General features: G+C 41.9%; 2 protein-coding genes across 4 annotated transcripts; both read right to left on the bottom strand.

Moving 5' to 3' along the window:
• Positions 1-69,700: 69,700 nt before the first annotated feature.
• On the bottom strand, positions 69,701-82,839 carry LOC127579879 (inward rectifier potassium channel 2). Its single transcript, XM_052032911.1, has 2 exons — positions 82,685-82,839; positions 69,701-74,465 (listed from the first exon to the last, which is right to left on the bottom strand). Exon 2 carries the CDS (start codon positions 74,249-74,251, stop codon positions 72,962-72,964), a length of 1,290 nt encoding a protein of 429 aa, XP_051888871.1. The 5' UTR covers positions 74,252-74,465; positions 82,685-82,839; the 3' UTR covers positions 69,701-72,961.
• Positions 82,840-108,671: 25,832 nt separating this feature from the next.
• Positions 108,672-223,239, bottom strand: LOC127579988 (inward rectifier potassium channel 16-like). 3 transcript variants are annotated; one of them, XR_007957758.1, is made up of 3 exons: positions 223,130-223,159; positions 210,236-210,311; positions 197,403-197,584 (listed from the first exon to the last, which is right to left on the bottom strand). XR_007957758.1 is itself a non-coding variant. In XM_052033108.1 (2 exons), exon 2 carries the CDS (start codon positions 110,003-110,005, stop codon positions 108,788-108,790), a length of 1,218 nt encoding a protein of 405 aa, XP_051889068.1. In that variant the 5' UTR covers positions 110,006-110,131; positions 223,130-223,202; the 3' UTR covers positions 108,672-108,787. The 3 variants fall into 3 exon arrangements, 1 of the variants encoding a protein (XP_051889068.1); XM_052033108.1 differs by lacking the exons at positions 197,403-197,584; positions 210,236-210,311 and adding an exon at positions 108,672-110,131 and having other exon boundaries at positions 223,130-223,202; XR_007957757.1 differs by lacking the exons at positions 197,403-197,584; positions 210,236-210,311 and adding an exon at positions 203,136-203,277 and having other exon boundaries at positions 223,130-223,239.
• Positions 223,240-288,358: the final 65,119 nt, after the last annotated feature.

Here is a 288,358-nt window from a genome sequence, read left to right as displayed (position 1 = left end):
CAAACATTTTCTTTGAATCCTAAGACCATCATTTTTTTTTTGCTCGTTCAACACATGCTTAGAAGACAAACAACAAATATTAAGATAGCATTGTTGCCATAGTGAAATATCCCAAGGCACTTCAAATTTTCAAACAAAATTCATCACCAAATCTCTTATGGGAATATAAGGACTGGTGACCAAAAGCCAGGTCAAAGAGGTAGGTTTTAAGTGTCTTAAAGGAGGAGGAGGAGATGCTCAAAGGTTTACAGAAGGAAGTCCAGACTTAAATCCTTGCCAGCAGAAGGAATGGAGAGAAAAAAAATTGGGATATGCAATGGGATAACAGTAAACATCCTGGCCTAGAAATGGCTAAGAATTTGGATAAAGCAATGCCTATTTTTTAGGTGTTACTCAGACCTCTGAGACCCCAGTTGCTTGCAAAACCCTCACAGAAAGAGAATGCTCTCTCCCACATTATCCTAATACAGGATAAGGGTAGAATGTGCTCCATATGCCGTTTTATGACCCCAATTCAGTAACACTGGTTCAATCCAGACTTCCAGAGCTATCTGTGTGAAGTTGCAAGTTCTCCCTGTGACCACATGTGTCTCCACCAGGTGATCTGGCTTCCTCCTGCACGTGAAATGTGTTGGCAGGTTAAGTGGCCACTGCAAAATATCCCTGGTGTTGGCAAATGCTACGTGCATCAAGTAATCTGGAAGACTAATCGAATGCTGGATTATCTCAAGGGTGTCGAAGTATAAAAATAAGGAAGTCACAATGTGCACATAACTTTTAGTACTCATATTTCAGGAAAGACATATTATCACTGGAGGCAATTCACCACAATGATCCAAGATATGGAGGGATTGTTTTATGAGGAAAAATTGAACAAGTTAGACTTATGCTCATTGGGGCTTAAAAAATAACAAGGAATCTTGTTGAAACATATAAGATTCTTAGGGGACTGAACAGGATAAATGCTGGGAGGTTTTTTTTCCCTCTCATGAGAGAATCTATGACCAGAGGCATAATCTCAGAATAAGAAGGTATCAATTTAAGACAGAGGTTTCTTCTCTCAGATGGTTGTTAGTCTTTGGAATTTCTTGTCCTAGAAAGCTTTGGAGACTGAATTCCTGAAAATACTCACATTTGAGAAAGATAATTTTTATTCATTAAGGGAATGAAAGGTTATGGGGATAAGATGGGAAAAGGGCATGGAGGAAAGTTTGATCAACCATGATCTTCAACTTTCTGGTGGAGGCAAATACGATAGAGGTATTCAAGAGGCTTTTAGATAGGCACATGAATGTGCAGGAAATGGAGGGATATGGACATTGTGCAGGCAGAAGGATAAGATAAGATAAGATAAGATATCTTTATTAGTCACATGTACATCGAAACACACAGTGAAATGCATCTTTTTGCATAGAGTGTTCTGGGGGCAGCGCGCAAGTGTTACCACGCTTCTGGCGCCAACATAGCATGCCCCCAGCTTCCTAACCCATATGTCTTTGCAATGTGGGAGGAAACTGGAGCACCCGGAGGAAACCCACGCAGACACGGGGAGAACATACAAATTAGTTACAGACAGTGGCCGGAATTGAACCCAGGTCGCTGGTGCTGTAATGGCGTTATGCCAGGGATTAGTTTAGTTGGACATTTGAATACTAATTTAATTAGTTCAGCAGAACATCGTGGACCAAAGGGCCTGTTCCTGTGCTGTACTGTTCTATGTTCAATGTTCTATGTTCTAACAGCAGGGCAGGCTCGCAGGCCCAAATTGCCTGCTTTTCTTTCTATTTCTTATGATCAAAATCCTAGGCATTTATATCTATCTCAATAGAGGTTACAATGTTTTACAATTCTGGATAGCAAGATTTGAATGCATAGGAACGTAAGAAACTGCAGAGGGTAGTAGACTGAGCCCAATACATCACAGGCATATCCCTCCACACCATCGTTGGTATCTACATGAGGTGCTGCTTCAAGAAGGCAACATCTATCATCAAAGATCTCCACCATCCAGGCCATGCCAACTTCTCGCAGCTACTGTAGGGCAGGAGGTCCTGAACCACCAGGTTCAAGAACAGTTACTTTCCTTCAACCATTTGCTTCTTGAACTAACCTGCACAACTCTAGAAAACCCTACCTCAGTATACACTACAATGGACTTTTTGACTAACTGTGTTCTTTCTTGTAAAAGTTGTGCATAATTTATGTTTAATTTATGTTTTTCTCTTGTGAATGCTGCTACTATGATGCTATGTGCCTGTGATGCTGCTGCAAGTAAGTTTTTTGTTTCATCTGTGCATACACGTACTTGTGCATATGACCAATAAACTCGACTTTAACTTTGACTTTGAAGTGGAGGTACTACAGGAAAGTGGCGTGGAGGTAGAAGATCAGTCATGATTTCGCTAAATGGTGCAGCAGGCAAAAGGGCCGAATGGCCCATTCGTTTTTTTCTGTTCATATAGTTAGAGTGGGCTGCATGTCTTTCTTCGTGTGTGTTCCAATGGTTCAGCCATCAGAATAGTCAAGTTTAATGATTACTATCCTCTTGGATGGGCAAGATGTAGATGTTTCATATCTGTTGTGTACTCAGTGGTGATCCCTGAGAGGAGGTGGTCACTGAAGAGAAACAAGATCGCTGCAAGAAAAGTGGAAAACAGGGTTGGTGCATCAACACAGCCTTGTTTAACCTTAATATAACAGGCAGGAACAGTGCACACCTCCATCTGGGCTCCCACAGATAAATATTAAAAGTATGCCCGGTAATGTAGGGGCAGGCCCAGTAGCATAGAGGTTAGCATAACACTATTACAGTGCCAGTGACCCAGGTTCAATTCCAGCCACTGTCTGTGAGGAGTTTGTATGTTCTCCCCATGTCTGCGTGGGTTTCCTCTGGGTGTTCTGGTTTCCTCCCACATTCCAAAGAGGTACTGGTTAGGAAGTTGTGTGCATGCTATGTTGGCACCGGAAGCGTGGTGACACTTGCAGGCTGCCCCCAGAATAATCTACCCAAAAGATGTGTTTCACTGTGTGTTTCGATGCACATGTGACTAATAAAGATACCTTCTCTTATTTTATCTTTACCACACCTGAAAGAGGAATTGGTGTCAATGTAAATAAGGAATCTGACATATCGTTGAAGCCCAGACTCCAAGGTTGTTTTTTCCTGAGTTAGCTGATGCAGCACGAGAGGAAATCAGACCACAACTGAACCGCATACAGAGCCTCTGAGCTCAGCTAAAGGAACCAATCAGGAGTAATGCCATTCCCCCCACCCACCTCATCTACATAGCCCAGCCTTTAGCTGCCAAGTCCATAATCCCAATTTCCCTCATTAAACATCTCCAGCTCTCCACCAATCTTTTGTCCTTTGAATTACTCCTAAAAACCTATGGCTTGACTAAAGCCTTTAGGTATCCATCATGGTTTCTTCTTTTGTGCCTTAAGTTACTTGTTTTGTTTGATAATGCTATGTGAAGTGCCTCAAAGCATGTTAGGTGTTAAAGGTACCACATAAAGGAACTAAAACAGTAAATGATAGAAATACTCAACAGGTCAGGCAGCATCTGTGGAGAAAAATACATAGTTAACGTTTCAGGTTGTGACCTTCAACCATATAAATCCGACGCATTGGTGCTACTGCTGTTGTTGCTCTTGTTACTCAGTCCAGCCACACCCCAGTTCCCAGACGCGATCCCTAGTTCCCAATTACCGCATCTCCCAGAACAGGTTCCACAGCGTTAACCATGTCTCCAACAGATCGGCAGTGGAAATCTAACACCGTGCTTACAATGTCGTTCGGACTTGGCAGGCAAATGTTCTATTTTCCATCCCTGTTACCTTCTATTTTATAAACATAGAGTGTCAACAGGGGTTCTGTCTGTGGTTCCGGAACAGCTATACACAGAATTTTATTGTTGCTCCTGTTATATAATTATAATTAGAAAAGCAACCATTGCTGGAGTGGGAAACTCTGCCAGATTTGAAAAGATAATAAAAATGACTTGTATCATGGACCTGCAAGATGTTCTAACCAGTCAATTATTGTTTCAGACTGGAGTTATGGATTATACTGCAGCATATTGAATAATTAATGAATGAGATTTAGCCCATCGCTAACATCCTGAATGAAGGCTACAATTCCATTAACTATTGGCAGGGTTTCACTGCCATGGGATTGTTGCCCACAGCTAACCCCAGTAATCGCTGAAATCCTGAAATTACCTGATCTACCTGTAGAGGGTATTCCTTCCTGACCCGGAATCCAGTAATGAGACAAGATCTTTAACACCAGAAATGGAAAAGCCCCCACCCCTGCAACTTCAAAGATAGCTTTGACAGCTGGCAAAGCCCCACCTCCAGTTTAGCCAGCTGTTAAGCTTGTAAAGGTTTGTGAAATGTTTGTGAATGTCTCTGAAAAAAGATTGAATGTGAAATATGGAACTGAAAAAATACTTTAAAACATGTTTCCAAAATTAAAAATATACAATAATAATTGAAAACACTATTAAATAATTTAAAATATGAAACAAAACCAATAATTTTCTAGTAAGGGGGAAGAAACAACGGAATTCTATGGGAAATGGCTGGCAGGACTGGCTCAGTAAGTTTGGGACCCACACATTTGCCCAGTTCTGTAAATGAAATTGAGAAATGCTGAAAATTTGATACAGAAGTGCCAACACGTCCCAGCAGAATCCAGGCCTAGTATTTTAACTTTGGTGAAAATATTAAACCACTTTGTTGGAATAGTCTCTGATGTCCTTGTACAAGAGTACAGTAAAACTTTGATTATCCCTTATCCTATTATTTGGAAATCCCAACATTTCAGCATCTAGAACATAGAACATAGAATACTACAACACAGTACAGGCCCTTCAGCCCACAATGTTGTGCCGACATTTTGTCTTGCTCTAAGATCTATCTGGCTCACCAGGTGCAGGTTTCCGCTCTCCCTTCTGCTCAGCGGGGCCCCTGTCCCCATGCTCCCTTCTGGTCTCCTACAGGTCAGGCAGCATCTGTGAAGAAAGAAACATTATTAGCATTTAAAACTATTTACTTCTGGAACAAATACTAATGAGTTTTTCATTATTTTTAGAGCTTTCTAAAACAACAATAGGTGGTTGCTAACACTATTATAAAGTGGAAAATGGTGCAGACAATTGTCCAGGCCTTACTGTCTGATGATCACACATTATCAATTTGTCCATTCTGCTAAATGACTGGTGTCACATTGCTTGAGGTTCTATCGGAGCAAGAGATGTGGGATAAACACGCGCACAGGCACAAATGTAAATACACACATACATACCAGACTCATACATGCATAAACACATAACACAACATTTACACTCACAAACACATACACACCATACTCAGACCTGCATGCATAGAAACACACATAAGCATGCGTGCACACACACACACACACACACACACACACACACACACACACGCACACACGCACGCACGCACGCACACACACACACACCCATACAGGATTGCTCCGTAGTGTCCAGTTAAACTTTGCAAGCTCCAGCTATAAAGTTCAGACTGAGTTGAGGAAACCTATGAGAAACAGACCTTGAAACATCGTCATTGAAGGCGATGGACACAGTTGTTTCAGGAAAGCTATTTGCAATGCCTGGATGGCCAGATACTCCATGAACACATACTAACATAAGGAATATCAAAAAAAGAAGGAAAATGAGCCAGACTTTTTTTTTAACAACGTTTAAACACTTCTGGATTACTTTACCAGGGAGAACCTTTGAAGTAAGCAGCTCTGGTAGACACAAGATAAAATTGTGTCACACAAGAGTGCCACTGTCACCAGTGCCAATATCTCGCAAATCCACCCCTGCTCCCCTCCCCTACCTGGCACCACCTGCCTGTCATCTTACACCCCTCCTCAGTCCACCAATCACCTCAGACTCCTGTCTCACCACTCCCTTTCCCCTCTTTATACTGGCCGTCTCCCCTCTCCACTCTAAGTCCTGATGAAGGGTTTTGACCCGAAACGTCAACAATTCCTTTCCTCCCACAGATGCTGCTCGACCTGCTGAGTTCTTCCAGCAGATTGTTTGTGGCAATAGAACTGTGTCATAGGGTCTCGGCCAGAAACATCAACTGTTTATTTACCTCCATGCTGCCTGACCTGCTGAGTTCCTCCAGCACTTTTTGTGTACTGCTCCAGATTCCAGCATCTGCAGAATTTCTTGTGTCAACTGTGTCACATATTGGGCCTCAACTCTCACTACCACGGGCCCAGTTTTTAGAAGGAGGCCTCCAATGAGTTTGACATAAAGAACTGTAGGAGCTGGCTGCCTCCAAATAATCAATGAATCAGCAATCTCTAGCAAGGATTTGCATATGAATAGGGTCCAGGGCCTGCTTTGGGTGTGGATAAATGACACACATTGACTGGCTTTACTCAGCAGTATGGCAGCTGATGAGCTTCTGGCTCGGGAGTGCTTACTCCCTGCTCACCTCTTTGGGCCCTGTGGGTGTCCACACAGTGCCTGGAAAATAAATGCAAGTGGCCCCCAAATTTGAACCCTTTGTATTCCCTCTTTAGGCAGAAATTTAATTTAGACAGAGACACAAGAGACTGCAGGTGCTGGAATCTGCAGCAATGCATAAAACACTGGAGGAACTCAGCAGGTCAGGCAGCGTCTATGGAGAGAAATGGACAGTCGACGTTTTGAATCAAGACTAAAAGATAGTGGGGAGGAAGCCTGTATAAAGGGGTGAGGGGAAGAGCTGGCAGGCAATAGGAGATAAATTTAATTTATTTTTGAGGGTTGGGGTCTTATTAGCAAGGCCAGTATTTATAACCAATCCTTAATTGCCTTTTGGAAGATATTCATGTGGCTGGTCCATTGATGTGCCAAAATCCTTGCATTCCATAACACTTCTATGATTCTAAATGCTCTTGGAAGAGGTTTTGACAAAGGTTTTTATATTATTACTGGAGGAGATGCAATCAGTATGATAATAAATACCTGTAAGTGAGTTTAAGGCAGTAATCCAGTTTTCAGTTCTGATGGATTGCTGCCCTGTTTAGACAAGTATTCATCATTTTAATAAATTAATAAAACAATCCTTTTAATGGACAAATCTTGGCCATTTCCAAATCTTAACTCAGAAGACTTTTAATCTCTGTGGAAACTTAAGAAACTAATGAGATTGAACCCTAGTGAAACTGTACTCAGCAGATCCAAGTTTGAGAAACCCCTGGGACTTGCTTTCTCTGTTCTCTCCACTGTGATGTAATATTTACTGGTACCCTGCTAGAACCTTGTAGATCATTTCCCATTAATAATAGGTTATAAATAACTGAACATGTTCTGAATCTGGCAAAGAACTTAACTTTAACAAATTTACTCTTTTAGTATGGATTGACTTGTAAACTCTCCTAGGAGAGACATTACAATTATAAAGGGATGTTATTGCTTTTATTGGGAATTACTGATAGTTCTATTTAACTTATTTATCTAGTCTTGCATATGCATGATCAGCTTAGTATTCTATATCCACATTCTTTCACATTGTACACATTATGGCTCAATTGGCTTTCATTATGTTTATAAATCTATTCTGTTAAACAATGCCCGCACTGCATTACCCAGATTATTCACTGTACATGTTAATGCCAACATAAATGGCAAGGTCAAAGGTCAACTCATTTTCAATGGTTCAGGACTTTTTCCCACCAAAACCAATGGGAAAAATGTGGAAGACACTATTGTGTCCAGCTGATGGAATCCTATCATGTTAATCTTTATGGCACCAATGGTTAATGCCAGCTAATTTCAACATTCTTCTGACTTCAGTCTGGAAACTCTTGCTTGGTATGATTCCACAGACACTGGCATATCTCCAATGGCCCAGCCAAGTAGGCAGAATCCTTGTGAGTTCAGCCACACATTAAGGGAATCATGACAGGACCCTATTCTAGTTTTATCTATTATTCACAAACGCATGTTCCAGTCAAGGACTGGATAGCCATCAGAAATACAGCTGGAGTTCTTTTTATACGTTGCCCTGGCACCATGAGGGTATTTTTGTATCTCTACTGCCCCAGTTTACATCAGCCAATGTCGATTGAACCTGGGATTTTCTTGGACTCAACTAGTCAGTACCACACCAAGCAATGCACCAGGCCACTGCTAAATCAATTGTGGCATTCTAACTGAAGCACATACTGCATGAATAATGTATTATGGATGGGATAAATTCTCTATCCTTACTCCATGTGAATACTCATGGAGAAACTGAAAGGAGACTGCAAGTTGCCTTGAATCTATCAGCAAAAGATATCCTTGCAGTGTGCATACATTAATAGGCAAATGTTGACAATGCAAATTCACCCTCATGTCAAAATAGCAATTTAATTTTGTTTTGCATAGTAGTACTGCAAAGCCCTTTCAATACTAAATTCCCCAAGTGAAACATTCACAAATTGTACAGCTATGAAGAGATGCTGTTTGTTCATTACTTGAAGGAGATTGTTACTGATGATAGGTGAAATATAAATTATTCTCACAAAGGTGTTGTTGATGGCTATTATGAACGAAAACTGCTGATTTCATCCTCCTTACTGCTCAACTGGAGTTTTGCTGACAGCAATGTTCTAAAATCTTTGAATTGTAAAATTCAGTTCCCATTGAGGAGACCCATGAAGATTCCAAATCAACTTCTGTAGTAAAGACAGAAAGTGCTGGAAACACTCAGCAGGTCAGGCAGCATTTGTAAAAAGAGAAACAGAGTTAATTTTTTTGGATGAAGACACTTTCTCAGAACTGTTTTTCACTCTTTCACAATTCTGATGAAGGCATCTTTGACTGCAAATATTAACTCTGTTTCCCCTTTTGAAGACGTTGTCTGACCTGCTGAATTTTGCCAGCATTTTCTGTTTCTATTTCACATTTTCTGCACCCGCAGTTTTTTTTGATTTACATTTACTACAGTTGATCTTGATTTGCATCGACCTCTATTGCTACAATGAGATTGCTCAATCTATGTCTGAAACGTATAAAGATTTTGAATGGAAATATGTAAAAGATTGTCTGAACTTGTTTTAGCTGCAGCACGGTGGCAGTGCAGGTTGTGCCGTTACCCCACAAGTCCAGCAATCTGGGTTCAATGACTTCCAGTGCTGCCTTTGTGGAGTTTGCACTTTCTCCCTGTAACCCGGTGGGTTACTCAGGTGCTCCAGTTTCCTGTCACAACCAAAAGACACACTGCTTAGTAGGTTAATTGGCCACTGTAAAGTATCCTGAGTGAAGGCAGGTAGCAGCAGACTTTGGAGTAGTTGACAAGCATGTAAAATAGAACAAGTTATGGGGAAATGAGTGGGGTAAGAGCTCTGATGCAATTTCTCTGAGAGATGGTATAAAATCAACGAGTCAAAAGGCCTCCTTCTGAGCTATGAGAAATACGAACCCTGTATATTGTATTTTTCTAAGTAGGTATTTTATAAATGACAACAGGACATTAATTCATAGCATTATTTTCTGCTATGGAAGCTCACCTTCACCAAATCGAATAAGGTACAATTAGTCTCATTTGCAAATCATTATACAATGCATAAATAATAACTCCGAAGACTAACTTCTATTCAGAGGCGAAAACAAAAGGTGCACAGTTTCAGCACAGTTTTGCAGGACGGTGATGAACTTCTCAGCCTAAAGAACATTGCATGAAGATTATGGTTACAGCTGACGTGTTTGTGTTGTATACCTGTTCTTTATAAAAGTTTCATAGCTTCGTTTCGTGCTGTGCATAAAGATGCTTCCCCCATGTGCAGAAATAGAATGTACCCAAGGAAATAAAGGACCTTTCTTAATTCGTAGAGGCGGGATTTGCATTCTTCCAATAAATATGCTGGGGAGCCTTTGCTCATTGAAACGACAAGCAAATTCACCTATGTAATACATCCGTAATATCAGATCAGTGGGTTGGTGTAAATGTTACATGAATTAGAGCACATCATGGTTAATGCAAGATTAATGGCAGGACTCTTAGCAGTGTGGAGGAACAGAGGGATCTTGGGGTCCACGTCCATAGATCCCTCAAGGTTGCCGCACAGGTCGCTAAGGGTTGTTAAAAAGGCATATGGAGTGTTGGCCTTCATTAGTCGGGGTATTGAGTTCCAAAGCCATGAAGTGATGTTGCAGCTCCATAGAACTCTCGTCAGGCCGCACTTGGAGTATTGTGTTCAGTTCTGGTCACCACATTATAAGAAGGATGTGGAAGCTTTAGAGAGGGTGCGGAGGAGAATTACCAGGATGTTGCCTGGATTGGAGAGTATGTTTTATGAGGATAGTTTGAGTGAGCTAGGGCTTTTCTCTTTGGAGAGAAGGAGGATGAGAGGTTACTTGATAGAGGTGTACAAGATGATAAGAGGCATAGATCGAGTGGACAATCAGAGATTTTTTCCCAGGGCGACAATGGCTAACGCGAGGAAACATAATTTTAAGGTGATTGGAGGAAGGTATAAGGGGGATGTCAGAAGTAAGTTTTTTACACAGAGAGTGGTGGGTGCATGGAACACACTGCCGGCAGAGGCAGATACATTAGGGACATTTAAGAGACTCTTAGATAGACATATGAATGATAGCGAATTGGGGGCCATGTGGGAGGGAAGGGTTAGATAGATCTTAGAGCAGGATAAAATGTCGGCACAACATTGTGGGCCAAAGGGCCTGTACTGTGCTGTAATGTTCTTTGTTCTATGTGTTAAAAGATTACACTGCTGGTCCCAGAATGCTGGTCCCAGAATGCTGGACCCAGAATGCACTCTAAGCATCCAGTAAAAGGGCACATGTAATTCCCTTGAAACTGACAACTCTTGTACTTTTCAGTTATCAGCAAAATCCCATCCTAATCAAGCAGCAAGGGTGTTTGAGGGGAGAGGTGCTGAGGGAAAGGGGCATAGAGCAAGTTAAGTTGTCCGCCTTTGCATTGCAGCCATGAGAAATGATGTAACTGTACTCTCCTAACAATGACTTGATAATGATACTCGATGAAAATGTAGATGGGTAGTTTAGTGAGTTCACAGATGATGCAGAGTGGTGGAGTTGTGGATAGCATAGAAGATTGCGAAAGGGTACATATCAGTTGTAGATAACGGGCAGATGGAGTTTAATCGGGCCAAATGAAAATGGCTGCACAGGCTAATAGGGTGGCAAAGAAGGCATAAGGCAGTAAGGCATGCTTGCCTTTATTAGTGGAGATATTGAGTTCAAGAGTCAGGACGTTATGCTGCAGCTTTATAAAACTCTGGTCAGGCTGCATCTGGAGCATTGCATTCAATTCTGGTCGCCCCATTATGGGAAGGAAGTGGAGGCTTTGCAGAGGGTACAAAATAGGTTTACCAGGATACTGCCGGGATGAGAGGGCATGTGCTATGAGGGGAGATTAGACAGACTTTGGTTGTTTTCTCTGGAGCGGCAGAAACTGAGGAGAGACCTGACAGAAGTTCATAAGATGATCAGAGGCATAGATAGACGGCCGGTATCTTTCTCCCAGGGTCGAAATGTCTAATGCTATAGGGCATGCATTGAAGGTGAGAGAGGGAAAGTTCAAAGGAAATGTGCAGAGCAAGTTTTTTGACACAGAAACTGGAGGGTGCCTGGAATGTGCTGCCAGGGATGGTTGTGGAGGCAAGTACAATAGAAGCGTTTAAGAAGCTCTTTGATAGGCACCTGAATGTGCCGAGAATGAACGGGTATGGACATTGTGTCGGCAGAAGGGATTAGTTTAGTTAGGCATTTAATTACTAGTTCAATTCCGGCTGCTGTCTGTAAGGAGTTTGTATGTTCTCCCCATGACTGTGTGGGTTTCCTCCGGGTGCTCCGGTTTCCTCCCACATTCCAAAGACATACGGGTTAGGAAGTTGTGGGCATGCTATGTTGGCACCGGAAGTGTGGCGACACTTGTGGGCTGCCCCCAGAACACTCTATGCATAAAGATGCATTTCACTGTGTGTTTCGATGCACATGTGACTAATAAAGAAATCTTATATCTTAAATTAGTTCAGCACAACATTGTGGGCCGAAGGGCCTGTTCCTTTGCTGTACTGTTCTATGTTCTATGTTCTCATTATTTTTTTTATTTACAGCGTGGTAACAGGCCCTTCCGGCCCAACGAGTCCACTCCGCCCATTTTAAACCCAAATTAACCTACCAGTACATCTTTGGAATGTGGGAGGAAACCAGAGCACCCGGAGGAAACCCACGCAGACACGGGAGAACGTACAAACTCCTTACAGACAGCGATGGGAATCGAACCCTGATCGCTGGCGCTGTAATAGCGTCGCACTAACCGCTATGCTACCATGCCGCCCGCATTAGTGGTGGTAGACATGGTTTTACTCAGTGTGAATTGGGCCGGGTCATCACACACAGATCGTGTACTTTTATTTAACAGCAACAAAAGAGTGGTTCCAACTATACTCTGATATGGTATTGGAGCATCAGCATCACACTGTGGCATCAGTACCATAATGTGATGCCAACACCACATTGGCATGACTACTACACTGAGACATCACTAAGGTGTTGCATCAACACTGAGTGATGGATTTAACACAGTGCATTGACATCAGTACCACCCTGTAGCAACAACACTGCACAGTGGTACTGGCACCACACTGTGCTATCACTAATCACCACTATCGTCAACACTATCTATGCTGTGAGGTGATAACAATAGTTCCCCATTGCCAGGTGGAGACATCGATGCCATGCTGTGGCATCAATTTATACATGGCATGATCTGCCTGGTTGGCACACAAACAAGGTTTTTCACTGTATCTCAGTACACGTGACAATAATAAACCAAAACTAATAATAAACCAATTCCAACACTATCCTGTGGCATTAGCACCACAATGAAGCATTAAAACCATGCAGAGACATCACCGCTATGTCAGGGCATCATTAATACACTGTGGCATCACCAACACCCTTTGGCCTCAACACTATATAGAAGTGTCAACAACACCCTGTGACATTAACATTGCACTGAGAAGTCACCACACATCAAAGCATCAAAACTAAGCTGTGACATTTACAACACACTGTGGCATCTAAACCAAGGTGTGGCATCTCCACCACACTCTGGTACCATGACATCAATGATATGTTGTAGCATCTCCAACATGCCTTGGCATTAAACACGTCAGCATCACTTCCTGAGGTCAAGGCTGAAGTGCAGTGGCAAGTTCCAAGTTCAGTTATCTTCTTGGATCCCATGCCGATCTGCCATGCAGAATCTCTCAGATGTTCGATGCATTAAGTTCACTATTGGGCCTGCGCACCACCATCCTATTTAGGAAATCATTCTGATTGGTGCAATAGGCATCAGTTAGTCAGCTGCATGTGCAAAACATCTTGAGTGGCTTTCAATCCGGCAGTTATCGGTTCAATCCTTTGGAATAGAGCTCCTCTGATTCTCCTGCAGACTGCCTATGGATAGGTCTCACGCTCCAAGTGCTCTCACTGAGCTGAAGTTCACCAGCTTCGTAGACTGTGAATCCTCATACAGACCTACAGGTGCAGTTATGAATCTATCCCATCTGTCAAATCCCACTTGGGGAATGAGGTCGAACAGCAGGTGGGTGGGAGTGTGCAACTGTGGTCAACTCAGGCCACCCAGATGTTGGCAAGGCAGTGAGAGGAGAGTTACACAGAGCATTTTACTCACCCAAGATAACTCCTGTCAGGATTGTGCTTCAAATGTTTTTTCCTAACTCCATTTGCAACTGTAGTACATGACAGTTTTGAGGTCTGTCCTCATGTTATTGGAAGCCGTCAAACACAGGTTATTTTCTTTAAATATGGTGCCAAATCATTAGATCATTTAGTGTGGTTGCTGATTCTGGGCTCTGAGAACTAACATTTCAATTATATAGAACCACAACACTTAAGAAGTCCTTTCATCCCAAGTTGTTGTTTATGCTCCACACATCTCCTTTGTAACTTCTTTATTCAACTCTACCTGCAGTCTCTTTCATTCCTTTCCCCCTTATATACCTGTCAACCTTCCCTTTAAACAGATAAAATCCATTTGCCTCAACTACTCGATGTGAGAGCAAGTTCCACATTCAAATCACTCTCTTCGTAAAGAATTTACACCTGAAATTTTCTACTGAATTTAGTAAATATGATTTATAGAATTTATTGATAGGTAGTCATAAATAAAGGGTGCAGGAATAACAATACTGATTTCTTTTCCGCAATTAGACTGGCTTAAGTAAAACAAATCAATGTTTTGGTCAGTTAATAAGCTTTTTTCTCACAATCCAGTTATATAAGTCCTCTCCATAAATGAAAGTAAAATTGGTAATGACACCTCATCAAGTGCTCTATTTGCACCATGTCATGTCTGAGTGTTTTCCTATGTAACAAATTTGTTAGTTTATAAAAAATGTTATTGGTTTAATTTTAATAGAGGCTGTTACGAGCCATGAGGAGACTGTAACACTCCCAATAAAATAATACAAAGCCGCCTTCAATTTTTCAAAGGAGTTTGGCTGCCATGCTGGAATTCTGCCAAGGAGGAATTTATGTTGCAGCAAAACTCTAGGGAACCAGTGAGAAATCTGAAAATCAGACCCCGGCAGTGATCCCTGATGAGTTTTATATTAAAATCCTCACTTGTTGACCTTTCTCTGATGTAAATGCCAAAAGTTGACTGCAACCTTCATATCCAGTTTGCCGGTAAAGTATTTTGGGTCTTCTTTATGATGCAGTTTAACATACCACAGCTGGGGCCTGATGCAGCGTTGCAGACTCCTCCTTTTGTTAGCTCATTCCAGTTGCCGATTTTCATTACCCTGCAACCGCGGGAGTCACGTAATTGATGGTCACTGCGTATTTCAGTGATTTCGGACATTTTCATCTATCTCCGGCAGCAACAAAGGTCTCAAAACCTTGGTAGGAAGCCAGAAATAATGGTCATGGTCAGCCAACTGTGCGCAGCAAGGAGTGTAATAAATGATCGGATTTACATCACAGGAAGATCACATTAAGATTGCCAGTGCCACTCCCATGGTTAGTTTTCAGACCATTAACCTGGCCCCTCTGTACCCCTTTAAGAGATAAGCTTATACTTCAATGTTCAGTCCACCATTGCAGAATATATTAAATAATCTGAACAGTAGCTCTCCGATTATAAAACTTTGGTTTCAAAATGAACCATGCAAAATCTTGGACATTGATTAAGTCCGGCTCAATTCCCTGGTAGTATTTGTGATAACTGCATTGTGATTAATGAGAGAAAATAATTGGATAAAAGTACATTGGGTATAATCAATGTCACATCATTAAATAACGTGCTTACTGAAATCTTAAGTGCTTAATTCAATGCCAGTATTTACAGCAATGCATTAACAAAAATATTAAACCACCTCACAGTGTCTAATTATCTCCTCACTTTATTTGGTAATGTCATGTAAATCTTGGCACCAGTTCTATAATGATACTAATGGTGTCCAAATTTTGCAACAAACTGCAGATCTTACTTTTAAAGCCAGAATTTGAAGAACTTTCAGGCCTCCCGGCCATTAAAACAGCCCCTTCCAGGGGAGGCTGGAATGACATGTTCTGTACTATTCAAAGTCCCCAGCATCTGGCCCTATTTCATTCGCATCAGGTGTTGAGTTCACTCTCTGCAAGTCTAGCTGGATCACTCTCACTCAAAGCACATTCCAAATTAAATCTAGTCAGAGTTAGGGCTGCAGCATGTTAACGTGGGGCTATGTTTTATGTGGCTTTATTTTGTGCAATTTATCTTCTAATGCCTTTCACTTTTCTTTGCAAAATATCTTTACTAATAGTGCTTCTTAACAGCCAACCAGATGTATATAAGCAGCTTAACCTGGGGAAAGGATTAAAGTGTGACCAGCCCTTTAAAGACAATATAAAGAAATGGAACACAACCTTTCTCTTCTGGAGACTAGCATATCAGTGTGATTCCATTGTATGAATAATAAATCCTATTACTCCATTATTAAAGAAATAGATATTGGATAAGTGTAACTTTATGTGCTGCCCTCACTCCAGTTGCAATTTCTGACCACTAAACTGTGTATCATTAGCAAAACATATTGCTTTCTCTCTCATCCATGGGCATTCTATAGCCTAATTTAATTTCCTTAACGTTCTGTCAAAAGGAGCATTCTTATGTACAACCAGAGCAATGTATCGTCTTGCTGTTTTAAGATGTTAGGTCAAGTGATTTAAGTAAACAGTTTCAAATGAAATTTAAAGTGTGACGTCTTTCAGAGTGCTATTGCCTTTTAAAGAACTGTAGCTGCTCTGTGAGTTGTTTATATTTTACATACAGAGTGGTTGCATACTGTACATGCAAAGCTGTTTAAAATCATAATTGCACTCTACCTCAAGTGTGCAGCAGGACATTTAAACTACGTTTACTTTTCCTCCTTTCTTCTCGGTTTGGTGTTTCATTTATTCGCTTTCATCATTGTTATCTCTGTTTTCTCATTTATTTATTGTCAATGAGGCTGAAATTTTACTGTGTAGTATTTTTAATTTACTGATTTGCATATAAAATCCATATCTGGGCTTTTTCTAATTAAGCCATTCACCATTTTATTCTTAAATAAATAGATTAATGATCCTGTTAAACCAGTACACAGGGAATTTCAGAGGTGTGCCTCAAACAGATTAGGAATGAATTGCAGCCAATTACTGGAAAATTCCATGCCACTACATGTCATGAGTCAACACCAAAGCATAGAGAATGTACAAAGGCAAGCTGAGACAGGACCCAAAGTGCCAGGAGCCAAAACACTGCTTCTCCACACCTCTGGAATACCGGAAACTCCAGGAAACTTGGAATAGGATAGCATCCAGTTGAAAGTAAAGAGATAAATTAGCCAGTCATGTGTCTGGGCTGAAGGTTGAGAGTGATAAGGAGGTACAGGCTGGCACTGCTAAGGAATGGAAAAGTACTGGGGTAAAAGTTATGTTAAGTTTTTGAGGGGTATGAAAAGGAGGCACCTTCTTTGTGTGAATTGGGACCTTCCCTTAGGCTGGGTCGCGATCGGTACTAAGACACAGAGAGAAGGCTGGGTGAAAGGTTGTCAGACACCTGAGATTCACTCCAGCATTATAAAGATCAGTTCATTGATTGATTGATAAGCGTTATTTTGCTTCCTTCTGTATTTTAAGTATTCTTCTTCCTTTCTGTATTTTATTCTTTATATAACTCTAATAAAGTAGTTTCTATAACCTTTAACATATGTAAAGTGCTTCCTTTGTTTGCGAATACCTCTTGTTGCTGAATCAGGAAAGAACAAGGAACAAATTTTAAAATATTTTCATTACACCAACACAACATGGTTCCAAGAATCTGAGAGCAAAAACCTCACCGACAGTTCTCTAAAGGAAGAGGCAACTTGGATCGAGAACCAAGCAGGTCTCCTTTCAATGCTCTCTGCTCAACAGCTGTGGAGGTCAGACTCAGTGAGACATCAGGACTTCAGCCTGGGATAAGGGAAGCAGGTTAAGCATGCTGTGGACATGCTGGGACAGAATAACTGACTTGTGATGTAACATTACTCTTTATATTTACAATTCAAAGGGTTTAAAGATTCCATCCATTAAAGTATGCATAGTTAAAAACATTATATGATGTGATGTCAAAGTGGGATACTTCACCAAGGTTTCTTCGGGAATATTGCTGACCCCATCTCAGCAACTGGTTCTGGTCATCATGGTGGTCCCATGGGTAATCAGTCTGGTCAGGAGGTAACTATGGTGATTCCTCTGGCTGAGGTATTCTGCTGCAGGAAGGTAACTGCAGTATCACTGAAGGTAGAGGTTAGCAGCAGTCTGCAGCTAATACAAAACCGCTCTACGCAAGTGTACGCCCGGCTCTGAAGAACGAGGGCTGGCCATTTCCAGAGTTCCCTCTGCTGCTGCCAAAGGCCTGGCCAGTTTACTTTGGGCAGTGACCTCAGGTGCATTGTCGCCATGGCTGCATGTCAACATACTCAGACTCCTGATTGAAACAATAAAAGGTACCAAGCTATAAATTGTCTTCAGCAAACCTTCCGATAGAGCACCGCAGCCATCCAGCTGGTCAAGTCTGGATGTCCCAGTCTGGTCCGGATGGACTTCCTGTTTGTGTGACAACCATTCACAATGAGACCCAGCAATGTCTTGCCAGTGTTCTTATCTGATCACTGGTTAGGGGGACATGGAAGTTGAACAGGAAACTGGTGACCGCAGAAAACACCGAGGCATTTAAAAGGGGTTATACAGGAAGTGCAGTGAAACCCTCCTTTGATCTCCTGATGCACCAGTGGGAAAGCAGTCAAAGTGAACATTAAGAGGTTCTTGCTCTTCAAAGGTGTTCAGAAATTGAGAGAGAAATGTGGCAGCTCCTGCAAAGAATGTAAAATCTGCTCCTACTACAGCTGATGCGGGTCATTGTTGAAGAATAACTGCAAGAGGTAAAGACCCAGCAAACCTTGCTCTTCGCCTTGGCATCCTCCAGGATCCAGAGTCCCCTCCGTGGAACAGGATGAAATGCAGTCACAGAGGGAGCTCTGTGAGCAGCAGCCTTAAGGAACAGGATGGCTCAAGAACTTTCTCATAACCAGACATATCCAAATCTGCAAAGCCTTCTTTGCTGGCCAATATAATTTGAAAGCTAAAAACGCACATCCTTCCAGAAGTGCTTGCCTTCTATCCTGACTGTTTTAGATCACAGCTTGCAGGATAGTCTGGATCATCCATTAAGTCTGAATGATCTGATAAGTTCCATCCATTCCTCTGAGACAAATAAAAGTGTCAAAAGCAGTGACTTGCTAGCTGAGCTTTATTTGGTTCTCTTGGATTGGAACAGTCAGTCAGTCAGATCTGGCTGCCAACCAGAATCCTTGAGGAATGCCATCATCACTCTCATTTAAAAGCTCACATCCAAGATTCTGTCCAAGATAGATAACTTTATACCTTGGAGATAACTCTCCCATGGAGCAGGTGATTTGCCAGGATTGGATTTGCACTTTACCTGGTAAAATGATCTCTGACAACCTTGCCCTACACAAAGATTCCATCACCTACATGTGGGACAGGTGGTAACACTTGTTCATGCTGTTTGGATCAAGAGGTAGCCTGTGACAGCATATCAGATACATCAGGTTTGGGGAGGGAAACTTCAAGTGAATATGACTGCTCTACATTGACATCCGTGGTTCATATTTAATAGGTGGTAAACAAAAATCTTCCCAATCAAGTCTGGGTTAAGATAATATTGTCCGTTCTTCCCGTGTCTTGTGTGTTGTTTGATGCTGAGACCATCAGGAAGATACATGGCTGAACTTATCATAAGAAGGGTGACCATCCCAGGCAGTGCAGATGTTCATGTCAAAGTCTCTCAGTACATGGACAGTGTTGCTGTCTTCTTTTTGGAGCCCAGACTGATGAGCCTGTGACCAGACAGTGAAAGATACCTCTGATCTGCCTGAAGCTTGCTGGTCTTCCAGTGCAGGTTCCCACTGAAGGCTGACACATTCCAAGGTCCAGATCCACATGCTGATGGATATCCAAAGCTTGGTGCAGCTGCAAGAAGTTCCTACGGCAGAAAACTAGGTTAAAAGCCAGCTGTCAATGCATAATGAAGGGCTGGAACCCATGGAAAGATCTCAACCACTTATCACTCAAAGAAGGTTCGTAAATACAAAACTGTACTCATGCTCATATAATGTTAATCTTATCAGTGAATGGAATGCTCTGCAAATGGTGATACATGAACATACTGTGTTATGCACTATTCATTTTACAAATAAAGGAAATATTGAAAGAAACAAAAATTATATATTAACAAACTCTGAAAATTCCTGTTGGTTTAGTTGCCCAAGGCACTGCCCCACTAAGTGTGCAAAACTGTATTTACATGTCTATGAACTTGCAGCATGACATTATTCACATCACACATAAACCCAGAAACTCATGACTGATGCTTCATCAATCCCCATGCCTGTCCTTGTGATTTCAATATCTTTTGGCACTTCATCACAAAACTCATTGAATGCACTGTTGACTTGTTTGATCAATTTTACAACTTTTTTTTCTAGGCTCAGAAATGGAATTGGTGTATCATAATCCCTGTTGTCACACATGCTCGCTTTTTGGGGAAAACACCTACTGTGGAGCCATTAAACTAAATGACACTGAACTTTGCTAGTTCTCCACTTTGAATCCCACATAACTGGGACCTGAGTACTGAAATCTCGTGTCAAAGTACCTTGAATCAAGCATTTGCTAATATTTGTCTCTTGGTACTTTCAGTCTCATTCATGGCATTGAACCATGCTAATTCCCTTTGATGCCATATTACCTTGTTTATGTTGCAGGTAATGTTTCAAATGGCACCTGCATGTAATTCATGTGCTTACTAATGTGCCAGATATATTATTATTACTGCTGTTCACATTAGCATTTCACAAATTTAGTGTCAAGCAAATGTGAATTCGTAAATCCATTTGAGAGAAGTAATAGATATGGAAAAACCTTCAAGGGTGTAAGAGGGGCTTGGAAGATTTGGTTGATCACATCCCATTTGAGAATGTAATGAGAGTGTGGACAGGAGCAGCACAATCTCATGATCTTTGAATGAGTTCAATCTTGTTGGACCAATGTTTGTAAGGTCCCAATGAGCAATTTTTGAAGTTGGTTTACAGGGTTGGCACGGTAGTGTAGCGGTTAGCTTAATGCTATTACAGTGCCAGCAACCCGTGTTCAATTCTGGCCACTGTCTGTAAGGAGTTTATACATTCTCCTCGTGTCTGCGTGGGTTTCCTCCGGGTGCTCTGGTTTCCTCCCACATTCCAAAGATGTACAGGTTAGGAAGTTGTGGGCATGCTATGCTGGCGCCGGAAGCGTGGCGACACTTGCGGGCTGCCCCCAGAACACTACGCAAAAAGATGTATTTCACGGTGTGTTTCTATGTACGTGTGATATATCTTTATCTAATAAAGTAAACTGACCCTAGTGCGTGTGGGTGGTAAAAGAATCAGGCAGATGTAAATAGTCATGTAAGAAAGAAATGGGATTGACGATGTTGTTCCGAGACCTGGCATAGATGCAGTGGGCTGAATGGCCTCCTTTTACATCATAAAAAAATATCAAGAAAAGAAACCCCGACAATCGTTATGATCTAATCAGTGTCCTGAACAATTAACGTGAACTTGCAGTCCATCTAACAAAAATTGCATGTTTAACACCATAAAACATCCCAAGGAGCTTCCTAGAAATATAACTTAACAATAATTGACACCAAGCGAGATAAGAAAACAGCTAAGAAAGAGTTTGGTCAAAAATTTAGCTTTTCAGGGGAATTTTAAAGGAAAAGACAGAGGTAAAGAGGTAGAGAAGTTCATGGAGGGAATTCCAGACCCTGGACCTTATTACTGAAGATATGGCCACCAAAAGTAAAGTGATTAAAAAAGATGGTATGTAAGAGTTCCGAATTAGTGAAGTACAGCAATCTCAGACGATTGTATGGTCGGAGGAGGTTAAAGAGATTGGGAGGGACAAGGTTATGGAGGAGGACTTTGAAAACAAGGGTCAGAATTTAAAATCAATACATTGCCGGTCCAGGAACCAATGTAGGTCAGTTAGCATGGCAAACAGCTCCCTTTCAAATCGGATCGCAACCTAGCTCCAGATTTATACAGCTCCACCTATATTATTCTGAAACTGTGCAATAAATTAACCATCTTGTTTTACTCCAGCAATAAAGTCCTGACTGAACAATCCTCTCTTTGGTGCTGAGGTCAAGAGGGTTGACAGCTTTAAGTTCCTGGGAGCGAACATCACCAACAGCCCGTCCTGGTCAAATCACGTAGGTGCCACGGCCAAGAAAGCTCACCAGCGCCTCTACTTCCTCAGGAGGCTAAAGAAATTTGGTTTGTCCCCTTTGACTCTCACCAACTTTTACCGATGCACCATAGAAAGCATCCTGTCTGGATGTATCATGGCTTGGTACGGCAACTGCTCTGCCCAAGACCGCAAGAAGCTGCAGAGAGTTGTGGACACAGCCCAGCACATCACGGACACCAGCCTCCCCTCCTTGGACTCTGTCTTTACCTCTCGTTGTCTTGGTGTAGCAGCCAGCATAATCAAAGACCCCACCCACCCAGGTCATTCTCTCTTCTCTCCTCTTCCATCGGGTAGAAGATACAGGAGCCTGAGGACACGTACCACCAGACTTAAGGACAGCTTCTATCCCACTGTGATAAGACAATTGAACGGTTGCCTTATATGATGAGATGGACTCTGACCTCACGATCTACCTTGTTTTGACCTTGCACGTTATTGCACTGCACTTTCTCTGTAGCTGTGACACTTTACTCTGTACTGTTATTGTTTTTACCTGTACTACATCAATGCACTCTGTACTAACTCAATGTAACTGCACTGTGTAATGAATTGACCTGTACGATCAGTATGCAAGACAAGTTTTTCACTGTACCTCGGTACAAGTGACAATAATAAACCAATACCAATACCAATGTAGGCTAATTCACAGAATTAGCTTTCCTGCTTCTTTTCTGGACCTTTACCAATAATTTTCTAAAAGGACATAAGAGAATTTGTGAAAAGTTTTAGAAAACGGGAAATGGCAAATGATAAGAGGTCATCTTGAAACATTTTGAAATTCTGCATAAAAGTAAATTGGGGTTGAAATTGATCTTTGACAAATGTGCAAAAAATATCTATCATAAGCACTGTAGATAGGCTGTTGTCTATCTTGTGATATTAAAATCAAATTCATGCCACTTGTGGTTTTAAGGTTAGGGCACACAGAATTGTGTTAACATGGACTGAGAGTTGGTCATCAGGTGGAAAGCAAAGAGTAGAAATAAACAGATCTTTCTCAGGCAGGTGGGTAAGGAGGTACTGTAGGGATCAGTGCTTAATCCCCAGATATTCACATTCTACATCAACAAGTCGGCTCAGGGGAACTAGTGTCTTGATACTACACTAGGTGAGTTTGTGAATAGAGAGGAGGATGTAAAGATGCTTCAAGGGGGATTGGACAAGCTGAGTGAAAGAACAAGAATGTGGCAGATGGAATATAATGTGGGAAAGTGTGACATTGTCTGTTTTGATTCACAAAACAGAAAAATTAAGTGTATTTTAAATGGGACGGATTGTGAAATGTTGATGTTTGAAGAGCTTTAGGTGCCCTTGTATACAAGGCACTGGCAGGCAGCATACAAGTGCAGCAAGTAGAAAATAGTATGTTGGTCTTTATCATGAGAAGATTTGAGCACAGGAGTGAAGATGTATTTCTCAAATCATATGGACTGTCTTGCAGACTCTTCAATCTGAAACATTCTGTTTTTACTTGCATTTATATTGGACCTGAGGTATCAAATACTATTTTAATCACCTTACCTAAAAGGATTCACATGTGACAAAGATTCACTACACAAGTTCCAGAATTGGTGGATTTACCACATGAGAAGGTTAGGTTTGAATTCTTCAAAGTTTCGAAGGATGAGAGGAAATCTTGTTGAAACTTACAAAACTCTTACTGGGCTCAACAAGTTGGATGCAGGGAAGATTCTTCCCCTGGTTGAATAGTGCAGAAACACAGGTCACAGAATAAGGAGAAGGCCATTCAGGACAGAGATAGGGAGTAATTTCTTCACATTGAGGGTGGTAAATCTTTGGAATGCTTTACTCTGGAGAGCTATAGCTGCTCAAGTCACTGAGATCATTCAAAACAGAGATGACTAATTTTCTAGATATTAAGGTGCTCAAGAGATATGGAGATAGTGCAGGAAAGTAGAGCTGAAGTAGAAAATCAGCCAGCATTTTGACAAATGACAGAGCATCCTCAAAGGGCCAAATGGCCCACTCTTACTCTTATTTCTTCTGTTTGTACGTCATGCTCTTAAATTTATCTCTTGCTTGCTGCTCTGTTTAAATGAGTATAATTCTATACTATAAATCTCTGGGGACAATTGCTCTGTTAAAGGTTTAGAAATAATTCAATGATGCAAACAAGCCATTTCCGGTCATGATACATTTTATAATTTTGTAAATGTTAATCTTTCCACCATTGGTATTGGTATCGGTATTGGTTTATTATTATTGTCACTTGTACCGAGATACAGTAAAAAGCTTATCTTACAAACTGATCAAACAGGTCAATTCATTACACAGTGCAGTTACATTGTGTCATCATCATCTAACTAAGTCAGCAAGATGCTTCAAAGGACAAGTTTACCTTATGTAAATAGGTTATACTTCACATGACTTCTTAATCTGCCCCTAACTCCCACACTCGTTGCTTTGTAAATTCTACTTTCAATTGCTAGTAGCCATTGAAATGGGAATGTTACAACAACTAATCTCTTACTGTATAGCAATGCACCAGAAAATCTTTAGATAGGTTAAGCTGAAGCCTCCGAACTTGACAAAAAGTAAAATAGTTACAGAGCAAAACATTAAAGCCAGCAATATTTTTTCATATAAACAGTGAAGAATTTGGCCTTTGTTGATCTTTTTTGCCAAAAATAATCAATTATTCAACCATATTTTACAATTATTTCTATTGGCATTTTGTAAGCAGAGGCTGGAAGAAATTTGGAACTCTCTGCCACAAATTGGTGCTAGTTTAGTTGTTACTATTAAAACTGTGATTGTTAGATTTTTGCTAAGCAGTGGGATGTGGGATAAAGGGTGGAAAAAGAGCTGGGCCGCTGAATCAGCCACAATAATATTGAATGCCAGTTGAAGATCAAGGAACAGAAGAGCTCCCTCCTCTACCCATGTTCCTATGAAATAATTTATATATATATACTACCGATATTTATATCAGTTGTATGATATGAATACGTTTTCTCCTTGGAGTGACGGAGGATGAGAGGGGACCTGATAGAGGTATATAAGATGATGAGAGGTATTGATCAGGTGGATAGTCAGAGGCTTTTCCCCAGGGCTGAAATGGTTGCCACAAGAGGACATAGGTTTAAGGTGCTGGGGAGTAGGTATAGAGGAGATGTCAGGGGTAAGTTTTTTACTCAGAGAGTGGTGAGTGCGTGGAATGGGCTACCGGCAACGGTGGTGGAGGCGGATATGATAAGGTCTTTTAAGGTCTGTTGGATAGGTACATAGAGCTGAGAAAAATAGAGGGCTTTGGGTAAGCCCAGTAATTTCTAATGTAAGGACATGTTCGGCACAGCTTTGTGGACCGAAGGGCCTGTATTGTGCTGTAAGTTTTCTATGTTTCTATGAATCCATATTTCATGAAGTTGTAATAAGGATAGGACATGCTTTGCTGTGAAAAGGCAAGTAATTCAATTGGCTGTAAAGTAATAACACAGCAGCAATGGAATCCAGGCACTTGGGGTTGGAGTGAGCCAGCAATAAGCCGCATACTTCTTTAACCAATCAGATTGAAAGATTGTGAAATTAGTGGTTCAAGAACTGAAGTGAAAGTGTAAATTAGAGTGGGTGAATTCTATGAAAATCCAGCCATGCACAGAAAAATAAATGAATGTCCAATTTAAGGGAGAAAGAATAAAGAGAGAAAATGGGAAAATTTAAAAAAATAGATTTTATATTTTATGAAATCTCTGATGACAGTTAAAAATCTGAAAGAATCAAACTCTGTAACTGAAATAATTAATTTTAGAAAGTCATAGAGCATGGAAGCAGGCCCTTTGGCCCAGCTGGTCCTTGCTGACCAAGATTCCCATCTAAGCTAGAGGTAGAGGTACAAATAACTAAAAAGGTACTTGGGACAAAACCTTCCTCAGTAAGTTTAATTCATATTAACAGTGCAAGGATGGGAACTTCACAGGAGAGGGTTCTGATGACAGCTCATTGATCCAAGACATTAACTCTGTTTCCAGCCCTGCAGACACTGCCTGACCTATTGAGTGTTTCCAAAATTATCCAGTTTTACTTCAGGAACTTCACACTGCTGAAAGCATTACGATGGTGAGTTGGTGCTGGCCACATACAGAGAATATGCTACCACAAAGCCAATGGCAAGTTCTGGATTTTTGCATACAATAGGCTACTTTACCTGAAGTTGTGCATTGATAACAGATTCCGACATGGTTCCGGAGGACTGGAGGGTCGCAAATGTAGTTCCGCTGTATAAGGAGAGAGGCAGCATAAAGGAAATTACAGACCTATTAGTCTGACGTCAGTGGTGGGAAAGTTATTGGAATCTATCCTCAAGGATGGGGTTACGGAATACCTAGAGGCGCAAGGCAAGATAAGTCCTAGCCAACATGGTTTTGTGAAGGGAAGATCCTGCCTGACCAACCTATTGGAGTTTTTTTGAAGAAATCACAGGTAAGGTGGATAAGGGAGAGGCGGTAGATGTTGTGTATTTAGACTTTCAAAAGGCCTTCGTTAAGGTGCCTCACAAGAGACTGATTAGTAAGATGAGAGGTCATGGAATTATGGGTAGGATAACAGAATGGGTGGAGCATTGGCTGGTTGGCAGGAAGCAAAGAGTGGAAATAAAAGGATCTCATTCTGGTTGGCTACCGGTTACTAGTGGTGTGCCTCAGGGGTCGGTGTTGGGGCCGCTTCTTTTTACCTTGTACATTAACGATTTGGATGATGGAATAAATGGTTTCGTGGCTAAGTTTGCGGATGACACCAAGATAGGTGGAGGAGTAGGGAGTATTGAGGAGATAGGAAGGTTGCAGAGAGACCTAGACAGTTTAGGAGAATGGGCAAGGAAATGGCAGATGAGATTCAATGTTGAGAAATGTGCAGTTGTACACTTTGGAAGCAGAAGTAAGCGGGCAGATTATTATCTAGAAGGAGAGAAAATTCTTTCTTTTTCAATCTTTTTATTAGTTTTCAAATTAATACAGATTGATATATAGCATCAATATTTATACATGTAATACAAAGAGATCAGGATAACAATCATAGTATATATAATCATAAAGAAGAATAAAATATAAAAAAAATCTGTAGATCCAACGATCTCTTAGTAAATGAATATAATATAAAAGAAAGGAAAGAGAAAGACTTACTATATAAATTTTAAAAAAACCTAAATCAATAAAAAAATTATAAACAATATAAACTAAACAAAAAAAACTTTTCAAAAGAAAAGCAAACAGCAAAACAAAAGGGAAAAAAAAAACTGGGCTAAACTTTCTCAGTACAAACAAAACAATATTATGTCGTCAAGTCCGTTCCTCTAAGTTGGAAAGTTATTGAAAGGGAATCTACATCATGTGAAAATATTGAATAAATGGACTCCAAATATCTTCAAATTTAAGCGAAGGATCAACAGTACCACTCTTATTTTTTCCAAGTTTAAACATGATATAGTTTGAGAGAACCATTGAAAAGTAGTAGGGGGTATTGGATCCTTCCATTTAAGCAAATTGGATCGTTTGGCGATTAATGTAACAAAAGCAATCATACGGTTAGCAGAAGGAGATAAATGGCCAAACTCTATCCTCGGTAGTCCAAAAATTGCAGTGATAGGGTGATGTTGTAAAGCAATCTTCAATGCGTTTGAAATAATGTTAAAAGTGTCTTTCCAATATTTTTCCAGAAGAGGACAGGACCAAAACATATGTGTCAAAGAAGCCACATTCGATTTACATCTATCACATATAGGATTTATATGGTTATAGAAACGAGCTAACTTATCTTTGGACATATGGGCCCTGTGGACTACCTTAAACTGTATCAACGAGTGTCTGGCACACATTGAAGATGTATTGACTAAATGAAGAATTTTCTTCCAAGTCTCTATAGGTATAAATGTCTGGAGTTCACTTTCCCATTCATTCTTAATTTTGTCTAATGATTCTAGACATATTTTCATAATTAAATCATAAATTATCACTATCAAGCCCTTCTGATAAGGATTAAGACCTAAAATATTTTCCGTAGTTTCAATTTTGTAAGGTGTCGGAAAAGAGGGTATAGTAGTTTTTAAAAAAATTCTAATCTGCAAATATCGAAAAAAGTGTGATCTAGGCAAATTATATTTATTAGACAATTGTTCAAAAGATGAAAAACAGTTATCACTAAATAGATCCCGAAAACATACCATTCCCTTCCTTTTCCATATGGAAAAAGCTGAGTCAACTCTAGATGGATGGAAGAAAAAATTAGATTGAATGGGACTTGACAAATTAAATTTATTCCATCCAAAAAATTTACGAAATTGAAACCATATTCATATTGTATGTTTAACAATTGGATTAGTCGTATGTTTACTTAACTTGGTAAGTGCAAAAGGGAGAGAAGCACCTAAAATAGAAACTAATGAAAAGTCAGGAACTGATTGGTGCTCAAGAAATACCCATTTGGGGCATTGAATTACATCAGAATCTTGTATCCAAAAAATTAAATATCTAATATTAATTGCCCAATAGTATAATCTAAAGTTAGGCAAGGCCAAACCAGAAGGAGAGAAAATTCAAAGCACGGAAGTACAAAGGGACTTGGGGGTACTCGTGCAGGATACCTTAAAGATCGGTGGTAAAGAAAGCAAATGCTATGTTGGCATTCATTTCGAGAGGTACAGTGTATAAAAGCAAAGAAGTGTTGGTGAGGCTCTACGGGGCACTAGTGAGGCCTCATTTGGAATATTGTGCGCAGTTTTGCGTCCCACATCTTAGGAAAGATGTGCTGACGTTGGAGAGGGTTCAGAGGAGATTTACGAGGATGATTCCAGGAATGAAAGGGCTTACGTATGATGAGCGTTTGTTGGCTCTTGGACTGTACTCACTGGAGTACAGAAGAATGAGGGGGGACCTCATAGCGACATTTAAAATGTTGATAGGAAAGGACAGAGTAGATGTGGCTAGGCTGTTTCCCTTGGTGGGTGAGTCCAGGACCAGAGGGCACAATCTCAGAATTAGAGGGTACAGTTTCAAAACAGAGATGAGGAGAAATTTCTTTAGCCAGAGGGTGGTGAATTTGTGGAACTCCTTGCCACGTACAGCAGTGGAGGCTAGATCAGTGGGGGTGTTCAAGGAGGAGATCGATAGATATATAAATAGTCAGGGTATCAAGGGTTATGGGGATAAGGCTGGAAATTGGGATGAGAATAAGTTTTTTTTTGTCCTCCCCCCCCCCCCCATTCCCCATTTCTCATTTCTTTTTTATCCCTATCCCTTGGAGCAGATTTGATGGGCCGAATGACCTGCTTCTGCTCCCTTGTCTTGTGATCTTGTGATCTTGTGATCATACAAACCATAACTGCTCTTAATGTGGAGAAACATGCCAAGAATTGTCATAAAAACTCAGATATATAATTCTTTCAAATTCAGTTAGATTTCAGAAGATTTCAATTCTACATTAAACAACAATAAATGTGAATTCCATGCCCAGCATCTTTTGTCTTAAGAGGATTGGTTAAAAACTAAATGTACCACTCTGCAGTAATAATGAAGTCAATTTATTCCTTTAGTCATGAAACATTTAAAAGTTTTATTTTGCTGAAACAATTGAATCTGGTTACATTACATGCTGATTCATGCTGATGTCTGTCCAACAATTTCATGGAGTCACCAGTGAGCAGTATTGCAAGTGCTATATAAGGCTGTACAGACCACATACGTGTGCATCTGAACTTTTACTCCATTCCTGTGCTCATTATATAAGGTGAAGATCTGATACGCTTTGGACCTGGGCCTTCAGCTCTATATCAACTGTAAATGGTGCATCTAGTCCAGCCCTATCTATTTGAGTGAGGCTACTGACTTACCTTAAGAAGGTACATTTAGCTATTGTTTTAGTCACTGTATATTTATATTTGTTGCATCTTCAAATAAATATATATTCTTTTTAATTTTTTACTTATTTAGATCAATTTAATCTGAAATCCTGATAGATTTTGACAGGGTGGATGTTGATCAGATGTTTCCTCTTTTGGGTTATTCTAGAACCAGGGGTCACTGTTTAAAAAATAATGGCTCTTCCATTTTAGACAGAGATGAGGCAATTATTTGTCTCAGAGTTTCGTGAGTCTTTGGAAAGCTTCCCCTCAAGGGGTGGTGGAAGCATCGCCTTTGAACATTTTTAAGGCAGAAGTAGATCCTTGATAAGCAAAGGGTTGGAAAGGATACCAGGGATGGGTGAGAATGGGTTACAGTCTGATCATCTTATTGAATGGCAGAGCAGGTTCCAGAGACAAGTCACCCAAGTTATGTTCCTAATTCCTACATTCATCTGTTTGTCTATTCATGCACAGTCCTCAACCTCTAGCCTAACTAGTTTGTGCACAGTGCTAGCAGCACCTTCTTACTCTTACATTCTATGTCTCAGCTGATAAAGGAAAGCATCCATATGTCAGTTTTTAATCATCTTATTGACTTGTCCTACCAACGTTAAGGATCTATGAAAATACACTCCAAGGTCCTTCCATTCCTCCTAACCACTCAATATCCTGCCATTTATTGTGCATTCCCTTTCTTTCTTGGTCTTCTCTAAATATTAAGTTTTATTTCTCTGGCTTAAAATTTCTTTGCCACTTTTCTGTTCAGTTCAACTCAACAAACAACTGACATTTTCTCGCAAGCAACAAACAATCTGCTGGAGGAACTTAGTGGGTCGAGCAGCATCTGTGGGAGGAGAGGAATTGTCGATGTTTCGGGTCAAAACCCTGCATCGGGACATATCTTTTTGCAGTCAAAAGCCTTCTTCCTCACTGTAAACCACACAGCCATTGTTGGTGTCATCTCCAAACTTCCTTATTGTACCATCTGCACTTTGGTCTAAATCATTAAATACTTTACAAAAAATAAGGAACCAAGTACTGAGTGCTGTGGAACCCCACTGATAAAAGCCTCCTGCCACAAAAACACCAGTCAACTGCTTCCTTTTGCTTCACGTCGCTGAACCAGTTTTGGATCCAATTTGACAAATATGTTTACTGTGAATACTTTCCTCCATTATGGTGAACTGATACACCCTGTTTTATAGTAATGCAATCCAATGCATCCCACATCTTCTGATAAATTGTTATGTTTTATATTTTATCTCACTCTCATCACTAGTCATACATTTACCGGAAAGTTTGTTACACAATCCAAGTCATGTTATGAGATTTTGCTTTGTGTTTTGAGAATTCATTATGCTTTCGTGATAGACATCAATCTGTGAATATGGGGGAGGGGATTCCAAAGGTGATCATATTACTTCCTGTTGGTGCAGTTGGAACGTTACAGATCTTAACTAAGTTGAGATCTATTCACTTCTTGTGACACTCAAAATGGGTAGTTTTTCTTTCAGTGTATAGTTCCAGAGTTACAGTTATACAGCATGGAACAGGGCCTTCAGCCCAACTCGTCCAGGTCAACCAAGGTGCCTTCCTGAGCTAGTCCCATTTGCCTGCATTTGGCCCATATCCCTCGAAACCTTTCCTATCCATGAACTTGTCCAAATGTCTTTTAAACATTGTAATTTTACCCAGCTCTACCACTTCCTGTGGCAGCTCATTCCATATACCCACCACCCTTTAAATCTCTCCCCTCTCACCTTAAACCTTCTAGTTTTAGGCTCCCTTGCCCTGGGAAAAAAGACTGTGACCATCCAACTTATCTATGTCCCTCATGATTTACAGGTTACCTCCCAATCTCCTTCTCTGCAGGGAAAACAGTGCCAGCCTATCTAGTCTCTCCCCATAACTCAAGCCCTCCGGTCCCAGCAACATCCTTGTGAATCTTTCCTACGCTCTATCAGATCAATGCCTCTTCTGCTCCAATTTTCATTCCCTCATCTTTAAGGCTGTTTTTTTAATTATTTCCAAAAAATTATTAATAACACAATTTCCTGCCGCCGTCTGTAAGGAGTTTGTACGTTCTCCCCGTGTCTGCGTGGGTTTCCTCTGGGTGCTCCGGTTTCCTCCCACATTCCAAAGACCTATGGGTTAGGAAGTTGTGGGAATGCTATGTTGGTGCTGGAAGTGTGGCGACACTTGCAGGCTGCCCCCAGAACAATCTACACAAAAGATGCATTTCACTGTGCATTCCGATGTACATGTGACTAATAAAGATATCTCATCTTATCTTATGTATATGTGCGCACTATATATGAGTGTATATCTGAAGGCAATGTCTAAGTCATTTCCCTTTTTCATTTAGGAGGAGCATATCAATTACAAAACAACTCTTTCTTATATACTTATCTTCATCCCTCTACATATATCCCCTCCTCACAGTTAATAAGGTGTATCTTGAATAGAGACACAGAAATAGTGAGTCATAATCTGCTTGACTCCCTGTTAAAAGAGTATGGGTTCATGACAAATATAGGTACCATGTATAGAAAAAGCTACTTCATTAAGTATAGTGTATCATATATCAGGTAAATGTTTATGCACAGATTGAGCATCAATCCACTGCCTTTCATGTATCCTCCCATTCTCATAAAACATAGACCATATAAGTACAGGATGTGCAACCGATAGGCCTCTCCCTGTTTATAAGGAATACATTAGTTATACTCGTTTAGTTATAGATAAGACAGAGGCAGGAAGGTTGTTTCCACTGGCAGGTGAGACTAGAACTAGGGGACATAGCCTCAAGATTCGGGGGAGTAGGTTTAGGACAGAGATGAGGACAAACTGCTTTTCCCAGAGAGTAGTGAATCTGTGGGAAATCAGTAGAGGCTACCTCATTAAATATACTTAAGAGACATTTAGATAGATTTTTGCATAGTAGAGGAATTAAGGGTTATGGGGAAAAGGCAGGTAGGTGGATCTGAGTCCACGGCCAGATCAGCCATGATCGTACTGAATGGCAGAGCAGGCACAACGGGCCAGATGGCCGACCCCTGGTCCTATTCCTTATGTTCTTATGTACTGTATGACTATCAAACAGCCACTTGATCAAGGTTTGTCCTAAACTATTCCATTTGCATCAGATCAAAAGAAAATCTTGTGGCAAATTATAAGGTAGGTGCCAGATCCTGGTGTGGTTGCTTTATGCACAAAGTAGAAGACCAAGGATAGCCTTTTAACTGCATGATCACCGAGAATATTGAAATCACATTAATACCCTATAGTTTCTTCAACATAGGCAACTACCATACATGTTTATGAAGAGCCTGGAGCAAAGTTAAGATGTTCTAAGGTGCCTCAGAGAAGCACTCATTGTTCATGATTGACACCAAACCGCTTCGGACAGGTAACAGAAATCTTGATAAAAGAGACAGGTTTTAAGGAGCATGTTAAAAACAGAGGAAGGAGTGGAAAGATTTGGTGGGGAATTTCAGAGTTCATGTATGAGGCAGCTGAAGGTATGGTCGTCAGTGGCAGAGTCATTAGATTCATAAGACAAGATTGGGGAAGCACAGAGATCTTGGAGGGAGGGAGGAGCAGGGCCCTGGAGCAATTTGAATTCAGAGATGAGAAATTTAAAACTAAGGTACTGCTTGAGTGGGAGAAAGTGTAGGTCAGTAGGTGACAGTTGCACAGGACTTGAGAAGAAAGCCTGAGCACCAAGAATTACAGATGAGATGAGGGGCAGCGCAGTGGCACAGCAGTGAGTGCTACTGCCTCACAACCCCACTGACCCGGGTTTGATCCTGCCCTCTGATGCTGTTTGTGTGGAGTTTGCACTTTCTCCTGAGTACTCTGGTTTCCTCCCACATCCCCCCCGAAGACATGTTGGTAGGTAAATTGGGTGCTACAAATTACCCCCAGCACAGAGAATAAAATAACAGGGAAATAGTAAGGGAATGGGATTGAGAGCCAACATGGATTCGATGGGCCAAATGGCTCCCTGCTATATCATGAGGAATATGATAGGACATAAGAAGTTTATGGAGAGGTGGGAAGGAGGCCACAAGATCAGCATCTCTGACATCTAAATCACTGTACTCTGAGTTCCATCGTGGCAAGAAGTCTTTGGGAGTGGGTGAAAATACTTCAAGGATTTTCTCAAGACGCCCTCAAAGAAATGCGGCTTAGACATTAACTCCTGGGAATCCCTGGCAAGATGGGGAAGAGGATCTGGAAAGACACAACCCTCTATAATGAGGAGTCCAAGTGAAAGTGGCAAAAACAGCACAGAACCCCCTAAACAACCCACACACACACCCACCCCCGCCAAGCACCTCCTGTCCCACCTGTGGCAGAGTCTATGGGTCCCATGTTAACCCCATCAGCTGCCTCAGAACTGAAAGAAACAAGCCATCCGCCTCCCTGAGGATCTGTCTACGAAGTCTAGTGGGAAGAAACTAAACTGAGCTTCTGACTAATAGATATAAACCATTGTTTTGGAATTTTAAAATCCTTTAATACAGCCTCCTTTGACCTGGCCGATTTTGGATATAGAGGTGTGGCAAGTTTATGCAGGCTGCAGTGACAATGCAGAGCTCACAGCTACCACAAGTCTCCAGTTGTTCTGTAAAACTTAAGCTGGCTGCAATAGTTTGTCATACTTAACTATCATCGATAAAGGCTCAGTTAATGCCTCAGCTAAAGTAGCAAAGGAATACTTTACTCAGTTTGCTGAGTAAAGTATTCATTTGCCAGCTAAAATCTAGAATTTCTAGGCTTTTGTGTCAAACAGAGAAAACCATGAAAAATTATAAACACTGATTAGCCATGAGCTTGAGGGTTTCTGAGTCTACATCTGCCTTCACTCCTGGGATAATGCTCAAATTTTCTAGGAATCTCCTAAGGAGCCAAGAGTCAGAGCCCAGGTGAATCACGTCTTGTCTACATTTTCTGATGTGGGCTGCAAGTAGTCTTTCCATAAAAATAAGAGCAGGCACAAATGTGAGAGATGATGAGTGTCTGTGGTCTGCATCCAGATCAGTCCTCACCTTATTCCAGGGTGAGTTTCTGAATTTCGGGCAGCAGGCCAGCAGAACACATCAACAGGAAATGTTTTCCACATTAGATGCCAGAACTCGTAACAATGTCACCACCAAGCTTTAGGTGCCTGCTGGATCTAGATTGGCAAAATATTAGGTGCTGGAGGCCAAGCTAATCAGCAGGGCTGCAGGAAGGTGCAATTGGAATTGGTTTATTATTGTCACTTTACTGAGGTGCAGTGAAAAACTTGTCTTGCATTCCATTCATGCAGATCAATTCATTACACAGTGCATTGAAGTAGTGCAAGGCAAAACAATAACAGAATGCAGAATAAAGTGTAACAGCTATAGAGAAAGTACAGTGCAGGTAGATAATACGGTGCAAGGTCATAACTAAGTAGATTGTGAGGTCAAGAGTCCATCTTGTCATACTAGGGAATCGTTCAATAATCTTATAATAGGGCGATTGAAGCTGTCCTTGAGCCTGGTGGTCTGTGCTTTCAGGCTTTTGTATCTTCTGCCTGATGGGAGGGGGAAGAAGAGAGAATGTCTGGGGTGAATGGTGTCTTTAATTATGCTGGCTGCTTTACCGAGGTAGCGAGAAGTGTAGACAGAGTGCACAGAGGGGAGGTTGGTTTCTGTGATGTGCTGAGCTATGTCCACAACTCTCTGCAGTTTCTTGTGGTCCTAGGCAGAGCAGTTGTCATACCAAGCTGTGATGCATCTAGATAGGATGTTTTCTATGGTGCATCAATAAAATATGGTAAGGGGACATGCCAAATTTCTTTACCCTCCTGAGGAAGTAGAGGCACTGGTGAGCTTTCTTGGTCATGGTGTCTAGCACTAATGTAGACAGGTGTATGTGCACCGCCCCCCTTCCTGAAGTCAATGACCAGCTCTTTTGTTTTGCTGACATTGAGGAAAAGGTTGTTGTCATGACACCACGTCACTAAGCTTTCTATCTCCTTCTTGTACTCCGACTCATTGTTAATTGAGGTATGGCCCACTACGGTGATGTCATCTGCAAACTTATAGATAGAGTTAGAGCAGAATCTGGCCATGTAGTCATGAGTGTATAGGGAGTAGAGTAGAGGGCTGAGGATGCAGCCTTGTGGGGCACCAGTGTTGGGAATAATTGTGACAGAGGTGTTGCTGCTTATCCTTACTGATTGTGGTCTGTTGGTCAGGAAGTCAAGGATCCAGTTGCAAAGGGAGGTATTGAGTTCCAGGTCTCGGAGTTTGGTGATGAGTTTGCTTGGGATTATAATATTGAAGGCAGAGCTGCAGTCAATAAACAATTGTCTAATGTAGGTGTCTTTACGGAAATTCATTCAAATATACCACTGCCTCAAGAAGCCGGCTTCCATCACTAAGGACCCTCACCACCCAGGACATGCCCTCTTCTCATTACTACCATTGAGGAGGAGGTACAGAAACCCGGAGACAATTCAGAAATTCGATTCCAACTGGATCCAGTATCAAACACCAGCAGTATGACAGGTCTCAACCTGAACCGTCAGCAGTCCATTTCCCTCCACAGATGCTGACTGACCTGCTGAGTTCCTCCAGCAGCTCATTTTTTTGCTCCAGATTCCAGCATCTGCAGTCTCTTGTATCTCCAGCAGTACAAGGTTGCTTTCCCTGGGGAGTCTCACCCTGTATTTCTCAGTAAACAAGTCTAAAACAGAGCACTAACATATTTTAATGCTTTGTACACCCATACAGCAATGATGCAAATAATCTGAGTAATCCTTTAATTAACCTGAGTACGGAGATTCTCACAATGCTTAGTAACTATGCCCTTCCTTAATGATAAGCTAATTACCTGTGCACATTCAAGTGCCGAACACTTGTAATTTTCCACACATATCTATGCAAATTACATACGGTTTTTGACTTTTATCTCAAAACAACAATGTACGTGACATGTAGTGACATTTGTGTACATCACTTATAAAATTATTTGGCTAGTTAGCCATGATTAGTTAAGTTTTCAAAATCTTGGTGAAAGTTGAAATTGTTTTAATATTCTTTCTCAGTGAGTGAGAAAAGCAGAGAATGAAAGAGAGAGAGAGAGAGAACAAAGATCAGCCAGTTCCATTTGACTTCTGGCAGCACATGTTTTAATGTTGCATCAACTTATTTTTAAAGTAAAATTGAAACAAGGAAGGCTGTCTGAGTCTGCGAATAATGGGATGAGCTGAGAGCAAAAGTGCAAACACTCAGAAGACTATAATACTGCCACACTGTCTTGGCAGGAAATGAAAGAAAATGGCAGCTCAAGCACAGGCAGGTTTCATAGATAACCTGGGGGCATATAATAAGGCATGTGAATTGTTCACATCCTACATGGAGAAGGTGGAGGTTGCTCAAAGTCCATAGTATTTTTAAGCAGTAACTCGACGCTGAAAATGAGTAGGTGTTGAGGCCTGGACTGAGGGAACATAAGAGAACAGTGGCAAAAAAGAAAGAAGATGCTTGAATCTAAAGCCAAAAAACATTCTGCTGGAGGAACTCAGCAGGTCAGGCAGAGGGATAGTCGATGCTTCGTGTTGAGACCCTGCATTAGGACTCCTGAGAATAATATTGCCTGTGGAAATCGCCTCTGACATGTATTGCACACTCCCAAACTTGGTAGTTCCTGAGATATCTCATTTGCAAGAGTGCAGGTTGGAAGGACAACTCAGCCCACAGCTGCTGGAGAAAACAGAGTGCTGTAAATTCAACACATGCTGGGAGAATGAGTGACCACACTGTCATATTCACCGACCCATTTGTAACTTTGCAGAGTTCCTGGATCATGCACAGCAGTGTGTGGTCAAAGAGGTGAAAGGCTCCAATCAATGCTGTTCAACACAATGAGTCTCATCTGATTTGGCATGTAGGATTGCAACCTTTAGAGAGATGGCAGGCATGGTTGCCAGGAAATTCTGTCCTGGGCCAGTCACAGGTATAACAACAGGCTGCAGTCAGAGGACAACTCTCAAAGCTTAGATCCAGCAAACAGGACAGTAATGTGTGACAGCAAGAGAAGGGAGTCACTGTTATAGAAGTATCATTCCCCCCACAACTGTTATTTCAACACAACTCCTGTCAGGACAGAAAGTTTATAACATGATTCACAGGACAACAGACTTGAACATAGTCTTGAACACAGCATTGACCTGCACAACCCTAACCCTGCCTCAGCCACAGAACATGACAGACCACCCCTTGCACTACTATGGACTTGTCTCTGACTGTGTCTCTTTTTTGCACTGATGTCTTGTTTTGCAGTCTTTTTTACTTTACTGTCTGGTATAATTTGTGTTCTGTGTGTTGTCTGTACCTACACGCCTGTGATGCTGCTGCAAGCAAGTTTTTCATTGTACCTGTACCTCACTGACAATAAACTCGGCTTAACTCAATAAATGGAGAATTAATTTCTGTAATTCATAACAAGGGAATCTCCACAATATTATAACCACTGCAGATGACACCAAATTTCCTTTGTACGGCAGCCACACTACATGCAACAGTAGTGTGAGACAACATGATTTCATTGTCATAATCCTAACTGATGGAAAGTTATTGAATGGACCCAACTGCAAACTATTCCATAATCGGGAAGGACACATAATGGAAGCATTTAGTCATATATACTTAGTAAGATTAAGTTCAATCTTAAAAGTTATTTCGGATGAGTTTTGTAAGTCTTGGGACAGATAAAATGCATGAAATATGACCATAAGACCATCAAACATAGGAGCAGCATTTGGCCCTTCAGCCCATCGAGTCTGCTCCACCATTTGATCATGGCTGATTTATTTTTCCCTCTCAACCCCATTCTTTTGCCTTCTCCCCGTAACCTTTGACATCCTTATTGTTCAAGAACCTATCAACCTCTGCTTTAAATATACCCAATGACTTGGCCTCTACAGCTGTCTGTAGCAATGAATTCCACAGATTCACCTCCCTCTGGCTAAAGAAATTCCTCCTCATCTCTGTTCTAAAGGGATATCCTTCTATTCCGAGGCTGTGCCCTCTGGTCCTAGACTCTCCCACGACTGGAAACATCCTCTCCACATCATGCTGCCCATTGTTGTCCATAATTACTCACATTTGTAGTGGACTGCATCGCCAAACAGGAGTAATAGGTCAAGATTGGCTAACAAGACCTGAGATGGATTGGGCAGAAGTGTTTATGGATCATGCCAATGCTCTGTCAGATCACAGCATGAATCATCTGATGTTGGTAGAGAATGGTCAGTTTATACCTAGCAACCTGTGGACAAGGATTTCCCAGCAACAATCATTTGATTTACTTAGCTAACTTAATCAACTCAATAAGAAGGAAACAAAACGTAAGAAAGGGAAGCAGGAGTAGGTCATTCACCCCTGACACCTGCTCTGCAATTCCATGAGAAAATGGAAAATCTTTCACCAAAGTGCCACTTTCCTACACAATTGGAATTGGAATTGGTTTATTATTGTCACTTGGTACAATGAAAAACTTGTCTTGCATACCGTTCATACAGATCAATTCATTAAACAGTGCATTGAGGTAGTACAGGGTAAAACAATACAGAATGCAGAGTAAAGTGTCACAGCTACAGAGGAAGTGCAGTGCAGGTAGACAATAAGGTGCAAGGTCATAACGAGGTAGATTGTGAGGTCAAGGGTCCATCTTAATGTACTAGGGAGCCATTCAATAGTTTTATAACAGCGGGATAGACACTGTCCTTGAGCCTGGTGGGACGTGCTTTCAGATTTTTGGATCTTCTCCCTCACGGGAGAGGCAAGAAGAGAGAATCTCCTGGGTGCACAAGCCCAGATCCCTTGATTTTTTTAATATCCATAAATTTATTGATCTCTGTATTGAATGTAATCAGTATCTGAGCTTCCACGGCCCTCTTGGATAGAGAATTCCAAAGACTCTCTACCTTATGGGTGAAGAAATTTCTTCTCAGCTCATTCCTAAATGGCTGACCCATTCATTTGAGACTGTGACCCGAGGTTCTAGACAACCTAGCCAGAGCAAAAAAAAATCATCCCTTCATCTACCCTGTCAACTCCAGTAAGAATTTTGTCTGTATTAAGGAGATTACCTGTCAATCTTTGAAAATCTATAGGCCCCAGTCTGCTTAATCTCTCCTCATAGGACAATAGTCCCATCCCAGGTATCAACCTGTTGAATCTTTGCTACCACCCCTCAATCAATATACCTTTCCTTAGGTAGGAGGACCAAATCTGTCCAAAATATTCCAGGTATGATCTCACAATAATTGCAGTCAGGCATCTTTGCTCTTGTACTCAAATTAGCCTGCAATAAAGATCAAAATACAACTTGCCTTTCTAATTGCTTTATTTACTTACATGTTAACCCATGTTACCCATGTACACAACGACATCCAGAATTCCATGAACACTGACACCTTTCAAGCTCTCACTATTTAAAAAACTGCATTTCTATTGTGGTGGATAATCTCACATTCTTCTACATTAGGTTGCAGGACCTGGCCCATTCACTTAGCCAATTTATAATCCCTTGAATCTCCACCATAACCTCCTCAGAGTCCACCTAATTTTGTATTAGCAGCAAATTTAGTGCTCTCAAACACATCGGTGTGAACAGCTGGGCCCCCAACACAGATCCCTGTGGCATCCCATTGGTGCCAGCCTTCCAACTCTGAAATAATCCCGTTATTCCTACTCTTTGTTTTCTGCCCATTAACCAGTCCTCAATCCATGTCATTATATTAGCCCCAATACCACGTGTTCTAATTTTACTTCATAATCTCTGGTGTGACCACTAATGAAAGTCCTTCTGAAAATCTCAGTGTGGTACATCAGTTCCTGACCATATAACTTATTTGCATACCTATGTGCAAATACAGCAGTGTCTCCTGGTATATGCAAAAAGCTGGAGTCAAAGGAAACAGATAACCTCCAAACAATGCCGCAGGTCGAAAACTTAGGCAAAATAGAGAAGTTACTTACAGGTCGATCTACATGAGACACGTGGGGATCATTTAAACCTGAAACAGTGAGAGTTCAAGACCAACGTGCACCCATCAGGGTGAAAGGAAATGACGGCAACTGCAGAGGACCTTGCATTCCAAGGGATATTGAGGAGTGGATAAAGAAACACAAAATGAAGCACATTACAGGTAGAGAGAACTGAAAACAGGGCAGGCCCTTCTGGAGTAGGGAAAGTGTAAGGGGAGGGCCTTACAGAAGAAAGTTGGAAGGCAAAGAGGGGATATGAAATGTCACCGGCAGGGAAGATTGAGGAAAATCCCCAAGGCTCATTAGGGACGAAAATTGTGTGGAGCCAGAGGACACTGCTGGAAGGTCATCAACTCGGTGAAAGGCGCCCTTTGGTCTGCCCGAAACTTGTTGGGTCTTCCAGCACAGTGAGATGTCCGTAAGGGAATGGGCCAACTGGTACAGTCCAGGCTGCAGGAGTAGGTGCTGAGGGAGGCACTGAAGTTCGATGCAGCCAATGCTAATCCTCTGTGGGGAAGGACCACAGTCTGGGCTCCTTCCGCTACTGCACATGGAGGAGCTGAGTCGGGTGGGGAAGCCCCATGAACAATGAAAGGGGTATCACCTCAGGGATACACATTAATGGCAATGGTACTATATCTGCGTTTTTTTTCTCTTTAAGTTTTACACGACTGAATGTAACAGCGATGAACGTTAAGCTTTTGTATTTTGCACTTTCTTCCTTTACATACATTTTTTAATTATGAATAAAGTTTATTTTGGAAATAAAACTAAATGCTGTTCCTCAAGCATGTGTTGGACATTGTTTGAGCAATGTAAAAGATCAAAGACAGAGAGCTTAGACTGGGAGTGCAGAATTAAAGTGAAAGGCAATTGGAAGTTCAGGATCACACTTGTGAGCTCAACAGTGATGTCCTGCAAATCAATTCTTCACTCTGTGTTTGTTTCCTCCACTGCAGGGGAGGGGAAGTGAGAGTCAGATATGGACCATTGAAAGTAAGAGAAGGGTGAAAGTAGGGAGCAAAGGTGATGACATTTTTGAGTTCTACACAAGTGCAGATAGTGGCACCAACACAGTACTGGGAAAAGAGTTGAGGGAGGGAACCTGAATAGGACTGAAACAAGGACCTGTGGAGAGACTGATTGGCTTGGCCCCATGCAAGTTTACTTTGAGAGAATTTGTAAACAGAAGTTTTTTTTTAAAAGGTATTGAGGAATGTTTTCCAAATTCCCTTGAAAAGTCATCACATACAATGACAGAAATAGACCAGCTCCACAGATTATCTTTTTGTGATGCATTTTAACACCCATACTTCATTATCCTATAATTACAAGAACACGAAGTCTTGTTCAACTGCCTTGCTTTAAGTTGAGGTACTGTTGCAATTAATACCTCCTCAGTATTAATTTCCACCTTCTCAGTGATCTTCATTCGAAGTTGAACAGGCCAAGTTTATCTGAATTCCCTAAAGATTCAGTCATAGAATCGTCGAACTTTATGATACAGAAAGAGTCCATTCATCACATGATGTCCCCGCCTATCAAAAATAGGCGTTCAGGTTAATCCCATTTCTTTGCTCTTGGTTCATGGTCATTTGGAGAAACCTTGAACCATCAGGCAACATCCATAGAAAGAGAGAAAAGTAGAATTAACATTTCTGATCCATGATCTGAAATAAGTTAGAAGTCCATATGCTAAAATTTGCAGAGAAGCGGGACATCAGAGTGAACAAAGGGAATGCCTGTGTTAGAACAAGAGAGGTGTTTATGCTGGCTGAGAGACACTGATGAAGGAGGAGATGAATGGAAATCAGGATTACGGAGAAATAAAATAAAAAAAATGTGCTGGAAATCCGAGATTCAAACCAGGGTATCAAAGTACTGCAGATGCTGAAGATATGAAATAAAAACAACGTAAAAGCATAAATGCAAGAAATAAAAACAGGAATAGGTTATTTGGCCTCTTATGTACACTCCACTATTCAATAAGATCATGGCTGATCTCTTAACAGCACCACTTCACTGCCTTAACCCCATATTCTTTATTTAATAATATCTGAAAATGTATTGTTCTCTGTGTATCAGGCAGCATCTGTAGAAAGAGAAAAACAAATTTAACATTTGATGACTTTTTATCAAAACTGGCCTGTTCTGATACAACTTGGAAAGCCTAGTTATCAGAAATTGTTGAATTCAGTGTTAAAGCCTTGAAGATTAAAAGTCACCAAGTTGGAACTTGAGAGGCCATTCCTCAACTTTACGCTGGGCTTCATTGGAACAGTGTAAGAAGCCAAAGAAGGAGAAGTCATACTGGGAGTGGGATGGGGAAATAAGGTGATGGACAACCTGAAGCTCAGGGTTATCCCTGTGGACTGAATAAGGTGTTCTGTACACCAGTCACCCATCAGCATTTGGTTCCTTCAGTGTACAGGACAGAACAATCTGAGTGTCAAATGCAACACATTAAATTGGAAGAAGTACATGTGAATCATTACATCATCTGCAAGGACTGTTTGGCTCCATGAATGGTGGGAAAGGAAGAGGTGAAAGGACTGGTGTTGCATCTACTGCGGTTGCATGGGAAGGTGCTCCGAGACCGGCAGCAGACGTTAGCGAGGGTGGAAGAGCAAATCTCCGAGCGAATGCTGACCGACCTGCTGAACATTTCTAGCATTCTCTGTTTATGTTTCAGATCCCCTGCATTTGTTTTTCACCTGGCTCTTCAAATACTCATCCAAGGAATTTTTTTTAATACGGTGAGAGTTTCTGTCTCCACTGCCTGTTCAGAACCCACAAAAGTTGAACAATATCAGTTTTCCCAACCCCCTTCCATTCGTTCCACCACCTTAAATCTAATTACTGACTTATACTGACTTATCACACCAAGTACAGAGTGTTGTGGACACATCCCAGTGTGTCACGGAAACCAGCCTCCCCTCTGTGGACTCTGTCTTTACCTCTCGCTGCCTTGGTGGTGCAGCCAGCATAATCAAAGACCTCACCCACCCAGGTCATTCTCTCTTCTCTCTTCTCCCATCAGGCAGCAGATACAGGAGCCTGAGGACACGTACCACCAGGCTCAAGGACAGCTTCTATCCCACTGTGATAAGACTATTGAATGGTTCCCTTATACGATGAGATGGACTCTTGACCTCACAATCTACCTTGTTGTGACCTTGCACCTTATTGTCTACCTGCACTGCACTTCCTCTGTAGCTGTGACACTTTACTCTTTTTACTGTTATTGTTCTTTACCTGTACTACCTCAATGCACTCTGTACTAACTCAGTGTAACTGCACTGTGTAATGAATTGACCTGTATGATCGGTATGCAAGACAAGTTTTTCACTGTACCTCTGTACAAGTGACAATATGAACCAATATCAATACCAAGTGCTTGAACCATAGGAACATTGAATGACAAAACCTAGAAGGAATACATCTGAATTTCAATGGCAAAAGTGTTGAGAACCAAAAATAACAGTGACTGGCAGAGGTAATACAAGAGAACATCTTTTTCTACTCTATCAGAATCATTCAGGATTGCGAACACCTCTGTCAAACCTCTTCTGAAAACTTCTCTGCTGATGGTTATCTTTTCTTTGTCTAAAACACAATGGAAACAGCAATGTGCACTTGGGCACGTGGCTCCACTTTCAACCAGTACCATTTATGATGACATCATCCAACTGGAGATGAATTTGGTTAAAAAAAACCTAAAACTGCAAAAGCCGAGCCTTCAAAAGCAGCACATTAATGCTAAGGTCAAAATAGTTCAGAATGAAATGCTAGCGAGGTTGTTTCGAGCAGAAGTCTAGTTTTAAAAATTCAACTTCAGCAAGCCAAGTCCCAGGATTAGTTTATGGGGCCAGTTGGAAATCTCAAGCTTGCCAGAAGAAACTACGGGAGCTATTAGCGTAATATTTGAAGCAGTAGTGATGTTGACGGTGGCCAGCAACACAGCTGGTTGAGAGATGGCTAATCCTTTGCCACAAAGCACATCAGACAATCTATCTATTGCATAGGGCTGCAATCCTGGCTCCATGCATACCCACAACTGGTGAAGCCTTACAACTTGAGAACTATACAGATAGACCTGAACTGAGTTCAGTTTGGCTACAGAACCATTTAGGAACCTACCTATAACAGCCCACTCTGCTTTCAGTTCTGTGCATAAAGTTCCATGTACACTGTCACTCAAACAGTAACAGTGAAAGCAAGGGGAAGATCTGTGCAATTATTGTACCATCACCGACAAATCAATTCAAGATTTCCTCAGCTTTTTCTGCCAATTTATTAAATCTTTATGGGATGACGTTCAGTTATTCAGTAGAGCTAACACGCAAGCCAAGCATGCGTTAAAATGAGCTACTGTGGTTACCTTTAATTGAGAATTAGCACATTGTGCACATATTTCCTCCCACGACTTAGTTAACTTAATGCACGCGTGTTTCATTTGTTTCGCTTTTTTGGACATCTTAAGCAGCAATTAAAGACTAAATTCAAATTTAGCATCTGCTTTCCTTTCAGCTCAGATCTGCTTTTAATGCTGTCTGTGATAACAGAGCAGATTTACTATGTCACTGCTGGACATGATTCTTTACAGGTAGTTGTGAGTCACGTCTGGTGCACACAAATGACCTGCCAGGTAGAGTGCACAAAGTTTTTGCTCCCATGAACATATGTGGGAACAGCAGAGTGTATTTATTTCCTTTTATAAAACAGACTGTATCATTTTAGTTCAAGTTCAAGTTCAAATTGATTGTCATTGGCATATGTATCCAGGGTATAAATGCCATGAAAATTAGCTTTGTGCAGCAGCACAGTATGTTACTTGGATGTGGGCATTGATGGCAAGGCCATCATTCATTCCCCATTCCTAACTACCTTTGAGAAGATGGGAAGTCGTTAACTGGAGTAAGATGAAATTGCTCCCATTGTGCCATTAGGAAGGGTGTCATGATTTTTACCCAGTGACAATGAAGAATCAGCAATATATCACATTGAGATGAAAATTCTGAGAAACATTCACAGGATGGATGCTGTTTCCTCTGGAGGATATCAAACAAGCAGCAAAGACTCAGGATAAGAGGTTGGCCATTTAGCGCTGAGCTGAGGAGAGATCCCTTCAAACAGGAGTTATACATTTTTGGAATTTACCCCAGAGAGCAATGGATGCTGAGTGGGTAAATGTGGTTCAAAAACTAAGGCAATGCAAGACATGGGGATCAATGGTAATTGGACCAGATGCAGAATCAGCCACGATCTTATTGAATGACAGAACGGGATGAGGCTCTCTCTAATTCTCTCTCTAATTCTCTCCCTAATTCTCTTTCTCTCTCTCTCTCTCTCTTTCCCCCTCTCCCTCTCTCTCTCCCCCTCTCTCTCTCTCTCTCTCTCTCTCTCTCTCCCTCTCTCTCTCTCTCCCCTCTCTCTCTCTCTCTCTCTCTCTCTCTCTCTCTCTCTCTCTCTCTCTCTCATTCAATTCTGCTTTACTCCATATGCTCTTATATTTCCAAGTCAGGTTGGTGTATGACCTGGAGGGAACTTACAGGTGGTGGTGTTGCCATGCGTGCTAAGATTAATTTCACCCCATGGAAAGTAAGTGTGCAGCTGGGGATTAACTCAGACTGTACCACTGGAAATATACTTAAAACCACATGGCGATTTCATTCTTTAACCTGCCTATGTTGGACAGTTATATTACAGATAGTTTATAGCATAATATTCCACTGATAATATAAAGCAAGTCAACTGTCTCTTGTAAAATCTCATTCCTGTAGATAATGTGAAGAAAATTTGTTTCCAGTCTTGGCCCCATTGCCAGGAACATTCAGAACTTTGAGGGTTCATTCTGTCTAAATCTTGTGTCCTGTAGCGTTCCAAAGACTTTGGCAGCATGAAATATTTTTTAGCAAAGTGTGCACAGCAGGTGGTATGATTGACCAAGCTAACCTTGGCTAAAACCTCTAAAATTAATAACACATCACTGCATGCACAGAAAGCCTGCTCCTCAGGATCTCATTTCACAAATGCCTCTGTAATGGCAAAATACTTATTTTCCCTTCTGTTACCTCATGTGGACCAGTTTTATTTGAAAATTACAGCTAAGTCTTGGATTGAGATTCATTACTGAATATAAACAGGGTGTTTCGGGTCATGACCCTCCACATTATTAACAACCGAGTATTGCGACTTCGCCAGAGGAGTTGATCCTGAGACTCAGATTTTTCCTTTCCCTCAGTCAAATGCTGCGTTGTATTGAAGTTCAGTTCTAAATGAAGAAGACTCCTTGCATTGCAAAGACATTGCGCACATCCCAAAATTTGAAACCATCTACATGAATTGTAAAAAAAATGTCTCTGTAATCATCCAGTAGAAGCTGACAGGAAACAAGCAATCTCCCACTGTTGGTTAATGTTCGATGATGCGATATAAGATATAATCCTAATTTAAGTGATGCTCTGCTGATGTAAACTACACATCCCCCCCACCCCCTGCACTCACCCAACCCCACCACCAAACCGTTTTGAGGCAAAAAAGTTCCCAATCATTGCAAACATTTTGAAACAGCGTTGAACTATCAATTGTCCCCTTGCAGAGAAAGGCAGTACTGAACCCTTGAGAATTGAAAGACCCTTTCAGTTTCCACACGTGCAGTTAGATGATTTTGTAACGTTTCTCCTGGATGCTTCCAACGTCTGTGTAATCTGAACGGGTGAAGGAAGTTTTGCCGTTAGTGCAAAACGTTTATCCTAAACTTTGAACAAAAGTGAGACTAAAATGCACATAGCTGCCAAGTAGATTACATCAGCAATTGTACTTCTATTTTATTTTAATGCAATTAATGTGGCTATCCATCCACCTTTCACCCCTACAAATATCAACAAGGTCGGGGGGGCTGGGGGAGGGGAGGTTATTGAATCACTGAAGACAGATGTTTCCCTGGCGTATCTCAACAATTAGCCATTGCAATGGTTATCGTACTCTGCTCCAACTCTTAAATATGGTAGCCTCCATTGATTTTGGCTTGTTTTGCTTTGAATTAGCTGTACTCTTGAAAATTAAAATTACTGCGTGCTGTACAGTGAGGTGAGTCAATGGATAATGGATTAGTGTAGTACTTCCTGTAACTATTCCTGTCTAAAGCAGTGATATGATTCTATATTCCTTATCAGTCACCTCAGGGCAGAACCTATGTTGCAGTTTTACATATTCAATTATGTTGTTTACATATTCAAAGGTTAAAAAGTCCAAGTTTCTGTTCAACATGTGAGTTCTCAGAACTGTCTGTAGAATGTATGCATCTCATTCATCATAGACTTAGGAAACTGGGTACATATTTACCACAGCACATCTTATCACAACCAGCCAGATTCCTAACACTATCCAAGATTCCCACCCAAACTCCCAGAGAGCACTTAACTGTGAGTCTTCAAGGAAATGCAGGCACCCACTTATCATGTTGCCACTTTGCAAAACAAGTAGGAGCTGTTTAGTGGATTATCAAAGGGCTAATTATTGGATTCCTACCAGAAACCCAGGAATCACAGCCACTTACCTGCCTCTTGTCTAGGAATCAAAAGGTTATTGAATCAAGTTATGCTGCAGAGACTTCCACACGATACTAAGTGAACGTCAGGACGGAAGTTCTTAACTGATGCTTTAAAAGCGCTGGTTCAACCAGAGATGGAACCTTAGCAAATCTGGGCAACATATTTTAGCCAGGATACATTGGCCTTTGAAGGAGTGGTGATAATCAAATTGATATCTGGACTCCAAGGATTACATTCAGAATCAGAATCAGGTTTATTATCATTGTCTTATATGATGTGAAATTTATTGTTTTGCAGCAGCAGTACAGTGCAAAGACATATAAAACTATAAATTAGAAAATAAATAAATAGTACAAAAAAAGGAACAATGAGGTAATGTTCATGGGTTCATGGACCGTTCAGAAAACTGGTGGCAGAGAGGAAGAAGCTGTTTCTGAATTGTTGAGTGTGGATCTTCAGGCTGCTGACCTCCTCCCCGATGGTAGTAATGAGAAGAGGGCATGTCCCGGATGGTGAGGGTCCTTATTAATGGATGTCGCCTTCTTGAGGCACCACCTCTTGAAGATGTCCTCGATGGTGGGGAGGGTTGTGCCCCTGATGGAGCTGGCTGAGTCTACAACCGTCTGCAGCCTCCCGTGATCCTGCACATTTGAGCCTCCATACCAGGCTGTGATGCAACCAGTCAGAATGCTCTCCACCGTACATCTATACAAGGAATGCATACAGAAACAAAGGTTTGATTGTCCCTGGAACTTAAAATGCTGGAAGATGATCTGATCAAAGTTTTCAATATACAAAGAGGAGTCAAAGAGTAGAGAAAAACTGTTAGTATTGGTTGGGGAATCTCGAACTGGTCTAAAAATTACATTCAGGCCTTTCACAAAGAAGTTCTTCAGAAAGGGTGATAGAAATGTGCTACTCTTTCTGCAAGGCCAACTCTTAAATTTGAATCTAAGATTGATAGATTTGTTTTGTTAATCAAAAATATTGAGGAAAATGAGGCAAAGATATATGGAGTTAGATCATGATTTCATTGAACGGTTCAAGGGCTGAACGGCCACATGTTCCTTTCCTCCTGTGTCAGTTTACCTGATAAGCTTTCATTCAGATGAAAGGGTAATTGATGTATTTTCAGATGGATTTGAATGATTCTATGGCACTATTCAAAGAAAGCCACGAATAGTGCCATAGGACTTGTCATGATCTTCAAAAATCATTATAATATATTACTTTGTCTTTTATCTCTATGTGCAAATTAATTGTGGTGTTCATCGACAACAGTGACTTTAGAGCAAAATTACCTCATTGGCTGTAAAGAATTTTGGGGTCCCTTGAGGTCAGAGAAAGACATTTTACTGAAGGGAGTTCTGGAACAAACCAAACCATTAAGATTCTACTCTTAGACTGAAAGAAAGTGACTGCCTCCACGAAGCTGCAAGAAACTGTATTGCACAAGAAAATGCTGTTATCACACTGAACTAATAGGAATTAGATGTTGCAAGTAGGCTGAGGAAAATCAAAGGGAGTGAGTAATTCACTTGATCATTGGGAATTGGATGCCAGGAAGACAATTAGGAATTGGATTCAGATTTTGGCTATTCCATTAATAGGAATGGGATGCACAAGCACACCAATAGATATTTACCTCAAGAGCTGGGACCTGCAGGGCCATGGAAATATTGCTGGAAGTTGAGGTTAGATTGTGAGGGGGTTTGTTGACAGGGACAGACATAATGGGCTGGAAGACCTCCTTCAGTGTTGTGAATTATTTTATGATCAGAAATCGGATATTTCCTCTGGACTCCTCAAACTGTCTTTAGCAGGGGTCTTGGGATATGTGATTCATTGTGAAGGAGGAATTATTATCATTGACGAAAACACAGAGGGTATCATTGTGAGACCCTGAAATTGCTGCTTATTTTAGACTGCTCACCAGAACAAGGTGAGAGTGAGCAGCAATTATTAGAGGAGCATTTCTTTGCTTACTTAAAACCTGCACCAAAATAATTCTTCAGATATTTAAAAGTTAGAGACCCTGAAGACTTTTTGACCCCAAAAACAGAGCTGATGGAGTTTACTATCTTGCTTTGGAGTTAGCACTGTTGATGTCATAAAGTCAATGTGATAGATTGCTGTCAAAAATATGTCAAAGTGACTTTTTACACTAAAAATAGATATAATTGTCCCTAGCTTTTGATCTGTAATAACTGCAGAGATCCAGATGAAGGCACGAGGTTGCTGTATTTCCTCCCATGTGCATTAGTTTGCTCTAAAGCACTCTCACAAAGGACAGCCAAACAGACTGTGGCAGCAATCTAGCTCTATGCAGCATTTTATGGGCCTTAATAAGTAATTAAGCTGGTTAGGAGAGCAGGCAATAGCATCATTTGCTTTTGCACAAAATCTGGTAACTCAAATGGAGCACAGGGGAAAGGAAATAAATAGATTCGATAATCAAGCTCAAGAGGCAATGGTCTGCAGAGTGTGTGGATTGAGGGAATTATGTAAGGAAAATAAGGGACATCAACAGATCTGCACGACAAGAAATAGATGTATTGATAGATGTGGAGATAACTCTTCAATTTATCTCCCATGTACAAACACGGTGTTGCAATTTTGTTTCTGATCATAGAAACTAAGTAAGGCTTGACTAAAGCACAACACTGAAATATTCTTCCTTCAGAAAGTTGTTGAGACTAGTTCAATGGGTGGATGGGCTGTTGGTAGTCAAGGCTGTTAAGGCTACGGAACCAAAGGTAAGCAGAATGAAGATGCATATCAACCATGATCTAATTGAAAACCTGAAGGACTTACTCCTGTTCCAGTGTTTCTATGACACTGGACAGGAACACAAATGGCTCTGAGAAAATAGATGTACCTGTGGGAGAGTGCTGCCGAGATGGTTGACTCTGTGAATCAGTATCAAAGTTAATGATACTGTGAGCCATGCAGAATAGATCGCCCTTCATGTTCTTAATTGTTCATTGCAATGGGTACCCCCTGTACACAAAGCACAGGAGCCACTCAGTCTCATCAACAGAGAATGACTGTCCACTTGCACTGGAACAGCACATGTCTTCCCACAGGTATTTCCACTTATGCTCAACATAATCCATATACTCTGTGAATGGTGATAACAATAAGAGAGACTCCCAGGGTCATGGATGTGTCTACTATGGATCTCTGGTTGTCTTAAGGCAACTAATGATCATGTCACTAAGCTGGAAAGAGTGCAAAGAAGATTTATGAGGATGTTGCCAGGACTTGAGTACCTGAGTTCTAGGCAGAGGTTGGGCAGGCTAGGACTTTATTGTTTGGACTGTAGGAGACTGAGGGGCGACCTTATAGAGGTATATAAAATCATGAGGGGCATAGATAGGGTGAATGCACACAGGGAAAGGGAATCAAAAGCTAGAAGGCATAGGTTTAAGGTGAGGGGGAAAGATTTAAAAGGGACCTGAAGGGCAAATGATTCATGCAAAGGGTGGTGCGTATATGGAAGGAGCTGCCAGAGGAAGTGGTTGAGGCAGGTACAGTAACAACACTTAAAAGGCAATTGGACAGGTACATGGATAGGAAAGGTGTTGGGGGGATATGGGCTAAATACGGGCAATTGGGACTGGCTTAGATGGGCATCTTGGTCAGCATGGACGAGTTGGGATGAAGGGCCTGTTTCCGTGCTGTATTACTCTATGACTCTAAGGTTACTCTATGACTCTATGTGCAGAGTGTCTTGGTCCTCAGACCACAGTTGCCCAGACTTCTGATGGCACTAATCCACCTTCATAGGAGTAGCACCATCAGACATCCAGACAGCTTTGGTCTGAAGACACGGACACTTTGTACATGGTCACACCACTGCAGCTAATCAAATCTATTTATTTCCCTTCCCCTGTGCTCCATTTGAGTTACCGGATTTCTGTGCATAAACAAATGATGCCGCTGCCTGCCTAACACCTGATGTCTCGGAGGAGCTTCCTCCCAGACACACAGATAATGGCGAGGAGCAGTGTCAGGTCTCACTGTCGGACCTTGAGAATGGGCCCAGTATGGAAATTAGAGCAACTGAGGCTGAGGAGAAAGGGACCATCTGGAAGTAACTAATTCACCCCCATACACAAGGAGGTTGGTCAGAAGCTAACGCGGTCAACGTGGTTGTTCTGCAATACTCGAGACATGAAATTGCAGCAAGAGTCAGACTGTGCTTCACCATCCTCCCACCAGTCAAGGACAATCCCTGCATGGTTTGGGATTTTGCCAAAACCAATCCATGAGGTTTGCATTGTTCCCTTCAGTGGAAAGATGGATGGACACGGAAAGAAAAACACAATTCACTTGTGGTATTGATAATCCCTCGAACCACATGATATGTTTCTGCCATCAAACTAATGATGGATTAATACTGCTTACTGTTCTTCAGCTTATTAAACAACGCCATACAGAAAACAGTGATGCTACTGCAGAAATCCCAGAGGAATAAAGTGTGCCAATGTCCTTTCAGCCTTGTGACAAGAGTTCCACAACTGCACTACCCAATTGCTTCCAGAGATGGGGCTTTTAATGATCTATGAATGTCACTAACTTGGAATAGGACTTAAAGCATAGCTGTGTCTTATGTGCAATTATGTACTCTGCAAAGCGGAACTGAGCAAAAATACTTCTGAGTCTCTTAGTGCGGAAAAAGCTTGAGGCACTGGATTGGCCGAATGTGAATTGTGATTGATAAACATGTCAGTGTTGTCACTCTGATCTCTTTAAACGTGGGAATATATTTAGAGCAAGTGAATTCTTTGATGACAGTGGCTGCAATTTTGTATTTTGTTAGTACTTTAGGCAAAGTCACTATTCATAAGTCATATCAGTTTATGCCAACCCAAGAGGCTCATTTTAAAACAGACATATAGTTGCTGCAAGTTTGGAATCTTTTACTGGAATCTGCAGACTTTTAGTAGTTTCTTTCCAGCTTTTGTTTGAAATAGCATTTTTTTAAAATTAGGAGCCACTGAATTTTGTGACACTGCATTTCCTTCTCTGTTTATGTTACATGGAATATCATGTGAGTTCATGTTTGCTTGTAAGTGCAGTGTTTCACTGCAAATGTTTCGTGAAGTTAGTTATTCAAGTGTGTCACTCGTATATGGCGAATAATGTTAGCTGACTTCTCTGAGATCATCGTTCTGATTCAAAACCCCATCTGGTGCAAAAAGTTCCAGATTCTTCTCTTTTTGGGCAATTCCTCTGGATTGAGAATGAATTACTTCCACTCCAGAACATGTGGCCCTTGAGGTGGCTGATGGGTTCGATGTAGGGTCTGCAGATGATACAACATATGGTGCTTGACAGGGCAATTGATAGCCTTTTTGAGATGTTGTGCTTGTCTTCTGCTGTGTTAAATCCATAAGATATAGGAGTAGAATTAGGCCATTGGGCCTATCGAGTATGTTCCGCCATTCAATCATGGCTAATTTTTTTTTATTTCAACACCATTCTCCCGATCTCTTCCCGTAACCCTTAACCCTCTTACCATTCAAGAACCTTTCAATCTCTGAGTTAAATACACCCAATGACTTGGCCTCCACAGCCCTCTGGGGAAACAAATTCCACAGATTCATCACCCTCTAGCTGAAGAAATTCTTCCTGATAACCCAGGTCCTGGGTTAAGATGGTAGGGAGCTAAAGAGCGGGGAAGGTTCCCACTGAGTTCCAGTAGCCCAAAATTTCTATCTGCCTGAGTTTAGCACAGGAAGGCTACTTTTCACTAGGGAGCCTTGGTCTACTTTAAAAGACAGTGTGGATGTCATTGGAAAGCATTTGTCAGTTTAACTGCAGTTCCAGCTAAGGGTGGCACAGTTTCCAACTAGGCGACGACAGCCAATAGCTGCAGAAATCCTGATTACAGGAGGCCCAGGAAGCTGAGGACTTCATAGTGGACCAGAAAATTCAAGGTGAATCGGAGATTCAATGGGAGTAATAGTCACCCAGGTAGGGATTCAGTGGGAGGTAGGGAACAATACCATTTTATAGATCTGCCCTATATTGATACAGTTAAATCAAGAGAGGTACTTGTTTCTAACACATCAAGGAAACCAATGAAGTCAATGATGATTCTGTTGTGGAGTCATTCAGCACAGAAGGAGGTCCTTCAGCCCACCATGTACATGCTGACCATCAACTACCTATCCATACTAATCTCATTAGCCAGCACTTTGTCTGTAGTCTTCTATGCCTTGACGATTCAAGAGCATGTGAGCTTACCTGTCTTCACCACCCATTCAGGCAGCATATTTCAGATCCCACCACTTTCTAAGTGTAAATGCTCTTCCTTTAACCCTCTAACCCCTTAACCTAAGCCTGTGCCCTTTAGTTTTAGAAACCTCTACCCTAACCCTAGAAACTACCTACCCTATCTAAGACCTTCATAATGTTGTATACCTACCAGGTCACTCCTCAGCCTCCTCCAAGAGAAAAAAAACCCAGTCGATCCAACCTCACCAATTAGTACAATTGCTGTTTGTACTAAATACTGTTTTTTCACCTACTTACTGCCCAATAAAGTTGTCTGGTGCTTCGCAGCCTCAGGCACGGGATGATGGAGTACTTCATTTCTTCCTTTCTAAAGTTGGGATATCTTGTGACAGCATGTGATCATGTGATGTATTCTAGTAACCCAGAGGAGAGTGGCAATGGTTTTCCAACTGATACTGGGGTCTGAGAATCATAGAGTTAGTGGAGTACAGAAGGGGACAATCTGGTTCATTGGCCCAGGGACTACTTTTTCTAAGAACAAACTGATTAATGGCTCTCCCCCTGAAGTCCTAATTTTTTTTTCCCTTGCTCTATTTACTTAAACGCTGGAAAAATTATAACACCCTCTGACTGTTAGATCTGATTGTACATGTCTTCGAAGACAGCCCCTTGGGATTGTGGGTGGCTGCTTCCACTGCAGTTCTCTAGGTTCTGACATGATATTGTAATCTGTTTCGGGGGCAGGAGGTACCTGATGTGAGGGGTGGGTGGGTGGGTAATCTTTGGGGGTCTTAGATTACATTGGCTGCTTTACCAAGGCAGCAAGAAGTGTAGACAGAGTCTGGCTTGTTGTTTGTCTTCATTGAGAGGTGGCTCCCAAGATCTGGGAAATGGTCCTTGCTTTCCAACATCTCATTGTGGACGTTTATTGTTGAAGGGCTGTGTTGTAGATTTGGAGGCTGGTGAGTGGAGAACTTTTGTCTTGTGCTTGTTAAGTGTAAGGCCTAATCACAAGTATGAACAAATGGATGATTTAATGAGGATTGTCTCCAAATGTCTGCATGGACAAGCATTGCCTGCCTACTGCAGCTTCCATAATGCTTATGGAGTGGAGGTGACAAAGACTGAACAGTTTCCTATTAAGTCCTGTAGACTAATTCCACTCCAGCAGGAAGAGTGTTGGAAGTAAGGTGCAATCATGAAGAAGACACGTAAGCGGCCCTACTTCATTAGGAGTTTGAGAACAATTGCTATGTATGGTATAACAACCGCCTGGTATGGAGGCTCCAACGCACAGGATTGCAAGAGGCTGCAGAGGGTTGTAGACTCAGCCAGCTCCATCACGGGCACAACCCTCCCCGCCATCGAGGACGTCTTCAAGGGGCAGCGCCTCAAGAAGGCGGCAAACATCATAAAGGACCCTCACCATCAGGGACATGCCCTCTTCTTGTTACTACCATCAGAGAGGAGGTACAGGAGCCTAATGACCCACACTCAATGATTAAGGAACAGCTTCTTCCCCTCCACCATCATATTTCTGAACGGTCCATGAACCCATGAATACTACCTCATTATTCCTTTTTTTTTTGCACTATTTATTTATTTATTTTGTAATTTATCGTAATTTCATGTCTTTGCACTGTACTGCTGCTGAAAAACAACAAATTTCATGTCATATATGTCAGTGATAATAAACCTGATTCCGATTCTGATTTTGCTTTGTAGCGAGAGGTGTTGGGGCAATGACACCTGTTTGCACTGATAATGACTATGTTGTGGATCTTTTCTAAGGATCACAGCCCATATTCCATCAGGAAGCAAATGTAAGTTGGGAAGGAAATTCCATGGGTACAAAAGTTGAGCGGGAAATCCATAACCCCTCCCAAATGTCTCGAGTCAGTGTTGGTTGATGCGGCTCCTTCCATTTCTCTCGAAGTTGCCGCACAATGAAGGTCATTCCTTGGAACGTAGGAGAACGAGGGGTGACCTTACAGAGGTGGACGGTAACAGACTTTTCCCCAGGGCAGGGGAGACCAAAACTAGGAGGCATAGGTTTAGGGTGTGAGGGGAAAGATTTAAAAGGGACCTGAGGGGCAACTTTTTCACACAGAGGGTGGTGAGTATATGGAATGAACTGCCAGAGGAAGTAGTTGAAGCAGGTACAATAGTACCATTTAAGAAGCATTTGGATAGGTACATGGAGGGGCAGGGCTTGGACGGATATTGGAATTGGAATTGGTTTATTATTGTCATATGTACCGGGGTACAGTGAAAAACTAGTCTTACAAACCCTTCATACAGGTCAATTCATTACACAGTGCATTGAGGTAGTGCAAGGTAAGACAATACAGAATGCAGAATAAAGTGTCACAGCTACAGAGAAAGTGCAGTGCAGGTAAACAATAAAGTGCAAGGTCATAGTGAGGTATATTGTGAGGTCAATAGTCCATCTTATAGTACTAGGGAACCATTTAATAGTCCTATAACAGCGAGATAGAAACAGTCCTTGACACTGGTGGTACATGCTTTCAGGCTTTTGTATCTTCTAACCGATGGGAGAGTGGAGAAGAGAGGAAGTCATGGGTGGGTAGCATTTTTGATTATGCTGGCTGCTTTACCGAGGCAGTGAGAGGTATAGACAGAGTCCATAGAAGGGAGACTGGTTTCCATGATTCTCTGTCCACACATCTCCGCAGTTTGTGTCCACAACTCTCTGCAGTTTCTTGTGATCCCAGGCAGAGCAGTTGCCATACCAAGCTGTGATATATCTAGATAGGTACATCAATAAAACTTAGTGAGTGTCAAAGGGGATATGAACCGAACACAGGAAATTGGGACTAGCAGGGTGGGCACTGTGGTTGGCATGGACTGGTTGGGCCAAAGTGCCTGTGTGTTGCTCTATGACTCTATGTCCATTGTGCTTCTAGATAAATAGAATCCACACTGTTTGACCACTGGCAGGAAGAAGTTGAGGTGGACTCTCATGATGACCTGCTCTGTGGCAGACAACAGAAAAGCCCTTTGAGTCATAGAGCAATACAGCACGGATCCAGGCCCTTTGGCCCAACCAGTCCATGCGGTAATGTAATAACTTCTGTAATAATGCAGTCAGGTTTGACCCATTTCCAGAAGGTGGTCCTGATTATGATGTCTTTGAGGTCTCCTGGTGTATCCGCTTCTTCCCATATATGGATGATGAAGTTGTGAAATTGTGACTGAACTTCCTCACTATCCTGAGGCCCTGTTGTTTCTGAAAGCATTATCAACTTCTTATCGATCAGGAGGCCAGTGAATGTGGACCCGATAGATTGCTGTGGGATGAAGTCAAGGACGCTCCCGTCAAAGGCAGAGTTGCAACTGAGGAGATATTTGATGTATTTCTTCCAGCAGGTACTAACTGCCTCTTTGTTCTTGATAGTTTGCCTGCATTTTTGAACTTCGTTGAGGTGTGGCCTTGAGTGTATGGGACACTGATACCCTTGATTGAAGAATCTGCACATGTGTTGGTTCTCAACAAGCTGCTGGATCCCCTGCTCTCTTTCCAACCACCATCTGACTTTAAGTCATGGGTTTTCAGTTAGCCTTTGGGTACCTATGGTACTGTTTCATTCCCTGGAGAGACAGTGAATATTCCAGTCTAAGGACATCTCGTACTTGCAGTTAATTAGCTTTTGGATCTCCTGGCCATTCTTATCAAACCAGTCCTGGCATTTTCTTGTGGAGAAGTCAGGAGTTTCTTATCAACTGCTAATTATGGTAAACCTCAGGGCAGATCTGACACTGTAGATGTTCTGTAGCTCCTCTTGGCTGGAAGACATCTGGTTGTTTGTGAGCCGCTGCTGAAGAACTATCCTTGTGGGAGCTATCTTGAGAACCTCAACACTGTTTTTTTTAAGGCAACCTTTCATTTGTAGCTATTGTTCTGAGCCCAGGTTGATGAAGATAAACGAGTGCATGAGGTGGTGATCCAGTCCAGCTGTCACCAGTAGCTGTCATGGCGTGAGTGATGTGGACAACTTCTCGTTCGGACAATGATGTAATCTAGCAGATGCCAGTGCCTGGACTGATTAAATTGCAGTGACATTTTATGCTTGTCTCTCTGAAGAAACACAATATTGGGTATGACAGGACACTGCTCCGAGCACGTCGTTAGAAGGAAGAGCCTAATAGAGTTAGCTTTCCCTTCTTGTCAATCACACCTTCCCACAGAGTTTCCCACCCTGCCTATAAAAATCAACCACAAAATCAGTTTGTTTTTCAAGACAGTGGGAGGAGTGAATGACAGTGAACTCAAGGAACATATCCAACATAAACCAGAAACTGAACAGCCTCCGTAAATCATTGCTTCGCTAAGAGGAGCTTGTATTGTGAAATCTCAAGCAAAGCAGCAGAGGTTACTCAATTCTTGGAGTAACGATGCATTTGTTTTTCTCTTTTCTTTGCAGACTCATAAGATGATGTGTGTCGTTCTCTGAAATCCAAGCGCACTGCTTATCCTTGGGTAGGGGCCAAACTCAAATGTCACAAAGATATGCAAGGTTAAACCTACAGCCAGGCCACAACAGTGAGTACTTGGATTTCATGTTTGGCCCACTTCATTTCATTCAACAGTGTCACGGTATTCAACACTAGAAGCTCTTTGAGTTATAAAGAGAGGCTGGACATACTTGAGTTGTTTCTTCCCCCTCCCCCCACCTTCTTATTCTAGCTTCTGCCCTCTTCCTTTCTAGTCCTGATGAAGGGTCTTGGCCCGAAGCGTCGACTGTTTATTTCCCTCCATGGATGCTGCCTGACCTGCTGAGTTCCTCCAGCACTTTGTGTGTGTGTTGCTCCAGATTCCAGTATCTGCAGAATTTCTTGTGTCTCTGTCTTTGTTTTCTCTGGAGCATTGGAGGCTGAAGGGAGACTTGATAGAAGTTTATATGAGAGACACAGATAGGAGATACAGTCAGAATCTTTTTCCCAGGGTAGAAATGTCAAGTACTAGAGGAAGAAGATACAGGCAGAATATACAGGAGCCTGAGGGCACATACCACCAGGCTTAAGGACATCATCTATCCTATGGTGATAAGACTATCGAACGGTTCCCTTATACGATGAGAAGGACTCTTGATCTCATAATCTACCTTGTTTAACCTTGCACCTTATTGTCTACCTGCTTTGCACTTCCCTGTAGCTGTGACACTTCATTCTGTATTCTATTATTGCTTTTACCCTGTACTACCTCAATGCACTCTGTCCTAGCTCAATGCACTGTGTAATGAATTGATCTGTATGATCAGTATGCAAGACAAGTTTTTCCCTGTACCTCAGTACAAGTGACAATAATAAACCAATACCAATACATGCATTTAAAGTGAGAGGGGGAAAGTTTAAAGGAGATGTGTGGGGCAAGTTTTTTTTGACACTGTGAGCGGTAGGCGCTTGGAACGTGCTGCCAGGGGTAGTGCTAAAAGCAGATACAACAGTGGCGTTTAAGAGGCTGTTAGACAGACACATGAATATTCAGGAAATGGAGGGATATGGTTCATGTACAGGCAGAAGAGATTTCATTTAATTCTGCATTATGTTCAGTGCAGACATTGTGGGCTGAAGGGCCTGTTCCTGTTCCTGTTCTATGTTCTATGTTAAGACCATCTTCAGTGTGTGTTAAGTCCTGGATAAGTAGCATGATTTAATCTTACCATTTCCATGCCAACAGTTGTGCTGTATGATGAGCAGCAAGTCTAGGGTTGCATGAAACTACAGAAATCAGAATTTAGTGTGTCTGAATAACCGTTTACAACAGGGGAAATGTGTGGGATAAACTGAGGACACTATTGGTGATAACAAATAAATGGGCTGCTGTTGGTAAAAACCAGGATCTTGGAATTATTAATAAAATGAGAGAAACAAAGGACTGCAGGTACTGGAATCTAGATGAATAGAATTATTAATAAAATGGTTGATGTGATTAGTGTAGATCGAAGGAATCTCCTCCCCTCTCAGAAAGGCAAGTTAATGTGAGCACTAAAGCCTCAGGTAGAGGAATGAAGACCAATGAATTACAAACAGCTTTCTGAGGTTCTGATTCATTTCCATCACACAGTAGAAAACTGATGATTCAGTGATGGGCTTCGCAAACCTTTGACACAAGAAATTCCAGTGGATAATCAGGACAGCAAATAATTGGGATGTGGATAATGGAGTTTCTATCATGTAAAGTAGATGGCAAAATGTTGAATACTAGATACTGAAAAGCACTGGTGCACTTGGAAGTGGTGATTCTCTGCACAAGTCTGCCGGTGGATTAGTCATGCCATAAATCTTTTAATGCCACTCACATTTCATACTGTCAGATCAGATTTGCTAGTTAGCATAATATCTGTGACACCATTGCTTTTTTTAAATTTCTAATACCAAGACCTTGGAGAGAAGTTCTTATTTGCAGTGGGTTAATGCCTTCATTCTGTTAATGATACTCTGAAAATCTTAACATCAGCCTGTAGTCTACTTCCACGGTAGATCTAAAAAAAATTCTCTCTGGTTTTCTGGTTGACAGTGAAAGGATAGTCATTATCCATGACCTGGGATAAAAGCTACCCGCAAAGATCAGTGGGCTCCAGAGCATGATTTCATTGTGGCTTTGAACTTGACACAATCTGTGAAATCAAGCAGGCTGATGATCCAGTCAGATTGAAGAATTCTCACAGCCAGCAAAGCAGGAAGAGGGTGAATTTTAATCCACATTTCAATTCTTGCACAGGAAGTGGAGACTGGGATTAAACAGAGAAAACAGAATATTATAAACAAAAGATTCCAAATTAAAATAAATACTTTGTTAAAAAAAACACAGAGCAATATTTAAACATTATCAGGAGGCAATGAGGCTTTGCATTTCAGACCAGATTAGTTTATTGTCGTATACACAAGGGTGCAATGAAATTCCTTGCTCATGTGAAGCTCACAGAGTTATCAGTGTACACGGTAATAATAAATACAACAATAAATACAGTGACAAGCACAAAGCAGAATGTTGCCAGGACTGTAGAGCAATGAAGTAGTGCAACAAGAAATGGGAAAACTGAGAGAGGTAGAATTAAGAGTCCAAGAACATGGCAGCACCACCAGGAAGGGGTGGTTGGATCAGTCTGATGCAGTGGGGAAGAAGCTATCCTTAAATCTGGACACCCAGGCTTTCAAGCTCCTGTATGTTGCAGAATTATTTTCAGTGTCAAAGAGCATCCATAAGCTGTAAAAATGAGTTACTTACTGAGTTATTCCTGGTTGAACGATACTAGCTCTTATGGAAAGATTTGTGCATTTAAGACTTTGAGGTTGATGTCAAACTTCTGATTCAGTGCTGATTGCATCTGCGAAGACTGAAACAGTCACACAGAAGTGGAACAGGGAATCACAGGCTGCAGCTTCTAGACTTTGATGTTTTCACTGCAGGTGTGCAAATACTGAAAGATTCTATCAGTTTTACCATGTAAGTGTGATGAATGCTGACAGTTTTGCTTTCATTACATATTACAGTCTAGTCAGTGAAATGAATTTCAGAAGTGACATACTGTCCGCAGATAGCACTTACTGGCACAATTAATTCAAGTAAGTGATTGACTCTCTGTACTCATTAATATGTTTAGTGAAAATACAAGAAAATGAGAATCAATTACTTGGTCCAAATTATCAGTCTCATTTTCATTGTAGTCCACAATAGACCAGAAACCTTCACACACAACTGTACAAAATTGATGGGCTTGTCAATCAAATCTCCCCCACATCCTGAGCAACACACATGATGCCGGAGGAACTCAGCAGGTCAGGCAACATCTACGGAGGGAAATGGACAGATGACATTTCCAGTCAAGATCCTTCACCTGGATTGGTGTTCCTCCAGCATCTTGAGTGTTGCTCCAGATTCCAGCATCTACAGTCTCTTGTGTCTCCCCCACATCTTGATGGTTATTAGATTTTAACTACCCTCCCCACAATCTACCCTGAGCATCACCCACCCAGCAATCTACCCTCTCTTCCCTCTCAACCACATGACATTTTGAATCTTTATCCTTGTGTTCTTGTGTGCTGCTTTTAACATAATTCCCATTTTAATCTCACTCACAACATCTATGGTGTTTATCAGCATAAAGAAGTTTAAGATGGAACCTCTGTGGTAAATACATGATCCCCTCTTAGGCTGTCCCAGGCGATCAAGGATGACTTGCTCCCATTCCATTCCTCTGGGTTCTGAGGTGAGTCATGAGGCCAAAGTGAGACTGACGGATTTTGTCACTGGTGAGTCAGGACGTGTTTGGTAGGATGGAGAGGTTGGAGGGTTTGGAAGGTGTTGTTCTCCTCCTACGGCTCATGCTGGGCTTTGAAGTGCACCCAGTGCTTGGACTCCAGATGGCCCATGTCTCCTCCTCCACTTTGAGCCATCGTGAAGCAGGAATTCCCAGAAGTAATTGGGAATGTTGCATTTCTTCAACAAGGTTTCAAAAACATCACTGAAGATTTTCTGAGACACAAGAGATTCTGCAGATCCTGGAATCTGGAGCAACACACACAAGATGCTGGAGGAACTCAGCAGGCCAGGCAGCATCTATGGAAGGAAATAAACTGTCAATGTTTTAGAAACATAGAAAACCTACAGCACAATCTAGGCCCTTCGGCCCACAAAGCTGTGCTGAACATGTCCCTACCTTAGAGTGTGGATCTTCAGGCTCACTTTGACTTTGGTGTGTGTGTCCAAACATTAACTGCCAAGGGGACAATGAAGCTTCATGCGGCATCCTTAGAGGCTTATCCCAGAGTGTGTCAGCAGCAGGAACTTGGGAGATGTTGTCTCCACTGGAAAGGCCCAGCAATTGTTGCCTCATGAGAAGGTGGGGGTGAGCCACCCCCTTGAACCACTGCAGTCCGTGTGGGGATGGTGCTCCCATGGTGCTGCTGGGGAGGGAGCTCCAGGGTTTAGACCCAGTGAAGGAACGGTGGTATATTTCCCAGTCAGGGTGGGGTGTGACTAGGAGGGGAACCTGCAGGTGGTGGTGTTCCCCTACACCTACTGTCCTTGGTGGGAGAGGTGGTAGGTTTGGGAGGTGCTGTCGGAGTAGCCTGGGTGAGTGTTTTGGGTTGAGACTCTTCATCAGGACTAGATGAAGGGTCTCAACCAAAAACGTTGACTGTTTATTTCCCTCCATAGATGCTGCCTGATCTGCCAAGTTCCTCCAGCATCCTGTGTGTGTCACTGAATATCTTCTTCCATCCACCTGTCAATCTCTTCCCCCAACAGAGCTAAAAATAGATTGTCTGTTTCTGGAGTCTGCTGTTGAGCATATAAGTAATGTAGCCTGCCTAAAGGAATCAACTGAGTAACTAGGAGGTATTAGCCTGAGAGAGGACATTAACATTGGTTCATAGATTATCCTCGTGAACTTGGAGGATCTTGAAGAGCAGCACTGGTTGTATTTCTCCAGTGCTTGTTGTGGGTGGTCCATGACTCAGAAGAATATAGGAAGTAGATCACAAGATGTTGGGCCTGAGGTCTTGATCTTTAGAGCCCTTTCCATAGAACAGTCCTGTATCATCAATATTTGTCATCGCAACACAAACTAATAACTCCCCACTGGAAATCCTGCCTCCAGCCTATTGATGAGGATGTCCCATCCTCCGTTCAGTCATGATGGACTTCAAAGGTCTCTTTCCGGGGTCATCAGTCTGGGATCTCCTGATCAGTGGACGGATCCAGAGACTCACTAACAATGTTGAGATAAAAGTCTGATTGCGTACCTTAGAATCTCAGGTTCAATGAAGACAATTCATTTGGATGTTTCTGAAGATCATTAAATAAATCTCTCCTCAATAGTCCAATAACCAAGTTGGGCAAGTTGTATCCTTTTCATATTAAGGGTTTGAAGAACTTTAACTTAAAGCTGCCTGGAGCCAGAATATATTCAGTTATATGGGGTAAAAGAAACTCTGACATTAATTTAACCTCAGATGCAGGACCAAGTCAGTGTATCTCTGCTCCCTGTAGAATGGTGTTCCAGTTTTCATTCATCCTTAAACAATTCAGTTTCACCTTCCTTACATTCAATTAATGGCTGAGCATTAATTGAATTTAGCCCAAATCTTTAAATGATACTCAATAGAATGCATGTTCAGATTTATAATATTTATTAACATTTATTTCCATTGTTTCAAAATGTTTTCAGAAATTTGATTGTTTTAGTTTCACTTGGCAGAAATACAAGCGATCTGCTGTGTACTTTAAGTTGTTGTGATTGGACAGCACAATCACAAGATATTCAATCAGGTGACAGTGCCCTTTAACAGAGAATGACTGACATCTGAAACTAATCTGAGATAACATTATATGCCCTATTTTTGGACCATTGGGTGCTGTGCTAGCTCTATATGTTTACCACCAACCCAGTTGTATCCATTTTGAGCTCCAATTAAGGCAACCAGTCAATCCTGATTAACAAACACCAACAACATCCATTTACAAAGTCACTTTAACATAGAAATGTGTCCCAAAGTACTTAACAGGAGCATTATCAAACAAAACTTCAGAGCAAACTACATAAGGAAGTATTGGGGTAGATGGCAAAAAGCTTTCGCGAAGATGAAGGATTTAACTCAAAGAGGGAAAGAGTGGATGAAAGATTGAGGGAGGAAATTCCAGAGTTTAAGGGCTTAGCACAATCAGTGGTGAAACAATTAAATTCTGAGATGATTACAGAAAAATAGGGAGACTTGACCTTATGAATTCAAGAATTTGATTCTTGTTATCTCGTCATTACCTATTCAAGAACTAATAAAAGTCAGCAAGCACTTGGGTGTTGAGTGAATGATACGTGGTGCTTGTTAAGTTTACGGAGAGTTGAAGAAAGGAGGCAGGCGAAGAGTAGGCTGGAGTAGTCAGGGCTATGGATAACAAAAGCACGGATAACGGTTTCAGCAGCAATTGGTTTGAAAAGAAGGCAGCGTTGGGTGATGATATGGATGAATTAAAAGGTAGTCCAACTGATGGCATTAAAATGAATCAAAAAATCATCTCAGTTTTGATTAGGACATGGGGGTCCCAAACATTCTGGACCTGTTTCAAACAGTTTCCAGAGAGATGGTATCGAGGGAAGTCCCTCGAATGGACTTCCTGAGTCTTGTGCCAGTAAAATACCAGAGGTTCCGATTGGAAATTGTAAATAACATGTAAAAGATATAAAATTCTGGAAGTATGACTTTCCCAAACAGAAGGTCAAGACATTCATGGGAAAGGCAGTGTGTGAATTGATTGAGACTCAGAATCAGGAAAAGGTCTAACAGGAGGTTATTTGATGGCTGAATGCCGCATCCAAAAATTAACCTAACAAGGTGGTCAGATAACAATTAGTGTTGTGAAAAATAAGCTGCTATGGAAACCAGTCAAGCACCACATAAGGGATAGTGTGAATCGCTGAGCCTGGGGCCACAGCAGGAATATCAACATGCAACCTCAGGAGTTTCTCCAACTTCCAGTCCTGCTGTCACCATTTACTGAGTGAACCAGTATCATGGCTGCTGTCAGTGGAAGGATCTATGAGCTTGGTGGATAGACAGGGAGACAGGGAAACAGACAACCTGATAGTTTACTGCATCTTGTGCAGACAGTGGCTGCTTGAATTGTAATGTGGAGGTGATTTATGTAGGATTACAATTGATTATGATAATTTAAAGCTTAATTAATGTGAGAAGATCCAACAAACACTGCAGGCATAAAATCTTCCCTTATTCCACTCCCTCACCTAATGTATTATAGTATGTCCTTTCACAGAAAGCTGAGCATCTTTGCTAATGTATCAAGTGTATCTTGGCTTCTCCATCTAAATCTGAATTGAAAGCAAGCTTCATACAGCAAAAACACAGATCAGCAAATAGCAGTAGAGAGACTCCATCACTTGCAAAACATTAACCAGACACTGAGAGAGGTATCAAAGTAGATTAAGAAGAATCAGCATAATACAAATGTTAAAGAAATCAGGAAAGCAGTGAAGAGGTCGATCAAAGTGTGTGTGTGCGTGAGTGTGTGTGTTGGACGCTGGAATATCCCACTTCTACTCACCATGCGTTCCAGTCCACTGGAGTGAATGGAACCAGATGTGCAGAAGTGAGCACTGGTGCCATGCATCCATTTCTCACTCAGAACCAAACATGAAAACATGACATCCACTCCACCACCTCTCCCCCACCGATTAAGAGCAGAATGAGAACTCTGGCAAATACTAGTCATAGCATGTCTTCCAAAATGATAGCTTCAGTGAGATCTTAAATAAATTATAAATGGATCGTCAGTGAACTCAGCTCTGACTGAGATCTCAGATTTGCAGCTTTTTGCTTCTCAAGGGAATTAAGAAATAAAATGCTGGAAACACTTAGCAAGTCAGGCAGCATCTGTGGAAAGAGAAGACTCTTCAACCTGAAATGTTAACTCTGTTTCTCTTTCCATTGATGCTTCCTGACCTTTGGAGTGTTCCCAACATTTTCTGTTTTTATTTCAGAGTTCCAGCATCAGAAATATTCTGATTTTCAAAGGAATGAAGAATATGGCACCAATTTAGGTGGTAGACTTGAGATACAGATCAGAAGTCTTCTATCTGAAAAGACCAAACAAGGTCAACGGACAGAATAGCTACTCCCATTCCAATGAGTCCTGCATTAGAGATGGAATGAGTTCAGGCTACGAGTGAAGAGGAATTGCGATCATGACAAAGGGAAAGGTTGGCAGAGGTGAGGGATATCACTCAGTCAGGTCTCAGCCAGAACTCTGAGCATCTGCTGAATAAAATCACACAAAGGCTGCAAACTGACAGACAACCCTTATGTCTGTTGCTTACATTGACACCATTGGCAATGAATTCCTCCTTTCCTAGAAAGTTATTACTAATTACTCCCAGTGACTTTTGATGCCTCAGGCTCTGCAGCTCAGAAGTTGAATTTATTGACTTGACTGTCAGAAACCAGCCAATCACTTTGCTCCTTCAGCAATGCTCAGCTTTACACCTGTTGAGTAGCTGATGACTTCCTTGTAACAAGGGAAAATGGAGAATGTGCTTTTGATCAGGTGACAGACACTAAGTGTTCTCAGCGAGGGGCTGACACCTTCATTTCTGCCCGCTTAGAAAAATGGCAACTTGTAGGTTTTAAGATTGTAAAGAAACCTCAAGGCATTTCATGGATGTGTTATCAGGCACCGATGGACATCAGACAGAAACTGAAGAGGAATCCTCGAGCCTGCTCACTTTACATAGGGAGGCTGTTTCCATCCTTCAGAAATCAGTCTATTATCAGTGAGGCATCCCCATGTGAAAATGAATGAACATAGTGCATGACGCAAGTTCAATTAGGTTGCAATTTGCTCATCTGTGAGGGTTTTACCAATCCTGAAATTTAGGGTGGTGGGGGAGGTTGGAGTCAAGCCTGAAGTTCAATATGTAACCATGGTTCCCCGAAAGTTAACCAAGGGATTATTTGTCCTGTTCAGTTAATTGAATCAATGAGTCATATATTAAGCAAATGCACTGGCTTTTTTCAGTGACGCATCATCTAATTACTTCTCTACAGAACTTTGGATAAATGCAATTTATTATTGGAAGAAGAACCAGCGTTAATGTTTCAAGAAGATCAACAGTTAAATTTGAAGGTAACACAAAAATGAACGAGGGGTGTCAATCTGAAACATTAACTCTGTTTCACTTTCCACGGATTCTGCCAGATCTGCTGAGTGTTTCCTGCACTTTCTGTTTCTGTTTCAGATTTCCAACATCTGCAATTTTATTTTCCATTTGCAATTTATTGTTGCCATATTGTCAGTGTGATATATCCCTGAGTAATTTTTGTTTTATTCATTCTCAGGGAAAATCTAAAGGATAAATGGACAGTTTGTATTGATATAGCTTCTTTATTGTAGCAAATAACTCCCAAAGCACTTCACGAGTGCAATACCAAATAAAATTTGATACTGGGCCTTATTGTCTACATGCAATGCACTTCTCTGTAGCTTTGACACTTTACTCTGTATTCTGTTATTGTTTTTAACCTGTACTACCTCAATGCACTATGTAATGAATTGATCCGTACGAATGGTATGCAAGAAAAGTTTTTCACTGTACCTCGGTACAAGTGACAATAATAAGCCAATACCAATAAGAGCTATTGGGAGAAGTAACTAAACCATTGGACAAAGTGGAAGATTTTAAGAAAGGCACAACTGAGGGTGGGGTAGTGACGCATTGTGGTGAGAATAATCAGGGCTATTAAATGGAGGAATAAAGATATCTTGGAGAATTGTAGACCTGGAGGTAACTACAGAGATGGGGAGGGGAATGGTCACGGACTGTTTTAAACACAAGAATGAGAATTTCAATGCCAAAGCTTTGCCTAATCAGAAATCAATATGGCTTAGCAATCATAAAGCAATATGTGAACATGACATGGTGCAAGTTAGTTCATTTGGTTGACCTCAGGATTATGGAAGATAAAATGAGGTATCGAAAATCAGAAATCTGCAGATGCTGGAAATCTAAAATAAAAAGAGAAAATGTTGGAAGTGCTCAGCAAGGTCAGGCGACATCTGTGGAAAGAGAAACAGAGTTAACATTTCAGATTGAAGACCCTTCATCAGACCTGGGAAAGTGAGGAAACAGGTTTGTTTTAAGTAAACTTAAAGTTATAAGTTAACTTGTTTCTACACTTTCCTGCTTCTGAAACATAAACTCTGTTTCTCTTCCATAGAATAAAGGATGGCAGCCAGGAGCACAGTTAACTGGTGAGGTCTGGAGGTAATAGAGGTATGAATGCATCAGCAGCTGAACTGAGGGACTGGCAGAGTTAGGCTGCGTTACTGAAATTACTGGCCTTGGTCCCAATGAGGTTCTATGGTCCAAATCTTATCTCAGCTCAAGTAAATCTCCAAGGTAACAAACAGTCTGGTTCAGTTTCAGATACTTGCCAAGGAGAAAAAGATAGAGATGTGTGGTCTACAGGAAATGTCTGGGAATTTGTGAATGACCAAGGACATAGTTTAACCTTATGCTGAAACAATCACGGCATATTCAGAAGGTCAGTCATGTTTAGTATTTCACAAAAAATTTATTTCAACCATAAAATAAGACATACATTTTTTTTAAAAATCTGTACAAATGGTGGATCTGTGCAGTACAGTAGGAAGACATCAATAAAAAAAGGTTGCAAAATTGGGACAAGTACAATAAAATCAAGAACATCATCCAAAACCTAGCTTGTTCAAGCTGCAAGTAATTTGAGGGAAAGCTATGGAGTTCATAAGACAACAAATCTTACTGGCTGAGAGGTGACCACCATGCAGCACTAAATAATTTAAATGGTCGAGAGCAGCTATACATTATAAACGTTACAGTACTTCACAATTTTGTTATCCCAACACGCCTTGTAGGAAGGCCAAAAGAAATATCTTTAGTAGAAATATCTCGTACAAAGAGTGCATGAGAGTTAAACTAGCTTGTCTTCTTCTGACAAGATTGCAGCTTTCCAAATTCTAACCAGTTATTTTATTTTAAATGCCTTTAAGATATTCTATGAGTTTTAATTTCATGTCATGCTTAAATAATAAATAATGAAAGTTCATAGTTGTTACAAACCCTACTAAGCTTGAACAATGTTAAAATCAAGTAACCTGCGCTAACCTGCAGCAACTAGGTTCTACCGGTTGATACAAGTACTGAACTGCCAGTTTTAATCCTCTTGTGGCATCTTACTTTGAATCTATTTACATTTGGCTTTAAATATGAAAATATTTGTTAAACTTTTATAAACTGTACATTTTTTTTTAAAAACTATATATATTGCAAGAGGTTTTTTGTACAAATGCTGTTTCTTTTTTTCCTGATAAATATATGAATCAGGTGATGAGACCTGAAGTGTTCAAGAAAGTTTTTTTAATATATTTTTAAATGTGCTAAATTCTTTTCAGTGAAATGGCAGCATTTAGCAGGGCGAATCCAAAGTGATGTAAGCCAGCTCCTTGGTGTCCTGCTCTTCTCCCATTGCTTTATTTGTTGGTTTAAATACTCTTTGGTTGAAATTCCATTCTGAGGAACCAGTTTTAGCAGCATGTGCAGTATTTTTGCATTTTTATTTGATATACTGACTGGCATCCACCTTCGAGTTGCCTTGTGCGTATTTTCTCTCTGTACGTAACTAATCAGTCACTTGTGTGTATTGCTTTCTTCACCCAGACCCTGCCTGCTTCCCACCTCCCACACCCATCCCCACCCCAACTCCCATCCCACCCCAAATTGGCTCCAAGCCATGGTGAAGTTATTCACTGTTCTTTACTTCCATAGGACCATTAAACACTTGTAGTACAGTGAAGCTTGCCACTTTCCTAAGCAAGTGATTTCAAGTCCTCCAAGAGCCTTTTCCTCAACAAAGCTGTACTTAGACAAGAAGACAACTTGTAGTTGGGAAAAGAGCTGACCCCACTTTAATCTCTGCTCTCAGTATGTCAATAACCCTTCATCACAAACTCAGAATGAGTCTGACTTTTATCTAACTTGCTTCTTTCCAAAGAATACTGGTAACTTAAAAAGAGAAATGTTCTCTTACTTCCAATGCCCTCAATGTTCAGCTTAAAAATGAACAATCTTAAAAGCTTACTTTTAAAACTGTGCATGTTTCAAAGCAAATGATAGTCAAAGAGTTAATACCAGAAAGTTCAGTGAGCCTTATCACTACTACAAGCTGGCCTGAAGTGTTAATTTAGTAAATCCTGCTGACGTCTTTGTTGGAGATGTGGAGCTGATCTGATGGATTTATTTCATGGACTACCCTATAGAGAATAGGTAACTGGTCTGTGAAGACTTGGGAGGTTGGTCCAGGTGTGTTGATATAGCAGTAGAAATCCTTTCTCTGATGAACCAGTCTTGGAATGTAGGGAGACTGACTTGAGCTACTGCTGTGGAATCAGTGGCGATCAATTCAGGTGAAAAAAAGAAATATCAAGAAGTAGGAAGATGGAAAAAAAATTAAAATCCTTTGGATCCTTCCATTAACAACATGATGTTAAGAATCTAAATATGACCTCACCTTCCATTCAGCCTCTTTCAAAGCTGGGAAGATCAGACAAGCTATAGAGCCTCCAAGAGTGCAAGTACCATAAGAGCTTGCTCATTGGGAGACTTACTTCTATTTCGGGCTGAGCAAGTTTGCTGCAGCAAAATCATTCCAGAAAGCCAGGCATGTGGCTCAGGTGTGTTTCTAGTACAAGTGGCCATGGCATTCAAGATGGTCGGCTAGTTGATTGCATTAAGGTGGCTCATGATCTGATTTTCAGAGAAGTGTACCCTATTACCGCTGCCAACCAGATCTCATCTGCTCTCCAGCAAAGTGTCTCAAGAGAGCATCTCCCTTCTGATTGGGGTGGTGGGTGAGGGCAGTTAAGGTAGAGGACTGTAATTGGTGAAAGGTGAAAGAATGTGTTTGACCAACAAAGTATCAGTTTTGGGAGCTGAACCTTCCTGCATTTGGTTTGCATTAGGGTACATGGCATCTCAGCATCCGAAGTACTGGGATGGCTCTGCATGCCTTTTGTAGTTTGAACATAACGTTCAAGATTTATATCCTTCTGGGCTTTTGGAAAATGGCAACTATTTTGTGTGTGAACAATGCCCAAAGATATGCTGAAGATCCTTTTGATTCATCATGGAACCCTGTCCTTTGGAACAAGTGGGTCACTAATATTGAGAACCAAGTTACCCATTCTCTGGAAACTAAAATAGATTAATTTCAAGGAACTAGTGGAAAAAAAATCAAACCACATTCTAATGGATGATACTCAAAAAAAAAACACAGGAATCATAAATACTGATTTTTTTTTGTTCACAATAAATCAATAAAAGAAATCCTATGAAATAAATATTATTTAAGCTGCAGATTCACTTATTAACAGAAAGACCTTTGTCTTTGAAATCATTGTACAGTGGTCACTGTTCTTTCAGGTATTTAGTTAAACCATTCAGAGCAGATGGAAATCTCTTAGGTTTACAAGTTTCCATTGAAAGCCATCTTTAGATAATGCTATCCACCTAGTCTTTCCTGCAAGTTCAAGTTTTGCTATACGGTTTGTGTATGCTACAGCATACAGTATTATGTGCCTTCACGTTGCGTCAGAAAGTATTGTTAGTGCTTTGTATGAAAGAACTGATTTTCTGCTGAAGGACGAACCCACCTGTGCAGCAGCTTATTTGAGCAAAGCCTAACTTCAACAGTACCCTTCCTGGCTGGCTATTCCGGCCACAGTAAGCACAATATGCTTTGACAGATACTCTCTTTAAAAAATAAAAGATACTTTAGGTATTAGATTTCAGATTCCCGCCTCAGTGGGCGAGGTTCTAATGGAACGGTGGCCTGATTATGGTCCGTGTTAGTTTGAGTCTCTGTGCTCGGGCTCTCAGGGACCCCGCTCTCACTCCCCTCATCGTCTTTGTTCATGAGGGCCACCTCGTTTTCATAGCAAAAAGTATTGGGTGTGGAGAGTATGTATTTCTTTTCAGCCAGGTCCCTGGCACTACAGAGAGGTGTGTTGGGCACCTCATAGGTTTTGTGAAAGCGAGAATAGTCAACTTTGTAGTAGTTTTTCTCCTCGAAGAGCACTGGCTCAAATCGATGACCCCAGATAATCTCACTGGCGAGATACGAGCTGCGACACTGGGTGGTCATCGCAGTAGCCTCCACCATTCCTTCCAGAATCACTACAATCTCAAAGTCTGCATTGTCCAGATCCTGCTTACTCAAGTCATAAAAAGGACTGTCTTCATCAATTTCATGTACTATTGTAATAGGGGACACCAGAAATATTCTATCTATTCCACTGTCAAAGCCTACATTGACATCTACTTGATCCAAAGGGATGTATTCACCCTCTGGGGTTATTCTTGATTTCAGCAGCTGGGCTCGAACATGAGCCTCCACCAAGTGGCTTTTGCGTAAGTTTCCAACTCGCCACATTAAACAGAGCTTTCCATCTCTCATTGCAATCACCGCGTTGTCACTGAAGATTAATGTTTCATTCCTCTTTTTTGGTTTGGCCATCTTTGCCATGACAGCGCCAATGATGAAAGCATCTATGATGCAGCCCACGATGGACTGAAAGACCACAATGAACACAGCTATCGGGCACTCTTCTGTCACACAGCGAAAGCCATACCCAATCGTTGTCTGTGTCTCAATGGAGAATAGAAATGCAGCTGTGAAGCTTTTGACCTCAGAAACGCATGGCTTATGCTCTTCTTTGTAATTATTCTTGTCCAAGTCACCATGCATCAGTGCAATAAGCCAAAACATGCAACCAAACAACAGCCAGGACAAGATGAAGGACAAGCAAAAGATGACCAGCATCCACCTCCAGCGGATGTCCACACATGTTGTGAAGATGTCCGACAAGTAGCGCTGCCCCTTCTCACTCATGTTTACAAACTGGACATTGCAATGGCCGTCTTTCTTCACAAACCTGCTCCGGCATTGCTGCCTGGTGTGCACTTTGCTTTTGCCATTTCCGTAACCGTTGGCAATGGCCATTGTGGCCAGTTTCATCCCATCTTCCTCTGACGACACAATGCTGTAGCGGTTGGCACGCACGCTGCCCATTGCCAACGCCTGGGACTGCTGCGTTTCTACTTTGGGATACAGTCTTGAAATTTTTTGGAGCAACCTTTGAAGAAACAGTTTTGAACGTCCGAGTGGAACACCACCACGCCTGGGAACGTAGACCCCCGCTGGTAACCTTCGTTCCACCAAGCAGTCTTGAATGAAGATGGCTATCCAAGAATCTATACTTAGTTAGAACTCATTAGAGTGTGATCTGTTAAAGAAGCAAAATCAAATTTATTGTCAAATAAAAACCTTAATGCTACCAACATTTTAACCAACCATAGGAAACGCAATGAATGTTAACAGCAGAAACCACCCCCACCAACACCAATAAGCATTCCAAATTAATCTCCAGCTCAAAAGAGAACACGTCCAATTCTTGATAGTCAAAACACCCAAATTTCTCAAATTCTTACACAGACTAAAATTCTTGTCCTAGTCTGTTTTATTCGTGATTAAAAATGAAATTAATGTTATGTTCTCTTCCTGCATGCAAGGGCAAGCAAAACATTTGCAGTGCATTTTAAATTAGGACATCAGTTGTATTGGATCAATGTGATCCAATTAACTGAAGCACAATCCAACAACTGGGTAGCAATGGATGCACACAGCATTCTAAAAATTGGGGCATAAAACCAATTCAACAATCCCAGATCAGATTTACCATCAAAATTTGTGAGAAGTATTATCAGACAAGCTGTAGCACACTTGCTGAAATGGCAATGGTATAGTTTCTCAAAGTGCTTGGACCTGACAGTTCTGCTTTATCTTGGATGAGATTAAAGTAAGTTTAAGCACAGATAATCATCTCAGAGTAAATATATGTGGCTAGCATACAAGTGATGCTGTCCTGTGCCTTCTCATTTCTTTCCTTTTTTAAAAGACATACGTGATACCAATGTAAAAATAGTTCTGTTTGTTTTGCACACAAATATTCAACGTGTTCAGTAGCTCCTCATAGATTCTACAACATGTATTTTCTGTATAAAGCACCATTCATGACTAGATAGAGTACTTTGGGATAGGAAATGTTGTTTGACACAGCAGATTGTTAAAAAAGTCATTCAGTTTATATGAACATATGAACATACTGTGCAATTGCCAAACAACTCCTAACCACAATGAAAGAATACCAATGAAACACCGTAATGCGACTAAATTTAGATTTCTGAACACCAAGCCAGCAGTGTTTTAAAATGTCGTGCCTGGAACTGATAATCATTTTGAAGTTTTGACTCAGATCTTCTTGTTGCTTTCATTGACCTTCTTCCCCAACCTTCTCTGCCCCCGGTTCATTACTGAGGAAGCGGTGGCTGTACGTTTTACAGTTAAATACTGAAGTAACCTGCAAACCTATTCATACTGAGGTGTAAGTCTTGCACAAGAAGATAATTTATATTTAAATGAAAGTATGTCAGCAAAAATGCCAGGATGGATAAACAGGTATGTATCGGAGGGATTGACATAGATTAGGAACATTCTATAAGGAAATCACATTAATTGGTTCAAATTATATAAACTATCAGAGTGAAAATTTGTTGATGCAGTCTGATGATATCTGCCATTCATATTGCCAGCTCTGACCCATTCATCTCTGAGTCAGAAGGTTGTACGTTTAAACTTCACTCTAGCAACTCATAATACCCAATACAGACTAATAATTCAGTGCACCAGTAGTGAGGGACTGCTCAGTGTTAGAGATGCCTTCTCTCAGATGAGATGGGAAGAATGTCATTGCACAAGAGAAGGTTCAGTGGAGATTTACGAGGGTGTTGACATGACTGAAGGGTTTAGTTATGAGGAAAAATGTGATATGTTGGAGTTGTTTTCCTTGGCTAAGGCAAGATTTAATTGAGGTACATAAAATATTAAGAGGGCTAGATAGAGAGATTAAGAAAGAGCCATTTTCCCTAGCAGAGGGATCAATAATTAGGAGCTACACATTTCAGGTAAAACTTAGAAGGGTGAGAAGGGAAGTTGAAGAAATTGTTTTTCACCCAAGAGTTTTGAGAGCCTGGAGAGTGATCCAGGCAGGAACACTCATAAAGTTTATGAAGTACTTGGATGAGTACTGGTTGAGCTGCAACCTACATTTCTGCTAAGTGGAATTAATCACAATAGTTATTTTTTTGTCTGGCAGAGGCTCCATAAGCCTCTTGCTATGGTGAAAATTTCTATAATTCTTCGAGCTGTTAAGTCAAGTTCTTATTGCCTTCTCACTGCCTTCTCAGGTGAGTAAAGAGGATACCTTGGCATCGAGGAAAGATGGAGTTACCCAGTGTCAACACCAAAAACTAAACCTCACAGAACATTAAAATGAATTACCCGTTTTATTTTAATCAGTCAATGCAAATAAAAATAAACTACAGATGCTGGAGATCTGCAACAGAAACAGAAAGGGTTAGAAACACGTAGCAGGTCAGACAGCATGAGCGAAAAGAGAAACATGTTAATGTCTTGGGTCGAAGAACCCTCTTCAGATGGAGGTTCTTCAACCTGAAATGTTAACCCTGTTTCTCTTTCCATCATTGCTGTCAGACCTGCTGAGTGTTTCCGTCCTTTTCTGTTTTTAAATCTATTTTTTATATTGTTTGTGGGACATTGATAGATGCAAATTGGCTTTTACATTTCATATATTAAAAGAGGAATTATGTTTCAAAATACTTAATTGTCTATAAAATCCATTGGGACATCAAAACCTCAGGAAAACTGCTATATAAATACAATCCAGTTTTTCTGTCTCTGTTACCTTATGGGGCTCTTAATTTATCTCTGCTTCCTGACATTGGTCCTGAACTTTCCTTAAATGTTCTTACATCATGTTGCCTCCTATAGTCGCATTGTTTAGCTTGGAAAAAGTCCACCTGAAACCCTTTCCCATTCAGGATCTTATAAACTTCTTTAACTTCTTTCAAAGCTGAAAACTTGGATTTCTTTTATCATTATTTTTGTCTATAATTTAGTTCTGACACCAGGGTCAGCCACCTGTGCTTCTTTGCACTTCATCCAAAACACTGATATTTCCCTAGTGCATGGAATGAATTCGGAACTCACAGTGAGCTCTGATCAGTCTATTCTGCATCTTCTCCAGAATAGCTCTGATAACAAGGTTCTGATTTTCTTTTCTTTCACAATGACTGAAGCACTATCAGTCTCACCTCTCTGTCATCTTCTTCCTAATATGTCCCTTATTTTCTTTCCAATCCATGAAACAGTGCACATGTATCTGTTATTTTTGTATTTACTATTACCATGTATACTGTTTACTCTGTGAGCTTCACGCCAGCGAGAAATTTCATTGCACCCTGGTGTATATGACAATAAACTAATCTGATCTGATTTGCCAATTTGCCTTGAAAGCTTCTTTTCCTGCCCCTTCTACATGTCGTTATTTGTTTTGTCAGCTCTTACAGCCACTTAGTCCCCTTCGTTCCCCTCTCACCACCATCCCATGCTAGTTGAGGTCACTCTTATGTACAGAATAATATTGCACATAATAGCTCTTTGAAGGACTGTCCAAATAGCCATTCTTTCTCTATACTCAACAAATCCTTCATAAGAATGTGTTTTTAAGCTTCTTTTCAAAGTTATCATTGCATTCTCTTCCATCACTCTCCCGAGGTGAGCAATGGATCTGATGCATTCCCTGTGGGTGCCCAGCTAAGTCTGCTCAGACATGGATGAGAGATGATCTGGGAATTCTAGATGCCCAGGGAAACAATTGATCCAACCAGCAGAATGAATTCAATGAAGAACTCAGTCACATTCCATTGCAGCTGCTAAATTTTCAGGAACAACTGCCTGTGTTATAAAACAACCTGCTGAAGGAACTCAGCTGGTCCAGATGGAGGGGCTCGACCCGAAACATCGACTGCCCATTTCCCTCCACAGATGCTGCCTGACCCGCTGAGTTTCCCCAGCCGTTTGTTTATGCTCTGGATCCCAGCACATGCAGTCTCTTGTGTCTCTAACTGCCTGTGTATGTTCCTCATAACCTCTCTGGATTTCCCCACTGAGTTATTTTAAATCTGTGTCATTTCATTACCTGTCCTTGCGTCAGTGAGAAGTATGTGTGCTAGAACCAAAGAGAGAGTCCCGTTTTTTGGATTAAACTCAGATTATTTGCCAACCTCAATATCACTTATTCCTTCCTTACAGCCAATTCCTTATCCACTTTTCTGTTTTACTTATGATATGCACTTTCTTGTACAGCATTATAAAGAAACACTTGAAGTAAAGTGTTTGGGAGAATAAGACCAGAAGAAGAAGCAAGGACAGGGAATCAGGTAAAGAGAAGAGGTTGAGAGTGGCTCTAATTTATAGAGCAAACTCCTTTCCATCAATTTCATACTTATTAAAGTCTGTACCCTTCCAATCCTAATGCTCCATACATTGCAATCAGTTCTGGTCACCCCATTGTAGGAAGGATGTCGAGGCTTTGGAGAGGGTGCAGAAGAGGTTTAACAGGATGCTGCCTGGATTAGAGGGCAGGTGCTATAAGGAGAGGTTGGACAAACTTGGGTTATTTTCTCTGAAGCAGTGGAGGCTGAGGGGAGACCTGATAGAGGTTTATAAGATTATGAGAGGCATGGATAGACAGCTGGTATCTTTTTCCCTAAGGTTGAAATGTCTAATACCAGAGGGCATGCATTTAAAAGTTAGAGGGGGTAAGTCCAAAGGAGATGTGCAGGGCAAGTATTTCTTTTTTATTACACAGTGTGGAATATGCTGCCGGGGCAGTGGTGGAGGCAGATACGATAGAGGCGTTCAAGAAGATCTTAGATGGGTGCATGAATGTGTGGGAAATGGAAGGTTATGGACAGTGTGTAGGCAGAAGGGATTAGTTTAGTTGGGCATTTGATTACCAATGTAATGAGTTCGGCACAACACTGTGCACTAAACGGCCTGCTCCTGTTCTGTACCGTTCTACGTTCGATGGCTGATTCTACTGCCAATATACCCTATTCGGCCTGCTGCAGAAACTTACATAATTCACAGATAAGCACACGCACAAAACGATCCTGATTTCACTTGACTACCTTAGCAACAAGCCTTCCGGCTGAATTTGCATTGCAAAGCAACCCGCCTAGGTTGGCAGGTCACGGCCCTTTGGAACTCCTCACAACCCTGAACATTTGAAGACATGTGCACTTAAGACGAGCCCTAACATGCGCGAAAAAAAGGCATCTGACTCATAATAGCGTTGACGATATTGCAGACGGGACATGTCCTGTATTGCCGGAGTCTGCATTGGCACCTGATCACAGGTAGACTGAGGAGCCAATCCGCGTGTGAAGCCATCCAGTTCTTCTCTCGTCACCTGCTCCCTGATTGGGCATTGGACTTCAAATGATCCACACTCATTACAACGGCTTCCGTGATCCCGGCAAAGTATGGGACTGTAGGCATTAATTCGGTTTCCTAATTCTGTGCAAATTAGGGGTGGGTTTATGCCGTGGGGCTGGGCCGTGCACCTGCCTGACACGGTATGAATACTGGCAAGGAATGAGCAAGGATGTGGCTGGTTTGGAGCCTGTTGGTGAAATGCTACAGTGGAGTCCGCTCTGCCTTCTCGTTGTAGATCCCGCTCTGTGCAATCCCACTTCCCAGTGTCTCTCCAGGGCCCGCCTCCTGGTTTCTGTTCCTGAACCCTCGTCTGCCCGCCCCCTTCGCGCTCACTCCCTCCAAAGCATATTCGTCTGCAGACCGGCTTTCGGCCCGTCCCTTCCCTTCTAGCCCAGATGAAAGAACTCTAAAGTAGTAAATACCCGGCGGGTCGGGCAGCATCGGTGGAGAAGCCCATGAGTCCTCGCCAGAGCTGCTTTCTTTCCCAGCGCTGTAGCACAGCCAGGAGATCCTCGGCGCCACCACAATGGCACGACAATTGCCAGAACCGACCTCGGCCGCCTGCCTTCCCCTTTCTCCCTCCAGCCCCGGGGGATGCCTGTTATTATTTCCCATCGGCGTTTTCACGGTCTCATCGCACTTATCGCGCAGTAAAACTTGGAGGAAGTGGGCTCGAGGAAAGCAGCTGAAAGGCGATTCCTCCTGAACTGGAACGACACAGCCGCTGCCTTGTCCCAGTTCAGGAGGTGAATGCACCCCGTGCCTTCGGAGGCCGGTTTCCCAGCCCTTTCCATTCACTGCCTTTTTCTTTCAGTTAGGTTTCTTTCGGCCCGTTAACCTCTGTCCCCTACAACCTCAGACGGGTTCCCATTCCCCCAGCCTAAGCAGAGCAGCGAGATTGGAGAGTGTGCCTCTTATCGCTTTTGGAAGAACTAAACGTGTCCCAGCGCCCTGATGCCCGACACAACAACCCCCTCCCCATCCTCTACCCCATTCCCCCCCCGGGCCGTCTGTTCCCGAGGCCAGACAGTGACAGGATGCCGCCAGCCCTGGGACTGACTCAGTGCGCTGGTGCTGCGACCCCAACTCCCGGCGGGTGCCCATGCACTTGTTGTTCGACAAGTAACTCCAGCCTTCGGGCTTCGGCGCGGCGCCACTGAGAGACGGCGAGGGCGAGACAGTGGGGTCCTGGGTGCCCGATGGCTGGGGAACGGGGGGGTTTGGATTGGTGGGGGCTGGGTGGATGGTTGGGGAGAAGAATCACTAAGATTCTTAGAGAGCAAGAGGGTAAAACGAGATGGTAGAGAGCGTGGGTCGGGCAAGCAGAGGGTCGTGAGAGAGAGGGAGGGCATTTGGCATAGGTTGGAGTACAGAGCCAGGGCAATTCAAGGTGGAGTGAGCAGAGAGCGTGATATAGATAGGGAACCGGGGGTATTTAGGGAGAGGGCAGAGAGTATGGGTGGGAGTCAAGGGGTATTCAGGAGAAAGTGAGAGAGCAGAGGGAGTGGGGTGGAGATTGGAACTAGAGGGTGTTAAGAGAAAGGGCAGAGGTTGTAGGCGGGGGTTAAAGGCTGGAGAGTATCCGGGGGGAGGGAGGAGTGAGAGGGCAGAGGTTGAGGGTATGGGACAGGAGGGTAAGTGGGGAGGGCAGAGGGTGTGGGATGAGGAGATGGGACAGTGTGGTGTGGGAGGGAAGACAGGGGGGGGGGGTGAGTTGGGGTGGTAAAGGGCTGAATCCCGGCAGGTATGCGGCTCAGCCTGCAGTGGTGGCGTTCGCCGAACGAGTTTTTTTTGTTGTAAACGCATTGTGACTCATCTCCAACCGCCCATAATCGACTTCTGGTCCAGATTCGGTCGGTACCTTGCTGCAGTTTGAGCTCCAAGCCTCTCTCACGCACACGTGTTATCTGGCAGACACGCTCAGCTGTCTGGACTGGACTTGGAATTGCGACCGCTGATTGCAGCATTTAAAACAAACAATGCTGAAACCATCGGCCTGAGCAGAGAACCACAGCAACACACACACCAAAAAATTGTAACCAAGGGCTTGGGGTTGGATTGACAGCTCCGATTTGTCCCCAACTCCCGGATATTTTAATAACTTGCGTATGAACTTAATTACTGCACCCCTCTTCACCCCCTCCCCTCCACCCCTGTGTCTACAACCTCTACCCCAGCTTGGCACAAGCTGTCTGAAATACTCTCTGCACATGTGAGAACAGATAATAAAATGAAACCTCCTTTACGGAGGACTGGGCCCAACCGGTTGTACGAAAATATTTCAGCCGCGGGACAGATTTCCACTCCCACTCTGATGCCACTTCCAAAATATTATTTTGCTATTAACGCCCTTGAATATTCCGAACTTCCTATTTCGGCTGCCGATTATTGTGTGTGTGTGTGTGTGTGCGCGCGTCTGCAAACAGGGCAGAGGCCACAGATGGTCCAAGCCCCCAGCTCCCGACCCTTTCAGCGTGCCCTGGGCTGACCGTTGAGGCAGCGAGAGGAGCGAAGCGGCGCAAGGGTCCTTAAAAAGACAACCTTCTAAACAACTGGACGTGTGGAGCAAGGAATGAAATGGAGCTCCCATGAAAGGCACGAAATCCTCACAAGAAGTAACAAAATATGAACCGTGCGGCATCTTTGAATTCAATCCAGCAAAGCCCCGGGCTATTTAGTAATCACATTCCGGCCACGCTCAAGTGCTGACATTAACGCACACCATAACGAAACCGGTAGTCGAAGAGTTTCAAACTGATGCAACAACGCAGTAGCTCGTCGCCCGCCCGCCCCCCTCCCAAAACACACACCAAATAAGGGTCCTTTTGGCATTTTACGCCTCTCCCCCCCCCTCCCCCTCCCCAGCAGAAAGGCCAAATTCTTAAAGCTTCGTAACATCTACCGCACCATCCACTCATTTCGCACGCTCGTTGCACGGATCCAAAATCTGCTTCATTTGCGTTGCTCGGGTGGGTGGCAAAGGACTGAGGTATTTTTTTTTGTCACGCATCTTGGAGGCACCCGCACATTAAATCTCGTTATCAGTGACTGATAGAAGTAAAGACTGATCTTAATCCTGGTTACCTGTTCAATGTCTGCAGCGAGTGTTTAGTTTGAGATCCACTTGTGCTAGTTCGGAGTTAGCGGCAACTTTTTTTGAGGAACGCGCACACACACACATTCATTGATACATGTAAAAATCCTGCTCTGTTGCTGTCTCTGTCTCATCGGATTCTGACACCACTCAGTTCTCCCACAAAGATATAAAGCGCGCCGGCTGGGTCGAAAACTCCGCCCTTAACACACCTTCCTACCAATCGACCGACGGCCAAGTTGACTGACGGTTTCATGCACCAGTCCCTGGCGAACCTCTGTTAGTTCCCCTCCTCGCTGTTCCACTCGCGTCCATTTCAACTGTTCGAAATTGACAATTGCACTTGCCAGCAGAACTAGTTATGAGAGTCTGGGTGATAATGTGTATCTAAAATATAACAGACTTCCATGCCGAGAAGTAACAATAAAAAACATGAAATCATTCTGCTTTAGCTAATTGGGTATTCGCTAGGCTGCACCAAAAAAAAGGACTTTAAAAAAATATTTAATTGGAAAACTCAAACTTTCCTGTGGAAAAAAATAACGTGACAATGTTCCTGCTGAGGACTCGATGCATTGACCAACACCAATCCTCTCCGGATCAGAAGTAAAAAAAAATGCTGGAGGAAATCAGCGAGTCAAACGGGAGGCAGTGTCGATGTTTCGGGTCGAGACACCGCATCAGGACTGACCCAAACCGTCGACCATCCCTTTGCCTCCACAGACGCCGCCTGACCTGCTGAGTTCCTCCAGTAGTTTGTATTTTTTTGCCCCAGATTCCAACATCTGCAGTCTCCCGTGTCTCTCTGGATCAGGTCTGATTGCACCTTTCCCCCGCTATCCTTCAACAAGAATTTTCTGTGTTTATCATCAAGACTATACTTTGCCTTCTAAGTGAATCAGTGCCTTGTCCACACTGTCACTTATAATGAACAATGACCTATTGCATATTAGGCACAAGTGTTCAAGTTTGGAAGTGGAAATTTATATAAAAATATGGATAAAGGGCACCGGCGACTGTATCTTGAATATAAAGGAAAATCTAATATTTGGGAGCTGTGACAGCAGACTATAATATGCTCGCTGGCAAGAACCCTCTTTCACTGTTCTTTCAATCTCCCATATTTGTATTTAAAGATATTCCCAAGGTGACTTTGCCGTAAGTTGAATGTTCTGCTTAGTTGAACATAGTTCAAGCTGTCACATTTTAAAAGTATGTTTAAGCAAGACATGACAGGACTGTCATTCACAATGTTATTGTACAATAAATGAGAACTCGCGAAGTAAAAAGCCACGGGAAAAAACGTTATGTACTTTCTTTAGAGTCTTTACTTAGTCTTAGCACAAGGAGCTTGCCGGTTGTTTCTTATGTTAAGGAGATTCAAACCAGAAGATAAATTAACAATCAGATATCTTCGGTACTTATACCTGTTGGAACAACATGAAATTCTCGCTGAAACCGATAGTGAAGTGAGGGCAGGTTTTTTTCTGTGTGGACGCATTGGTGAAACGTGAGTGAAACTCCCATACAAACGTTCATAATTCTATTTGAAAGTCGCATTACAATTCTACCCCGATCGCTCTGGAATGTAACTGGTATCTGAATCGATCCACAGAGGAGACTTAATGATTTCAAGTTGTCGCCACGTTCAGAGAGATAGATTCCAATCCTGTGATCAGGAGTATGTTAATTGATATCTAATTCCTATCTGCTTAGATCTCGTTCTTTATGGAGGTTTTTGATGGAATGAATGAGGGGGAACTCTTCCATCTGACAGAAAGATCGGTCACTAACTTAAAACAGTTTCCAGACGAGAGCAGGTGAAAAGGAAAAAATGTACCCAGGAAGTTATGATCTGGATTGTAACGTCTAAATAGGTGGGGGGGGGAAGCAGAATCAAATATTAACTTTTAAAAGGAATTTGGTAATGGCTTGAAAATGAATAAAAATGGTAGGGTTGGTTAGGACAGAGCCCAAGGCTGAGTCTAACTGGAAAGTTCTAGCCAAGAGCTAGCAGAAAGGGATAGGTCGAATGGCCTCTATCTGCGCTGCTCGTGTGCATGGTTCTGTAACCGGTTTGATAACGAATGGGAAAACCAAATCACCCACAGTGTTGCCAGGGAGCTGTGCTTAGTCATTGCACTGCGTTAAATGCTGGGTGAAAATGTTCGTGGTTCAGCTTAACTACAGAGTCCCCACGTTACTGAGCTAGCAGGCAGCGCTATGAATAAAGATACAAAACGGTTGACCGAATGACTGCACCTCAGTCTGCGCTGGTGTTTCAGAAGGTGAAGTAAACGCAACACCCCATTGCCATATCGGGAAACCTTAACCCTGAAATCTATTCTGCTTTAAAAGTAATATATTTAATGCATTTACATTAATAAGCAACAGGTGATTATTTTCTTTCGTGAACATCATTAAGATGTCCTGAAAAGTGGTTTGCTCTGAAAATATACAGAACAATCGCGCAGAACTGCAAACAGCGCAGCGTTAATAGTTATGTCATATTGGATAGGATGCCCGACAGGACTGACTTATAGAAGCCTTAAATGCTAAACCCTGTAATTTTGAACATGTCTATCACACTTAATGCTAAGAAATGAACAAAGCATTGCATCGACCTACATTCATGCAGACATTTCTCAAATATGTTTACAGGAGGAATTGACTCTGCATTAATTAATCTTAATACTCATCCCAGTTTTTCACGTCATTACTGTCTTTATTTCTGCACGGGTTTACTTTCCTGATGATTCACGGCTCTTGAAGTCTGACTTGCTTTTTTGTACGACGAAAATGTTCCCTGTAATCCTAATGTTATCCCACAAGGTGGAGCAAGTGGGGAATTAGAACTCTGTTTGTGGAGTCTGGCAGTTTGATGATGGTCTTCCGCCTTTGCTGACCTCAGCACTACGTCAAAACTTTATTTTAGGGATTTCTGAGTTTCCGAGGCATTAACTTTGTTTAAAATCTGCATATTTCTGGGGGATTTTATTCACAAATAAATAAAGAATTCAAGAGATGCATGTGCCTGTTTAACACCTCTGATTAAGAAGGCTCCAACACGGGCGTGAGCACCAAAATCTAGGCTGACATGGTTGAGGGAATACTGCAGAATCTGAAATGCTGTGGTTTGGAAGTTATACGGAGGATTGCTTGCTCTCTGGGGCAGACACGGGCGAGCCCACAGCACCATATGGAAGCGAAGCAAGGCAGTTCTTCCCAGTAATAATCAAAATGCTAGAGGAACTCAGGGGGTCAGGCAGCATCTGCGGAGACGGATGGATAGTCGACGTTTTGGGTCGAGAGCCTTAAATTGGACTGAGGTTATTCCCAATGTTGTGGGCAATACTTAACCTCGCAAACCAACATCACATAAACAGATTGTTGTACAGTATGGTATTGCTGCCTGCGTAATAAAAGTTGGCTTTTTTTTATTTCCTACATGGCAACAGAAACAGTACTTCAAAAGCACTTCAGTGCTGTGCTGAAGGGTGCAGAAATGTCACACCTTCGGTAAGATTTTGATAATACTGCTTTTAAAGTGGGGTCATATTCAAAAGGGATTTCCCTCAAAGCAGTGTCGAGCCTAACATGATAACTTACTAATTGTTGGATTTTGTCTCCTCATTTAAACTTCCTGAAGTCCAAAGACTAAATTTTCACCCACTCACCCAGCCCTACGCTCCCCTCACCCTCCCGCCACACCCCACCCAATGCTCTTGTCATATCTCGAGACCTCATCCCAGCCCCTTGCCCAGGCCCTTCCCAACCCACTCCTCTCTCAAATTCCACAGACCCCATCAAACATATCCCACCTCCCAAAGGAGACACTTCTGGTCCCTCCCACCACCTGCACAACACTATTAAGCCGGAAAGAGGGCAAAGAAGATTTGCAAGAATTTTGTCAGGACTCAAGGGCCTGAGTTATCGGGAGAGGTTGGGCAGGCTATATATTTTATCCACCCGATAGAGGTGCATAAAATCTTGAGGGGCATAGACCGGGTGAATACACACAGTCTTTTTCCCAGGGAAAGGGAATCAACAACCAAACGGCACAAGGTGAGAGGGGAAAGATTTACCTGAAGGGCAACTTATTCATGCAGAGCGTGGTGCATATATGGAACGAGCTGCCAGAGGAAATGTTTGAGGCAGGTACAATAACATTTTTTAAATGGACAGGTACACGGATATGGGCCAAACGTGGGACCGGCTTAACGAGTTGGGCCAAAGGGCCTTGTTTCTATGCTACTCGATGACTCTATGAAACAGCAGCAATACCTTTGACGTCATGTGTCCGAGGCAAACAGGTGAGCTAGGAGGAGCAGAATGTATCACTCTGATGTTTGGTTAAGGTGGAGCTGTTGTACCCTTTTCTGCGGTTTGGGGGCAACTTCACCTCTCATCACCTCGTCCGCCGCAAAAGCTGGGATCTCCTGCTTCAATTCCACATCCCACTCCCATACTGACATGTCTATCCATGGCCTGCTTTACTGCCACATTGAGCCCAGGCGCAGGTTGGAGGAACAGCACCTCAGATTCTGCCTTGGGAGGCTCCAACCTGGTGACCTCAACATCGATTTCTCTGACCTTCTGTAACCCCCCCTTCCCCCCTTTACCCTCATTCCTGTGGCCCCCTCTCCCCTTCTCTTGCCCCCCTGCCCTCATGAACTGCCCATCTATTCCCCACCTCCTTCCCTTTATTCCATGGTCCACTGCCCTCTCCTACCAGATTCCTTCTTCTTCAGCCCTTTGCTTCTTCTACCTATCACCTGTCAGCTTCTTACATCTCCCCCCTCCCCCACCCACCTACCTTCCCCCCTGACCTGGACTCACCTATCACCTGCCAGCCTGTGGTCCTCCCCCTCCCCCAACCTTCTTGTTCTGGCTTCTGCCCTCTTCCTTTCCAGTCCGAATGAAGGGTCTCGGCCTGAAACATCAACTGTCTATTTCCCTCCATAGATGCTGCCTGACCTGCTGAGTTCCTCCAGCATTTTGTGTGTATTGCCCATATACCTATTATGACCTTGTTCTGAGATCCTGGGCAATTCCCTCCACCCCACCGAAGTACTCCATGTCCCTGCATTATAGATCTTGCTCTGGTCAAGAGTTTGATGCCAGCAGTGTTCTGCTGAGTAGATCCTGAAATCCTAATCAACAAGGCTGGAGAAAACTGAGAGAACTGGGGACAAAACTATCTCCCTCCAGTCAACCAAAGAGTAAGGCACTGTGCTTCCCAGCATGTTGGCTTTCATGTTCTGGTGGGGGTTCTCACAAAGGCAGTCCACTGTCTGTCACATACAACAAGTGGAGTGCGCACAGTATAATACAGGCCTACCTACCAACTAGAACTCTCCAGTTACAGCTCACTGATCTTCACTCCAGTTCCATCTTTCCTTACTCTTTAGAAGGAGGCCATTTTGGCAAACTGAGTCTGTGCTAGCTCACAGAGCAACCCAATCCCCCATTAATTTTTTCCCTGTAACCAATTCCCTCTACCTTCGTATCAGTTCTCCCTGGATTTTACCACTCTCCTGCACACTAGGGGCAATTTACAGTGGCCCCTTTAATCAATCTGCATATCTCTTCGACGTGGATGGAAATTGGAGCACCCAGGGGAAACCCATACGGTCGCAGAGAAAACATGCAAACTGCAGGTGAGAAGCAGCAGAGATCAGAAATGAACCCGGTTCGCTGGAACTGTGAGCTCCACTAGTTGCGCCACTGATCACTCCACACCCCAGTTCCTCTCCCACTCTGCACTGCAATCATTCTCTGTCACTGCTTGCAAATGATGAACTCAAAGCCAGAGCCTTCTCTGGACTTTGTCTTGTTCACCTTTTAGGGACCTGTTGTGGATTTTTGTGATCAGAGTTATGAATAGGCGTCGATGGTAAAAATTGCTACCTATCGCTTGTCCCTGCTTGGTTTGGGACATTGGTGGTGAGCTCTTGAGTTACTGCTGCCTGCGCGGTGATAGTGCCCCATTGTATCATTGGGCAGGCAGTTCCTGGAATTTGGTGCATTCAGGTAATCTCCTCATTTACCTGCAGCTCTGTCCTCAGGCACTGGGAGACATGGGAAGTGCTGCCAAAAGAGCCGAGATAAATGGAAGTGGAGCGATCAGCACTGCACAGGAAGCGATCAGCACTGCACAGTAGCACCATGTCACCTGGTAATTGTATCAGGAAGGAGAAAGGATAAGAGGATTAGGCAGATATTATGTCTGAAGGCTGTGGCTTTAAGGCCCCATTCCTGAGGCTCAAACTGAAAAATGTAAACATTGTAGCACCAAGAGGGTGCTGCATTGTCACATGTTTTTGGATGTGCTTTTAAACTGACGTCCAACCCACTGCTCAAGTGGATGTAAGTGATTTCATGACACTATTTTGAAGAAGAGAGGGGAAGTTGTCCCTGATATCTTGTTTGATATTTACCCATCAATGTCTACAAATAGATGTAATGGTCACTATAATGTTGCTGTTTGAGGGAGTTTGCTGTGTAATAATTGGTTGCTGCTTTTTCTATAGATAAGATCAGATCAGATATCTTTATTAGTCACATGTACATCGAAACACACAGTGAAATGCATCCTTTGCGTAGAGTGTTCTGGGGGCAGCCCGCAAGTGTCGTCATGCTTCCGGCGCCAACATAGCATGCCCACAACTTCCTAACCTGTTCGTCTTTGGAATGTGGGAGGAAACCAGAGCACCCAGAGGAAACCCACTCAATCATGGGGAGAACATACAAACTCCTTACAGACAGCGGCCAAAATTGAACCCGGGTTGCTGGCGCTGTAAAGCGTTACGCTAACCGATACACTATGTCAAAAATGTTTGATTAGCTACAAACTGCCTTGGGATATCTGGAGTCCTGAAAGGTACTAAATAAATGCAATGATTATTTTAGACACAGCCTCTGCCCTCTGTTCTCTGCAGAGCTGCTCATACTGGCTGTACAAAGGATCCGAAGAGTTATACCTTCCACCAGGCTGACCTCCACACCCAGGGAGAAGCAGCACATTGTGAGCATATGAAAAAGAGTGACTTCAGCACGAATGCAAACCAGTCACCAAATGTTGCTCATCACCATGCAATTGGGAATAGACAGTAAAGGAATACTACTGGCCTTAACAGTGATGCCAAATCCCAAAAATGAATGTTAAAAAAATGTCCAACATTGGAGGAGATGCCTACTTCTTTGTTTCAGTGAATGTCACATTTGGTGCATGCCCCAATAAAAAATACATGTTCAAAGCTGCCTGGATCATTACAAAAGTGCCTTTCGAGATGTTCCATTAAAATCATTGTACAATTTTTCCACTTTATCACAACAATGATTGCACTTCAAATAAATACTTTTATCTTCCTTGGGATGGATTGAGGTGTGATGAAAAATTTATAAATGCAGAATTTGCATTCCTACTATTCTTAGTGTTTTCCCACTGTATCTGATAAGTATATTCCCAAGGAAAGTTATACCTACCCTAGAGTTGTTGCAATGTAAATTCATTAGGTTGGTTCCTGGGAAATGTCGATAGGGGATAAATGCTGTCCAGAAATGTCCCAACTCTTCTTTGGAATAGCCCTATGGGATTGTTCTTGTCCATCAGAGAGAATAGATATAGCCTCAGTTTAACCTATCTGAAATAGAGCACATCTCTCTTTCAGAGCTGCATTGAATTAACTAGGTAGGTGGACAGTGATAGATTGTTAACAACCAGTGTTACGAGGAGTGAAGGCTCCCAATTATGTGCACTTGTTACAGCTTGTAAAGATACAATGGAAACCTTACCAGTTCAACACAGCCTATACGAGAAGGGAATTGAATTTTCCTGTGTGATGAATAACAGGAGCAAAGTATCAATTTTGGACGTCAGAGAAAGATAAAAGAGCACAAACTATTTTTTCAAATAAACTGATAATCTGAATGTTCTTACCTTGACATTTACAGAGTTGTCTAGAGATGTCCTCCCACTGTGAAGAGCTTTGAGATGTTAGTCAAGAAGTTCCATTGTGCAAGAAGAAAGTCAAGGCAGCTCTGCTGTAAATATGGAGGTAAACATTTCTTGAGGTACCAAGAAATATTTTCCTTACTTTGTAAATAATATGACCATGAATTTGTCCCATGTTACATTGGTTTTGGATCCCAGAAAAGTGAAGCTAGGCCCTATTCTGAGCTCCCAGCAACATCCAGGACTTGAAAGCCTTCAAGGGTAGTATTTTACCTGGTGCTTCAGGGAAGGGTTGGATGTGGTTTTTTTTCTGTAGCATTTGGAACTGGCAGATTTTTGCCTATGTGGAGAGTGGTGCAATATATCTGCTATTCTCACCAACAGTCAGAATATCCCAATTGCAATAGGGCAGTTGAACACTCTGCCACTGCCACCACTATCAATTCATGTATTCGAGGGAATTAAAGGAGGAAATGAATGACGACTTAATGGGAAAGAGCAAGGGAATAAGATTCCAGCATATGCAGTCTCTTGTGTCTCCAATGGAATGAGACCAATTGGATCATTCGTTCAAAGGACCATTTGACTGACCTCTTGTTATATTGACTCTGTAATGAAAAGCAGAGTACAACATAAGTCCTTGATCTGAACTCTGGTAATTCTCATACGGTAATTTATCTATTATGCCTATTGTAGTTATTAGTATTGATCAAAGTGATACAGTATATATCCTGGGCCCAACACATAGGTGCAATCATGTAGAAGGCACGCCAGTGCTTCTACTTTCTTAGAGGTTTAAGGACATTCAGCATATTACTCTAACAAACTTCTCTGCACTGTTGAAAGTATCCTGACTGGTTGCATCATGACCTAGTATGGTAATTCCAATGTACAGGAATGCAAGAGGCTGCAGAGTAAAGCAAACACAGTTGGGTCCATCACGGGCACAGCCCTCCCCACCATTGACAGCACTTACAGGAGGTGCTGCCTCAAGAAGGTGGCATCTATCCTCAAGGTTCCCTACCATTGGGGTCATGTCCTCTTTTCACTGCTACCGTCGGGCAGGAGGTACAGGAGCCGGAAGTGCCACATTACCAGGTACAGGAACAGCTTCTTTCCTACAACCATCGGGTTCTTGAACCAACCTGCACAACCCTAACCCTACCTCAGCAACGGAACTCTACAGACCACCTTTTGCACTGCCATGGACTTGTCTCCGATTATGTTTTCCGCACTAATGCCTCGTTCTGCACAGTATTTCTCTTCAGTCTTGTATAATTTATGTATAATTTATATTCTGTGTGTTATCTGAATCTTTGTGCCTTTGATGCTGCTGCAAGCAAGTTTTTCATTGTACCTGTACCTCACCGTACTTGTGCATATGACAATAAACTCAACTTGACTTGAATTGTTGAATGTATGCTTAACACTAAACAAATGTGCACCACCTTAAGGCAGATGCTTAATGAATGGTGTGGTCTATTTTTGTCATCAATTGAAAGTCACTGCTGGAAGTGGGATTCTTTTTATATATAGAAGAAAGTTTGCTTCAGATAATGATATAGTCTTTGGGAATTTTATGGGAACTGACAGAATAAACAGATGACTCACCTCCTTTGACAATACAGGACACCTGGACAGGGGCTGTCTGTGTAGATTGCTTACAGTAGAGCCTGTTGTAATCTTTTAACTCAGTTCAACAATGCAACCAGATTCTTGCACACAATTGCCATTCCAATATTGTCAAGAATTAAATAAATGTAGAGTGGTTTATATTATGGGCTATTATTCAACTATTATTTCACCATAATTGGACAATGACAAAATTTCAACAAGTAATAAATAAAATAAACAAAGACCTTTTGATCCAATTGGATTGTGCGGGTATACATTCTCCAAACTGCCCTCTTGATCGAGCTTTTGCAGCATATCCTATCACTTCCCCTAATATGTTTATTGAACTTATGCCAATCAGCTCAATCATTAGTGAGTACCCCATTTTAACTGCTCGCTGGGTAATCCATCTTGTCTTTATAATCATCGGGTAGGCTACCAACTGCCATAATATTTCCCATCCCTGCATGAAAAATGCAGCAAAGTGGAATCAAATTTTTCTCAGAGTTTATGTTAATAGGAAGGACTGAAGTCTTGCCATGATCTTGCTTCAGATATTGTTCAGAGGCTGTCCATGGATCTCCAAGGTTTGCGATTTATGTGGTACAGAAAGTGCAAACAACAGCATTGTATTCCCTTCCACATATTCTTTATTTTCAGGAGGTTTTTCATTACAGTGGTGGCTTTGCTGTAAAGTATCATGTGCATGAGTACAAATTCAGAGAAGTGTTACTCAGTGAAGCAGATGTCATTGTGAGACAAGGTTTCAACTTATCATTTAATGTCACTAAAACCATGAGCCCAGCAAAGATTTCCTCCAATCATAACAATAAGTGTTATAATTTGCCTCACAACTTTATAGTAATACTTCTCAAAGTATATCACAGTCAGGCAGAAAAAGATGTCAAAATAAAGGAGGAAATAATTGGGAAATGAGTTTTAAGAAGGAGAGGGAGGTGAAGGGATCAAGGGAATGAAGTTTTAGAGATTTCTTGAGCTCAGACCACATTGCTGACACAACATGAGGAAGGAGATATTAGGAGCGGCAGAAATTATGGTCCAGAATGGTGATCTGTATTTAAATTGGACTGGGAAACAGTTAGTATAAAAAGGGCAAGATGGCTAAATAGAATTTGATGCAGGATAAGAAAGGGGAAGCAAGCTTGGAAGAGGAGTTGAGGTTTATAGACTGTGATATTTGGGCAACAGAGAAATCAACAGAAATGATTGTGAGGCTGAGCTGGATATCATCAGAGTATTTATGTAACGTAATGCCATGTTTTTGCTGGTTAGAGTAGGGACAACATTTGACGAAGGCAAGGAGGAAGCCAAGGATAGATTCTGGGAGGAGGATGGAATAACGACTGGAAACATTCCAAGTACAATTCAGCAGCGGACCCAAAGGAGGGCAGTCCTCTGGATTGGACAGGGCGGCCAAGGCATCAAAGGAAGATGATGTGGCAGCAGAGGGGTGCAGCTACCTTGCAGCTCCCATGACTCGGGTTCAATCCTAACTTCTGGTGCTGTCTGCTTAGAGTTTACACCTTCCCCCCGTGACTACTTGGGTTTCCTCCAGGTGCACGAAGGCATGGGTGCTGGTGGGTGAATTGGCCGCTGTAAATTGCCCGGAGTGTATAGGTGAGTGGTAAAACCTCAGGGGAGTTGATGGGAATGTGGGGAGAATAAAATGGAGTTAATGTGGGATTATTGTAAATGGGTGCTCGGCAACCAGCGCAAATTTGGTTGGCTGAAGGGCCAGTTCACGTGCTGTATGATTCCATGACTCTGTAACTCAATATCATAGGCTACAGAGGGACTAAAGAAGGGAAATTCTATCACAGTTAGACACCTTGAATTTTGCCTGTTTAGAGATCTGGCTGTGGGAGCGATATGACTGGAGAAATTCAAGCAAGTTTTAGAGAACTGTGACAGTAAAGGTTCAATAAAGAGGCAATAAAGGTTGTGGGCTAACCATCAGCTTACAAAGGCAAAGGCAATGATGGTGGTGGTTTGATGTAGAAGGTCATGAAACCACCTTTATGAGGCAGGGCATTCTGCCTGAGAAAAAGACCATTTATAGCGTCAGCTAGAACAGGAAGCCCTTACAGAAGTTGGCATTTTAGTGGGACTGAAGCCAAGAAGGTCTGAGGGAATAAAAGGGAAAAAAAACATGGGAAATACATTTTTAACAAGACCTGTTTTATGTGACTGACACCATAAATACTTACCGCGAGGGGAGTTTCTCTGACACGTGTTAGTGACACCATACATACAGTGCAGAGAATACCACTGTGATAGATATCTGTGACGCCATAAATGTAGTGCATAGGACTCTCCTAATTGTCACCTGTCAATGACATCATAAATCCAGACAGAGAATTAATTTTGATCACTGACTGAAAGTGACGCCATAAAAATAGTGCAGAGAAACACCTCTGATTGATGTTAGTCAGGGACTCAATAAGCACAGTGCAGTGAATTCCTTCAATTGTTGCATGTCAGTGACACTGTAGATATATCACGGATAATTCCTCAGGAATCATCATCAGTGACACTATAAAGACACTGCTGAATTTCTGTAACCCCTGCATCTGCAATAGTGTAAAAACAATTGGGAAATCTCCTCTGAACACTGTGTGAGCCTATTGCAGTTGATATATGTTACAGACCTTCACTCAGCGCAAAGGAGAGGCCTACTGTAATGCCAATAACCTTTCAATAGAGAATGAATTTTCATGTTATCCTGCATTATGAACTGATGCCAGACCAGCTTGATTCCCAATCAGAGTTTTAATAGTACTTCATTGACAGCTGATCAAATGCCGGATATAGGGATACAGCAACAGTTCTGGAATACCAAAGTTTCAAATGAAATCACTCAGATTTTATTCTTTTAGGGATTTTTTCCATTTCAAGAAATATGCTACCACCATTCTTTGCATTCATAAAGTAAAGGACAGACATGAATCCCCTGCAGGCTCAGGTGTTAGAAACCTCAGCCTTTTATTTAAGATGTCTTTATTAGTCACATGTACATTGAAACACATAGTGAAATGCATCTTTTTGTGTATAGTGTTCTGGGGGCAGCCCGCAAGTGTCGCCATGCGTCCGGTGCCAATGTAGCGTGCCCACAACTTCTTAACTTGTACATCTTTGGAATGTGGGAGGAAACTGGAGCATCCGGAGGAAACCCATGCAGACACAGGGAGAATGTACCTAAGACCACAAGAAATGGCAGAGAGTTGTGGACACAGCTCAGTCCATCATAAAAGCCAGCCTCCCCTCTATTGACTCTGTCTACATTTCCCGCCGTCTCGGGAAAGCAGCCAATGTAATCAAAGACCCCCACACACCCTGATCATTCTCTCTTCTTCCACACTTCCATCAGGCAGAAGATACAAAAGCTTGAAAACACACAGCACCAGGCTCAAGGGCAGCTTCTATCCTGCTGTTAGAAGACTCTTGAAGAGACCTCTTGTATGATAAAGGTGAGCTCTTGATCTCTCAATCTACCTTGTCATGGCTCTTGCATCTTATTTGTTTACCTGCACTGCACTTCCTCTGTAACAGTAACTGTTACACTATATTCTGCATTCTGTTATTGCTTTTCCCTTTGTATTACCTTGATGTACTTATGTTTTGGAATGATCTGTATGGATTGCATGCAAAGCAATGTTTTTCACTCTATCTTAGTACATGTGACAATAATAAACCAATTACCAATAATCAAAATTGTAGGTTCAAAGTCCCAATGCAGGACTTGCAAACTCCCTATTCTGACCTTCATAATCAGGTGTTGTGGAAATGCATTGACAGCTTTGCGAGGATTCAGGGGATATGTGATACTATTGGCAGGTTACCCACAAGCTAGTCTTTCTGTCAGTCCTGTTACCTCATTTTAAAATCCCCTGGCATTATCTGAAGAAGAGCAGTGAGCCTTCCAGCTTTGCTGGCTAACATTCCAACACTACCAGCAAAAGCATTAAGGAGAAATGGCCATTCATCTTTCTGATGCCCAAATGGCAGCAATATTTGCTCAAGTTACTCCTCTTCTCCTTCTTAGACAGTATCTTGGAGTCAAGACTGTTTTGCTTCCACTGTAGTGTTGTGGGTTCTGAGGTGACCAGTGAGGGTCCATGCACTCTGGCGCTGAGTGACTGATGGTCAGGTACATGAGTAATCGGTGGGGGGGGGGGGGGGGCAGTACGCTCCTTCCACCTTTTACGCAGGGCTTCTGTGTGCTCTTGACAAAAGGTCTTCAAAGCCATCCTGAATTCTTTTTCAAAAAGCAAACTGCTGGAGGAACTCATTGACTCAGGCGACATCTGTGGAGAGAAATGGACAGTCGACAGTTTGAGTCCAGACCCTTCATCTGGACTGACAGGGTCAAGACCCTTCACTGAGCAGTCCAGGTGAAAGGTCACGTAACTTAGATGATGCCTAACTATGTAAAGACACTATATAAATGCATATTGTTCTTGTTGAAACATCATCAGGCCTGTTCTTTCCACAGATGTTGTCCCTTTGATTTTATTTCCCATCTTTTGCTTTTACTGTAAAATGTTATAGCGTCAACCTGAACTGCAATTAGTAATTAATTTTATAATTTCACCATCCTGGTGGGAGTGCCTTTGTGGAATTCATGACAATGTGTCTGTCTGGAACATCCTCAATTTCCCAGCAGGCTCCACTAACAACAAAGACAGCTGCATTTTTGATAAGAGTTTTTGTGTGATGGGGTGGAGTGTCTTTCCTTAAAATGCATCATTGAGATGATTGTATCTACTGATAACAGCTCTCAGGTAGGCAACAATGTTGTGTCTTTAGTAGCATTTCCTATCCCATGTCTGCTGAAGGAATTTGAATGTTGCCAAACTGGCCCTAGTAAAGATAAGGAATATTTCAAGGGGTCAGTCAAAAAAGCGGCAAATCACTAATCGTGCTGGAATTCTGTCAGAGTAAATTCCAACCTTTTTTTTTCATGTTGTGTCTGACCTCATCACCTGAATCAAAAATCTCTGCATAACATCTTAGGCAAGCAATTTGAACGTGATATTTTTTTCCTAATTTTCTTATTATACATACAGCAGATTGATATCGGCCATGGGAAACAACATGTTGGTTAAGATTTATGTACTTTCATGTTTCATGAACAAAAAAACTAAATAAAAACAATCGTCTTGTTTTTCTATTTAATGTTTATGAAGAGTGGCATTTAAATTGGAATTCAGCCCCACTTCCTCTTGAAGTCAGATACTTTCCTACCGAACCAGAAAAACATATTTTTATAACCCTTGTTAAAGGTTAAAGAAAGACTTGCATTTCTGTAGCTCTTTTCACCATCTCAAGTCATCTTTATGTACTTTTTTAAGTGTAGTCACCATTGTAAAGTAGGAATCATAGAAGCAAATTTGCACATGATAAGCTCCTGCAATTGGGAAAGTGACAATCATTTTGAGTATCATTGTGGCTCAAATGGTAGGTAGCATTCCTGACTCTGAGATTGAAGGTGAATGGTTTGAATCCTGTGCCAGAAAGTTGATCTCAGACTCTAGATTGACACATATAAAGTAGTGCACTTTCAAAGGTATTGACTTTTGGATAAGATGTTAACCTAAGAGCCCCTGTTACTGAGTCAGAGGGTCAGAGAGGCATACAACACAGAAACAGCCCCTTCAGCCCATTCTGTCCATGCTGACCCTCAAATAACCATCTACACTCATCCCATTTAATAGCACTTGGACCACAGCCTAGTGTTTTGCCAAATGGATGTAAAACATCCATAGGCACAATTTCAGAGAGCAAAGGTGCTATTCATGGTATCCTGACCAATATTTATCCTTCAACATTATTAAAACAAAACTCTTGTTTCTCTGGTATTTTTGCATCCAGAATTTTCACACGACCTGCAAAATTTTCTAAGAATATTAAGTAATTTCATAATGTTTTTTAAAAACTAAATTTGAATTTGGTGCGCTGGCAACATCATCTTTGAAGATTTGGCACTTCATGTGAGGGTGAATGCAGACATTTGTTTGATTTAGTTTTGCTGCATTTTATGTTAATACTGTTTAGGCTTAGAATATGAAATTGCAGTATAAAAGAGTGTTATTTAAAAGGGTAAGGAGAAGACATAATTCGACAATTTATTTAAAAGTTTATGCATAGAATATTTATGTGTGATGTACAGTACTGTTTGTTTTAAGCAGTTCTCAAGCAACTGGTACATTCATGCAACCAGCACACATATTCCCATGGATGTTGAATGGCTGAGGGTATACCGTGTATTATCGCTATCTTATCACTGCTCATGGGAGTTTGCTGTGCATAAAATGATGATCATGTTTCCTATTTTACAACAGTGCCTGATTCCAAAGTACTGTTTGACTGTAAAGTGCCAGAAAGGGTCATGAAAATGAGCGATGGAGGTGGTAAGTGTTGGGGGTGGGAATGAGAGTAATCCATAGAGAGTTTGGTAATGTGGGCAGGAACCTTGAAGGTCACCATTGTTACTGCCTCAATATAGTAAAGTATACTGGTATGTTTTACTAAGTTAAAGTCTCCACATAAAAGCAAGTCGTTGTTTAACCACTAACCTTATAGTGAATTCCACAGCCTCACCACCCCCTTTGTAATTAACTTTCTCCTGCTCTTTGTAATATATCCCTTGCATTTAATCAAGTGTCAATAGACTCCTGTTATTGGAAACAGTCTGCTTCTATCTATCCTGACCCATCCTTTCATTATTCAATCATCATCCAGCAATCTGCATTGTTCTTAAAGAGAAAGACCCAGTTTTTCAAGTCTTTCTTCATATCTGTATTTCCTCATTCCCAACATCATCTCTCATCTCAGTGAGTCTGTGTTCTTTCCCCACTGTAGCATTAAAATGCTTCCAATAGTGTTAACCCAATATGGCACATATTGCTCCAACTAAAGGCATGTTGTTATTTCTTGGCTTCCAACTGTAAGAATTCATCTGCTAGGCTCAGTATATATGCATGTGCCTACCATACGCCACTGACTTCAATGGAAGTGAATTTCAGAAGTGCTTATAAACAGTGTATGCTCCTATATTGCACGTTCAATATATGTAAACAACAGCAAATTACTATTACATTTGAGATTAAACTCAGAATATTTACTAACTTTTCACAAGGTCTTGTTAACTGGCCTTAATAATCTATGAACCCGCAGCCCCAAATTCACTGGTCTTCTCTGAGCCAATGTCTCTTGAGAATATTCTTCCTGTTATTGGTATTTGATGTTACAAAATGCTTAGATTTACACCTACAGACAACAGAATTACCAGCATTATTTGGCCCTTTTTAAAATGTGTGTTCTTTATGTACACTGAATAGGAGAACTTTAAACTCTTGTGTTGGGCACAGGGCTCTCGGCTCTATCAATAAGTTTCCAGCTGTTGGTACTGTCATCAAATGCAAGCTCTGGATTTCTACCACACTCTTCGAGTCCTGAAGAAGGGTCCTGACCCAAAATGTTGACCGCCTGCTTTTCTCCACAGATGCTGCCTGGCCTGCTGAGTTTCTCCAGCATCATCGTGTCTTTCACGCTCTTCGATTTGTGCCTTTCTGGTGATAGGGGACACCTTTGTGATCCAGCACCATTACAACGTTGTCATCTATTTCACACATCTGTTTGACTGCTTCCTGACAGAGAAAGCATTGCAAGGTTATCTTAGTCACAGCAAAATCACAATGGGTATTGCAGTAACACAAGGTACAACCTTAGCAAGATCAGCAGCCACTAAAGATAAGGACTGACCATCATAGGGAGTTATGTCATTTCCCCATTTTGATCTTGATGAATAAGCACCTGAGTTTACTTAATAAGTATTTCATCATTAAAGAAACCATCACCGAAAAATCGCCTTAGATTTTTCCCCAGTCTCCCCATCCCCAGCAGAGCTCGGCATTATTTCTGCTGATCTCATATATTTTGTTTGCTCTAATTTCTGCAAATGGTGACACAGAGACAGCAGCCCTCTTTATGAAAGTAACAGGGCAGCTGACCTTAAACATGACCTTGAACCGTGTGACACTGCTGATGCAAACACTCTGGGATATTCAACTGCAGTTTGCCTGAGTTGCAAAATCTCTTCTTACCTTGAACGTGGTGGATTTTCGCAGCAACCATACCAAGTTACAAATGTGGTGACATGAATCTGTATTGTTCAAAGCAAACTGAATAAGTAATAATTCATAATTTGGTAGAGGGGTGGGAGAAACAATGACTAACATTTGTGGAATTTGTTAGCAACATTCTTATTTCCAAGATCAAAAAAATCTACACTTTAATATTAGTTGCATAGCAAGTTCACAGAAAATGTTGAACAGATGTTTTAAACATAGTTTTGGCATTGTGTCGTAGAGAGATATATATTACATTCCTCTGCTTTGTAATAGGTCAGGATGATTTCATCTTCAAAAGGTCAGCTCTAACCTGAATTTGCTTATAGTAGGAATTAATCTACTGGTTAACCAGACCTCCTAATCTGGTCTTCCAACTTTTTTTTGAAACAATCACTCATGCATTTCTTTGTGGGAAACTCCAGAACTCAGCATTTTAACATATTTGCACAGCCCAAAAGGCTTGTGAATTGGGAGTAATATTTGCTACAAAAATTATAGGTCCACTAAAGACTGAGTTGTATCATAAACAATCAATTGATGTTGCTAAGTAGTTTAGATATAACACATAGAAAACTGAAGACTTTAATCAACACTTTACTCTTTGCCAGAGTTCCTTACTCTTTATTTTGGGTAATTATAAGAACAATATTCAATTTAATTCATCATTGAAAAACACATATTCATCAGTGGTTTGTCATTCATTCTTCACCAAAGGAAAACAGGACACAATGCATTCCATTCTCAATGTATGTTGTACATTCTACAAGCAGCAAATCATCAGGTCAGTTTATTAAATTTAAAATGGGTACTTCAAAATCCTTTTTCACTGATAGTACTGGGAAAATTAGGAGTTACCCAACTGGCAAGTTCCACAATGTAGGTATTAAAAGCTATCAAGGTAGATCATAAATGGATAGAAATAAAAAAAAGAAAATTCTGGTGAAGGGTCTTCGACTGGCAATGTTCACTCTGTTTCTCTTTGCACCAATGCTGTCTGACCTGCTGAGTGTTTCCAGCAGTTTTTTTGTTTTTATTTCAGAATTTCATTACCTGCAGTTTTTTTTTGATTTTTTTAAATAAATAGATAGAGCTTTTGCTATGCTGTGGCAGTTTTGACTCTGAGATGAGGAAAGCATTGTCAAGGGCAGGATTGTAAGATTTCTCATCCCCACACATTGCCAAGCCTGATTGTTTAGTGAAATGATTGCCAAATTAGTCGCAGTTTTTTGCTATGACTCCATGCCCACAGGACTGAGGCAATCTAAATACCTTTCATGTAAGATCTTTATAACCACCAGATGTGACTTTTATCCCATTAGTCTGAGACATGTTGAACCCAGAGGTAAAAGCACATTGTCTAGACTATCACTTTCTCACCTCCAGTAAGGTTCCTTGTAAGTGGTAAGAGTATTTGAATAGGCTTTATCGCTCCTTCTTAGCTGTTTTAGATCTCTCCTGGGAGACTGGCACCCAGCTAGAAAACACCAGCAAGGGGAACGAATTAAAGAATTAACGGCACAGTCATGGGCTTCAAATTCTGGTGACGCCATCATCAAGCCATGAAGTTCGCACAGGGATCTGGTTGTGGACTTCACTACAAACCTGGTGCTGGGAATGCTCGTGGTACAGAAAAGTTCACACACTGCTTCAATTGCACATGGCACATTGAGGAGTTAGAGAGTCATAGAGAGATATAGCATGGAAAGGAGAATTTGGCCTATCGAGTCTGCTCTGCCCATCGCTACCCATTTGTACTAATTCTACATTAACCCTTTTATTTTATTCTCCACACATTCTCATCAACTCCACCCTAGATTCTACCCTCTTTATACACTTGGGGCAATTTACTATGACCGGTTAACCTATAAGAGGAAACTGGAGCACCCAGAGGAAACACAGGGAGAACATGCAAAGTCCACGTTGTCAGCACTCAATGTCACAGTTGAACCCCTGCCTGTGGCGCGGTGATGCACCATCTCTACTAGTCTTGTGTTCCACTCTGCTGTCTCATTTTATGTGTGAAATCTCCACATAAAATGGAGCCTTCCTTAGCATTAACTGATTAACTTCAGTTGTTACGGGTGTGTCAGTGTGCAAAAAGCCTGCTCATGAATTTGAATACATGAATTTGAATACATGAATTTGAATACATGAATTTGAATGCATGAATTTGAATGCATGAGACATCCAGACATGTTGCATTAAAAAACAAATGAGGCAGATGGATGGTGCTTGCTGAATGTCAGATCTCGTAACCTCATTCAAACCTTCTTCTCCACTGGCATTCACTCGGGTTCAAGAATGACTTCATTCCACTCCAGTTTTGCAGGTTCTGAGGTAGCTAATGAGACTAATGTGGGAACTGCAGACTCTTAACCAGAGGGGCGAGTGGTGGGTGATGGAGTGGGAGGTGGGTGAATTGTGAGATGGTACGCCACTTCCATCACTTAGGCAGGGCCTCTTTGCACTCTCAATGCATGGCCTTGAGGTTCTCAATACCATCCTGAATGCCGCTTCCTTACTTTGAGGTTCAGGGGTTCCCAGGAATTAGTGAGGATGTTGCATTTCTTCAAGGAGGCTTCGAACACATCCATCCTCCATTCACCTGGTGGTCTCTTCCCATGACAGCTCAGAAAAGGGTGTCAGTTTCTGGAGACTGGTGTTCAGCATGAGAATAACATGGACTGCTCATTGTCGCTGACTGAGTAGAGACCATCAACAATGGTGATGTCAACCTCGGAGAGGACACTAGGATCACTTATCCTGCGAGCAAATTTGGTGATTTTGCAGAGACATCATAGATGGTATTTTACCAGTGCCTTGAGATGCCTGTTGTAGGACTCAGAACCATATAGGAGGATAGGGATCTCTGCTGCCGTAGGATATATCTATGCTTGATCTCTGAATAGTCTTTTCCTCATTGACCAAAGGCTGTGTTGGCACATCAAAGGCTGTGACTACCTTTGCTGAGTGCTGGCTCCTGACACAAACATTTAGTGTTGGAGGGCAGTGTGATGCAGCAAGGTCAGGTCAGTACCTTTGGCTTGACGGTGTTGAGTGTAAGACTCTTCTTGTTGTACACTTCATTGAAAGTGTCAGCGACAGATTGCTGCTTGATCTCTGAGCCAACGAGCTACTATCATGATATAAAACAAAAATATGTGAAACACTCAGTAGTCAGGTAGATTGGGGAAATTAAGCAATAATCCAGAAGCAAAATATTATGACTGTTACATATCCTGGTTCCTCCAGCAGATTGTTTGTTGCTCCAGATTCCAGGATCTGCAGTATCTGTGTCTCCAGGTAACTTTGCGTGTTCAGATTTCCACCAGCTACAGCTTTTTGCATTTGGCTGCTACAATCATAACTTGGCATTGGCTGTGTTTTGCCATTGGTTGAGGATGATCAGGCAATAATTCAATATCAAGCAGCAAAGTACTACAGATTCTGGAAATATGGAATAAAAGCAGAAAGTTCCGGACCTGCTCCACAGATGCTCCACAGTTGTCCTGCTGAGCACTTCCAGCATTGACTGTTTTTATTGAACGTTTCAACGTGGCTTCAATGTGTGTTGCTGTGCAGTCTTCTATCTCTCCATGTCTGTTGTGATATCTGGACTGCAGATCACTCTAGAAGAACAATTTGGAAATATTATGTTCTGCCAAATGAGTGACATGTTCAGTCCACCTTGACCTTTTTGACTGTGGCATCTGCTCAAGCCACTTTGCAGTACCCTAGTACATCTGTACTCAGACCTCTTGATCTGTCTTTTAACACCAGCCATAGAGAGGACATGTTGGAGTAGTTAAAACACTCGATATTCTGGAGCCAAGAACTTGGTGTATAGTGGACTTAGTTGGTAGACTATCACCTCACCCTCCCAGAAACACTGCTCATATTGGAAAAGGAAGAGCTGCTTCTGCCAATAAAGTGAGTGATGTTATTGTCATTTGCTCCATTTGGGAAGAGGATTCTCCTCGCTTAAAACAATCTGTCCCTCAGCTGAAGTGCTGATGTTATTTTTCAGAACTAAGGTAAAAGAAGCATAGAACAAACTATAGGCTGGACCTTGGACATTGAACCAAATAAGGTAACCCCCCCCACCCCCCCCACCCCCCCCACCGCCCAACCCAAGCAGGCAGATGGCCAGTGATTATCACAGAGTGTGTGAGTGGAGTCATGCATGATGTTAGAAAAACAGCAAATCGATAACAGGCTCTGTGTTGCTGACTGAATTGTTTGCAATGCGGTAACAACAGACAGTGCTGCAGCCTGTGCCAAATAGAAAGTAGATTCCTCCATCAGGGTTCCTAAGTGCCACAAGCAAAATCACAGCAATCAATACACTGAAAGTACATGGGGGAAAACTGTAATATAACGAATATTGTCACAGGGACAAAAATAATTCTGACCTTCAGATTGTTTCAGATGTTGTCACAGAGGAGAAATGCATCTTTGGTTAGAAGAGCTGGGATCAGATGGGCAAAAGAATGCCAGCATGGACATGATGGGCTGAAGGGCCCGTTTCTGTGCTGTACAACTCTCTGACTCCATATGTGAGAATATTGATCTCCCCTGTACTAATCGCTGCACATTTAACAATTGCTGGCTTCAATGAAGCAAATGTCCTGGAGCTGAGTATAACTGGTGGCGCACATCCTTTCTGGCAATGAGGTTCCCTGCCCCAATGTATCACACACATGGTAATCTATCAATACATTCTTGCTGTTAATATATCCAATTGCAAGTAAATCAGAATTTACAAGGTGATGTTGCACTAACAAATCTGCCCCTGCAGTCCATTAAAATTAGCATTTATTCCATTCTGATAAACCCCAGCTTTCAGTTGTAAGGCTACCTGCCACTTATAACTAGTTTGAGATGTTTTAGTTTTGAGCTCAAGGTATAATGCCTTGTAAGGATGCAGAGATTCACTTTCACAAAGCAGTGAGTATAGAAAGAGGGACATGAGCAGGAATTTACATCTGATATGTTTTTGAAAGATCATGTTAAATACACATATTTTCCTCTTCTTCAGCTGTTCCTTGGCATTGACTTATATCCACTTCTGTGGGATCTGGGGTTGACTAATGTGGACCTTACGGCTCCACAGATTCTGCCACTAGTGGGGCAATGGAAAGATGGAACAGCTGGGTGTGTTGTTCCATGGTTCTTCTGCTTTTTACACTTGGCCTCTATGTGACCGTGCACCCCCCCCCCGCCAAAGAGAGGTCAAAGTCCTCAAGTACCTTTCAGGATTCTGCTCAGCCAGTTTGAGTTAGCAAAGAGGTTACAAGTTTTTGCTTCGAGACTCTGTGAGTGCTCACTGGAGGTGGTTGAGCACAGTCGTGGTACCGGGGATGATGTTGTTGGTCGTCCCAGTGGATTTGAAGGGTTTTGCAGAGATAGTGCTGATGGTATTTCTCCAGCACTCTGAGGCCTGTCGTGTTCTCAGGAGGATGGGAATGATTGCTACTGTAGACGAAGAGCTCGGTGCCGGGTTTGAGGAATTGGTCATAGAACTCTGTGTTCAACAAAGGACTGAAACCCATGCTGGTACTTTGGAGACAATGGTGGGTTGCATTATCCATGTCCACCCTCACTGCTTGATAGCTTCCAAAATATGGGAAGTGATCCACCTTGTCCAGGATCTCATTGAGAAGCTTCACTGTCAGAAGGTGGTGTTCAGCCAGTGAAGGACCTTTGTCTTCCAGATGTTTGGTGTGAGCCTCCATCTACTCATAAGCTTCAGTGAAGGAATCAACAATGGTTTGAAGCTCAGCCTTTGGATGTGCACACGCACATAAGCATCACCTGCACACTGTATCTTGTGTGACTAAAACTGGAGTAATTTAGTTCTGGAGTGGAGGAATGAAGATGAAACAGTCTCCCACTCGTCCAATAGATTAAGTCCACTCCAACAGGGAGCTTTTTGGCTGTGAGGTGCATTATTGCAATGACAAAGATTCAGAAGAGGGTTGGTGCAATGACGTAGCCTTGACTGACCCTACTGGTGTGGATTTGTGGTGGATTAACTGGTGAGGATTACTGTTTGTGTGACACCTTGAGGAAGATGGAGGGTGGTAAGGAATGTCTTGAGACATCCAAATTTGAGAAGGTTCTGCCATAATCTCTCTTGGTTGTCTTTTGTGGAGGTCAGAGCAGGAGACATATAGTGGTTCATGCTGGTCCTTATAATTTTAATTTGACGTGTAGTGAAGATCACATCCATTTTGCCCCTTAACATTGCAACTCTGAGAGGAGATCTTCAGGCACTGAGAGTACCTGGTAAAAGGATTTTTACAATGACTTTCCCTGCGCCAGACAAACAAAGATTGTAATTATCCCAATCAGATTTGTCTCCTTTCTTGTGGACAGCCATGATTACGGCACCTCTGAAGTCTTTGCCATGGTCTCCCCTTCCCAGATGAAAGAAGATGTTGCCATGAATTCACACTGGAAACGTTTTGCTGCCATGTATTGGTCCAGCAAGAATTTCGTCTATTCTCGAGGTCTTGTTGTTTTTCAGTTGATGGTTGGCCTTCACAACTTCTTGGCGTGCTGAGCCAGCAGCAAGCTAGGGGAAAACTCATGTCAAGAACAGGGTCTAGTCTGAGATCTTCCTCCTGGTGGAACTGGTTGCCTCAGTGTTCTTGATGAGCTTTCCTTTGTTCTTGGCTCTTAGCAGGAATGTATCCCTAGATGTTTGGGTCATTGGTGGCCATGATTGTGCTGAGGAATCCATCTCTCCTGTGGTTATCATGCAGCTGCTGGGTCCCCTATGCTTTTTCTGATCACTCTGTTTTAGGTTACACTTCTGTTGGACCTTGACCTCCAGATGCTTGTAGACCTATATTTGTGTGATAATGGTGTTTCTTGTTCTAGAACACTTTATCTTCATTGTTTCTTAGCTCCTAGATCTCCTGGTCATCTTCATCAAACCAATCCTGATGTTGTCTGCTGAAGAAGTCTTAAGTATGTTCACAGGTACCAATTAGAGTGGACTTCAGGACAGAGACCAGGTGCTGTGGACACTCTGCAGGTCAGGTTGGTTGGGACATGTCAAGTGTGGCTGTTAGTTGTTAACTGAATATAGCTTTCCAGGTGGGGTCTTTGTCTCCCTTATAGTGATCCTCATGGGATAGTGTTTCTGGTGCTGCTTCCACTTTGGATTCACACATTTTATGTATGAATACACACAATGTAAACATATGTATTTACAGAGGAACTATTAACATGCTTTAAGGTGATTGGAGGAGTGAGGGATAGAGCAGGGTGTGGAAAGCATTGAGTAGTTTGCAGCACAGAGTGTCTCCTTCCAGACTGGAGAAAGATGTAGACACAAGAGACTGAAGATGCTGGAACCTGGAGCAAGAAGCAATCTGCTAGAGGAACTCAGCAGGTCGAGCAGCATCTGTGGGGGGAAATAAATTGTCAAAATTTTTGGTCTAAACCCTGCATCAAGACAGGAACCCTGTAGCACTGTAAGAGGCCTCGTGTTGATGAAGTTATTAGGAGGTGGTGCGTTTGCCATCTTTTCGCAGCGACCATTGGGCAGAAGCCTGAAGTCCCACACCACCAGGTTCAAGAACAGCTACCTCCCTTCAGCCATCCAGTTCTTGAATCAACGAGCAAAACCCTAATCACCACTACAGTTTAGTAACATAATGACCACTCTGATCACTTTGTACTAAAATTGACTTCTTTTTTGTTCTAATCGTGTTTTTTCTTGTAAAAATTGTGCATAATTTATAGTTATTTTGTATTTTTCTTGTGAATGTTGCTTATTTAATGCTATGTGCCTGTGAATCTGCTGTAAGTAAGTTTTTCTTTGCACATGTGCATACATGTATTTGTGCATATGACAATAAACTCAGCTTTGACTTTGGCAAACCTAAACGATCTAGGATGTACACAATTTGAAGGGTCTCTATTTTAAAAGTTTGATTGTTGCTTATAACTAAGCTCCGTGTAGGTACACAACCTGTGTAATCATGCTTTAACTAAACTTATTTAGTATTTTGTGCAATGAATAAATGTTCCTTATCTCAGTAGTAAATATATTTTGCTTGATGGATTATCATGCTGTTATTCTACAAAAGAGGGTAAGATATTGGAAATGACAGAGTACTTAGGACCACTTTGCAAGGGTTCCCTATTTTGGTCAATATCTATGATATAGAGCAAAGAAGCTGTTCCAACAATGGCCTCCTGCCTTTCACAATGTTTCCTGTGTTAATTATCAATCAGTTACAAAAGTGTAAGGGGCCTAAACTGTTTGCATTGAGTGTATTTCCTAAATAAACAAAGATCTCATTGTTGCATTAGTCCTCTTGCATGTTCAAGAGCGTCCAACATTAGGACAGGTGTTAAATTTCCGACTCCATGGAGAGGGTCCTGAATCCAAACTCAGGCCTTTGGTACACATACAGTTCAGCTTCATGCTCCCCATCGTCACTGGGAATGATTGCACTCTCGTACTTTGAATCTTCGCTGTCTAATCCAGCCACAGTGAGCACATTGACGGCGTGTTCTGGTGCAGAACAGAGTGCTTTGGCGCTGCAGTCAGGTGTGGCCACCTCGTGGGTTTTGTGAAACTGGGAGTAGTTAACTTTATAATGGCTTGCCTTGTCTTTCAGAATGTCATTGAAGCGGTGACCCCATAGGATCTCCAAAGGTGTGTAGGAACTCCGAGACTGGTGGGTATTTCCAGTTGAGTCCTCAGAGTAGACGAAGGTAACTATGACTTCAAAGTCATCTTCAGCCAAGTCTTTCTGACTAAGGTTGTAGAGTGGGCTGTCTTCATTTATTTCATGTACTATGGTAACAGGACTAATAAGGATGACATTGCCTGTGCCTATGTTCAAGTCCTGGTGTTCCATGGACAACTTGTGGTCATCATACTCCTTAAATCGGAGGAGTTGAGCTCGGACTGTGCCTTCAATGATGTGGCTTTCTCGGAAGTCTCCAATGCGCCACATCATGCAGAGCTTCCCGTTCCTCAGGGTTATCACTGCGTTGTTGCTGAACCCAATGGTCTGCGCTCTCTTCCTAGCCTTAGACATTTTGGCCACCACCGTGCCAATGATAAAGGTGTTAATCAAACAGCTCATCACTGATTGGAAAGTGACCATAGAGACAGCGAAGGGGCACTCCTCGGTCACGCAGCGGGATCCATAACCGATGGTGGTCTGCGTTTCAATGGAAAAGAGGAAGGCAGTGGTGAAGCTGTGAACTTGGTCCACACAGGGCGTGTGGTCTTCCTCTTCCATCTGAATGTCTCCGTGGACAACAGCCGTGATCCAGAAAACAAAACCAAAGAACAGCCACGACAGGATGTAGGACAGGGAAAAGATCAGAAACATTTGCCTCCACTTGAGATCTATCAGTGTGGTGAAGATATCAGAAAAGTAACTCTCCCATTCACCAAATGCGCGCTTGAAATGGATGTTGCAGTTGCCATCCTTGCGAAGGAACCGTTTTCTGTACCTCCTCTTGTTCACCTGCGTGTAACAACCATTTTTAAAAAACTTTTTGCGGTCTTCCTCAGAGCACACGGTTTGGTAGTTCAGATTGATAAAATTCATCTTAAATCCTGCAGTTAAGAACGTCTGCTGACTTGCTTCCAGCTGATTGCAGGGTTAATTTCTGGGATTTTAAGTCTTTTAAATCCACTTGTTGTAAACGTTAAATGTCTTCCGGAAATGAGTGACCTGGAGGAACAAGAGAATAAATGTCAATTTTACCAGTAACCCATGGATATATATTCCAATTGGACTGCTGACCTTTACCATTACATTCTTTTGTTTTTACCCTTAAGAAAGTAGTATAATCAGCAAAATGTTTATAACAGAGAAACAGAGCCTACTTACAAATAGGTTTCTTAAGTTTGATATACATTAGTGGCAACAGTTGCTATCCATCTGTTACCCAGTTGTTCTTCGGTATTATGGAATCCACCCCATAAAGTTCTAAGAAGATGGTCTCAAAGAATGATCAGTCAAAGTGAAGAAGGACCGTACAGCCTGGTACTGAGAACCTCAAGTCTATGGGTTGGAAGCAAACAGAGGCCCTGCATAAGAGGCTAAAGGAGTGGATCACACCACAAATTGGCCTCCCGTCAAACCAGTCATCCGCCCCTACCCCAACTGTGGAAGTCTACTGTTCCCTCACTGGCCACCTCAGAACCCACAAAACCAGAGTGGAAACACGTCATCCTCGATCCTGTGAATCTGCTGAAGACAATCAGCCACGCAAACAGACCAAGGTTGAGAACAAATTACTGTACAACAGAAGGATGATGACTAATGTTCATTGGTCTCCGTTCTTGCAGTATAATGCACAGATGGACAGGTGCCATTTTGCACTTTCTGGGAGCAGAAGACAACGAAAAGAAAATGAAACCCACCAACCAGGAAATATTTGTTATATTTAGTTGGTATTGGTATTGGAATTTGTTTATTATTGTCACTTGTACTGGGGTACAGTGAAAAACTTGCATACCATTCATACAGATCAATTCATTACACAGTGCATTGAGGAAGGACAGAGTGCATTGAGGTAGTACAGGGTGAAAACAATAACAGAATACAGAGTAAAGTGTCACAGCTACAGGGAAGTGCATTGAAGGTAGACAATGAAGTGCAAGGTCAAACAAGGTAGATTGTGAGGTCAAAAAACCATCCCATCATATAAGGGAACCATCCAATACTCTTATCACCGTGGGATAGAAGGCTGGTGGTATGTGCCCTCAGGCTCCTATATCTTCTGTCTGATGGGAGAGGAGGGAAGAGAGAATGACCCGGGTGGGGTCTTTGCCGATTGGCAGGCAAGAAAAAATATGCCCCTGCAGCTTATCTTCCCCAATTGCACCAGTGGTGCTTTAGCTCAGATCAGTTGTAACAATCTCATGCTAAGTTTGAGCGTTAAAGTACCACTTTATCTCTTAAGTAAGACCATCCATGACTTCAATGCTGTTCTGAACAGCAAGGCTCTGTCAGCACTACTGCACTGTGGTGGGACTGTTAACTGAGCTCTGAGCCCTGGCTTGTACAAATGGATGTGACAACTCCCATTCTACTGTGTAAATAGGAGAATGGAGTTCTCCTGGTTAACGTCTCTCCAACGTTAGTTTTATCTAAATAAATTATTTTGTCACAATTTTGTGCATGGGATCTTGTGGAGTTAGGTGGCTGCATTTTAAAGCTTATTTCCTGTGAAACATTTTGGGACATTACAAGCTTCTGATTGGCACACTTAAGAGCAATTTCTTTCAAAGAAAAAGCCTTTCTAATGGAACAAACATCAGAATGACTCAGTTCCATGCAGCCTCATTTCATAATTTGTGAGTCTATGGATAAAAGTACTTGCAACATTCCTACAGTTGAAATCTATTTTTCATTTAAACATTTTCAACAAAATTTGTGACATAACCATGTTGAAAGTTTTGCAGCTCTTCAGCAAGTGAATTGTTTCACAAACAAATCTCTCGTGTATGATGGATGTTTCTGCTAGTGGGACAAATGAATTTCAGCCTGGAGAAAGTGGACCATCTTAGTCCTTGAATGGGCCTCCTTCTCCCTTTCATTATTAAAACAAGTTGCAGAGAAGTAACTTTAACCCAATATTGATAGCCACCTGATCAACTTTTGTGGCAACCTACTTCAGCAATACAACATTGTTGAGCCATAGACATGTTGCTCAAACGTATGAGAACATCGATAATCCAAACAGAGAATGTTTAAAATACTCAGCAGGTTAGGCAGCATCTGTGCAGAGAAATAGAGTTAATTTTCAGGTTGATGTCTTTTCATCAGAACTTCAGTTTATGGACTTCATCATTAATCTTTGCTTTGGCTCGGTGGAATCTTAAAATGGTGCTATCAATAATCCTAAAATGAGGTATAATCTTACAGGAAAACATATTCCTTTGAGCAGCTGGGAACAAACAGTATGTTATGAGACCTGGAAGAGGCATTGGGCATGGTATCTCTGTTGTAAATCTCTGTGATTTCCTAACATTTTATTCAGGGAAGAAATGTTGGTCTGAGTGTTATCATCTCTTTTTGGTGGGATAAGCCAAATGCATTCTGAACTAGGGCCAGTTTTGTCTTTTTTTTGTAGGTTGAGCCCAATTTAGCTTCATTTCAGAGAGAAAATGAATCCCTTTTGAACCTTCTGATAGATAGACTGAGCAGTCTCTGCTACTGTGCAAATGATGGCGTGCTCTGTTGCTGTTGCAAGTTGAAATCCATCTACATGCAGGAATGTTGGTTCCTTCTAAAAACACTCCGTAATGCACCTCGACTGGAATGTTTTGCAGAATTAATGCACATTCTAATTGCCCCCAGGCAGATTCTTTCCGATGCAACATCATTTATCTCAATGAGAAGTTCTATGCAGAGCCAATTTAAGGCTCCATCTGATCCCACTGTGACTCCACAATGCCTCCATTTAAATGAGGATCATGCCTTCTGTTGCACACAATAAATAAAGTCTCGAAACAGAAACTCGGCAAGCTCCCAATTAGAACCGTGGTAATGGGCTGGAACAAATTATTTCCAAGAAAATACAATGAGAAAGTAAAGTTAAATCGAGGAGGGAAAGCCTGTGGTCCAATGGCAAGGGACTCAAAACCTCGACTACATTAATCTGGTAAAATAAACCAAAATTGTTAGAACGTTCTGAAGCAGAGGAGAAAGGTTCATTGATGTTAAATACACATACATTAAAATTTTGCTTAGATTGTGTCTCATCAATTGTATGTAGCTGTCTGCAGGTTTGGGACAAGGGATAGCATCATTGATAACGATCTTTATCAGCAGAGATGTCTGCTTCTGAATACATTTAAGCTTTACAAATCCGTCAGCACTCAATCATTAGCCGTCTGCAGATGACAGATGCACACATGTTCTAAGGGCAGGTTTCACAGCATTCTTTAGTATGAGTGGCACGTTCAAAAATGTTTTGTTTTAGTCATAAAACTGGCTTTTGAGCACCATTTTTCCATAAAGAGACCTTCCACTGAACCCCTTTGATTGTTGCATTATCCTTTTATGTATTTGCCTGAAATAATAGACAAAATGGCATGGTTCCAGTGCCTCTAGAATCAGTGGAGCTGAGGACATTAAGGCAGACCCACACATTTCAATAACTCCGTAATACTAAGTTCTGCTTCAAAAGTGCACAATTTATATTTGTGGTGTATACATTGGCACTGGGTCTTACTCTCTCTCTTCCTTAGCATTTCCTTAGGATTGAGGTACAAGAGACTGCAGATGCTGGAATCTGGAGCAACAAACAGTCTGCTGGAGGAACTCAGTGGGTCAAGCAACATCTGTTGGGGGAAAGGAATTGTAGACATTTCGGGTTGAAATCCTGCATCAGATTAAGGGATTTAAGTTCAATGATTGAGGTTACAGTGACCTTGGCTCTGGAGTGGAACGTAAGAAGATAAGAAATAGGAGCAGGAGGAGGCCATCTGGCCAGTTGACCCTGCTGTACCATTCAATAAGATCATAGCTGATCTGGCTGTGGACTCAGATCCTCCCACCTGCCTTTTCCCCATAACCCTTAATTCCCCTACTATGCAAAAATCTATCTAAGAGTCTTAAATATATTTATTGAGGTAGCCTCTACTGTTTTCCTGGGCAGGGAATTCCATAGATTCACTATTTTTTGGGAAAATAAGTTTTCTTTAATATAATATATCTTTATTAGTCACATGTATATCGAAACATGTTTTGCTTAGAATGTTCTGGGGGCAGTCTGCAAGTGTCGCCACGCTTCCGGTGCCAACATAGAATGCCCACAACTTCCTGACCTGTACATCTTTGGAATGTGGGAGGAAACCGGAGCACCCGGAGGAAACCCACGCAGACACAGAGAGAACGTACAAACTCCTTACAGACAGCAGCTGGAATTGAACCCGGGTCACTGGCGCTGTAAAGCATTATGCTAACCACTACACTACTGTATCTTCATCTCTGTCCTAAATCTACTCCCCTGAACCTTGAGGCTATGTCCCTTAGTTCTACTCTCACCTACAGTACCGGTGGAAACAACTTTCTTGCCTCTATCTTATCTATCCCTTTCATAAGTTTCTGTAAGATCCCCTCTTGTTCTTCTGAATTCCAGCGAGTATAGTCCCAGGCAACACAGTATCTCCTAATAGGCTAACCCCCTCATCTCTGGAATCAACCTGGTGAACCTCCTCTGCACCACCTCCAAACTAGTATATTCTTCCTCTAAGGAGACCAGAACTGCACCCAGTACTCCAAGTGCGGCCTCACCAGTACCCTGTACAGTTGCAGCATAACCTCCCTGCTCTTAAATTCGGTCCCTCTAGCAATGAAGGCCAACATTCCATTTGCCTTCTTGATAACCTGTTGCACCTGCAAACCAACCTTTTGCAATTCATGCACAAACACTCCCAAGTCCCTCTACACAGCAGCATGCTGAAATCCTTCACTATTTAAATAATAATCTGATCTTCTATTTTTCCTTCCAAAGTGGATGACCTCGCATTTAGCAACATTGTACTCCATCTGCCAGACCCTTTCCCACTCACTTAACCTATCTATATCTCTCTGCAGACTCTCCGCATCCTCTGCACAATTTGCTTTTCCACTCAATTTAGTGTCATCAGCAAACTTAGATACGCTGCACTACGTCCCCTCTTCCAAATCATTAATGTATATCATGAACGGTTGTGGGCTTAACACTGACCCCTGCAGCAGCCTGCTCACCACTGATTGCCAACCAGAGAAACACCTATTTATCCCAACTCTCTGCCTTCTATTGGTTAACCAATCCTCTATCCATGCTAATACATTACTCCCAACTCCATGCATCCTTACCTTATGGATAAGTCTTTTATGCAGCACCTTATCAAATGTCTTCTGTAAGTCAAAGTATATAATGTCCACCTGTTCCCCTCTATCCACTGCACTCATTATATCCTCAAAGAACTTCGATAAGTTTGTCAAACGGAATCTGCCCTTCCTGAATCCATGCTGTATCTGCCTGATGGAACCACTTCCATCCAGGTGTCTTGCTATTTCTTCCTTAATGATAGCTTCAAGCTTTTTTCTAACTACGGACATTATGCTAAATGGCTTATAGTTCCTTGCCTTTTGCCTACATCTATTTTTAAACAGTGGCATGACATTCGCTGTCTTCCAATCTGACGGGACCTGCACAGAGTTCTGAGAATTTTGGTAAATTATCACATGTGTCTCCACTATAACTTCTGCCATTTCTTTCAGTACCCTGGGATGCATCCCATCAGGACCAGGGGACTTGTCTACCTTTAGGCCCACTAGCTTGCTTATCACTACCTCTTTAGCGACAGCAATTGTATCAAGGTCCTCACTTCCCATCACATCCATAACATCTCTCTTTGGCATACTAGACATGTCCTCCACTATGAAGACTGACACAAGGTAATCATTGAAGGCCTTAGCTATTTCCACATTACCCAATATTAATTCCCCCTTCTCATCTTCCAAGGGACCTACGTTCATTTTAGCCACCCTTTTCCGCTTCATATAATTATAAAAACTTTTACTATTTGTTTTTATATTTTGTGCTAGTTTACTTTCATAATCTATCTTCCCTTTCCTTATTGCTTGTTTAGCGGTTCTTTGTTGCTTTTTAAAGTTTTCCCAATCTTCCATTTTCCCACTTCTCTTGGCAACTTCGTATGCATGAACTTTTAGCTTGACACTTTCGTATTAAATAAATTTCCATAGTTATCCAAGGCTGGCTCGTCCCACCCTTACTCTCCTTGCTTTTAACTGGAATATACTTTTGTGGAGCACTGTGAAAAATCTCTTTGAAAGTCTTCCACTGTTCCTCAACTGTCCCACCACATAGCCTGCGTTCCCAGTCTACGCTAGCCAACTCCTCCCTCATCCCGTTGTAGTCTCCCTTGTTTAGGCATAATACACTGGTTTTAGATTGAACTATTACACCCTCTATTTGTATGAGAAATTCAATCATACTACGATCACTCTTTCCAAGAGGATCCCTAGCTACAAGATTGTTCATTTTACCTGTCTTATTACACAGGACTAGATCTAAGATAAAATTTTCCCTTGTAGATTCACTAACATGCTGTTCAAGAAAGCTATCACGGATGCATTCTATGAAATCGTCCTCAAGACTGCCTCGACTAACTTGATTCGCCCAATCTATGTAGAAGTTAAAGTCCCCCATGACAACTGCCGTTCCATTCTTACATGCAAAGCAGGTTGAATTGTTTCCATCCATCCTTCAGATTAGCTCCACTCCCTCCACTCCGGCAGGAAGCTCATTGAAGAGGAGGAGAAAAATACTGTGGTGAATAAGACTGAGGAAAAGGTTGGAGCGATGAGACAACATTGCTTAACACCACTCCGCACTGGGGTTCAGTTTCCGATGGACCCATTAGTTTGAATCAGACCTTTCATCACACATTGGCATTGAGTTTCGTCCAGCCCAGCACTCACTGGACTATACTGACTCCAGTTCCAGCAGTGCCCTCATTTTAAAATTCCAATACTTCTTCCCCTGTCCCTATATCTGTCTGACCTCCATGGTCTCTACTTTCCTCCAGTGTTGGCGTTTTGCCCATTTCCATCTGTAATTGTTCCATCATATACCTCTGCCCCTTGCTTGCTCTACCCCTTTAAGAAGGTTGTCATCTCTCAGCACTTTGGCTAAGCATTACACCACCTGTCCGAATTCCAATTAAATTATGTTAATTTAATATCTAATGTCTATGTCAGCTTAGTTTGGTAATGTTACGTTGCAATTGTTTGTCATGTTCAAGATTCTACATAAATGAAAATTATTATGGCTCTATTGTGATTGAACATTTGCATATAATAAAAGTGGCAAATGATTTTCTATTTCAAGCTCTGTTGTCTTCAACTCTACAAACAGTTCATCAAAGCTGTAGAAGGAACAGGGCATTATACAGTAATTTAATCCTCTCTCTATTTCTTTTATTACCTGATAAGTGTTATAAATTACTTCTGGTAAATGAAAGAGCAAAGTAGAGGCCTGCGGAAAAAATATTTTCTGAATATTTCTTTCTTCCCCAACTTTGAGCTTGATTTATAGAAATGCTATGCCATTATTTGACTGCAAATGTTCTTGATTCATCATTGGTGATACCCCACAATTTCATCCATCACTAATAAGGTGCTTGGGAACCTGAGTACAAAACTATAGTTAATTTTAGACACTTGAATAAGAAGCAAGATTTCAGATGGGAACAACTTGAACCACTTGTATCCTGATGATAGACTTCTGAATAATCTGATTTTCAATGAAGCCTTGTAAGGCATTTAGAAAAGATGAATCACACAGTCAATGGGTGCGTCATTTCTCAAATGAAGGTAAGAGTTCATCAGAGTTTTAACAGGCTGTCATAGAATCTATCTTCTCAACACTCTATAAAAGATCTTAATTCTTTTCTCCCTTTAATATTTAGAAGTAAGATTATGAATAAAATCAAAAAATGGAGCTATGTTGAAGATTAGTATACTGCTAGCTAATACATGTACATCCTCCCGCACTGTATTTCAGCCAAGCACTTAAGACTTATTATTATTGTACAATACATCAAAATTCTCCTGTCTGCACACATTTCCAGTCTGCAAAGTTTCATTGTTTCTCAATACTAAGTATTCATCTTTTCTCAATGAGAAGCATTTTGACCACATAGCAGATATACTATACATTTGTCACACCTCCTTGACATTGGGACTTCTAATTTGCATCCTCCAATTCAGAACCCATGGAGAGATAGTGAATGCTCCAACCAATTATGCTTCTCAAACGTCGTAGAATTTATATTACGTATAAAATCGTTTGACCTAGCTGGCCCATGCTCCACACAAACTGCCTTCCAGCCCACCATGTCTAATCTGCAAAACTTCAGGTACGTATTTAGCTTCCCTTTAAACACATCAGTGCCATATGCTTCAACAACACTGCATGGTAGCAGGTTTAACATTGTAATCATTCTTAACAAGGAAGCTTCTCTAGAACTTACTAACTTAATAGTTTTTACTATGAATAATATTACAAAATCCAAGTTCATCTAAGCATATGATACATTAAAAGTACAGATGAAGACGGAGGTCTATGCAGAAGCTCCAAGCAGATTAGCCCCGATTGCACCTGATGAAGGGTTTACAACCTCAAACATTAACTTGTTTCTCTTTCCATACATACTGCCTGACCTGCTGAATGTTTCCATCATTTCCTGTTTTTATTTCAGACTTCCAGCACAGAACATAGAACACAGAACAGTACAGCACAGGAACAGGCCCTTCGGCCCACAATGTTGTGCTGAACTAATTACGCTAATGATGCCTAATTAAAATGATCCCTTCTGTTTGCATAAGGTCCATATCTTTCCATGGCCTGCATATTCATTGCCTACCTAAGAGCCTCTTAAATGCCTCTATAGCATCTGCCTCCACCACCACCCCTGGCAGCATATTCTAGGCACCCACCACTCTCTGTGTAAAAAAAACTTGCCCTGCACATCGCCTTTGAACTTTCCCCCTTTCACCTTAAATGCATCTGCAATTTTTTCACCCATTATACCCCTTAATCTGTCTTGTTTTGCAGTGAAATAAAGGGTGTATAGAAAGAACCCATTCCATTACCACTTGTTTGCATTTCCTGTTAGAGTCAAATTATACTGCTCCTATGTTCAAATGGACTGACAATCAATTTCTTCACTATTGGTTCCTCTGCTCATAGCTGCAATGGATATTGTCTACAATACACTGTTGTCAATTTTTCAGTGGACACCACACCCTCATTTGCCATCTTTGGTACTGCTTTAGATTGTTACATGAACAACTTAAGCAACACTTGTTTTCATGTGTAAGTGTAGTGGTACAAGTGGAGAGGTCTTTTGCATTGTGGCCTTTATGCAAGGTGTTACAAAGGCACCAGGCTTCAGGGAAATGGAGTTGGCTAATCTGGTTCAAAATTGCATCAAATAAAATGATGACAGTTCTCTTTTCCTAAAGATATGCTGACATCATCTTCATAATATTTAATGCTTGTACTGAAGTGAATGTGCCACAGGATGCCAAGGAATGCAGAGAGAAGCTTTATTGATCTGAAAAGAGCTTCATGATTTATGTGGTCCATACCAACTGTTCAAAATTTAAGGGCAGCAATGGAATGCAAACACTGGCATAAACAGATTCATCATGGCCCAAAGGTAGGGGCCCTCACCTTAAACATTCCTGGAAGAAACAACCTTGCCTGACTCCTGAGATGCTGACATATTTATTTCAAGTACACACAACTTGTTATTACAGTAATTTGCTACGCCGGTGGAAATAATGCAGCAACATGATTGTAGTGGGACCACATGCAGCACCATTTTGATCTCAGAAATGAGCCATGAATGTAGATAAGGTACAGTTCAAGACAAAGTGCTCTGCCAGTTATCAGATTTAGACACTTTTCATTGCTTGGACTTCATGACATTGCCTTCACTGAATCAATTCAGAATCCAGTCGTCATCTGGGAGAGAAAGGGAGAACTAAGTGTGCCTTGGCAATCAAGTGGAGGCATCATGAAAAGGCCACACTGTCTCTGTTTTAGGTTGGATGCTTGACTTGCTTCTTGGTGCAGAGTGGAGCCAAATGAAACATGTTTCAAGTGGGCATTCCATTTCAGACTGACCTTGTTCCCTACATACAGGGATGCCAACCCATTAGTTTCTACTAGGCTATCTAGACTTTTGAGTTACAATCAAATGCATACGGTTGAACCTCGTGTTACCAGAAAGTGGTCCATATCACAATTTTCCGTCACGCGAAGCTGCGTCATCTGCATACGCATCAAGAAGCGTGCGTTGAAAAAAAATTGTGCGTTTACATGAGAGTGAAGTCTATTCTGTATCTCAAAATTTTGGGTAGTGATTTGTGAATTCTGTAAGAATGAAATTCCATTACCCGAATGGTCGTAACGCAGGGGTTGCCTGTACAATGTGCAGCGTAACTGGTACACGCTGCTGTTTATACTCCTGGGCACTCTCCTCTTGACCTCCATGTCTGACCAGCAGCACCTGATTCTTCTTTCTCCTTTCAGTTTCCTGTCCAGTGCATCAGTTCCATTAGTATTAACAACCCTTTCACACTCTAACCTCTCTTAAAGAACGAAACATTGGAAAATTCTAAACTTTAAAAGAAAAGGCAATTCCTTTTTTTTAACATTCCATTAGGTGTCAAATGGCTTGGAAGCATGTAATATTACTAAAACTTTCATTGATTTCTCACCATCTGGACTTGTAAGTTTGCAACATTTTGCTTTAAATCCTGTCAGCACTGCACCTCTATTCAGACAGCTGCTCTACCATCAATATTACAAGTGGTCCTTGAGATGCATTTATTGGTTAAGTTCTTTTAACATTGTAGAGGGAGGCTATTCAGCCACCTGGCTCCCAGTAGATCAATCCCATCGGTCCCATTCACCCTTGTTCTCTTCTCCTGTCGCCCTGCAATTTATTCTCTCCCACATTCCCAACAACTTTTTTTAAAAATTCTTTTGCCACCTGACCACATTAAGGGGCAATTTACAGGAGACAGTTAACCTCATCTCTGGCTTGTGGGAGGAAAACCAGAGCAGCCAGTGCGCAGACAACACTCGAGGCCAGGATTGAACCCATGCCACTGGAGCTGTGAAGCAGCAGTGTTTACTGTGGTTCACTATGCTGCCATAAGGTATGAGGGACAAATGTTTAACGCAGAGGGGAGGAGGAGGTTTATATTGAGTATAAAAATTGCCCTGAACCAGTTGGGTTGACAGGCCATTTTCTGCACTGTAATTTCTCCCACCTTAAAATGCCTGGTGTAGGGCCAAGCTAGCCATCCAAGCCTGATGGGATATGACTGTGTGTGTTGGGTCCAAGTTGGGGTTTGCCTCAGGTTCTGGTCAGCTTGCGCTTAAGGACTGGGGACTAAGTCATAGAAGTTGGAGATAAAGACAGGCTGGGCTGGGATTCTTGGCAAGGATTGAGTCGAGGGGAGAAACAAGAAAAGAAATCTGGGCTTTGGTTACCCTCAGCACATCAGCCACTCTGGGCTGCATTTGGGTGGGGCTTTCATTTTGCTGTCAAGCAAACCTCTAATGAGGAGGCCTTCTGTGAAGCCAAGAGAGTCTAATGACCCATTGAATGAATGTCAGTAATAATTTTGATACATCAAGTAAAAGTCTATCATTTGCAGTCATGTTACAAAAATGGAATATTGATAATGCCTTTCACGTAGTCAAATCAAATTATTCGACTTAAGACAATTGGATGTTCTGAAAAACGACAGATCTGTTCCATCTGTCATGCTCTACAAGATGTTTCCTAATTATGAATCAATTTCTAATTCTTGACGTCAGTTATAATATCCTAATAATGCAGCACTGAAAGCTAAAAAAAAGTATGTGAAGAAGTAATTCTTCCATATAATTCCCTAGAAATCCCCTGAATATGAGTAAGGTAGAAAAGGCATAGTAATTTGAATATAATTGTGTGCATTAAAAAAAAATGATGTGACATGGTACTTTGTTTTGCTTGTACTCTGTTCTCAGACTGATCTGGTAAATAGTTGTGATGACTATTTCACACTGATCATAATTAAGTATGGCTAAGATTTGAATATAATTCAAAGCAACAGCTGTTCATGACATGCGCCAATATTTTTCTATTTAATTAGCCTGCTTACTTTTTAAATTTAGCTTTCTTTTCCTATTTTGCTTCCTTTTCAGTTCCGTCTGCTGTATTGGCCAGGCTGACCTCTGACCTTCTTCATACGCAGCAGTTAAAGGCATTCCATGAGGTGAACTAACTGTGGAGCATGAAACTACCAACTTTAACTCCATCCCTAGAGATGCTGGACTCCACTGCTATGGAGCCTCAAAGTAATTGATCCAGGCCAGTGAATCTATTATGAGTTATTAAAAGTTATCATGTGCAGGCAGGAGAACCACAATTGAATCTCATGTACCATGAGTTACAGTATTAAACTATCAGCTGACAATACAAGAAGTTTCAACTATACTGCAGTTGGAGCAAAGCCAGATGTCCCAAGGAACAACACACACAAAGTGCTGGAGGAACTCAGCAGGTCAGGCAGCATCTATGGAGGGAAACGAACAGTCGATGTTTCGAGCAGAGACCCTCATCCGAACCTTACAGGAGCGGTAACAGGCAAACGTTAATTGCAAGGCACATGGGAGATAGGGAGAGAGCAGATAACTAAAGGTAAGTTTTGAAGTAGGAGAGGTAGAACATGGAGCATAGAACAGTACAGCACAGGAACAGGCCCTTCGGCTCACGATGTTGTGCCAAACATGACGCCAAATGAAACTAAATCTCTTCTGCCTGTACATGATCCATATCCCTCCATTCCCTGCATATTCACGTGTCTATCTAAAAGCCTTTTAAACACCACTGTCAGCTACCACCACTACCCCCGGCAGCCCATTCCAGGCAACCACTATTCTCTGCGTAATAAAACCTGCCCTGTACATCTCCTTTAAATTGCCCCCCTCTCACCTTAAATGCATATCCTCTGGTATTTGACATCTCTACCCTGGGAGAAAGATTCTGACTATCTACCCTATCAATGCCTCTCATAATTTAATAAACCTGTCAGGTAAAAAAGTTGGGAGGGGGTGCTGTGTGAGGGTGTGGGGTGGGGGGTGGGGGGCACATTCCTCTACTCAATAAAATCATGGCTGATCTGACCTTTGGCATAGTTCTGATTTCCTGCTTGATCCCTGCAGGACTTGCATCTCCTGTAGTCCATAAATTCTGTCTCAGGCTTGGAAATACTGAATAACTCAGCATCTACAACTACCTTGGGTAGGTACCACAGGCAAGACAAGAATTTGGTGTCCATCCTTTACTGCCCTTAAGCACAATGACCACTTCAGAGGGATTTAAAAGTCTACCTCATTGTTTTATGAATCTATGTGCACAAATAGGCTGAATTGTGTTGGCTTTTTACAACACTCTTATGATTTCGTCACCAGCATTATGACTAACTATTTAATGCCAGATAATTTATTTCATTAACAGAGATTAGGTTTCTCACCTACTCTGGAGAGATTTCAGCACCCCAGCCCAAGCTACTTGATTAACAGCCCAGCATCCCATCCTATCTCTACTTGGAACCTGCCCAAAATCTTAGTCAAAGCAATCGTTTTCAAGGAGTTCATTAAACAGAAACAGCAAAGTGGACAAATGTGGAAAGTTGTTGAGTAGGCTTGGTAAAAGCATACCTGGAGGCTTCTAATGCAGTGGAAGCAGAGTAGATTCCTTTGCTACCAAGGTCAGTGAAAAAGCCTGTTATAAACTTTGATCACATGAATCCAATGGGCTTAATTACTTCTAAATTTGCACCAAACCTATTTTCTCTATTCGCGTTACAGCAAGGAATCCAAATGCCTAAGACTAGAGGGCATGCATTTAAGGTTTGAGAGATCCTGTACAGATCAGTTGGCGGGGGTATTTGCAGACGTTTAACCTCTCCCTGCTTCAATCTGAAGTCCCCACCTGCTTTAAGAAGACCATTATCATCTCAGTACCTAAAAAAGGCAAGGTAACATGCCTTAATGACTCCTGCCCAGTAGCTCTGACATCCACCATCATGAAGTGCTTTGAGAGGCTGGTCATGGCACACATTAACTCCAGCCTCCCAGACAATCTCGACCCACTGCAATTTGCCTACCGCCTGTAATGTGAAAGGTCATGGCTGTCATGTGACACCACTGAGTACTGGTCGAAAGTGACACCACTGTCAATCAGGGTCTAGCTCCATCCAGCCATTAGCAGCACACTCCTGACCATTGGTCCCTGTGCCCACCTCTCATACCTGGCCATGACTCATTGGACTGGTTGAATTACCTGAGCTAGCTCCACCCAGCTCTCCAGCACTATAAAGGATGCCACATGTGCGTGGCTCTTCCTCTTTTGATTGCTGCCGGGGTTGAAACCACGTCGAGGGACCACTGGTAAGAGTGTGCTCACCCACTGGGGTTTAGGGGTGTTTTTAAGTCGATTCCCAGTAGCGTAGAGCCATTGCTTGTCCAGAGGCAGGGGGTTCAGGCACTGTATTGCATTTTTCCCTGACCATTTGTAACTAGTTTACTCTGTGTGTGTGTGTGTGTGTGTGTGTGTGTGTGTGTGTGTGTGTGTGTGTGTGTGTGTGTGTGTGTGTGTGTTTGTGCACTTCACCCCCGTTGCAACTCCCCTCACGTTCCGCAATTACCCGAGTGCGTGTGTGTGAGTGTGCATCCGTTCCCGTTCATTCTGTTCCCGCGTTTGTCCTTGTCAATAAATTCTTTTTAAAATCTAAAGACTGTGTCTGGATTCCTCTGCCTTTGAGACTCGAAAGAACCTTTTCCCACAACACCGCTGAAACAGGTCTACAGCGGACGCCACCTCCCTGGCCCTACACTCATCTCTGGAGCATCTGGACAGTAAAGGCACCTACGTTAGACCTACATTGACTACAGCTCTGCCTTCAATACTATAATTCCAAGCAAACTCATGACCAAACTCCAGGACCTGGGACTCAACACCTCCCTCTGCAACTGGATCCTTGACTTCCTGACCAACAGACCACAATCAATGAGGTTGGGCAGCAACACCTCCACCACAATTATTCTCAGCACTGGTGCCCCACAAGGCTGCGTCCTCAGCCCTCTACTCTACTCCCTATACATTCATGACTGCGTGGCCAGATAATGCTCTAACTCCATCTACAAGCTTGCAGATGATACCACTGTAGTGGGCCTTATCCCAAATAACGATGAGTTGGAGTACAGGAAGGAGAAAGAGACCTCAGTGACATGGTATCATGACAACAATCTTTCCCTCAATGTCAGCAAAACAAAAGAGCTGGTCATTGACTTCAGGAAGGGGGGTCGTGCACATACTCCTGTCTACATCAACAGTGCCGAGGTCAAGAGGGTTGAGAGCTTCAAGTTCCTTAGGAGTGAACATCACCAATAGCCTGCCCTGGTCCAACCACATAGATGCCAGGGCCAAGAAAGCTCACCAGCACTTCTACTTCGTCAGGATGCTAAAGAAATTTGGCACATCCCTGTCAACCCTCACCAATTTTTATCGATGCACCATTGAAAGCATCCTACCTGGATCCATCACGGCTTGGTATGGCAACTGCTCTACCCGTGACCGCAAGAAACTGCAGAGAGTTGTGGACACAGCTCAGCACATCACGGAAACCAGCCTCCCCTCCATGGACTCTGTCTGCACTTCTCGCTGCCTCGGTAAAGCAGCCAGCGTTACAGAAACCCCATCCACCCCAGACAACCTCTCTTCTCCCCTCTCCCACTGGACAGGAGATACAAAAGCCTGAAAGCACGTACCACCAGGCTCAAGGACAGCTTCTATCCTGCTGTTATAAGACTATTGAATGGTTCCCTAGTAAGATAAGATGGACTCTTGTCCTTACAATCTACCTTGTTATGACCTCGCACCTTAATGTCTACCCGCACTGCGCTTTCTCTTAGCTGTTAAACTTCATTCTGCATTCTGTTATTGTTTTACCTTGTACTACCTCAATGCACTGTGTAATGAATTGATCTGTATGAACGGTATGCAAAACAAGTTTTTCTCTGTACCTTGGTACATGTGACCAATTCCAAAATCCAATTCCAAAGCTCAAAGGAGATTTGTGAGGCAAGTTTTTTTAACAGGGAGTTGGGTGCCTGGAATATGCTGCCAGGGGTGGTGATGGTGGCAGATATGATGGAGGTGTTTAAGAGGATCTTAAAAAGGCACATGAGTATGCAGAGAATGGAGGGAGATGGACCATGTGCAGGTGGAAGGGATTACTTAAATTGACCATCATTAGCTTAATTAGTTCGGCACAACATCGTGGGCCAGAGAGCCTGTTCTGGTGTTGTACTGTTCCATGTTCTGTGTTCAAATTTTCCTCTTTTCACCAATTACCTTCTGCTTGGTTTGATTTCTTAGAAATGATTGGTTCCCTTCCCACAAAGGCTGAGTGTAACTAAGTATCAGAGAGGTTGGAATCATTCATCAATAACATCTTGCTTGACTTGCCATGTTTGACTTTCCACAGATTGGAATTAATTACTGTTTATCCCTATCTCTGTTGAATCTGAGTCACTCAGAAGCAGTCACGTTGCCAGATAACATTAGAAGTTTCACTAAAGCTACTGCTCCTGGACCCTGGTTCATCCTGCTGTACGATAATTGGAACTAGGACCCCATTTCCATAGAACCATACAGCACAAAACAGGCTGACAATGCGCTGTCATTCAGGATCATGGCTGATCCCATCTGCTCAGTCTCCTTATCCCCTAACTCCTTCAGCATCCAAATATTTATCAGTTTCAACTCTAAGAATACTCAATGATTAAGGATCCACAGCCTTCTGGGGTAAAGAGTTTAAAATATTTATGGAGTAAAGAAATTCTTCCTCACCTCAGTCCGAAATGTTCAACCCCACATCCTGACACTATTCTCCCAAATAACGGTCCCTTGCCTCAAAGGCATGTAAATTTAATGATGTATGGTGGGCTTGTTTGGCAGAGCAGGTGGACAGACTTGGGTGGCTCATGGATCAGGCGTTGCAAAAAAGAGAGGTGATGCTCCACTTAAAAATGGCCCACAGTGGAGGCAAAGGGAGGACCAAAGGATCCTCCTGCCCAACTCAGTCATGTCGGGAAGGAGGATCAGGACTGGAGCATCATGAGCAACCACTGGGAGATGGGCAAGCCAAAGTAGAATTGGAGCAAAGGGGTGCAAGGATAACTATATACCAGACTCCATGACAATGGAGCATGTGAGAGTAATTCCCTTGAAGTCGTTCCAAAGCTGCCTTCTGCATGACTAGCATGTGCAAATGGATGGTGCAGAAGCGACATTAAAACATGTGTTGAACACCATCTGACATATCGCACTGCATGACTGCATGCACATGGAGGCCACAGAACCCAAGGACATATCCGTGCAGAAACTAACACAATCGGGTTCCATTTAACTTTGTGCTGTGCAAAAGAATTTCTAGTTCCTGGACTTGAGATTGGTGAGGTTCCATTCAGCCACTCTCTGGACTTCCCCATGAGCAAAAGTCTGTGACTGATACTACGGTGTCACTTGACTGCCTGTGTTTTAGCTCCAAGTCATTGTACAACTGATGTCAGTGGTTCTCAGAAAAAGCAGCTGGCTTGGGCTAACCCAAGAGAACATGAGTAAGGAGCAGGTTTTCTTCAGGACTACAACTGCACAAAAAGAGGACGTACCTGTGCAAGACCAAGTTGCACAGGTTGCTCAGAGAGGTCGGACAAGGGTTTCATAAAACCCTGTTGCCTGTTTCTTGAACAATAACCAACCGTATCATTTTAGATACTTGAGGCTGGTGACAGTTCCACCAAAGTATCCGTTTGTGTCTGCAAGATTAGTTTAGTTTTCGATGATGCTTATGTTGATTTAATTCCTGTAATAGGCGCCAACGTGCTTATGCCACTCATGTTTCTATTGGCTTAGGTAAGTCACCGTGCACTGACAAAATAATGAAGAAGACGTTATACAAGTAAAGATACCCAGTGACCCAAGTTCAATTCTCACCATTGTCTGTAAGGAGTTTGTACGTTCTCCCTGTGTCTGTGTGGGTTTCCTCCGGGTGCGCTGGTTTCCTCCCACATTCCAAAGACGTATGGGTTAGGAAGTTGTGGGCATGCTATGTTGGCGCGGGAAGTGTGGCAACACTTACGGGCTGCCCCCAGAACACTCTACGCAAAAGGTGTGTTTCGATGTGCGTATGACTAATAAAGAAATCTTACTTCCTTTTCCATGGTTTATTCTGTAAAATGAGCTTCGTTGACAAAAGGGGGTCTGTGTGCCAAGCCCAACTTTTGGGATGTGGTGGGATTGGGACAGAGAGCCTGGAGGGAGTATGGCAGTGCCACAAGACTGCTGTGGAGACTGTGTTGCTGAAGTCCAGGCTCTTCTCATTTATTCCCTCCCAGACAACAAGTTCTTCTCAAATCTGGGAAGGTGTCTTTGGACATCACAGATGGTTTGGGCCCATATTGAAAGTACCAGAACAACATATGAAGAATCCAATGTCAAATCGATGCTTGTTCATTTCACCCAATGTTTCACCACAAAATTTGAGGGACACATAAAGAATGGCTCGTCCTGCTGTCGTTAGGAGAATATTGGTAAATAGGACTCAATATAAAACCAACAAACAGGAGAAAGACTAATACTGAGGGACAAGTCAAACAGTTGAGTAAAAAAAAATGAAAAGGAATTAAAAGTCTATTTACTATTGCTTTTGACTTTTTTTTGCTATACCAGAACAAGTTTCAGTCCTTAAACCACAGCATTAAACAAACGCTATATAGATCCTCCCAGCTTACGAAGGCCTGACTTATGTGCAGCCCATACATATAATAAATGTTTAGTAGACCGGGTGTATGGATTTGCCAGCTGCAGTGGGGCTGCAGGCATTTTCTGCTGCGTGGGAACGAGGTTCATGGGTGCATTTCTGACTTGCAAAATGTCCAGATTATGAATAGTTCATAGGAACAGAACCCTGTTGTAACCTGTGGAGGACCTATAGAAAACCGTATCTGAACCTGCACAGGCCTTTATACCAGAGCATGAATGGGGTCCGACAATATAGCACAGTACAGAGCCAAGTACCCGAGCGAGATATCAGCTCTTAAACAATAAACACCCTTAACCAAAGCATGATACAGACGTCCACGTCAGAGCACAATACAGATCCTTAAACCAGCAGGAGCTGGGAAATGTTTGAGCAAAATGGTTTAGTGTTGTCTTGGATAAAACTTCAGGTAATTTCCACAATTTGGAAAATGAGGCAGAGAAAAATGTTTAACTTCTGGAACAAAATATTGATGGGAGATTTTGCTCTTCTTGCACTTAGGTGAAAGTAATCAGTTTGGCAAAATGTTTAGGAGATGATTGATGGCCAGGCTCCATTACTGGCATCCAATCTTCCTCAACTTACTTTCCACTGCCCTAAGTTATCATTTCTGCCCAACCCGAAAGATATAAATCAGCCCTTACTGTGCGATTGAGAATTCTTTGAGATGTCCAATATATTGGAGGCTGCATCTGATGATTCTGCAAATTATAAATTGCACCTTGTGTTAAGCAAAGGACTAAGTGTTTGCCTTCAATTAAAGGAGATAATAATATAAATACCATAAGTAATTGGGGATTAAAATGTGATCAGATTTCCACTGGGCTAATGAAATGATCACATCTCTGCTGTAAATCTACCAGCTTTCAGATTCATCCTTTGAGAGCAATGCTCTCAGATTTACTGCAACACAGTTCAAGTGCAGTCAATATTTATATAACAACATATTTATGAATAAAGGACAATGGGCCAGGATTCTATCACATGGTGCAGTGTTTTTTAAATGCTAAGTGGTAGCTTTAGAACAGAAAACAATTGCTAGATAATATTGACACCAATATGCAGATGCAGCATTGCACAGTAAATTAAATCTTGATCCTCCAAGTATATGATGCTTTTATGAAGGTAGGGTGTTAGGCTATGACATCAATCAATAAGTAACACACAATTTGTGTTCTACTGTCCCATCATGGTGTGAATACATTCTGCAGAAATGACACGGGTCACAAATCCAGGAATAGACCTGCATCAGAGGGTGAAGGCTGATTCCAGAATTAATTAAAGGCCTTGTCCCTCTCTTGGCCATTGTCAGTCAGGATGTCTGCCAGTGTTGTAATCCCTGGAACCCACTGACGGTCCCAGTGTCTCAGTCTCACAGGTAAGGTTCTTGTTCCTGAGAGGCATGGAAGTCACCCCTGGCATCTTTGTCCTGGGTGTGGACCTTCCAGTAGCCACATGTGCTGTCCACTCCTAAGATCCACCCGTTGAACAAAGGCAAAACTGCTCAAATCTGTTCCAGTGTTTGACGTAGCAGTTCCCATTGAGCTTAGCTGTGCTAAGAGCTCCCGCCGTGTCTGAGGATTGGACTTTATTGTCTATGCCTCCTATGGGACTCTGCAGCTAAGATGCAGTTGTGGCCAAAGCCCTGTGATCTGTGCTGCTTCCATGCACAACACATTTTACCTCATGCAAGAAAGAGGTAAAAGATCAGCCATGATCTTACTGAGTGATAGAATAGCATGAGGGGGGTGAATGGCCTCCTCTTGCATCAGTTTCTTAGCCTATTTAAAATGTCTCACCATGCCACCACATGGAACTGGCACATATGCCCCTCACTGTGCCATTTTTCTAGCAGAGAAAATTTCCAGGCATACACCTTTCCTAAAACATATTTTACCAAATACCAAGGTTTAACTCTCTTCCCACCGTGAGAAATCGGTGACGGTGGAGTTGGAGCGAAAGGTGGACTTTCATTTACACAGCACCATCCATGAACTCAGAACATCCCTTTGCAGGCAATGTGGTGTGGTTGCTGTTGTTGTGCAGGGAATGCAGCAGCCAAATTGAGCACAGTGAGATCCAACAAACAGCAACATGATAATGACTGGCTTAATAGCTTGAGCCATGTTGACTGATAGATATGCGTTGGCCAGGGCACTGGGGATAACTCCCTTGACTTCTTAAGAGGTCAGGAAGAACAGAGTTTGTTTATGTGCATGGTTTGGCTTGCTTATGAACAAAGTATTTTTGGGTGTTAAGGACATTTAGACAGGCACCACTTACGTCAGATTCTCGGATTGTAAAATACTGCTGCAGAACTGAAAGCAGCTTTGCCAAGTGGTTAAGGTCGTTGAATATGTGTGTGTATGTTTGTGTGTGTGTGTGTTTGTTTGTGTGTGTGTTTGCTGTGCATTTTTGTGTGTGTTTATCTACATGTGTGCACGTGTGTATGAATGTGTGTATATTTTTGTGTTTCTCTACATGCATGCATGCGTTTGTACATGTGTTTGTGTATGTGTGTGCTTTGTACTGTATGTGCATCAGTGTGTGAGTTTTTGTGTGTGTATTTTTGTCTGTGTGTGCATGTGTGCATGTGTGTGTGTCTGTGTGTGTGTGCGTGTGTGTCTGTGTGTGTGTGCATGTGTGTGTGTGTGCGTGTGTGTGTGCATGCATGTGTGTGCGCATGTCTGTGTATGTGTGTGTACATTTGTGTGTGTGAGTGCGTGCGTGTGTGTGTGTGTGTGTGTGTGTATGTGTGTGTGTGTGTGCACGTGTGCTCACTCCATTTCTCCAGCTAGAGGACCGTACTTTGCTTGTAGGGAGTGCATTGATTTTCCGATGCCTGTGGCAATGTTTTAAGTAGCAGCAGCAGCCACGGGAGAAGGGAGTGTCAGGTCCAATCAACGGGTCGGCTGCTATTGTTTCAGCAAGTCGGGACCAATTAATGTGAGTGTTGCTAAGGTGAACGAGTACAAAAGGTAGAAGACTAAGATAGGTTAGGAGGGAGAATAATATTCAAAGTTTGGAGCAGCCATCAACAATGTTGTTTTGTGACTCTTGACCTTCATCCAATTTCTCTTTTGTGAAGCAAGTTATAAACAGTTTTCCTGTATCCCACGATCAAAAGGAATGGTTTCGTTGGTAAGCATCTGTTCCTAAGTGTTCTGTTTTGCACCATTGGTGCTGTGTTGGCAGGCATTCTAAATTAAACCACAATGCTGAATGTCAAAGGCTCTCAAAACAGTTCATGACTCAACATTGGGCCTTCCCAGAATACTGAGCTGAATCATCCCGTGAAGATGATGCTTCCTATCGGAACATTTTACATGTTGTCCGGTGGAGCTGTCTTTACCAGGTGGCTGAACCAGGTGGGAAAATGAGGCATTACTTTGAAAGCTGCGATGCAAATCGGTACCTAACAGTGAAGCCAAATGCAAGTAAGTGGCTGAACTACTGCACAAACTGAAGGAGTTTGGTGTGTTCATTCGTCAGTGCCACCTGTTTCCTAGTCTTCCAGTCATTATGATATTGTACGTGTTTTTTTTCCATCCTCTGTGTCCTCTGGGAATCTTCGCATCTGTTTGTAGTTCCTGTGCCTCCTCGATCTCTGTCAACATTGCTGCATCATTGAGCAGGAAGGTGTGTGCAATGTGGCAGGCAACTTCTCTTCCACCCCCCACCCTCCGTGGATTTCAGTTTTGTTCTTACCTTAGCCAACTCCACTCACGTGATCTAAGTTTAAGCTGTCTCCATTTTGAGACCCCAACAATGTTTATTCGCACAGCCATTTCTGATGTTACAAACAGATTCAGAATCAGGTTTATTATCACTGTCTTGTATGATGCGAAATGTATTGTTTTGCGGCAGCAGTAGAGTGCAAAGACAAAAAATGACTATAAATTACAAAAATAAATAAATAGTGCAAATAAAAGGAATAACGAGGTAGTCAGTTCATGGACCGTTCAGAATCAGAATCACTGACATATGTTGTGAAATTTGTTGTTTTGTGGCACCAGTACAGTGCAAGACATAAAGACAAAAAGATTACTATAAATTACAAAAATAGATAAACAATGCAAAAGAGGAATAACAAAGAGGGGTTCATGGGTTCATGAAATCTGATGGCAGAGGGGAAGAAGCTGTTCCTGAAACGTTGAGTGTGGGTCTTCAGGCTCCTGTACCTCCTCCCCAATGGGAGTAACGTGAAGAGGGAATGTCCTGGATGGTGAGGGTCCTTAATGATGGATGCCGCCTTCTTGAGACTCTGCCATTTGAAGATGTCCTCAATGTTGGGGAGAACATACCAAGGCAATTCAGAGGAAAATAAAACTTATCAAATAAAACCTCACATGAACTCTCCGTCCCATCCTTACTCTGACTCCTGTGCCCTCAGCATCCCATACTATCCTGACAAAGCTCACTACAAGCTGAAGGAAGAGCAGCTCATCTTCCAGTGAGGTGCACACTCAGCTAAGTTCAAAATTTAAGACTGTCAGAATTCCCACCATTTTCTTTTCAGATTTACACTATTTAGTTTTTTACTTCTAGTAACTTCAGACTACAATGCAGTTTCAGAAATCAAAAAGTTAAGCTGCATATGTTAGTATAAAAGCCAGAAAATGTTGGAAACACTCAGGCAGCTCTGTGGGAAGAGAAACAGAGATAACACTTCAGGTCAAAGACCCTTCTTCAGAACTGAGTAGAGAAAACATTAGTTTTAAGTTGCAGAGAAGGTGAGGGGAGGGAAAGATAAGGATAGGCAAGAGGCGAGGGAGGAGATTGTTGAACCGCTGGTAAGGATCTTTGAGTCCTCGTTGTCCACGGGGATGGTGCCGGAGGATTGGAGGGTGGCGAATGTTGTCCCCTTGTTCAAAAAAGGTAGTAGGGATAGTCCAGGGAATTACAGACCAGTGAGCCTTACGTCTGTGGTGGGCAAGCTGTTAGAAAGGATTCTAAGGGATAGGATCTATGAACACCTAGAGAATCATGGACTGATTAGGAACAGCCAGCATGGATTTGTGAAGGGAAGATCTTGCCTCACAAGCCTGATAGAGTTCTTTGAGGAGGTGACGAGGAAGATTGATGAGGGTAGTGCGGTGGATGTGGTCTATATGGATTTTAGTAAGGCGTTTGATAAGGTACCTCATGGTAGGCTTCTTCAGAAGGTCAGAGGACAAGGGATCCAGGGAAGCTTGGCTGTGTGGATTAGGAATTGGCGTGCCTGTAGAAAGCAGAGGGTTGTGGTGGAAGGAGTGCCCTCGGATTGGAGGGCAGTGACTAGTAGTGTCCCGCAGGGATTGGTTCTGGGACCTCTACTTTTTGTGATATTTATAGATGACTTAGATGAGGGGGTGGAAGGTTGGGTTAGTAAGTTTGCGGACGACACTAAGATCGGCGGTGTTGTGGATAGTGTGGAGGGTTGTCGGAGCTTACAGAGGGATATTGATAGGATGCAGAGATGGGATGGAGTGGCAGATGGAGTTCAATCCTGAGAAGTGTGAGGTGGTACACTTCGGAAGGACAAACTCCAGGGAGCAGAGTACAAGGTAAATGGCAAGGTACTTGGCAGTGTGGAGGAGCAGAGGGATCTGGGGGTTCATATTCAGATTTCACTGAAAGTTGCCTCACAGGTGGAAAGAGCAGTTAAGAAGGCCTATGGGATGTTGGCTTTCATAAGTCGTGGGATTGAGTTTAAGAGCCGCGAAGTGATGATGCAGCTTTACAAAACTCTAGTTAGACCACACTTAGAGTACTGTGTTCAGTTTTGGTCACCGCATTATAGGAAGGATGTGGAGGCGTTGGAGAGAGTGCAGAGGAGATTTACCAGGGTACTGCCTGGATTAGAGCGTATGGAATATGAGGAGAGGCTTAAGGTGCTAAGGCTTTATTCACTGGAAAGGAGGAGGATGAGAGGAGACATGATAGAGGTATATAAAATACTGAGAGGAATAGATAGAGTAGACAGCCAGCGCCTCCTTCTCAGGGCATCAATGCTCAAGACGAGAGGGCATGGCTTTAAGGTTATGGGTGGGAGGTTCAGGGGAGATGTCAGGGGGAGGTTTTTTCACCCAGAGAGTGGTTGGTGCATGGAATGCACTGCCTGGGGTGGTGGTGGAGGCAGATACATTGGACAGGTTCAAGAGTTTGTTGGATAGGCACATGGAGGAATGTGAGATAGAGGGATATGCAGGAGGAAAGGGTTAGGTAGTGTGAGGGTGGTTTGATGGACGGCACAACATGGTGGGCCGAAGGGCCTGTTTTGTGCTGTATGGTTCTATGGTTCTATGGTAATAGTAGAATATTGGATAAAGACCCCTCATCAGAATAATGCACTTACACATCCAATATATTCGTCTTTTCTTCCCTCACTTGTTCTACATCTGTCCCTATGTCATCTTGCACCATCTTCTGAGGGGAGCACTTACCAAAATTCATAGAATCAGTCTGCCATGGAGTTAGATGATGCAAGACCATGCCTGCGAACTTCCATACAGTAAGTTGTTGGTGTCAATCGTGCCAACGGTGGCAGCTGCCAACTGGTACATTCTCCCACAAGAGGAGAACCAGAGCCAGAACAGGATAATGGTTTGATTGGATAGTTGTTCTTAAATGTGGCCCCTATATTTATTGCTTTTGGAATGGCAATAATCCAAACTTCTTCATAACATTTCCTTAATTTCTTCTGATGTGAAGCCAGAGAAAAATTCCAGCTTGAGTGGAATATTCAGGCTGGCCGTGAGTGAGACACAGAGCTACATGGAGCAGGAATCCAGCCTAGAACCTCAGACCGATGGGCCGGAAATCACCTTAGGTTATCAGAGTTCTGAGGGTATCAAGATCTCTGGTCCTTCCTGCATTACTGAGCTTGCTCCCAGCTAATTCGATCACATATTATACCAGTGCACAATTACACTCATTAATAGTTCAAACAAGACCACCGTAAAAGGTTTGCTGATTAAAATTTTAGGACTTAAAACTGGTGCTTGGCTGGAAGACCTCAGAATGGATTAAGTTCTATATTAGCAGTGCTGTGATGTGACTGTTGTCTTCATACATCCGCCAGTATTAGGGAGCTTCAGGTGGCAGTCCATAATCTTTTAAATAAAGTCCATTTTCAGATACATTTTACTAATGTGTGTGCCCAGTGCTAAGAGATATGGGTCAATATGCCTCTTGTCCATTTTACCATTGACCCGTGAGCCCAATGTCCCACGATGATGCCAAAATCTGTCCTCAACATCTGACATCAAATATTCCAAACATTGGGAGAACAAACAAAATTAGTTTTCCTCTCCTTTCACTTTAAAGAAACTGTACTGAGCTTCTAGGAATTGGACCATTTAAGAGGTAAAGGGAATTTCTCATCAATTCTGTTGCACAGTTGAATAAATCATTTCCAGATTTATGGCAAAGTTTAATTATTCTTTAGAAATATTGGATCTATAATTTAAACTTACATTGCTGACCTCTGTGATAAGTATATTACCACAAGAACCATGGGGACATTGTGGTTAGTCAGCTTTGGGGAACAGGACAAAGTGGTGGGTTGTCAGCCAACAGTCCATGTTTTCCAAAATGGTGCTAATCTAACAGAGATGCTGGAATGCTGCAACTTCTATTTCCGCCCAGGAAAAGTACTGTTGAAATTTGTTCTGTTTTTAATCGATGTATCTTTTTTTTTAAATACCGTCAAGGCTATAATGTACTTTCCAGTCACCACACCCCAGTCAAGTTAGAACGTTCCAATGGTGCAGTTCCAGTTTAAGTGGGTCAACAAGCGGAGCAGGTCACACTGCTGCAACTTTTAACTTGCCTCACACAATATACCAATAGATTCACTCATTCTTTTCAGCATCTCCATAATGCAGCAAAAACAGCCACAGTGTGTTTTAACATCTGTTGGGGTCCGTCTCTCTCAGCTATTCATGTTAATAATAGGCTAACAGTTCCAGAAGCTTCTTTCTCATGCACTCGGCAAGTGCATGGAAGCTTATATTTTATTTTGCATCACACTGTAGCTGGATATTTCCTGCCTGCCTTGACTTCCTCCTCTTGAAAAAAAATCTTCCTCTTAATGAAGTCCTTCCTCTGAGATCTCTCTCTCTCTCTCTCTCTCGCTCGCTCTCTCTCTCTCTCTGCCTTTCTCTCTAATTAAGACAATTAATGTAGGAAGTATTTGCACAACAGAATGTGATTGTATCAGGTCTTTGCACATGTCACATTGCACAGCTACAATAATACTGATAGTTACTGAAAAATAGAAACATTTACTTCAAAGAGCGCTTTGTGGATAAGAAAGGTCAGTTGTCAGGGACAGATAACATTCCTCAAGGATCTAGAAATTGATTATAGTGTATTATTCAAATCTTGCATGATCAGTGACTTAATCTTGCTAAAGTGTCCTATTATTGCAGCAAATCTTTTCAGCTTCTGTTAATATGCCAGCCTCACCACCACCTTAAACCCTGCAAATATTATCATAAACATACAATTTCTATTAGCATTGAAGCATTTGCACTGCAGTCTTACATTGCAAACATTTTTGCTCACAAAATATGCAGCTATATTTTAAGATCATATTTTAAAGAGACATTCCTTCCTGATACATCTGGTTAATGCATACGCCCTTTGCAAAGGAATACTTCCAAGCACACTGTGTTGAATTGCACATAAGAGAAAGGAAATCTTCAATAACTTTTTCTGGTGCCAATTAATGTAGTAGGAGCTGGCAAAGTCTCATTGGGTCAAATGACCTCCTGTGCTGTAACAATCTGATAATTCTATGATTCAGCGCCTGAGGAATCACGAAGGAGTTTCTGCTTTTAGCATTTCAGCGCAGAACTCCATAATGAACATTTTCTCCATCTCCATGAAACGATGAACAACAATCCCCTTACCCTCCAATAAACAGACTGCATCAGTGACGGCTCCCATCAGTCCTCAGTGTAGCTCGCCCAGGAATATACTCAACAACTGAACATCTACAGCTCTTTAGGGAATACGGACAGTGTGTGGATGGAGCATGTCATAGAGGCATAGAATAATACAGCATAGAAACAGGCCTTTCGGCCCAACTTATCCATGCCGTCCATGGTGCCCACCAAGCTAGTCCCACTTGCCCACATTTGACCCATATCCTTCTAAAACCCTCCCATCCACGTACTTTTCCAAATGTCTTTTAGATGTTGTTATTGTACCTGCCTCAACCACTTCCTCTGGCAGCTCATTCCATATACACACCACCCTCTGCGTGAAGAAGTTGCCCCTCTTAAATCTTTCACCCCTCACCTTAAACCTATGCCCTCTAAGTTCTTAGTTCCCTCGGAATAAGATTATGTGCATTCACCCTATCTATGCCCCTGATGATTTTATACACCTCCATAGGATCACCCCTTAATCTCCTATGTGCACAAGGTGCAACCAAGATTCAATAGACCAATTCCTAGGGTGGTGGGTTTACCACATGAGGAGAGAGTGCATGAATTAGTATTGTATTCTTTAAAGTTCAGAAAAATGACCAGAGATCTCAATGAAACTAATAAATTTTGTTGGAGTGGATGCAGAGAGGATGTTTCGTGTACTTGAGGAGTTCAGAACCAGGGTCACAGTCTCAGAATAAGGAGTAGGTCATTTAGGACGGAGACGAGGAGAAATTTCTTCATGAGCAAGTGACGACTGTTTGGAATTCTCCACCCCCTTGAACTGTGGGAACGAGTACATCCAAAACGAGATTGGTGGATATCTGGATATTAAGAGAAATAAGGATATTGGGATAGTGCAGTAAAATGACATTGAGGAAGATCAGCCATGATCTAGATGAAAATAGTGGAGCAGGCTCAAAGGGCCAAATGGCCTAATTCTTAGGTCATTATATCCTAAGTATGAGAGTGGAGCATCATGGGGAATAGGGCCCCATAGGGAAACCAAGGGCTGGAACATGGGTGGGGTCAAAAGCTGGAGGGCAGAATGTGGATGGGAACGTGACTATTGCACACAGAGAGAGTGAGGGTGTAAGGGGTGTTGGCAGGGGTGCTGAAGAAATCTGGGTGAAGCTCAGAGAGCTGGGGGGCGGAGTGGGGTAAACTCTAAGTAAAGGGGTTCAGGGATAAGAAGGACTGTGAATGTGAGGGGTGAAGAGGAAGATTGGTGAAGGGGAGTGGGAAGAGAGATGGGAGGCAATGGGTAAGAGCTTGTGTGTGCGTGTTTGTGTGTTTATGTGTGTGTGCGTGTGTGTGCGTGTGTGTGTGTGTGTCTGTGTGTGTGTGTGTGTCTGTGTGTGTGTGTGTGTGTGTGTGTCTGAGAGGGAGAGAGGCAAAGAGAGAATGCAAGTGCGTCCACGAATATAACACAATGTGTGCCAATGCCAAGGACTAGTGACACACAATGTGTGCCAATGCCAAGGAATAGTGACACACAATGTGTGCCAATGCCAAGGAATAGTGACAATGTGTTAATTTAGTAGTTAACATGGCTCTCACATTGAAAGTCTTTGGCAAAAGTGGCCCCAGTTTGAAAAATAGTGAAGATGTCTATACTAGATTTCTACATGGTAGGAAGTAATAGTAAACTTCGCAAGACTTTGCCAAAGATAATCAGTAGAACCCTCCTCTTATGTAATACTATAACTGTTGTACCACTAATATGACAGTATCAGATCCAAAGTTATCCTTCCTTGTACGAGCATCTACAAATGGTACATATTGGCCTAAATGAATACAGCAGAAGAACTAAAGAGTTGGGAGCAGGAACAGCTGCACAGTCCCTCAAGTCTATTCCACTCTTTCATAAAATTATGGCCAATCTTGACCGTTGTCCACTTTACCCAAGTTTCTTAAGATCCAACAATTCCGCATCAGGGTAAAGAATTCCAAAGATTTACAGTTCTCTTGTCTAAAGAAGTAGCTAAAGAAATATTTGTTATCAGTGATGGCCACTGAAAAAGACCAAGGGTAGAAAATAGCGTAAGGAACATTATTAAGACAAAGCCATGATACTCATGCTCTACCAGATACAGAAAGCAAGTTTGAAATTGTGTCTTGGCAGATGAGGCTAAAAGTGCAATTTAGTAAAGTGTGCACAGTGAACTCTCTTCTGAACTTTGCTGTTCTCTTTCTCTGTGGAAACAAGTTTCAGAAGCAAAGGTCACCCAGAAAACATTGCGACTATATCAGCAGTTAATGCACAAAACTTCTTCCCAACATTTACTCTTCAGAGACAGGGAGTGGCAGTTTCAGCCACAGATGTTGCAAGCTAAGCCAAGCCCCTGATCCAGAAGAGAGGGGTTCTCACTGAACAGATATTTTGGGTGCTACCCATTGGGTTATGAAGTTGAACTGCTCTGTGTGTTTGCTGCTTCAGTGGACCAGGAGCAAGCTACCCACACACGCCATTGACAAATTACCAACCAACATCCATCATGTCGACTTACTGGTAAGCATTGCTTGGACCCTCATTTGTGAGGCCTTGTACAGAAGCAGGCCTTGCCCAATACAATGCTGGCTTGTGAGTGGGCCAGAGCAAGTCCCACCCATTTTAGGGCACAGCCAGTAAATCCATGCCCCTGAGCTTTGCCAACAGTCAAAGCTGTCGAAGGACATTCAGAAACTCTCAAAATTCTTAAAGATTAATTAAGCAATAAAATAATTTTAAAACTTTTCTTAAGTTTGAAAAGATAGATCACTTAAAACATCTTAAAACAATTGAAGAGATCAAGGTGATGAACTTCTTAATGCAGTCGGCTTGGCGTGGAATTTGCTGACATTTCCCAACAAGTTCTGATGGATTATGTTCCAGAGAAAGTCTGCAGAGTGACTGCAGTGTGCTGACTAATTCTGTATTGGCCAAAAATCTCAGCAGAAACTTGGATGAAGAGCATCTCCAAGTAATAGAGAGCAGATAGAAGTTACACAGCAGAAGGCTAGTCACCGTGAGTGCTTGTAGAACTCACTATTTGCTTTTTACAGGTAATTAGCTATTGGTAATACTAAGGTAATGTTCCATAGGCTTACTTAGTAAATTGGTAAATTGGTTTATTATTGTCACATGTACCGAAGTACAGTGAAAAACATTGTTTTGCATGCCATCCATACAGATCATTTCATTACATCAGTACCTCAAGGTAGCACAAGGGAAAAACAATAACAGAATGCAGAATATAGTGTTACAGTTACAGAGAAAGTGCAGTGCAGGCAGACAATAAGATGCAAGGCCATGACAAGGTAAATTGTGGGGTCAAGAGTCCACCTTAATGTACAAGACGTCTATTCAATAGTCTTATAACAGGGGGGTAGAAGCTGTCCATGAGCCTGGTGGTATGTGTTTTCAGGTTTTTGTATCTTCTGCCTGATGGGAGAGGGAAGAAGAGAGAATTTCCAGGTTGGCAGGGGTCTTTGATTATGTTAGCTGCTTTACTAAGGCAGCAAGAGTTGTAGACAGAGTCCATGGAGAGAAAGCTGGTTTTCATGTTATTTCATATCACTTTAGCTTATTTCTGTCAAATTGATCCTTTATTATCTGCACAGTGGAAGAATGACAGACTGCAAAGTATATTTTGTAAATTATATATAATCTGGCTTTGTTATGTGCTTAACCTATTTTTAGGTGTTTTTGCCCCTCAGGTGCTATGAAATTCTGGCAAGTACGTTGCCTGCCTAGAAATCCTCTGGTGGCTATGCTCTCGTTGATTGAAATATGAATGACCAACTGTTCAGAATGCAGGAATACTTGCTTCCAGTATCTGTGACAATCACCGACCTGAATCATTGCCACAGCTCTCCTCACCCTTGGGGTCATTGTTTTCAGAAGCTCAGTCTGCAGTATGGTATGGGTCTGTCCAGCAAACATAAACATTGACTGGTTGGTTCTTCTTCATACTGCCCCCAGATCTATGTGAGCTCACACCAACAGAAGCTAATGGAATTACCATCATATTCCACCAGTGAATTGAAGTTGGCTACATATGCTTCTTGGAGATGAGGCCACCATGAGAGCAATAGCTATGTTTGTAAGTTACACTGCTATGAATTACACAGCCAAAGTAATTTAAGTCACTTTAGCAGACATCACAGAGATTGGCAGATTTACAAGTGTACCCTGGCAATCATTGCTTCAGTATGTTCATATCATTATTGAACCAAAGAGGTCACTAGCTTCTTAACATGGATGATCTGTTCTGGCATTCTATTTTAGATAGTACTAGAGGAATATTCCCATGCAACCCAGAAGGAGAAGCAGCCTACATGAGTTACTCCCATGTATATCATCAACCTCATCACTTGCGTTATCTGACCAGCAGTCATAGAGTCCACAGAAACAGGCCCTTCAGCCCACCATTTCCATGCTACCTGTTGGAAAGAATCATAGAGTCATAGAGCTGTACATCACAGAAGCGGAGCCTTCAGCTCACCCCATCCATGCCGATTCTTTTTTGACAAGCCACATGAATCGCATTTGTCTGCTTCAGGTTATAACCAGTCCCTGTCTAGCCTATTCAAGTGCCTATTCTAAATGCCCCTTAAGCATAGTGATGGTATCTGATTCCCCCACTTCCTCTGGCAGTGATACCAACCACACTCTGGATAAAAAACTCTCCCCTCAGATCCCCTTTATAATTTCTTTCTCCCACCTTAAACCTATGCCCACTTCTTTTTGACACCCCTACCACAGAACAAAAAGAATCTATCTACCCTATCTGTGTCTCTCATAGTTTTATAGACCTTTATCAGATCACCCCTCAGCCTCCTTCGCTCCAGGGAAAAGCAAGCTTAGCCTTTCCAAACTCCCCTTATAATCCTCCAATCCAGGCAGCATTCTGGTGAATCTCCTCTGCACCCTCTCCAGCACAGTCACATCCTTATCTACTTACTGTATATACCTACACTGATCACACTTACCTGCATTAAGTGTGTAGCTTTCTATGCCTTGGCAGTTCAAGTATTTGTCTACATGCTTCTTAAATGACATGAGAGTAACTGTAGTGACCATGTTCTGTGTTTTATCTCATTATTCCTGAGTCAAGCCATTCCTGATCATAAATAATGACATCTACACAAAGCACAGCCATTCTAGTTTTTACAGTGCCTGCACAGACATAAGTCCCTTATATTTGTCATCAGAGTCTTTCAAAGGCATTGACTGGTGCCCAGATGGGCCTCAGTGAGGTTAGACAATCAGCTGTGATCTCACTGAATGGGAGACAAGACTTTGTAACTTCTTCACTGTGTAAAGTACCTTGAAAGGTCCTGAGCATGCAAAGAATTCCAAAAGAATGTTGGTTTTCTCTTTCATAACATTTTCCATATGATGGAAAGAAAGTGAATGAATGCTGCGGTAAACCTTGGGCCCAGTACTGCCACTGGGTTACATAAATTTGTGTCTGTGTGATGCAAATCATGGAAAACATGATATATACAGTCAGTCTGCCCACACCTTCTTCAGTGTTTTCTCCTCAGCTGATCAATAGTTTTCTTCTCACTATTACCAAGGATATCCTCTCTCCCACCCAGAAATCTGAACCTATGAAAATGTTGTCTTGCAAAGCAAGAGCGTTATTGATGAGATTATAACACCTATGGATGTTGCTACATTCAAGTGAACTATTCATTTTTTAACATGATTTATATCTTGGGCTAAGTGGGATCAATATGCCATGCATTTTGCTGGTATGACCCCATCAACTGTCATTTCTCCATTATTTTGTCACAGACTTCTGGGAGGATTGGCGTTCTCCAGACAAACGTTTCTAAATTAAGATAAAAATAAAACTACAGATGCTGGAAATCTGAAATAAATCAGAAAATGCTGGAAACACTCAGCAGATCAGCCAGCATCGAGGGTTGAGAGCTTCAAGTTCCTAGGAGTGAACATCGCCATTAGCCTGTCCTGATCTAACCATGTAGATGCCACCACCAAAAAACCTCACCAGCACCTCTACTTCCTCAGGAGGCTAAAGAAATTTGGCATGTTCCCTTCGACACTCACCAATGCACCATAGAAAGCATCCTATCTGGATGCATCATGGCTTGGTATGGCAAGTGCTCTGCCCGGGACCACAAGAAACTGCAGAGAGTTGTGGACACAGCCCAGCACATCACAGAAACCAGCCTCCCCTCCATGGACTCTGTCAATACCTCTCGCTGCCTTGGTGAAGCAACCAGCATAATAAAAGACCCTACCCACCCAAGTCATTCTCTTTCCTCTCCCATCAGGCAGAAGATACAGGAGCCTGAGGGCACATACCACCAGGCTCAAGGACAGCTTCTACCTCACTGTGATAAGACCATTGAACAGTTCCCTTATATGATGAGATGGACTCTTGACCTCACAATCTACGGTGTTATAACCTTGCACCTTATTATCTACCTGCAATGCACTTCCCTGCAGCTGTGACACTTTACTCCGTATTCTGCTATCGTTTTTACCTTTACTCTGTACTGTTACTGTTTTTACCTGTACTACATCAATGCACTTTGTACTAACTCAATGTAACTGCACTGTGTAATGAATTGACCTGCACGATCGGTTTGTAAGACAAGCTTTTCACTGTACCTCGGTACATGTGACAATAATAAACCAATACCAATACCAATACCCTGTACCAGCTCAATGCACTGTGTACTGAATTGACCTGTATGAACAGTGTGCAAGACAAGTTTTTCACTGTACCTCGGTATTAGTGACAATAATAAACCAATACCAATAACAATCTGTGGAAAGAGAAGCAGAGTTAACATTTCGGGTTGAAGAGCCTTCATCAGAACTGGGGAAGAGAGAAAAATGGGTTAGTTTTAAATTGCAGGGAAGATCTGGATGGAGGATGGTGGGGCGGGGGTGTCAAGGATGGATAGGATAAAGGGACTATCTGTGATAGGGTGAGGCCAAGGTTGCCATGTGGATAGGTTATGATCTACAGATTAATGGTAACACAAACAAAGGAATTTAAAATATTGCAAAATGCAATCCTATTGGACCTGTCCAGCAAGCCAGTCTGTGCTAATGGAGAGAGAAAACCCATGCCAGTGTCACAAATGGATGACTTACAGCAGACATGGCTAGTTCTGACACAAAGTAGGAAAGTGAGTTCTCTCCCAGAAGTTGTAGAATTCAATGTTGAGTCCAGAAATGTTTTTTGTTTTAATAGCATTTCTAAATTATTCTGCATGCTCCATGGTTGCATTGTCAGTTGAAATAATCTAATAGTTGCTGGGGAAGTGTTGAAGAGACTTGTTACAGGTTAATTGAGATTACTTATTAAAATTGCTCATCAAAACAACATCATTCCATTCACTATGAAAACAGACAAGGTTTATATTGAGGAAAGAAAATAATCAGGAACTTACTTTCATTTCATATGACAACAATCTGCCAAACAGCTTTACAGTCAATGAAGTGCTTTTTTGAAATGTAGTCATCGTTTTCAGGTAGGAAATGCAAAACTTAATTTGATCATTGCAACTATATAGGTCCCTGGTCAGACCCCACTTGGAGTATTGTGCTCAGTTCTGGTCGCCTCACTACAGGAAAGATGTGGAAGCCATAGAGAGGGTGCAGAGGAGATTTACAAGGATGCTGCCTGGAATGTGGAGCATGCCTTATGAAAGCAGATTGAGGGAACTCAGCCTTTTCTCCTTGGAGAGATGGAGGATGAGGGGGGACCTGATTGAGGTGTATAAGATGATGAGAGCTATTGATAGGGTAGATAGTCAGAGGCTTTTCCCCAGGGCTGAATTCGTGGCCACAAGAGGACATAGGTATAAGGTGCTGGGGAGTAGATATAGAGGAGATGTCAGGGGTAAGTTTTTTACTCAGAGAGTGGTGAGTGTGTGGAATGGGCTGCCGGAAACGATGGTGGAGGCGGATACGATAGGGTCTTTCAAGAGACTGTTAGATAGGTACATGGAGCTGAGTAAAATAGAGGGCTATGGGTAAGCCTAGTAACTTCTAGGGTAGGAACATGTTCAGCACAGCTTTGTGGGCCGAAGGGCCTGAATTGTGCTGTAATTGTTCTATGATGGTGCCAAATAATCAACAGTTCCTCCTAGAAATTGATGGAGCCATATACGTATCAGAAGCAGAGTACAACACACAGCTAGTCATATATTCCTCATACAAACAAGGCATCCAGGGATGAGTTCCTTGTTATTTTGGTCGCCAGAAAGAATCCCAATTCTTTTGAAGAAGTATCATGGGATATGAACCTAGAACAGTATAGCACAAGAACAGGCCCTTTGGCCCACGATGTCTGTGCCGAACATGATGCCGCATTAAACTAAATCTCTTCTGCTTACACATGATCCAAATCCCTCCATTCCCTGCATATTCGTGATTCTAACAGCCTCTTAAATGCCACTGTCGTATCTGCTTCCACCACTATCCCTGGCAGCCCATTCCAGGCACCTGTCATTCTCTGTGTGAAAAACATAGCCTGCACATCTCCATTAAACATCCCCCTCTCACCTCAAATGCATGTCCTCTAGTACTTGACATTTCTACTGTGGGGAGAAGATTCTGGCTGCGCTATCTATGCCTCTCATCATTTTATAAACACTATTTTACTTGAACATGGGAGAACAGACAAGGCCTCCATTTTATACTACACCCAAACAATTGCTCAAGCTTGTGTTGTCAACCTTTGATGTTTATGCTCAGATTTCTGGAGTGGGATTTGAGCCCGCAAATTTTTGGCTCAGAAGTGAGAACGAGAAGGTGAAAGAGCTTTGCCATCTGAGTCAACTGCATTCTGGCTATTTAGGCTGAACCATTCGAATTCTTGATACGTGGTAGACACAACCAAGGACCATCCCCTCCAGCAGTGGAGCCTTATCTAAGCATCGGTTATTGCCTTCAAGGGATATTGGAGAAAGCTGAGAATTTAACTAAATGCACTGATGTTTGATGATGCTGATGATGATGATGATGATGATGATGTGTGTGTGTGTGTGTGTGTGTGTGCGTGTGTGTGTGTGTGTGTGTGCGCGCGCACCATTTGTATGCATGCATCTTTATCTGTGGGTCTGCCTGGGTCATGCACATGGCTGTTTGTGAGCATCTGTGCATATATGCATGTATGTGTGTCACTGTGAGAAGATTCACTGGTATACTTGACGTTAATGCAAATATAAACAAAGGGTTGTGTAGTAATAGCGTAAGTTGGAATAGAGTTGCATAACGCTGAGCCATGGATGTTTATAGTGTGGGAACGTAATCTCATCTCCAGATCACAGACCTTGTATTCTAGCCGTAACACACTGGTCCTGCCTAATGTTAAACAAGGTTTCAGGATAGATCTTTTGGAAATTGGCTGACATTATCTGGGCCTGGTCGGAGTTCATCAAAGTTTCCCTTGAGGCACGTGTCCTCTTTCTGGTGAGTCCCAATGAATTGCTACAATCTGTCGCTGGTAAACAAGAACTAAAGTTCCACTTTTGCACTCCTAGACCAGACATGTACATGTTCTTAACCCCTTAGCATCAAATTTGCCATCCTTGGCATTGTGTTCAAACACTGGGTGCCACTTTACAACTCAAAGACAGAAGTACTAAGATAAAAAAACCCATAAAAATCCTTTTAAAACTTATGCCTTACTGTAAAATGAAATTATGTTGCTGTTAGATGCCAGCAAAGTGTTGTCTCTCTCCAGTGCCATCTTGCCCAAGGTGAAATTTGTTTTTCTTTTGTTCTAATTGTGTTCCTTCCTGTAAAAATTGTGAATAATTTATGTTTAATTTATGTTTTTCTTGTGAATGCTGCTTATATGATGCTATGTGCCTGTGATGCTGCTGCAAGTAAGATTATCATTGCACCTGTGTGTACATGTGCTTGTGCATATGACAATAAACTCGACTTTGACTTTGAAGGAGTTCAATCCAGATAAGTGTGAAGTGATACACTTTGGAAGAACAAACGTGAAGGCGGAGTACAAAGTTAATGGCAGAATTCTGAGCAGTGTGTAGAAACAGAGGGATCTTGGGGTCCATGTCCATCGATCCCTCAAAGTTGCCACACAAATTGATAGGGTGGTTAAGAAGGCATACGGAGTGCTGGCCTTCATTAGTCGGGGGATTGAATTCAAGAGCCACGAGGTAATGTTGCAGCTCTATAAAACTCTGGTTAGACCACACTTAGAGTATAGTGTTCAGTTCTGGTCACCTCATTATAGGAAGGATGTGGAAGCTTTAGAGAGGGTTCAGAGGAGATTTGACAAGATGCTGCCTGGATTACAGAACATGTCTTATGAGGAAAGGTTGAGCGAGCTAGGGCTTTTCTCTTTGGAGCAATGCAGGATCAGAGGTGACTTGATAGAGGTGGTATGAGATTATAAGGGGCATAGATAGAATGGACAGCCAGCATCTTTTCCCCAGGGCGGCAAAGACCAATACCAGAGGACATCCACTTAAAGTCAGAGGAGGAATGTTCAAGGGAGGTGTTAGAGGTAGGTTCTTTACACAGAGAGTGGTGGGTGCCTGGAACGCACTGCCGGGGGTGGTTGTAGAGGCTGATACAACAGGGACATTTAAAAGGCTCTTAGGTAGGCACATGGAAGTAAGAAAAATGGAGGGTTATGGGCTGCACAGGAGGGAAGGGTTAGATTGATCATGGAGGAGATGTACATATAGTTCGGCACAACATCATGGGCCAAAGGGCCTGTACTGTACGAAATTGTTCTATGCTCTATGTTATTCTAACCAGTTTACATCATTGTTACCTCATTTAAATTATTTCAACTAAAATGAACCTGAACTTCTCCAGTGATTGTAAAGGAAACTTCAAGGTCAACAAGAAGGCAACCTAAGGTAATCGCCTCTGTAAAATGCGATAAAGGACAAATTATTTTAGCAGGTCATCTATTGGTTCCATGGAAAGTTGTTCATTATCTTTCCACATTGTTCCCATGCCCCAAGCTTATTTGCCAACACTTCAGTATTCATTACTAGATAGGACCAGTATGATAGATTGAATTATAAACATACTCAATAAAGTTTGAAGTCAAGTTTATTGTCATATGCACAAGTACATCTCTGCACAGTTGCAATGAAAAACTTACTTGCAGCAACATCACAGGCACAAAGCATAAAATAAGCAGCATTCACAAGAAAAACATAAATTAAACATAAATTACACACAATTTTTACAAGAAAGAAACACAATTAGAACAAAGACAAAGTGTATTTTAGTGCAAAGAAATCAGGGTAGTCATAGAGCTGCAAAACTGTAGTTGTGATTAGGGTTTTGCCAGTTAGTTCAAGAACAAAATGGTTGAAGGGAAGTAGCTGTTCTTGAACCTGGTGATGTGGGCCTGAAGTCTTCTGTACCTCCTGCCCGATAGTAGCTGCAAGAAGATGGCATGGCCCAGAAGGAGGGGATCTTTGATGATGGAGGTCTGGCATCCATCGTGGTGTCTGACAACTGGTGGAGGGTTTGTGGCACTTATGCCTGTAAATCAGTAGATATTTGGTGCAAATCACAATCCAGTGATGTGAATACAAAAATTCAAGCTGATACTTTAATAAATCATTGAGAAGTGCAAAATTAAACTGTGATTTTGGTGGACAGGTGGATGGAATAGATCCCATTCAAAGGAAGTTACCTCTAATGTCTTCACCAACACTGTCATTTATGAGAGCTTGCTCTGAGCAAATTAGCTGCTTTATTTCTCATGTCACGTCAGTGCCTACACCATAAATGTCCGTCATTGGCTGTAAAGTAGTTTACGATGTCCTGATGCTGTGAATGGTGCTATAGAAATATAAGTCCTTGATTTGCACATCACCAGATCACATGAGATAATTATTAAAGTGGTAACCCTCATTATTCTTTTCCAATGGCACATGATGAAAAGTGAAAAATCATAGCTGTCACCATGGCCAATAACAATCTTTCTAACTTCACAGGGTTCCAAATTGGATTTGGGACATTTCGAATCTGAAGCCAAAGCCACAGCTCCCAGGTGGGGAAGAGTGTCTGAAGCATACCTTTCCCTTGGAAATTGCCAACAATTTGGATGCACAGCATCAATCTGGGCTTTTCCAATCCAGTCAAAATACCAGCCTTGGAGACTGGCATTGAGTCAATGCTTCATACATCAGCTTCAAAATCAGACACCTCCTTATTAACTCACTGCCTTCCAGAAACAGGCATATCTGTTTATCACTCTGTGGTTTTGCAAAATTCCCAGTGGAGTCAGACATAAGTGTCACCTACTGCGGGCTATGGATGCATGTTACAATCTTTGGATGTCAGAATGAGACTAGGAGTGAAGCTATAGCAAACCTCAACAGGTCATTCGCTCCTGTGTGGTCAGCTGGATAAGACATTAAGCTACTTGTATGAGACAATGAAGGGTTGTAGCGCTACATTAGGACCTCTCCCAAACTGGTTTCCCCCGAGATATCAGTCCTGTTCTGCTCATAGGTGCAGCCAGGTTCGTGGCTGCCAGCAAAATAGTATGTCTTCAACTGGCAGGGATCTGAACTCTGGAATTATCTCCCTCATGTCCTTCCTTTAGAGTCATTGAGTCATAGAATAATACAGCATGGAAACAGGCCCTTCGGCAAAACTCATCCGTGCTGCCCACCAAGCCAGTCCGATTTGCCCATGTCTGGCCCATATCCCTCTAAACCCTTCCTACCCATGTACTTATCCAAATGTCTTTTAAGACTCTTCTTAAGAAAAAACCCTCTTTCACCAAGGTTTGATCATCTGCCTGAGAATCTCCTGTGATTCATCAAATTTTGTTGGCAGAGGGTTTACAGAGGGCATTGTATAAATATAACTTATTGGTACTTTTGGGTTGCAGCCTAAAGTCTGAGCTCTTCGGTTGCCTGCAAAAGGTGCAACAGAAAGCTAGTAGGTTGACAACATTAGGTAACTAAGGCTTAAGAACCAATTTGATGCAATCCTGAGAATTAATCTTCATGCACTGGAGTTATTCCCTGGAAGTTGAACATTATGCAGTACATAGTGTCCAACTTCCAGGCAGTGCTAGTGGATTCAACTTTCCCAAGCAGTTTAATTAACCAATCCAGACCATGCAGTAGGAATTAAGTTGACCCAGTTCTATAAAACATGGCTAATTGATTCTTTGTTATTTATTGTCCATTTCTAATTGTCTTTGAGAAAGTGGTGGTGATTGGAATGACTGCAGTTCTTCTAGTAAAGATACTGCCATAGTGTTGTTGAGAAGGGAGTTCCAGGATTTAGACCAAAAGATTTAGGGAGAACAGAAATGTATTTCCAAGAAGTTGAGTGTGTGATTTGTTGATTTGCTCAGCAACAGTTTTCTATATTAGTTCCAAAATAAGCAAAACAACTATTGAAAAAATGCAATTAAAAATTGGATATATTTAAAAGTAAGGCATCATTAAAATAAGAACATAAAAGAACGCAAACAGGAGCTGAAGATGTTGGAAGTCCATTGAGCTATGATCCTTTCAATTGTGATAAAACACAAATGTGAGATTGACATCAATTTGGAGGGGATTTCAAACAAAAGAATGTGTTTTTCAGAAAGCAAAATGCTAATTAGAGAATTTTATATTACTGGTGGCAAACAAGTTATAAAAGCAGGAACATGTTAACACTAAATTCAGATGTTGAGAGATCAGTGGCTGGCTGTCACTCTATGGTATGCATTTGCAGATAATCTCATTTAGTTTTGGAAAATACTTGAAGGAAATGCCCTTGAAAAAGCATGAATCCATGCTTTGATGTGTTTACAAATTCATTGTGTGCATGCTTGATAAGAGCTAAATTAATTAGAGCTTATAAGGGACAAATAAAGCCATTTCCTGTCTAGGCCACTATATTTACTCTTATCTTTGACGTTAAATTCCTATTCTTTTCATTGTGTCAACTTTCAATATAATTACAGTTCTTTTTTAATTAAAACAACAGTTAAACTCCATTCCTAACTGACATTTGACCAATCAAGAAAAATTGACTGAGGCTGTATTGCAGCTTTACTGCTGCCATGGAAAAGGGTTTAAATTTCATGGTATTAACCAATAATAGCTTGTCTGAGAAAGTGTATATTTTTTTCACAGATCAAACTCCACACTGGCAATAAGTGTCAATTTTAAATGCAGTATTTACAACTCCACCCTTTAAGAATGCCACATATGGATGCTAACCAATTCCATTTCAGTGAGGGGTGTGACCTGAAAGTTTTGAGAAAGGCTGGAAATATTAAACTGTCGGTGGAGATTGGATGAGAAAGAAAAGGTGTGAAAGAAAATGAAGATTTTGTAGCAGAAATAACTAAGGTAAAGTTTGAATGGTCTGCAGTCATTAGTTTTGCTGATATTGATTTTCTTGTGTGTTACGAAAGCATCTCCATGTGTTTTTTTAAGGAAAGGAACAACCCAATTGAGCCAAACTCTCATAAAAGCTGGAAAACAAAACAGTCAGAACCAAAAATAAAATATGAAAAATTCAAGTCCTGTTGATGAGTTCTGTTGCCAATTTTTCAGCAATACCAGTTCTCTGTTAACTGTAGGTTCAAGTGCTGGCCTTCCCCATTGGGATGGAGTTACACATCAGGTTCATTCGACGGTTTTCTGACCAGCCTTCTGCTTTGCACACTTTGTAAATTTTGCCTCAACTAAAGCCTGCTGTTTGTGTCTGAACCTGCATCAGGTCTTGTTCACTCATTCCTATGCTTGCTGGCATTTTCTCTGTTTGCTGGCAGTATCTCAGTTTCAAAATTCTCATCAGTGTTTTCGTACCCTTCCATCCTTTCATCCCTTCTTATGTCCGTAACGTCTTCCGACTACGTCACTCTTTGAAATCTCCATGTTTGTTCAATTCTGGCCCCTTGCAATTTCCCATTTACACCCACAGGCTATTGGTTGCCTTAACCCTAAACACTGGAATTCCCTCCCTCAATCTCTCCATCCCCTTCTCTTCTTTAAGGCACTCTGCTTTTTTATTCAAACATTTGGGTAGCTGCCTAATATCTTCGACTTTAAAGGCCGTATATAAATAGAAACTGTAATTGACACAGTAAGATGCTAAAACAAGTTTTGGAAAGTACTGTCATAGCCATTCAAGTTTTTTTTAAGTGTCTGAATCTTAGTTAACTATTTGAGGGAGCATAGTTACTCTGCCCACATTCTCAAAGCATTTAGATTTGAGACGTCAGGAACAAGAGCTTCCTTCGAATTCTAATTGGAGTCAGGAAGTGCAAAGAAATGCTGCCTGGCTGGAGCCGACACTGGCGGCTCCTGCTATCAGAGAACAACACACACGGACTTAGAAATTTATCCCCAATCTGTAACTCCAAACATGATCTATGGTACTGACAGCATGTTGTGCTTTGTCTCTAAAATTTGTTCCATTGAAGTCCATTTTCAGAGACTGAGTACAAGGTGCTGATGTTATTGCAGAGCGTGAACTTCTGGGCAAATGTCACCTTCTGAAGGTTTCCAGGTTATCTGTGGGTTTTATACTGGTGATTTACATAATGCACAATCAGGCTGGTTTGTCACAGGTTAAAAAGTACTTAAAGAGTTAACACAAAACTAGGAAAGTAATCAGAGGCAATATTGTATGTCATTCCATGATCACTTGCAACATTTAGGCTCCAGGGAAGTTGCCCTTGTATAAACGTAAACAGCTTCACATAATATCCAAATAAACAACACTCTCCTTTGTCAGCTGATACCAGCCAGGGACTGATATAATGTTAAGGCTGGATGAAGTAGGGTGGGAGGAAAACCTAGTGACGCAAAAATTAGTTGAGCTGGATGGTCTGACTCTGTAATTATTTGTAACCATTGATTTTTAATACACAGCCACAGATTACACTAAAGTAAATGAGGAAGTGGTGCAAGAAAATTGTACGTATGTCCCCATCCTGCACCAAATCCCACTTTCAGAAGAAATTAAAACTCCCACAAAAATGACAAGGTTCTCAGTTTAATTGGTATCTGGTTCATTTTGTGTATTTTTATAGCAAAGAAGTTAAATATGCATTGCACTGATATTGTATTCAAATTGCTTTATCCTTCAAGGTCACTGTGTCTACATTTTATTAAACACAGTTTCTTTATAACTTACCTTAAATCATTTGTTTTTCAAGATGAATTGCCTGCTATGATCCTGTCTCTCATAGATTTAGATGGGTGAGAACTTTAGAACATAGAACATAGAACATTACAGCACAGTACAGACCATTCAGCCTATGATGTTGTGCCAACATTTTATCCTGCTGTAAGATCTATCTAATCCTTCCCTCCCACATAGCCCTCCATTTATCTATCATTTGTGTGGCTATCTAAGAGTCTCTTAAATGTCCCTAATGTGTCTGCCCCCACCACCTCTGCTGGCAGTGCGTTCCACGCACCCACCACTCTCTGTGTAAAAAACTTACCTCTGACATCCCCCTTATACTTTCCTCCAATCACCTTAAGATTATGCCCCCTCATGTTAGCCACTTTCGCCCTGGGAAAATGTCTCTGACTGTCCACTCAATCTATGCCTCTTATCATCTTGTACACCTCTATCAAGTCACCTCTTATCCTCCTTCTCTCCAAAGAGAAAAGCTCTAGCTCATTCAGCCTATCCTCATATGACATGCTCTCCAATCCAGGCAGCATCCTGGTACATCTCCTCTGCACCCTCTCCAAAGCTTCTGCATCCTTCCTATAATGAGGCGACCAGAACTGAACACAATATTCTATGGTCTAACCAGAGTTCTATAGAGCTGCAACATCACCTCACGGCTCTTGAACTCAATACTCCGACTAATGAAGGCCAACACACCATACTCCTTCTTAACAACTCTATCGACCTGTGTGGCAACCTTGATAGATCTATGGACATGGACCCCAAGATCCCTCTGTTCCTCCACACTGCTAAGGGTCCTGTAATTAACTTGTATTCTGCCTTCAAATTCAATCTTCCAAAGTATATCACTTCACATTTTTCTGGGTTGAACTCCATCTGCCACTTCTCAGCCTAGGTCTGCATTCGATCAATGTCCTGTTGTAACCTACAGCAACCTTCTACACTATGCACAGCACCACCAACCTTTGTATCATCATCAGACTTACTAACCCACCCTTCCACATCCTCATCCAAGTTATTTATAAAAATTACAAAGAGCAGGGGTCCCAGAACAGATCCCTGCGAAAAACATCACTCATCACCGACCTCCAGGTAGAATACACTCCATCTACCACCAGCCTCTGTCTTCTAATAAACTAATAAACTAATCTGGCACTGAGCCAGAGAAATGGAACCTTGATGATCAGTTGTATAAATTGGGTTGGGAACCCATTAAAACTGGCTACAGAATTCTATTTCATTCTTTGTACATGTGGTAGGAGCAGGTACAGTGTCTTTTCAGTTCATCTCATGTGCTCTTAGTGTGAAAAATGCCCTTGCTTTAACAGTGTCATGTGATGACAATAAATGGCTATCAAAGAATCAACCTTTGATAAATTATTTTTGCTCGGCAGTTTATCTTCACATCAGTTGGATTTTTTTGTTTGTTTGAGAGCTCTTGCCTTGGCCTCTGGTTCACTTAATGATAAATATCACAAGAGACCAATAAATCTCTCACCTAACCACAACAGTAAAAGCGAAATCATGGTTTATCTCTGAACATTGCAGTCTCCATGCTGAACCTGGAGTGAGAAGAGGGACACGGGGACACAGGATGCTTTGGAAATGACATGTAGAAGACAAGGCACTCCCACTTGCATTCAACGTCCTCCATGTAAAAACACCTAATCCTGCCTGTGGTGGATTTTGGAACTCTGTACTTATAGGCCAAGCTTCAACAATATGTGTGGTGTCATCTCCTTTAATCTGACCACTCAAACCCCCGAACATTCAGATTATTCTGCCAGTGTCCACAAAAGGAAACCAAAACAAACCCGGGACTGCAAGAAACTGCAGAGAGTTGTGGACACAGCTCAGCACCTCTTGGAAACCAGCCTCCCCTCCTTGGACTCTGTCTACACTTCTCGCTGCCTCGGTAAAGCAGCCAGCATAATCATAGACCCCACCCATGCTGGACATTCTTCTTCCCCCTTCCATTGGGCAAAAAATACAAAATCCTGAAAGCATGTCCCATCAGGCTCAAGGATAGCTTCTATCCCGCTGTTAGAAGATTATTGAACGGTTCCCCAGTACAATAAAATGGACTCTTGACTTCACAATCTACCTCGTTATGGCCTTGCAGTTTATTGTCTGCCGCATTGCACTTTCTCTGTAACTGTGACACTTTATTCTGCATACTGTTATTGTTTTCCCTTGTACTACCTCAATGCACTGTTATAATGAAATGATCTGTATGGATGGCATGCAAAACAAAGTTTTTCACTGTGCCTCAGTACATGTGACAATAATAAACCAATTGCCAATTACAAATGAACAAAAGATTTGACTATAGAAATTCCCAAAGAGCTTCAAACTTATTTGCAAGACTTGTAAAATATATTTCAGCAACCTATCCCACACAACGACATATGAAATGTATTGAAAATACTGAGTTCAAGTAGGTATTTGCTTAAGCACTTTTAATTTTCTATCTGCTTACTTCACAGAGCAAGGGAAGTATAATTAAAGGAAACATTGCAATCTCAGCATGCCCCAAAGTGTTTACAGCCACAGACATATATCAGAAATGGAGGAAGCTATTCATGCACCTGATGTTCCCGAAAACAACCATGTAACTTGGCACATTGTTTGATGAAGCTGGTTGAACATTGATCTACTGAGCACTTCCTGCCCCATCTGTGGCAAAATCTATAGGTTCCACATTGGCCTCAGCAGTCACTTCAGAACCCACGGAACTGGAATGGAACAGTTGACACTGAAGGACTTTGTAAGAGGGAAGAAATATTGACCAGACCTCATTTTTAGCTGCCCTTTCTTAAAATAGTGCCATGTGATCTTTCACATCCACCTGAGAGGACTTAGCTTAATGCCTCACCAAAAACAAGCATCTGACCATGTTGCATTCCTTTAGCGTCGCACTGGAGCTTAGGCTGACATTTTTGGCTGAAAGCTTTGGGGGTGACTTGAACCCATAATCACTTGATTCAGCATTGCCATTGAGCCCAGACCCATATCTGGCATGCATCCAATGCACAATTGATGCTTCTGTGTATTCCAAACCTTCCATATGTGTGTTGATGTTTATCGTGGTCCCAGCTACCACAATATTTATGTTTGCAGTTCACACTGGGCACCTTGATGTTCATTGTCCACCGATTCCTAACCTCTCAGCCACAGCCTATAACCGATACAAAAAGAATCCACGAACGTGACACCCAGTCTTAAAAAAGCACACACCTACATTCAGCTTAACGTAGTGTGGTCTGCAACTGGCAGCCTACAACCATTTCCATTTCACTGTAATTCAACTGAGGCAGCTTTGAATCACTGGCTGTCAGTTTAGCATCTCTGCACTGATAGAATGGCATATCCCCTCGTTTACTGGCGCCAGAAGCAGGGCAGCTTCACCACAAATATTAATGTACATCTAGCACACTATAGCTGTCTATCACACAAGTGTACACATCAATTTCTCCATTGCAGTGCAAATCAACAAGGAATCTCTGCACAAACGTGAGGTATCAGAGACAGTGGGCTACAATAAAAACAGAAAACGCTGCAAGTACTCAACAACACTTGTGGAAAGAAAAGCAGAGTTCACATTTCAGATCAATGACTTTCATCAAAAGCAGTGGAATATAAATTGTTTAGACCCACCTTTGGGTTAAATTAGCCCATGTACTACCATTCCAAAGCCAAGTGGTCAAGGCTCATCCAAAGCTCGGCTTCTGGTCACATTTCACTGTTAATGGCGGGGTGTGGGCCATAGGTTTGACCTTGTTGCTGGAGGATAGTCTTCAGTATCAGTCTGCTGCCCACGTTCATGTAAGACCTGAGAAGGTTGAGGAGAGGTGGCCGGGGTGTGTGGTTAGCATGGCCAACGTTGCCTCAGTATATGGAGGTAAGTATTGGGGCTAAAAATGGAATGTTCTTGTTCACCTCATCCATCAGTCATTGAGGACTGGTCCTCAGACCACCCCTACAATCGGTAATTTTAAGCACTGCATTCCTCGCTCTGCTAGAGCAGATGGATTTCTGCCAGAGTTCTCAACTAGCTTCTAGGTCCCAGCGCTGGGCCTGGTGACTGTTTCAGATGGCTGAGGAAGTTCAGCAAGGAATATTTGCCAGTGTGACAGTACAGGCATCGATCAGTGTGCCTAGTTGAAGCACCCTGAAATTGATTCCATTTTAATATTATCCACAGCCTGGAACTGGGTTGTAGCTCAGTTCAATTTCTAATCCCTCAAGCTTATAGTTTCTTGAATCCAAAGCAGGGAGATCACTGCAGAGAAGAGGTTGCAGTTTTATTTCTTTGCGAGAGGTGTACAACAGATGGCTGATCCAATATCACTCATTTCACCCAATTGTTGATAGTCAAAATAAAACGCTCGGCTTTTACTCAGCAGTAGCAGCCTGATATATGTATATCCTCAGTGCTCATTTAAAAGCAATTAAACTTTATAGACTTAAAAAGCCACACACTTACATTTTATGAACTACAATGTTCTTGACCTTATAAAATGTTGTACGGTCTGACTTACTGGGAGCAGCATTGTTAGTGATTTACTAGAGCATTGAAGGGGTCACCAAGTCTCTTGCTGAAATTTAGGAAATGCATCTTTTTTACTTACTTGTATAACTAAGATGAAAAATCCATTGAAGTTCTGTGTTACTTCATGCATTTACTTCTGGTAATGAATATAATACTTTGTCTTAACATTAATTTCTGCAAAAAGTATATCTGTTGAACAGGCATCAAAGAATTACACAATGACTGCTGAATGAAAGGAGGCCACTCTGTCCAAAGAGTTGGTACCACCTCTCCCATCCATTTTTCCAGTACTTTGATGACTGTCTTGGTGCTGTTTCCTATCCTCTTACAAAACTCAAAAGTTTCATCACTTTTGCACCTTAGTCCCATTCACACAGTTCAGCTCTGAGATCTTTATGTTCTGAGCAAAGGTCATTGACTCTAATTAACTTTAATTCTTTCTCCACAATAGCTGTTTGACCTGCTGAGTATTTCCAGCATTTCCCATTACCCAATAGCCCAGTTAGTCCCAATTTCCTATCCTCTTCCTATATCCGTGCAATTTTTTCCCTTCAAATATTTATCCAGCTCCCCTTTGAATGCTACAATTGAATCCTCCTCCATTACTACCCCTGGAATTGTCTGCGAGACTTCAACCAATCACGGCATAAAAGAATTTTTCCTCATGCCGCATTTGGCCCTTCTACAAGGCATCTTCATTCTATATTCCCACTTCTTGATGACTCCACCAATGAGGACTGTTTGTCACTGTCCATTGTTCATGATTTTCAAAACCCAGGATGTCTTCAGGACCTTTGGTGTTGCAATTTTGCTAAAGTGTACACAATATTCCAGTTATGTAGGAACTTGCGTTAGATAAAAGTTCATTGTGACTTCCTCATTCCTGTGACTATTTATAGTCCTGTATGCTGAATTGATCACTTCCTCAACTTGCCCGGTCCACAGATGCTGTCTGACCTACTGCGTACTTCCAGCATTATCTGCTTTTATTTCAGCTTTCCGGCATCTGCAGTCTTTTGATTTTCAGTTACAGTTATATAGCATGTTGTGCTTAAAATTAATCTAAAATATAAACTCTGGTAATTGAGATAAATCTAAATACTTGCCAACTGGATTGGAATCAAAGAATTCTGTGTCTGAAAATTGCTAAATTTATGCATGTGAATTGCAAGATAACCATTACGATTAGTTAATCCCGATCAAGGAACAGTGGTCAAATTGGCGATATGAACCCATTCTTTCATCATGGTGGGTCTGAAACTCAGTTACCAACAGAACTGTCAGAGCACCTTCACTGGTCAAAGAAGATGACTTACCACTACCTTCTCAAGGACAACTAAGAATGGGCAATGTGTGCTTGCCATGCCAGTAACAGCCCTCCCCCCAAAAAAAAAGTTAATTTTAAAAGTTCTGTAAAACAGGGATTATTATACTCAGGTGATGCATTTATATAATTAGTCTTTAATCTGGTTCAATACTAACCCAGTTGACACATACTATCTTTCTTTAGGATGATCTAACTCTAACCTAATTCCATTGGAGAACTTGAGTGGTAGTCCAATTTGATGCCTCTTCAGGGTAACTCTGCCTCATGTCCTGGTAGCACAAGCAGTGAATGTCTCCCTGCTGAACTACAGCAGTTTCACTTCAGGAAAACTCTTCAGCCCTTGAACTCACCTGGAATTGCTCTGGGACAGGCTCTGACTGCTTTCGGCTGAGTCACAAGATGGTGCTGTACTGGGGTGTGATCACTGAGAAAAGTAAAGAATTGCATTTATGTAGTGCCTAGCATATCCCCTTTAATGGCAGCCTTAGCTGCTCTACAGCCAGTGAAGTTGAAACATAGGACACAAGGCAGCTGATTTGTGAACAGTGAGCTTCAACCAATAGCAATGTGATAATGGCCAGATAATCTGCTTTAGTATTGTTTAATGAGGGGCAAATATTGGCCAGGACACTTGATAGAACTCCCCAACTCTTCTTCGAAATAATATTTGGTATCTTTTATGTTCACATGAGACTAGGATTTGTTTAACATATAATTTTAAAGACAGCTCCTCCAATAGTGCAGTACTCTACCTCCTCGGCACTTCTCTCTGACATCATCCTGGGTCTTTTGTGATCGTGTGATCAGATGATTGGAATGCTCAGGCGATTGAAAATTTTTGCTTTATGCACCAGTTCACAGAGAAATGGGAAGCATAGAATGTATTAGAACGACCCCAGTAGGTGGATGGATGGATATCAGGGGGTGGGGAGGCAGGGTGGGGAGGGAATGTTTATTGCCTGTCTGTACACACCAGTGAAGCACCTTGGATTATCTTAATACATGAAAGTAATGATATAACTGCTGCTTGTTGATGCTTGTTGTTATCTCCCCAATCTAGGCAGCCACAGCCCTATAAATCCCGGGAAATATTAGGCTTTCAGGACTCATGGCCACATGGTCATTGAGAAGGAACATTGAGGCTGCTCCGGTCCTGCATGTCAGCCTCCATTCTTGTGTGGGTTGGAGGATGATAATTTGTGACCTAATCCCATGTTGTGAAATAGGTGACTCCGGCTAATTGTGAAAGGAGGTGATGATGCCATCGACACATGTCCTTCGGGGAAGTAAATCAGATATCTTTACCCAATCTGGCCTTTATGTGACTCCAGACCCACCACTGCAGTTGGCTCTCATCAGTTCAAAGGTAATTAGGAAGGGACAATAATCAATGGCATTTCCAGTGACAAATGCTTAAAAAATCTGGAAGAAGGAGTGATGTAAAGCATTGATTACTCACGGGATCTATTGAAGCCAAGGTAACATTGGAATGGAACCTGTATTCTGCTTTGCTGTATTCCTAAAGCAAACTCTTCATCACAGTCAGGAAGAAATGAAAGGCCACACATCCAGTGACCTCAGGAAGAACATAGCGCTAGATCTGCACTTGGTGTGACGTGGATGATTAACCTTCTCTTATTTCTTGCTTATTTCTTGCAGTTCTAATGTTTGCCTAAAGACTTTGCCCTTTTCTTATGTGAAATCCAGCACTCAGCACCTGTTAACCTCCCCCAATGATCTGAAAGGTGCCGAATTCTGCATTCATTTTCCAGAATTAGGAATCCATGTTATGAAGAAGCACCTCAATATTTTATGGGAAAAGCAGAGATTTTGAAACAATTTAAGTGAACAATTTAGAGCAACTAAAATGATCCACTGTGATGAGTGGAGTTCATAGAGCCATGCAGCATGGAAACAGGCCATTCGGCCTATCTAGACAGTGCAGACCATCATGCACCCATTTAGACTAATCCCCCACTAATCCTATCATATTCTTCCCACAGTCCCATCAGCTCCCCCTAGATTCTACCACTCATCTCCACACTAGTGCAAACTGACAGTGGGTAATTAACCAGGCAGTCCGAACACCTTCGGAAGATCAAAACTGGAGCACCCAGAGGAAACCCGCACAGTCACAGAAAGAACGTGCAAACTCCACGCAGACAGCACCCAAGGTCAGGATCGAACCCAGGTCACTGGGGTTGCGAGGTATTGGCTCTACTAGCTGTTCCACTGCTCCAGCCCCCGTTCAACAAACAAGGGGATGAAGCAGGAATACGGGAATTAGGAAGGATGTCAGGTGGAATTTCACAGACAATAATCCTTATGAAATACCCTGCCAAGAAGCGCCACCGAAATGTGTGAATTTTGTAACTACTTCTGAAGAGAGGATGGATTAAGGAACATGGTACAAAGGCAGTGCCACTAATAACAACCACCACTCAATTTCTTTCATGCTTCTAAAGTAGCAAAACAACAAGGGGCATCATTTGGCAAAAAGCAGTGGTGAACTACATAAGGAAATTTTGAAACAAAGAACTGGAAGTTTAGTCAAAGAAGACATAAGACACTATAGATGCTGGAATCTGGAACGAAGAACAGAACACTAGAAGCACTCAACGGGTCAAGCACCACTTTTACCTTCAAAGATGCAGCTTGACCTGCTGAGTTTTTCCAGCGTTCTGTTTTTTGTTTCGTCAAAGATGTAGGTTTGAGGAGCCGCTTAAAAGGGGAAAGAGAGGTGACGAGTTTTAGAGAGGGACTACCATGGTTTAGACCTTGGCAATTGAAGGTACATTCATCAATTAAATAAGTAAAGAAAGTAAAGTGAAAAAAAAGCATTTAAAAAAAATTTAAAATGTTACTTAAGTTGGGGATGGTCAACAGAACTGAACCAAAGAAGCAAAGGGATCAGGAAAAGTTGCAGTCCAATGGAGATTACAGAGATAGGGAAGAGTGGGCTTGAATCCATAGAAAAGGGTCTAAATTGCTTGGGGGGGGTCAAGAAAACTAATTTTATTAAAAAAAAATTCTCGATCTTAATTCCATTATTTCAGACATTTGCTCAATACATTACCAGCTGAGGAAACATTACATCAGATTGCCGCTCGCTGAAGTCCATGGAGTGATGTAGTTCCAACTGTTCTTTAACTCTCTGGTATCATACTGGATTGAAAAATATCACCAACATTGTGTGAAAGCAGAACTGGGTGTTGTGTGTGGGAAACCAGGTTTGAGGGGAACCAAAATTATGGATCAACATCCTGTGCCTGAAAAATGCCCAAGCAAAATTAGTTTGTTCCATTTCCCAGGCATTCTAGGCAACTGACAGAACAGGACTTTGCCTGTTGAATATTGCCTCTAGGAGGGATCTGAAACATTAATCCTGTTTTTTTTCTTTGTAGAACCATGGTGAGTATTTAGAGCATTTTTTAGTCTTATTTCACAAAAAGGAACACTACTTGACTGTTACTACATTGTTGTTTCTGCAAGCTTCCTGTGTGGAGATTGGCTGCTGTGCTTGTGAAATCACTGCAATGATTGCACTTTGCTGTTGATTGGCTACAAAGTTCCCCAGAATGCAGTGAAAGCTTTGTGAGCCAGGGTATATAAATCAAAGGCTCTCTTTGCAATGCAACCACAGTCCATTCAAGTCTTTGATCATTTGTTCCTGTCCATTTCCATGTGTTTCTGTACCCTGTCCCTGTGTCACGGTCCAATGTCTCTCTGCTACTATACTGTATATGTTTCTATAAAATGTCCATGTCATTTTTGGCCTCGCCTGGTGTTTCTGTGCCAAGTCTATATGTTTGTGTCTGTGCATTTCTGAGCCCTATCCCTGTATATCTGTGCCCTCTTTCCGGTATATTTCCATGCCCTTTCCCTCTGCTTCTGTCCAGCATCATTTGCTACTCTGCCCTCTCCCTGTGCACCCTACCCCTTACATCTGTGCTCCGTCTCTGTCTTTCTGTATGCTGTCTGTGTGTTTCTGCACCCTGCCATGTGTTTCCATGGTCTAATTCATCCATTTTGGTGTGGTATTCATGTGCCTTTGCTGTCCATGTGGTTCTATACTCTGTTCGTGTTCTTTCCGTTCTCTCTCCCAGTGTTTCTGATCTCTGTGTTTCTCTGTGGACTCTCTCAGCATTTTGTTGTAATCTCTCCATTTCTGAACTCCATCCATACATTTCTGTGCCCTTTCCTGGTGTCTCAGAAAGTTGTCTCTGTGTTTCTCTCCCCTGTCTCTCTGCTTCTCTCCTATGTCCTTGTATTTCTCTGCTCAACCTTTGGTATTCTATCCCCGTCTATGTGTATCTGTGCACCTTACCTTCTGTGCTGTGTCTCTGTTTCTCTGCCCTCTACCTGCTCTCTCCTGTTTTACCTCCCCTGTGCTTTGCCCTCTCCTTGAGTTTTTGCACTCAGTTCATGAGTTTCTCCCCTGCTCCCATGTGTTTCTGTGCCCTCTCCCTGTGTTCCTGAGTCCTCTCCCTTTGTCCCTGTGCCCTGCCTCTGTGCTTCTGTGGTCACTACCCTATCCTTGTTTTCCTGTCCCGTATACATCTGTTTCTGCCCTCGTCTTTGTTCCTAGACTCTGGTTGTGTTCTTCCACCTGCTGTCTGTGTGTCTGTAGCCTGCCCATGTGATTCTGTGCATGCCCATGTGCTCCTCTGCTGATCATACTCTCTGTCTTGTGTCTATGTATATCTGTTCTCTTTCACTGTGTTTCTGTGCTGTGTCACTGTTTGGATATGCCCTGTCAGCGTGCTGCTCTCTATCCATGTACTTCTGGCCCTGTTGAGTAGATCTGTAGTCTATTACTATGTTTCTGTTCCATGTCCTTGTATTTCTGTGCCCAGTCTGTGTGTTTGTATCCATCCCTTTATTTGACTCTTGTGCTCCTCTGCTTCTGGACTCTGTGTGATTCTGTACACCGACCATATGTTTCCATGCAGAGTTTCTATACTTTTCTGTGCTGTCTGTGTATACCGTGTCTTATCCAAGTGGTTCTGAATCCTGTCCCTATGCATCTCTCCACCTTTCTGTGTCTCCCTGATCTGCCATTGTGTTGCAGTGCACTGTTTCTTTCCCTAAGTCTGTGTGTATCTGTCCCCTGCCTGTCTCATTCCCTCCAGTCCCCTTTTTGGTATTGGTATTGGTTTATTATTGTCACTTGTACCGAGGTACAGTGAAAAACTTGTCTTGCATACTGATCGTACAGGTCAATTCATTGCACAGTGCAGTTACATTGAGTTAGTACAGAGTGCATTGTAGTTATAGGCTCTGTCTGTGTAATTCTGTTTCCCAATCCAGTGTTTCTGTGCATTGCTCTGCATTTCTGTGGTGTTTCCTTCTGCGTTTGTGCCATGTCATTGCACTTCTTTTGTGTTTCAGTGGCCATTCTATGCCTCTGCGTTATGTCTCCACTTTTCTGTATTCTTCCCAGTGTTCCTGCACACTGTCAGTGTGTTTCTAATCCATGTGTCTCTGTGCATTCTCCCAGCATTATTGTGTCCTTACCCTGTGTTTCTCTACACTTTCTCAATATCTCTATACCCTTTCCTGGTGTTTCTGTGAGCTCTGTGTGTGTGTTTTCCCTCCTTGCCTATGTGCTTCTGCCTCTCTTCATGTACTTCTTTTGTTCTTTTGTCATGTCTTTGTGTTTCTGTGCCCTGTTTGTGTGTTTCTGTTTGCTGTTCACAAGCTTCTGTGCTCTCTCCCTGTGTACTTCTGCCCTGCCTATTTGTTTCTGCATCTTCCTGTGGTCCGTCTGTGCGTTACGGTGCTGTGGACCTCTGCTCTTGCCCCCTGTGCACATGCACCAGTGTCCTGTCCAGCTTTTTACCTGCTCATTCCACGTGTTTCCTGCCACGGCTGTGTGATTTTGTTCCCTGGGACCAGTTTTGTTTTGCCCTGCCCATGTTCTTTAATGCCCTTTCTGCTTGTTTCTGTGCTTCCTACCTCTAATTCTGGGCCCTATCCCTGTGTTGCTGTTCTCCGTCCATGTGTCTCTGTGTGTCTCTCGGCTCTCTCCCAGTGTTTCTGAGCCCTTCTCCTATGTTTTGGTCCCTATATTTCTGTACTCTTTCCTGATGTTTCTGAGCATTGTCCATGTGTATCTCTCCACTGCCTTTAAGTTTCTATTCACTCTCCCTGATTCAGTTTCATATCCCTCTGTTCCTGTGCCCTGCCCTGTTTTAGCTCCCTCTCCATTTCTTTCTATGCTCAGCCCCTGTGTCCCTGTGCCCCCTCTGTGCCCCAGCTCTGTGCCCCGTCCCCCTGTCTCTGTGTCCCGTCCCCCTGTCTCTGTGCCCCGTCCCCCTGTCTCTGTGTCCCGTCCCCCTGTCTCTGTGTCCCGTCCTCCTGTCCCTGTGTCCCGTCCACCTGTCTCTGTGCCCTATCTCCATTCTCCATCCCTGTGTTTCTCTCCCCTTTCCCTGTGTTCTATTCCCTCTGTGTGCTGTGCTCACATCCATTGTTTTTTCTTAACACTCCTTTGATTTTTACTTTCCTCACTAAATAGAAGCAGTTAATTTTTGAACATAGAACTGATTATTAATAGAAACAAGAAAGGTCTTCCAATCCCATCGCTAGGAAACTAGACACAAACACTGGTCAGAGTAAATTCTGGGGAAGGTGGTTTAAATGGAGCAAGGAGTAACACCCAGTGCCTGCTTTTAAATGGTAAGTGACTGAAAATTCTGTGTCTTTTGCAAGGTAATCAGGGTCTTGGCAAGTGCCCTCTCCTTGCAATCGAAGCACAGGATAAAAAGTGCAAATGACAGTTTTGTTGGAAGGAGTTGCCAGAGATGTGCAGAAAGGGAAAAGTCTGCAATGAAGCAAGTTGATGACTTTGCAAACTGGAAGGGAGGAATGAACACAGATTTTTCACAGAGTGTGCAGCAATACTTGAAAATTGAGAGGCTTTCTGCTTTTTAATTCCAGTTTTAAGGAAAATAAAATGAAACCTTAGATTCCTCAGGAAGTAGACTTTAGTTAAATTGTTTTACCATCCAAGGATAGAATACAGCAGTGTTTATCTAACTAGTACCATGTACTCTCACTTAGATAAGACACAGCATTAAAAACTGGGGCTTGAGAGACTGTGGGAAACTTTGGCATGACGGGAACTATGGAAGTGAGAAAGAATGAGAGAGATCAAAGGGTTAGAGTAGATTCAGCATTCAACTGGTTAGATCACTGCTTAGTAGCAAATGCATATTCACGTGGAGAATTGGTTAAGAGTATCTGACATAACGTTATTCAGGCTGGACCTTGGGAAATTCTTTCATTTGTTCTTATCAGGAGGCAGGGGAAACATTCAAACCATGGCAGAGGTGAAAAGAAGGAACATGGGCTGATGCTCAGAGTACAAGGATTAATTTACAAAGAAACTGTGGCTTTTGAAAGGAAGGATTGAGAAGGAGCTTTAGGTGATGAATACATTGGAGGAAAGAAGCACAGCACTTTTCACAACTCCAGAATATCCCAAATGGTCACCCTGATAATCAATGAAAGACTACAACCAACCAAGAGCAAATTGGGCCTCAGTTTAATGATGCATCCAAAAGATAGCAGCCTGGAAATTCATCAGTACCCACAGAGACACATTATTCATTATTGTGTGGTATACTGTGTTGTTTTGGTCATGGGCTCACCCGAGCGACAGTGCCCAAGAACATCAGGGATCAGGTTTTGCAGAGCGGCCTTCTCTCCTGCTTCCCTCAGAGCCTAGGGTTCAGTCAGTCAGGTGACTCGTGATTGTGGATGATCAGGCAAAGATCATGAGCTGAGGACTGAGGATCAGCATACTGGGCAGGGGAAGAGGGGAGAGAGCAGAAGAGGACTGGTTAAATAAGCAATTTAATGGAGACCTGCCCAAATGAGGACAGTTACCTGCTCAGGGAGGCCTTCTTCAAATTACGTGACTACAGAGCAAGCAACATAATTAAATCAGGTTAGACTGAGAGTACCCAATGGCAGGCACACTTTGCCATCATGTGCAAATTTCTCCTAGCAACGCTCCAGATAATGTGTCATGCAGGACCAGTAACTCAACAACAAGCATGTGGGAGGAAGCAAGGGTACCTGGATGAAACCCACAGGGTCACCGGGAGAACATGCAAACTCCACACAGACAACAGCCAAGGTCAACGCTGAATGCTCTGCACTACTGTGCCACCGGTCTGAGCTGGTGTATCAGCCTAGAATGTTGCGTTCAGTTCTTGGAGGGGGAACTGAACCCGTAACTGTCTGCCTCAGAAGCAAGACCAGTTGAACCTCAGGTAACAGTTAAACATCATCAGGAAGGAGAAACCAGAGCACTGGGTTAAAGTGTGGGTCTCATTGTGTTGTGATTATGTTATGGGACAGGCAGTTTGAGGCCTGCCCCATTCATCAAGAGTATCAACTCCACCACATCAGCTACAGAAACTAAATAAATACATCTCAGAAATAGTGACTATGATACAACTGGATTGTTTTAAAAGTCTATCTAATTCCCTAATGCACTTAAGGAAAGGAAATCTAATATAGGCTGGCTTGTATATGACTCCAGACTCACCAATGTGGTGGACTCTTAACTGCTTCAATTTAGGGGCAATTGGGGGTGAACACTAAATGCTGGCAATGTCAGAAATGTCCACATACTGTGAATTTAAAAAAATAAGAAGCTATGTTCGGATACTAGAACTAAGGGGCTTAAAAGTGATGAAGGGATAGATTAGGATGCATGGCAAGAACGACCTCTTCATGCAAAAATATGGTGGATGTTCATGTAGGGACAGGTACAGTTTTTTTCTGTCCTTACATGAACTGACCCTGCACTTGCCCCGAGGAGAAACAGTGAGTTGTTAGACTCTGGAACGCACAGTCAGGGGTAGTAGTGGATGGAGCCCGATTCCATTGTAGTATTCAACAGGGAGCTGGGTAAATATGTATAAGAAAAGAGTTTGCAGGGCTATGTGGAGAGGACAGAAGAACAACACTAACTGACTGCAGGCTGGATGGAATCCATCCTATCGTTCTGCATAGTTTGCCTTTCTGCTTTTCCCTGAATCACTCAGATAGATAAAACTGGTCTTCACTGCACAGGAAATAAAGCTGCAGAACTCAGCTTGTACGTCCTCCTCCTACAAAGTTATTATGGAGCATTTTGTCACAACTTCACAAATTTATGACTAACAAATTACACACGCCCCCACCTGAACCTGCCACTACCCCATTTCTGAGCGCCCACCTTGACTGACAGGCACCATGGAGATATAAGTCCTTGTTTACCAGGAAGCTTAGCATCTGTGGTCCCGTCTGACATTTTGCTGAGCAACTCAATCTTTCTGCAACAAAATATAAAACAACCATTTCCCATTTGATTGCTCTCTCACAGTGACTTCTCCCAATGGAATCCACCTACACGTGACGCAAATTATAAAGTGGAATGTTTAATAAGCTACTGCTGGATCTGACCACACTTCATGAAATGGAAATTCCGTGCTTAGCTGTGGTTTTATGTTAAATTTTATCACAGAGCTGGAACATCCCACATTTCTGCTTCTTGGTTTCAGTTAAATGTATTTCACCTTTTGGAGGTGGTTCTCTTGTTGCCAGGGTTTCTTTGATATATTGACACCAAGGCTGCACTGTCATCTGCCTCACCTTGTGCCAGCCTGGTAGTATTACCATCTTCCTCACACTGGAAGCTGAGGCTAAGTTTGAGGGAACAGGTTCAAGTAGAACTAATCACAGGAAATCATTATGTTCTGCATGCTAATCCTAAAACTGTAGCATAAGCCCGGACAAATTACTGTGTTCCATAAATATTTTTTTCCTGGTATCAGACTGATGTTCAAGGCAAAGTATAAGTCAGTACATGGATGAGTAATATTTTTAATTTTGTTTTTGTGGACTGAAATAAGTTAAGGAAAAATGAGCTCTCTTGTTCTACTACGAGACACAAATATTAGGAGATACTGATCAACACGATTGCCAACATAAGCAAGACCTTCGTACTCTGGTAAATCATCAGATGCAAAATAGCGGATTGCTCAGAGGGTATGTCACTAAACCTTTTCTTTTAACTTAAACATTTATACTTAGGACACAACAAACTAGTTGATCTGATTTGACGTCCTCGTTTTCATTTGTAGGCTTACTTCTGACTCACATATTTTTATTTGAGTTCAAAGTCCTCAAGTAAAAACAGAAAACACTGGAACTGCTCAGCCGGTCAGGCAGCATCCGTACGAGGAGAAACAGAGTCAATGTTTTAGGTTGAAGTCAGAGCTGGGAAGGAGACAAAGTTGCTGGGAGGGTGTTGGAGAGGGGATGTCACTGATAGGGTAGATCAGGGTGACTATAGGGATAATTTTATTTCAGATTTCCAGCATCTGCAGGTTTTTTTAAATTTTCAAAGTCCTCAAGGTCAGGATGGACCTGCTGGTTAACATACTGGCTGAACCCCAACCCTGCATATAATCCCTGGACAAAGTTATGAACCTCTACATTCTGGTAGGCCGATGAGTTAGATAAAACAGCATAGGAATTTTACCCAGGCGTTAATACACTAATGAAAGGCATGTTTAGCAGAAAAATAAACTCTGAGGTACATGATTTTCTAAAAAAATCTCCCATCCAAATACAAATCTCCAATTCTGAATGTTTTTTGTTAGTTTTCTCAGTTAGGAAGAGTATATCTGAGTATGGCTTGTGCGTGTGAGAAAATCCATGCCTTGGTGCTGCTCTGTGCATGTGTCCAGGTGGTCTGGTGGAAGGGCCTTCTCCTGTTAGATGTTACAAATACTTAGCTAATAATATGAAGAGGAGGTTTTTCTAAGCTCTTTCATGTTGGTGTCGATATCTAACCCTCCTGACCACAAATCTAAATGATCTGAATTCCTATCTGCTGTAAAGATCACTGCATAAATTGTTCACCACCACCCCCCCACCCCCAAACAAGTTCCCCCAACTTTGTCCCCACAGGGTTGGTATTGCAGGGCAGAAGCCATCGGTGACATTATTGACAAGTTCCCATCAATGGCCTTTTGAGTCTTCCTGACAGCAACTACTGAAGTTCAACTCCACGAGATCTATTGTCTTTGTGACTCAGAAGGAAGTGGAGAATGCAGTTGCAGGAAATCTGAAATTAAAGCAGAATTGGTGAGAATTCGGGAAGCAAATGCATTGGGAAGAATGGGGTCAACGTTTCAGGTGGGTGACCTTTCCCCGGAACAGATGAAATGTTAATTCTGTTCTCCTCCACTACTGTGGCCTGACCTGCTGAGTAAAACAGTTTATGGACAGCTATATGTGCTCAAGAGTGTATCATGTGACACAGGACAGAGTCCCCAGAGTTCTGACTGAAACAGGCTGACTACTGATGACCAGAAATGATGCAGATACCAAGGAAGAAAACATTCGTGCAGAAGGACATCCACTCACAATCAAAGGTCACATGTTTATGTTATTTGTATCCAGACCCTGAAAACTCTGAAAAAGCAGAGCATTAGAGAGCAGCAAGTCACTTTATTATTTTGTACTGTTTGACCATAATGCAAGCTGTGTGCTCAAAGGCCTAACCTGTTGGTCTACACCATAGAACTCATGCAGCCAGGTAATCCAGCCTAATGCTGGAAGAGCAATCAGCATACCGCTTCAGATCGACTGTCTTAAGAACTTTCTTCCTCTCCCTAATGCGTCATGTAAGCAGAGATGTGTTGTCTGCACAGTTAAGGGAGGATATGTGGTCTCCAAAATAGCTGGGCTGGCAGCCTATCAATTCCATATGGGACTGTGTAGTTAATACCTTTATAAAACACTCAACATTCCCTACCCCACCCCCACCCCACCCCACCTTCCCATTATTACAATAGAGCTTTAACCTCTACAGTTATTAATTCACTTAGTATTCTCACCTCTTCAATATTTTTCAGGACCCAGTTTTACTTTGCTGGATCCAATATAAACAAATGCCACATTTAGCTGCAATATTAATCTCCTGTTCAGCTGTGCTCCTGATTGAACACAGCTAAGTACCAACCATTGATCTGCACAGGAATGGAGCAGGTTTGTCCACAAGCAGCAAGGCAACGGCCTCACAGAGAAAGAGAAGCAGACTGAAGCTACTAAAGCTGCAGCCTTCTCCACCAGCCCCATGACAAAGTGAGTTTGTGGCTCAGTGCCAAGTTTCCATTTCACTGCTGGGAGAGAGAAATTAAAAAAAAAACGAGAACTGAGCTCGGGCCAAACCTTGCAAATCTTTTGGCTCACTGCTTCTGAACTTGCCCAAGTTTTGGGGAATGCTGGGTTTCAGGCTCCCTGATATTTGTCCTTGTGCCCTTTATAGGCCCCAGCTGACCCATTGGTCTTGGTGATGGAAATTAGAAGTTCACGTCAGTGAAGTTAACCAATGAAAAGGTGGTGGGGTGGGGGGGTTGCTGTTGATGGGGGAGAATTTGGGAGGTGTTGTGGCTGCTGCTGGAGAAGGGACAAGGGAAGGAAATGCTTCGAGCCAGAATGTAAACAGAAAGTGCTGACAATACACAGGAGATCCATGGCATGTGATCTAACAACACAATCTGGAGAGGGGAAATCCTTTCTGGGAGAGACCTCCAGTGACAGCAAAACAAAAGGAGGAGAGAGAAACAGAAAAGATGGCGGAATTCTCCACCTTTAGGTGACTTACTTTCTCTGTCCACTTCAGAAGTGTCCATTTCTGCAGTAACTCATCCATTTGCAATATTGGCTGAGTTTTTCTCTTTTCATTAGTATAGTCTGACCTGCTGAGCATTTCTGACAGCCCTACTATTAGCAATATATTATGCTTCTTTGTCTAAGTTATTACACTCTAACTGCATCCATTAAACCATTTGACCAGATGACCCCTACAACTCATCCGTAAGACAACACTGGCCGCACTGTATCACAGATCCCTTTGTCCTGTTCATTCTTCCCGCCATCTTCTCCGCAACTTAAAATCACATTTTTTTTATCCTCTTTCCCAGCTCTGAGGAAGAGTCTACAAAGTTAACTCTGTTTCTGTTTTCACTGTTGCTGCCAGAGCTGCTGAGGTTTTTTAATGAAGATGATGGAAAGGTTAGCTTCTGAAGTAGTGAAATGCCTCGATCCGAAATGTCGACTGTCCATTTCTTTCCACAGATGCTGCCAGACCTGCTGAGTTCCTCCAGCATCTTGTGTGTTGCTCCAGATTCCAGCATCTGCAGTCTCTTGTGTCTCCAGTTTGCAGCTCCACTGCAAACTCTCTTCAAGGTATGCCCATTTTGAAGAAGTTTTCCTCCTCTCTTCAACAGGATTTCCGTAAGACCCTCTCTCACTGCTCCCTCTCTGTGATCTCTGCTGCTGTCCTGCTCTTTGTTCACACTGTCATCCACATTGTCCAGATTGGTGTGGTATTGGTTTATTATTGTCACTTGTACCGACGTACAGTGAAAAACTTGTTTTCCATACCGATCGTACAGATCAATTCATTACACAGTGCAGTTATATTGAGATAGTACAGAGTGCATTGATGTAGTACAGGTAAAAACAATAATAGTACAAGAGTAAAGTGTCACAGCTACAGAGAAAGTGCAGTGCAATAAGGTGCAAGGTCACAACAAGGTAAATCGTGAGTCTTGATGAAGGGTCTTGACCTAAAATGTCAACTGTCTATTTCCCTCCTTATATGTTGCCTGACCCACTGAGTTCCTCCAGTATCTTGTGTATTGCCCCTGAAAAGTTGAAACCAGTCTGTGTTTCTGTTGTCTCCCACACGGAGGAAGCAGATGTTTTTTTTTCAAGTAGTTTAATTCCTACATTAAAACTAGTAGAGGAAATTCTGGTAAATGTAATGATTGTTATTGCTCAATCCCAGAGAGTAAACTGTTGGTCAACTTAATACAAAATGAAAATTGGGAGAGGCAGCTAGGAATCAATATTTTCTAACTTATGCTGTTGAGTACAGTAGCTCAGTAGTTAAGTTAATAAACTAGTATCCAGAGACTAGAACCATCGATCTGGAGATGTGATTGAATCTCACCATGGCAGCTGTGGAATTTAGATTCAAGCAATTAGATTAAATTTTTTAAAAGCTAATGATCATAACACTATCAGGCTGTTGTTAAACATCCCTTCTGGATCATTAATATCCTTCAGGGAAGCAGATCGGCCATCCTTATCTGGTTTGGTCCACACAGACACCCCCTATTCCTGATCCACAGTAGTAGTTGCTGCTTAATGACCTCTCCAAAATGGTCTCTCAAGCCACTTAGTTCAGGGTCTATTGGATATGGACAATAAATGCTGGCCCAATCAGCAGTTCCCACATCTTGCACATGAATGAATTAATAAGAACATAAGAAATAGGAGCAGCAGTTGGCTGTCTGGCCTGTCGAGCCTGTTTCTCCATTACCCTAAGTCCCCAAGAACATGAACATCCAAGAACTGTGTAACTGGCCACAGAGTACAACAAGCACAAGGGAGATCAGAACTGTATTATTTTGGTCTGAGTAAAAGTACTGTGTACACTTCTGGCCACCACACTCTAGGATGGATAGCATTAGAGATGGCACAGAGGAGATTCACAAGGATGTTGCCAAGACTACAGAATTGTAGTCATGAGGAGAGATCAGATGGTTGGGATCGTTTTCCTGGAAAAGTGGAAATTAATGGAAAGGGATAAAATTATGAGAGTCCTAGGCAGGGTAAACAGAAAGATTAATTTCCCTTAGCAAAGAGGTCAGTCACTGGGGGCACTGGGGTCATTCATTGCTAAATGGATTAGATCAGATTAGATTAGTTTATTGTCAACCGCGCCAGGGTGCAATGAAACTCCTTGTTCGCATGAAGCTCACAGAGTATACATGGTAATAATAAATACAACAATGAGTACAAAACAGCAGAATGGTGCAAATAATGAAGTTAGAAGGGAGTCTGCAATTGGCTGCCCGAATGGTGGTGGAGACAGAAACTCTGACCACATGGAAAATATACCTGGATGAACATTTAAAGCCATAACATGCAGTGTCAGGGACCAAGAGATGGGAGAGACCAAAGTCCATATTTGACCAGGATGGACACAATGGGCATTTGATTCTATGATTGTCCTCTGCAGCCGTAAATCTCACCTGCTGGCCTTGCGCTACTGTTGCTGTGGTCCGTTATTCAAAGAGAAACCCTCCCACTTGTTTTGTTCACATTAGTAGTTTCCCCACGGAACTGCCTTCATCAGCATTGACGTTGTTAAGATTTAAGATGGTAATAGGTGGGTTGATTCCCTTTTCCACATCTGATAAGCCGGTATGGTTGGATGAAAGTCATCAATATATTTTTCTTTTCCCAGCTTAGACAATCATTCAACAAGTAGGGTGTGAACCAACGGATGTTTTCAGTGTGAAACACAGAACCCTCTCCATGGTTTGCAACGTCAAGGCACTCTCTGGACGTTGAGATAATCTGTTCTGGACTCCTTGCTGCACACTGGCCTTATCTCGACTGTCGCCTTAATGGAACGGCCCTGTGTTTAATCCCTGCCATTATTCTCACTGGGTAACTACCAACTAGACATAGCAACAGGAAGCTGCCATCTTTACAGTAAACACTTTCCAACCCAGCTAGTTTTCATTGTAAAAGTAAAAGGGATATTGAGTGGGACCAGCAGCCTCTGGTTAAAAGATCAGTATATGTTGACAAAGCAATTATCATGATTCCACTCCACAATCTTATCTCTTGTTGTGTAGGGAGCTGAAATATGTAACGCACAGGCACTTCAAATAGTGGATAGAAAGGGATACGTCTGCACTGCCCTTCACTCAGTAATCAATCACTGTCACTGCTGGTTTCACCACTGGGCCCCCTCTGGCTGTTTGGAAAGTAGTTTTCTCTCTGAGGAGACCATTTCACTTTAAAGCCAGCAGTGCAAAATGAGCTGACTGTGAAGTGTCAGTCCGCCTTACACTGCCTGAAACAGGAAACTGGCTGCCTAGTGAGTGCAACTCACTTCACTCCCTTCTGCTGCAAACCTGCTTCCCCCACCTTCTGTCATCTCATGGTTGTTTAGCACAATCACAGTCTACCTCAGCCCCAGTTGTCTCCAGGTCATTCTGCTCCAGAATTGATGTTTAATGCCTCTCCTGGATCCCGTTCCCATTCTCATTCCAGAAGCTTTCCCTCATGATGTGCCCCTGGATCTCTCTTTTGTTCCAGCTCTGGATTTCTGTCCTGGTTGCACCTGGGCCTCTTTCCCAATCTGCCTCTGGACCTTTGTTTTTTGCTCCCAGTCTCTTTCTGAGACCCCCTCCTCTGAATCAACTCAAAATTGTTCCTCCTCTTAGTCTTTCTAATATTAACACACATTCTCTGCTTTACAGATGCTGAACGCTGAGTGCCCTCCGCATTCCCTCCTTGCCTTTTGTCTCTTTTAAACACTTTTTAAAATATGTTCATTTTTCAGTTTCTAGGGCTCTCCAGCAGGGCATTTATTGCCCATCCCTGATTGTACGTTCTCCCCGTGTCTGCGTGGGTTTCCTCCGGGTGCTCTGGTTTCCTCCCACATTCCAAAGATGTACAGGTTAGGAAGTTGTGGGTATGCTATGTTGGCGCCAGAAATTGCGGGCTGCCCCCAGAACACTCTGTGCAAAAAAGATGCATTTCACTGTGTTTTTCAATGTACATGTGACTAATAAAGATATCTTATCTCTTGACCTCTACCTTCTTGAACAGCTGTAGTCCTTCTGATGAAGTTTCTCCCTCAGTGCTGCTGACTATTCTTTATAGAACATAGAACAGTACAGCACAGAACAGGCCCTTCAGCCCACAATGTTGTGCCGACATAGCTAATGCCTCCTACCTACAGAATGCCCATATCTCTTTCATTCATGTGCCCATCCAAGCCCCTCTTAAAAGCCCCCAATGAATTTGCCTCCACCACCCTATCAGGCAACGCATTCCAGGCATCCACCACTCTGAGTAAAAAAACATACCCCTCACATCTGTTCTGAACCTACGCCCTCTAACCTTAACTGCATGCCCTCTGGCATTGGATCGCTCAATAATGGGAAAAAGATATTGCTTGTCCACCCTATCAATGCCCCTCATAATTTTAAACAATTCCATATATGAATGCTTTATCTGTTTGAACATGGAGAAATGGTACAACCAAGAGGCTAGTTAGTTCCTTTCAGAGGGCATGTGAAGTCAAACATGGGCCAGATCAGATAAGGACTGTAGATTCTTCCCATGAAGGACATTACTGAGGTGAACCAGGTGGTTTTTAACAGAAATCCAGTAGCTTTTGTAACCAGCATTATAAATAGCTAGCTGCTGTTGTTTATTTTTTCCAAATTTCAGATCATTAACTGAATTTAAATTCCAAAGTTACTGTAGCAGGATTTGAACTTGGGTCTCTGGATTGATAGTCCAGGCCTCTGGACTACTTGTTGGGCAATTTAACTACTGTGTCAGCACCATACCCTTGTCCCAGTGCTTTGCTCTCTGCTCTCCAATTTCCCTCTCTCAATCCTGCCTCTCCATATGGAAAAAAAGAGTTTACTCTCAATGGTTTTTATTTCCCTTCTTGCCCTTGACAAGGTATTGACCAAAATTCATTTCCGCAGATCTTTCCTCAACAAAAAAATCCAAGTAACCACCCTTCTTCTCTGTCCACAGACAGTGTTGTTCTTTTTTCAGTTTCAGGTTTGTTTTCCCTCTCTCCTATCTCCAACTGGCATTTTTTAGAGTAATTATTACCCCGACCACTTTCGTCTGCACCTATTCACAGTCCTTTTCTCTGCTCTCTCTGCAATTTGTTTTCTCACTTTTCTAGCTGTGATGGGGTCTTTGACCTGAAATGTTGACTGTTTGTCATTTTCAGATTTTCTTTCTGCTGAGGTGTAGTATGAGAAGACAAGGGTCAGATGACAGTGACAACACTACTGGCCCCCATGGTCGGATGATAGCATTGCCTATCGGGTCGGAAGCTACACCACTGTCAATCTAGGGTCCGGCTCCGCCCCACTTATTGAGAGCACACCTAAGGATTGGCTTGTAACCCACCTTTGTTCTCGACCCTGAATCATTGGCTTGTTTGAATTACCTGAGCGGGCTCCACCCAGCTACAGCTCTGTAAAAGATGGTACGCATGGGAAGCTCTCCCTCTTTTCTGATTGCTGCCGGGGTCGAGACCACAGGTGAGAGGGTGCACTTCCACAGGGGTCTAGGAGCATCCTAAGTAGATTCCCAGTAACGTAGAGCTGTTGTTTGTCCAGATTCAGGGGGTTGAGACAACGTATTTGTTCGTTTCCTGATCATTCGTACTAGTTCGTTGCATGTGTGTGTGCGTGCGTGTATGCACCTTACCCCTATTGTGACTCCCCCCACGTTTCGCGATCACCAGTGTGCGAGTGTGCATTTGTTCCTTCACATTCTGTTCCCGCATCTGTCTTTGTAAATAAAATTCTCCTTTTTAAAGTACAAAGACTGTGTGTCCAGATACCTCTACCTTTAAGATCCAAAAGAACCTTTCTCATAACACAAGGTGAGATAACAGATTATGCCTGCTGTCAAAGTGAGAGTCAGGGTTTGTGAGGGAACAACTTCCGTGCTTGGAAGCAGTGCTTTTACAGGGAAGTGTGCCATGAACTCCCACATGAATAGTCAAAATTCCCAAAAGCAGATCACACTGAATCTTACTTTCCAATCCTTAAGTTACTTTCCCAGTTCTCAGATTGGAAACAGCTTATTTTGTCCATGTTATTTCCCTGTCTCTCCTTTCCCTTCTGAGGCAGTACCTTGAATCAAGGATGTCTTGCTGCCACCAAAGTTCTGTGGGTTCTGAAGCAACTGATCGCCAGTGGGATCCACAAGTGGGGCAGGAGTTTCCTCATGGGACGGGAACAGATGGGTAGTTTGTGAGGTGGTGCGCTCCTTCCACCATTTACAATGGGCTGTGGTGCACTCTGGTTGCCTGATCCTGAGGTTCTCAGGTGTCGTACAGAAGTTCCTTCTCTACTGTGAGTGGTCAGAGGTCAGGAATTCCCAGAAGTCATTCTGAAAGGGATTCATATTAATTGTTCCTCATCCCAGACATCAATGGGAGTGATGCATATTTTCCAGGTGGCTATGAAACAGCCTTGATCGTCCTTCCGGTAATCTTTTCCTATAGGAATGCTCTTACTATCTCTTTGGGCAGCTTGTTGTAAGGAACATCATTTTCCTGTGATCTTTGAATCCCCAACGTGCATGCACTTAAAAGGAGCCAGGAAGCAGTAAAATCTCCAGGAGATAAAACTAAATAAAAATGGAACGATTCTATCAGTGCTAGAAAACACCTTGTTGACCTGCTGTACTGTGACGTCAGCAAATGCTGTAACACTTTGAGAGTGAAACGGCACACAAAGCTTCATATTAAAATGGTAAAAATTGTAGGCTCTGTTAAATGCACCCACAACAAAGACAAAAGGCTTCAGTTTGGTCAAAGACCATTTACTGCAGCTAAGGAGAACCAAAGGAATAAATTTATGCTGAAGGTATTACACCTGATGATCCGCAGTCAAACAGAATTTGGAAATGCTACATTATGTGGGTAGGAATCAGTTCTGAACTCTTTAACCCACGTCACCAATTGGAACATACATGTCTAATCTACTCCCACTGTATATGCAAAGAACCCTTGCTTTCCTGAATGTTTTGCATTAATGACCATTTCCAATTAACCTAAAACATTAATTTTATTTCTCCCTCCCTACTGCCTGGTCCGATGAGTACTTCCAGCATTTTCTGTTTCAATTTCAGATTTTAAACATCTGTACTATTTTGCATTTGTAGCATGGTTAAAAATGCCTCTCATGTGTGCCTACAATAATAGAGTAGTATTCAGAGGAGAATGCCTTTAGTTCATCCACACCTGCCCACGTTCGTAGATCTGACATCTTCTATCTTTTCCAATCAACACAAACACTCAGACCAACTCAATGCACACCCTTGGCCATTATTTCACTAGTAAAGTTTCCAGTGGATTGAAATTGAACAGTAATTGGCATGGAAATTGGCAATCTCACTTAGAGAGGCCACAGTGTAGGTGTTGTGGAAAATACATTCAATTCACTGTAGGGGGTGCTTGTTGGAAATTGTAGCTGGGACACATTGTCCGGACAGAACTGAGAGAGCTTATCTTGGCAGCTGACCATGACTTGAAGGCACTTGTTACTGAAATTGGGAGTGTATGAAGTGGAAAGCATTTTAATTTCCCCAGCATTCAGCACTGAATCTATGGAAGCAATGGTTATGGAATTTGCAGATTACTCCTAATTGCCAGACTCCCTGGTTTTGGAGAAGTGTCACTGAAGACAAGTGCTTGGTACCTTAAGTCAACCATCTCCACATCATGGTTCAACATGACGCCTACACATTTTTAGGTCATTTATTTGAACTCTGCTCTTTCTTGAATGAGGAAGAGTTTAGACACAAAGTGAAAGGAATTAAAGTGGAATCAATGCAGCAATTTGATATAGACAAAACCCATCCAATAGACATGTAATTTAAGTATAGAACATCACAAAGAGCTCTACAGGCACCTGAAGGCTGAGGTCTCCAGTCTAACAGAAAACCTGTGACCTCTTTTCTACACTTCATTATTCCCCTCTGTGTTGTCCCTTGCCCCAAGGAGCCCCGTTCTGGTCCGCACTTCTTCAAGATGTCACTTCCACACTTTCTGTCATGCTAAGTACCAATTTAAGAGAGGGGACACACCTTGAAGATTTCTGCTCTTCCTGCTCTTACTTGCTATCCTGAATTCTCTCTAGCTCTGGGGTAGTCACCTCCAAGAACCTATGATTTGGCAAGTTCTCAGCCTTCCTCATGCTTCTTTACTGACACCAACCTCCCTTCAAGCTTGGAAGTTTGAGCTTGCACAGTTGGATGCATTTTCTGTACACAGGTCCACCAAGGATGTGTGAAGCATCTGAAACAGTTTTTCTTCTCTACTCTCTTTTTAGAAACACTTATAAATTGTTACACTGACTGAACTACCCCCATCGTATTTTTTTTTTAATTTCCCCTCACTGTTAAAGTTTAAATTAATGATTAAATAATTGTTATTTTCTTATCAAATTAAGCATGTGTTGTTTTAAGCGCCAAGCGTCATCTCTTCTGCTGCTTCACTGAATTCCTTTGCTCAAAATTCCTGAACTTTAAGCCTGCTAGAAACTGCATTCTGTGTGTCAGGAGAACCCATGTTAATTTAAATTACATGTTCTGAATCAAAAATCACAGTGCATGGTTTAGACTAACTTGGATTTATTACACTTGATTCTCTTATCCAAATAGACTGATGTGGATTGAAGATAGGACAAGAATGAAGATTATTGGATAGAAAACAAAGACGAGGAAGAAGAGGCCATTCAGATTGGGGGACTGTGAACAGTGTGGTGCCACACAGATCAGTGGTGGGACACCAGGCATTCATAATCTATGTCAATGATTTGGAAGGGAGCATCAAATGTAATAAATCCAAGTCTGCTGATGATACTATGCTAGTTGACAGTGTGGGCTGTGGGGAGGCCTTAAGGAAATATAGACAGGTTAACTCTATGGACAAGGACATGACAGATGGAATATAATGTGGAAAGATGTATGGTCATCTCCTTCGGTAAAAAAAATCAAAAGGCAGAGATTTTTTAATAAACTGCAAGTTGTTTAGAGGAACCTGTGTTTAGAGAAACCTGTCCTTGTCCATGAATCACTGAGAGTTAGTTAGAATTCAGGTTCAATAAGCAATTAGAAAGGCGTCCAATATAATGGTCTTTATTGCAAGAGGATTTGAATACAAGAGTGACGTCTTGCTCCAATTATGTAGAGCACTGGTGAAACTGCATCTGGAATATTATGTACTAGTCTGGAGTCCAACCTGAGAAAGAATATTCATAGAAGGGAGAAAGTAGATACACCATTGATGCACTATAAAAAGCATGGCAACTGCTCTGCCCGAGACCACAGGAAACTGCAGCGAGCTGAGAACACAGCACATCACAGAAACCAGCCTCCCCTCCAGAATCAGAATTAGAATCAGATTTATTATCACTGACTTAAATTATGTGAAATTTGTTTTGTGGCAGCAGTACAGAGGAAAGACATAAAATCCCTGTAAATTACAAAACTAAATATAGTAGATAGCGCAGGAAGAAGGAATAATGAGGTAGTGTTCATGGGTTCATGGACTGTTCAAAAACGTGATGGCATTCAGAAACCTGATGGTGGAGGGGAAGAAGCTGTTCCTGAGTCATTGAGTTTGCGTCTTCAGGCTCCTGTACCTCCTCCCTGATAGTAGTAATGAGAAGACATGTCCCAGATGGTGAGGATCCTTAATCATAGATGCCGCCTTCTTGAGGCACTGTCCTCGATGGTGGGGAAGGTTGTGCCCTTAATGGAGCTTCTTATGTACTTATGTTTATACCACCAACACTACAGAGTTAAGAAGTTATTACAGCAAAACCTATACTGAATCTTAGAATGAAATAACACTTTTACTAATTCCTTTGATCACCAAACACCAATACATTACATTCAGTAATTCTGTGTTGGAAACCTACCATATTTAATAAGATGGAGCTCATTTCTATCACAATAAGGTGTAGTGTATTGATACTTAACCAAAAAAGGGGATATGAATCACAGATCATAGAGAATTTAATGTCTAGATTCAATTCAGGTCAGAATGTGGAATATTTATTAAATTTCCTTAAATAGGTAAAATAACTACAGTACCCAGGCTTAAGGCCATGTAGCAGAGTGGGAGGAGATCCTGTCATCTGAGAGCTCAACAGCTTTGTTTTTAGCAGCAAACTGTCAGGATTTTAGTTCTCGTTATTGAACACAAGTGATATAAGTGCATTTGATTGTCAGGATGACTGCTCAAGTGGGGAAAATGGCCTTAGATTTTAATGAATGCAGATAAGTGCAGTTGTTTTAAACCTGACGAGGGAATCGTGAGGCTTTCTCTGCTGTATTTCATTACTAATATTGCTTAAATGCTCAAAGACTTTGTTGTACAAAGTCAGATTGTTGAAATACCCATGTTCAGAACTGAAGACTGGTTCACACTGAAGCAATCTTATCTACTTATGAGTTGGTGATAGGATCTAACTGTGGAAAGAATAAAAACATGACTGAAATTTCTGAGGTACCATGATCATGGCAGTCTAAAATCTTTGTCACTTGTCTCTTTTGACGATCAGCTCATTCACTTCACTAATAATGATTTGGAGGTGCCTTGCATCACCATTTTAAATAAGGCCTTTGGTAGATCTTCAGGTGTCCAATTACATAAACACTAATAGGTAACATCTTCTGGTTTTATTTCCTATTTCTAGCATCTGCAGTGTTTTAAGATGATAAGTTAATATTCTAAATAATTCCAGAAATAGTTTCCACACCGAATCACACTGTTATTTGTTTTATATTCATTCAAGGGACGTGGGTTTCACAGGCTGAGCCAGCATTTAAATGGCCAGCCCTAGTTGCCCTTGAGAAGGTGGTGGTGAGCTGCCCTCTTGAACTGCTGCAGCCTTTGCGACGTGGCTATCCCCACAATGCTGTTAGTGATAGGGTTCCAGGATCTTGACCCAGTGACGGTAAAGGAACGACGATATATTTCCAAGGCAGGACGGTGTGTGGCTTGGAGGGCAACTTCAGGGTAGTGGTGTTCCCATGCTTTTGCTACCCTTGTCCTTCCAGCTGGTAGGGGTCATGGGTTTGAGATGTGTTGTCTAAGGAATCTTCTTGAGCTCATGCAGTGTATCATTATATCACAACATTAATGATATTGCATCATTAAGAGAGAATAAGGTTGCCATATCAGCTTCAGTACCTAATTTGTTTTGCTAATTAGCCCAGCAGGTGTTTCAGACAGGTAGATTTTTAAACTAATGAGAAGGGGAATATTACTGCAACAGACAAGCAAGATGGAATTTTGTTTTCTTTGATTTAAGGATGTGAATGATGACTAGGCTGGAACTTATTGTCCATTCCTAACTCTCCTCTTAACCTATTGCTTTATCAGATCATTTCAGAAGCAAGTTAAGGATCAACTACATTGACGGGTCTGGAGTCACATTTCAGCAAGATCTCCTTCCATGAAAGACAATGAAACTACTGGGTTTTTTTACGACAAAACTTGGTCAACATTGTTGCTATTTGTCTCTGAATTCCAGATGTTTTGCTTGAATTACTTGCATTTAAATTCTCCAGCTGCTGTGGCAGGGTTTGAATCCTAAATCCCCTTCAATAGTTCAGGCTACTGGTCAAGAAATTAAAAACTATGCTGCAGTAACCTCCTCAGTAAATCTCAGCGACCATACATCGGCCCAAATTTGTATAATGCAGTTTTGAATTTTGGCCAAAACGCCCATTATTTTATTGCTATTCCATTACAGAAGTTGGCTTTTCAGTTGGAAAACTATATTTGCAATTCCTGACTCAACTATATTCAAAACTGCATAATTGCATCACCAATATGTACCAAGATGATTTTGTAAAATAGAAATCCTATTAACATGATTACCATAAGGTTACACCACAGCAAAGTTAGCACATGTTGAGTGATTACAAAACACCACTAGATGATTACAATGTACTCTTGAAATAATAAAGAAATATTCTGAAATTATGAACTTGAAATTATGCCACTGGACATGAAGGGCTAAAACTCTGATCTGAAACTTCTGTCTCTGCTATTTTAACTTTAAATATAAAAGCATCAACAACTTAATAAGGTAACAGAGAGAAGAATTTCAGACAAATCCTCACATTAATTTCCACCTCAAGATCCATTAGACTGTTCTTGGTGTTATAAGTTTTCAGGAAGTTTAACATCATAATTCCAAAGATTCATCAATTACAATTGGAACTCATTAAAGAAATAGCCTCTTTGAATCTTTATTCTCATCGATATATCTTACCTTTTTTTTTCTAATTTTAAATTCAAACAAAGACTTAATTCCAATGATGGAGAGGAGGTTAATGGAGACAACGGAAGTAAAATGTTTTATATGATGAAATAACTTGAAAATGTTGCAAACGTTCAGCAAGAAGGGCAGCAAAAGAGTTTTGTAATGTATTGGACTGTTTGTATATTTTGACCAGGTATGTAGAGTTCAGAGCTGTTGAGGAGTGTGGGGTATTGGGAAAGATGTGGGTGAAGGGGGAGATGAGTGTTTGCTTTCTATCTTTTAGTCAGTGGAGAAGAATATTCAGGAGAACATCAGTCAGGCAATTTATCATCCATTTTCTGTCAGGGACCTCCATTAAAAATCATACCTGGAAAGAACCAGGTTTTGGGGATACACTGGAATTCCATGACATATGAATCAATGATGTTACAGGATGGAAAGTTTCTCATTACATGGAACTTATATCGATGCTAGTTCCTCAAGTAGTATTGTCTACCTTAACGCTTTTCCTGAGTCCTTGTGACCTCTTTTATATTTCCCTTTTTAAATACTCTTCTACTTCCTTTTTATATAGTATCATGTTGTTCACCTCAATACCCACCCACGGGATCAAATTTCAGTGTTGAAAATTTCCTCCCTGTGTTAACCTGATGGGGAGATCCATCACCCATCTCCCCTGCTGTATTAGAGATTGGGGCACATGCAACATGTGATTTTCCATTTCAATTAATAATGGAAGAAGCACCAAGAGACCAAGATTGAGATAGAACCCTTTATATGTGTATTCTGCTCGGTAGCCACAATACAATTCCAAACTTCCAAAAAAATATTAATGCTGCAATGTCCCAACATTTGCATAATGTTTGGCACCCAATCCCAATCTGAATGATGAAGCTTTCAAAGAGGAATAGCTTAGATTTTATTCAAGTTTTTGATTCTGTAATTATGATTAAGAAACTTTTTATGTTTTGTATTTTTTATTCAAAGTTTGAATTCAAGATATAATTGCTTAGAAGGCACCTTTAATTATAATCAGAGGTTTTTATTTGCTTAAATACAATTCCACCCACCCCCACACATGGATTCCATCATTTCACATCATAATCAGCTGGAGATCAGCTTTTTAAATGAAACATTCACAATCCAAACAGATGGATTTAAAGGGAGTAGATGTAAATCAGCTCTTTGAATAGCAACGTATGTGGAGAACAAGGAGCTTGGGGTAATTGTGTACAAGCTACAGATTCATGCCTGCGAACTAGTGAAGTTTATAACGACTGGTGACCTGGGTGCATTCCAAATATAACATTGAAGGAAAGAAGTGGTTCCAGATGGAGGGGATAAACCAAGGAGAATAGCAGCCTCCTGGGCTACAATGATGGCACTCACTGTTATGTCATCAAGGATAGCTGCTGCTGGTGCACCAGTGGTCTATACATACAGCATTGTGGCTAACACCACAAAAGCCTTCAGCTAGTATGTTAGCCATGTATATGTAAGATGTGATGAATACATCGCTCAACATGCCAATGCTTACATCTCCTTACCCACTGGTATGGTTTGGCATAGGTTCTCTGCGCCATCACTGCAGTATTTCACCTGGTACGAGCTCATTGATAACGATCATGACAGATGTCGCTCACCACAAAACTATTGGATGGGTCTCTTGTACAATAAAAATGAACTCTTGATCATGAGTCTACCTCATCATGGCCCTTGCACCTTATTGTCTACTTGCGCTGTACTTTCTCTGTAACTGTGACACTATATTATACATTCTGTTTTTGCTTTTCCTTTTGTACTATTACTTTTGTTTGGAATGATCTGTCTGGATGCCATGTAAACCAAAGCTTTTCGCTGTATCTCGGTACATGTAACAATAATAAAACCAATAACCAATTACAAAACTCTTTCATTGTCTGCATGATCAACTCCTCCTAACTGCCTCCCACTTCTCATCTTTATTACATTCTCTCACTAATAATCTTCAAACAAATTTTGAGAAAAGATGTTATTTGATGCATATGTGATCTTTCCCTGAGGGTTCCTTGCAAAAGTGTCTGGTAGATTTTGTTTTTCATTTCTGGAGACTCCAGGACAATCCAGGAAAGGATGGGAATGTCAAAACCAGGGGAATCTTCAAAAATGCGCCTCTCTTGAATTTTCTGCTCTATGGATCAAGAACATCAATCAGGAATTTGGGTGTAGAACCATCAGGCCTAGCAAGGGTTATTGAAATTGGGTGTTCCAAATAGCTGAACCAGATCTCAAAGCCTTCTGTTTGGGAATACCACTGTGTAAAACCTACTCCATTGTGATTACTGCTGCTTCTCTGTGTCTGAAACTTTGGCTCCTTTCCATACATCTTCATTACAGACTGACTTCCTTTCCTGAGCTCATTGCTCTGTGGCCGAGAGTTATCTTGCTGCCTCCCTCTCTGTTTTGAGATTGAGAGGGTTGAAGCTCACCTTTCATCATTCACATTCAATGTGTGTTCAGGCATCGCCAGCCACACTCTGCACATTTAGTTCTGTTGAGGTCAATCAAAGTGGCTCACTTCCTTATTTTTGTAATTTCAGGAGATGTTTTTCAACATCAACTAACTCAGGGAGAGTTGAATTTCCTCTTTCTTATCAATAAGAAGTTTCTGCCTATGGGAAATACATTTCTGGAGGATAACATTACTGCAGACTAACACAGAATCATTGTCGATAGAGATGTCCCCCACCTTAGCTCATGAGCACAGAGAAAGAGAGTGAGAGATGGTGTGAGAGAGAATGAAAGAGAGAGAGAGAGGGAGAGACAAAGTCTATGCCGACAATCAGGTAACTATCGATACAAATCTCATTTACCGCACTTGGTCGATAGCCTTCAATGCTTTGACAATATAAGTGCTTGTCTTGATATTCTTAAATGTGGGAAAAGCACTTGCCTTCATTACACCTCAGTCAGGGCATTCCAGATTCCAACTTGTTCTTCCTCTGATTCCCTCTAAACCATTTATTCCTTACCCTAGACCTGTACCCTGTAGTTTTAAATACTTCTACTATAGGGAAAATTTTCCTACTATCTATGCTATCTCCGTGAACGTGCAGGAACGTAAGAAGTTGCAGAGAGTAGTGGACTCTGCCCAGTACATCACAGGCACGTCCCTCCCCATCATCCGTTGTATCTACATAAGGTGCAGCCTCAAGAAGGCAACATCCATCATCAAAGATCTCCACCACCCGGTCCATGCCATCTTCCTGCTGCTACCATTGGGCAGGAGGTACAGAAGCCTAAAGTCCCACACCACCAGGTTCAAGAACAACTACTTCAACCATTCAGTTCTTGAACCAACCTCCTGCACAACCCTAATTACTGCCTCAGTACAGAACAATATGAACACTTTGATCACTTTGCACTAAAATAGACTTTTTTTTGTTCTAATTGTGTTCTCTCTTGCAAAAATAGTGTATAATTCAGTTTTAATTTATGTTTCTCTTGTGAATGCTGCTTATATAGTGCTATGTGCCTATGATGCTGCTGCAATAAGTTTCTCTTTGCACCTGTGCATATGACGATAAACTCGACTTTGACACATAATTTTGTAGTAATTTTGTAGACGAAGACATAATTTCAGGTCTCCCCTCAGTTTCTTCTGCTACAAGGAAAATAACCCTAGCCTATCCAGTCTCTCCTCATAATTGAAATACCCCATCTCAGGCAGTATCCTACTGTATCTGCTCTGTCTGTTGATATTGTAGTGGATGTTTGGGTATATGCCTATTTTACAAATATTGTACAACAAATGCTTATAAACTGTCTTAGATATATTGTGGCCGAACATTATTCTGCACTAAGTCACAACAAAAGCAACTATTTGCATTCATACAGTGCCTTTAATATAAAATGTTACAAGAGTATTATTAAGCAGAAGGTTAGATAGAGAGTTGGAGTGCGGGAGAGGTAGATATCCAGTGCTCACTGTCTATGCAGCTGAATGCCTGCTTAGAAACAATGGAGTGAGGTAAACCAAGCTGCTTGAAAGACCACAACTGTGAAGGTGCAAAGGTCTTAGAGGGCCACAGAGCTGAATGAAGTTACAGAAAAAGAGTACAAGGAGATTTATGAATAAGCAGTTTTAAAATGTTGGGATTGATGTACTGGGAACCAAAGCATAGCAGAGAGCATCGAGGAGGTGAGAGAACAGGACATGGTGTAAATTAAATTTGGGCTAGTGGAGTTCTGAGTGAGTTGAAGAATCCAGGTGTAGATATTGTTAAACTATCAGAGAGCAGGAATCCAAGTCAATCTTCTCCTCCCTAGCCCTGGGCACAATGACCATTTACAACCCCTCCACCTTCACCACGGGTAAAGTCAGCGAGTCAGCTCAGACTGGTCAGATCTGCTTCTTCAATGAATTATGCAATTATCCGGAGGCACCTAAACCTGTTGATTATGCAATGAGAGAAACTGGACAGCATTTGAAAGTAAGAAAAATCACTGTATATGTCAAGTCCGCTTGTTTTAAAAGTCTTCATGCAGAGCTTTAATTACGGGTGGTCAGAGTTTGCCCGAGGCCTGTTGGAGATCAGCACAGGTCAGAGCAGCTCCCTTGTCATGCTGAGAAACTCAGAATTGACAGAGGGTTTATATTACAGATTTCACCTTCTGCGGTTCCTTTCACGATCACATATGTTGCTTTGCAATGGACTTGCATGCATTGGGAGCGATGTTGCTGCAAACTAACTGAACATCAGAAAGACCAATGGTCTAATCCCCATTATAAAGCAATTGCATTTGAAAATTATCATCCTTTTTTCTCTCTTAAATGAGAGGAAGATGCTTCAGTGCTGATTAAAATTTGCACAGAAGCAATTAGGCTTCTGTTAGCATATGCAAATGCTAATTTAATTCACTCAGGCAATCTTGCAACTGTGTGCAAATCTCTCATCAAGACTGGAACATATCTGTCTCCCCTTTGAAGGTGAATCTGCGAGATAACACCTTTCTTTATTCTTCAAATTGACTTCATAAATTCATCTTGGTGTGCTTTCAGTTTTGCTTGCATGGATCCTGGATTCCCCCTGCTCATTCCACTGTAACTAACTTCACGATAACAGTGGTGACACTTCTGCTCTCAATCTGCCCCACTGAAGCAATAATTGTGCTTTCCTGCAGTAATGTTAATTCATGGAGAACATGGTGAATAGTGACAAGGATAACAATTATAAACAGTCAATATCTGAAAGGCTTGAAATGCTACCATTGAGGTATTGAGATGTTATTAAATATGAATAACACCTGGGATTAGGAATTTTATGGGGTTAAGAATGACATCTTAGTGCCATATTATTAACATATTCTTACAGTACATTACACAAAACTGGCAAAAACCTACCAGTAGGTGAATAATCTGCTCCTTCACTTGACATACAGTATGGAACATCCCTGCAGTCTCCAAGGTGCATCATAAAATAACACAACATTTTGCATGTAACTTCGTACTAAGCTGCTAGTGTATCTAAGCAGGGTTTATATTACAGATTCCACCTTTTGTGGTTCCTTTCAAGATCACATATGTTGTTTTGCAATGGACTTGCGTGCATTGGCCACCTCGCCTGGCAGAGCAATGCAAGCACCTACCACTTACCTTGTAAAAGCAAAGTCACTTCTCAAATCACCTTTAAACCTTCCCCCCTCAACGTAAACCTATGCCCTCTAATCCTACCTACAGTATCAGTACCTACTTACGGTATCAGTAGTCATGCCTACCTATAGGATCAGTAATAGTTGCTCAGGAATGGTTTCATTAACTCATCAATTTCGAGTTGAGAACAACTCTGTACAGTCTGAATGTAGTGGATGGTAACTGCTGTACAACTATGGGAACTGGGAATGCCAAAGGAGGGCGAGGACTGGAAAGCTTTACTCAGCCCGCTTACGCTGAAGTAGAAATGGCACTCAACACTGAACAGCTCCTCTTTTAGTGTGAACTACAGGCAGAAAATGAATCAAGAGAAAGTCTGGCAAACAAAAGTGGCACCATCTGTCACCCAGAGCCAACAGATAACAACAGGCAGAAATCAGCTTTATTTGGGTTATTAACTAAAACCTTTGCTAGACTTTCTGGGCTTCTAAATGTGTTATCTGCAGCAGATTCACTTAAACATCACTGGCAGAGACTCATAACCGAGGAGGATTTGATGTCACTAGCTCTGTACTCGATGGAGTTCAGAAGGATGAGAGGGGATCTAATTGAAACCTATGGGATACTGAAAGGCCTGGATAGAGTGGACGTGGAGCATCTAGGATCAAGGGCACAGCAGAATAAAGGGACATCCCTTTAGAACTGAGATGAGGAAGAATTTCTTCAGCCAGAGGGTAGTGAATCTGTGGAATTTGTTGCTACAGAGGGTTGTGGAGACTAAGTCATTGGGTGTATTCATGGTAGAGATTGATAGGTTCTTGAGAAGGAAGGAGAATGTGTTGAGAAAAGAAGCAGCCATGATTGAATGGCAGAACAGTTCAATGGGCTGAATAGCTTAATTCTGTTCCTATACCTTATGGTCAGATGGACATGTGGAAGAAGCCTGTCATTAGTTGTTTTCTCAAATTTTCAAATTTTTAGGATTTTCTGTACTGATTTCAAAATGCTGTTCGGTATGACATGCTAACCCAAACCTTGAGAATCTACACATTCTTCACTCTGCTTTCTGGTGGGGATAACTGGGCACTCTGTAAGGGTAAGATGTGCCCACGTGGTAGCATTCTGAGTCAGACTGCAGCAGGTTTAAGCTCATCTTCTGAGCACAAAAATTCAGGTTGATGTTGTAGTACAGTACCAAGGGAGTGCCACAGCATCAGAGGTGCCATTTTTGGATGTTGAACAAAGCCCTTATCTGCTTTCTTTGGTGGATGCAGAAGACCCAGGGAACTATTTTGAAGAGCAGAATAGTTATCCCCAGTGACCTGCTGATACTTAAACCTTGAGCAGCTTCAGGGAAATAGGTTGTCTGGTGATTAATACATTTATATTTGTGAGAATTTGCATTAACTGAACACTTATTGACAGACGTGCCTCTTACATTACAACAGTATATACATTTCAAAAATACTTCATCGACTGCAAAGTGCTTTGGGTCAATCTGCGATCATGAAGGTTGCTTATACAAATGCTGGTCTTGTTTTCCCTTTTGAAAGGACTGTTTGGTATGAATGTAGCAGGTGCACTCGGCAATGGTATCCTTTAACCTTCCGGATACACTAATTCTTGTGACTTTATACAAAGGAGTCCATACTTGATGGGATTAAGCCTTATAACTCAGCCCACAACATACCGGTCCTGCGTCATTCCAAAGTATTTATAAATAATTTAATCCCATAAACAAGAAGTATTTTGTTGATGGCGTTTGAGTAGGTTTAACGGCACTCCCTTCAATAATTGGGGGAACTACAGAGAGAAGATTTACTTTGGAAATATTCTTTTACCTCAAGTTGATTAAATTTTCAATGTATTATTAGGCAGATACTGAAGTGCTAATTTACAGTTTGTTTGAAGTTAATTTGTTCTTATAATTCACTATCTACATGAATTTACTGGTTTAAATCTTCATCCAATCTATTCGCCATCTGAAATCTCATTAACACAAATCAAAAATGTGTGGCATGTCCTAAAGTATATGTTTTATGTGAATATAAAACCAAGGGCATTGAGGCCAGACATGAGTATCACACATTATCTAACTCTCATTGGTCCATTGAACTGTATCAACAGGTACATTCTGTTAGAGTTGAACATACATTAAAAAATGGAGTGTCAAGGTAGATATGTACTGTGCATTGTGACATATCTTTGATAGGGGAACTCAAAGTCTAGGAGGGAAATAGAAGGCAAATTATTAGCAGCAAGTTTCAGACAATTTTACATTCTTCAGAACTAGTTAGAGGTGCCCAGAATGAAAGAAGTCAATGCTCACATCATACCTTTCATGACATCAAGATTTCTCAATGCAGTTTACAGCTAATTAAGAATTTATAGGGTGTAGTCACTGTTGTTTTGGAATAGACGGGCTAAAATTTCAACATACAGGTTATTGTCTTTAAGGCATGATAGTGTTATTCCAAAACAAAGTGCATCCCATTGGTGGAGAGGTGAATTGTCGCAATTTAGCATCAAAAAGAGTTTGATTTCAATCAGATAATCTTAACCTAAAATGGACAAACCACAGAAATTGTTGTAGTTTACCCTGCGCATTCCAGGACTAATTTTGCAAAGAAGTACACGAGAGACGTAAACAGCACTTTTCAATCTTCTAAGTAGTGCAGTGCTGTCACCTTAACTGTAATCGGCCACAAGAGCAGCATTGTGAAAGTTTTCTTGCCAAGGCAGCTCTGGGAAACCTGCTCCGAAACTTCTACTATAAGTCCCCAAGATGCCTGCCAGGATAGAAATGTGCAACACCAGGAAATTTACCTTCCAGGATTGAATTTGTTTTATTTTACCAGTCCCTTCCCACCTCTTAATCACTGTGGGACTGTAATCTGTCCTGTCAGGGGGAGCAAATATAAGGGAATTCAGCTAAGCTGAAAATGTGTTAAATGGAAGTACAAGTGGATTGTGGAATATTACATGATATTTAGCACAAACACATTCTGTTTATGCACTTATACAGCTTCTCATACCACCTTAGGGTGTACTAAAGTATTTTACATCCGCTATAGAAAGGAATTTGACGGGTTGCATCTCAACCTGCTGTGGTAACTGCTCTGCTCTTGATCGACTGAACCTGCAGCGAGTGGCAAACACAGCTCAGTCCATCACCGGCTTGTCACTTCCTTCTTCAGTCCATCTTCATGGTGCGTTGCTTCAGGAAGGTTAGTAGTATTGTCAGTGACGCCTGCCCCCCTGGCCATTCCCTTTTCTCCCTTCTACCTTCTGGGAGAAGATGCAGGAACTTGAAAGCCTGGATGACCAGACACAAGAACAGCTTCTTCCCCACTGTCAGATTTCTGAACCAATCACCTCTTTCACATCCCCTTCCCAGTGGTGCTGCCACGTTCTTGGACTCTTAACTCCACTTCTCTCCATTATTCTGTGTCACAAACCAGCAACAAAAGAAACACACTGAGCATGATTCAGTGTTAAAAACTATTTTATTAATCACTACTTATGATAATACGTAAAATAAAAGTAAAAAAAAAATGTTAGTATGTTAGAATTCAAAAATGTTAAACCTCGAACGTTATCCCCAAAACTAAACTCTTCGTGTGTGTGTGTGACAAAGTCCAAAACTCCCAGTTCCTGAATGGTTCTTAAAGTTCAGTTCCGCAAGCCATAAGGTGAAACATGAGCAAGGGCTTCTTCAACAACCACCGTTGTCTGAAGATAAGATGTAGATCTTCTCTCCATTATTCTGTTATTGTCACTTCAGCATTTCTTTTGCACTACTTCAGATTGCACTACAATCTTTGCACTGTTCTGCTGTTTTGTGCTCATCATTGCATTTATTGTTGCATTTATTATTATCATGTATACTGTTTACTCCATGAGCTTCATCTGAACAAGGAATTTCATTGCACCCTGCTGTATCTGACAATAAACCAATCTAATCTAATACCTTTACAGTGTAGCTGTACAGGAAGTGGAGCAGTTACTTTTTGCACTGCAGGCTCACATAAGGAAGAATCAATGGTGACCATTGAGTTCCTGTTTATTGTTGACTGAAGGATAAATATTAGACAGGAAAGTGATGCAACATTCCTTGTACTTCAAACTGGTGCTGAAAAATTCCTTGCATTTACATGAGAAATTGGCAGAATCTCAATATAGTATCCCATCTAAAAGACAACATCTCCAACAGAATAGCATCTCCTCTGTACCACAATGGAGTGCCTGTCCAGGTTTTTTATCTATGCCCCTGGTGGATCTTGATCCCACAACTTTGTGCATCAAGAGAGAGGGGGCGACCTACTAAGCCATAGGTAACATCATATTATGTTTAGTTACTTAAGCCAAGTCATGTTGGGTTTAGTTTAGGTTGGATATCAAAAGCATTAATCCTTGGGTTCAGATGGGTTTGGGGTTTGGTTTGGCTGGGTTTTAATTCTATACCCAGGCAGTCACAATGTCTACTGAGCAAGGTAAATTCATCAGTGTGGTTAGAGGTGAAATAACGTGTAAAGTCAGCAATGTTTAACATGTAGGATTTCTGTTGGAGTTATCTATTGATCATATCACATCAAAAGAGTGATCAATGCCATTTATGTGGTTTTATGTTCTAATCTCACACAATGGTTATCACTCAAAATTACATTTCATATGTATTTTATTCAGTTCTGTTTTGAACTCTTACCTTACTCCTGCTTAACTGTGGCTCTGCTGTATAATAATGACCGGGCTCAACTGGTCAGTTCCAGGTGGATTCCAGCATTTATCAGTTGATGAGTACCTTGTCAACTGCAGCTGGGAATTTACAATTTGAAATATTTCCGTGCAGGCTGAAATTCAGTTCTAAGGTTACAGCCCTTCAAAAACATCATGTTCTTGTCAAAACCGGTTAACGTTATACTGTTTTAAAGAATGTGTTCACAAAAAAATTATGACAGGAGTCACATCAGAAAATTCGTTAGGACTAAGTACAGGACAATAACATTTTTGCAAACAGTTTTGTCTCAGTCTGTTGAAATTTTGACTTAATGTCAGGCACGGTAGTGTAGCGATTAGCATAACGCTATTACAGCGCTAGCGACCCGGGATCAATTCCGGCCACTGGCAACATGTATGTGCTGTTAAACATGAAAGGTGGGATGTTGCTGTCTGAGTTATTCTCCGTCTCTAAAAGCTTTGCCACATCTACCCCCCCACTGGTGGACTCAGCATTCAAAGCAATGTAGTGGCATGAAGTTGCTATATCTACTTTCAAGTTACCCAATACATATGCCAAATTAAATTAGAGCTGGTGCATTTATATTTTAATAGTGTCACAAATCTTAATTCCTGCCAAAATGATTGTGCTGACTTTGAAAATTTAAGTATAAACTCTAGTTCCTTCAGAATGTTGAGAGAAAACAAAATGCTAAGGATACACAACAAGTCAGACAGCATCTGTGGAGAGGGAAACAACATTAATTGTTAACTGTTCGTAGAGGCTATTGATCTGAAAGGTCAACTGTTTCTTTCTCCACAGATGCCGACTGACCCGCTGATTATCTCTGAAGGTTTCTGTTTTTATTTAAGCTTTCCATCATCTGTAATTTTTTGTTTTGTACTTGCTGAATATATTGTTGGACATTAAAAAAGACATTTACCCATGCCCTTTGCTTCTTTAAATCCCTCTTAATCACACTTGATTTCCCTCACTTTATGTTACTTACTGTAAATAATTTAACAATGAATGTTTTGATGGATATCTCTTCATCTAGACTCAGTATGGCATTTATAGAGAGACAGAGAGATACAGCATGGAAACAGGCTCCTCAGCTCACCATCTGTGCCAAACATCAACCACCCATTTACACTAATCCTACATTAATCCCATTTTCTTATTTTCCCCACATTCTCATCAGCTCCCCCCAGATTCTACCACCAACCCACATAATCCTGGGCTTCAAATTCTGGTTATGTCATCATCAAGCCATGAAGCTCACCTGAAAATCTGACTGTGGATTTCTCTAAAAACCTGATGCTGAGAATACTGTTGGTACAGAAAAGTTAATATACTACTTACATTCCACTTGTGTACAGCACATTAGGGAGTTACATAGTGAGGCACAGCATGGAAACAGGACATTCAGCCTACTAACTTCACTGATCATCACCACCCCTTTACATTAATCCTACATTTCTTTTTATTCTCACCACACCCTCATCAACTCTCATCAGATTCTACCATTCACTTACATACTAGGAGCAATTTCCAATGGCCTGTTAACCTACCAACCTACATGTCTTTGGGATCCAGGAGGAAACTGGAGCCCCAGAAGAAAATCCACAAGGAGAATGTGCAATCTCCACAAAGTCAGGATTGAATCCAGGTCTCTGGTTTTGCGAGGCAGCAGCTCGACTAGCTGTGCCACTGTGCTGTCTCTGAGTGAAGACTTAGGCTGATTGATTGAACTGCCATGTTGTTGCTTGGCTCCTTCCCAGATACCCTTTACTCACTGGATATCTCAGTGGAACACAACCTAACAACAACGTTTCTGCTCAATGACCCATGAAAATTCTGAGCATAGCTGTAAGTAGAAAGAAGATCAAGCACTACCAACCACAAAATCCATGCTATTAGTATAATATCCTGTGGCTAGCATGGTGGGCTATTACAGCAATATTGAAATCAATGGGAATTATAGAGCAGAGACCCAAGTTAGCAGCGCCTGATTCACCTCAATAATTTTCTTATTCAAGTTGTCTTAATTTATTCTTTAAAACGAATATAAAATCAAAATAGTAGAGATTGGAGTTAACTCTTGCAATTGCCAGAAAATTAAATCCTTCTGTGCTATTTGAAAGGCCTTGCTGCGGTAATTCTTCAGCTGCATCACTTGCCACATCAGTCAAATGATCAAAATCTACGTTGCCCACTTAAGGGAATTAATGCCATTCCTGATTTTTGTGGTGCTTGCAGATTGCCACGTAGCAATGCAGGGAACTGAGAACTTTGCTGTTCAAGATTTCAATCAAAGCAAAGGAGTGGATCCGAAGGGTGATTTTGCACAGAGGGACGACATTGTGTGGCAGTAAACACAGATGTTTTCATCCCTGTTCTTCTGCTTCAGTTTCTACCATTGCTGCCTCACAATGTCCTATAAACCTCTCTCCATGGATCACAAATAGCTCCTGAAAACTGGAATCAGAGATAAGATAATAAGATAAGATATCTTTATTAGTCTCATGTACATCGAAACACACAGTCAAATGCACCTTTTGTGTAGGGTGTTCCGGGGGCAGCCCGCAAGTATCGCCACGCTTCCAGTGCCAACATAGCATGCCCACAACTTCCTAACTCGTGCGCCTTTGGAATGTGGGGGGAAACTAGAGCACCCGGAGAAAACCCACGCAGGCACGGGGAGAACGTACAAACTCCTTACAGACAGTGGCCGGAATTGAACCTGCGTCGCTGGTGCTGTAATAGCGTTATGCTAACCGCTACACTACCGTCACATTGCCCGTTCATTGTAACACATCATGCTGATTGCTCTTAAGAAAGACACCTGTGTACAGCAAGCAGTGTCTGGACTGGATGTAGGCTGGGAAGTAGGAATGGAGACAATATTTTGTATGCCCAGCATTTCTAAGGCTAGCCTCCAGCTCTTAAAGGAAGGGTGCAGATGTCTGAAGCGAGCTCTAGAAATTGCCCTGCAGCTGAAACTGGTACAGGAAAGAGCAAAGAATGCCTGACCAAGGGCAGGAGCAGGCACTCTGTTACTTAGATCCTACCCCGGTGGAGATGGAGAACAGGAGCAATTAGCTGTATCGTTCAAGTGCCTGTAAGACCTCAAGACTTATGATTAGCAGAATTTCGAAGCAGGTGGCTGTGGAGGTCAATGCCAGGAGACTACCCCCAAGGGCTGGATGTAGATATGGAAAATGTTAAATGACCTAGCATGAGCAGGAAAGGTCAGTGAATGTATTTTCAAATGTCATGCCATATCAACTGTATCATAATCCACAGGCACTATTCAATTAACACCCCTATCAGTTGTCTACTAACAATCTCTATAAACAAGCCATATACCTAATATTCATAAGATGACCTCAGCCTTACACAGAGAGCACAGTTTCAAGCCTTACTATTCCATCCTACAGCCTGCGCACTCCTACAGCTATTCAACAGTGACAGCCACAGACTATATGACACTCACTGACACATTTCCCTCCCTGTGTGAGTGGCTGCAAATGAAATCAGCAGCTTGAAAAGCAGGGGTATAGAAATTTGAAGGTACAACTGCACAGGAAGGTAGGAACGTTGCGGCTGGTGTGAATGTTTTCTCACTATCCTGAAGGGGTTCAAGCTTAAGGATAATCCAGGGCAAAAAGTTGATACCTTAAAAACTAGATTATTAACCTGACTAAATTAGAATTAAAAATTATAATTTAGTCTAGGTAAATTACTAAAAAGCCAGTTGAAAAAATTAATTACTAATTAAGTAACTTAAATTATGACAGACATGGAAATGCGGCTATAGCAGATGGGGAATGGTGGAGTAAGTGTCTGCAGCTTGTGAAACTTTGGCCTAGACCTGATGAGCTAGAGTCTGAGCTTTGGATAATGCAATATATCAGAGATGGAGGAAGTTACCTGGATGCCTTGTTTCAGGAGGCAGTCACAATCCTTAGATTAGGACAGTGGACAGGGGCAGGAGAATGTGACTATTAATAGGACAGTTATGGGGAGCCAGAAGGGAACACTGAAGGAGCATCAGGCCTTGCACTTGTTAAACAGATATGGAGTTCTTACAGCCTTGATGAGAGCAGGTATAACATGAGCAATTCTCTGGTACAGAGGTCCATTCGAGTTGGATAAATGAAAAGGTATGTGGTGGTGACAGGGGATAGTAGAGGCAAGTGAAAGATACTGTCCTCTGTAGCTGTGAGCATGTGTTCCAAAGTCTGTGTTGTCTGCCTGGTACCTAGGTTAAAGACATGTTCCAAAGGGCTGGAGAGGAACCTCGAGTGGGAGAGGAAAGATCCAGTTGTTGTACACAGCATAGACAATAACAATGTAGGTAAGATTAACAAGGAGGATTTGCTGAAGGCATATGAATAGTTGGAGGCTAAATTGAAAGACAGAGCCTCAAAGGCGGTAACCTCTGGATTACTACCTTAACCACGTACAAATTATTTTAGGATCAAATATGAGAGCTGAATTTGCAGCTGAAATATTGGTCTTCATTACATGGACAATGGGTAGCAGTACTGGGGAAAGAGGGAGCTGTTCTGTCGGGATGGAGATTTACACTAAGTAACAGGGAGGAGGGTTCAGGTGAGGGGAAATTTAGAAAGGTAAAGAAAAAAACAAGGCAATAATGCAGGATAACAACATACAGTAAGTCATGATGACCAGAGGATAACAGGAAGAGACAAAGCTTGCAAACAAAAGGGTGTGCCTGCAAATAGAGCAGGCAAAAATGTTAAAAAGGCAAAACTAAAGATTCCTTATCTGAGTGCATGCAGCATTCATGATAACATGGGTGAATTGATACACAAATAGAAATAGAGGTATGATTTTAAAACCATTAAGGAGATGTTGTGCAAGGTGACCAAGGGCTGGGAACTAAATATTCCAAAGTCCTGGGCATTTCAGAAGGATAGACGGAGAGGAAAAAAAAGGAGGGGTGGTTCTGTTGATAAAGAATGAGATTGGTATCACAGTGAGTTTGGGAAGGCCAAGACATAAACTCAAGGTGAAGATAAGAAACAGCAAAAAAAAAATCCATGGGCAGGAGCATCTATAGCTCCTCTAACTGCAGCCATGTTAATAAGACACAGTACTAATCAAGAAATAATGGGAGTTTGTAAGATAGGTACTACAGTAGTCACACAGATTTAATCTTTATATTATTTGGACAAATCAAAATGGTAAAGGTTGCCTTAAAGATAAGTTCATGGAATGCATTCTGGACAATTTTTTTTAAACAATACATTGCAGAACCAAACAGAGAAAGCTTATTTTAGATCTGGGCATGTCTGGTGAGACAGGATGAATTAATGGTCTCATAATAAAGGATTAACTGGGAAGAGTAATTATAAAGTCAAAAAATTTCACTGTCAGCTTGAAAGTGAGAAACCAAATTCTGAAATTAGTATTGTAAACTTAAATAAAAATGATTACAAAGGTATAAAGGCAGTGTTGACTAATATAGATAGAGGAAGTGTCTGCCACAATAGATAAGCAGTGGCTGACACTTTAAGACATATTTCATAACATTTTATAAGTTCTGATGGGAAGTAGAGACTCCATGAGAAAGATGGCCCATCTGTGGCTCAGGAGGGCAAGGATGGCATCAAATGGAGGGAAAAAAATAAAGAATGTTGGAAAAATAAATTTACGGCCAGAAGGTTGGGAGGTTTCAGGACCCAGTAGTGGATGTCTGGAATAATAATAAAGAGGGAAAAATTAAACTAGTGATATGTCACATGATGCTCCATTGACTTCTGCAACTTGAAACAGCTGCCAACAGCATAAATCATTTGCAGAATCCCAGTAACAGATAGAAGAGGTCATGAAGCAAGCAACGTGTGAGTGATGATCCTTTTATATAGAGGTGGAAGGGAGAGGGAAGGAGTGTGTTTGTTAGTTGATGGAGGGGGGCAGCGTTTCATCCTAATTAACATATGTTCAGCAGCATGAAATGGAGGGAGGACGATGGCTAAACAGTGCACCACCAGCAAATCGGAATTGCACCTGAAGTGACATTGTAATCTGTCTGGTCTGCATCCTTCAAACATGTGTCAAGTGCAGGCATGCAAATGACTTTAGCAATATAATGATTGTCACGGGCTAACTCTGAGGCATGTACACATGGTGGAGCCCTTAAGGAGCCAAAAGAAACAGGAATACTGAAGCCATTTCCACCCTTAGAATCAAAACAAACAAACTTTGGATTCAGTGTACATACACAGACAATTTTAGGGAACCTTTTTCCTTCTAGTTTTTGCTTTCTATATTTTCAGGACATAAAGGAATTGCTCCCTGATCTCTCCCTTCATGCATCAGAGTCCTTTTAGATTTTTGTTTCAATAATCCCATTATTTAGTATGCCATTTGTACAAGCTTCAAATCACTGTAATCTGATATTTCAAATTTACATGAAGAAAGCGCACTTTCTCTTCTTCCACTTACTCCTAACTAGCACCTAGACCAGAGTAGGAATCGTTGATTGCCATTTGGGACCATTTTTCACCATAACACAATGTACAGAGATTACATTTGTCTGCGGGAGAATGAATTGTATTTTACAAAATAGAATAAGAGGTAGTTAGAATTTGATACCAACATATATTAGAAAACTTCAACTTCCATAACTGCTTATTTGCTGAGGTTGATACTTGACTTGGTGCATTAGTAGCTAGGCTACTGAAAAAAGAGCACGAGGAAAATAATGGAACTTCAGACAGACAATTTTGCAGGGGGCTTTCTGCGTCAGAATTTAATGCAGAATTAAAAGCAAAGAGTTTCCTAAAAAGATTGTGCATTTTATTATTTTTTAAAGTAGGCAGATTTTTCTTTAATAAGTGTTGTTAGAACTCAGATAACCAATGCCTGTACCCTCATTATGAAATGTTGTTCATGAAGTCTGCACAAGCAAAATGGCTTCAAATTACTAGGAAGGGAGCAGCAAACCTTTGCTTGGTCATCACAAGGTTGTAACATCCTCATTACATGTACTCCAGATATTCAAACCACCCCCGCTGTTGTTCTTAACAACAAAGGTAGATGAGCTGGACATTTATCTCATTGCTGTTTATCAGATCCTGTGGTACATAAATAGACAGCAATGTTTGTCTATGTAAGGGCAGTGACTATGGTTAGAAAATAATTAATTGGATGTGAGGCATATTGGTCCATGAAGGATGCTCTGTAAATAGAAACTCTTTCTTTGTTATGACAGCCATGTGTTGAGGCTTGGGCCTGTAATTCACAGACTATATTCACAGACCTTACAGAGGTGTATAAAATCATGAAGAGCATAGACAGGGTGAATGCAGACAGTCTTTTTTCCCAGGGAAGGGGTATCAAAAACTAAGGGGCATAAGTTTAATGTGAGAGAGGAAAGATGTAAAAGGGACCTGAGAGGCAACTTTTCATGCAGAGGGTGGTGCATATATATAGAACGAACTGCCAGAGGAAGTGGATGAGGTCAGTACAATACCAACATTTAAAAGGCATTTGTACCGGAACATGGATAGAAAGGTTTAGAGGGACATGGGCCAAATCCTGGCAAATGGGATGAGCTTAGATTGGCATCGTGGTCAGTATGGATGAGTTGGGCTGAAGGGCCTTTTTCCTTGCTGTATGACTATGACTCTATATTGAGGTTAGCGAATGGCAGCAATTCACAGCCTGATATGGTTTCAAGTGGCACCTCTTCCAAGACTCCTGTTATGTCAGGATGATTTGGGAAGATACCAATTTTCTATCCCATTAACAGTAGTTGGCTCTCACACCTACTCCACCTTTTGGGGAATTCAATTAATCCACAGCAATGCACTCCATGGCCAAACTCCACAAAGCTCTTTACCCAATATATCCATTTCCCATATGAGAGAGGAACAGAAACAACATAATGGAGGCTGTGCCCAAAACCTGTTCATGGTTCACATGGCAATTAGGATGTCCACTGTAGATCAATTCAAATGTAGCAAACACAATGCAACATTGTTAGTGGGTACCTCTGGCAGATACTTTATAGGTTTTGCTTCTGAGATGGTTTGGTCCTCTGTGGCCACTCTGCCCATAAGAAGGAGACAGTCTCCTCCAGTCTGAGGCACTGAGCACTCCCTCCCGTAAGGGTGGCCTCCCTCTGATTCCTCAACCTGAATGGAAGAGATGAAAGACACAGAGTGAGCTTTAGATTATCCTTCCTTTGGAGGCTTGACCCCCATGTGGAGAGGGAGGGGGTAGGATGTCAATTTTGAGCAGAGGGTGGATGGTGATGGTGAGATTTGTTGCAATGTGGATGGAATAAGGGTTAGTGTGAATTCGTGTGGAAGAGACCAGTATCTGTGGTAGGATGCAGTTCACCTTGACCCATCTTAAGATCAAGAAATCTCTTTTAGCATTGCCACACAATTTGAAACATCTCACTCCTGATGGAATCACCTCCTTGTTGGTTGGCCTTCTGCATCTTCACACCACCAACCCTAGGGCGCAAGGCAACCCTCCTGCCATTTAACCCAACTATAAGCACTTCAATAGAACAGAAGCTCTCTTCCTCTTCCGTTTGGGTGGGAGAGTGGCAAAGCTGGTAGAGCTGCTGCCTCACTGCTCCAACCACCCTGGCTTTGATCCTGACCTCACATTCTGTCTGTGTGGAGTTTGCACTCACTGTGACTGCATGGGATTCTTCCGGGTACTCCAGTTTCCTCCCACAACCCAAGGACATGCAGATTGGTTGGTTAATTTGCCACTGTAAGGATCCCCAAGTGTTTAGATGAGTGTTAGAAGCTGGGGAGCGCAGGGAGCATAAAATGGGATTAGCATGGGCTCGGTATAAATGGGTGCTTGATGGTCAGCATGGACTTGTTGGGCCAAAGGTCTTGTTTCTGTGCTGTATGCCTCTCTGACTCTACTGCTCACCTCCGTGGGATCAGTGACGTATACTGGTGCTGACTGACTGCGTGAGGGTTGGGTCCTTAAGGGCTGACTCCCTCGTGTGAATGTTGCACAGCTAAGGACCTACTGCATTCAGCAGAGCCTGGTCTCATCATGAGTTGTACAGCTCCCATTTTAGCACTTGGTTCTGGATGGTAACTGCCCCACTGCGATTTCAAATTAGATTTTGGCTGACCGATGTTGCACTTTTTGTTGAGGCGAATTCAATTCAGTGTTGCCCAGGCTTTCCTCTTATAAGAAAAGGTGTTCCACACAAGGGATGTTCTATTATCCAGTGTGATGCTGTTATTAGTAATGACTGATCCCGTGCTAATCCCATTTTATTCTCCCTACGCTCCCCAGCTTCTAACACTCATCTACACACTAGGGGGATATTACACTGACCAATTAACCTACCAATCTGCATGCCTTTGGGTTGTGAGAGGAAACTGGAGAACCCAGAGGAATCCTATGCAGTCACGGTGAAATCTATAAATTCGCCAATGCCACCTGTTGTTGGTAGAATCTCAGATGGCGATGAGGAGGCTTACAGGAGTGAGATAGATCGGCTGGTTGAGCGGTGTCACAACAACAACAACACAGCAAGACCGAGGAACTGATTGTGGACTTCAGGAAGGGGAAGTTGGAAGAACACACACCAGTCCTCATTGAGGGGTCAGCAGTGGAAAGGGTGAGTAGTTTCAAATTCCTGGGCATCAACTTCTCAGAGGATCTATCCTGGGTCCAACACATTGATGCAATCATGAAGAAGGCACATCAGCGGCTCTACTTAATTAAGAACTTGAGGAGATTTGAGATGTCACCAAAGACTCTAGCAAATTTCTGTAGATGCACAGTGGACAGCATTCTGACTGGTTGAATCACAGCCTGGTATGGAAGCTCCAATGCACAGGATCACAAGAGGCTGCAGAGGGTTATAGACTCAGCTCCATCATGGGCACAAGCCTCCCCACTATCGAGGACATCTTCAAGAGGTGGTGCCTCGAGAAGGCGGCATTCACCATTAAGGACCCTCACCATCCGGGACATGCCCTCTTCTCATTAATACCATCGGGGAGGAGATACAGGAGCCTGAAGACTCACACTCAATGATTCAGGAACAGCTTCTTCCCCTCCACCATCAGATTTCTGAATGATCCATGAACCCATGAACACTACCTCATTATTCCGTTACTTTCTTGCACTTTTTATTTATTTTGGTAATGTCTTTGCACTGAACTGATGGTGCAAAACAGCAGATTTCACATCATTTATGTTAGTGATAATAAATCTGATTCTGATTCTAATAACGTTTGTAATTGTAACCAGAGTCTTGTAGGGTTTGACATTCCCAGCACTGGGCTCCAGTCACGCACATCAGGAATTGAATACTTGGAGATCAGCAGCTTGCACAAGGGGTTCCCTTCAAGGTGTTTATTTTCGGAGTGAATTCTCCACAACAGAATTTACAAAAATACGTTTCCAGTAGGTGAAGCTCAGAGCCAGGAGAGGGAATGTCGACATTAGTCAAAACATCTTTTGGTGCATAAGATTCTCGTGGGGCAGTTGAAGAAATCTGGCAGCAGTTACCTTTGGGCACCGGTCCCCATCCTGTCTAAGCAGGTTAGTTAAACAGGGGTATCACAGTGAGGATTTGGAGGTGGTGGAGATGGGGTGATCAAACAAAGGTTGTGACTAGAGACGAGTGAAAATTGACACAGGGAAGGTCATGATCCCTGAAGGTCAGGGTCAGGGCTCAATCATCTGTTGTCAAGGCAGGGTCAAAGTGCAAAGATCTGAGTTTACAAAGTGGCAGATGCATATCAAGGGGTGGAAGTATGCTCACACTTTCTACTGTTACTGGGTTTTCTAAAACAATGAAGCCCCAGGAGCGAACACAAGGGAATTTTTAACCCTGGCACTGATGACTTTGCAAACTAATTTCCTCCTACTCCTAATCACAGTACATTGCTAGTTAATGTTAAATTTCTAATTTTAGGTTTAAATTGCCTCAACCTCTATTTCCCAGCTTCTTCTTTTCCTTCTTTCTATCTCTATAACCAAGTTTTTGGCTCATTTGTCCGCATAGTCCATGAGGTCCCATGACAAATGTTTTTTTAGGACACTTCTATGAAGTACATTGTGGTTGATGTTACATCAAATGCACTATGTTGTTGTTGTTGAAAGGATGCATCATGCCTGCACTTGGATGCTTTTAACCAGGAAGATGATAGATTGCTCTTTGATTAAATCCTGCAGAAAATTCTCCAAAAAGGCTTTTAACAGGTGGATTTTCTGACCAAATGCAAATTGGGTGACCACTTTATAGAGTACGTCCATACAGTCCACAAGGGTAAACCTTATCTTCCAAATGTTTGCCAATTTACTTTTTCATTCCAGTTCCCTTCTTCCTCCTGTGCTGTTCCAATGAGGACCCATGTTAGCTTGAGGAACAGCACCTCATCATCTATCGGGGATGGTGCAGCTTGCGGACTCAATATTGAGTTCAACAATCTCAATTAAATCACTTTCTCTCCATTTATATCTGAATTATCAACCTATAATATCAAAGTTCTTCTCTCTACATAGACAGATTGATCCGGTGGACATTTCCTGCATTCTTCTTGTACTTTCAGGTTTTAACAATAGCTCTGACTATCAGACTTTTGAACCAATCACCTCTTTCACATCCCCTTCCCAGTGGTGCTGCCACATCCTCGGACTCCTACTCTACTTCTCTCAGTTATTCTGTTATTGTCACTTTAGCATTTCTTTTTGCACTACTTCAGATTGCACTGAGTTCTTTGCACCGTTCTGTCGTTTTGTGCTCAGCACTATAGTTATTGTTGTGCTTATTATTACCATGTAGACTGTTTACTCTGTGAGCTTCACACCATCAAGGAATTTCATTACAGCCTGGTGTATATAACAATAAACTAATCTGAAACTAACTTGCATTTCACAGCAACGTATCCCTTTGTTTTCTCTCTTCCTTGCAGCCCTCAGCAATCTGTCAATCGGAGAGCTTCGTAAACATTAGGATTGCCGAGGTCATTCAAGCCTCATCCTATAGGAGAAATTTCCTTTGTCCCATCCATCTCTCCCCCACCTTCTCCGCAACATAAAACTAACAACTTCCCTCATTTTTGCAGTTCTGATGAAGAACCTGCGACCTGAGAGATTAACTCGGTTTCCCTCTCTGCAGATGCTGAGTGTTTCCGACATTTTCTCTTTTTATTTCAGATTCCCTGACCAGAAGGGGTCTCAACTTCTCTCATAATTCACCATATTTTTGCTCACAGGGACTCTATGCTGCAATAAATGTTTCATGTCTTGATTTTTAGAACAAGTAAATTTAAAAGAAAATAATTTAACTCAGAATTCAAGCCTTTCAGACTAAAAATGTGTTCTTCAAAGAAGTCTGACTCGATCCATTGAAGAAAATATGTCAATTGTAACATGTGCTTCATTGTGAAGCATCACAATTATTACATGTGCTACATGGAAGGAAACCATGCCTCCCATGATACACTTCAGTCTTGGCCATTAGTTCAGTTCAGGCCACTTGGGAAAAAAGAAATTCTAAGAAATGTCTCTGCTGAATATTTTCCTTTCTGCACAAGTGCTCCCACTCTGGGAACACAGGGTTCACTCCCAGGAAAACACTAAGAATAATTGATTTTGGGCCAGTCTGGGAGTATCCTATCTAGTGGGACCTGTCAGCTGACTAAAACTTTCCCTTGGGTTCCATTGATTGATGCCAGGCACAATATTATGGAATCACTATGCCTTTGGGTTGAACTAAAGTAAAAAAACAAGTTGGGTCAGGCAGATGTCTGTCATGTGGGAAACTTGCACAGTATGGAATGCTCTCTTTACTAGAATGGTTCCAGGGTTGAGGGACTTTAATTATGTGGATGGATTGGAATAGCTGGGATTGTTCTCCTTGGGTGAGAGGGAAGCCGATAGAGCTACTTCAAAGCTTGAAGGGTCTAGACAAAGTAGATAGAAACTCTTCCTTTTGGTGGAAAGGTCAAGAACCAGAGGGTGGAGACACAAGAGAATACAGATGCTGAAATCTAGAGCAACACACAAGATGCTGGAGGAACGTAACGGGTCAGGCAGCATCTATGGAGGGAAATGGACAGTCGACGATTTGGGTCAAGACTCTTAATCTGGACTGAAAGATAGAGAGGAGGTGGACAGTATAAAAAGGTAGAGGGAAGGGGTGGAGCAAGAGCTGGCAGGTGATAGGTGGATCCAGGTGAGGAGGGATGACAGGCAGATGAGGGGGGGGGAGTGTGGGAATAGCGTCAGAAGCTGGGAAATGATTGACGGAAGATGATGGGATCTGATAGGAGAGGAAGGTGGAGCAGGGAATCAAGGGACGGAGGTGGGGAGGGCAGAAGGGAGTAGTGGGGCATGGAAACCAGTAGGAGGAGTGTGTGGGTGATGGGTGGGTGGAAGGGATGGAGGACGGGGAAGAGACAGGGTGATGGGGCCAGGTGGATCAGGAGGAGAGAGAAAATGGACAAAGGGAGAGCAGTTTACTAGATGCTGGAGGGAAGAAGAAGAAGATCTCTTTATTAGTCACATGTACATCGAAACTCATAGTGAGATGCACCTTTTGTGTAGAGCGTTCTGGGAGGCAGCCCGCAAGTGTCGCCACGCTTCCGGCACCAACATAGCATGCCCACGACTTCCTAACCCATACGTCTTTGGAATGTGGGAGGAAACCGGAGCGCCTGGAGGAAACCCACGCAGACAATGAGGAGAATGTACAAAACTCCTTACGGACAGTGGCCGCAATCGAACCTGGGTCGCTGGTGCTGTAATAGCGTTGCGCTAACTGCTACATTATGGTGAATAGAATAAAGGTGATTGGAAAGTGAACAAAAAGTAATGAAGAAAAACTTATTTATTGGAGAAGGTGAGAAGCTCCAGATTTCAGCATCTGTATTCTCTTGTGTCTCCATCTTCATGCCATGTCCTCTGGTTCTTGACCTCTGCACCTAAGGGAAGACTCTGTCTAGACCCTTCAAGATTTGAAATATATCCCCTCTCACCCAAGGAGAACAATCCCAGCTCTTCCAATCTATCTACATAACTGAAAGTCTCTCAACCCTGGAACCATTCTAGCAAAGAGAACATTCCATACTGTGCAAGAATGGATCCCTCAAGGTTGCTGCACAGGTTGACAGGGTTGTTAAGAAGACGTATGGAGTGTTGGCCTTTATTAGTCAGGATATTGAGTTCGAGAGCCGCGAGGTAATGTTGCAGCTCTATAGAACTCTGGTCAGACCACACTTGGAGTATTGTGTTCAGTTCTGGTCGCCTCATTATAGAAAGGATGTGGAAGCTTTAGAGAGGGTGCAGAGGAGATTTACCAGGATGTTGCCTGGATTGGAGAGCATGTCTTATGAGGATAGGTTGAGTGAGCTAGGGCCTTTCTCTTTGGAGAGAAGGAGGATGAGAGGTGACTTAATAGAGATGTACAAGATGATAAGAGGTATGCATTGAGTGGACAGTCAGAGACTTTTTCCCAGGGCGACAATGGCTAACACGAGGGGACATAATTTTAAGGTGATTGGAGGAAGGTATAAGGGGGATGTCAGGGGTAAGTTCTTTACACAGAGAGTGGTGGGTGCGTGGAACACACTGCTGGCAGAGGTTGTGGTGGAAGATACATTAGGGACATTTAAGAGACTCTTAGATAGACACATGAATGATAGAAAAATAGGGGGCTATGTGGGAGGGAAGGGTTAGACAGATCTTAGAGCAGGATAAAATGTCGGCACAACAATGTGGACCAAAGGCCCTGTACTGTGCTGTAGTGTTCTATGTTCTCTGTTCTAACTTTCCCACATGATAGACATCTGCCTGTGGAAAAGCACTGGAGGCAGTTTCTGTTGTGGCACTCAAAAGGGAATTAGTTAAGTACTTGAAAGGAAAGAATATGCCATTGTGTAGGAAAGGAATGGGAAGTGGGACCCATGAGACCGCTTTCGCACTGACCCATCACAGGATATTTGGGCCAAATGGCCTCCTTCCACGCTGCTTATTCTGATTCTGTGAAGAGTAACACTCAAATGAACTAAACTCAGGTTGCTGAAGCAGGAGGTTGACAAGAGGCAACCGGAGAGGCTGTGACACTGCTGGAGTTCAATCAGACGGACTTACCAGTGCAGGGCTGAAACACTTCGATGGATAGGTCCATCCATCCTACTTCAACTTTGGGTTAGATCCATGACTGGAGCTGAGTGAGAAAGATTCCACTCTCAGTGGTGGGTCCAGTCATCCAGGTGCCACAAAAGCCAACTGACTGACTAACCAGTACTGCCACACTGGAGTGCTATGGAAGTTCTAGGATGTGCCGGGATCTGGGGTCAGTTTATGGCGTCAGTTCCAATTTTCCTCCTGAGACATGTCACCTTGGAGCAAACTTACCTCTTCCTTGCCCTTCAGGGATTGTAACCATTACAAAAGCTGCATCAGATGGTTAATAAATAACTTAATGGGACAGTTACCAACATATTAAGCTTCTTTGTGTAATGCATTGCAAATGGTGGGGCTGTGGGACACATCCATCAGGCTAGATTAACATGAATAGAATAAGAAAAACTGGGTCAACATGACAGCAAGAATAGCCACAGCCTCACCACTTTCACAGACAAGGAAACTGAATGGGATGGTATCTGTTTCCATTAAGCCATTTGGATTCACTCAGTCAGATATATTCCCATTGTTCTACCCATCCTTTCCCCAACCTTATCTCCTACTGAAAACTAACATATTTATCTCTTTTCCGTTTCTGCTCCTGGACCCTTCATGCCCGTTATCATGTTGGCCTAGTTTTTCTTTTTCTATTTGTGAAGAGTGGTCTGCTGGGCACGTGCCACAGCCTCACGATTTACAATATATCACACAGACAAAGAAGCTTAATGCGCTGCTGTCGACCCGATACATCAGCAGTTCCTTTCCCTCCCTGCTGCCCAACCCGCTGAGTTCTTCCAGCAGATTGTTTTTTGCTCCAGATTCCAGCATCTGCGGTCTTGCATGTCTCTTAACGTGCTGTTAATTTATTAACCTTCTAATTCAACTTTCCATAAATGCTGCCTGACCTGCTGAGTGTTTCCAGCATTTTCTGTTTTTGGATCACAGATGTGTGTTCCACAAGGTTATAGAACAGGAATGACGACAGTGAAGTTGCAATTATCTACTCCCTTTAACAGGATAAACCTCCCAGAGATGCTTCAGGAGGATTACCAGAATTAAAAAAAACACATTGAACATTTAAGAGATATTTATCTTGATGCTTATAACATTCTGAGCTTTACTGACATTACCAAAGAATTGTTTTTCCAATTTATAATATTTATTTTGTATCAATGCAATATTTTTTTGGCTGAACATTAGTCAGCAGTCATGGGACTAGGTAAAATGATTTGAAGTGTTAATGAGGTACTACAAGAGGACAGTCATAAACCTGCATGTTGCCATAGCTCCCAAACACTGGGGAAAAAAAATCTGAGCAAAAGGTTGCTGAGAAAGTTCACAACATGAGAAAGCATCTGAGGCCATCAGATGGTCTCTGCTTGTACAACGGGGGTGAAATACCCTGTGTGGGCTAATTAAATAAGAAAAATTTTTGGCAGGAGAGGTCATTCCTTCACGAGACACAATCTCCAGATTAGAGGAACAATGCATCCAAACTAAATGAATGACAAGTTAACTTAAAGGCAGCCTCACTGAAGCTAAAGTTTCAACTATGTTGGATATTTATTTTTAGAATGAAATACGTAACTAGAAACAATATATCTCATGATGAAAGCTGAATTAAACTAAAATAGTTTGTTGGTTTACAAATGATGTTTCGCACTAGTACTTCTCAGTCTCCACCTTCTCTGTGTTTCCTCATTACCCACCATCTTCACCCCAATCCTTGCGGTCTCCCTGCTCCTTGCATCAGTCTGGTTTCCCTCCACCGTCTTTCTGAATCTCCTCCCTCTCCTTCCTGTCTTCCGCATGACTTACACTGGACACAGCAATTAGCAGCTTCCATTCTGCATGTTGTAACTGTGTATTGACATCACTAGGAGCTAAGTCCAGGAAGGACTGACAGTTCTCTGTGGAATGCTGTTCCCTTGGCAGATATGTTTACCCCCAGTGCACATCACTAGGATAGCAGCAAAGCCAGCCTGAATGACTGGATGGAATTTATTGTTGAACAAGTTTGTCCTGTAGTTCGAAAAATTGTAAATGTTTTGGCAAACTGATACAAACATCCAGAATAGCAAATTAACCAGTAGCTGTATTCACCTCTTTGTTAAAAGATGAGCATAAAACCAATAATTTCAAGATCCCAGCAGCAAGAAAAATGCCACCCCATTAAAAACAACAGCTAGAAATATAAAGTTAATCCTTTCAAAACTTTGCTTGTGGCTTTTCATTGTGATTGATGAAGGACTGGCAATGATTTTCAGAACACATCAGGGACTGCCCTGAGCCTGAGTCCTTGGATGTTGCATTTGTTTCGTTACGTACTGGCATGAGAGTATTTGCCCTTTGATGCTATTTGGACCAAGGATGTAATGAGATCTGGAGCCAAGTATTCCTGATGAAACCCAACCTGAACAAAGGTGAACAGGTAATAAGTCCGACATTGCAGGATTTTATCCTCAAGGAACTACTGACGTCAATTATTTTCCAGTAAAATAACTCTGTGTGAAGATTATCAAAGTCTGAATCCTGCTGGTAAAACTACAAGGACAGAATTATTGCATTTCGTGACATATTGTAAGCAGTAACAAGGATCCACAGTTACCTGCCATCATTAGAGTCAGATGACAAAATAAAGAGGTATTCATTGGATTAGGATTCTCCCTTAAAGAAAGCAGAAAAGATACAGACAGCAGGCTTGCACTGCATGGTCACAAATCGATGTTAGAAATCCACTACCTTTCCAACTAGGAAAACAAGACTTGCAGAAATGATAATTAGCAACTGGAATATTTGGCACAAAAACTGCTGTGACCACGATTCGAAGGATGATGACATAAAATGAAACAAAAATTGTGCATTAATGCCCTCTGTAGGACATAGCGCATGACAGCATAAAGTAAAAGGTTTGTGAAATAAAGTGGCCCCATATCAAGGTTATGAAACCAACTGATTCAATAGAGCAGTCACTCATGTCTGTGGAAACGCAAAGATTTCCCAATGTGTTTTTAAATTTTCCGGTCACTTTAACGGAAACACACTCAAGCTTCCCCGTTCTTGGGCAGTCCTGTAATTGTTCACCTACCCAGAGTCCCAGACACTCCAGGAAAAAGCACTGAAGACTTGTGCTCAAGAATTAGGCAAGCCTCTCACCAAGTTGTTCTAAGAAAGTGACAACACCGGCATCTACTCGACAATGTGGAAAACTGTCCACACATGTTTTGTTCACAAAAATAAAGTAGGACCAATCCAATTCACCTAATGACTAACCAATCAGTCAGTCACAATCATCAGCAAACTGATGGAAGCTGTTATGCACAATGTTATGAAGCAGCACTTCCTCACTTCTTACCTGCTAACCTTTGTTCGATTTGGGTTTCATCAGGAATACTTGGTTCCAGATCTCATTACATCCTTGGTCCAATAGGCATCAAGGGGGAAGTGCTCCAATGGTTGAAGATGGCTGTGAGCACTGGAATTCAATCATCCCCATCCCAGGACATCACTGCAGAAGTTCTTCAAGACAGTGTCTTAGACCCAACTATCTTAAGCTGCTTCATCAATGGCTTTCCTTCCATCTTAAGGTCAAGAGTGGGGATGGGAAAATGGAACTGAACAATAGCACAATGTTCATTTCCAACTGCAGTACTTCAGTAAATGAAGCATGCAGCAAGACTTAGATAACATTCAGGCAAGGGATGATAACTTGCAAGTAACATTCGTGCCACAAAAGCCCCAGGCAATGACCATTTCCAATACATGAAGACAACAGGATATCATTATTTTGTGTTCATTTAGGGTATGTCGAAATTACTGTCAAAGCCAAGATTTATTGACCATCCTTAATTGCTCGTGATTTAGGTAGCGATGAGGTGATTACTTGAACCTTTACAGTCATTCTGGCGAAGATAACTCCACTGTGCTGTTGTGTAGGGAGTTCCAGGATTTAGATTCAGTGATAATGAAGGAATGGAAATATATTTTGAATTCTGAATGATCTGTGAATTTGGGGGTACCTGTAGGCAGTGGTATTCCCATGCATCCGTTGCTCTTGTTGTTGGTGGCGGAGGCCATGGGTAACTGTGCTTATAACTGCAATGACAAACACTGAAATTGTCAGCTGACTTTAGCTGTGGTCAGGTACATGGTTAGGACTTTGAGACTTGTCCCAAAGCAAAAAAATGGTGAGTTCAAACCCTACTGAAAGTGTCATCTCGGCTTCTACGTCAGTGGAGGAGACTGGGGGAGAGCAGGGCTGTTGGATCTGTCACCACTGGATTAAGGTGTTAAATCATGGATCTGTCCACTCTTCTTGTGGTTGTAAAGAAACAATCAACACTGGGAACAGGAGTAGAAGGCCATTCAGCTTCTCAAAGGTTTTCCATAAGCTGACCAATTCAAGATATTTTAGCAATTTTTTTCTCAATTTATTTCAGATCGTCAGCATCTGCAGTATTTAAATTCAATTTAAATTCAGTTCTAAGGAAATGTAATGGCTCAGTGCAGGATCGAAGCATGCTACGGTATCTTTAAGAGGTGAGGGTCATGAAACCTGTCAGAAAAGGGACAATAGGAGAGGAAGGCTAAGGAAATTCAGCATGTCCATGTTGACCCTCACCAAGTTTTCTAGATACACCATAGAAAGCATCCTATCTGGATGCATCACGGCTTGATATGGCAACTGCTCTGCCCAAGACCGCAAGAAAGTGCAGAGAGTTGTGGACACAGCTCAGTCCATCACAAAAACCAGCCTCCCCTCCATGGTCCCTGTCTACACTTCTCGCTGTCTTGGAAAAACAGCCAGTATAATCAAAGACCCCTTCCAACCTGGGCGTTCTGTCTTCTCCTCCTTCCATTGAGCAGAAGATACAAAAACTTGTGAATGCACACCGCCAAATTGAAGGACAGTTTCTATCCTGTCGTTATAAGATCCTGAATGGATCTCTTGTATGTTAAAGATGAACTCTTGGCCTCACAATCTACCTCTTCATGGTCCTTGCACCTTGTAGTCTACCTGCACTGCACTTTCTCTGCAACTGTAACTGTAACACTATATTCTGTATTCTGCTATTGCTTTTCCCTTGTACTAACTCAATGTACTGATGTAATGAAATGATCTGTATGGATGGCATGCAATACAAAGATTTTCACTGTATCTCAGTACTTGTGACAATAGTAAACCAATTCCAATTCCTATTGATACAGGTTACAATACAGTGGACTAAAATAGATACTTTCTTCTCCTGACATCACTGGCCTGTACCAATCTGATTGGAGCCTACACGGTAAAATTATAATCCTAGTTGGTACACAGCAGTCAGGAATTCATTGTTTGAAAGCCAGATTCATGTTAGTGGAACCAAAGTTTGACAGTTTCTTCTCCAGAGTCCCGTCTTCACACTAAGACCATCCTCCGATGTGTAAATGTGTTGTCACCTTGACGTTCAAAACTGGATTTCCACGGGATATTACGGACCATTGGAAGCGGCAGACTTGTGTTCCAACCCTGGTGTGTGTACTCCACACTGTGGCCATGTTCCTCCCACCACCGTCTGCTCTTCCCTTGCTCCCCTCCCTCACGTGGCCATGTTCCTCCCTCAGAAGGGATATCCCTCCAGTGGCGTGGCTTGTCCAGAAGCTGTCAGAGCACCACAATGCTACACTGAGGTATGCACTCTGGTTGCCCCTTAAAGAGCCAGCATTCATCTCCCTTGCCAGTCCTGCAGTGTGGATTTCAGCAGGTCTGATCACTTACACTGTGTTCACTGAGCCTCTATCTGCAGGACTGTAAATTATTATTATTTCATCTTTTTGCATTGCCCTTGTTCTTAAATACATTATTATAATTTCATTTTCACAAAGCAGATTGACCAGTTTTCGCTGCAATGTGAAATAATTCACTGGTACATAATGCAAGTGAGACTTCAAACACATGTTCCTGCAGCTGTGCCATCCCACTTTAATCTTTGTCCAGCTTGCTTCAAGTCAGATATCCAGCTAGACCCAAGTTGTGAGCTTAATATTATTGTGCAGTGGTAACTCCACTCAGCACAATGTCAATGATGAATGCTAGAAAAAAATTACTGAGAAACTTTATGAGATGAGGAATTTTCTGCCCACAGGATCTCTTGACCAAGTAAGTGGAGAGGATGGCTGTAGAATTCTGTTGGTGTCAACCTTTTAACATCCAATCACAATATAATTGTGCCCAAATGGAATCATTTAAGGGGCCATATACTTGAAAATTGAAAAAAAGATTAAGATGCATGGAAATCTGAAATAAAAGAAACATCCAGCAAGTCAGGCGGTATCTGTGGAGAGAGTAACAGGTTAACATTTCAAGTCAATGACCCTTTGTCAGAACTGGAAAAGTGGGGAGGGGTGTAGAGAACAAAGGGAAGGTTCATGAGAGGGTGGAGATCATTGTTGTCCAGGTGACACAGTGCTTTTGAGGCCAGGTTGTTTTGAGTTTACTCTTGTCCCACAGAACTTATTTCTTCCTCACTTGACTCAATTCTTTCTCCCCTTTGGCATTTTCCATCTATCAACTGGAATGCATCACAGACTGTCAGACAAGCAAGCACAGAAAGGTCAGACACATAACATGCACAGATAATCACTGTGAGACAAAGACACACACCACACACAGTCAGATACAGAGTTGCACAGACAGTCCAATACACACTTAGCCCAGACAACATGTAAAGTTTGACACACACCCAGCACAGACAGTTAATCAAAAACATGCCACAGTCAGGCACAAACACCGCACAGAGAGTTTGGCACGGGACAGATATTGTTCTGTGAACCCTTTCCACTGAGCACCAAACTTGAGAATTTTGTCATGGAATAAAACCAGTTAAGGAACAGAGAAATATTGGAACAGAGTGAGGGGGAAAATAATCACAATGTGATATATACGTTGAACAGAAGAATCATCTGGAGTACACACTGTTTTATGTGACACTGCAGCATATGTATGGAAAAATACTGACATTTAATACATGCAATGAACCAGGCCACAGATTCATTCCTGGAATGATTTAGCATAGTGGATCAAACTATTGTTCATTAAATTTATTAGCATTGTTCCCCATACATTATAATTACATTTAGTATGTTAATGTTAAAACTCTCTCAGTAATGCTTACTGTTTTAACTCAGTGCCAGTTTTACTAAGTTATTTTGATAGGTCACGGGGAGAGGAAAGACTGTCTCATTACATATTTAAAACAAGTCTCACTAAATACTACCAGTGCCACACGTGTAAAACTAGACGTTTAGTGGTTAATATTTTACACAACTTGCAGTTGCTGTTACTTTAACCTTTGCCTTTCTGAATGCTTTTTTTATGCCACTAGTTGCATATAGCAACTTTGTCATGGGATTAGATTTGCTTATTTGGGTTTTGAAGTATTAATATTGCAGCTAGTCTGAACCCTGAATACCACTGCCTTGGAGTCATGACCACTTGCTTCAAAAAGTTGAGATGATTTATTTGAAATTGATATTTACTTCAGGAAATGGGCCATGATATTCCAGCTACTTATTTCACTGTGAAATATGAGCTATTTCCAAAAATATGCAATTAACATGCAACATTTATGTTACGCCAATGCTGTGCGCATTTTCTTACTTTCCATTTGTAATTGGTCGGTTATCTATCACGAAAGTGCTTGTCAGGGAAAATGTGTGTCGTATTGGATAGAAACAGCCGGAAATAGTCTGAATAAAAAAGTCATTTGATTATAAAGAATATCCTTTCAGGACGCTGTCCAGTGAGTTTTCAAGACATCTGTTCTCCAGAATCGGAGTATAACCAATAAACACACTCAAAGAGATAACAATTCACTTTGCACTGGAAATTTAAGAAAATGAATGTTACCAGCACAAAAATTCTGGTCAAACATTTCCAACTGCAAAACCATATTCATGTTTAATATTCCAAAATAACTATAAATTTCTTAATTTTAATTGGTGTTTATGTTGCATTGTAAATTAAAAGCTGATCTACTCTCTGTCAAAGCCCTGCCTCTTCCCACGGATCAATAAATGAAACAGGAAGAGCAGCAAAGGTGACAATGGTCAATGCGGCCAGTTGGTGTTGTAGGTATAATAGCTACACCAATTTTGATTCATTTCTCAGTGTAACTTAATGTGGCAGGACCCAAGGATGAAAGTACCCTTCATGTGGCACATTGCCTCATTCAAATGCTGAAGGACTGTAGGGTAGCAGTTAGCGTAACACTATGACAGCACCAGCGACCCGGGTTCAATTCGGCCACTGCCTCTAAGGAGTTTGTACGTCCTCCCCGTGTCTGCGTGGGTTTTCTCCGGGTGCTCCGGTTTCCTCCCACGTTCCAAAGACGTACAGGTTGGGAAGTTGTGGGCATGCTTCCACATTGGAAGCATGGCGACACTTGCAGACTGCCCCCAGAACACTCTACGCAGAAGATGCATTTCACTGTGTGTTTTGATGTACATATGACTAATAAAGATATCTTATCTTATCTTACTTGTACTCCTCTCCCAAAATTCAACTCCATCTAGACCTAATTTTTGCCCAAAGAATTTGGCTAAATATCACATAACCTTGTGAATCTAGATTAGAACTTTGTGTGGAACTGGGAGAAGATGCTGGATTACATCCAGGACTTGGGAGAGAAATCCTCACCAATATGAGAACATTAATATATAAACCAAGTTTGCACCCGAAGTTAATGTTTAGGTTGGCAAAAAATATGAAGGGTCCAGAAGAAAGATCTCGACCCAAAACATCAACTGTCCATTTCCTTTCAGGGTAACTACCTGACCCACTGAGTTCCTCCAGGGCCATTTGCATTGCTCCAGATTCCTGTATTTTCAGTCTCTTGTGAATATAAACGTGTTCTTCTGCCAGCTGCCTGCATAATGTCACCTCTCTCCAGCGCCAAATTGCATATTTGCAATCACAAAGAAGTCATGGTAGTGCATCTACTTTCTCAGACCCTTTAAGAGATTTGGCATGTCACCAACCACACTTCTACAGATGCACGGTTGAAAGTATCCTGACTGGTTGTGTCATGGCCTGGTCTGGCAATTCCAATGCACAGAGTAGTAGACACAACCCAGTCCATCAAGGGCACAGCCCTCCCCACCATTGACAGCATCTACAGGAGTCGCTGCCTCAAGAAGGCAGCATCTATCATCAAGGATCCCCTCCATCTGGGTCATGCCCTCTTCCCTCTGCTACTGTCAGGCAGGAAGTACAGAAACCTGAAGTCCTACACCAGCAGGTTCAGGAACAGCTACTTTCCTCCAAACATAAGGTTCAAGAACCGACCTTCACTACCCTAATCCTACCTCAGCAATGGAACTTTATGGACCACCTCTTGCACTATCATGGATTTGTGTTTTCTTTGCACCGATGTTTTGTTTCGCACACCTTCTCTTCACTGTCTTGGACTATTTATGTATAGTTTATATTCTGTGTGTTGTCTGTACCTACATGCCTGTCATGCTGCTGCAAGCAAGCTTCTCATTGTATCTGTACCTCACCGTACTTGTGCACATGACAATAAATTCGGTTTGACCGATGAGAGTGGGACATACACAATGAATGATACAGCCGTAGGAAGTACTGAGAAACAGAGGGATCTCTGTGTCCAAGCCCAAGGATCACTGAAGGTGGCAACACAGGCAGATAAGGCAGTGAAGAGGCATATAGGATACTTGCCTTCATTAGCCAGGGCAAAGACTATAAGAGCAGGGAGGTAATGGGACAACCCCATAAAACTTTGGTTAAACCACAGCTGGAGTACAGCATCTTCAGAACAAAGCAAACCTGCTAACAGTAATAAACTCATTTACACAGATATACAGGCAACACCAGATTAAGAACACTGATGGACTCCCATACATATGAATGAGCTTCCATAATATTATTAAATTCAAAAGTCCAACACATGCACAGACGTTCATTCCTAGGAATGGCAGAACGAGTTTCCTCTCTCATTCCACTTTTAGTAGTTGTTCTTTCTTTTTAGCCTGATGTATTTTTGATGTCATTCATTACAACACTGTGGAGGTATGGTTATTATATCGCATGATTTTTGTGATTTGCCAATTTACGGACAAAATCGATTTTAGGACAACTATAAAAACGGAACCAGGGGATGATCTGTATTAAGGAATAGTCCTTCATTGACTTTGTGTGATTGTGAAGATTTCCAGTGCAAATTTGACCTTCTGATCACTTGTAAAGAAGAAAGGAGTTAGTTTATAACCAACCATTGGGTAATAAAAGTAAAGCAATGTTATTCCCTTGTGCTAACTTTCACGATTTGCTGTGTGCGCAATTTGTAAAACTGAAAATGAACCAAGCATTTCATTTAAATTTTTAAAATCGTATTTAATTAGTTAAGTGTGACAAAGAAACAGATTCCATACAGCAACTCCACTGACTGCAATCAAAGCAAATGACTGGACTTCCCAGGCATTCCTACAAAATGTGTGCTTTACCAGTGGAGTCCCCGTGTCCATTAGCACAATTCTTAACCTCTGAGTTAAGCCTGCTGCTCAGTGTTTAGCGAGGCAGTGCATCGTACATTTGTGGCAAGGTGGCAAAACCAATATGAACCATTGAGAGGCGAAGTCTGAACTTGAAAAGGCACTTGGAAGGATTAAGTTCAGAAGTAAAGGACTGTCTGCATTACCATCTGCCAGTAATGCATTTACACAGTTGATTCTTTTGGCAAAAACCCTTGTAGGTTTGCCATAAAAGTTGCAAAATACAAATGGGAAAATGAAGCTATAGAGACAAGGTTTCATTTCACTTGTAACTCTATGGGACATTTACTAGTAGTGCTTTCCAAAGGCTGCATATCATAGCACGTAAACCAAAATCTTTTCCCTGTAAAGAAGAATTGTGATGGAGGTAATGAAAGGAGACAAACGAATTCTGCTCAGTTTCCCCTTCAACAATATTTGGGGCTAATTCAGCAGTAGTTTTTGAATGTATTGTTTCATAAAGATACATCCTCAATAAAATGTCAAATTTTATGAAATGTATAAATCATGGAACAGACCCATCACTAGATGAGAAGCACAGGAAGAATCAGAGATTTATGGACATGGAAACAGGAATGGGTTATTAAACCCACTCCAGCATGGTTGATCATATCTCAGCTCCACTTGACGACTATTGTTCTTTAACCATCAACATCTTTATCTAACAAAGCTCCTACTGACCACAATCTGGAGAGTTCAAGTTGTACTCAAACCCACAGTATTTCAGGGGAGAGATTTCCAAATTTCTATCGTGTTTTGTGTGGAAAAAGTGTTAACTGACCTTTACACCATATGACCTAGATTTAATGTTTAAATTATATTTCCTCATTCCTGTTCCTCTGACATACCAGTATCCCTGTAGAGTTAATCCGTTCCAAATAAAATAAATTCATGGTACAAAAATGATTTGTCAACTTGCCTTCCACTGAATGAGTAAATGCTCTTCTTTTTAGTACTCAGACCTGCAGAACTAAGTGAGTAGATAGGCAACCAGTGTACTTATGATACCAAGATCCTATCCTTTCACTCATTGTACTTGTGCTCCCAGACCTGCACCAGCTCCTAGTTCAGTAAAGTCATAATCCGTTCCCCATGGTCTCACCTCTTCCTTCATCTAACCCTGCAGTTCATCTCTGCTCCTCAGATTCTGATCATCCTGAGTTTTGTTTCTTTGCATTGGCAGCCATGCCTTCAGTTGTGAAGGCTCTTATCTCTAGAACATACTCCCTAAATCTCTCCATCTCTCTTTCGTTCTTTAAATCACTCATCAGAACATATTTCTGTGATCATCTGCCTTAACGTTTCCTTATACAGCTTGTAATTTATCTTTGATGACACTCTGCCGTAAATGTGCCATATAAATGCAAGTTGTTGTTGTTGCAGTATTTGCCAATTAGCTCAACAATAATAGTCTCAATAACTGTCTGATTCCCAATAAAACAATCTACAAAAAATCTCAGAAGCATCAATCATTGTTTTCTTATTTATAAATATTTTAATGTTTCTAGAATTTTAGTTAATAGATAATTTCCCGTTGTTGCTTTCCTCCTGGCCAGAAATTAACTAACGCTAAAGTATTTCTCTCAGAATTTAGTTCTAAACTTATACAAACCAATTTAGTTAAAATTATGTGATAACAGCCTTAGAGATAATTGGCAGACAATAGCCACAAGCAGACAATCGGAAGTTGTTTACTTTCGTTCTGTTTAGAAGCTATTTACTCTTTTAGTACTGGAGACTCTCTCCAGATTATCCTTGGTTATAAATATGAATACAATAAATCAATCAATTTAATATTGCGTAAAAATGTATGACCTTTCACTTCTGGTTGCACCATATTTCAACCCCTTTGCGTTCTATATTTCCTTGTTATGGAGAGACAATTTATCCATAAATCTCACTTCCGCTTGCAGGATTTGAGTTATGCAGCAAATTTATGTGAAAGTGATCAGGAGTTTGGATTTCATATAATCTATTGTTACAGGGGTAACACGCGGACCCTACTTTAAACATGGTGAAATGGAGCTGATAATTATAATAGAAAATGGCTCGTTGTTATCAGTCCCAGAAAACTCCTCCATTATCCATTTATCTAATGACGACCTATATCACTACATCACAGGAAGTTCACATAAAACTGGCATGCGAATCCCACTTAATGATACATTTCAGGTTCAAGGTCACATATGCAGTTTTATTTTCATAAAGTCCGGTTACAATTTAGCCCCAATTCACAACGCTTAACTAGTGTTCATCGCCTAACTTTTTAACAAAGCTGTCTAAGGAAGCAAAAAAATCCAATCCTACCTTTCACGCAACTTCCCGTCTAACCTCCGGATTAACTTTGTGGAGTTAGGGAAATGGTGCAGCTTAAACGAAGAATACCTTGGCGCACTAATACACCTGGTGAGTTGTTGGCAGACTCTCAGTGGGCTGTGAGGATCAGAACCCTTCATTTGCTCATTATGAGTAAAGAGTTCAGAACAGCATTTAGGTTAAACATTGACACCTCCCCGAGGAGGCTGTCTCTCAAATCCTGGCTTGAGGGTTTGGGTTGATAAATTATTGCAAGCTTGCATTGTACAAATGGATAATGTAAGGCTGTTTGCTCCTTGTTGGGGGAGGCAGGGTGTGAAGGGGTTGGGGAGGGGGGGAAAGAAGTGGGGGAGGACTCAGGTAATAATCCATTTCGCTGTGTTTAAAACAAGGTCTGCGTCTGCATGTTACCCCTGTCGCACTTGTTCAGTGTGGAAGTTCAGGTACTTGTAATGTTTAGCCTTTTGTAGCAGTGCCACTTATCAGACCATACAAGTTACATAAATATTTGCTGATAATAATCTGATGCAGTCAACTGGAGATAAGCATCTAGCCAGGACACTGTTTTTGAGAACAAAGATGTATTTAAACATTTACCTGTTTATCCCTGTAGACTTGGCACAGGCAGTGGCAATCCAATTCATGTTCAGATGAGTTGGACGATTAAACGCATTATAACAGTAATGACATGCAACTTGAATCCCATCAAAAGCTATTGTGCATTCTTTTTGAAACTGTACAAGGCTGTTGAGTTTATCACTGCTAACAGATTGCAGGTTTTCTGCAGTTAAACCCTGGGAAAACTCAGTTTGTTTTATTTCCCAATGAAAGGAAAGTAATCCTATTACATCGAACAGAATAACCAAGATGCCTGTGAAATGTTAAGTGCCCTTGTCAGTAATGATAGAAATATTTTGAGCTTCCAGCAACAAGGAAAGAGTTGAACTAACGAGTAGCATTGGCAATGTGCTTTTGCAATAATAATCTTAGATATAGATGTATTTTCCAACAGTCTTAGATAGTGAGGCTCGCTGAGTTCCACCACCATTGTTTGGGGAAATGCTTCTTGGCATCACCTCTGAACAAACTGCCTCTTACTTTGAGTTGACTTCCTCTTGTACGGGACTCTCCCACCACAGAAAGCAAGTTTGTTCTACCTACCCTTATGAGACTAGGAGACTCAAGAGTCAAGAAGAGCAAAAATTCTGTTGAGTGATAGCCCACGTTCCCATTTCCATGGAATCAGCTCATGTTTACAATGGGGTAGATTCTATTCCACTGGAAGTAGTATCAGCCACATCCCAGTGGGCAACTCGCTTGCCCCAGTCCAAAGACTTGACTACAACAGTCTAACTGACTCTAGTCAATACCAAGGGAGTGCAATACAGTGAAAGGTATCACCTTTGCTATGAAATATCAATCCAAACTGCTCTCTCAGATAGATGTATAAGATCCCAAAGCATTATTTTAAAGGAAATGTTATTGACCAATATCATTAAAACAGAGTGCTTGAATGTTATCACTTTGCAGTAACGTCTTGTGGGCAAATAGAGTGCCACACTTCCCGTAGCTGGTGTAATTCATTGGCTGCACAGTATTTTGGTACATCTTGAGATCAAGAAAGGAACAATTCAAGTGGAAACCTTTCACACTGCAGCATTTTAACAGATGAGATGAATCTTTCTTTGATGGTTGCCAGAATCTGGATATTGCATCATTCCCCCATGTGGGAGAGAAAGAGGGATGGATAGGAAAAGGAGGAGATGGGGGACTCCAGTTGAACAAAGGGACCTGGGAATACAGATCCATAGTTCCTTGAAAGTGGTGTCACAGGTAGATAGGGTCGTAAATAGAGCTTTTGGCTCTTTGGTCTTCATAAATGAGGGCATTGAGTACAGGAGTTGGGATGTAATGTGAAAGTTGTACAAGACATTGTTGAGGCCAAATTTAGAGTATTGTGTGCAGTTCTGGTCACCTACCTACAGGAAAGATATCAAAAAAGCTCAAAAGAATGCAGAGAAAATTTACAAGGGTGTTGCCAGGACCTGAGGACCGAAGTTATAGAGAAAGGTTGAATAGGTTAGGAATTTATTCCCTGGAGTGCAGGAGGATGAGGGGAGATCTTATATACAAAATTATGAGGGGTATAGATAGGGTGAATGCATGCAGACTTTTTCCCCGAAGGTTGGGTGAGACTAGAACTAGAGGACATTGGTTTAGGGTGAAGGGTGAAATATATAAGGGGAAATCTGAGATAGATGCGGGTTCAATTGTAGCATTTAAGAGAAGTTTGGATAGGTACATGGATGGGAGGGGTTTGGAGGGATATAGTCTGGGTGCAGGTAGATGGGACTAGGCAGAAGATCAGGCGGCATGGACTAGATGGGCCGAGGGGCCTGTTTATGTGCTGTAGTACTCCATGACTCGAGGGCTTGAGTTATAAGGAGAGGTTGGGCAGGCTTGGACTTTAATCCTAGGAGCATAGGACGACCTTATAGAGGTGTATAAAATCATAAGGGGCATAGTTGGGGTGAACGCACACCATCTTTTTCCAAGGGAAAGGAAATCAAAAACCAGAGGGCATAGGTTTCAGGTGAGAGGGGAATGATCTAAAAGGAACCTGAGGGGCAACTTCTTCACACAGAGGGTGGTGCGTAAATGGAACGAGTTGCCAGAGGAAGTGGTTGAGGCAGGTACATTAACAACATTTAAAAGACACTTGGACAGGTACTGTACATGGATAGGAAAGGTTAAGCAGGATATGGAACAAACACAGGCAAATGGGATGAGCTTAGTTGGAAATCTTGGTTGGCATGGACGAGTTGGGCCAGAGGGCCTGTTTCCATGCTGTGTCACTCTCTGATGTCACAAGTCAGTCATGATCTCATTTTATGCCAAAAAATGCAAAGTGGGCTCTGGCCTAATCCTGTTCCATCTAAGTGGATGAAAAAAAAAACTGAATTTAAGGAAATTCCTGGATGTGGAAAGGTTCTTTTTTCCCCCAAAAGTTATGCTGGCTTAATGCTGATGACATCATTAGGAGCTGACTGCCATTTTATCATTGGCCTAAGTGAGGAGATGGCTGTAATTTTCCCCCAGCCTGAAGCTGTTGTCATGGAGAAGTGATCCTTCCAGGTGCATGTATTTCTTTCTTCTGTACCCCAAAGGACCAAGAATGCTCTTCTGGGACACTCAAGGAAAGTGGAAGCCTCCTCTAGGCCAGGTTCCCCACTCTCTCTTCCCAAATTCCTGATCTACACCAAATGTCCCATCCCACCTACCAAAGTACTCATCTTAGGCCTGCCTGATAACCTCAGTCTCCCTGGATTTTATGAGCTGTGCTGCTGCTTTCCACCAACTTTATTGATCTGGTTGGAATGAGGATTGAATGTTAAAATAAGTTGGCCTCTGATTGTTCTGGTGGCTCACGTTTTAGCTAAACCCCCATCCTCTCTCAACCCCGGGACAAGCCCCACTGTTATTAATAACAGTAGTATTTCAAGGACCTGTAATATCCTTGTACTTCTGCCTCTGCACAAACTGGCTTGTTTCTATTTTATCTGAGATAGAATGGATGCTATATTTGCAAATGTACTAAATGTCCCACTGTGGGTGAACAGATGGAACCAATCCAAACATAACCTACATTCACGAATGAGGCTCAATCAAGTAATGCAAGGAGAAAAAAGGACAAGTCAGCTGAAACCAGTTCAGCTAAAATAATTTCTGATGAAAACTCATTGACCTGCATGGAGCATCAACTTTTTCAGGTGCTGTGTGGCCCATTGTGTATTTCCAGCATTTTGTCTTCTTGTTGAAAATAAGTTCATGCTTAGCTTCAAACCTGTTAGTATTTATTTGTAACTGCTGTGAAATGCAAGCAAGATGGCAGGCCAAATGAATGAGATCTCTATTGAATGGCCAAAGCAGTATAGCAAGTGTTAGTCATTTTACCTGTCCACTGGTTTGTGAAATGCATGCAGTAAAGGCAGGAGATGTTGTAAACAGAAAATGAAACATGCAATTTGACAAACGCCATTTCTACTTTTTACATGAAACGAGCTGTCATATCCCGCATTGATGTGGGGGTGTGACCTGTTCACATGAACTGTATGGATGATGCAAAGGTGAAGACATCTGATGTTATTTTCACCTTTGGAACTTGAAGTCAACTGTGAGTCACAAGATCTGTATCAGACTGAATATTTAAAGTAATTCCCACAAAATAATAATCAGCACAAGCTTTGAATTAAAATAAAAACAGAAAATGCTGGAAATGCTCAACAAGTCAAGAAGTATCTGCCTAGAGAGTAATAGCATTAATGTTTCAGATAGATGACTTTTCATTCAGAACTAGGTAGAGTTAAAAATCAAGCATGTTTTAAATTGCAGAGAAGGGGAGGGGTGGAAAAAAAACAAGGGAATATCTGTAATTGGGTGGAGACCAGGTGAGAGTAAATGACACAAATGTGTTGCCAGGTGAGAAAGAGTGGTGACGGTTTGTTGAGTGTATCTAATCTGTCTGGAAGAGATATAAATAGAAGGAGACAAATGAGAATAGACAAATGGAAATTCGCATTCCAAAACACTTCAGTTGTTGGAAACATAAAAGAAATATCTGAAAATACTCTGCGTATCATGCAATGTTGGTGCAGAAAGTAAAACCTGATTTAACATCTTCATTGGAACTGGACAGTTCTGACACAAACTGGAAAGGCTGGTTATCTGAAATTGTTGAATTCAATGTTAAGTCCTGAGGGCTGTAACACACTGAATTAAAAGATGAAATGCTCCTCCTCAAGATGACATTGCACTTTGTTGGCACAATGTAAGAGGCCACAGACAGATATGTTAGAGTGCGTTGGAGAACTAAAGCACAGGTAACTAGAAATTCAGAGTCATTTCTGTGGACTGAACAGAGGTATTCTCCAAAATGAATACCCAATCTCCATTTGGTTTCTCCAATGAAGAGGAAACCACGTGCCCCTGAACACAATTGAATTGCTGCTTCACCCTGAAGAAGTGTTTCGGCCTCTGAATGGTGGTAATGGAAAATGTTCTTGCATGAAGGTTCTGAGAGGAGAGTGCGTATGATGGAAATAGAAGCTAGAACAGAGGAGTCATGGAGGGAATAGTCCCTTGGGAATACCAGGAGGGAAAAACGGTGACACTACATAGAAAGTGACGGAAGTTACAGAGGATGATCAGCTGACTGCGGAGGCTGGAGGAACGTGAGGACAAGCAGAACTCCTTGTTCCATGCAGGAAGAGAAATAGTGGAAGCAGAAATGTGGAGAATGAAACACATACAGTGAAGAGCCTTTCAGCTATGGTGAAGGGGAATCCATGGTCACGGCAAAATGGTGATATTTTGGAAACATGGATGTGGAAGGTATTGTCATCAGAATAAATATGGAGGACCTTGGGTAAACTGGGAGATGGGAATGGAATCCTTACGGTAAACACTGTGGGTGGCAGTGAGGTCAAGATGGTTATTAAAGTTTTTGGACTTGCAATGGTTATTTGTGCATGGACATAGAGAAGTGAAGAATAGGAAAATAAGAGATGGACTAAAAGGAAGTGACAGGAGGGGGAACTTTGGCAGAAAAGGTGATGAAACGTTCAACTTCTGCATGAGAGCAGGAAGACACATCAACACCATCATCAATGTACTGGAGAAAGAAGTGAGGGTGAGGTCTAAGTATAACTGAAGAAAGAGCTATTCCACAAATGCCACAATAAGGATGGGTTTAGCTTGGTGTTCCTATGGATACACTTCTGATTTGGAGAAAATGGGTGTAGTTAAAAAAGTTGTTCAATGAAAGAACAGGTCTTTGGGTCTCTTTTCAAAGAACAAGTTAAGAGCCCTCAGACCAGTGAGACAGAGATGAAGAGGAATTGGATGTCCATGGTGAAAACAAATGGAAAACTGCAAACTCTCAAAGTAGCAAAGAATATTGGATATGTTAGATCTAAATGATAGCGAGACTCGATGGGCCAAATGGTCTAATTCTGGTCCTATGTCTCATGGAGGAACAGAGGGATCTTGAGGTCCACATCCATAGATCCCTCAAGGATGCCACACAGGTTGATAGGGTTGTTAAGAAGGCGTATGGTGTGTTGGCCTTCATTAGTCAGGGTATTGAGTTCAAGAGCCACCAGAGAGTGGTGGGTGCATGGAACGCACTGCCAGCAGAGGTGGTGGGGGCAGATACATTAAGGACATACAAGAGACTTTTAGATAGCCACATAAATGATAGAAAAATAGGGGGCTATGTGGGAGGGAAGGATTAGATAGATCTTAGAGCAGGATAAAATGTCAGCACAACATTGTGGGCTGAAGGGCCCGTACTGTGCTGCAATGTTCTATGTTCTAAATGGGAAGGGACTGCACAAAAGAAGAAAGGATAGGATTCAGGGTAGGAAGACAAGAACAGGCTGAATGGATATGCCTGTTTGTGGATGTTAGGGAGGAGGTAGAATTCGATCGTTCATGGTCGGCGTCTATGAGGCGATGGGGTGTGCAGGGAAGGTCTCCAGAGAAAAAGAAGTCAGAAGATCAGGCAGCATCTCTGCCAGAGAGATCAACAGTGATTAATAAATTTTTCCAGCCAGCACCACAAGTGTTTGTTTCATCCAGGCTGTCTGGATCTCCAGCCTATTCCAGACATCCCCCTTGTTCTCTTTACCTCTCCCCCTTCTCAGCAACCTAAAACATCTTTGGCTTCTACCTTTCCAGTTCTAATGGCATTAACCAAAAACGTTAGCTGTTTTTCTCCCTCTGCAGATGCTGCCTGACCCAGTGAGTATTTCCGTCATTTTCCATTTTTATTCCAGTCTTCCGGTACATGCGTTTGTTTTTGCTTTTTGAGCATTGAATTGGCCCTCGGGGCAGAGCGTGGGTAAGACCAACCTGTTGCCTGCGGTCTAGTTGTTTCTTGTGGCATGCTCTGCCTCACATAATTTCTGCAGCAGAAATTTCAGAAGGATACTGGGAACTGCACAACTGCAAAAGCCAAGTAGCAACACAGGCATCCTGCAAGAGGAAATCATGAGGCAGGGGCCAGGTCATTGCTTTTCTGAACTTCTCCAGTTAAGATAAGATAAGATATCTTTATCAGTCACATGTACATCGAAACATACAGTGAAATACATCTTTTGTGTAGAGTGTTCTGGGGGCAGCCCGCAAGTGTCGCCACGCTTCTGGCGCCAACATAACATGCCTACAACTTCCTAACCTGTACGTCTTCAGAATGTGGGAGGAAACCGGAGCACCCAGAGGAAACCCACGCAGTCACGGGGAGAACGTACAAACTCCTTACAGACAGTTATGTTCACTGCAACATTGAGTTATGTGTTTCACAGCAGAGGTTAAGCACGGCTATCCTTGGGTGACTGTGGGAACAGGAGAAACTTATGTCAGAAAGGAGAAAGAACTTGGGGGTCAAGGCCTTGTAATGTGAACAGTGGCGCAGTTAGAAGAGCTGCTGCCTCACAGCCCCAGAGACCCGGGTTCAAACCTGACTTTGGATGCTGTCTGTGCAGAGTTTGTACATTCTCCCTGTAACCGTGTAGGTTTCTCCGGTTTCCTCCCACATTCCTTAGATGTGTGGCAATACATAAAAAGTACTGGAGGAACTCAGCAGGTCAGGCAGCATCCATGGACGGAAAAAAAACAGTCGACATTTCAGGCCGAGACCCTTCCTTTCCCTACATGGATGCTGCCTGACCTACTGAGTTCCTCCGGCACTTTTTATGTATTGTTCCAGATTCCAGCATCTGCCGAATTTTTTGTGTCTCCTAAAATGTGCGGGTTGGCAGGTTAATTGTCCTCCGTAAATTGCCCCTATTGTGTAAGTGAGTGGTAGAATCTGGGGGGAGTTGATGGGAACGTGGGGAGAATGAAAAAAAAATGGAAGTGATATTGGATTATGTGAACGGGTGGATGATGATCAATGCAGACTCAGTGAGCTTGTTTCTGTAATCTATCTTTCTATGACTCCATCTACAAAACATTCCAAATCTTAGAATTCAGAGTCACATGGGAATTATAAGATTGCTATCGCTACTTTATACCATGTCATTTTGAATATTTCGCGAGGAATTCTTGCAGTGGGTGGTGAATCTCTGGAATTCTCCATCCCCAGAGGGTGGAGGCTGGATCATTGAGGGTATTTAAAGAGGAATTAGATATGTTTTTGAAAGATCAGGGTAATAAAAACGACGGGGGATCGGCATCAAAAAGATGAGGCCTAAATCAGATCAGCCATGATCATATTGAATGGCAGTGCAGGCTTGAGGAGCTGAGTGGCCTACTCCTGCTCCTGTTTTCTTTAGTTCTTTTGTTCTCTAGGGGAATTGGAGTATTTTTTAATAATGGTGAAAGGAATGTGGCAGTTAGATTAGGCAGAGGCAGATCCCCAAACAAGTGTGAGATAACAAATAATCTCTTCCAGTGCATAGACACAGGGAACAAGATGGTGGCATAGACACAGACCTCAGTCCTGAAGAAGGGTCCTGACCCGAAACATTGACTGCCTGCTTTTCTTCACGGATCCTGTCTGGCCTGCTGAGTTCCTCCAGCATCATCGTGTTTTTCATCTCTTCCAGTGCTCTTGGTTGGGGATACTCATTGACCAGGACTCCAGGCTGAAATCCCCTGCTCTTCTTCAAAAAATGCTAGGGCCCAGGTTTAGCATTGCATACAATAGCTAGGAAACCTGGCGTCTTGGTACTGCACTCAAACAACAGCCAGGATTGTCTCCTCAAGTTTCTGTCATGAGATTTGAACCCATCATTCTCTGGAACTGACACTTCAATCCACTATTGAAGCTGCACTACATTATCAAAGATGCTTTCTTTTGGATCTGATGTTCAGCTGAGGCCCTATCTGATGGATGTAAAGGATCCCATGGCACTACCCCAAAGAAAGGTAGGGTAATTTTCCCAGGTATGAAATGTATCTAACCTGGCATCGCTAAACTCCTTATCTTGAAATCCTTCACCTAATCACCCTTTAACTCTTCAATTTCTACAGAGTTTATCTGTATTTAATGCATTCACTCATAAGTTGATTCCTGGATCATAATGGTTAAATCTATCAACTGGCAGCACACCCCCCTCAACACACACACACACCCACACACACACTCACTCACGCACGCACGCACGCACGCACACACACACACATACGCACGCACGCACACACACACACACACACACACACATAAATACACAGAAACTCTCACACAGAGAGACTCACACATAAAGAGACACAAAAATTAGCAGCTTCTTTACCTTTCTGTAGTACGAGGCCATGGCCCTATAGTGCACACGAGTATGATGTACCTTTAACAACTGAATGTGCCATCTGATATGACTTTTGATCCACTGTTGCACCATTCACAGCTATTAGTTCGGAGTTTACTGACTTCAATAAAGGATGTTTCATTGTTAACTTTATTTCTGTTACTTGCAACAACCAAAGAGCCAACAGACTCTACAGACATTTTCTTCCCTGAATGTCCTTAATAGACATTTGGACATGCACATGGAGAGAAAAGGTTTAGAGGGATAAACATAGGCAAATGGGACTAGCTTAGATGGGCATCTTGGTCAGCATGGACCAGTTGGGCCAAAGGGCCTGTTTCCATGCTGTATGACTCTATGACTCTATGAATCTGAGTGTATAATCTTCAGTTTAATATCCAGCACCACAAAGTAGTCCAGAAAATGTAACAGGAAAATCCTGGTTTCCTGGCTTATGTATTTTACTATTCTAGAAGTCCACTTCAAAGTTCTAGAATGGTGTTTGTCAAACATTACTCAGGAACAAATGCTAATTCAGCCTCAGTTTCAAAGAATGAAGCATCTTAAGCAATGAATTGAATTCAACTGAAAAGCATTTGCTTGTATCTATATTGCAGGCTCGGTAGTGTAGCAGTTAGTGTAATGCTATTACAGCGCCAGCGACCCGGGTTCAACTTTGGCCACTGTCTGTAAGGAGTTTGTACGTTCTCCCCATGTCTGCGTGGGTTTCCTCCGGGTGCTCCAGTTTCCTCCCACATTCCAAAGACGTACGGGTTAGGAAGTTGTGGGCATGCTGTATTGGCGCCGGAAGCATGGTGACACTTGCGGGCTGCCCCCAGAACACTCTGCACAAAAGATGCTTTTCACTGTGTGTTTCGATGTACATGTGACTAATAAAGATGTCTTATATCTTATATTTTATTCCTCAATGTATCAAAATGTCTTATGTCATTGAACTGTACTGCTGCTGCAACATAACAAATTTCATGTCATATAAGTCAGTGATAATAAATCTCATTCTGATTCTAATTATGTTTCAAAGTGCTTCACACAGGAGTGTTATTGAACAATAATTTACAAGGAGCACGTAAGGAGTGTCAGGGCATTGACAAACCTTGGTCAGGCTTTAAGGTGTGCCTTAAAGAAGGAAAGAGAGGGAAAGGGGTGTAGTCATAGCTACTTGCTAAAATTTTCTGCTCCTGTTTGTGATTTGTAGACTTCAGCAGCAGAGAGGATGCAAATGATGGGGAGCGTGCAGAGCAGTTCGGGTACAGAGTGGCACCTTGAACCCTGCAGAAGCCTATCATCTTGGCAAAGTAGACTGACCCTGCCTTGAAATGTCCCTGGGGGTAGAGTCGTAGTGTTGCTGGAAAGCCTTGCTGCCTTCTTGGATACAATGCTGAGCAGCAAACTGGGAAATACCACCTGCTTCAGTCCAGAAGGAGCATGTGGCATTGACTGTGTCAGCTATTTGCACAGCTGCTCATATCCTACTCTGTTCCATTCTCGTTTGTAAGTGTCAGGAAGCCTGAGACCTTCCAGTGATATTCCGAGCACCAATTTTCTGCAATACCCTAGCATTCTTCAGCAATACCCTGGAATGAACCCACTGAATCCGCACCAGGTTCAAAGACAATAATGGAAACATTTACAAACATTCAAATGTTGGACAATTTTGACAGCCAGTTCAGCCTGGGGTTCTGGCTTCACTAGCTGACAAGTCATTCCTGCAGGCTGAGGTACATCATGACATTTACAACTGGAAGGTTGTACACCACAATTGATGCACCTCTGTGGAGGAAGCTGCTGCTTGAAGATCTACTTCAGATTATGGGCCATAGTTTCAGAGTCAATAGGAGATCATCTGTTCAAGTTGTCAAGCAAGGTGGGGCCTCAGCAAAAGTCTTAAATTAGCATAGCTCAGAAGTCTCATATTCCATGTAATAAGGGAAAACACTGGGAACATTGACAGTATAATATTTCACCAAATTGGCTGATTTAATTAAGAAGCAAATTTAATCAAGAGACAATGCTGGACTCAAGCCTACAGGTCATGTCCACCTCCAGACAGGTTACGCCCAGGTCAGTATGAATGTCACACATATGGAGCTAAGTTCTGCTGGGTTTGATGTGAACCACTGCAGCCGTTAAAACTTAGAGACATTTTTTGGAACAGCAATGCTTTTATTCAATAACCTTGTCAAAGATCACTCAAGTTATTCATATCCAGGCTGCTGATTGAAGAACTGCTTGGTAAAAGATTAACAGTGACTAACACGCACAGTGAACATAGAGACTTTGTTGTTGTATTACAACCATTTTTTAAAGATCAAAGTCTAAAAGTCTTTGAAATTAAGGAAGAATGAATAAGAACTATTTTTGCAGCAGGATTTGGCCTTGAAAAGCCAATTGTCTGTCCAGACTGTGATTCTTGAGAGCATTAGCCTAATTGCAGTTCAAATTAATAGACTTCCACAAGATTTGTAACCCTATGTGGATATCAAATCACATATTTTCAATATTAAATTCAACATTTAAATTTGCCTGAAAATGATGCATTGTAACCTGATGATATATATATTTATTATTTTATATAATCACCATTCTTTAATCGTTTATATTAGTAAATAATTATTCTTAAGCTTGCACCATCAGATTTATTTTCCACTTAGGTCTATCTGATTTTGGCAAGTTGTATGAATTTCATTATTTATCACAAAGTGCTAAATTGCACCATCAAGCTTGGCACAAAATGGATCTCAAATAGATTGTCATTATTGAGACCCAGTCAGGGGGACTAACTGCTGCTGTATTGAACTTATCCTCATCGCTGATCAGTTGAATTGCTCAATAATCTGTCTCCTTGTGTTGTGAATGATATGAGGTCAGTCAGTGATGTAATCGCTTCTTCCTTCACCTTTTGACTCCTAATTAGCTACAAAAATGGTCATTGGAATCATTCTTTTACCAACCAAAGCACAAGTTTTTCTTAGTTGGGGCAAGAAACAGGAACAAAACAAGTAAAATGTTTAAAAGCAAGTATATTTTTAAAAGAAGTATTCTATGTAGATTGGGTAGAAACAAAAAGGAGTGAAAGGAGAAAATGCAGCTGAGGTTGGTGGAACATTTGAAGAATCAGAAGTGAGGTCATGGAGTGACAGAGTTATACAACATGGAAACAGGCCCTTCAGCCTAACTCATCCATACTGCCAAGTTGCCTACCTGAGCTCACTTAGGTCATTTCTTTGACATTTCACAGCATCCCACCCTGCTCCACCCAGACTTCCCACTATTACTTCTTTCCTCCCAGTGGTGCTGGAAGGATGTTTTTGACCAGATGCTTACCCCCTCAGCTACTCCATGTTAGTGTTCTGTGAACTGAAGTGGTGACATTGTGAATGCACCATGGCCAACCCTGATTCTATACACACACCAGTTGTCAGTGGAAGGAATCCAGGCCTATTCTCACCCCAATTCAGGAGCAGTTGTACCAGCTACATCCCTGATTTCACCTCCCAGCAGACCTTCCCACCACCGCACAATCACTCCCCCCAAATTTCAGAAAACTCAAGAACTACCATCTGAGATAAACCTTATGGTTTTGATCACCAACAAAGGCTAACACCTTGCATTTATATTTCAGAGATTCAACTTCTTTGAAATGCCCTTTAACATTTGCCATGATCAGGATCCTAAAGCACTCTTACAATCTCTCTGAAGGAGAGTCAGCAAGTTCTCTTCATTATTCCCATCAATATTTATTCATCATTACTGAAAGGCACATCATCTGGATGGCAGTCTTAGCTGGCATGGACCAGTTGAACCAAAGGGCCTGGTTCCCTGTTGTATGACTCCATGACTTTATCCGGTCGTTACCATGTTGCTAATTCTGGGATCTTGCTGTGTACAAATTGCTGGTTTTGTTTGCCACATTACAACAGATTCAAAACATCAAAAAAAAATAGGTTTGACATTGATTGTAAAGCACTTTGAGGCAATCTAAAGTCATGAAATGTACATAATATAATGCAAAGCTCTCCTCATGTATTATGTATCACCTGCTGGAGTTCCAGTTACTTGTTGGCAATTATCAATGTTCTACTCTGTTAAACATGTATTTTTCCGAAATCGAGAAATTTATTGCACAGGCACAACTGATTTCTGTGCCCAAATTCTTACTATGTCCTTGTGACCAGCAGCACTCTGCATCAAGAGCATAAATTTCCCCTAGAATGTAAGCCTGCATTTAAAAAGGCATTTTTTTGACTCAAGCAATATTTTAAAACCGCAAAAGCAAATTTCTGCAGACACTAGAAACCTGAAATAAAAATAGAAAGTCAAAGTCAAAGTCGAGTTTATTGTCACATGCACAAGTACATGTAAGCACAGGTGCAATGAGAAACTTATTTGCAGCAGCATCACAGGCACATGGCGTCAGATAAGCAGCATTCACAAGAAAAGCATAAATTAAACAAATTATACACAACTTTTACAAGAAAGAACACAATTAGAAGAAAAAACAAAGTCCGTTTTAATGCAAAGTGGTCATACAAATGCTGGAATGACTGCTCATCTGAAATCATTAAACTGTGTATTGAAAAGACTGCAAGTGAAAATCAAAAAAACTACAGATGCTGCAAATCTGAAATGCTGGAGTTACTCAGCAGGTCAGGCAGCATCTGTGGAAAGAGAAATAGACTTATCATTTAAGGTCAAATTCTTCTTCAGCTTCCTTCCCAGTTCTGATGAAGGGTGTTCAACCTGAAACATTAACTCTGGTTCTTCTTCCACAGATGCTGCCTGACCTGCTGTGGGTTCCTAGCATAGAAGACTGTAATGTGCTGATTCAGGTGCTGATCCTTGAGCTTACATTGAGCTTCTTTGGAACAAGTTCTGCACAGTGTCACGACAGGTAGTGGAAGCTGCCTCACAGCTTCGGCAGCCCAGGTTCAATTTTGATCTCCGATGCTCTCTGTGTGGAGTTTGCACATTCTCCCTTTGATGGTATGGATATCCGCAGGTGCTCTGGTTTCCTTCCACATCCTAAAGATGTGCTGATTGGCGGGTTAGCTGGCAACTGTAAATTGCCCCTTGTGTAGGTGGCTGGAGGGAGAATCAGGGGGTGGTAAAGAGCATGTGTGAGAGAAAGGATAGAGGGAAATAAGCAGATTAGATTGATTAGCTTACTCTGGGAACAGGCATAGAGCTGATGGGCTCAAGGGCCTCATACTTTGTCACATGAAAACATGTAGAAGGCCAAAGATAGGGTGGGAGAGGAACAGATGAATAGAAAAATAAACAGCAGGCAATTGAACTAAACAAATGTCACCCAGAAATTAGAATTTGTTTCATCTGATTGCTGAGTTTATTATAGGAACTCAGATCTTTGGAATTTCAGCCAGCACAACAACAGGAAATAGGCAGGCAAACGGGATCTAAGGTGATACGATGGCCCTACTCCCAAAGCTATTGCCACAATAAAACAAAGAAATCCTTTCCCACTAGACATGCAGTGATGAATAATTATGGTGTTGATCAATTCTACTATTCGTGAAGATCAAGTGAATAGAAGACTAGCCTCCATTTCATGGTCTTGGTTTTCCTTAGACATTCCATTTACTCTTAAGTAGCTACCCTACCTCCAGTTGGTCAATATTTATGCATTTAGAGTTTGGAATTCTAAACCCATAAGGCCTCAAAAAATGGAAGGAGTTTCCAAGGCAATTAACTTATAAAACATTGAAACATAGAAAATAGGAACAGAAGTAGGCCATTCTTCCCCTCGAGCATGCTCTGTCAATCATGGCTGATCATCGCAATCCAGTACCTTGTTCCATCTTCTTCCCAATATCCTTTGATTTCTTTAACCTTTAGAATTATATCTAACTTCTAGAATATGTTAAATGATTTGGCTACACTATTCTTTACAGTGGAGGATTTCTTCACCACTCTTTAGGTGAAGAAATTTCTCTTCATCTCAGTCCAAAAACCTTACCCCATATCCTGATGCTGTGACCCCTGGTCTGGACTTCCCAAGATCTGGAATATTTTCCTCATTTTTAGCCTGTCCAGTCCAGGATTTTATCAGTTTCTATCAGATTCTCTTTCATTCTAAGCTTTGGTGAATATAACCCCATTCATCCCCATCTCTCTTCATACGCTTGTCCTATCATCTCAGGAATTGCTTTGGTGAACAGGAATGGATCTGGTGAACAAATTCTCACATGGCAAGTTATAGACATGCATGGGGTAATATCTGTGCAGTTCCATCTTTGCCATGAAGAGGAACTGCCCTTTTTAAAGAATATAACTGTGGGGGGGGGGATGGGGGGGTGTCAGCTTAGAATAAATTAGTCATAAGCATTAGGCAGTGCTCATGGAGGTGGTTGAAGAAAGACAGACAGAGACCCAGGGCTGTATAAACAGAACTGTTGGGTTGAGTGGGCTACTGCAGGGCTGAAAACTTTATTAGGTTTATGTGTAGATACAATGGTAGATTCTTATCTACATAATCCTGCTGGCTATCTGCTTCCTGAAACCTGATTACTTCCAGCCTCTTGAAATCAACACAATGGAAATTAGCAGATTTTATAAAGAATATTTTCCAGCTCCACCAGTTACTACCAGTGAAGACAACTTCTAATTCCATTTTATCTTGAATAAGTGCTCAGAATTGAGCAGGGCAAGTTTGCAGCACGACTGAGGAGACTGGAATGAAATTGTCGGTGTGCTTTCAGAATCTTCTAGCTGTCCAGCAGCCCATACAAAGTTACAAACTAATATAGCAGGTAACTGCAAACAATACCCAGGAAATGAATGGAACAATCAATTGCTCCAAAAGTCTCTTCAGGAAAATTGCCCTGCCATTTTGGGAATTCCAACACCCAAACCCACCACCTCTACCACCAAGAAGGACGTGAGCAAATGAAAACACCACCAGCTGCCTGTTCTCCTTCAAGCCACACACCACCCGAACTTGATAATGTGTCATCGTCCCTTCAATGTCACTGGGTCTAAATCCAGGAATTCCAACAGCATGATGAGAGTACCTTCACCAACCAGTTCCAGAAGACTGTTCACTACCACCTACTCAAGGACAATTAAGGATGAGCAATAAATGTTCATCTTGCCAGTGAAACTAAGATCCTGAAAAAAAATAATGAATGAATTTAAAAAAACTTCAATGCAGTGCCCATGTGAAGAAATTGTTCCTAACACCATATTAGTTGGAGAAAAAAGTGACCACAACAGGAAGGGTAAAAATGTGCTCAACAGTACAGCAATTGCAGTCCTGACGACTTCACTGAGTTTATCCAGTGAGTAATGAACCATTCAGTTCAGGAAGGACTGATCTACAGTCTGTACTGTTAGTTGATCATCCAGATGGTGACAGAGGCATTTGAATTGGCCTCAAAATATTTGGGTTAGGAAAGAACAAATTGGCAAGGATTCTCACTCTGATCGCTGTCCAGCGAAGTGCGTGTGGCCAGAAAAAGGGAAAATATACAGCACTAACTTCCCTTAAAAATGACTACAAGGCCTGAGCTGTGAAAGTAATCCATGTGAAATGGCTATACAGGTTCCAGATGTCTTTTGGTGACACATTCTTGGACGGTAGGGGAGGCAGTTACTCCAATACAAGATGTTCATTAAGCCCTATGCAGCCTTTTCTTTTAAAAATAAAATAACTAAGGTGGGTGGGGATAAAATAGAAGGAATAGATGCTAATAGACAACTTAATATTGCACCACACAGGATTAGAGAATGAATGCCTGGAGGGAATTGGAGATTATCATTCTGAGAGAACCAATCAGACCAGTGACGGATTGTGCATTAAAATACCCACTATTCACCAACCTCAAACACAAGGAGCCAATAAATAAAGGAAGATCCATGTTAATATATATCACATCTCTCAGGAACAACTGTGCAATGTCGAATACACCTGTTAGTGTGCCTGGCAGCCATTTTGTGTAACGGGCAACAGTTTTGACAATGGGCAGAGCAGCCATTTTCTGGAATGAGTTACAATTGTGCCAATGGGCACGGCAACCATTTTGTGTAATTACTGACAGCTTTGTCATTCGACACGGCAACCGTTTTGTGCAAGGAGTGAACTTTGTTTTATGGCAATGGAGACATTTTGCACAAAAGTTCTAGCAAATAGGAATACAGAGGTATAAGAGATAAGAGATAGGATATCTTTATTAGTCACGTGTACATAGAAACACACAGTGAAACGCATCTTTTTGCGTAGTGTTCTGGGGGCAGCCCGCAAGTGTCGCCACGCTTCCGGTGCCAACATAGCATGCCCACAACTTCCGAACCTGTACGTCTTTGGAATGGGAGGAAACTGGAGCACCCGGAGGAAACCCACGCAGACGCAGGGAGAACATACAGACTCCTTAAAGACAGTGGCTGGAATTGAACCCGGGTTGCTGGCACTGTAAAGCGTTACAATAACCACTACTCTACCGTGCCTGCCCAGAACAGGACTGAGCCATTAAGTCCGTTGTGCCTGGTCCGTCATTCAACGAGATTGTGACTAATTGATGATATAATTCAATGTATTGCCTTAGCAACACATCATAGAGTATAGAACAGTACAGCACAGGAACAGGCCCTTCGGCCCAGGATGTCTACGCCAACATGATGCCAAATTAAACTGAATCTCTTCAGCCTGTCCATGATCCATATCCCTCCATTCCCTGCATATCCATGTGTCTATCCAACAGCCTCTTAAATTACACTATTGTATCTGCTTCCACCACCCCGACCCCCCAGCAGCCTGTTCTAGGCACCTACCATTCTCACACATCTCCTTTAAACTTTTCCCTCTTCACTTTAAATGCATGTCCTCTAGCATTAGACATTTCTACCCTGGGAAAAAGATTCTGAAAATGATCCTTCAATAATAATAGTTAACAAAAAGATATCAATTTCAAAATTAACAATTGATGTGGAATTAAATGTCATTTGCAAAAAACCGTCATTCAGAAGTGTTCCCTCACCTCATTTCTGGAGCTCCAATTTGTAGTGTTCACTGGACCAAGACTCCCCAACTATCATAAGTGGATTTTCCTCCTCTACAATATCACTGCTAACACTTTTCAAGGGGCTTACACTGCTCCTTCACCCCTTCTTCTGCATAATATTTTTATCTTAATTTGAATATGTTGTAGCCTAGAAATTGGATTCCATTAAGACTAATTGTTCATATACAAGGCATACGCAACTGTCAGGTGGCATTAGTGTTTATTTCCAGGTAAAATTGAGAAACTGGTCCAGAACTACTGTGCACATTTCACCCTGTGCTCTCTGCCAATTTTCCAGCATCGGTCATGCACCCAGAGACACTGAGGTACGCACACCACACGTCTGCTCCCTTGATGGCATAAGTTGGAACGTTTGCACGCTGCAAATCACCGACCATGAAGAACATACAATTTTGCTGCATTGGTGAAAATAAAAAAAAACAGAATGATCTGGAAATCTAAAACAAAAACAGAAAATGCTGGAAATACTCAGCAAGTTATGCTGCATCTGTGGAAAGAGAAACAGAGTTAACATTTCAGGTCAAAACCTTGTTTCTATTTAAAGGGACATTTTGCTAACATTAGGGGCCTTACATTGCAGGTTACTCAAACACCAAGTGTACAGCACTTGCTACAACTAACATGGAGAACCTTTTTCTGTATTTTGCTGCTGAGGTACTCACTTAATGACTGCCCTGGTGGTGACACCTTTGAAAGCTCTCCATTACTGGAGGAAACAGTATGGCAATGATTGGCCATACAGGGTGGGGGCAACGAATTGGGACAAAGAGTGAAAACATGCTCATCAATGAAAAGCCTAGTTCTGAAGGCTTTCAGAGGCATCAGTCCGACCTGGACTTCTCAGACGTATAATGGATTTTCAGTCTCAGGGTTTCCAAAGCTGTCCTCACTGAGGGATGTGACATCCTTTGGTCATATTCCTATGACCAGACTGCCTTCTCCATTGACTCTAGACTTCCTCACTGCAAGATCTGTCCAAGAAGCTGCAGCACATCTCCGCAATCTCACAACTTGCTTCTCACCGTGGCTTCAGAGAGGTTGCTCCACGTTCTAGCATCTGCAATCTCCTGTGTCTCATGAAGAGGTGAGTTTATCAGCTTTGATTTCAGTGACAACCTGGTGGCACCTTGGCCACTGGAATTTGTCTGCATTGCTGGTTTTCAACAGATGGGGATAGCCACTCATAAGTCCTCCCATTAACAATCCCAACCTTTTCATCAACAGGAAAGATTTACATTCAGTGTTCAGGTGGTTATGGATCATCAGAAGATTTTGCTGGCGTTTAATGCCATTTTCCTGAGAACCATACATGAGGGGTTTATCCTGAGGGAGACTGAACTGTCCATCATTTTCTGTGGCCAACGCCGCTCGGAGGAACAGATCCTTGGAGACCAGGGCCATCCTCTACTTCCCTGGCTCTTGTCAACAATTTGCAGTCCTTGCACTACAATCAGAGTCTTGCAAGGACCAGAGTTGTGGAGCAAAATGTCATTGGTCTTCAGAACATGAGATCCTGGTGCCTGCATCAGTCAATAGAAACCATACATTATACATGGTGCAGGTGTGCACAGTGTGTTGCACAGCCTTGTAATCTAAAGGCAACCTCCAGTGCCGGAGGGAGAGAGCACACAGACCTGGAGACACGAGGAACTGACTGAAGAGCAGTCGGGACAAGAGAAGCAGGATAGCCAACTGTGGAGAAGTCAAAGCAGAACAGCACCACTTCCCTCTCCCAACAGAGCAGAGGAGGAAGGTATTGACTGCATGGGCAATAAACTACTAGTTGATGGATATTTTCCAAGAAATTGCTAAGTCATAGTCCCCAGTTCAGACAATGTGGCCTCTCACATTCCAATCCTTAACACGAATATAGTTCACTGTTTACAGTGTAAGGAGCCCAGATGACACATTGCAACCCTTCTCATCCTGATGCAGGGTTTTGACCCAAAACGTCGACAATTCCTTTCTGCCCACAGACGCTGCTCAACCCGCTGAGTTCCTCCAGCGGATCGTTTGTTGCTCCAGATTCCAGCATCTGCAGTCTCCCGTGTCTCCAACCTTTGTCATCCATCTTTACCGAACTGCCTGCATTGGGCATAACACAACAATGAATAAAATGGGCCATGACGACTGGTATGGTGGTGGGCACCTCACCCTGATGTTTCTTGGGAGGATATAAGATTTATTTGTGCACTTCTCTATCAAATGAGGATTCCCACACCTGGAGGTGACGACCCCCTGCCAGACACCGTCGAGTCTTCTGGCCCCCATGCACACAGGATCTCTCTCTTCTCATTTACTGCATTGATGAAAATGCAAAGTCTAGCACTAAATCCAAAGGCTGTGTTGCTCTCTCTGGCAGCCTGTGTATACTCTATGGTGGCCTCAGTGTATGATATGCGTCTGGCTGCCACCTGGACTGTGCCTTTAAGGACTGACACCCTTCTCAGATTGGTGCACCCCAAGTTATCAGAAGCTGCTTGGGTTTGGCCAGAAACTGCACAGGCCCCTGTTTAGTGCACCTTTCTGGGGATAAATTGCCGCAGCACTGTTTCCAACTGCCTTCAGCCAATTTCATTTTTTTTTCAGGATATCAATAGGATAACATTAGGTTCTGAAAGAAGGAAGTCCAATTTCTTGCCGTGTGTTTGTATTCACAATTCCTTCTTTGTAGTTTTTAGTTTTCTATTTGTCATCTATTGATCCTGCTCCATCTATTTTTTTGTTAACAAGGTCTGTGCTGGGTTTTTTTTGCTACAATGAAGAACTTCTTTCTGTTTTGTGCAAATAAGGCAGGCACGGTCGTGTAGCAGTTAGTGTAACGCTATTACAGCGCCAGCCACCTGGGTTCAATTCCAGCCACTGTCTGTAAGGAGTTTGTATGTACTCCCTGTGTCTGCATGAGTTTCCTCTGGGTGCTCCGGTTTCCTCCCACATTCCAAAGACAGACGGGTTAGGAAGTTGTGGGCATGCTGTGTTGGCGTCGGAAGCGTGGCGACACTTGCGGGCTGCCCCCAGAACACTCTACACAAAAGATGCATTTCACTGTGTGTTTTGATGTACACGTGACTAATAAAAATATCTTATCTTATCTTAAAAACAATCTGCTAGAGTTCAGACGGCATCTATGGAGGAAGGTTGATATTTCAGATCAAGACCCTGCATCAGGACTCGACACAGAGTCCTCATGCCCTGATACAAGGTCTCGACTCAAAATGCAGACAATCCTTTTGCCTCTGTAGATGCTGCCTGATCCCCTCCAACAGCTTGTCTTTTGCTGCAGATTCCAGCATCTGCAGTCTCTTGAGACTCCTTTTTTATTTTATGTTGTCCTATATCTCTTTACTCATCCAAGGCATTTCCTATTCTTCCTGCACCTTAGGCTCAATAACATATACTATGACTGCCAAGGAGGAACCAGGCTACATCAAAGACTGGTGTCACTGCCTGCCCTCCTTTGTTTACATAGGGCCAGTCATTCAATAACTGTGCAGAAGACCTGTTGTGTACACTTCTGGTCACCCCATTACAGGAAGGACATGGAGGCTTTGGAAAGGGTGCAGAAGATGTTTACCAGGATGCTGCCTGGATTAGAGGGTAAGACCTATAAGGAGAGGTTGGACAAACTTGGGTTCTTTTCTCTGGACCGTCAGAGGCTGATATAAGCTTATGAAATTATGAGAAGCATAGATAGGGTAGACAGTCAGGATTTTTTCCCCCAGGGTAGAAATATCAAATACTAGAGGACATGCATTTCAGGTAAGAAGGGGACAGTTTAAGGGGGATGTGCGGGGCAATTTTTTTCCACAGATAGTGGAGGTGCCTGGAACGGGCTGCCAGGGATAGTGGTGGAGGCAGATACAATAGTGGCGTTTAAGAGGCTTTCAGATAGACACATGAATACACAGGGAATGGAGGGAGATGGATCATGTACAGGGCAGAAGAGATTTAGTTTAATACGGCATCATGGTCGATACAGACACTGTAGGCTGAAGGTCCTGTTCCTGTGCAGGACTGTTCGATGTTCTATCTTCTAAGACCTGATTAGGGAATTTGAGGAAAAGACAAAGAAAGTTGGATTTTCTTACTCTATGATGAAATACCCATTCTTGGGGCAGTAACTTTACCTCAGGTTGAGAGAGTACAATGGCCTTAATGTAACTGCTGACAACAAGATGCATCCTCTTTCTTTCTACCCTACTATGCTACAGGCTGAACTCTCTGCCAACAATCCACTGAGGCATGACCAGGCCATTCTTCCTCTACTATAATATCTTTGTTTCTGACAGGTCTTTTAAGATAAGTCCCTGTTTGCCGTAAAAAGCTGTAATTGCATTCCCACCCCTCTGATCTAAGTTTCATACTCTCCCCGTCCACAATATCTCCCATCCTGACCTGAGCAACAGGCTTCACCCCTTTTCCCATCTCCTGTCTGCTATCTGGCAGCTCTTTAATACAATTTTTAACATGGTACAAAGTCACAATTCTGAACCACACTTCAGGTGGTTAAACACAAATATAATAGTTACAAAGGGGTAAGAACTTTCACTTTAACAGGGTTACAGGTGGGAAAACGGTTTGAATTTAATTATACACAGTGGAGTTACATGTCAGGTGGGAAACATCAAAATTTCCAGCAGCTTCTCTCTGTTCAAACTAAGCAAGTTGCATATTGAATGAAATGCCACACCTAACAAATAAGTCTTTTTCTAAGGGTTTTTAGCTGACCCAATAATTTTTGACTAGGAGCATTTCTGAAGGTTCTAGGGCAGAACTCCAGATGTGGAAGCTTTATTTCATGACAATATCATGAATAGCATAATATTGTCATGAAATAACTGTCTCTGGACAGTTAAACCCCAAGACATGTCTCCCTCTCTGTCTGTTCACACAGGCTCTGTTCTGTCAGCACATGTTGGGTTTCTCTACTTTTACTCAAGTGCAGGGCTTGTAGGCTACAAACTATTCCTTCCGTGGAACCACCTGAACATCTGCCCAATCCCTGTTAGTGCAGGTTCAATTAACCACTCTACCTGCAGGAACTGCTGCAGATTACAGATTAAGTTCTCTTTTGAAGGCTCCATGCCGATGTTCGGCGGATTTCTCAGTTTTTAGCAGATGGCCTGTTAATCACATGGTCAGCTTTACCTGAATCTGGGACCTTTGTTGCTATTCCAGCTTCCTTCCTTCAGACACTAAAACAAACTCCATCTGGGATGGGATGAGCTGACAGCCAGCCAGGAGTTCTGCAGGGAACCACTGGCCAGCTGTGACGAGTGTTTGTTGGCACATTTGAACTCTTGATCCACTCATGGATTCGCCACTTGAGTCCAGAGATATTCTGTTAAGTACTGAGCTGAGGGTTCAATACACTGGGGTCCAGCCGCTAAGCCTTACGCTGGTTATAGTTTGCATATGTAGTGTGGCCCCAACCATTTGAATGGGTTTGTTGACGTTCACTGAAAGTGTAACTGAAGATTAGTTGTTTTTTTTTCTTTATATTAATAAATATTAATGTTTTCAGTTCATTTATCCTAGTTTATTGTAATTTTCAGTGAGTTCTTTATTTTCTTCTTTTTAACTATTTAATTATGTTTCAAGTGTTTATATCTGATCATAAGAGACATTTTATTCTCCTTAAAGCAGAGGAGACCATGGAGAGTCCTGATAAATGAGTATAAAATTATGATAGGATGGATATTGAGAAACCTTTCCCCACAACGGAGACATCTAAAACCAGACAGCATAGGTTTAAGGTGAGGGAGGGGGTCAGAGGAATTTCTGTTCAGCTGGAGGGTGCTGCAGTCTTGAACTCACTGCCCAGAAAGTTGTGGAGACAGGTACTCTCACAACGTTTAATAAGTATCTGGATGAACACTTGAATCACCAAGGTGTAGAAGGCCACAGATCAAGTGCTGGTTAATTAGTATAGATGAGTACTTAATGATTGGCATGGACATGGTGAGCCACAGGGCCTTTTTGTGCGCTGAATGATTCGATAATTCTATGTTTCTTTGACTCTATGATTTAGCAAGAACGCAAAAGCATTATGGCAAAACAAGCTGTCAAAAGGCCATCAGGGTAGTCCGGATGTGTGGCCTTAGTTTCTGCCACCCATGGCCTTAATACCACTGGTGGATAGCTCTCTCCCAACAAAAGACCATGGAATCAGTGTCAGGAGGATGCTAGGAATCACACAACCACAAAAAGTGGGGCCATGGAGCAAGCATTGGCGGTGGGGTGGAGTTACCCATGATCCAGCTCATCATGCTTGTTATTAGATAAATGTTCAGGCAATATTAATCTCCTAATTAAATCTACAAGATAAGATATCTCTATTAGTCACATGTACATCAAAACACACTGTGAAATGCATCTTTTGCGTAGAGTGTTCTGGGGGCAGACCACAAGTGTCGCCCTGCTTCCGGAGCCAACATTGCATGCCCACAACTTCCTAACCCGTCCGTCTTTGGAATGTGGGAGGAAACTGGAGCACCCAGAGGAAACCCACACAGTCACAGGGAGAACGTACAAACACATTGCAGACAGTAGCCGGAATTGAACTGGGGTCGCTGGCGCTGTGATAGTGTTACGTTAACTGCTACACTACCGTGCTATGCCTAATTTATAATAATTTAATCTACTATGGTTCATCCTTTTGTTTCTGGGACATGGGAAACATTGGTGCAGAAACCATATTGAACACATTACCAAGCTTACTATGTTTCAGACAGAGGCTGGGCTGCCCACCACAATCGATACGGAAGTTTACAATCTGCCACTAGAAGGGCTCCAACGTTGCAATGTGCTTGAGAAAATAATTTTTTCACCAGTTTTTATTGGTGACGATTGAAGGAACTCCCAGGGATCATTAGCAACACACAATCTGCTGGAGGAGCTCAGCAGAGCGAAAGGCATCTGTGCAAGAAAGGGATTGTCGACATATCAGGTCAAAACCCTGCATCAGGAGCTTGATCTGCTGAGTTCCTCCAGTAGATTGCTTGTTGCTCCAGATTCCAGCATCTGCACTCCCCTGAGGCTCCCAAGAATTACTCCTCTTTTTACTGGCATTGGACCTGCTGATTTAAAATAGGCACATAATGAATGACGAGCTTCTTTAGGTTAATATATACACACGTATAGAATGATAATATGCTACGATCGTTGCAGTACATTGTTCATTAATCATATCCATACACAGGATGTTGAGACATTTACAATTCATCCCTGATTGTCTCTGAGCTATTTCAGAGGAAGTCAAGAATCAACCACATTAGTGGATTAGGAGTCACACATAATCCAGGATAATAGGATAACAAGTTTACTTCCCAGATTTGTTTTTAATTACATTCCTTTAGTTTCATGGTCACTATTACTGACACTATTTTTTTAAGACCCTGGACTTACCTAATTTCTTGAATTGAAATTCTGCTGTTGCCACAGTGGGATTTGAACTTGCATCTCTGGATCAATAGTCCAGTCTTTTGGGTTCTAGCCAAGTAACTCAATAACTATGCTACCACACCTGAAAATAGCTAATTATCAATTATTACTGGTTATTAATATTTTGACTATTATTAGTTATTAATGGTAAAAGTGGTCTGATGAAATTCTCAATGAGTTAATGAATTGAAAACGGTCAATGTATTTTGAACTAATACAATTTCCATCAGTTTTCAGCCACAGTTTAAAGTTAACAATTTTCTACAGTTAAGTGTTACAGTTCATCCACAGTTTAAAGTTAACAGTAGCAGATGGTACAATCATTCTTTTGGAAGACTAAACCAAATTTGGACCCAAATGGCCCAACTTCAAACTGGCTGAACCTTTCAAACTGTACATTGGGGTGGATGTGTGACATGTGATGGCAAATATGATATACATCTAGAAGGAAGTGGCTGGCTTTTATCAAGGAACTTGGTTTTAAAACAGGACGCTAGATCTAGCCCAGGAAATTGCTTTCTGCCACAAGAGGCTTGTTCGGAAATAGGATCAAAATGAAGCATATTACCTTCAGTGGACCATTGAGGTTATAACAATGGGGAATTTCCTCTTTAATTAATAATTGTTATTGTTATTTTGATATGAGTCAGCAGGAGTAATATGCATCCTAAGAATAGCAGAAAATGGATAACATGGTACTTTTGTGCCAGTAGTAAGCAATTGGAGTCTTTGCCACAGTTATTTGTCACTACCCATAGCAAGTCCATATTTTAAATCGACAACATCTGTGCTCATTCATTTTAAAAATCAAAATAATGAGTAAACCTTTCACCCAGCATGAATGAAGCATGGGACTGATGTGTTAGGAATGAAACTCCGTTTGGGTATAATATCCTGACTGTATTCTATCTCAGAAACTGCTAGCTTAAAAGCAATCTTTCTAAAATGTTGTCAAATAAAGCTCCATGGCCTACTTTACATTCAAGTAAAAATAGAAGACACGGTCAGGCTGCATCTATAGAAAGTGATTCTGTGAGTTACAGAGCAGGGGTAGGTATTGTGGGGTCATGGTGATCGTCAAGGTGGAGAGTAGTAGAACAAACCACAGTTTTTCCTGAATACCTTGTAGTCAAAATCTTTCAGCTGATGGTTTGTCTCTGGGCTCCCTGCCTGACAGCCACCCCGACTGACAGGCTTGAATTGGCCTGGGAACAATGAGATGTCCGGTAACACTAAGTGGAGAGACCAGAGGTGGACCGGGGGTAGCAGAGAATTTGGGGTCAGGGGGCAAAAGGAAGGAGAGAGATTATGGAGCATTACAGGGACCGAGAGAACAGGAAGAGATTGTCAAGGGCGCCGAGATATCAGGGGACGTAATAGCTGACACCAGGATACTCTCCCTTTCTACTCTTCTATGTTCCCAGCTGAACCCTGCATATGCTCACGTCTGCTCCAGGTCCCTGCAACAGTCCTCGTGACTTTTGGCAAATGACCAGGTCACTCTTCCTTGACCACAGTGTCCTTGTGGCTGACAGTTCCTTTAAGGTAAAACTCCACTTGTCATAAAGAGCTGTAAATGCACTCTGCCCTCTGATCTAAGTTTCCCCCTTAGACTTCCCCATTACCTCCCCTCCTGACCCGTCTAAATGCTCTCCCCCACCTCACTTTCTTCCTCTCCTGCCTTATATCTGCGACAGCTGTTTAGAACAATTTTTGTCATCTTTTGATTATGTTGCATCTCTTATTCTTTGCTCGGATCCGAGCAGATTTTTTGGAGGGAGAGGGTGTGGGGGGCAGAAATAGTTGGAGGAGAGCTGAGAGCAGAGGTTGTGGAAGGAGAGGAAGAGGGGAACGGAGAGATTGGGGAAGATTAATCATTTGGTGGGGTGAGTGAAGGGACCAGATGGATAATGGATAGAAGCTGAGGGGAAGGGAGATCATGGTGACTGGAAGGGGAATGGAAAAGTGGACAGGCCAAAGAACCGGAAAATTGGGCTGAGCAGAGATTGGTAGGAGGGAATCGATTGGAAGGGCTGGAAAGACTGTGTTAGTGGAGGGATCAAGGGAATGGAGTGCAGTTGGTCATGGAGAGATCAGGGAGAAACAGAATATCAGTCGGAGGGGACAGAATGGTGAGGTGGGGTATTGAAGTGATCAGTAGAGGAAGGTAGTATTGATTGTGGGAGGCTTGAACTCACCCCTTACAACAAATTTGCTTTGGATATTTTGAAAGACCATTGAGAAAGTTAATTTGCTGCTTACAAGGTTAATGACAAAGACCCAACAGAGAAAATTGGGATAAAGGGTTAAAATGGCAAATAGATCTTGTCAATGGTGACATTTAAAAAAAGTACAATACCAGAGAATGAAGCAGGAAATTGTTACAACATTTGGGCTGACTTAGGAGCAGTGGACTACTGCTTAGACTGAAGTATGTAACTATTATGTGAATATAGTATGTAATTGTTATTGGAAATATGTAATTGGTCTCTTAGTACCTGGAAGGATAATGAATTCCAACTGAGAATGCATTTTCCTGCAGATGTCACTTCCTAATAATAATTATGCCTTGTAAGTTGAACATTCTCTTGTGTTTCATTCCAGGAATAAAGTCCTCAAAGTTTGCACCAATTTCCTGTTACTATGTTATTACCTAATATTGTATTCCTTGTTTAGATGTCTGTCTTGCTTGAAATTCGGTAAAGTTAAGATAGTATTAAAATGTATAAACAGTTAAGCATGTTGCCGAAGAAGTAAAGCAGAGACTGAAAACTATAACTTACTCAGTGACTGGAACCTTTTCAAAAGTTTGACAAGGTCACGTAAACAATACGTGAATGTCCAGATTGATTCCAGTCTATTAAGATTAGGTTTTAATGTCCTCCAAAGAATACAAAATCGCTAATCCCTTGAATTTTCCCCAGTTATATGAGGTTTTAGTATGCATCACCAGACCATTCAGATAATCTTCATATTTTGTGACATTTGGCGAGATTAAGATTGGAAAAATTATACATGAGTTTTGTCCACCTGTCCTATTATTCTTTTCTGTGGCTCAATTTCAAATTTTAGCTGATAGCAACCTTGTGAGGCACATGGGACTATCTTATGACACTGGAGATGCTACAATGTGAAACTCGTTGATGATGGTGGAGAGAAAAGTCTCTCACCTTTACATACAGGGGGGTGCATCTGCCTTTCATTGTCACTGGGTCTAAATCCTGGTAATCTCTTCACAACAATACAGTGGAAGTACCTTCACCAGAAGGACTGCAGTGGTTTACCCTGACAGCTCACCACAAGCTTCTCAAGGGCAATTAGCGATGGCCAACAAGTGCTGAACTTACTAGCAACACCCAGATTCTGAAAATGAGTAAAAAAAGTTGTCCAGTCCAGGTGAAGGATCTCGACCCAACACATCAACCATCCATTCCCGTCTGCAGATGCTAACTGGCCCACTGAGTTCCTCAAGCAGTTTGATTTTTGCTCCAGATTCCAGCATCTGCAGTCTCTGGTGTTTCCCAAAAAAAAACAGATTGTGAACCTACTGTTGAAAACATTCTAAATCGTACAGAACAACATCATTTGAAGATCATAAGTTTAATTAAAGAATAGGAGAAATAATGTTCAATTACCTTTGCCTGATCAATTTCTGATATTAATTGAATAATATTTAATTGAATGATATTAATTAGAAAGAAGCATGTCTTTCTTTTCTAGACAGAGTCAAGATCTGTGGTGAAGCAAACTCCACAAATCCAGAATACTCAGTATCCAACAAGATTGGCGACTGAGTTTAACAAAGCACATTTTTTCTGGCTATTATTGCCAGCCCAAAAATAGGGTCCACAACTTGGATCTACACATCATCTTGAACCTAGCAAACAATCCCAAGGTACTTCTGTGTTATCAAACAAGTGACTTGACAATGAGACACATGAGAAAGCATTATGTTTAGTCTAAGAGCAAGTCTGAAACAGTGGCTGAAAGGAGGAAATACGTGGTGAACAATTGATATGTTACGATAGATAGGACAGACTTAGAAAAGATCTGGCAGCTCAAAATAAGGCCATTAGTAGCAGAAGCATTATATTCCACCATGAATTGTAAGCTCCTGTCTAGACAGATCTCCCAATGTATCATTACAACCATGGCAATTCAATGAGGAAAGCATAAATGCATGCCAGGAGCAGCACCAGGCATATCAGAAAATGAGGTGCCAGCATGGTGATGCTGTAACACAAGACTATATGTGTGCAAGTAATGTCATAGAAAGAGCTGAGTGACCCCACGCCCAATGGATCAGATCATAGCTTTGTAGTTGTACCACATCTATTCATGAATATCGGTGGGAAAGTAAACAGTAAAGGGAGAAGGAAACTTCAAGAACACCCACTTCCTCAATGTTGGTGGGCCTAGTACGTGAGGAGTAAAGACAAGGGTGAGATATGTGTAAAGATATTCAACCAGAAATAACAAGGAATCGATCTAATTTGGCTTCCTCCTGAATAAATCGCCTGAGTGTTTTGTACACAGCAAAGGTTCAGGGAGAAAACAACATCTCATCCATAGAAATGAAGAACCAGCAGAACTTCTGGCAACACAGGCATCTACCCAATGTGGAAGATTGCCCAGGAACATATCGATGACAGTCCTATAAGGCATTTAACCTTCAGTAACCTGCTTGCAGACACTCAGCTTGAGTTTTGTCAGGGCCATTCAGATCCAGACCTCATCACAGCCTTGGCCCAAGCATGGAGAAAAGCCCTGAAATCCAGAATCTTTCGTCTTGACATCAAGGTAGCATTTGACTGAGTGCGGCACCAAGGTATCCTGGTGAAACTGACATCAATCAAGGGAAAACACTTGAGTAGTGCCTTGCTCAAAGAAAGATAGCCATGTCTGCCAGGTCAATCATCACTGCAGGAGTTCCTCAGGCAGTGTCCCAGACCCAACCATCTTCAGCTACTGCATTAATGTCCTTCCTTCCACGATAATGTTAAAAATGGGGATGTTCCCTAATCATTGCTCAATGCTTAATTCTATTCATTGCTCCTCAGAAACAGGGCAGTCCATGCCTCCTTTCATAAGGACCAAATAACATTTGTGCCACACAATTACCAGGCAAAGAGCATCTCCAGCAAGAGAGAGTCTCACCACCCATATTTGGCATGGCCGTTGTCTGGTCCATAGGCATCAATATCCAAGGAGCTACAATTGACAAAATCTCAAACGAACCAGCCAGATGAATTCTGTGGCTACAAATGCAGGACAAAGACTGGGAATCCAGTGGAGAGTAATTCATCTGCTGCCACCCATAGCCTTTCCAACATCTACAGGAGTGTGATGGAATACTCTCCATTTGCATGGATGAAGATAGCTCTAATAACAGTTAAGAGGCTCATCACCATACAGGACATATCAGCTGCTAAACTGGCCTCCTATCTGTCCTCCTCCACCACTGGCCACATCAACAACACATCATGGTGGGTGGAAATATATCACCATTCCTTCATTCCTTCTGGTTCTAGGTCCTGGCAGTAAAGAGAGAGAGCCCTCTCCAGAAGCACTACAATGGTTCCAGAATTTGGCTCACCACCAACCTCTCAAGAGCAACTAATGTTGGGCAATAAATAGCAGTCGCACCCATATCCTGTAAGTTAATGTATTTTAGAAATTTTATGTCTTTATGGATGCTAAGGTACAATCTTGCCAATATGCAAAACCTGTCAGTTTAGTCTATAACATTGGTACGTGTACAATAAAAAATCTACTTCTTGGTCACAGGGCAGAAACAGATTCAGTCACATTGCTTTCAGGATTTTTTTATTATTTCCCAGAGGAGTGTGTCACTAAATGTGTTGGAATATTTAAAAATCTTTGCATATATAGTGTATCATTTATTAAGTTTTGTATATCTTCTCTTTATTTCCTGATTGCTTTCTGTAACAGCTAAAAATCAGTTTTAAGAACTGTATATATTTCAATAAACAACAAATTTCTGTTGCTCAGACAGTTCCCTTTTACACTTTACACTTTCCATAATTAAATATTGAAGTTTGCAGTGGCTTCGAACCACACACTGCAAAATCTCCTGGCAAATCCAAGCCTGGTTACTTCAGACCTTCTCCTAGAGCCTTTACTCACAGACACACATAGTAAAGCTCCCTTCAAGTTTCCCAATAATACTGCTCACCTTCCTGTTGCCAATTTGTCCTTCACCTTTAAGTGCACCTTTAAGTCTGAACTGATGCATGGGTGACCATGCAATAAAGCAACATTCCTGACATTTCAGGTCTCTGAAGAGTTGTGCTCACAAAATAATTTTAAGAAGAAACCTCATCTCTTTTCTTCTTGATCCCTCCATCCTTAAGGTCCAAAAACATATAATCTCAGCCTGGAATACACTCAGTAATTGACCATCCAGGGAAACCTGAGGTAAAGAATCCCAAAGATTCACAACCATTTGCATAAGGAATTTCCACTTCATCTCAGTTCTAAGTGAGTGATTACTCATCCAGAAACCTTTACTTCCAAAACCTCCAGCTGGAGAATAGAAACTCACAGTCTTTGCCCAACAAATCACTCTCAAAATCTTGTATCTCCATACGAGATCATCTCTTATTTTTCCAAACACCTTGGACGTTGGTTAATCTCTCCCAATCTTTTTTCATAGGACAACTCTCACGTTCTGGGAAACAGTCCAGTGAATTTTCACTGCAACAACTCAAAGAGAAGTTTTTCTTTTGTTAGAGACCAAACAAGTCCTCACCAAAGATCCATATAAACTCAACAATACTTATTTTCCTTTGTTCTTTTAACCCACTTCAAGTAAATGCCAACCAAATATTTGCCTTCCTATTTGCTTGGTCTTCCAGAATGTTTACTTTCTGCCTCTCTTGAACAAACACACCAAGATTCCACAATGCACCAACCACTCACCCTTTAAAAAATATTCTCTTTCTCTATCTTCCTACACTAAATTGCATAACCTCACATTTTCCCATATTACACTCCATCTATCACCTTCTTGGCCAGTCCATTAGACTGTCTATATCCCTTTGCAGATTTTTTTTCTGACCTCTTCCGGTTCACTTTCCCTTCTGGCTTTAATACATCAACAAGCTTGGATACATTAAACCTGCCCTTCGATCAAAGTCATTAATATAAATTGTGAATAGCTGAATGAGCAGTACTGATCCCTGTGGCACTCTGCTAGTAATAGCCAGCCAAATTAAAAGAGACCCATTCTTTCCATTCACTGCATTAGGGGCTGAAAGACAGATATAATCACCTAGTTATAGTTAGTAGGAATGATTAGTAATATAGAAATATAGATACCAGCCTTCATTCTCTATTGTAAAACTTACCAATCTATCCCAGCTGTAAAGCACGATATCAATATTCTGAGCAATAAGTGACAATTGAAGTCACAGGCATAGTTGTGACAACAAAGTCGCTATTGATTAGGCTTGCAGCTGTGCCTGAAATAGATAATGTTTTCACAGGCTATTGACCTGATTAGCTACTGAAGTATGCCTGCTATACAATAGGAAAATGTGATCTTCACATGTCTACGTCTGTTCAGGAACCTTACAGACAGCAAATGTGACAAGGCCATAAGGCATCATTGGATCCTTGGCCAAATATGCAACAGACCCATCAGGCCAAACCTGAGACAGATAGCACGGAGTGCTTGAGTAACAGGAAGGGACATTAACACCTTTAAAGATACGTCAAAACACTGAAGTCGGAACAAAATCTGTGCAACTACCAGATGTTTGAGAACAACTACCAAGAGGAACAAATACATGTGAATGAGCCAAGTACCACTTTGCAATTCATAACAGAATGAAGCATTTGGGATGATAGTTTCAGAAAATATCACTGAGATTCTTTATCTGAAAATGATGCATGCAAGCAGCCTCACCCAGCATGGTGTCAGGGACATCTGTTGGGGTGGCAAGCATTACAATAGTAAGAAAATTGGCTAAAGTACTCTGTATTTTCATTGTGAGATTTCATTGGGACTCCCTTGTATGCTCATATTGATAGGGAACAAAGACAGTTTGTCTCAATATCTCTTGTCACATGTGGGTTTCACCCACAGCAGCTGTTTCGAGTCACTTAACCAATCCTTTCTTTATACTAATATGTTACTCACAAACCCTTTATGTAACAACTTTTTGGTGCGGTATCTGTTGAAAATACAAGTATACTGCATCCACTGATTCCCCCTCTTCTACTTTGCCAGTTACGTCCTCAAAAAATTTAATGACTTTTTAAGAATGATTTTGCCCTTTTGTTTTCCTGAACTGTGATCTCCCCTCTACTGTAGTTGAAAGGGTACCTGTTCCATTTCCCACACTTCTACTCTCAACCCCTCCTCCAGGTGTGAGCAAGGATATGTTCCCCTTGCCTTCACCTTCCCTCCTGCCAGTCTCAACATTCAATAGATAATCCTTTGTCACTCCTGCCACATTCAACATGATGCCACAAGAACAAACACCCTTCCCTTATCTGGTCTTTCAGTATTCCAAAAGTTCCCTCTGCAACTCCTTGGCTCACTCTCCTAACTCCACCAGGAGTGGAGCACCCAGAGGAAACCCACACAGACACAGGGAGAACATACAAACTCCTGACAGACAGTGGCTGGAATTGAACCTGGGTTGCTGGCACTGTAGAGCATTACACTAATCACTACACTACCGTGCCTACCCAGGTCAAGAGTGTGTGAGGTCAAGAGTCCACCTTATCATGCTGGGGAAACCGTTCAATAGTCTTATAACAGCAGGATTAGAAGCTGTCCTTGAGTCTGGTGGTACGTGCTTTCAGGGTTTTGTATCTTCTGCCCAATGGGAGAGGGGAGAAGAGAGAATATCCGGGGGAGGGTGGAGGCTTTGATTATGCTGGCTGCTTTACTGAAGCAGTAGGAAGTATAGGACAAAGTTCATGGATGAGGAGGCGGGTTTCTGTGATGTGCTGGGCTGTGTGCAGAACTCTCTGCAGTTTCTTGCAGTCACAGGCAGAGCAGTTGCCATAGCAAGCCGCTTATTGATTGTAGGTTTGTAAACAGTGTGGTGCTCATTTCTATGTCACTTCCCCGGACAGGTGTATCTCACTCTAAGGCTCTGAAATGGCTCTTCACTTCCCTAAGCCTCTCCACAGATGAATCAGCTTCAAGCTCATTGAAACTGTGCAAAGCCTGCTTGGACTGAACTGGAGGGATCCATTCCCCTTAGTAGGGAGGCCAGTGAGGACCATGGGTTTAAGGTAAAAGGAGTATAGGGGAAATTAAGAGAAAAGTAGTTCCCCACACTTGGAATTCACTGCCTGCACACAGTGACCCTCCTCTTATTTAATGTGGACCAAGATGAGCACAATGCTTAACAAAATAAAAGTAATCTTAATAGGTTTCTTCAGTCAGCATAAACACAGTTGGCTCAAAGGTCTCCTGTGCAGTAAATGTGATGTACTTCTACAATTGTAAGTTGTAATGGTTCACTCTGACATTGGGATGCTTTCAGACCTTGGCTAGCCAGGAAAGGGGAGACTTTGAACCTTCCAGAGAGCAAGCACCAAAGTTGGGCAAGCAACCTTCTCACTGGGAAGAGTTATACAGCATGGAAACAGTCCTATCACCTCTCTGAGTCTCGCTAACTGTCAAGCAACTAGTACACTAAGCCTATACCAATTCCATTAAGCCCCCCCCCCCCCCCCACATTCCCATCAACTTGCTCCATATTCTGCCACACCCACTCAAGTCAAGTAAAGTCAAGTTAAGTCAAATTTGTCATATGCACAAGTATGGTGAGGTACAGGTACAATGAAAAACCTGCTTGCAGCAGCATCACAGGCACATAGATGCAGACAACACACAGAACATAAGTTACACATAAATTAGACATATTTTAGACATAAATATTTTACACATAAGTTGGACATAAATTATACAATACAGTGAAGAAAAATAGACTGTGCAAAGCAAGACATTAATGCAAACAAAAAACACAATCTGACACAAGTCCATGGTTGTGCAAGAGGTGGTCCATAGTGTTCCATTGCTGAGGTAATGTTAGGGTTGTACAGGTCAGTTCAAGAACCTGATGTTGTAGGAAAGTAGCTGTTCCTCAACGTGGTGGTGTGGGACCAGGTTTCTGTAACTCCTGCCTGATGGTAGCAACAAGAAGAGGGAACGGCGAGGATCCTTGATGATAGACGCTACCTTCTTGAGGCAGCGTCTTGTATAGTTGCTTTCAATCACGACATGCACACTTGGAGCAATTTACAGTGGGCAATTAACCTACCAACCTGCATGCCTTTGGGATGTCGGAGGAAATCTGAGCACCTGGGGTAAACCCTTGCAGTCACAGGGAGACAGCACCAAAAGCTAGGATTAAATCCAGGTCATTGGAGCTATGAAGTAGCAGTTCTACTAGCTCCCCACTGTGCTGCCCAGTAGGCCAGAGGCTGTTAGAATGGAGACTCCTCATTAACAATGAACTGCAGACATAAGAGAGCAATATAGCATCATCTATGTTGCAGCAGGCACATAAAATATATTACGGTCAGAAATATACAGTATCTGTGTATTTTCAAATCTCATTTTTAAATTGGAACAGTAATGCAGTAAAATGAACAAATAAACATATTCACTGCCAGTTCTACATCTGTATTATTGCCAATGCAAACCACCACACGTGCCAATTATTAATATTCCCCAATAATTATTGAGTAGTTAAAATTATTGGCACTCAGCTACATTAGCTGATAATAATAAGCCCTCTGAGCCAAAAATTATATGCAGGACAATATTGTAACTAATATTTGTGTTCATAATCTTGATAATTGTCCACAATTTCTATCATTAGTATTGAACTTCTTTTAACTAATTATTGCCATTCAACCTCAAAGTGTTAAATGCTTATCCTAAAATAGTGAACTTTGCCAGTTTTTTAAAAAAAATGAGCAATGCTGTTTTAAACTATTACAGTGAATGTTTCTTGTTAAGCATCCATTCAAAATATTTTATATCATGAACAACAAATAGACCAAGATTAGTGATATGGAGACACAAGAGACTGCAGATGCTATAATCTGGAGCAAGAAACAATCTGCTGGAGGAACTCAACAAATCAAGCAGCATCCGTGGAGGGAAAGGGATTGCTGACATTTTGGGTTGAAGCCCCGCATCAGGACTGGGGCAGATTAGATTATTTACACTGATGGTCAAGTGAAGCACTGCAATGAAAATAACAAAGTGTTGTCTATTTCCTACAATGTTAACACTAAAGTATTGTTTACTGTTAAAGTGGAGTTGACAAGAATGGCATTAAGGCCCATCTACACCGGTTTAATTTTGGCCAAAGGTTCTGTTGAGCCCAAGTTAAGATAGTTGACGCAGCACTGAAGGGGTCCCTGAAAGTCCATTTGCTCTGATGCATTAATCAACAAAGGAGAGTAGTAAAGAAAGATAAACAAAATAAAAACTGGAACTGGAATCCTTTATCACACAAGGGTTTGCAACAGGAAGTTTGACGATGTTGAATGCAGCAGAGAAAATGTTCACTAAGTGAAGAGAGGAACTGTGCTCTCAGTCACAGAGTATCATGCATTGCTGTTGAAATCTCAGTGAGACGGACTGATGAGAAAAGGCCTGATGTAGCAAAGAAAGGAGGGAATGTGCTCTCAGGGAAGCCAAGAGAAACATTTCAAGAAATCCATCGTTGAAGCCTTCAAACATTAATCCCACATTGGGAGGAGCTTGTCCTTGCTCATTCCACCTGAACAGAGCTTTATCCATGTGGATGCTGCAGTGGAGGGGAACCGCCAAGGCAAAACAACCGTGCAGGCAGCGTAAACCTCACAACGATTGCACGTCTGCTGTCAATCACACAAGTGAAGCAGAGTCTCTTGTTTATTGTATGATAGGCAATAATAAAGCAGTCTGGTTGGATCAGCCACTCAGCTGCTCGGACGAACCATACCAGCCAATGATATCATAGTCTGGAAGCAAAATTCTGCAGATGCTAAAAATCTGAAAATAAATCACGAAATGCTTAGCATGCCAGGCTGCACCTATGGGGAGAGAAACCCGACACATACCACTCTCTGGACTCACTGCTATGATCATAGTAATGCCATACAGAAGCAGGTCCTTTGACCCAACAAGTCTGTGCTGATCATCAACTTCTTTTTATCTTAAACTAATCCTATTTTATTCCCCCTACGTTCCCATTAACTCACCCCAGGTTTTATCAGTCACAGACAATGTGCAGTGGCCAGTTAACCTACCAACATGCACATCTTTGGGAAACCAGAGCAACTGGAGGAATCTCACAAAGTCACAGGGAGAACATGCAAACTCCACACAGGGTGCTCCTCAGGTCAGGATCAAACCCAGGCTACTGGAGCTCTACCAAGCTGTACCACAGTGCTGCCTGCCCGACTTTACCGTTTCCATATGCAGAGAGCTGAACCAAGTGACGTCCCACACTGTGAGGAGTAAGATAAGGTAAGGTTTCTTTATTAGTCACATGTACATTGAAACACACAGTGAAATGCATCTTATACGTAGAGTGTTCTGGGGGCAGCACTCAAGTGTCGCCACGCTTCCGGTACCAACATAGCATGCCCACAACTTCCTAACCCGTACATCTTTGGAACGTGGGAGGAAACTGGAGCACCCAGAGGAAACCCACGCAGACACAGGGAGAACGTACAAACTCCTTACAGACAGCGGCGGGAATTGAACCCGGGTCGCTGGCACTGTAATAGCGTTACGCTAACCACTACACCACCGATCCCACAGAGCTTCGCTTAGGCATCTACAAAATCATCAAGCTGCTGGACTGGGCACAAATGCAACCTTTATGGTGTACAAGGGAACTGGATCCCATAGAAAGGTAAAAGCCTGAAGTTACTGTACAGGTGTCAAATATACCTGCACGTCCCACATCATCATATGAACTAGGAGCAGCTAAAAGAGTAGTGAGGGACATGGATATGGAAAGTACTGAAGGAGGATGAATTTGGATTTTAAATTGCAAATAAGAAGGGATGAGCTTGATTTAATATCATCAGAATGAACTTTTAAATGTCCTTGGCTGTTCCAAACTGCTGTACAGTCCATAAACTACTTGTAAAATCCAGACACTATTGTTGTGAAAAGAAACCAATTTGTGCATGTTTGGAATAATCTGGAAAGGACAGCATGACATCCATGACAAATCCTGAAAATTTCCATATGTAATGTGATCAGCTCGCTGCATTCCCCAAATTTGGATAAAAATTCAGAAAGGCAGTGAAAATGGCACCATAACAAATCATGTGGCCTAATGATATTCTTAACTCATAACCACTAAGTGTGGAAGAAGTGCCCATTGAACTAAACCAATACTCCTGGGAAAATAAACTCTACTTTGATTGCTTTCTAATGTAAGCAGATCAGAAAGACGTAAAAGCTTTAGGAAGAAATGCTGAAAACATATTTCTGGTTAATCTGCCAAAATCCTGCTTCGGGAAAAATCTCTGCTTCTTTTCGTAGGAGATCAAACTATTTATATCAAATTCAAATAAATGAGAAGATTTATAAAAGCAGGTAGTTCATCCAGGGTGGAAATCACACGTGTAGCTAGCTGTCAGTGGTCTTAAAATACCGACTCTATTTGGGTAGCACAGTGACGCAAATGGTCGAGCTGCTGCTTCACAGTGTCAGTGACCCAGGTTCAATCCTGGCTTCCGGTGCTCTCTGAATTGAGGTTGCACGTCCTCATTGTTATTGGGTGGGCTTTCTCCAAGTATTCTGGTTTCCTCCCACATCCCAAAGGCATGCGGGTCAGTAGAGTAATCGGCCACTGTAAATTGTCCCTGGTATTCTAGTGAGTGGTAGGATCTGAGAGGAGCTGCGGGAATGTGCAGAGAATTAAATGGGATGAGTGTAGGGTTAATGTAACTGTGTGGTTGATTGTTGGCATGGAATTGTTGGGCTGAAGGGCCTGTTTCTGTCCTGTACGATTCCATTACTTTACTTGATAATTCCTGCAGAATATGAGACACGTTAAGGGTGAATTTGCTTGGGAATTCGCTCAGTCTTCCACTGGCAATAGTTTGGCAAAGATACTATTTATCCGATGGTGACGAAAATTCCGACACATGATTCTTGGAGTTGGCAATTAAAATAAAGTCACAAATATCTTTATGATTCAGAAATAAAGTAGAAAATGCTGGAAATACTCTGCAGTTATTGTGGAGGGATAAAAAAAACTTTAAGCTACATATTTTCAAAAGACATAAAAGGAGGCCATTTGATCCATTGAGGCACTGCTGGCTCCCAGTCCCAATCCCCCATTTATTTTTCTATAATCTTCTCTCCCCAACATGCTCATCAACTAACAGCCCCACCCGCCACCAAATTCTCCTGCCACCCACCTACACAAGGGGCAATTTACAGTAGTCAATTAACCAACCAACCCTAACCCTAACCCTAACCCACAAAGTCACAGCGCAAACGTGAAAACTCCATATAGATAGTACCTGAGGCCAGGATTGAACCTGGGCCAATCCAGCAGCACTAACTGTGACATCCATTTCAGGTCATTGACCTTACATCAGACTCCTCTGTATAGATAATGTCCAATATGGCTCAAATGGTATAAAAAAGCTGTGGAAAGAGAAACAGAGTCAATGTTTCAGATGGAAGATCCTTCATCAAAACAGATGTATGACCTGCTGAATATTTCCAGTATTTTCCATTTTATTTCAAATTGATAGGCCAAACAATCTCCATCTGTGCTATAATGGTCAATAATTCCAACCTCAATACCTTGACCCAAAAATGCTCCCAGGTGCTACATTGATCATTATGAAAGAAGCAAAATTAACATAATGTCAAACAAAGAAGTAGACTTGAAAGAGCAACTGAAGACATTGCAGTAAAAATTATGGTGATTAGATTCAGGGTCACACAAAAGACCAGAATTATCAAAACACGGAGTTTCAAGAGACAAGATTATGAGGGAAATTATCCAAAATAAGTCTCTGGACAGACACACAACTGCACCTTAACTTTCATTTTGTTTTCTCGTGGAGTTGGTGACTCATTGCTAATCGAGGTGGATGCAATAACATGCAATCAAAATAATAAGAATGGAATAGTCTGATAAATCAAAGGGGACCAGGAGGAGGGAGAGCTGGCACTAAATTCAAAGGAATCAATATATGGAGACAAGTACAACTGGTAGCCATTATACTTCCCACTTCTCCAATGGCAGACCAGTGTGAGTGTGCACCCACATTGCCTACATCAGCGTAAGCACCATCTGGCCAATTCATTAAGTGCACTAAGGGTCAGCCCAAATTGATGGGCCAAGCAATCTCCTTCTGTGCTGTAATAGTCAATAATTCCAACTTCATTGTTTTGGCCCCAAAAGTCTTCAGCCCTATTTCCATGGATCACAATCCCATCACCCACAAAAACTTCACTCAAAGGATCTTCATCCTGAAACATTAGGTCTGTTTCTCTCTTCACAGATGCTGCCTGAATTGCTGAGTGTTTCCAGTATTTGCTATTTTTATTTAAAACATTATTCTCTAACATTTGGCCTCTGTCTGGACACTGCTGAAATAAAACCCATCTAAATTTAATCTGTAATAAACAAGCACTGACATTTCCCTCTCAAGTTGCACCTCACTCCCACTGCCAATTCGATGTACTTCCACTTGATAATCTTGCTTCCTTCTGACTCCTTCCTTGGGATGTCAAATACAGTAAAATAGGTTCCAAGAGGTTCTGGTTCAGTAGTCCTTTGAGAAGAACTACAGCTGAATTATTGAGTCATAGAATCATACAGCATGGAAAAGGGCCATTTGGCCTATGACATCCATGTGAACCAGTGGGCATCCATCCATACTAATCCCAGCTTCCGAGAAAATGCACCCTTCCCTTTGTAGTGTGGCTGAAGCCCAATTCTCCTCACGCCAACACATTTAACTCATTTGTCACGCAAAACCCAGACCAAAGGTTTGACCACAACTTTTTCCTCTCATTTGAATTGCAGGACCTTTTACAAGTCTATGTCTGGGTGAGATGGCTTTGCTACCTTTGTGTTGCTGTTGGAATGAACAGATAAAGAAAGGTAGATAATTGACTGTCTTCCACTGACCTTGGATGGAATGTCTTTTCCCTCTGGGACACCTTGCCATTGGCATGAACATTGAATTCTCCCACTTTAGGTAATCCCCACCCCCCTTCCCCACAAACCCCACACCTCCCCCCGCCCCCACCCAGCTTGTTTCTTCTCTTCTTCCCTTTTCTGGTCTCTTTTTCTCTACCTTTTTATCCCTCTCTCTCCTTACCTTTGACCCATCCCCCGGTGGATCTGCTCTCCCCTCCTCCCCCACACCTGCCTATCACCATGTCTTACCTGCATCTACCTATCACCACCTCGTGCCCACCCCACCTCCCCTCTTTTGTCCACCTATCACTGCTCTGCTTTTCCCTCCTATATATTGGGCTTCCCCTTTTCCTATCTTCAGTCCTGAAGAAGGATCCTGACCCGAAACGTTGACCGCCTGCTTTTCTCCACGGATGCTGCCTGGCCTGCTGAGTTCCTCCAGCATCATCGTGTTTTTCATCTAGTCCTTGTATCTGCGGTCCTTTGTTCCTCCAGTCCCATGACTGTTGCTGCCCACTTACAGCCCATGATCGTGATAAGTAACTGAATTTTTTGAGACCTAACTGCTCACGTCCTTTCTAACTCAGAGAAACCTTCCTGTGTTTGTCCCCAATAACCTTTCACTCTGCTTCAATGGCAAATGATTGAAATGTTTCTGATACATGTCCTAGCCAATGACAGACTGACTTTCTGCAGTATCACTGTGCAGATTTATAGCTGTTTCCTCAATCAACAACACAGTTCTAAATGTACCATCCTCATCACCCACTGTCGGTGTGCAATAGATACCATCAAGCTCACCTATTTCTATCCCCTCAATCTCGGACTCTCTGACATGTCCTAGAGGATTGCTCCAGAAACTTGCGTGCTTGGGACCGAGTCATTCATGGATTACCATTTCCACTGGCTGCTACCTTCCTGTACCCCCATGCATTATGCCCTACCCTGTGACAATTGAAGCAGCAGACCATCTTGAATAGTCATTCTCTGGACTGGTCCCTCCTGTAACATCCATTGCCAACCCTCCTGGTTTTTGCATCCATGTCACTCTCTTGGTTCTCACCGAACCCCCTTGCAGTACCACAAAAAACAAAGAACACATCACCATTGCTGACTCTGTGGGCTTGTTCCCTGCTTGCACTTTGTAACTGCACCCTGAGAGAAACTATTTCACTTTATGTTGCACCACTTCCACACTGGTTACCTTTCTAATGCTCCCTCAAATGTTGGATCCACCATGTTAAATAGTTCTAGCTGAATTCTTTCCTCCACCTGTCTGTACACTAATTAATCCCAATCTACAGAGGTCTGGAACTTGCATCACTTCACCAGTGCCTTAGACTGTTCACACATTCACCAAATGCTTCCTCTGGCTCCTGGTCGCACGTGCCATATTTGAAGCTAATGAAAATCTCTGACCAAACTAGAATAAAATGTCTTTTCAAGATTTTCTCTTTGTTTTCATATGGCTGTGCTTCATAGCACTAGTGGACACATCAGGGTCTCATATATGTCCAGCCTTCTCACCAGCAATAATATCTCCTTTCTCTTCTTACATATCAGTCTGTTTCATTATTGTCTGTTCTTTCCCTGGGACCTTTGCTTTTTGGGATTTTTCCCCGTGCTCCACATACAGGGTGAAAGACTGAGCCCATCCAGACCTTACAGGCTCCTAAAGATATCCGATAGGTCCACTACCTGCAATCATCACTACTTTACTTAGAGAACCCCATTCTCTATTTACTTCTCATTCAATTGCTCCCTTTCTTCTTTAAATGTCAACATCTCATCCTTGTCGCTAAGGTATTGTCTGTTCCCTTGTTTCTTTGCTTTGCTACTTGCATAAGCAATAAGCGGTGGCTTTGCTAAAATTAAAATGTCTTATTGGAGATAATAGTTCTCAAGTAAACTGCAATATCTGGGTATAACAATGTATCAAGGACGATACCATGTGGTAAAAGTACCCTGCACCTATATACCGTGCTAGCCAACACCTTGCACCAGCTGTGAGGCCACGAATGCCCTTTAGACCCATGATGAGGTGATCGCTTACAGACGTTCTGCCCATTGTTTGTGATTGCAACCATGCACAAGTGTTTATCCCCATCTCCATCTGAAGAGACTTTGGTTGCATTTCCCGTGAGATAATCTGTTGTAGTTTGGTCTGCTTTACTCTTTCTGACGTTGGTTAAAATCAAAATCCAGTGATTCCTCAGATGGATCCACAAGAAGGATCTGACCTATTTCTGTTTAAGGTTGTGTGATTTTAGTAATAAGTAGTAGTAAAATATTCAGGATAGTAACTCATTGAAAGTAGAGTCGATAAATGTGGCATTAAAGGAGAGGATTTTGAATATTCATTCATGGATTTTGCAGACCTTTTCCTGCAGCTCTGATCACAGTGGTTTAACCTCACAGGGAAATCATGTGGGATAAAAAAAGTGTGCAGACGTTTAGTGTGGTAGCTCCTCAACTTACCCCCTGATGGGTTATAATTGTCAAATCCAAACCTTAACAGAAATGCTGGAAGTAGCACTACTTTTAAGAGGCATTTACAGTAGTGTAGCAATTCATGTAACATTATTACAGCGTCGACAATCGAGGTTCAATTCCTGCCACTGTCTGTAAGGAGTTTGTATGTTCTCCCTGTGACTGCGTGGGTTTCCTCTGGGTGCTCCGGTTTCCTTCCACATTCCAAAGACATAGGGGTTAGTAGGTTAACATGGGTGTAATTGAGCAGCGCAGCCTCGTTGGGCCAGATGGGCCTGGTACTGTGCTGTATAAATTTTATGGTCAGGCACAGTAACGCCAGCGACCTGGGTTCAATTCTAGCCACTGTCTGTAAGGATTTTGTACGTTTTCCCCATGACTGCGTGTGTTTCCTCTGGGTGGTCCGGTTTCCTCCCACATTCCGAAGGTGTTCGGATTAGGAAGTTGTGGGCATGCTATGTTGGCGCCGGAAGCGTGGTGACACATGCAGGTTGCCCCCAGAATACTCCACACAAAAGATGCATTTGACTGTGTGTTTTGATGTACATGTGACTAATAAAGAAATCTTCTCTTATCATTTAGATGGATACTTAAATAGGAAACGCATAGAAGGATACAATTCTAATGCAGGCAAATGGAATAAGTGTAGATGGGCAAAAAGGTCGGCCTACAGGGTCCATTTCTGTGATCTACAAATCTATAACTCGGCAGGTTAGGCAGAAGCTGTGGAAAATGAAATAGGGTTATCATTTCAGGTGGAAGACCCTTTGCCATATGAAGTTCTTTCCACAGATGCTGCCTGACCTGCTGAGAGTTTCCAGTATTTCCTGTGTTTATTTCAGATCGTCAGCGTCGGCAGTTTTTGGATTTTCATTTACTTATGATCTTTGACTGCTCTGTTTTTACCACAGACACACACAAAAAAACGATTTGAACTAAAACCAGAAGACACCAGCGCTGCAAAGTATCTGGAAGAAAATGTGATGTTAGCGTTTCAGCTATGATCCTTGCTGAAGACCTTTTCCATTTCTGATGATTGACGTCCTTTCATTAAGTACACTTTCATGTTCCTTTCCAGCATGTTGCATGTAAAAGCCCATCTGCTATTTCTTGGCCTTCCACTTAATTGGTGCAGTCCCCTTTGAGTGTATGAGATTCCTTTACAATCAACACCTGGTTCCACAATAATTTGTGGCTGCTGATAGCTAAATGGCTCCACTGGGGCAAATTTCATGACCTGGTAGAGTTCTTAAAACATATGGAAACAGTCTAGACTCAAATACTATCATGTTAGCCATTTACAAGTGGACACATTCACACTGTTCATGCACTTATGTGAAATTGTCTTTGTTTTAGTGAAATATTTCTTATTTCTCCCGACAGCTGCAGAAGTTCCAAACATTCACTTTATCAATTGCACCAGTGCATCTAAATTGGCTTGTTCTTCTGAACACTTTACCACAAAAATGAAAAACAAACACTTTAAAAAGAAAGGAAACTAATTTATTTTCTTCTGACCCAAATACCTGATGAACCGCAAGCAGTGTATTATGCTTCACATGTTGTAGTTCACATCCAATGTTATCAAAGATTACTGTGATTAAAGAGAATATGGATTAACCACAAAATCTAAAGGGAATGACTTCCTAGAACTCATTTGTTAAATTTGAACTGGTTATAGGGAGATATTGAGGCATGTAGAATAATGGTTAGGTGCAGGTAGTCAGACAACAATGCTGCTTGTTCCAAAGGAAATTAAGCGTTTGAACTCGGTTACGTTATATGTGATTTATTGTCATCATTATCGCAGTAAAGTGGAATGTGTGAACAGATTGATGCAAGGAACCTTAGAATGATAGCTTTCCTTGTGAAATATTCTTCAGCTGTATTAAGAACAGAAATAATAAATGAATAATTGAATATGGTTTGTGATGTGAAGTATATTTTAATCTCCTCCCCCACCTCCAGTCTATCACGCAAGCCAGCCTCCCCTCCACTGACTCTGTCTACACTTCCTGTTGCCTCGGGAAAGCAGCCAATATAATCAAAGACCCCTCAAACCCCGATCATTTTCTCTTCCATCGGGCAGAAGTTAGTAAAGCTCGAGAACACGTACCACTAGGCTTAAGGACAGCTTCTATCTACTGCTATAAGATTCTTGAACGGACCACTTCTACGATAAAGATGAACTCTTGATCTCTCAATCTACCTCATCATGGCCCTTGCACCTTATCGGTCTACCTACACTACACTTTCTCTGTTACTGTAACACTATATTCTGCATTATGTTTTCCCCTTGCACTACCTTGATGTACTTATGTATGGAATGATCTGTCTGGATGGCATGCAAACAAATTTTTTTCACTTTATCTCAGTATATGTCATAATAATAAACTAATTACCAATTACCTATTACTCTGTGCTATATCGTAAACAATGGCAGCATAAAATGCTCAGTTCTTCATGTGTTAGATAATGACCCAAAATTTTCTGCAACAAAAACAACGGCACCCACCATCTTTAATGTGCAAACCATACTAGAAGTTGCAATGAGAAAGGGATAACTCCACATAGTTGTGAACCACCACATGTTGGTGGGTGGATCACACTGATCAAGCATCAGTCCTGAAAAAGTGTTGGCTGGTCCACAAGCTCTCAAAATGTTCTAAGAAATTATCACTTTTGCAGCCAATACTTCTCAATTACAACCATTGCAAAAAGTTAGGTTAGTGCTGAGCAGCTTAAGTACTTTAATAAAGACAAGCTTTGACTTCCAGCCACGAGAACACAAGAAAGTAGGAGCGAAAGTAGGCCATCTGACCCCTCAAGGCTGCCCTGCCATTCAATATGATCATGGCTGATCTGCCCCAGGCCTCATTCCTCATCTGTGCCCAATCCCCATCGCCCTCAATCTCCCAATCTTTCAACAATGTATCCACATCCAGTCAGCTGGCTTCCACAGCTCTCTGGTATAGAGAACTTCAGACATTCAAACAACCTGCTGCAGGAACTCAGGGGAACAAACAATATCTGTGTGGGGGGGGAAGGAATTGTCAATGTTTCGGGTCGAAACCCTGCATCAGATCTTATATGTTTCAATAGGATCACCCCTCATTCTTCCAAACTCCGAACAGAACAATCTCCCCATCCCAGAAGTTAGCCTTGTGAATCTTTTTTGGGCTGCCTCCAATGCTACCTTTCCTTAAGTAAGTGGACCAAAACTGTGTGTAATATTCCAGGTGTGGCCTCACCAAAATCCTATACAATTGTAGCAAACCTACCCTTTTTATAAATTCCAACCCTTTGCAGTAAAGGTCAGTATGCCAGTAATTACGACATCTGCTTCCTAACTTTTTGTGACTCTAGCATAAGAACACCTAGATCCCTCTGTACTTCACTCATTTGCAGTCTCCCTCCATTTAGATAATAATTATATTTTCGTTCCTTTAACTGAAGTGCATGACCTCACACTTTCCCACATTAAACCCCATTTGCCTACTTTTCTCCCACTCACCCAATCTATTCATAGCCTGTTACAGAGTCACAAAATATTCTCATCACAACTTGCCCTTCCACCTATTTTTGAGTCATCAGCAAACTAGGATTCTGCCCCTTCCTCTAGATCATTAATATAAATAGTAAGTAATTGAACGCCAAGAACTGATCCCTGGAGTACTCCATTAGTTACATCCTTCCAACCTGAAAAATACCCATTTATTCCAACTATCCTAATCCATGCCAACACACTTCCTCCAATACCATGAGCGTTTAACTTATGCACCAGTCTTTTATGTGGAAATTTGCCAAATGCCACTCAGAAAGGAAGAAATTTAACCCATGGAATTTTATTCCTGGAGGTTGTTAATTATTTACAGTTCTAATTCCTATTATCAATTCAATATATCTGTCTTTCTTTCTCTCTCTTTATGCCAATCTTCCTTTCACTCTCTTATTTCTCTTTCAGTACAGAGTCATAGAGTCATACAGCACAGAAACAGGCCCTTCGGCCCAACTCGTCCATGCCGGCTTTGTTGCCCAGAAAGCTGGTCCCATCTGCCCATGTTTGGCCCATAGCCCTCTAAACTTCTCCTATCCATGTACATGTTTTTTAAATGTTGCTAATGTGCCCGCCTCAACCACTATTTCTGGCAGCTCATTCCAAATACGTACCACCCTTAATGTGAAGAAGCTGCCCCCGACGTCCCTTTTAAATCTCTTGACTCTGATTTTAAACCTATGCTCTCTTGTTTTTAGCACCCCCTCCCCTGGGAAAAAGACTATGTGCTTTCACCTTGTCTATGCACTTCATGATCTTATATATCTCTATCAGGTCACCCCTCAATCTTTGATGTTCCAGGAAATAAAGTCCCAGTCTATACAACCCCTTGTCGTAACTCAGGCCCCCAAGTCCAGGCAACATCCTGGTAAATCTCTTCTGCACTCTTTCTAGTTTAATAATGTTTTTCCTATAACAGGGTGACCAAAACTCTACACAGTACTCCACAATAACTTGACTCAACTTTATCCTGTTTCCTTCTTCACTGATCCCCATAAAACTAATTGGGAATGGATATGGGCTTTGGACCCCAGAGTTCATCAATTGTCTGTTATCAGTGCACACTCTTAGAAACTTGAGTTGAAGGAGAGGAAAAGAAGCTGATTTAACTGGACATGACATGAGACACTTCTCTCCCGCAACTCTGAGCCACTGCCCTGTTATGCATTTTCTCTTATTATAATACAGTTTTCTTTTGTCCTTTTCATTTAGGTCCCACACATAAAATAAATCTAAACCATTACCTAGCACTGATACGATTTTCGCCCTAGGCACTAGGTAAAGGAACAGCAGGGAGCTAGGAACAGTCGTGTTAAAATTTATTAAAATCTTGCTGTTACTAAACTCCATCTCACTATAAAAGAAAGGACCACAATCTCTGGCAGCTCTCATACAGTAATGTTGTCATCTTTTTGTGCCAATCTAAAGTCATCCAAAAACTAAGGCTACATTCCATTTTGTATTTCAGTTTTGGCAGACGCAATCAACAATTATAATTCACGTCTGTACACAGACGCATTAGATAAGAATTAAAAGCAGGGGAAGGCTATGTGTCCCTGTGCTTGGTCTCTAATGTCTCCATCATTCATTTCCACTTTTTATAAAGTTTGTGTCTGAAAAATCAACTTTTGCTTGCTTCTGTGACAACACCCACACTCTGACCATTATAATTACCCTTGCAATTCCTAATCCATTAATTGTCCACCAAGTGCCTCAGTTTAATATTCACTAACTGCTATATAGCTGCCAGTGGAAAAATCCTTTAAGCAAAAATATTGCAGATGCTGGCAATCTGAAATAATAACAGAAAATGCTGGAATACACTCAACAACATCTGTGGAGAGAGAAACCACAGAGAAAATAAAAATCCTTTAATTGCTTTTATTTCACTCCTGTGACTAAAGCAATCTCTACTCACCCTGGCTACCCAGAACAATTTAACCCCTTCCCTCTGCTTTCTCAGGTGAGTGAGGTAGGCGGGGGCAGTTCATGGCACACTGAATCACACATAGCAGAAGACCTAGGAATTATGTTTAGTCTGTCGTTCCACTTATTTTACATGAAGACATCTCTATCAATTTCAGCAACTAAGGGTTTTAAAAAGAGACAGGTCAGGCTCTTATCAGCCACTCACTCTATCTGTCCATCACCCACACACTCCTTCCACTGGTCCTTTACCCCCACTGTTCCCATCTGCCCACCCCACCTCTCTTACTTGATTCCATGCTCCACCTTCCTCTCCTATCAGATTCCATCACCTGCAGGCCTTTGTTGCCTCCCTCTGTCACCTCGCAGCCTCTGTCACTATTCCCACACTCCCCCCCCCCTCATCTGCCTGTCATCCCTCCTCACCTGGATCCACCTATCACCTGCCAGCTCTTGTTCTATCCCTTCCTTTCACCTCTTTATACTGGCTAGCTCCCCTCTATCTTTCAGTCCAGATAAAGTGACTCGACTGCAAATACGCCCCATTGTTCACTTCCCTTCACAGATGCTGCCTGACCTGCTGAGTTCCTCCAGCATCTTGTCTGTTGCTCTTATGGGTACCGATAGTTATCCACAACCATTTCTTCTTTCATATGGTATGGGCGAGAACCAGTGGTAAGACTGCAGGTTGACAAGGGCTGGATTTTGAGGTCTGACAGGCAATTGTGTAGAGCATCAGTTAGGCCACAGATGGATCACTGTGTACAGTTCTGGTTGGATGTGATAGCAACGGAGAGAGACAAGCAAGGTTCATGGGAATGTTGCCACTGCTGGAATGTTATACCTGGAATTGAAATTGATTGGAATCGGTTTATTATTGTCACTTGTACCGAGGTACAGTGAAAAACTTGTCCTGCATACCGTTCATACAGATCAATTCATTACACAGTGCATTGAGGTAGTACAAGGTAAAACAATACAGAATGCAAGATAATAATGCAGAATAAATTGTAATAAATTATCAGGAAAGGTCGGTCTATTTAGAGTTGTTTTCTGCTGAACAAAGGAGATATCACCAAGATGTATATAGGTATGAGAGCCTTAGGAAGGGTCAATAGGAAGGACCTTTCCTCTGAGCAGAAAGATTGACAAGAAGTGGACATACATTTAAGCCAACTGGTAACAGAATTAGTGGAGAGTTGAGAAGAACTGACGAGTGGTGGATGCCATGAACACACTGCCCAAAAGGGAGGTGAAGGTGGAAACCCTCACCACATTTAAAATGCACCTGGATGAGCACTTGAGCTGCAACCTGTGGATCTGTGGACCAGGAGCTGGGAAGTGGGATTAACTCCACTGTCCATGTTTTAGCCTGCACGTACATGAAGGACCAAAGAGCCTCCAAACCTGCTGTACATGCCTATGTCCTGTGATCCTGCGTCAATCCTTCTGTGGCTCAGGGCAAGAGTTTTCAATGTAGCTCATTGACTGTATCTCACCACATAGATGGTTCCTCTCATCCGTGTACATGTCCTGTACAAATACCAGAATCTAGTGTTACCTAATAATTACACTGCCATTGGAAACCTGGAAGCTCAATGCTTCAGTCAAACTTGTGTTGGACATTGCAAAGGAAATCTAACTGATGACAAATACTTCAACTTCCATCAAACAGTCTGGACTCTGTAAGCGGATGTGACATCTAATCTGATATCCATAATCCCTACTAGAAGTCCGTAAAAGTTAATGGTTTGTAAAGGGTTGATCAGACCAGCAGTATACCTTCTCCGCCACCACAATTTAATACACATTCTCCAAAGATGTAAATAGAAAATTCATTGAATTCTTTACCATAGAAATCAGAAAGCTGACAAAACCAAAGGTGGCCATTCAGTCCATCACACTCATGCTGGTTAAAAAGAGCCACGTAGCCTAAGCCCAACCCTGCAGTATTTGATCTGTAGTCATGCAGGCCTCAACTTTTGGAGAAAGCATCCAAGTAATGTTTAAACGTGATGGTGGTTTCTGCCTCTACCATCCTTTAAAGCAGCAAGTCTGAGACACCCATGACACTGAGAAAGAACTATAATCACCTCCTCGCTAATCCATCTACCAATTACTTTAAACCTCTGCCCATTAGGTTTGAACCCTCTGCCAAGGGATGTACATCCATCCTATTTATTCTGGCTAAGCCCCTCATAACTTTACACATCTCAGTAAAGTCTCCCCTTGGTCTCATTTACAAAAAAAACCCTATTTTGTCTATTCCTTCCTCAGAGTTACAATTTTAACAGCCATCAAGGAGACCTGCTGTACTCCTCTGGAACCAGTGACATCCCAACATAGACCACTGCTTTCAGAAGGACCTGTTCCAATCTATGGTTTTGGAGGATTTTCCCAGCAAAACAAATCAAATGGAAATGGAGCTGAAGCCCAAACTATTGAGCATTGATACCTTTCTTTTTAATTTTCCTTTTTAGGCTATGAGGAGCAAGAGTGAACATCAGGGCCCTGCAAGTGAAGGTTTGCCTCTGTTGCTCAGGATTCAAACCCTCATCATAAGGTTCTCCTAAAATCCCTTCTCTTGCCAGGTGCGAGGCATTCCTTGGGACTCCATTGCTGATGATGCTCAGGTATTAATCCTCCAATACATCAGAAATTAAATCTTCTAATAATTCAGGAACTAAATCCACTAATAATTCAGACTGCCAAGTTGGTCACCATCCAGTCACTTGCTGCTGGGCTACAGTAGCCCATTTCCATTCTTCTCGTAGGAAAGGTTGGAGCGTAACAAGGGAAGGACAATGGACCCAAGATCCCGCAAGGTTTCAAACACTATTCCCTGTCGAAGTGCTTTCTATGAGCTTCACGGGAAGCTTTACTCCAGTCAAAGCTGAATGCCTGGCTCTACGTTGCTTTTCTTCCATTTTCCTTCCCCCAGTTCTTTCAACCAAGCAGCCACTCACCACAAACAAGAGGACTGGTACTGGATGAAGCATGGAGACACAAGAGACTGCAGATGCTGGAATCTGGAGTAACAAACAATCTGCTGGTGGAACTCAATGGGTCGGGCAGCATCTGTCGGGGGAAAGGATTTGTCGACGCTTCAGGTCAAAACTCTGCATCAGGACTGGATGAAACATTCCTACCAATTGGCTGGCTCTTGCTTTTATATCCTACATTCTCGTCCCTGTCACTCTCTCTCTTACTCTCTCCTTAATCTAGGCCAAGGTCACTAGATCCAGACTGAGGATGGAAACCCAGATGACCCCACTGCTCACACCAGTCAGCATAGGCATTGGTATCCGCATGCCTTCCATGGTGAGTCTGAGCAAATTGCACTGTAAAGAATGGGAAAGTGGCCTGGATTTTGTAGGAAATGTAGAGAGAACTTTAGATCATGTTTGCAATAAGCAAAATGTTTAACAACCTCAACCAGTAAAGTAGATGAATAAATGGAAGAGTCTAACAGCATAGAAAACAACAGCACCTGTGTCATGGTGAATTCTCAAATAGTAAGTCAAATGGTTAGATCTCAATTTACGGAAAAATATTGTCACAAAGAATGGTTATTTTTCGAAAGGTAACTGCTCACAAATAACTAAAGAGCTCTGTGCTTTGAACTTCTTTTCCGACGTTGGATGCTGTCAGGCATTGGTTCCATAGCATCCCTGGCACCCAGTACAGATGATGTCATTGAGCTGACAGAGCATCCAGTCACACTGATGAACTTCTGCAGATAGTAAGGAAAGAAAACCCATAAATCTTAAATAAGTGCTTAAGCATTTTGGAACATATACATTAGATTGCAGTAGAAGCTCAGCAAATATTTTAAAAATGAAAGTGTATACATTATATTGAAGATGAATGACATGTTAAAAGATGTTTAGTTGGAATGATTATAACCACATTCATAAAATTACTTCTTTTGAGGCCAAAGTGTCTGCTAAGCAGTAGACAAGCTCAGTATTCCATCAAAAATTCACTTAAATATCATGCAATAAAAGCCCAATACATCAATGATGTTGCATTGTGAGACCAATTCATTACTGCCTAAAATGTTATCAATTCTCTGATTTCCTTGCTTACAGAGAGGACGCCACAAAAAGATGCTACCTGGAGAAGTAGACTGAATCATATAGGTCGCCACTGAATTAAACTACACGTTTGGAAATCCTGAAGTTCTTGTCAGTTTCGTGGGTGTAATCATGGTAACGGCAATCACTAGTAACTGAAAATTCATAAACAAACTTCAAAAAGCAATACTTTCATCATTTCCAATATCCTTAATTGTTAAATATCCTGAGAGAATGAGATTCCACAATTGTTTTCAGGCCCAAAGAGGCTGCTCAACAGGAATATGATTTAGAATGCTGGTAGAATCTTGGTACCTCCAGATCAAACCAGGCCAAATGTTTTTGTTGATTTTTGCAGTGAGGATAGTGCATAAGTAGTTGAACTTCATGTTAAGTCGCTGATTATGTGTTAATTACATCTGCAAAGACTCCAGCACCCCATTCTATGGAGAAACAGCTCATATGCCAAAGGTCGGCATCACTTTCACACAATCATGACAGTTTTACCATCTTAACTCTCATAAATTTCAAGGCATTGTATTTTCAAACAAGTTGCCACACTTCAGCCTATTCTGCCTCTGCCAGCTTGTTACTGAAACAATCTAAAGAAAGCAGTTGCCTTGTTCTTCCTCCATTTCTAAAAAGTCAAGGTCTAATTTCTAGCACATAGACCTTGTTAATTGACTCACTGCCTGAATGCACCGCAAATGGACTTACAATAATACAGAAGTATTTTAACTGGTAACGTGACCCTTTTACTGCCATCAATGTGCCTGCTAGTTGCCCATATAATGACTGGAAGAATGAATTTGCTGGGTCAAAAGAATCCTTTACTTGGAATGTATTTACACTAGAACCAGCAAATAATCCTATTAAACAGAAATAAAACTGCAGGGAACCAGAATTTCAGGGGCTCCATTGCACTTTGTTGAATTTTGTATTGGGGCTGTACTTCTTAGGTTTTCAATATTCTACCCAAGTACTAATAAACCAAAGGCACCTAATTTCTCAGAAAAATAGACTGCCATGTCAGAAAACTCTTCATAAGTTAGTCATGCTTATCCTTTGTGATAATATTCACATTTTGTTCAATAATCGTTATACATCTACAATAGCTGATCTGTATCTTCAAAGCATACAGAAGAGATTACTTATCTAAAGAGTCCAATGCCTTTGTTGTTAATTCACCCACTGTGGTTTGTGAATGTGTGAAATGGACTCAATAGAAGCTGTTGGTTGATAGGTCAATTGAAACCTTACCTGAGGCATATGTAAGTGAATCAAGATTTCTTTTAAGATTTGTAACTTCTGTTCATTGCATGCAGAGAGGGAAACTGCAATACATGATGGTGGATTTGGGGCTGATGCAGAGGTAGTGCAACTGCCCCACAGCACCAGTGTCCTGGGTTTGATCCTTAGCTCTGGTGCAAGTCTGTGTGGTGTTTGCATATTCTCCACGTGACCGTGGGTGTTTCCCCTGGGTGCTCTAGTATGTTTCCACATCTCAAAGACGTGTTGATTATTAAGTTAATTTGCCACTGTAAATTGCCCCTGCTGTAACTGGTTGGCAGGGGGGAGTTATTAAAAGACATAATGAGAGAAGAGGTTGGAGCTAAGTAAGTGTGGAAACAGGATTGCTCTAACTATCAAGATAGACTTGATGGAGCAAACAGCAACCTTCTATGTTGTAAGTAAATATTTAAAATACAAAATATGTACAAGGACCGAATTTCTAAGCATGCGCTGGCAGTGTGAAGTAAGTTCATGAGTTTTTAATATGCATGGTAGCACATCCTCATAAAATTAGCATACATAGGGTTGAGTTGTCCAAAAATAATTTAAGTGATTAACATGTTGGCCTCTTTCAAAAGTTTGAGGGTCATTAAAGAACAATAATGTTAGCATGTAGGTCTTGAACAAAACTAGGGGAGGCAGTGGAGAGAGAGTACAAAAATAGGGAAGTTGTGCTACAACACAGGGCACTGGTGAGACAATACCTGGAGCACTGTATACAGTTTTGGTCTGCATTGTCATGGTTCTGAGTGCTGGTTCTCGATTCTGCCCCTTATCCCCATTGATGGTGCCTTGTTGTGCAGCAAATGGTTTCCATGCACTACTATTTGCCTAATGGCACACACCTGAGTTCCACCAGGAGACTAGTATAAGAACCCTGGTTTCACAAACGTTAGTTGCCAGATTATTGGTCTATCCCTGGGTATACTTCGTCTCCCAGCTGCTTAGAGCCGTCAACTCTAGGGCAGTCCCAGTTTTGCTGTTTCTCCTAGAAAACCCTGTTTCCATGTCGGGACTCCATCTCAGAGCCCCAAGGCAAGATTCCTTCTGTTCGCCGTTCTGCGTTCGGTTCCGAGGAAGCCTCCCGACTCCAGTCTCGGACTGGTGTTCCATTTCTGGGTTCTCTGTGATCTCGCTCTTCGTGTGACATTGTGACATGCATATTTAAAGAGGGATGTATTTGCGCTGGAAACAGAAGCTTCACTAGATTGATTCCTGGAGTCGAAGGGATTGTTTTATGAGAGATTGAGCATGTTATAATCACTAGAGTTTAGATAAATGGGAGGTGACCTCAGTAAAACTTCTTTGAATCTGAGATGACCTGACAGGCTTGATGTTTTTCCTCATGGGAAAATCTAGACCAAAAGGCCATAGTTTCAGAATAAGGTGTTATCCATTTATGGCAGAGATAAGGGTAATTACTTCTCTCAGATGGCCCAGTATCTTTGGAACTTTCTCTCACTGAGAACTATGGAGACAGAGTCAGTGAATATAATCATGTTTGAAATAGATGTATCTTTGAACCAGATGGAAATCAAGGGTTATGGGGAACAGGCAAGAAAGTGGGACTAAGGCCAACATCAGATCAGTAATGATCATATCTTTACTATGTATTCTGTTATTTTTTTCACCCTGTACTACCTCAATGCACTGTGTAATAATCTGTATGAATGATATGCAAGACAAGTTTTTCACTGTACCCCAGTACAAGTGACAATAATAAACCAATACCAATACTAATAAAGGGCTGGCTGGCCTACTCCTGCACCATTTACTCCTGAACAGGAAAGGTTTTAAAGGATTTTCGGAAATGCATTAAAGAATGGTATCTCAGATCCAAGGCAACATTGATTTTAAACGCGTGTTCATCCAACTTTCCCTAATTCTTACCCAATTTTCTGAAACCTATTGATTAGTGTTTGTGATCTAATCACCTGGGCTGTGATTGTCCATATTCCTGATTGATACAGTGAAAGGGCAGAATTCTTTTCAGTTATGGTGTAAAATGAAATCGCTCAATGGGGCACAAGATGCACATAAAAGTGGTGGACACCAACTTCTGCCAAAGCCAAGTGGGATGCTCTCACCCAGATACTGTCTAAAGAGTTATGTACATCTCCCAAACACAAGACCACTTCCACAAAGTAGGACTAGGGTAATCACCATATATACACCATTTCGACTCGGAATTATATCTCTGTTCCTTCATTGTTTCTTTGTCGGTAACTCCTTACCCAACACTGTAGGAGCACCTTTACCAAACATAAAAGATTACTAGAGCAGCACAGAGGACAAGTTCATATTTGGGATAGTTTCTCAGAACAATGCATTGAAGAACCAATGTTGAAGCTATTGTAGATCTGATATCGCGTAATGTCACTGATTAATTAATACTCTCGTCGGAAAAGGCCTCCGAAGGAAGAGTGAGCACAGCCTGGTGGAATTTCAAATTCAGTTTGAAGCTGAGGAATTTAGATCCAGATCTAAATAAAGACAATTGCAGTGGTCTGAGGCTGGACTTGGCTAAAGTGAATTGGGAAAATTCATTGGAGGCTAAAACGTAGATTAACAGTGGCAGTTAGAGATGGCATCAGATTGAAAGAAAAGGCATCCAATGTTGTGAAGAGCAGTGGCAGGTCAGAGGATTGGGAAGCTTTGAGAAACCAACAAAGGATTACTCAAAAAGCCACAAAGAGAGCGAAGACTGAGTCTGAAATTACACTAGCAAATGACATAACAAAACAGATAGTGTCTACAGATATAAGAAAGAAGAGAGTAACTAACAAAACACCAGGTCCCTTGGACTATAAGACTGTGCAATTAATGGGAGACAAAGAAATGGAAGAGATTCTGAATAATTATTTTGGATCCGTCTTCACGGTAGAAAACACTAAAAACATCCCAATAATGATAGACAATCAGGGGGCTTCAGGGAAGGAGGAATTTAAAACAATCCCTATCACTAAAAAAAAGTGCTAGACAACTAATGGGGGAAGGACTGACAAATCCCCCGGACCTGATGAACAGCACGATAGGGGTTTCATGGAATCATCAAATGATCATACAGCACAGAAACAGGCTCCTGTGGCCCACCTTGTCCCTGCCAACTGTGATGTCGATCTACGCTAATCCCATTTGCTCGTATTTGGCCCATATCCCTCTACTCCTTTCCTAGCCAAGAACCTGTCCAAACACCTTTCAAATACTGTCATTGTATCTGCCTCCACCAGCTCTTCCAGCAGCTCACTCCAGATAACCACCACCTTCCGTATGGAAAACCTTCCCTTTATACTTCTCCCCTCTCACCTTACGCCTGTGCCCTCTAGTTCTAGACTCCCCTGCCTTGGGAAAAAGATTGTGACTATCTTTCTTATCTGTGCTCCTCATAATTTTATAAATCTCCATAAGGTCACCCCTCAGCCTCCTACAAATAATCCTAGTCTATTCAACCTCTCCTAAAAACCGCAGCCCTCCATTCCAGGCAACATTCTGGTGAATCTCTTCTGCACTCTCTCTAGTGCTGCCAGAATCTTCCTGTAGTGTGACAACCAGAACTGTACACAATACTCAAGGTGTGACCGAACCAATGTTTTGTAGAACTGTAACATGATGTCCCGACTCTTATACTCAGCCAGCATAGAAAACACCTTCTTCACTACCCTATCCACCTGTATCGCCATTTTCAGTGAGGTATGAACTTGCAGCCCGGGGTAGGTCAATCCTCTTAAGGTCCCTGCCATTTACTCTATATGCCCTACCAGAATTTGATTTCCAGAAGGCAATTACCCCACACTTGTCCGGAGTAAATTCCATCTGCCACCCTCCAAAGGGTTTTAAAGAGAGTGGTTGCACAGGCAGTGGAAGTGTTAGTTGTAATCTACCAAAATTCCCTGGATCCTGGAGAGGTCCTAAAGGAATAGGAAACCATAAATGTATCACTATTGTTCAAGAAAGGAGGGAGACAAAAAGCAGGAATCTATAGGTCAGTTAGCCTAACATTTGTCTTTTGGAAAATGCTAGAATCTATTATTAAGAGGTAATAGCAGGAATATCAAAGACAATCTTCAGAGTCAACTGACATTATGAAAGGGAAAATCAGGTTTGCAAAAGATGTCTGAAGTTCTTTGAGGGTGTGATAGACAGGGTGGATACAGGGGAACCAGTAGATGTAGTGTATCTGGATTTCCAGAAGACATCTGAGAAGGTATCAGACAAAAGGTTGCAGCACAAGGTAACAACACACAGGAGGTAATATGTCGACATGGAAAGGGGAATGGATAACAGAAAACAGAGAGTTGGATTACTTGGGTTATTCCAGGATTGGTTATCAGGAGCTAATGGGGTGCCAGAGGGATCAGTGCTGGGGCCTCAACTCGTTATAATCCATATTAATGACACAGATGAAGGGACGCAAGTGTTCTGCAGCCAAATTTGCTGATGTACAAAGATAGGTGGGTGAGCAAGTTGTGAGGAGGACTCAAAAAGCCTGCAAGCGTTATGGGGAGGTTAGGTGAGAGACCAAGAAGTTGGCAAATGAAGTAGGATGTGGGAATAGATGAAGATATTTATTCTGGAAGGAAAAATGAAAAAGAATATTGTCATTTAAATTGAGTGAGACACAAAATGTGGCAAAGGCTCTGTGTGTCCCAACACATGAAGCATAAATGTTAGCACGCAGGTACAACAAGTAACTAGGAAAGCAAATAGAATGTCGGCCTTATTGCAAGGGATATGGAGAATAAAAGTAAGGAAGACTTGATACAACTTTACAGGGTATGAGAGAGGCTGCACACAGTCTTGGTCTCCATATTTAGGAAAGGGCACGCTTGCTTTGGAGGCAGTGCAGAGAAGATTCCAACCTTTGTCATCAATGTCCATCACTGTTGCTGTGTAATTTGACATGTGAATTCAGGGTGAACGCTCCCATGTAAACCTTTCACTCCAAACAATAATTCATCCGATTCATGCCCTCTGTTTGCACTCTCTTGTAAATTAAATGTCTATCTATCTCTGCCTTGAATATATTCAATGACTCCCCCTCCACAGTTCTCTGGGGTAGAGGTTTCTAAAGATTCACAGTGCCCTGAGAGAGAAGCATGTGCTTCTGATGCGTGTTCTTGGGATTCGTGATACTGTACTATCATTAATCCTCCTTCTCCACTTTGAGCAGTCATGGAGCAGAAGTTCCAAGGTTTCAGTGGATATGTTGCACTTCTTCTTAGATAGACACATGAATGATAGAGAAATGGAGGGCTATGTGGGAGGGAAGGGTTAGATAGACATTAGAGCAGGATAAAATGTCAGCACAACATTGTGGGCCGAAAGGCCTGTACTGTGCTGCGATGTTCTATGTTCTATGTTCTTCAAGGAAGCTTTGACCACATCCTTGAATCTTTTTTCTGTCTGCCTTGTAATCTCCTGCCACAACATGGAATGTCTGTTTCCGGAGTTTGGTTTCAGGCAGTTCAAGGTGGCTGCCCTTTAATGCTAAATGGGAGGAACTAGGGCCTCAATGTTGGGATGTTGGCCTGGGAGAGGATATTGGCATTGGTTTGTTTTTTCTTCCAGTAAATTCAGAGGATTTTGCAGAGACAGCATTGGTGATATTCTTCCAGTGTCTTGAGATGCCACAGTAGGTAGTTCAGGTTTCCGAAGCAGACAGGAGAGTAGGCATCATTGCCCAGAAGACCACGAGTCTTATGCCAAGACTGAGATCTTGATCTTCAAATACTCTTTTCCTCAATCGACTCAGGGGCTGTGCTGACACATCTAAGGCAGTGGTGAATTTTATCATCAAAGTCTGCCTTCATTGAGAGGTGGTTCTCAAGATATGGAAGGTGGTCCACATTTTCCAGGCTCTTGTCATGAATGATTATTGCTGGAGGACAGTGTGTTGCAGCGGAGGCAACTTGGTAGACGGTCCTGACCTTCTGGATGTTGAAAACGAGGCCAATCCTCTCATGTGCTTTGGTGAACGTGTCAATAATGACTTGGAGTTTGACCTCCCACCATGAACAATCACATAAGAGACTGCGTAATGCAGCTCACCTACTGAGGTTTGGGTCATCTTGGTTCTCGGGTGCAGTTGCCGAAGGTTGAACATCTTCCCACTAGTTCGGAAGGTCAGAGTGGTGTATAGTTATTAGGTTACCAGATTTGTAACTCAGCAGCATGGACTAACAATCCCACTTGAGTACAAATCCCACCATGATAGCCATGGAATATACATTCAATTAAAATAACACTCTGGAAAAAGCTAGTCCTGATAATGATACCACAAAACCACTGGATTATTGTATAAACCTATGTGGTACGTTAAAGCCTTTCAGGGGAGGAACTCTAAGGTCCTTTCCTGGAGTAACCAGTGAGTGACTCCAGCATCACAGCAGTGTAGTTGCCATTTAACTTCTCTTTGAAATGGCCCCACAAAACACGACATTAAAGTAAAAGCAGAAGGGTAAAATCCGATGGCCAACCCATTGTGTAGGCAGGAGGGAGTGGCCTGAGGCACTCCACGTCAAACACGGGCAAGGATGGTTGTCTGATTATCTCTTCCTATTCTTGCTCAGCTGGTGAGTCAGTGCTCTTCCATGACAAGTAACACTTGGAAGAAGCACTGAATGCAGCAAGCCGACAACATATATTCTGGTGGAGGCATTACTGCAGAGAGTTGTGGACACAGCTCAGCACATCATTAAAGCCAGCCTTCCCTCCACGGACCCTGTCTACGCTTCTCACTGCCTCAGTAAAGCAGCCATAGACCCCTCCCACCCCAGATATTCTCTCTTCTCCCCCCTCCCATTGGGCAGAAGATACAAAAGCCTGAATGCACGTACCACCAGGCACAAGGACAGCTTCTATCCCGCTGTTACAAGACCATTGAACAACCTCTTGTACAATAAGATGGACTTTTGATCTCACAATCTACCTTGTCACGGCTTTACACCTTATTGCCTGCCTGCACTGCACTTTCTCTGTAACTGCAACATTATATTCTGCATTCTGATATTGCTTTTCCCTTGTACTACCTCAATGTACTGACGTTTTGAAATGATCCGTATGGATGCATGAAAAACAAAGTTTTTCACTATACCTCAGTACATATGACAGTAATAAACCAATTTACCTATTACAATCTGGAGATGGGTCTGTGGCAGGTAGTGACTGAATGGCACAAAGGATATTTGACCTCATCCTCACAATCAATCCGCTATTGATGGCTGCATTAGTGGAATTGATCACTCTGTAATCCTTGTAGACACCTGGCACCATACTAAGGACACTCTCCATTGTTTTGTGGCACTACCATTATGCCAGGTGGAATAAACTCAGAACAGATAGGTCGGCTCAAAACTGGGCATCCACATGGTGCTGCACAGTACCAGCAGAATGTCCGTAACTTCGTAGCTTGGTGTGTCCTTCAATCTATCAGTCCTGGCAGGAAGGGGACTAAACTTGGTTCAATGAGGAGTGCAGTAGGACATGTACGCAGTAGCACCAGACCCAGCTAAAACTGAGGTGGCAAGCTACAGTACAAGTCTACCTGTGTACTCGACAGCAAAAACAGCTTTCAGTGGCTAGAGCAAAGTGAATCCCAGTCAATGGATCAAAGGTTTACAGTCCCATGATGTAATTGCACAATCATGTTCATCCAGAAACGGATGACTCACTCCAGTTTTCTCCTGAGACCTTCACCATCACTAACACCATCCTTCAGCCAATTCAATTCTGTAAGATGGCATTAAGAAATAGCTACGAGTACCGAAGACTGCAAAAATTCTGGGAGGAGACCAGACATCATCCCATCTGTCATGCTGGAAATCTGCAGAACCAGCCACACCTCTACTTTGTTACAATACAGTTACAACACTGGCAAATACCTGATGCTGTGGAAAATTGCCCAGGAGTACCCAAATTGTTTCCTTTCAAAAACTTATCCAGATCCCTTTTTAGTCAGTTTCCCGTACTGCCCCTGACTTAGTATAACTTAGGACATGGGGAAAAGGGGTTTGAATAAACACAAGTTAATGGAAGGTGGAACAAAGAAGGCTGGACAGGAATGTATCTCTTACCTGCATCTACCCATCACCACCTTGCGCCCACCCTGCCTCCCCTCTTTTGTCCACCTATCACTGTTCTGCTTTTCCCTCCTATATATTGGTCTTCCCATTTTCCTATCTTCAGTCCTGAAGAAGGATCCTGACCTGAAAAGTTGACCACCTGCTTTTCTCCACAGATGCTGCCTGGCCTACTGACTTCCTCCAGCATCATCGTGTTTTTCATCTAGATTCCAGCATCTGCAGTCCTTTGTTTCTCTGGACAGGAATGTGTTGGAATTTCAAGTCCAGAGGCAACAACTGCACGGATGAGGGGCAGGTTAGCTGAGGTAGGGGTGGAGCTGTGTGATTGATTGGAGGTTTTGGTAGATGGTCCTAGTGTTGGCACCAATACGTAGCCTGAAGCATGACTTGAGGTCAAATGTGATACCACGTCTGCAAAGTTTGGTTCAACTTCAGACAGAAGAGTTGCTGTCTAGGAATTGGAGTTCCTTACAGCTTCATTGACAATGTCTTCCATCTGTTCAATAATCAGAAATTTGTTCATCCAGTACAGGATGTCTGGCCAGTAGGCTAAAAAAGTAGGTGACAATCAAGAGAAGTGTTACCAAAAACAGCAATATTGAACAGTGCCATTAGACAGCAATATCACCAGAATGTAATATTATCATTGGACAGCAATATTTACTGCTGGCAGTAAAACTATTACAGGACAGTAATCTCACCCATGTGGTTACAATACATCTGATCATCTAAAGCCTTGCAGCTGGCACAGGGAATAGTTTCTCTTGGAATTAATCAAGATTATATTCCTCAAGATATAAATCTACCATTCTAAACCATAGTGATGTCAGATGTCACCTTACACTTGACCTTCAATCAAGTAAATATTGAAATTCTGAGATTACATTGAAAATCTATTTATTTTATTGAAATAAAAGTTGTTGCTAGAAACAGATGCAGTTTACCATTTAGAAACATACACCCATGTTATTTTATGTGTGAAGCCCTCTTATCTCACAAGTCTTTTTCTTGATTATCTGCAAATTGTCTATTCACATCCAACATTCAGCAGTTCATTGATATCGTGCCTGTTTATAAAAATAGTGTTAGCGCATTTTAGCGAGATTTTAATGTGGAAAATGTAGTGTTTGTTTCTTGGGAGTGTGAAAATCTTTACAACATTACATGCATGGACTGGTTTTATTGGAACAGTTAATGTGGTGCAGATGCTCATAGTGATTTGAGCTCCAAATATCATGGTCTAAGTCTTAGTTCCATATTTTGGGTTTCACCACAGTTTTGTGGACCCACACAAATTCTGATCTTGCTAAGAATATAATCTCAATGATTTGCCCTAAACAATTATGTTTTATGCAAAAGTCAAGTGATAGATTTTACATTCAAATATAAATTAGGACTTTGTGAGCACAGAAATAAGTATGGAAGTAATTTTTTTATGGAAATAATGGGACCTATTCATGAAAGGATACTATGGAGGATGACAATATAAATGGAAGTTGTTGGACACCAAGAGACAATGTAAGTCATTGAGGACAAATGTAAGAGATGGCTGAGACCTGTCATGGGCTAGAATTTTCACAGTGGGGTTTTGGATGAGCTGAAGGTTACAGTGGGTAGTGTTTGGAAATTGCACCTGTCTAAACTGGAGATGACCAAGGGGTGGATGAAGATTTTAGCAGCAGATTAGTTGGGCAGGGGCAGAGGTGAAGGATACTAAGGAAGAATTTATATAAACGATTTGGATGTGAATGTACAAAGCATGGTCAGTAAGTATGCAGATGGTGCTAAAATAGGTGATGTAGATAAGATTTCTTTA

Source organism: Pristis pectinata, chromosome 18 (assembly GCF_009764475.1).
Source record: "Pristis pectinata isolate sPriPec2 chromosome 18, sPriPec2.1.pri, whole genome shotgun sequence".
NCBI classification, from domain to species: Eukaryota; Metazoa; Chordata; class Chondrichthyes; order Rhinopristiformes; family Pristidae; genus Pristis; species Pristis pectinata.
This window is presented reverse-complemented; position numbering and strand designations above follow the sequence as displayed.

What these genes read in the sequence shown, in the direction of transcription:
- LOC127579988 (XM_052033108.1), bottom strand. Translation starts at nt 110,005, where the DNA reads ATGAATTTTATCAATCTGAACTACCAAACCGTGTGCTCTGAGGAAGAC.
- LOC127579879 (XM_052032911.1), bottom strand. Translation starts at nt 74,251, where the DNA reads ATGGGCAGCGTGCGTGCCAACCGCTACAGCATTGTGTCGTCAGAGGAA.